This window comes from Aulonocara sp. 'chitande type north' Nkhata Bay, linkage group LG20 (genome assembly GCF_057382095.1).
Source record: "Aulonocara sp. 'chitande type north' Nkhata Bay isolate Kocher_YH1m ecotype deep benthic linkage group LG20, A_spYH_male_GT1.1, whole genome shotgun sequence".
NCBI lineage: Eukaryota > Metazoa > Chordata > Actinopteri > Cichliformes > Cichlidae > Aulonocara > Aulonocara sp. 'chitande type north' Nkhata Bay.
Genome location: NC_141363.1, coordinates 6,453,839 through 6,697,631, shown reverse-complemented (window position 1 = coordinate 6,697,631; position 243,793 = coordinate 6,453,839). Strand labels below are relative to the sequence as shown.

At 39.6% G+C, this 243,793-nt stretch overlaps 4 protein-coding genes across 11 annotated transcripts; 1 reads left to right on the top strand and 3 right to left on the bottom strand.

Moving 5' to 3' along the window:
- Positions 1-12,972: 12,972 nt before the first annotated feature.
- Positions 12,973-15,442, bottom strand: LOC147305012 (chymotrypsin-like elastase family member 2A). Its single transcript, XM_086277689.1, has 8 exons — positions 15,317-15,442; positions 15,107-15,195; positions 14,650-14,747; positions 14,367-14,489; positions 14,103-14,239; positions 13,588-13,733; positions 13,324-13,476; positions 12,973-13,061 (listed from the first exon to the last, which is right to left on the bottom strand). Exons 1-8 carry the CDS (start codon positions 15,351-15,353, stop codon positions 13,044-13,046), a joined length of 801 nt encoding a protein of 266 aa, XP_086133815.1. The 5' UTR covers positions 15,354-15,442; the 3' UTR covers positions 12,973-13,043.
- A 1,286-nt stretch (positions 15,443-16,728) lies between these two features.
- On the top strand, positions 16,729-19,794 carry LOC147305011 (chymotrypsin-like elastase family member 2A). The gene is made up of 8 exons (XM_086277796.1): positions 16,729-16,793; positions 16,936-17,024; positions 17,448-17,545; positions 17,652-17,774; positions 17,908-18,044; positions 18,675-18,820; positions 19,469-19,621; positions 19,713-19,794. Exons 1-8 carry the CDS (start codon positions 16,757-16,759, stop codon positions 19,728-19,730), a joined length of 801 nt encoding a protein of 266 aa, XP_086133922.1. The 5' UTR covers positions 16,729-16,756; the 3' UTR covers positions 19,731-19,794.
- Positions 19,795-23,853: 4,059 nt separating this feature from the next.
- On the bottom strand, positions 23,854-31,529 carry tmem51a (transmembrane protein 51a). The gene is made up of 3 exons (XM_086278622.1): positions 31,375-31,529; positions 27,467-27,935; positions 23,854-27,003 (listed from the first exon to the last, which is right to left on the bottom strand). The coding sequence occupies exons 2-3, from the start codon at positions 27,883-27,885 to the stop codon at positions 26,595-26,597; spliced, it is 828 nt and encodes a 275-aa protein (XP_086134748.1). The 5' UTR covers positions 27,886-27,935; positions 31,375-31,529; the 3' UTR covers positions 23,854-26,594.
- A 3,328-nt stretch (positions 31,530-34,857) lies between these two features.
- On the bottom strand, positions 34,858-231,126 carry kazna (kazrin, periplakin interacting protein a). Of its 8 annotated transcripts, none has more exons than XM_086278819.1 (19): positions 230,998-231,126; positions 227,723-228,143; positions 206,194-206,351; positions 168,839-169,028; positions 100,031-100,138; positions 70,533-70,724; positions 56,244-56,380; positions 55,673-55,843; positions 55,256-55,339; positions 54,013-54,202; positions 52,341-52,477; positions 51,829-51,952; positions 46,104-46,306; positions 41,223-41,341; positions 38,907-39,138; positions 38,511-38,612; positions 36,625-36,791; positions 36,388-36,529; positions 34,858-35,785 (listed from the first exon to the last, which is right to left on the bottom strand). In XM_086278819.1, exons 2-19 carry the CDS (start codon positions 227,796-227,798, stop codon positions 35,627-35,629), a joined length of 2,691 nt encoding a protein of 896 aa, XP_086134945.1. In that variant the 5' UTR covers positions 227,799-228,143; positions 230,998-231,126; the 3' UTR covers positions 34,858-35,626. The 8 variants fall into 8 exon arrangements, with proteins under 8 accessions (XP_086134945.1, XP_086134944.1, XP_086134947.1 ...); XM_086278818.1 differs by having other exon boundaries at positions 227,723-228,140; positions 230,998-231,121; XM_086278821.1 differs by having other exon boundaries at positions 51,841-51,952; positions 227,723-228,140; positions 230,998-231,121.
- Between the last annotated feature and the right edge of the window lie 12,667 nt (positions 231,127-243,793).

Sequence of the window (243,793 nt, the reverse complement as noted above, 5' to 3'; positions counted from 1 at the left end):
CTTAGAGACTTAGAGACTTAGAGCTTTTTATTGTCATTGTGCAGTTTCTTGCACAACGAAATTGGGTAGCTGAACCACAAAGGTGCTAAAGTAAGAAGAAGAGAAACCAATATACAATGAAGGCGGAAAATAAATAAATAATTAAATAAATAGAATAAAATAAAAAACAGTGTATATGTATACATATGTGAGTGGAACTATATACATGGTGTATGTGTAGGAAACATTGAAACAGACTGGGACCAAAATAATTGCACATGAGCCAAAAAATATACATGAATTTGAAGGAGCTAAAATGAAACCTCATGCCTTTTTAATTTATGGCTAGTTTTGCAAAACTTTATTATCACGTCTCATATCAACTACTATAAACTAGGAATAGGTTAACAGTCTGATCATGTGACTCCTTGACTTTAATGCAGTTTGCCTAGCAGCATAGTCCGTGTTAATAACACGAGGACATGGTGATTAAAATGGTCAACAATAATACAAAAATATATCATTTGAAAGCAAAAAACAATCATTTTTTCTCAATCCAACACATAACATCCAACCTAAAAAAATCTAATCAAATGACTGCGAAGGCACCATATGCTCACCATCATTAAAATCTACAGAGAATGTAAATTAGCACAAAAAAGATCTTTTTTTTAAAAAAAAAAGAACACACACACATAATCTAAACCCTAATATTTTATTCTTTATTGTGAAGGGGAAAAAAACATGCCTATGCCTTTAAAAGTTCTTGCTCCACTATTAACACCAAGTTGGTGAGGCTTGGCATGGAATGGGTGGGGGCTGGAGGGACTCCGCTCTTCTGTTTAAAAAACCCTGAGGTATTAGGGTGGACTAATCTTTAAAAGGTTAATTTATTCATAGAGATTTTGACAGAGATGTATGGCTGAATCAACATCCCAGGCACCTCTTCCCAGAGGGAGACGACTTGTGCAAAGAACAGAGAGGAAGAAAGGGAGAGGAGGGAGGTGGAGGTAGGGGGGGGAGTCAGGCAGAAAGATGGAGTGCAGAAGAGAGACAGAGTGGGGAGTCAACACGGTATATAAACACAAACACATAATTACCTCATAGGGGCTGACAATGATTCTGGCCTTTAACCCAGTACACTCAGAGCTACCCGATCTGTCCTTTTAGCTCAGGAAGGGGAATGTAAACTCAATGTACCTGATGCTCTGCACACTACATTATATAACTAAAGATGTCAATATAATATAAATATAAAATACTAAAAACACTTTTTTTTCCATTTTTGTTATTGAGGGGTCAATATTTACAGGACAAAGACAGTTTACTTTTACACAATAAGTCATTCAGTACGATTAATTTGCTGCTGCTGTAGAGACAAATGTCTCCACCAATACAAAGGAATCGTTAATTAGAAACACTACAGTAGTGGTCAGATGCAGCCTCTGCTATGCCACTGTAAATCTGCAATGGCTGGTACAAATGATCAGCTGTGCTCAAACGGTGCTTGGAGATTTTTGGTGAAAAGTAGCTTCACAGATTCCCAATTCCAACAACGCTTGCAACAGAAATATATGATGGGACTCAGAAAAGCAGGAGGGAAAGGAAGTGTTAAAATGAACACTCTTGCAAAGCTTCTTTTTTCTTTACCTTGTTTCACTAAAACAAAATGAACTGATATTTCTACATATATTGCGATTGTTGGCATCACTGTATTGCTTAATTGCTGGCCCCTTTAAATCCATTCAAATCTATTAATTATGATGTTTGGTCTTTTTATGCATATACACACATCATGGCTGGGGCTCCAATAGGGTTTAAATCTGGCCATGTCTGAGTTAGAACTGACAACGTGGAAGTCAGATTTTATTCTTTGCTGTGAAGAATTTTTTTTTTAAATTCCATTTAACAAACCAAACAGAAACACTCAGCTCTATATTTAATTAGCAAAATATATGGGGCTGTCACTAACATCTTTTAGCAACACTTTGTCAAGTACAGTCAGAGTTTATAGCTTTTGGAAAATTATATACAAACGCCCAATGGAGTCTGCACTTAAAGCAGACAGGAGCAGGCTGTAGGAATGAAAGTGCATGCAAATAAACCCTTCAGACTGAGTTAAATGATGCTGAAAGCATAACATAGAGATTTTGGCCTGTCAGTCTTTTACGGTGACAGGTTTTCTGTAAAACATTTGGACACTGTGAAAATAAACACTCAGTTCTAAACAATCAGGGCTTTTGCATGGTTGTGTCAAAAAAAGGAAAGAAAAAAATGAATCTAAACACATGAGAGCCTGAAGTTGCATACAAAAAACTAGAACTTTGGAACTTTGGATCAGCAAGTGCTTTGAAAGACTCCAATTACAACATCTGCACGGGGATTTCAGACTCATTGGCAAACTCTAGAGGACACATTTCTGATTTGAAATGCATTTCTACTTCTGAACAAAGGACGCATCTGTTAACCATATTTTATAACATTATGTCTTGTTATTAATGTGGCTCTATAGTGTGGCTGTTAACACATTCACTTATCATGTGAAAGATTACTAGTTCAAGACCAGAATGAGATATGAATCCCTGGGAAGGTCAACTAAATCAAATCCACTGTGGGAGCATCTTGTGAAAAAGGGAGCAGCTAAAAGAAGGTGGATTGCTATGCCTTGTCATTAATAAGGTTTTGGTTCAGACAAAATAGATCCCTATATATCATATATGGACTCAATAGCCACTTCATTTGATATACCTGTTCAATAGCTCGTTAACACAAATATCTAATCAGCTGATCTCATGGCACCAACCCAGTGCATTTACACATGATCAAGACAACCTACTGACATTAAAAGCAAGAATGCTTGCTAGTGGTCTGATCTGAGTACCAGATACTGATGATCTATTATTATTTTCCCCACACAACTCTAGGAATTACTGAGAATGGTCTACAACAGAGAAAATATGCAGTGGGTCACAGTTCACTGGGTGAAAATGTCTTTTTCATGCCAGAGGTCAGAGAAGAATAGCAAGGCTGATAGGAAAGCAAAAGTAACTCAGATAACCATGTTACAATCAAGGCAATGCAGAAGAGCATCTCTGAACACACAACACATTGAGCCTTAAAGCAGATGGGCTACAGCAGCAGAAGACCACACTGGGTGCTACTCCTGTCAGCTAAGAGCCAGAAAGTGAGGGAACAATTTGCACAGACATATCAAAATTGGGCCCTGAGCCTGGTTTTGCTGGAGGTTTCTTCCTGTTAAAAGAGAGTTTTTCTTTCCCACTGTCGCCAAAGCACTTGCTCACAGGGGGTCATATGACTCTACAGTCATACAGTAGACCCTACAGTAATACATACTCTGTATGTATTACTGTAGGGTCTACCTTACAATAAAAAGGGCCTTGAGGTGACTGTTGTTGTGATTTGGCGCTGTATAAATAAAATTGAATTGGATTGAATTGAATTCAATTTCTGCTGCAACATCCAGATAAAGATGACAGCATTTTAGCAAGATAACACATCATGTCACAAACCTTGAATCATCTCAAACTGGTTTCTTCAACATGATAATGAATTCACTGTGCTCAAATAACCTCCACAACCAAAAGATCCAAAAACCAGCAAAGGGCCATTTGGACGTAGTGGGACAGAAGATTTGTAGGAACTGTGTAATATTATCGTATAAATATGAACCAAAATCTCTAGTGAATGTTTCAGCGTCTACTGGATTCTATACATCAAATAAATATGGTAGTTCTGAGCAGAACAAGGGGTCTAACCCAGTACTAGCCAGGTGTATCTTATGAAGTCTCTATGGCAAGAATATTATTGTGACCTAAAGGCTGTTGATGAGCCCTTGTGCAAGCCATTTAATACAGAGTTAATCCAGGTTTTAGCAGTCAGTGGCCACAGCAGAGAAGTCGTGAGAACAGTGACTGAATTAGACTCACTGAGTATTTGGGCAGAGCATCACTGGAAGGAGAAGTCCATCTTACACAACTTTCCTTTGATGAATACACGTTTAAAATTTAAAAAAAGGAAAATAATGTGTTATTATGTCATCTCTGACATGAACCTTCTGTTCTGTGATGCACAGACATGACCCAGACATCCCCAACTTTGGTAGTGACTCACAGAAAGGGGAGGAAGTGTCACCACAACTTCTCGTTCACCTTTCCTCTCTCCTTCACCCAGACATTTTGGGCTATGCTGGTCTTTCACCCTCCCTGTGTCCCCCAGTACCTTTGCTCTGGGCGCATCTAATTGAAAGCGATCTTGGGGCTAAGAGAGTTCCGTTTCTTCTCTAATCCCTCTACTGGGGGAGGCTCACATGGTCTCAATTACCCCCACCCCACCCCAGAACACTGGGTCCCCTCTCTCTGCTCCCTCTTTCTATCCGTCTCACTGGCCTGCTCCTCTGCCAATGCACCGGCCCAGGCCCTTTTTCAGCAGTTTATGTTATTAAGCACACACTGCTGAGTTCCTGTCCTTCACAGGGGCCTGGAGATGTTATCTCCCCTGCCGCCGTATACAGTTACCCCCAAAATATTCCATAAATTAGATTGGGATTGGCAATTCGGAATATAGAGGTGGAGGCTGAGGTGGTCAGAGATTGGCTATGGATGGCAGGGTGTAGGGGTGTGGGTAGGAGGGGGTCAGCACAGCACACTGTAAGTAATAGCACAGGAGAATCACCATGTGTTTACACTGGCTGGGGAAGCACTGGGAGGTATGTCACTGGCAAAGTGAAGGTGAACAGAAGAAGTGGAGGGTGCTTAAGGGCTTTGGGATAAGGAGGAGAGGAGACCCAAATCCAGTTCCTATTTGGATAGAGATTCTTTTGGAGGTGGAGCTGAATATCTAGTCTGAAAAGAATTAGACCGGGCATTTATTGGGCTTGGGCGATTGTGTGCGATGATATGCGTGCATCCCCCTCCTGTAATTAAACAAGGCTGTATTTGGACAAGTGACTTTTTGAATCTTCAAGACCTCTTGTCAATCCCCAGAGCATGAAGAAAGGTCCTGTGCCAGGACATCCGTGGCCAATCAGATTAGGGGGGAACCTGTGAGGTCTTCAAACAACGCTTTCTCAGAAGATCTGCAATAACACAATCAAGCACTTCAAAAGACCATTATGGGTTCTAAGTGAAGGGGTTTAATACCCATTAACAATCGCAAATTCATTACAAAAGTCCACTAATTGAAAAAGTTCAAGACAATTTTTAGGAATTGCTAATCGATACACATTTATTAACCATTAAATTTTATAAATATGCATGTTTGTCCTTTAATTTCTTCCTCTCAGTCTATAGGCCACAGCTTAAAACAATACAAAGAGAAATCCTGCAGCAATCCCTTTTCATAGCCAACTACTTTACTAACCTGAGCTGAGAAGAATTATAGGTTTGAGGCGAAGATTAACAGAAAAAGACAAAGAAAGCCTGCTTTCTTTTTGTTCAGGTAGAAGTGGGCGGACATTCAGCCAAGCTAAGTAAAGTTTAAGCAAGCATTAGCAGGAAGACGGAAATTGGGGCATTGGGTCTGGGTCAAGGGTTCAGTCTTAACGTTGGGGAGCTGACTGATCTGAATACTTTAGTTTGCTAATTACCACATTCATTCACAGCTAGAAATCTGTAAGTGTATCCTGAAACTTTGTTGGAGAGGTATGAGAATGGAAAAAACATCACTGAACAGAAGTGACTAAACCACTCCAGCCTGCACATCAGTTTTATGAAGGAAAACACTCTAACTGACAAGTTTTCCGACAATTTAGAAAGCCACCATTAAGCAAACACAGTAGCTCCAGCAACAGTGGTCTACTGAGGTCATACTGAGAGTGAAATAAAAGCTTCAGCATCCAAAGAAGTTATGGAAAATGTTTCTAAAGGATTTTTGCATCACAGCAGCTTTGCTTTTAAGTTGCGTTTTTAATTTCTTGAAATGTCTCTAACAAAGATTTTGAAAAATTGCATGAGGTTAGCATAATGCTATAAAAACTATATAGCAGCTCAGGCCAATCCAATAGATTTATTCTGGTAAGTGTAACAATAATCGACTTCTCACTGTTGATTTGCCATTTTTTAAGTGTCTCTAAGCCATAGGCTATTGGCTAGCAGACATGTTTGGCAATATATAGCCAAATACAGCAGCAAACGGCTTAGGTTGCATTTAGAAATTTGTCAGACCAAATTTGTTCCTTTGCGCTCTTGCACAACTTTTTTTTTTTACCAAGGACAGTCTGTTCCTGATTTCAGTTTCCTGATGCATATAAAACGCATAATGCTAAACAAGAGTGTTGCACTGGAGTCAAAATGGAGCCCCCAATGATAGGGCACCCATTCCTGATACAGAGATGCCGAAGCTGCCTGTGTTTGTCTGTCGTACACTCTGGAACATGTGGTTTCAGTTACAGAATGTTTTACTGCTCAACAATGTTTCTGCCTTGGAGCTCAGCACACTGCATAAAGGCTACTTTGTCCCCTGATGCCCACACGGGAAGAGCCTGCCTCTGCACACACGCGCACACGCACGCACATTTTGGTGATGATGACATCAAGCCCATTGAGCGTTAAATGTGCACTGGCATACTGTAGCCCCCTTTTAACTGCAAAAACAAAAAGTGAAAATTAATATTGTACCCGCTGTCCACTTCCACTTTGTGTTTTTATGCCTGCTTGCACGTCATCTACCCACCGCAGCACCAGTGCTTGCTGCAAGAGTACGTATCATGACAAAATTCCAGGCCTGGATAAAAGCAAAAGCAGACATGCCAGCATGGCATGTGTGCAGTGCTAAAACCAATAAAGATCAGACATACTGAGCAGCACATTTAATAAAAATAACAAGGGGGATTACACATGTGTGAATGAGTAAAACTTTAGATTGTCGATGAATTGTAACATTTAGGATCTCATCAGCTTGCAAGCCCGTTTTGAAAAGTGTACAAAGTCAGAAGGTGAAAAGTGAACACATTTAACGTCACTAACACGACATCACACCTGCAGCTCTTTTTATTCACAGTGATCTTTTACAACAAGAAAATGTGATCTCATGGTTCTATTTGAAGGAGGTGATTAGCACACCCAGGAGTGTAAAGTGAAAGACCATGGGCGAGTTGGAGGATGTCTGGCATGAAGTCAGTGCGGCTGTCACTTGGCACCCTTAAATCATGTTCTTCAAAACCAAAGTGGTGCTAAACACTGGTCATATGTATTGTTAGAGCTTGTGCTGAGGGGCCACTTAACGGCTTCCACCCTTTGCAATGTTTAAACTCCATTTCCCAGCAGTGTGTGTGTGTGTGTGTGTGTGTGTGTGTGGGTGGGTGGGTTTTCTAAATTTTACAGTTTTTGCTGAAATGTAGACATCAGATGTCACATTATTCACACACTTTTACTACACTAGGAGATTAAAAACTGATTGAAATATAGAAGTATTTTTGCAAGTGTGGTTATAAAAACTGCTGCTTATACAAGATGAAATGATAGCATCTGAATGATTTCATTTGAAGTTGGTTGAACTTGAAAGCTCAATGTGTGTCCCAAATGACAACTGTCATTGTGCAATAAACCCTCTCACACACAAAATGTTCTGCCCACACCTTGGGCAAAATAGACCTGTAGCTTTCTAACCCTTGACAGGTGGTCACGAGGAGTAGGAAAAAGTAAAACATATGATTACAACAAAAAGGGCAAAACAGAACTGCTCAACAGTACTGTTTCTGACAGGGATAAGACATGATCTACTGTTAAAATGGATCTAACAACTTGGTGGATTCTAGCAGGAAATCCAACAGTGTAAATTAAATCTAGTGATATAATCTATATTTACTGGAGTTACAGTTAAAAGTATTATGTCCTCGGGTAAAAACTCCAAAGGTGCCTAGGAGTAAGTTTAGAGATTTAAAAATTAGCCCTTGTAAATTTGTTTTTTTATTTAATCACAGACTCACATGACCTAAAAAGAAGAAGAAGAAGAAGAAGAAGAAGAAGAAGCTGCAGTTCTGACATCATTCATGTGCTCCACTGCAGTGCAGTCTCTGTTTAGTCTGTTACATCTAAGTTTGAATTTATGGAGAAACTCTTATTCTACACAGTAATGGAGGAAATAATATGAGACAGCAATCTGTCGCCATCTTGTGGCAAAAGAAAATATACTTCTAAAAGGATCAATGGACTGAAATTCAAGCTCCAATGTGCATTTTTTTTCTATTATTATTTTTATTTTGTGAGAAACAGACACACAAACTACATAACTTATTTTGCACGATAGATCCTTTGTTAAAATATTAACAAGAACAAAATCACAGTTTTATGTGCCATTGTTTTGTTTTATGCCTCTATTTGCAAAGCTCCAGGAGAGCCATGAAACAAAATGATGACCTTGTATCTTGAGCTAATATTACCTCTCCCAGTTCTATAATATATATAAAAGGTTCAATATTGAAAAAGAATTTGCTTTTGCTGGGAAGTAAACAAGCTTACACAGCAATCAGTGAATACAAAGAAAATAATGTAATTTTAAAAAAAAAGCAGTAATAGGCATCATAGTATTAAACTGCATGCTGTGTCTTTAGTCTGCCCTGTGCACTTACTCGCTTTAAAAACAACTCAAATATACTAATGCTGCCAAAAACTAATAACCAATATGATCCATCTTTCTTTCAGCATAAATTGCAATTTGTATATATCATAAATATTTCAAGCCCTTTGCCCAAAAGCATAAAATCAGTTGATGAATTAAATTAAAGATTTTCTAGAAAATATTACTTACAATGTGTCAACGACCAAGGTGAAAGCTTGAGGCCTAATGATGTAAGATGATTTCTGATGGAAGAGCTGTGAAAAATAGGATTGCTTATTTAACTGTTATGTTTCATTTTGTTGTTTTTTTTCCCCCCTGTGTCGCTAATGATAATTAACATGCAAATGAACCCTTGGAGCAAAACAGGGGCATTGTGGGTCTCTGTTAATAATTACTGTGTAACATTATGGTTATAAATGAGATCTCCTCTCAAAGAAGACAAGACAGTAACTGGGGTTTTGACGAAATAACCTGTAAATTAGAGAAAATAACACCGAAGAGAAGGAATAATAATTATTTAATGTGTCTCTTCCCAACGTAGGGTGGCACTGAACAAGAACACGAATTTAGAATTTATAAAGACTTTTCTTCTACATGGTGCGCTTGCGTTGTCGCAAGATTGTCTTTAAAAAAAAAAACTATGATATTGTACCATACTGTATCTTCTATCTCTAATAATCTTTGAAATCATTTTCTCTTTAACAGTCTCTTGTGTATTATTAAGAACACAAAGCACTCCAAATAGCACAAACCTCCACAAAGGCAGCTCGCTCTCTGAACAGTATTTACTTTGAAGGGAATAATATTAGATTTATTATATTAAAACATATTTAATTCGTTTGTAGTGCAGTAAAAGCCCGTGCAAAGTGCTGCCTTTTGTTGTTTGTCTTACTGAAACTACGATTCGTCGCTATACTCGACGATGACGACGAAGACGACTATGAAAATTCGTCGAAGCGGAATTTTATTGTCGACGGTTCATATAGTAAAACCACCTAAATGATTCTTGTAGCTGCAATACACCACAGGAAGCTATGGGGGCAGTATCGCCTACTGCAGTGCACGAGCATTTCAAACACTGCACCGTGGAGCTGTGACGTCAGCTTGTTATTTTGTTTTGTTCTGTTTTACTGGTGTTAAGCAAAGGAGTATAGATTAGTTTGAGCTCATGCACTTTTCAAACAGCTGAAGTAAGATAAGAGCAAACGTCACATTCTGAGCATGCCCACTGCAATCGTGAATTCATGAACTCAATCACCTGTAAACTTTGTTAACTTGTTATTTTTAACCTGGAAATAAAATTTTAAAAATCTATTTGATTTGAAGCTTTATTTCAACTTGTAGATATGCCATTTTTAGTTTCCTATGTCCACATTATTTTTTGTTGTTGAAATATTTTGTCGTTGGCTAATCGACAAATCAAAGACAAATTAGGATTGGTCGACTATCAAAGTAATCATTAGTTGCAACCCTAGTAAAAACACATTTTAATATACTTGACATAATTTTGAGTGTACATGTGTCGCCATTTCATGTTTTAGTAAGTTATATGTTTAGCAATAAATATCAAGTGAAAAAGTGTTTATTTTAATTTTAGGAGCACTGCACATGTATTCAATCTGGTATGTGTTTAAAAAGTTATAACCTGTTACTGTACTGCACATAACAAATTCATAATTAAAAATGTGATTTTGAATCCTTATATGCCTGCATGTTGTCAGCAAGAAACACAGTTTTAAATAACTCTATATATCATTATTATCACTTTGATCTTCACATTACTCTATTGACTTTAAAGAAGAGATTAATAATAAACAATATACACCTAATGTGTAAGAACCATAGCTTCTGAGTTATAAGGCTTTTTGTCCATTTTCAGTTGACTTTCACATAATGGATTGTTAGCATGAACTCATGCAACACCACTACAAAGTTTTATCAGAACTGAAAACTTGTCAAGCTATTACATTTGAGGACAGAATGGCACCACACATAAAAACTACAACACCATAGCCTTATTGGCAGGAGTAATAAAAAGCCAAAGTAAGTTCATTATAATTATCTTTTAAATCTGAATATAATTTCACAAAATATCACTGTCATACTGAGATCAGAAGTTACAAAATGTAAGCAACCACTCCAATAATAGACTTATGGGGGGGGGGGGACTCAAGACTCCACTATTTTCTTCTTTTCTAAAACCTCACCACAATGAGCTCCATACTGCACAAAGTAAAATCGGTACAAAATGCTAAGATTACTGCCTTCAGTCATATGTTAAAGTCGAAAGGTTATTAGACTGTGTAGGGGGAAGGTTATAAAGATGCCCAGACACATAGATCTGAAATGATTCACACTCTCTACTGCCACAAATCCTCAGATACAAAATGCGACCCTTCATTAACTTTGTCATTTATTGCTGTGGTATCATAACGCTTACAGGTTCTGTCAGTATATTGGCAGTAACTACTCCTAATCACACAGAATACAGAACTTTCAGGATTCAAAATTCTAATGTTTGACTGTAAATGTAAAAAAAAGTTGTTTACAGCAAGATTATTAACTATTATGTAACTACTGATGGACAGTGACATTATTATTAATACCGTGTGTTTTTCACGTAGCTTGTACAATAGCATACTGGGTACCTTTATCTAATGTAATGTGTTCACTTATTTGTCCTCTAGATGGCAGTATTACAGCACAAATGGCAACATGTTGACCTCTGGCATTTTAGTGCAGTCAAGAGGTATTTATATGATTTAACACACACATTTCTGTCTTTAATGCGCAAAAATGATTATGACAAAGTTTGCCTGATTAATATACATTTTTATACATTAAAGACTGCATGAAAACACAAATACATATTAGCTTAACCAGAGCATTTAGCAGCACCACTGATTACAGCTTTACTTCACAACCTTTTTGTTGTTTGTTTATTTCAAATAAAAAAGACAAAAAGACAAGCCCACAACCCAACTCCCTCTATTGCACACAGAAAATTAGTGTTTGTTTGGTAAGTTTTCCTTTTTACTTTTCTTGTTGGTCTCTTTAACAACTGTGTTTACGCATGAGGGATTATGTGTGATTATATTTACACATAGGCCTATATACGAATTCATGTGATTTTTTTCTCACCTTTGTGTCAGTGAGTGCATAAAATACAAACTTTTGCTTAATGTGCATTTTAAGAATAGCTAATCGCTTAGCTTAACATTAAGATAAGCTAATTTTCATTTAACAACCCAAGCTTGCTCACACACGCACATCCTTACCAAATAATAGAAATTATTTACTCCATGTCGCCATAATAAGTGATTAATCAGCACTTATACATACTGCTCTGTTCTAGATATCTCCAGTCCGGTTAAAAAAAAAAAATAAGAAGACCATTAACAATAACTTTCATACCTCTGACCAGGAATGAGATGCCAGGTGAGACGCTAGTCAGCCTAAATCCTGGAAGACAACAGTCCTGGGCCAGTCTTGGTAGCTGGGAGTCGGTGGCCTGGCCGCCGTCCGACTTACATTGCACACGACCCCTACGGTGCCTCCTGCAGGTAGTGGGCCTGCAGGAAGATGGGCCCATGTCCCTTTTTCGGGCTGTGCCCGGCCGGGCCCCGTGGACTAAGGCCCGGCCACCAGATGCTCGCCCTCGGGCACCCTCCCCGGGCCTGGCTCCTGGGCAGGGCCCCGATAAACCCTATCCCAGGCAGTGTGAACTGTTCCCTCGATGGTCTTTTCATAGGGGTCTTCTGAATCGCTCTTTGTCTGGTCCCTCACCCAGGACCAATTTGCCATGGGAGACCCTACCAGGGGGCAAAAGCGCCCAGACAACATAGCCCCTGGGATCCCTGGGACACACAAACCCCTCCACCACAATAAGGTAGCGATTTTCCTCCACTCAGGGACGAGACTGTCGTAGCCGGGGCTCGAACCGGCAACCTTCTGATTACAAGGTAAACCAGGTAGTGGCGGAAAGCGGAAATTCTGGGAAGTTTTGCTGTCACAGTTCCACCTGAAACCATTCGGATAACTTCTATGGAAATTATGTATTCTATTCGTGTGTCGATGTGGCTTCTGGTTTCGGAGTAAGGAAAATTATGGTTTGTTTTGTCTTCAGGGGTGTTTCAGATGACTGCAACATGGTGTCACGAAAACAGATGGATGCTCTCATCCTGCAGCACAAGCAGCTATTTAATAAAAATGAAGCCTGGAGGAAAAGACTGTTCCCAAGAACGACTGGCCTGTTTTCCCAGCCTGCAGCTTGTGTGCATTTCCCTTTGGCATGTAAAGAATTTTGCTTTTCTTGCTCTCCATAATGTATTTTTGCTTTGTGTTCACATGCTTAATAAATGTTTAGTTTAAGCTGTTTCCTCATTGCATGACCAAGAAACCACACAGGACTCTGGATTATCCACTGTATGTTTTTTTTATTTGATCACTTATCTACCTGCTAAGTTTGACAAAAGCCCGTCCATAGCTTAGTATGAGGTCATGACCTGGACAAAAGAAAAGAAAAGAAAAAGCGTTAAGAGGATGTTTAAAATTGCTCCTGAAAAAGACATGGATCAGTTTCCATGTTCGTAGCTACTGCGCAGTTGAAGGTCAAATTAAAATTAAGATCGGAGTATGGAACATTTTATAATTTGTGTAATAATTAGCGCAAACAAGTGACAGATCATCTTTCTGTTGTAGTTTTGTCTTTTAAAAAAGTATCTTGTGTACTGTGAGATATTTTGAACAAAAGTTTTTTATACTTACATTGTTGATCCAGGATGTGTAGGCGCTGACCTTGGTGAAGACAGAGGGCTTCTTGTAGTAGTTACAGCCTGCACTTGAGCCAAAGCTCACAATTCCATGGACATCCCAGGAGCCATCAGGATTCTGGCAGTTCAGGGGACCGCCAGAGTCTCCCTAAAAGGCAAATGTGGTCATAGAAAGATGCTCTTGAGGCTAGGACATATTTTCTGATTTAAACAGCGACAAATACTTCAAAGTTGGTGAAATAAACAAAATTTGACTCACGTTGCAGCTAGACACAACACCATCTCCACCAGCACAGATCATGTTTGTGGTGACCAGATTGCCCCACCAGTCAGACCTGGAACAGGTGCTGTAATCAACAACAGGAAGAAGAGCCTGCTGCATGATGTCAGCAATAGGGCCTCCAGCTTTAGAGGAGAAAGACAACGCATTCAGATTCAGGGCTAGAGTCAAGATCGCCAGATTCATGGCCAGCACAGTTTGAGAACTACGTTGACAAGACACAGTTTTGATTTAGCTGCAGATTTAAAAACTGCATAAAAATCCAAACTATTTTGATTATATGATGCAAGAGGTCTTTTGTGATACTTTAAAATGTGTATTTTGGGGAATTTTTGTCACTGTAAGCCAGTGACAAGAAGCAACTCACAAGAGAAAATTATCCACAGGAAAACATATTAAAACTTATAAAACCCTGAAGACGGGGCTTTGGAGCTTTATGTGAGCAGCCTTTATAGTTAGTTGAACTTTTATATAGTTACTATAATAGAACTTACTCCACAGACGTCCCCAGCCAGTGACATAGCAGGGAGCACCATTAGGCAGGGTCTCACCAGAGGTAGGAAGACAGGCAGGCGAGATGGCGTTAGTGTTTTGAACAGGTGATGACAGTTTGATCAGGGCAATGTCATTGCTAGGGTGTGGATAGAAATGTCATACTTAGAGAGTGCTAACAAGCAGCGATAGCATGAATTAAGTATTTGAAACATAATAACATAGTTTCCAGCCCACAACAGTGTACTGTGGGCTAAATGGCCCACCGAATGTTGTAAGAGTCCCAGTTAGGATGGACAACAATAACAGAAGGGCTGATGGCGATGGAGCCAGACTCATTGGCGGTGTCCAGACTGTGTTTTCCCAGGTAAACTCTGTAGGTGTAACTGCTGCTTGGCCAAACACAAAAACAATAAGAAAAGTTATGCATTTTTGATATATAAGTTATATATGGCAATATATAACACCCTACGATCTCTACAGTATGCCTGGTTCTGTGCCATATGTGTGCACTCCATTTTAGACGTCTTCCTTTTTTCTTTTCCATACCCAATGCAGTGAGCAGCAGTGAGGACCCACTCGTTGGAGATCAGAGTACCACCACAGGTGTGATAGAAGTTGTTGCCACTCTTGTACTGCAGAGAGATCTGAGGACAACAAATAACAGCACGGCACAATGAGTTTTAACAGTAAATGGCCTGTATTTGTATAACGCTTTTCTAGTCCCTGAGGACCCTAAAGCGCTTTACACAACCTGTCACACACACACTGGTGATGGCAAGCTACATTATAGCCACAGCCACCCTGGGGCGCACTGACAGAGGCGAGGCTGCCGGACACTGGCGCCACCAGGCCCTCTGACCACCACCAGTAGGCAACGGGTGAAGTGTCTTGCCCAAGGACACAACGACCGAGACTGTCCAAGCCGGGGCTCGAACCGGCAACCTTCCGATTACAAGACGAACTCCCAACTCTTGAGCCACGATCGCCCCAGGTGTATGTATACCTGCCAGGGCCAGCTGTGTGGACGGACATCTTCTCCACCAACCACTCTGGTGAGAATGGGGGGATAGGTGGGGGTGCCGCACCCGTAGGCTAAGAGGAAACAGTGGAAAGTAGGATGATTTCTGATGCTCCACGAGAATCAGAAGTATTACAGCATGTTCACATTTATTTGCCAACACATAACATAATCGTCAAAGACGTATTTGCTTACCGCCGATGACAAACAAAGCCAAGAAAATGAACATCATTGTGACTCTCTTCAGTAGAAGTTTAGAGGCACCTGCTATCCCTTATATAGTGAGTCAGCAGGCAGAAATCGCATGTTGCAACATTTCCGTCAGCACAGCAAGTGAAATTTTGGTAGGAAAAACAAATCAACCTTGGAGATAAGTAACCACAGATATCCCCAAATAAACCTTATCTCCCCGTCTCTACCTCTGTGTGAACCATGCAGATGCCTGCTGAATTGGTCACGCCTTTTATATTTCATACAAGAGAGTCTGAAGCTTGGATATTAAACAAGTCAGTCCTGTATTTTAACATCAAAGAAAAAATTTATTTTCCATTTTCACACTTAGGTCCATAAATTCTGCCCATAACTACTGGAATAGCACTAGCTCCACATCTAAACCATGCCAAATGGGACCAAATAGAATAATATAAACTGTGCAAGCAATTTCCTAGTTGAAACTCTTGCTTAAATATCTATAATATTATATAATGATTGACAAGTCAAGGGTTTTACAAAAATATTGTAGACATTTTTATACATGGTGCCCCATTCACAGCAGGTCAAAAGTAATTGGATAATTCACTGATAAGCAGTTTCGTGGTGAAACTAGGCTTTTTTTGCCCTCACTATTTTTTGGCAAATTCACCAGATAAAAGTTCTGGAGTACACTTTAATTATTCAACCTGCATTATGGTTGCGATTTACTATAACCTTCAATATGTTGTCCAGAGAGATGTAAGTGTAAGTAAAGGAGCTCAGGATGAGGCTGAAAAGCCAAAATAAGCCCATCAGAAGGACAGCAAAAACTTTGGAAGTGGCCAAATCAACAATCTATTATATTCTTCAAAAGAACGAATGTCCTGGCCAGCTCAGCAACATCAAAAGCCCTGAAAAACCACAGAATTCACAGTTGTACAGGGTTATACTCGCTGCTCAGTTTCAGCCAAATATTCCAATACCGATCAGAGGCACAAGTGCAAATTCTGTGTCACTGTCCAAAAACTAACTGAACATTTACAAGGGAGGTAGTATGTCAGTGCTATACTAATAATAATGTATTAGTTCATTAGACAGCTGTGTCATTGTGTTTTGTTTTTCTTCCTCCACCTACATGAGAGTGCAGCATTTCAAAGGAAATCAGAATAGGGGGCGTTGCAGTAAATATGCAGTCAGGTTCTTTGTGTCTTTGTGTGAACTGCAGCATGTGGTGATAAAGTTAAAAACCCTCAATTCCACTGATACGTTTAAAAAAAAAACATAAAAAATACTGAACTCCAAAATACTTTGTCCCGTTCACTTAGCTCCACCCAAGCATCAAGGCTTGTCAGAGGCTCAGTTTCCAAGGATTTCTGTTGCGTAACAGTGTGAAAGGTATAAAAATGTCACAGGTTGAATGGAATCTGTGGAGATACAGCCAAGATGAAGTTTCTGGTGCTTGCTCTGTTTGTCGCAGGAGGTAAGGAGCTTTTCAAACACTGCACACAAAAATCTGTTTTTATCCAGCTGTCTCTTCAGTGGGTATTTTCTACAAAATTTCATGCAGGTAAACAATGTGCTTTTTTTTTTTTTTTAAATCTTTGTCTCATATGTCCCCTCAGCCTACGGGTGTGGGCTGCCTACCTTCCCCCCTGTGGTGTCGCGGGTGGTTGGAGGACATGATGTCAGGCCTCACAGCTGGCCCTGGCAGGTAAACACTCAAAACTTTATTCAGAAAAATCTGAATATCATCAACATAAAATGTATTCTGTTAAAGATAGGCAGACTTTATTTACTGCTAGACTGGTAAAGACTGGTATGAAAAGTTATTGAGGCAATTTGAAGCATTATTGGAGGATCTTTAAAAAAAGGTTTACAGTGGTTACAGTACAGTAAATTAAAAGACATAGGAGGATATGGTTTTTAAAAAACTGAAATGCTGCTACAGTTTGGGTTTTTAGATTACAGATTTTAGATTATCCAGAGAAATGACCAAGTAACAACAAACACTTTGCAAACTCCCACAAGGGCGAACAGACTGCAACCAGCGTAACAAGCAGCACTCTCATAAAGCACAAAATCAAGCTCAAACATAGCAAAGAGGTAATTCACTGTACTCTTATGTATGTTTTAGGTTTCCCTGCAGTACAACAGCGCGGGTGAGTGGAGACACACCTGTGGAGGCACTCTGATCTCTGACCAGTGGGTCCTCACTGCTGCACACTGTATCAGGTATAAGAACCAAGGGTTTTAATCATGCATGGAATTACTAACGATCACAGAAACAAATTTTTTGCTTACACATATCAGCATTATAATCTGTTCTGTCACCTTGCAGCTCCAGCAGGGAGTACAGAGTGGCACTGGGAAAGCACAACCTGTTAGAGACAGAGAATGGCTCTGTGTTCGTCGGCACCTCTAACATCATTGTGCATGAGGACTGGAACTCCTTTTTTATTCGGTAACATTTTACTGCTACTACTAAGAATTTACCTGTGAGACTTGAATATCAAAAAGATCATGTGCGTTATGTGCATTTATAATTGTGGGCTGAGTATTTGGTTAAATACAATGTTTAATCATTTCTTGCCCAGTAATGACATCGCCCTGATCAAGCTCGAGTCCTCCGTTAACTTCTCTGATACCGTCATGGCTTCTTGTCTTCCCGAGGCCGAATTTGTGCTCCCCAATAATGAATCCTGCTACATCACTGGGTGGGGACGCCTGTTCAGTGAGTGCCCTTTTTTTTTTTAAGAGAAGCTTTCTTTAATTCTATCCATCCCTTCAAAACTTCTCAAATAATCATTTCGTGACACAACTTGTTATGTAAACTGTCTCTTTCTCTTTTTTTCCCCCTCGAAGGGAAGACTATACGGATGTTTTTGATAAGTTGATTTTTCTTAGTCAGTTCCTAGTATACAGTATCATCTTAGCATGTTTTTACTTTTTAAATTAAATCTATACACACATACTTTTACTAACTAACATGATGCATTTTTGGTTGTTTAGTGCTTCGTTTTTCTGGAATAAAGAATCATATTTCTGTTATTAATTTGGATAGCACAGTGGGGAATGTAAGTAAGGGCATACTTGGTGTCTTAACCACTAGGTCACAAGGGAACCCAGTCAAAGAAGAGTCAAAAATCCTTTCAGGATCATTCTGTAGACTAATCCATCATAACTATTTTACAATTAAACAGGGATGAGCAATTAATTTTTTACAAGGGGCCACATGAAAAACTGGAACTGTTGTGGAGGGCCCCGACAGTATTAAATAGAACTGAGTTCCGCCCTTTGGCCCCTGGATTCTTTTGTTTGAGATTTTGGTCTGAGATGAACTACGTCTTTTTTGTCCACACAGCCGGTGGTCCCATTGCTGACATCCTGCAGCAGGCTCTCCTGCCAGTGGTGGACTACCCAACTTGCAGTCAGCCTGACTGGTGGGGTTCTCAGGTGAAGGAAACCATGGTCTGTGCGGGTGGAGACGGAGTTGTGGCTGGCTGCAATGTGAGTCTAAAATAATGATTTTCTAATCGCATAAAGTAACACTGTAAGAGTCACACTTTCACACATCAGCTAACTTCAGTTAAACTCAACTTTCCTAAAAGTTCAGAGTGTGCCACACAGATTGTGGAATTAACTCAGTCACACGTTTCCACATGCTGTGAATGAAGGGACACATATTTTTTGTATTTATTTTTCCATCCAATCTTCTCACTGGGCACAACATTTAGCCACAAATAAAAGCTAGTGACTAGCAAGTGCAACTCTCATTCATTTTTAAGCAAAGCTATCATATTTACTAGTCAAAGATTCTCAAATATGAATACTGGCCATTTTGCCTTTGCATTAAAATGAATTAACTGTGGGTTCTGCAAAAGCCAGCGACACAAAACAAGGTGTTATTATAAAGTAATTACTTTTTTATTAATTTTAAGGAAAAGAAAATTAGATTAATGTTCAAAAATTGTATTATATTATTCCTAATGATGTCACAACCATCTCTACTAAGCTGCATTTTTGTGAGCAACATAAAATGTAAAAGAATCTCTGTAATGTGTGATAAGCAATCAGAAAATTGTGGGCTAGTCTAAGAAATAACTGCTGAATGTGGAATTCGCACACTGATCACTTTGATTCTCCCACCTGACTCAGGGAGACTCTGGTGGTCCTCTGAACTGTATGAACGCTGCTGGAGTCTGGGAGGTTCACGGTATTGTCAGCTTTGGCTCTGGGCTCAGCTGCAACTACGCCAAGAAGCCCACTGTCTTTACCCGAGTCAGCTCTTACATCGACTGGATCAGCTCTGTAAGTGTCCATACGTTTGTGCATAATTTCAATGCTGCTAATACCATTATTTTACTTTAAGTCTAACATTTCTCTATTATCTCTTTCACAGAAAATGGTGGCCTATTGAGAGAACAGCTTTGTGGGATGAAAAACACTTTGCAAATTCTGAAATAAAGAATATATACCCACAATTTTGTTTTGAAAAGTTGCATAATTTTTTGTTCTACCATCTCTGCTTTATTGTAATTTTAGCAGTTTTCTAAAAATAGAAATAGCAGTAAAGTATAACAGAACCTTGCTGAAGGAGTCTGCATATTCATATTTGTTTTATTCTGAAAAATACTTCAGCTATTATGTTTGATCAGTGATACTTGGGTAGTAAAATAGTTTCCACTTTTCAGTGCCCTAGAACACCGATGGGAACTTCTTATCAACAACCACTTGTCCTGTACTCAAGTTTCCAGTATTTGTTTGACTTTCTGCATTGCTGACCCAGTTTCCTAGGAAACAAGAGGGAAGTTGCATGCATACAGTCTGAGTGCAAGACCGTTTTAAGCACAAGACAAAGTATACACAACAGTTGATTCTGTTCATCTGGATGTAGTGTTTTCAGTGGGAGAAACGTTTTGTCACTCATCCAAATGACTTCTTCAGTCTCAGCTGACTGCAGGTTTTGATATTAATGATCAAGGAACTGACCTCCCAGCCCAGTTCCTTCAGTGCTGCTAGTTTCTGTCATTATGCAAATATGCTGTTTATAAGATTGGATAAACCTGTGGTCAGCTGAGACTGAAGAAGTTTCGTCATCACTTGGATGGACCCTACAGATCTCTGTAACGTGAAGCAGGCAGCTAATTATTAATCTCCCGGGTCATTCGTGATCACACATAAACGAAATAAACATTGTGTCATGGCACAGGCTGGACTAAGATGTTTAATAATTAATCAAGACCCAGAACTATAAAAAGTCAGAACATGAGTCATGTCTTAAACTGCCGTCATATTCAAACACCCTTTCTAAGAGTGTATTTACTGAAAATAATCAGACAGTACCAGGAAACACAGCTAACCCTATCGCTAACCCTGTCTCAGTTGAGTGCTGTGGTTTCCGACCTCTGCTTGAGGTGGCCTCACAGAGAACAGCATGACTTATACATGTTATTCATTTATTACTACAGGTATAAAATATGATGCCTTACCTAAGCTTTCACTCCAGCCAGACAGTAGTGGACTCTTTAGCCAAATCCATGGACTCTCATGTCCCCTCTCTTGTTCCTTTGGACAGCACACTGTTCAAATCAAATCAAAATCAGATGAACGCTGGCTGTGTAACTAAACCTACAATAAAACACGTTTTTTTTAAAAGCTCTCAAGCATAAAGTGGAAAATGTGGGTGTATTTATTATGGAAAATATGTATATTAGGTGTTTCAATAAACAAATCGTTAAATTTTCTATCTGTGGCAGCTTTAACTGTTCACCATGGGCTTTTAGCACTGATTTATGAGCCAAATTAAAGTACTGTGCCAGTGCCAGTACTCCACCATGAACAAAATACGACAAGTTTAGATTTTTCTGTTAGTTGTCAGGGCTGCTGAGCACATTAACAGGATAGCTTCTCTAGCATCAGCAAGGATATCTGTCACCAGCAGCATGCAGTAAAGTCTGAACTTCACAAAAAAGAGAATATGCAGTCAGAAAATAGCTCACTAAAAGGACGAGATCTCAAAGAAATAAGTTTGAGAGCCAATTAAAATTGTTTAGCCACCCAAACAACCATGCATTAACCCCACGCAAGTGCAGTCACCATCAGTTTAATTGCAGTTTTCTCTTTTCTTAAAAACATTAAGCCCCAAATATTTCATACTCAATTAAAACTATCAGCACAAAGGCAAAGGAAGAAGTGCAGTGACTTATGTCCCCATATGTCTATGTGCTGTGCTAAAAAGATATGAAGTTAGAAGGCTGAGCAGTTCAGCCTTGTGCCACAAGGTGGGGTAGCAAACCAGTGTGGCAAGCAGCCTGCCCTGAGTCCAAACTGGAAGACATGCCAGTGCATCTGGAAAGCAGCCATCATCACCACCAACACAACCCCCCAGAAAGAAACTGCACTCTGCTGTAAAGAAAAGAAACGATAAGACAGAAGTAAAACAGCAGCAAACACAACCTAATTGTCTAATTGTTAATTCAATGACTCTAGGACTATCCACTTGCCACAAAGCTCATTATGTGGCACAGCTACAATTGATTTAGAAGTACCATTTAACCTAACAAAAGAAACAAGCTCCAGCCGAAAAAGAAAATTTGAACCCAGGACCATTTTGCACTAAAGTGATAATGCTAGCAATTTCAACAACCTGGATCTCAGCTCAAATAAAGCATTTTCATGTTTTTTACAACTAGACTGCACATCCAAAATAATAAGAATAATAAAAATATTAATAATAATACACTAAAATGTTCTGGTTAATCACTGCCACCTGATAGTGAACATTTTAGTTACATTTTGCAAAGTGTGATCACAAAAAGCACCTTTAAAAGAAGACTATTTATGACTTAGAAATCCAGCACGTGCTTTGTGGGGTGTTGTTTATGAAAGACGGGCATGCTTGATTTGTTATAAGTAAAGATTTTTGTATATCATTGTGATTGTACCTACGCTTGCTCAGTTTGATGCCTCTAGCACAAATTGTGATATCTGAATGAAAGGGTTGCTTGCATTGCTCTTATCAGTCAAAAACATAGAAGCCCCCTCAGACAAAGCCTTGATTCTTGATTCTTGAGATAACCTTGTTCTCCCTGCAGCTGCAGGTTCTCCATGCTGTGGTGAACTTTGGCTCTGGCGAGGGCTACAGTGTCTTTTAGAAGCCAGCTCCCTTTAGCCAAGTGAGCTCCAACCATACGACAACTACATCAACAACATGATGAACAGCTTCCTATTGTGATTACTTTACACACATTAACAATGCGACACTGAGCTGACAAAAGCACTGCCTCACAAATCCAGGAAGGGTGTTTCATGCTAAACTAAACTCACGAGTACTCTTGATTAGGTTTGTCAGTATTAAGAATGACTTAGTGTGGTTTTTGTCAGTAAAATTAAACCATTGTGTGTCAGAATAACTGTCAAATATATAATCGTGTCCTTGAAATTTGGCAACATAATTACATCTTGCTAGTGCCAGTTTGGACCTCCTTTCGCCTTCAGAACTTCCATTATTCTTCATGGCATAGATTCAACAAGGTGCTGGAAACATTCCTCAGAGACTTTGGTCCATATTTAGCATGTTAGTGTCACAGTGCTGCAGATTTGTTGGCTGCACATCTGTCATTCCACCGCATGTCAAAGGTACTTTATCTGGTGTCTGTGGAGGCTATACGAGTACAATGAATTCATGTCATGTTCGAGATGATCTGAGCTTTGTGACATGTGTTATCCTCCAGTAAGCACCCATCAGAAGATGGATACACTGTGTTCATAAAGGAATGGACGTGGTCAGGTAATCTTTGGCATTTACGGTAATGATGCTTAGTTGGTACTAAGAACGTCAGTTTCCCACCATAATATCCGCCACACCATTACACCACCAGCAGCCTGAACCTATATATGAAACACAATCGATCCTTGATTTCATTTTGTGCACAGCAGATTCTGACACCATCATCTAAATGTCAGATCAAACACTGTCTTCCAATCTTCTATTCTCCAATTTTGGTGAGTCTTTGCAATTTGAAGCCTCAGATTCCTGTTCTTAGCTGGTAGGAGTGTCTCTCTGTGTAAGGTTTAATGTGCAGAGATTCTCTCTGAATACTCTGTTCCCTTTCTATAAGCTTGAAGCAGTCTGGCCATTCTCCTCTGACCTCGTTGCCGCTCACTGGATATTTTCTCTCTTTCAGACAATTCTCGGTAAACCTCAGAGATGACTCTGTGGGAAAATTCCAGTAGATCAGCAGTTTCTGAAATACTCGGACCAGCCCATCTGGCACCAGCAGCCATGCCACGTTCAAGTCACTTCAATCAAGTTTCTTTCCCATTCTGATGTTCAGTTTGAACTCCAGCAGGTTGTCTTGACTATGCACAACTGCTACCATGCCACTGGCTGATTAAATATATGTATGAACAAGCAACTGATGTGTATGCAGTGCCGTGAGTGTATAAGGGAGAAAATAGGAATGTTATGTATTCAACAGATTATGTCGGTCAGCATAAATGCACAAAGACATAGTTACAGAACACCAATTAACAAACAATTTTATTTTTTTTTTATAAAATATTAATGTGATAAATTTGTTCAGTCTTCAGAAAAAACTCATTATCAAAAAACTAAAAAACAAAAAAATACAAATTATCAGAAATGCATGGTTTCACAGTGTATCTACAATAAAAAACAAAAAAAAACAAACAATCAAGCAATAAAAAAAAAAAAAAAAAAAAAGAAAAAAGAAAGAAAGAAAGAAAATGCAATAAATGAAACTGACAACATTTTTTTCCAGGAACTCATCTATATACAAGTATAAAAATCAGTTATGTAGTTAATTGGTCATTAGCAAATGAGGTACAGTGTTCATGTCTGCAGCACAGAAGGTGGTTTAAAAAAAACAAAAACAAAAAAAAAAAAACTGTAGATGAATTGCAATAACTGATCTCTAGTGACATGATAATTGTGCTGTGCAGTATACTGTATAGTCAGTTGGTATCCTTGTGCATTTATCAGAAACAATATAAAACTGGATAATGAAGAGTCTAATTGAAAATGTCACTTTCCTTACAAAAAAAAAGTGAGCTGTGCAACTTCACAATATTAGTAACACTTAATGCAATTAATAAGTCATACAATTAAGCTTCAGCTGTCTGTCACGAAGAAGATATCAAAGTGTTTATACAGCTGCTGACCAAACCATTCCCAACGCATCGGCGTGTCTTCTATTTCGGCACCTTTGCTGCACACTTTTAAGGGAAGGCAAGTATACGAGTCGAGCTGCGATCAGCAAACAAGTGAGAATAGCTGGTGTTATGTTGGCACAGCTGCACACAGTCACAGAGTCTTTCTGTTTCCGTGTAGAACGCGAACAAAAACAAGCCCAGAGAAGCAGACTACACAGCTGCCTTCACAACTCGCCGTTCACCATGGCTACAGGCGAAAGCTCTCAACTATTCACATGTTCCATCAGTTTGCCTCAAACACTCCCTACTGTGTTTGCTGTTAGAGCATTGCAATGCTACGTTAAAAGAGCAACACTAGAGCTGAATCGAGTTCAACCAATGTGAATGAGATGTTTTAGGAAGTGCTGTTCTGAGTAGAAAGGTGTTTAAACTGCACTTTACTGCATACAGCTGAAGGGCAAACTTGCAATTAGCTGCCACTGCCAAAAGACTCCATAAAACGAGAAACTTTGAGTTTCCCGGAAAATTTCTTCTTCCTAGAAAGTCTCTTCTCTTGAACAAATCATGACTTTAATGCCGGCAAATCCTGCTGCTTTAGTGTAAACATGAGTTTTAACGATTACGACCTCCCAAGGGTTAAATTGGACCAGGGCCTTGTGCTCTTCCCCGTCACCGGACATCCTCCCATCCTCATCCTCTCCCTAAAACACATTTAGCCAGTTTACGCCTGAAACACCCATGGCTGTACCTTAGCAAACAGTTTAGTCCAACTTGTATGCCAGCTGCACTGTACATGACTGGTTACGTTTGAGAAGTTGTTAGACAAGCACATTTTTTTAATTTATTTCTTTTTTTAAATGGTTCCTCTTCTAATCAAAATTCTGATTAATACAGTTCAATAACTCAGTAAATGATACTAAAATCCAGCAATGCACTGATTTTGGACCATTTCACAGTTGGTAAAAGAAAAAGCAAAGAACAAACAACCTGGACAACTTAAAAAGTCAAACAGTATCCTTCAGCAAGCCTGTTTCACCTGCCTTGGGTGGAGCAAACCTGCAGAGAGTTTCTTTCAAAGGAGCCTTTCAAAAGAGAAAACTAGGATTTCTATTTTGCGAGAAATAAACATACTACCGTGGAACCATAACCAAAGATTCAACAAGGGATGCTTGAAATGCAGCAGACAGACGCTAATAAAGCTTTGTTTCATGTTGGTTCAGTAGAAAAGCTTCCGAATGAGTATCGTTGAGTAGATGCCTCACTTTAAAATGTGTAAAGAAACCCCCAGTACCAGGTTTCAGCTTTTTGAGGCAGAGACATAAAAGAAACCCTCCAAATCAAAGTCCAGTAAAACAGAAGCCATCATTACAAATGTAGAGAGACTGGATCTACAAAGCTCTGCAGACCCTCACACACACGCCAATTAAGACACATCGAAATTCATTTGATCCTAACCTCGAGAGGGCCGGGGGTGGGAGCAATACTATTGATAATGAGGGAGAGTTTCCGTGCAGCCTGATTCAGGTCAAGCCACCAAAGTGCATACAATACACAGGCGCTGTGGACCTTACAATTGGTAAACTACAGGCGGTGCTAATCCTAAGGATTCCAAGTCCTAAATGGTAGCTATATCTATTTAAATTCTCAAAACTTCACCCCACCCCCCTCTCAGGCGCGTCTTAGGCTCTTTCACCATCAACTCACCCATACAGTCAGTGTACAGTGGAGGCCAGTAACATAAAGGTAATTTATTAACAGAAACCTACAATAATATTAAAAAAAAAACAACAACAAAAAAAACCCTGCATGTGCAGTTTCCTCAATCCAATGTGCCACAGTCTGATAAAGATGTGTCACAGTAAGCAAGGATGCAACAAGTATGTCCTTTACTGCCTGTATCCACTTCAGAGATCCAAAGTTTTCTCCCGTTCAGTGCTTTGGATTTCTTTGGCATGATGATTACTGTTGAACAGAGAATGTATTTTAATGCCACTGGCCGCATTCCTCAACAAGTCATATTCCAGGTCTTGGCTTGCAAAGGCTGATCAAAATCCACAGAAGATGATCGAAATTCCACCGAATCGTTCCAAACATTATCAGCTCCATCTTAAAGCGGCGGCACTTTACCCTCATACTGCGGTGGGGGGGTGAGTGGTTCAATACTGAATCCAGCTGTGGGCTGAGAGTTATCAGTGTTTTTCATGTGCAGCTTCTCCGATTTAATCCTGCGGATACTGATAGGGAGAAGCTTAAGGTTATTTTTCCCAGGTCTATGGTTTGATGCAGAAACAGCAGCAGCAGGAGGACCACTCGAATCCACGGCAGGCTGAGATCTGCTAACTGTGCCCTCTGACCCCTCGTTCTCGTACTGCACACCATCCACTTGCACCAGGTCGTCATAGGAAGGCAGCTGGGAGACGCTCGGGCGAAGGCTGCTCTCAGTGACCGGGTACTGGCCACTGCATACCGCCTCCTCGTAGGTGGGCACCGCGTAACGCTGGGCTTGCTGCTCAGCACTGTAAACATTTATGGAAATGCAAGAATAGAAATGGTACACTTTAATTACACATACTATTTAAATGCACAAACACATTATAGTCACACAATGACCAGTCCTGCACTAGCGTTGACTCACATGAGTGAAAATGATACAGCTTATATCAGGGCTGACAAAGTGATTGCCCTGATGTCTAACCCTGAGATTTACACTGCTGAAAAAGAATTTCAGCTACTGTGAGAGTAAATGTTGCTGCCTTTAAAGAAATTCTTGAGCAGGCAATAAAAACCACAAGCAGATCTCTCTCACATGTTTTCAGGTTAAAAGGAAAAAAAAAAAAACTCTCTGGGAGCGTGCTGAATACAATTAACTGAATTTGAGATTCTCTTAATAGACACAAAAAAATGAAGAAGTCATTTTGGAAAAAAAGCCCTAATTTTTAAAAGAAGTCAAAAAGTGATTTAGTCAGTCATGAAACTCACGTTTCCCTTTGCTCCTGGTCCCTTCCTCGTGCTCCGCTGTGGTTCTGGGCCTCCCGGAGTTGTTGCTCCCTCCGTTTGTTTCTCATTCCCAGACATAATGACAGCAGGAGCATAGCCACTCCGCAGCCCGTCAAGACGAAGGCCACAGAAGACGCCTTATTTTTCCTGCCTTCACCTGCCGGGTTGCCGCTGCTGCTGCTATTGCCAAGTGGTGTTGCAGGTACCACACTCCACACAATCATCACAATACCAAGGGCGACAAGCCCAACCCCCAAAGCACACAGGGCATACTGGGAACCGGAGTTTCCATTGATTTCGCCGCTGGTGTTGTTGTTGTTGTTGTTGCTGTTGTTATTGTTACTGCTACGAGCCTGTTCGTGGCCAAGAGTGTCTGGTGGTCCACCCACAGTGGAACGCATCTTGGCAGTCCCTAGATTTCAGTCAGAGCAGCTGCAGACGAAGTCAGAAACTGTAGAGAGAAAGATACAAGGGGGTGGACACAGAATGAAAATCCCGAGAGATATAGAATATGTCAGAGAACAGAAGAGAAACAAAAACACATTTAAAGTTTCTAATGTGGAAATGGTTTCTTTAAAAAGTGGCTGTCTGTGAGGTTGCGTTTCAGTAACATCAGTAGATGAAGTCTCTAAAGGATATTGACTATGTTTTCCAAAAGTTAAAAGCCGAGTCTTGCAGAGGTAAAGTGTGAAGAAAAAAACAAAAAAAAACAAAAAAAAAACCTGCACACACTTTTTGATCCGTCGTGCTGAAAAGGCAGCTAATACAAACAGAATTTCTTTCCTAAAATTGTATCCAGACTCAAAGGGATTTTATACTTTGAGAGATATAAAATGTGAGGCACGTCAGCATTCAGCGCACTGCACATATTAGCTGCCTGACAGAGATACGCAAAGTTAGGCAGGGCTATTTGTCCTGATTGCTTTGGCCTTTGCACAGCTACAAAGAGGTCATTTTCCTAATCAATAGTGGCACACAGTATGGGAGGGGGGGGGGGGGGGGGGGGGGACAGCATGGATTAAACAAGAGGCTTGCACTCCAGCTTTAAAAACTGTTAGCCTCATTTAGGGAGATGGTCAAATTCAGATCAAAGTGTTGACCCACAAGTAAGTAATAAGGTTATAGATTGCACTCCTGAACTGAAATTATTATATATATGACAATATATATATATGCATTTATAGTAAGGAGATCAGCATCGTGAGGGTTTAATTCATAGCCTCACCTTACGCCAAAATAGTTGAATATAATGGAAATTTGGCAGTGACCTAAAAAAGAAAAATCTGACATGTAAAGGAGCTGATCATCATAATTTCTGGACATATTAAGTTCCTCACCAGCTCTGAACACGCCGTTAATGTGTTCCTGAGAATGAATTACGAGCCTCCAAAACTCCCATAAGTTCTAGTAGCAGGAAGCCTAACTCAACTCTCAATAGTTAGAGCTCTCCTTAATAAATAAGCGTCATTTCGTAAGGTATTACCGAACATGTTACTTCTGCCCAGAGATTTGTTCTTTATATGCATCCATTTTTCAAAGAAACCCACAGAACATAAAATTCACTGAAGCAAGATTCCATCAAGGCCACTTCCAGTAGGTGTGCTGAATGGAAAAAAATAAATAAAATTTACAGCAGACACAAAGTCATAGGGCTCCTCGATTATGGCAAAAATGATAATCACGATTATTTTCACTGAAATTGAGATCACGATTATTTGACGATATTTATTTAACCCTTTAAGACCTACTATAGAACCAAGTCCACCAGAGCTTATATTATTTTTATTTATTTTTTTTACATGCTGTAGTGCCATTTGTGGGAGCATTTCAAGTTGCTATACATCAATACAACTGTTATAGCCCATATTTTAATAATATGTATGCATTAAGTGCATAGTAATTACATAAATTGCAAAAAAGTGCAATAAACTACAAAAAAAATTGAAAATCGCTTTTGTTTTGTTTACATATATTTCTACTTGGAGAAGTTTAAGAGGTTTATCCCTCAAAACTTTAAATACAATAAAGTTGCAAAAAATAGTTTCCCACCACAGGAAATTTATTTTGAGTGTCTTCATAGTTTTATTTTGGAGATACAGCAATTTTTATATACTGCAGGAAAAACAAAAAACAATCCTATGATGCAAATTTGCAAAGAAAACAGCAGGTGCATCATTTCACTGTGGGAAGTGTTACGAACAGCTGATAGGAACGGCAAAGCGTGTTTCTGGAATATTATGTTTTTGTTCCTGCAAGCGCTTTTTATGCAATTTTTGCAAAGCTATATGTGGAACGAAACCGTGACCGAGGACAAGCTGATGGCATAAGATGTAAGTACAACTCCTCCGGTTTCATATGCAAAACAAATTATTGCGCTAGCTTACACGGTCCAGGTTCTACAGGGATTTAAAAATAGTTACGCAAAACGGAGCGTGCTGCTCTGACCGGCTTTAAAGGGTTAACAATGACTTTAAAAAAATAATATAAAATAGTGTGCAACACCACTGAAGTTTTTTTTTTTAAACTCTTTTCAACCAACGGCAGTCACTCTCCTCTCCAAATAACTATAGCTTTCCGAGCTTCCCTCGGGTCCTCTTAATCAGCGGTCTCCACCCTTTTTTGCGCCACGGACCGGTTTATGCCCGACAATATTTTCACGGACCGGCCTTTAAGGTGTCGCGGATAAATGAGGGAGGGGCTAATAATGGGCTCAGTCATTTTTAATGATCGTTGAAAGCCCAGATCGTAATCGTGATTAAAATTCGATTAATTGAGCAACCCTACAAAGTCACATCATAAGGAGCTACACTCAGCACTTTAAATGGGCAGATAAAGATTATTACAGCCCCTGTAAAAATAAATAAATAAATCTGTACAACATTATCATCCCGTAATTTACAAAGAAATATACAGGGTTTCTGTGTCAACCTACTTTTTAATAATTCAATTATAATAAATAAGCAGTTTTGTGTTCATATTTAAAACCATAACCAAACATTAAATCAAACACTGCCCTACAAATTAAAATAATTCTCTGAAGCGCAGTGAGCATGACCAATAAGCACACTTGCACATGTGCTGCATGATTTTATTTTGCATGCTTTAGAAAGTGCAGGACGACTACTAGGGACTGTAAATAAATTAGGACAAAAGCGCAAAAGAAATAACCTCGAACCACTCAGGAATGTCATCGCGAAATACCCATACTATGGATCCATCCATGGATACAATAATAACAGTCTGGTTGGTAAACGTGCCCAGACCTGCTGCACTCTAAAGTGAGCCCCCCCCCCCCTCCTCCCCATTCCCGTTCTAAGGAATGCATGGCATGAGAGTGAATCCAGCTCATCATGACAGCTGCAAACGCAGATACCACGTCCTACTTTTCAAAAAGTTGTGCAGTTGAGACGTGCAAAGTGAGGTCACATATTATTGACTTGCTCAGGGGTAGTTACAGTCCAATCTAACAGGTTTATTTCACCAAACAACGCAGTAACACATTAACAGGCCTGCCCACTTGAAAAGCAATCCCTCCACAGGCCCGGGCACAACATATTTCTAGTGATGTTGTCGTCATTGTCACCTAATCTAAAAAAAAGTCAACTCGACTCTAAACTAAACTAACTCAAGCTACTAGTATAACTTCAGCACTCGGGTGAGTTGTACTAAATATGACTCACAGCTGGGGGAAAAATGCCCGCGTTCGTGCCAACAATGGGACTCTTTCTTACTTTGAACCCGGGAGATAAGTAATGAGGAAAACTCAAACCCTCGGACAAACACCCTTTGAGAATAAATGATTAAATAATGAGTCGTCAGTGTAACTTTTAGTAACATTCAGCGATACATACTAACACTTCAGCGAGCAACTTTAACGACGTTCCACTCACCTCTGCATCCTAAGTGACTCCTCTTCGTGTTCTGCCTGAACTTGGGAGCTGCGCTGTTTATTATCGCACACTGTCGACACTGGCACGACTTTATGAGGCATAATTTGGTGACAAATAACGGTTAACGACCGGGAAGTTTTCTCTGAGAAGGATGGGCCCGGTCACAGAGAAAGCCGGAAGGAGGGGGCTCCAGCCACTTAGACTTCCAGTTTCATTAACTCTTTCGCTCTCGGCGCGTTAATAGACGGAGTCAGGGTGGTTCTTCACTGTCACACACGCTGTCCCCTCCACTTATCTGCTGTACAAAAAGCCGGGATATACACTTTGACAGTTAATGATCTATTATTTCTTGCGACATAAAGCCGATGGGAAACATTTGTTTGCAAATGCACAAAAATATAAACCGGAAACATCTGGCCTTCGCACAAGTCCTTAATGACTTAAAAGACAAAAGACCTATTTAATACTGAAGTCAATTTGATTTCAGTTTAACAGATAGGCGTTAAGCCAACAACAACAGACCACCTTGTTGTAATTTACTAACACACAATCAGAGCTAAATGGATAAAAACATACGTACACAAGGTAGAAAACTAAGCTTTCAACCCAGCCCAGAGTAATAAAATTAATGGGTAATAAAATTAATGACGACATTTACAGTTTCAGGGTCCAGTACAAGGTTTAGGTTGATTTTTTTCTTAACAGACTTGCCCAGTTAGACATGGCAGTGTGATAATAAGCGTTCATGCGCATAATGTCCCTGGAGTTGAAGCATTTAAATGAAATTGCATTTTGCAGTTTCAGTAGGTAGGTAGGTAGGTAGGTAGGTAGGTAGGTAGGTAGGTAGATAGATAGATAGATAGATAGATAGATAGATAGATAGATAGATAGATAGATAGATAGATAGATAGATAGATAGATAGATAGATAGATAGATAGATAGATAGATAGATAGATAGATAGATCGATCGAGCCATCAATATCAGTCATTAGATCATTTATCTCCTCCTGTGGTCAGCTGGGATAAAAACAAGAGGAGACAGATGTCACTAATGTCAAGACACTAAACCTTCTCACAATGCACAGAGTGCTCCACCCTAATTCAAATGCCCTGAGGTTATATGAGCAATGGAAAGAGAGAGGGCGTGGATTAGTGAGTGTGAGCCATAATCCCAGATGAAGCACGGAGAATTCACAAATACATCAGGAATATTTCCCCCTGAGATGAGCTGTTCCAAGAATGCTTCGGGCAGCTGAAGACAGATGGTGATTAGGAACAGGAAGGGGAACTATAACAGAGGACCTGAATGGGATGTACCATCAACAGACAGAGGAAATGGCTGATATCAAAAATGGCTGGAAAAGGACAGCTTAAAGGACAACACAGAAGTCTGATCATGTCAGAACAAGAACAGGCCCCATGCCACAAATCCACAGACACAGAAGCCAACGGGACCCAATTTGCAGACTGTGCAAAGGTGCCCCAGAATCACACACACTGATAGGCACAGCCAAGTAGCTGGGATAGTGTACAGAAACATCTGTGCTGTATATGGAGAGGTCCCCAATTTCCAATATGAAACACCATTAAAGATGGTAGAGAACAACAGGATTAAGGTCCTGTGGACAGACAACAACTCCTAGCCAGCAACCAGACATAGTGGTGGTTGACAAGGAGCAAAAGACAACAGTTGTGATAGGGCCTGCAATCCCAAGGGACAGCAACATCAAGAACAGGGGGCACGAGAAAACAGAGAAGTATCAGGGGCTGAAGGAACGAGTGGAGCAGACGTGGAAGGTTAAGTCCAAAGTGGTCCCAGTGTCACAGTGTAAGAGCTGTAACCCCCAAATCGGAAGAGTGGCTTCAGCAGATTTCAGGATCTCGGTCTGGAGTCTCAAACTACCAGCATGTGTATGTGTGTGTGTACTATTAATAATAATCAAAGCTCAAAGTCATTTTCAAAGACAAGGCCTACCTGTGTAACTGTTACCTGTGTAACTTGCCCTTTTTTATCTTCAGCATACACAGTAGTTTGTATGAGTCATTCCAATCTCAAACAGATTAAAAATTATCTATAAAAATGCAAATGATTTGTTGTTTTACAACCAGTGAGATTATTAAACGTCAGAGACACAGCCCTGTTTCAAGTCCTGATAATCAATGACTTTTACTTCTTTGTAAATTTACCACTTACTGGCAGTCACGCCTTTTTAGCCCTTTGGACTGGGAAATGCAACCCTGAAGATTTATCCTGCCCACACTGGTGACGTAGATGGTCTTTGACTATTTATTTAGTCATTCGTCTGTATAATTGTGTATGTGCAATATGTCACTGATATGTTCAAAGATAAAAGATGAAAAAAACAAAGGGTTTCACGTTGCTCTGCTTCATTGTTTCAGTGGTCCCCCTGTCTCAGCTTACTAGAATGAGGACTGAAGCAGTCACTGCATTGTTCCTTTGTCATTCTGGGCTCCTGGGAAACATTCTTCCTCCTAAGCTTTTGTCTGGTTCCTCTGCTTCATCAAATACACACTCACACAATGCAAGGACAGAAATATATGTGAACAAATTGGGACTTAACCTGGTGGTCTGAATTAATCCCTTATCACTGCCAGTGTGTAATCAAATATGATGGCAGAGAAATATCACTGTAAACTGTACTAATTTATATGGCTACGTAGGCTTGAGTGTAGCAAATGAATCACACTGGCTTAGACATAGCTCTAGTAGAAATACCAGTATTTTAATTTTTCCCATCAAGTAAAACCATCCAAATCTACTGTTGATCTTAGTTTAATGGTCCTTGTCCACTAAATATTTCAAAGCAGGTAACTGAGTTCCCTCATCATTATCTTTTAATGTCTCACATTACAAAATGGCTTTACCCAACCAACCCTTGGTGGATTACAGTAAAGGCTTTAAGTGAGGCAGTGCATCTAGCCTAAGGAGGGCGTCTTTATTTGTGCTGTGTCATGCAACTATGGTACAAAGGTTTGAGTCATCATGAGTAAGAGGAGGAAATAGCATCATGAGGAACTGTCACAGCTGAGACTTGAGTTAACGTGTCTGACAGGGAGTGCAGAGCTGGATGATAGCTGCCCAAAATGCCATCAATAGATCAGTAAAATGCCAAGGTTATGGCAGATTTTATTGCGGGCACTGTTTGAGTTACAGTGGACGCTGCCTCTTGGAAAAGGGAGGGGGGGGGTTTCTCAGTGACACTTTTACTGTAACAATGGAGACTCACTACAATATTATTAGCTTACTTTTCTCTGATCTTTATGGATCCTTTCATTTCCTTTTATTCCCACCTTTATAGTGCAGGCAGCCATATTATTCTTTGTGCTGAGCAGTGGAGCTTTGCAATTTATTGGGAGACCAACCCTCCTTCTCCCATCATCAACATGTCTTTTTTCTCCCCAGATTGTACTCTGGCGTTCATTGATATTCTGATGGATGCAACTAGTCACATATATATTTTAGACACCATCTTTATTTCATTTCAGTGAGCACTTTCCTTTTCACAAAAAAATACACGCTCACACATCACAGCTCAGCGATCTTTTTCTTTGTTGTTGTTGGCATTGCTCAGATATTTTATGTTTACTGCACAGTATAAAACATCAGAAGAGGTGCTACATATGCTTTGACAGAACAGTGTAAATGTGCGAGATGAAAAATGACTATCAAACATAGATTCTAAAATTTTTAAATTCAGTTCAAGTCTTTTTAAGTTGGTTTTTTTTTTAATGCTAAGTCACATTGACAAGGCATCACAAATGGCAGAACTGAATGACACAAGAGCCACTTACACGGTTACGAAATATGAAACTTTGTTTTTTTACATTTTGTCATCAAGTGCTCTGTATAAGACAAACAGTCATTTCCCTCACTAGTCAAAAAAAACGAAGAAAAAAACCCATTTCAGTTAGTTACCTCCTGGTGTACACACAAGAATAGAAAAATATATAGCTCGAGTCGTTCATAGTCATCTTAATTCTGGCGTTGGGGGAGGGGTGCTTACTGTCCTCAAAGATGCTAAAACTTCCCCAAAAAACAGGAAACTTGTTAAAAAACAACAACAAAAAAACAACATTTTCCTTGTTACAAAGTGCAAGCTGCCCTGTAAAGGCTCATTTTAAGATAAAAAAAAAATCACCATCCCATGTTTGCGTGCACATGGATGACAAATGTCCATGTTGTACATTGTCATGAAGTGAATGACTGGTATTGGTAGAACTCTGATAACATCACACATTGGTGACCTCGATGCTGGTGTAACCACGGATGGGGCTTCCTTCTGCCCTGGGCGGAGTGTGATCTCGAACCTCTCTAGGCAGGGAGCCATAGCTGCTATGGCAACTCAAGTCCCGCCCATTGCGAGCTTTGGGACTAAATCCTGCTGGAGGCTAGAACAGAAACAATGTATCCATTACTACAAATGACAAACAATGTATAAAGATGAATGCAGCTTCTGGGTCTGAAAAGTGAAATTGGGGTGTAACTTGATATAGCATGATGCCTGTTTTGCACATTTTTGCCCGATTTAGAGTCAATTAGCCTTAGGGCTTAGCTACTTCATGACTGACAACTTGCTGCAATAGTTGCAAAGCAGTGTCTGGGGTTTCTCATTCAGATCCACACCTTGTTGATGATGTCATGATGTCAGGGTTAAAAATAAATCCAAGACAGCAACAGCTAAAATGCTCAGGTGGAGGGTTCGTACAGGTATCCACCTTTTATGTACAGTCTATACTTTCTCATTAGTTGTGGTCCCCCTGATGACATATCTTATACTTACAGTTAATTTAATAATCAATAATTGATTTGGTTAATCAATCAAACCTCTCTATCTTCCTTCTTATTTACATGTCTTGCAGGCTGCTCTAGCAATATATTCAATACCCAAGTAATGCTGCAGAGCTTCATTATCGTCACTGTGTAATTTGTCAACACTAAGCTCTTCTGCGCTACAATTTGGCTAAAATTGAGGGAAGAACTTTTTCCCCACCTTCACAGCCCTCCTTCTCAATGAGCCTTCTTCATCGGTGTGCCGGGCAGTAGAGGTGGGAGGTCTGCCCAAAGAGTTCTGACGAAGGAGGACAGGTGGTGTCCCCAGACCTAAATGCTTGTATTCCTGTTTGGCATCCACGCTGCAGAAAGCATGGGGAAAGATCAGTGTGACGGGGGAAGCCAAAATAGTAATTAAAGACAGTAGAAAACACATCCCTGTGAATTTTCCTGTCACCTGGCTTGGCCAATTAGTGTTTTCATCTCTTCCACAAGGTGTCGGCGAACCATGTGTTTGCTGCTGGAGATTCCTAGCACCGTTGCCATCGTGTCAGTGTTGAAAGTGGGGTCTAGTACCATGACAGCCCCATGAACGCCACTGTTTAGGAGACTCTCAGCAAACTCCTGCATAGGCAGAAAAAGGCAAGTACAGAATAGTAATCTTATTTGTTCATAACATCAGATCTAAAATTCTTGGTTGAGTCAAAGAGGATATTGATATTGATTTTTTTGTCTATATCAGTAGAAGTTCCAGCTCCCTGAGGAGTTTAACCGGACGTCATCCAGACATGTTTATCTGTACACACCCGGAGTGTGATGGGACAAAGGCTGTAATCTGGCAGGTGTTGTAATCAACTGGTAGCAGTTCAAAAGTAAATGGCAAAGACCTGCTATCACTTTGTGGAGGTATGGAGCACAGAACAAACAGTCTTTATGTGGTAGTGCGTTTATACAACACAAAACAGTATTGTTACAGCCCCAGCAGGCCTGCTATGTTTTATTGTCTGAGAGTCCTACTGTTTGCTTCCTTGAATCAGGTGCCTCCCCCTTTCTGCTGTGGGGCTGGTTAGATATGCACTCAGCTGACTCAGCTTAGCAATTATAACTGAGAGTATAAAAGCTGAGGGGAGCCACAACTAAGCACCAGTGGTTCACCTGTGTACACAGGGTTGGCTTTGATTTATTGATTGATTAAACGCTTTTCTTTGCCCACCAAAGGCTTTGCTTTTCTCTCGTTTGTATTTTGTCCTTGACAGAAACAGCACTTTACCCATCTCTTTAAAGTTTTTAGTATAATCTTGTTTTGCCTCATTCCAGAAAAGAAATGCAGTACAAATACCCAGTTAAGATACTGAAGTGGAATTTTCAGGTGTCATTACATAACTTGAATCTTTATTTTTCTCACCACTTTTTACTTTTATTCACTACATTTTTACACAAATACCTCTACTTGCTGCATCGTACATTTTCATAACAGCCTTATAGGTTCAAGACATTTGAAGGGTGTTACTATTCCACATCACTGCGCATCTTCCAGATTTAAACCAATTTGAGGCTAAATTGAGGAAACAATAACACATAAAAGGCCATTTTATTGGTCTATCCATCACTGGTGCTTATCACACACGACAAGTGGTACAAACCTATGCATCATTTATCACTTTATATTCAGAGGTTACCTAAGCACTTTTATTTTACATTCAGATGGATGGATCGGGTGTGTGTGGGGTGGGGTAACTTGGGGTTCAGTATCTTCCCAAGGATGCTTTGAACTGGGGAGGATCAGTCAGCCCACCATAAATTGTATAAATTGTAGACAATTTATACAATTTATTTCATAGTGGTTATTTTCTCGTACACTACCACAACAGCTGATATTAGGGTTCTTTTGCCTGCCAAATCCCACTTTAACCCCTGACTATATTCATTTTCCTGTTTAGGTGTGCAGGCCAACTCACCAATCTACAATGTGGGCAGCAGCATATGTTTTTTTTCTCTGTTTATGTTCAACATACCAGATGTAATCTAACAAGTACGTTCCATAATATGACATGAGGTTGTGTTTCCTCTGCATAAAAATAGATGGTAGATATGTGCTCGAAAGAGCTACTTTTAAACCTTAATGAACTTTTATCAGCGTATTTTTAACACAAATATCTGGAAATTAACTATCACATACCCAGGACATTCTGAGATTCAGACCCAGAACCTCTCTGATTTGTTATGGCGTAACGGTAAACTCTTTAACTTTGCTAAAACTATACTTTTGTTTGCATACAAGTTTGACCTGTAAACCTATTGGCTGACATGTGTTCAAGAATTTTAAGATGAACTTTCTCTCACCTTGAGGTCAATATCTCTGATCCATTTCATGACCCGATGCATGGTCCATACCAGAGGATCCACATTGTGGTGCTCGCACTGTACCCGGCGAGCCTGTAATGCCTGAAAACCATTTTAACAAGAACTTTTACAGATCTGATCTATTTTCACCTTTACTGTGAACATCCCAAAGTACAAAGGAGTGACAAAACTAAAAGACTGAAAATCTAGACCCTTCACCCCTACAGTTTGCATTTACTTATCCTTTTAGGTGGAAGGATCACTGCCAATCAATAAAAGGTAAACTCAAAAGTAAAATCAATGTCAAGCCCCAACACCTTACTATAACCCCTCATTGTTATTCGTTTTCCTTTAATTTGTCACCCATCAGTGTACTCACTGCCATTTCTCATTTACCTCCTTGTCAAAATGAAGCAACTGCAGCAGTTCGATGCCTAGCAGCAAGCTGACCTGATGGAACTTCTTGGTGATGTTTAAGTGACGTTCGAGGTCCCGACGTGTCAAAGAGTTCAGGACCCGCCCATCTATCAAGTGATTGTGAAAGGCCTGGGAGTACTGAGGCAAACCCACATCGCTTAACCAGGCTTTTGCCACCCAGTGGTGGTCCATATCCGCAGCCTTGGACAGCCTACAGACAGACAGCATGAAGAGTTCCTTTACCTAAGAAATCACATTTTTATCATCACGTGTGGGATTTAGCCACAAAGAGTTTGAATTGTACTGACCAGCTTACACCCCCATTAGGCTGAAGTTCCTAACAAGCACTGAATGGATTGTTGCTAAATTCATATTGTATGGTATAATAATAATAAGTTTGCCATCTCTTGATTTTTCTTCTGATTTCATCATCAGGTTAAAAACTACCATACTAAAATAAGACTGTGAACATGCTTCACCACATACCTGATAAACAGTAGCATGTTACTTTTGCTAATGTGGACACATTATGTAGCTTTAAGAACTACTGAGCTGAACTCAATTATTTTTATTCAATTCATATAGCACCAAATCACAACAGCAGTTGCCTCAAGGCGCCTTATACTGTATGATAAAGACCCTACAATAAAAGAAAGAAAGCCTTAAAAATCAGATGACCCCCTATGAGCCAGAACTTTGCAACACTGGGAAGGAAAAACTCCCTTTTAATAGGGAAAAATCTCCAGCAGAAGTGGGCTCAGGAAGGTGCAGCCGTCTGCCATGACCGGTTGGGGGTGAGGAGAAAAGAAGAGAGCAGACTGAGGTAGGATAAAAAACACACTGTAGAAGAACACCAGAGATTAACTATGACTAATAATGCATTGGAGCCCATCTACATCAGCAGGGAGTGTGTGAAGAGGGTGCTCAGCTTCAAGTTCCTGTGTGTGCACATGGATGCAGACCTCCAGTGCTCCAGCTTGGAGGTTATGAAAAAGGCCCAGCAGCATCTCACTTACTGAGGAGCCTCAGGAGGACTACCCTAAAGAGGGAGCTGCTGCTAACTGTCTTCTACCGCTACTCCACTGAGAGTGCGCTGACATATTGCATCTCTGTGTGGGTCTCGAGCTGCACCATAGCACACAGGAAAGCACTACAAAGGGTCATTAACGTCACGAGAAAAATCACTGGCCGCCCTCTTCCCTCCCTGAAGGACCTCTGCAGCACATGCTGTCTCAAAAGGGCACACAAGATCTTGCGGCACTGCAATGCAAATACCTGACACCGGGCCTTGTGCAATACACAGTGCACACACTGTATATTTCATTCTGCATATATGTTACTATGTATATATTGTGATTGCTGCTTGCCTTTCATTTAGCACCAATGCAGGACAGTAGTCCAATTTTGTTGTACTATTGTAGAAAGTATAACTGTGCAATGACAATAAAATCATCTACTCAAACTGTAGCTATTATTTTAAAAAAGAAGCTGAAATTGTTCACAACTGCTGTTAACAAATCAGGTAGCTGTGCCATTATTATTGTTATTTATTCTATTATTCTATTTTACTCTTTTACTTTTGATTGTACTTTTTATCTTACAAAGCATGCTGAACAATTGTGTAATGCCACATAAATAAACTTGCCTTGGCTTTCATCAAAAATTGACTGATCAATCAATCAATCTAGTTGGATTAGATTATTGGATAATGATAACCACATGCAGCCCTAAATATCACATATGTAAAGGAACTCACTGCAGAAAGTTTTTGAAGGGATTATTTCTTTGCTATAAAGCAGTTTCACAGAGAATTCTTCAAACTTTGCACTTGAAGGCCAGAGTGAGGGGGGAAACTGACTCGAGAAAGACATGCTGCTGCTAAATTTTTCAAATGCAATTCTTCAGTGCTTTAGGGTTACTGAACTGAATATTTCAAAACCCAGACACCTTGATCTTAAACCTGCTACTTGGCTAAACTGCCATACAGTGTAACTATTGGTTAAAACAAATAAGCTTATACTTGCCACATATGTGTTTATGATTCACACAGGAACAATTTAGACAGTCTTCAGTTTAGCTGACCTGCATGCCTTTCATGCCCTTAGGAAGCTTTCAAGAGCTGTAACAGCCTTGGGACTCTTGCATTTGTTTAAACTTCATGTGTGGTAAAAAGCCAGAAACGAGATCCTTCATGCATTAGGTAAATGCATGTACAATAAATCACCGACAGGTGGCCCCCATACGCCATCAAGTAACAGGCAGTTTACAATAAGGACCACTATGGCCCTTCCTTACCCTCTGCCGTTCTCAACATCTCTGTAATCTTCAATGGCCAGGCGGAGTTTCCGACGATGCATCAAATTGCTGACACCTAGACCCAGCTCCAGGTCTTCATCCGTTAACCCCAGTAAAACCTGCAAAAAAAAACTTGTGTCAAGCCAGCCTCCAATTCGAGACTTGCAGTCAAGCCAGCCTCCAGTTGATTTTACGTTCCCTGTGTATTCAAAGTATTACGGGAATGGATGTGGAAACCGGATTTCAAAATAAAAGCCAACTTCGAGTGAATTAACAGATATGTTAAGAACATAATAACATATAATTTAGGCTTTTTTTTTTTTAGAAACTCTAATGTTACATCTACATGACACAGCCTTGTACCCTAATTGTGCCCTGTCAAGGCCATCTTATTTTGGATTTCAAAGTAAAAGCCCTGTGAATCTTCATTTTTGAACTACTCTTTCAATGAATTCATAATGCTCTTAAAAGCAAAAGTCGTATTTCCAAATACTATTTGAACTTTGTATCAACACTTTCCAACCGCAGTCTTTTTCACAGTAATACCATATCAAATAAATTCTTTCTGATTTTGCTTTTCATAGTAATGGCCCTTTGAAATTGCCGATATTTGACTTAATCTCCTAACGATTCAAAATGCTCTAAAATGAAAAATTCCTGTTTCCACAGGGTAATTCCACTTTAGATCAACAGTATACAACCCCGCAGTGATACCATATCAATATCAAGTCATTCTGATTTTGCTTTCAAAAATAAAAGCCTTTTCAAATTGTCCATAATTGACCTACCTTTCAGTGATTTCAAAATGCTCTAAAATGGAAAATTCCTGTTTCCACAGGGTAATTCCACTTTAGATCAACAGTATACAACCTCACGATGTTACCATATCAATATCAAGTCATTCTGATTTTGCTTTCAAAAATAAAAGCCTTTTCAAATTGTCCATAATTGACCTACCTTTCAGTGATTTCAAAATGCTCTAAAATGAAAAATTCTTGTTTCCACAGGGTAATTCCACTTTAGATCAATAGTATACAACCTCACAGTGATACCATATCAATATCAAGTCATTCTGATTATGCCTTCCAAAATAAATGCCCTTTCAAATTGAGCATATATACGACCTACTTTTTTAACGATTTCAAAATGTTCTTAAAAATAATTTTGCTGTTTCCACAGGATAATTTCACTTTAGGTCAACAGTATACAACCTGACGATGTTACCACATCAATATCAAGTCATTCTGATTTTGCTTTCAAAAATAAAAGCATTTTCAAAATGCCCATATCTGACTTGATCCTGGAACAATTTCAAAATGCTCTAAAATGGAAAATTCCTGTTTCCACAGGGTAATTCCACCTTAGATCAACAGTATACAGCCCCACAGTGATACCATATCAATATCAAGTCATTCTGATTATGCCTTCCAAAATAAAAGACTTTTCAAATTGCCAAGATACGACCTACTCTTTTAAAGATTTCAAAATGCTCTAAAAGTGAAAATTGCTGTTTCCACAGGATAATTTCACTTTAGGTCAACAGTATACAACCTCACGATGTTACCATATCAATTTCAAGTAATTCTGATTATGCCTTCCAAAATAATGGCCTGTTGAAAATGCCCATAATTTACCTAACTTTCAGTGATTTCGGAATGCTCTAAAAAGGAAATTTTCTGTTTCCACAGAATAATTTCACTTTAAATCAACAGTATACAACCCCACAGAGATACGATGTTAAGATCAAGTCACTCTGATTTTGCCTTCCAAAATAAAAGTATTTTCAAATTGCCCATAGACGACCTACTCGTTTAACGATTTCAAAATGCTCTTAAATTGAAAGATGCTGTTTCCACAGGATAATTCCACTTTAGATCAACAGTATCCAACCCGACAGTAAAACCATGTAAATTTCATGTTGGTCTGATTTCGCCTTTCAAATTAATGGCCCGTCGAATTTGTCCATATGTGATATACTCTTTCAATTATTTCAGAATGTTTTAAAAATGAAAATTGCTGTTTCAACACATATTGGGTTTTCATTTTGAAAAGCAAAATCAGACTCAATTGATTATGACAGAATTGAATCATAAAGATGATGTAAAAGGAAGCTGAAATTGCCACTAGGTTGTAATTGATAGTACGTTTATATTTTAAGTCTGTGGAAAGATGTCATTCTAAATAAAGAAATTACAAAACAGCTTGCAAACCAACCATGACATCTTTCCACAGACTTAAAATATAAACGTACTATCAATTACAACCTAGTGGCAATTTCAGCTTCCTTTTACATCATCTTTATGATTCAATTCTGTCATAATCAATTGAGTCTGATTTTGCTTTTCAAAATGAAAACCCAATATGTGTTGAAACAGCAATTTTCATTTTTAAAACATTCTGAAATAATTGAAAGAGTATATCACATATGGACAAATTCGACGGGCCATTAATTTGAAAGGCGAAATCAGACCAACATGAAATTTACATGGTTTTACTGTCGGGTTGGATACTGTTGATCTAAAGTGGAATTATCCTGTGGAAACAGCATCTTTCAATTTAAGAGCATTTTGAAATCGTTAAACGAGTAGGTCGTCTATGGGCAATTTGAAAATACTTTTATTTTGGAAGGCAAAATCAGAGTGACTTGATCTTAACATCGTATCTCTGTGGGGTTGTATACTGTTGATTTAAAGTGAAATTATTCTGTGGAAACAGAAAATTTCCTTTTTAGAGCATTCCGAAATCACTGAAAGTTAGGTAAATTATGGGCATTTTCAACAGGCCATTATTTTGGAAGGCATAATCAGAATGACTTGATATTGATATGGTAACATCGTGAGGTTGTATACTGTTGACCTAAAGTGAAATTATCCTGTGGAAACAGCAAAATTCTTTTTAAGAACATTTTGAAATCGTTAAAAAAGTAGGTCGTATATATGCTCAATTTGAAAGGGCATTTATTTTGGAAGGCATAATCAGAATGACTTGATATTGATATGGTATCACTGTGGGGCTGTATACTGTTGATCTAAGGTGGAATTACCCTGTGGAAACAGGAATTTTCCATTTTAGAGCATTTTGAAATTGTTCCAGGATCAAGTCAGATATGGGCATTTTGAAAATGCTTTTATTTTTGAAAGCAAAATCAGAATGACTTGAAATTGATATGGTAACATCGTGAGGTTGTATACTGTTGAACTAAAGTGAAATTATCCTGTGGAAACAGCAAAATTCTGTTTAAGAACATTTTGAAATCGTCAAAAAAGTAGGCCGTATATGTTCAATTTGAAAGGGCATTTATTTTGGAAGGCAAAATCAGAATGACTTGATATTGATATGGTATCACTGTGAGGTTGTATACTATTGATCTAAAGTGGAATTACCCTGTGGAAACAAGAATTTTTCATTTTAGAGCATTTTGAAATCACTGAAAGTTAGGTCAATTGTGGACAATTTGAAAGGGCTTTTATTTTTGAAAACAAAATCAGAATGACTTGATATTGATATGGTATCACTGTGGGGTTGTATACTGTTGATCTAAGGTGGAATTACCCTGTGGAAACAAGAATTTTTCATTTTAGAGCATTTTGAATCGTTAGGAGATTAAGTCAAATATCGGCAATTTCAAAGGGCCATTACTATGAAAAGCAAAATCAGAATGACTTGATATTGATATGGTATCACTGTGAGGTTGTATACTGTTGATCTAAAGTGGAATTACCCTGTGGAAACAGGAATTTTCCATTTTAGAGCATTTTGAAATCACTGAAAGTTAGGTCAATTGTGGACAATTTGAAAGGGCTTTTATTTTTGAAAACAAAATCAGAATGACTTGATATTGATATGGTATCACTGTGAGGTTGTATACTGTTGATCTAAAGTGGAATTACCCTGTGGAAACAGCAAAATTCTATTTAAGAGCATTTTGAAATCACTGAAAGTTAGGTCAATTATGGACAATTTGAAAAGGCTTTTATTTTTGAAAGCAAAATCAGAATGACTTGATATTGATATGGTGTCACTGTGGGGTTGTATACTGTTGATCTAAAGTGGAATTACCCTGTGGAAACAGGAATTTTCCATTTTAGAGCATTTTGAAATCACTGAAAGTTAGGTCAATTATGGACAATTTGAAAGGGCTTTTATTTTTGAAAGCAAAATCAGAATGACTTGATATTGATATGGTATCACTGTGGGGTTGTATACTGTTGATCTAAGGTGGAATTACCCTGTGGAAACAGGAATTTTCCATTTTAGAGCATTTTGAATCGTTAGGAGATTAAGTCAAATATCGGCAATTTCAAAGGGCCATTACTATGAAAAGCAAAATCAGAAAGAATTTATTTGATATGGTATTACTGTGAAAAAGACTGCGGTTGGAAAGTGTTGATACAAAGTTCAAATAGTATTTGGAAATACGACTTTTGCTTTTAAGAGCATTATGAATTCATTGAAAGAGTAGTTCAAAAATGAAGATTCACAGGGCTTTTACTTTGAAATCCAAAATAAGATGGCCTTGACAGGGCACAATTAGGGTACAAGGCTGTGTCATGTAGATGTAACATTAGAGTTTCTAAAAAAAAAAAAAAAGCCTAAATTATTATGTTATTATGTTCTTAACATATCTGTTAATTCACTCGAAGTTGGCTTTTATTTTGAAATCTGGTTTCCACATCCATTCCCGTAATACTTTGAAAACACAGGGAACGTAAAATCAACTGGAGGCTGGCTTGACTGCAAGTCTCGAATTGGAGGCTGGCTTGACACCAGTAAAAAAAAAGCAAAGAAACAACACTTCACAGGAGGTTAAGCCATTCAGGCCGAGAGTGCTATAAAGTAAACAATATGGAAGCATGTAGAAACCTGCAGGTGTTGCCATACCTTGCCGCTTTTGACGTTTTCTGAGCAGGTGCGGATGTACATGGGCATCGCCATGACAACCTCCAGCCAGGCCTGCACGGTGCCTGCCCTCCACAGAGACATGGGCGTTGTCCTGGCCAGCTCCACCTGCTGCAGACGGTCGAGCTGGTCCTCTGACCCGTCTGACAGGCTGAGGCGAGTGGGGCTGGAGAGGCTATCCGAGTCTGGGTGGGTAGACAAATGGGTGATGCGGTTGTGGTTGTGCGTGAAAGCAGAGGTGAGCAATGAAAAATAAAATAAAAACAACAACAACAACGTTAATGTGCTGCAACAACAACAATATATACATATAGTTTCATATCAAATCAGCCCATTTAAGGGGAAGAGGGAACAAACAAGCTTTTAACGACATCCTAAGCTTTTGGCTGCATGACAGCAAGCCAAGCGTTTGCCAGTAATGCTGTAAACAAAGTTGCAGCTTTTATAAACAAGCTCCTCACTTAAGAAGTCCATTAAACCAGCAGCTGTTTGAGCTGTTGAATTAACATGACTCATCTGTCTAAATTAGCCCGCAGCTAACAGCTCTGTGGTAATATTAAAACATGCAATTAGGAGATGCATGAGAAATGTCGATGCATTAAAAGCACGTCTCTCTCACAATGTTATAATCGACTGTGAGTAAATCCTGACACTTTGAGCGCTGCCTGAATAATTCCCCGCGGTGTTTCAATGTTACCACGCTAAACTGAGCCAAATATTTTGCCTTTTTTTAACAAAAATTATTGTTAAATTTAAGTTCTCAGTATTTCACAAGTGGTGGAGTCACAAACGAAAAGAAATATTGGCCGAGAACATGTTTTGTTTCATTGTAAAAATGTGAAAGCCATTTAACTAACCCCCGACCAGCGGGTGGCAACCTGGTATCAGGTTTGGACTCAGATGTTGGTACAGCATCATGAAATGCTCATCAAGAACTTACTGCAGCACTTACTGTGTTTTTCTCCCTTTTTAAAATCTTGTGATACAAATGAAATACTTCAAAGTATCCTGTCTTATTCCATAGTTTCTGAAAACCTCAACATTACCCTCAGCACTCAGAATACAGCCATACTTACAGGCTTACCCAGTGAGTGAATGAATGAACTTCAACCAAAACTCCTGTGACCCTAATAAGCCTTGCACAGAAGCATCCACATGACAGCTCCATGGTAACATGACTGTTCTCCTTGATGGTCACTCCAATCATCACATCCATGGTTGCTTTTTTATGTTTGTTTGTTTGTTTGTTTTTAAAGGAAAAGAAAGTTCAAGATTCTTTTTACAAACTACACAAAAACGGGTTCTTTGTTCCCTCCACCTAAGTGTCACTTCTAGCAAATAACATGGAAACCCTACTTTTTGGCAGCCTTTACTATGCCCATTGTGTGTTTACTCAAAGGAGATTCACGACTGGATGGTTCGAGGGTCTGAGTAAACTGATTTTTATTAAACCCGCCTTCGGTAATTCATCTCAACCTGGATGCTTTCATGTGCTCTCCGAAGAGAGATGCATGAAGCGACCGTACACTTCTAAGTGCCCTTCTGAGAGCAATTCATATTAAGTTGAATAGATCTGCTCTTTTGGTCAAAGATGCATGCTGGTCTGCGTACAAGGTCTGTTTTTCCTTCCGAACAGAGTCCTAATAAAGGAAATATCAGTGAAAGCAGAGCTAGCTACGGTGTGGTATTTATGTAAAGAGTTTTGTGTCCTTTATGAGAGGAGGTAAGTTTTGTATGTTTTATAAAAACCACAGTGAATTGTTTGCTTTTCCTTTAACTACACTTTAGACGAGACACTGAGCCTTAAGTGTGCTCTTCGGTAGCTCGTTTAATAGACCTTATTGCTATAATATAGCAGCATTTCTGATACCATGACTGGGAAAAACAAATGGATTACAGCTGAATGGATGACATCACCCATGGTGGCTCTTCGCTGCTTCGAGGGAGGATAAATAGAGTAGATAAACTACAAGGCCCCTTTAAGTAACAGTTTGGCATTTTGATTAATAAGATTATTTGCTATCTTGAGAGGCAGATGAGGAAATCAATGCTCATGTCTGAATGATAAATATGGAGGTACATACAGTCTGTTTCCTGTCTTCCAGTTAATCAAGGAGTAGCTTCAGCTTGAATTCATTAAAAGAATATTAAAGAAGTCATTTAATGTTTGGTAAATATGCTTATGCTTTACTGTCGTGCATCAGACGAGAAGGCTTATAAATAAGCTTGTATGGTAAATCCATAAAGTCACAGCCAGTCTTCTTATAGTCCATGCAAAGCTATGATGAGCACCCCTGCTTGTAGATTTATGTTAAGCATTTTAGCAGTGAATTTCCCCCAAACTATACTTCAGCACAAAATTAAAAGCAGCCAGTGTTTCTGAGCCAGTGACGCTGAGTATGGAGCTTTACTGTTGGAGTATACAGGAAATAAAAGAAAAAAGCCCTCAAATGCATTTTAGTGTATCTGTTAGCACTCAACTGTTTCCAAATCCCTGTCATTAGAGCTAAATTCAACTTGAAGAAGTGCTTAACTCCAAAGGTGTTTTTTTTGTGATGTTAGGAATTAAAAGACATCTGCAAACACAGTTTGCAACCCAGCACGACTCATTTTTAAAGCCACAGGAACTGGTGCACCTCGGTCCCATTGAGTCTGACTGATCGCTTCTTGGGTCGCCTCACTGTGTCGACAGTCTGATGGAGGTCAGACAAGAGGGGTCAGTGTTAGAGGTCAGGAGTCATATCAGAGCAAAACATTATTGATGCCATGTGCTGACACATATGAGATCAGATTCAACAATATGACATGGCCACATCTCCTCTGCACCAATGTTTTGTTTTTCTCTAATTATTGATTCTAATATAATACAAGAGGAAAATTTCATTTTGGCTTAGTGAGGAGTTGAAATTGGAAAAGAGAGGAAAGGAGGCCATTGGGAAGCTTTTGGGATGCAGTCCTCTCACAGATGGGAGTTGCAGGGCTGAGGGAAACTAAGGCACATGTTAAAAATGGTAAGTCCCCTCCAGCATAACAGGACAAATCTGGATTAGAGCCATATCACAACAAATGAACACGCACACACACGAACATTAATGAAGGGAAAGAGAGGAGAGCCACGTGGAAATTAAGCATTACTTATTTTATTTTAAAATAATCTTATTTTTTCTCATTTAGTTCTTTAGAGCGTAACTTTGTTGCCATGCCTTTAAAAGTTTGCTACGATCCACTTCTAAACATCTCAGGGCTTCAGAATAGAAGTCCTCCACCGAGGCCTACATCTTTGACTTTAAATAAAACTCTTTAATAATAATAATAATATTCATTTCATTTCTGCAATGTTATCTCATTTACAAAAAGTAAAATATACGTGGGAAATTAAAAAAACAACAAAAAAAACAAAAACAGAGCACGGATCAAAAGATAAAATTACATAATGTTTTTTTTCTCTTGATATGTTGTTTCCCCATCAGCAGAGGATCATAAAAATTAGCTGAATGAAACAAAAAAGATAAAATAGCATAGATTTTATACATTTAACTGACTGTTCAGTGAATTTTTTCAACATGAGACGTTGTTCCTGTACATACAATTTGATTCATAGTGACTCATCTCTGAATTATCTTACTGATTTACCTGCAAATTCAATAACTGTGAACTCAAATGTAAAGGACGATCTCCTTACTGGATACGTGGACACGCCACGGTAACCTGGCACTCTAGTGTCTCAGGCGAGGCCAACAAATACCCAGTGTTAGTTTAATATCAGGGAGAGAAAAGATTTCCTGGGGCGTGGCAGTGCAGACTCCGACTCGATCCAATGAAAGATCGGAAGTAACGTGATGTCTGTGGAAATTCTTTTGCTCGGATTAATGCCATTAACCTTTAGTCCAAAGTTAATTGCTTTATTTTTTCCTTTTCCCAGCTATGGCTTGAACTCTACATTGGAAGTTTTGCTGAGGTCATGGGGTCATGGGAGAAGGTACGCCTTTGCTTGATTGGGATGCTTAAATCCTGATTTTTAACCTTCAATTGTAGTTCATGTAATTTCTGCACCTCTTAATTGAGGTTCTGCTCATCTCTTAAGTCGCCCTTAATTCCAGAGGTCTAGAAATATTTTGACTGTCAGTTGAACACCTGCAACGCAAGAATAATTGGTGTTTATGCTATGTATTTTGTGATGATAGCTTTCTTATTTTAACGTTTCCCAGAATAATCCTGCTCCCAGTATTCATACACCAATGAATAAAAGCAGCTTAGATCCTAAAAAACAAAGAGAGATAAAAAGGCACAAAGCCTTGCAAATAGTGTGGAATAATATTTAAAAATTCAAAGTGTAATGTTCAGTTTTCTTTCTTTGCTGACCTTTGATATTTCAAATGTAATTTCGCATAAAAAGCCCTGCAGGTGCAGATTAAAACGAAACTGTGCGCAGTTCAGGATGTTAAGATCTTAAGCATTCAGCTGAGCGCTCCTTGAACAGCAAAGGTTCAAGTTTACAAATCTTATCAATTAATTTGAAATGGGGGCAAAATCATGAATGAACATGAAATCAGTAACTAACCTCTCTTTTAAATTAAAAAGAAAAGCAAACAGTTTATCACCTCTTCGGAAACATAACCAGGGAGAGATTTTTCTTTGTAGTGGGGTAACCAGGCATGCATGATTTAGGGACCGGGGCTACGTGCATGCATGTCACACATGTACCTTCTATCTGAGGAGATAGAAAACACATTTCTCACATTTCCTGTTTGGCTTCAAAATGCAGGGGAACAAACTGTTCTGCATAGAAAGTTAATTCCTCTCATAGCAGCTTCTTTGAAGTCTCTCTAAGTAAATATCAAGGATTGCCTCTGCACAGACTTTTTTTTTTTTTTTTTCGGCGGTTGAGGGATATGCACCCGACAACCGACCCAGCGGTGAATTTCAGGAGTCTGCATGCCGCCTACAGGAAACTGTTCTCATCATGGCAGTGTGGAAGAAGGGGATGGACCAGGCAGGACAATAAACAGGGAGGAGATAAAGTTAAGAGGCAGTGGGAGGGAGGGAGGAGGGACGGCGGGGAGTACGTGTCAAAAATAACAAAAAGGCATTCAGGACAAGGAGACATTTACACGCACAGAGTGCACATCAACTGTTATTTACAAGTACAGCAGTCCTTCAAGTTTCCAGTTGAGTGAAAACAATAAAAAAAAAAAAAAAGTAAAAATGTAGAGAACAATTCAAAGATCAGATAACACAGCTGTTTTGGAGGGCAGATACAACATGACATGTCCACACTGCTGCTGTATTACACTCTCCACGCTATTTACAGGGCTGTACATATACATACATACATACATACAGGTGCAATTTGCTCTTTAGGTTTACACTTCAGCGAAGCAAGACGCGCCTCCGGCTCCTGACATGGCCGTTGACCATGGGTGGCACAAGCACGCGCACACTCTCGCTCCCATACAAACCGAAGCATGCGTGCATGTGAGACTACATAAAAGGTACACACATTATTTTATCTGTACACGCTTTCGTCACACACACACACGCACACAGACGCGCACGCAAACACGCACATTCTCTCACGCATGCGCTCGGGCAATACAACGTTGTCCTCTGATAACTGCCAAAAAAAGGCTCTCCAGGTGGTTCACTCGGACGTGTGTGCTTTACCAGTCTGCATCCTCCTCTATGTAATAATCAGGTGTTGAAGTACCATCAAACAAACCGGGGTCGAGGGACTTGCGTTGCTTTCCTCGGGCGAAGACGCGCGACAGAGACCCCAGCCCCATCTTTTCTTTCTTCTTCTTACGCTTCGCCTCCTCCAGATCTTCTAGGGACTGAAAGAAGAAAGAGAAGGAGAGAGAGAGGGAGCGAGAAGGAGGAGATGAAGAGATGGGAGAAAGATGAGAGACCAGAGAAGTCGGTGAAGTAAGGGTGCAGAGTGAGCGATAAAGACCACAAGATAAAGATCACAACACACAGTGACACTTGACATGGTGCCAAGGCATGCACTTATTCAAACAACCACAGCTGGTTTTCACATAAATTCAAGTCACTGCTGCGAGTGAGTGCACAACAGACTGCGTGGTGGGGGGGGGAGGACGACATGGATTCAGCCAGAACGATGGTGGAAGGAAACAACAGCAGCCGGGCAGCAAAGGGCAAGTCAACAGTTACTACAGTGTGGCGACTACTTGGGAGGGTGCGGTGGTGGGCAGCTCTTACATTGCAGAGGGAGTGAGTCCGATGGCGCGGCGAGTTGATGTCGCTGGGTGTGGACGACCGGTCTCCCTCCAGCGCAGAGGCGTCGGAGATGATGGAGGGCTGGCGCGAGTGGCACGGGCTCACCCGCACGGCAGCCACTAAACGGGGCGAAAGGGAAAAGAGAAGAGGCTTGTTTCTTTCTTGGGTGTTTGGGTGTACCAGAAGTAGAGAACAGGGACAAAAAAAAAATCTGTTTTCTTTAAAATAACGCCACGATGCCTTTAAATAAAAATGTCTTTTTGAAAAAGAAAAAAGAAAAAAAAAAGTCTGTAACCAAAAAGCCTGAAATTATTTGCAATCAGCTGCAGTTGCTAAGCAACAGTGAAAACAGCTTCACAGAGGTTTGAGAAAGTGTGTGTGCGTGCAGCGGTGAGACTGATACATACAGTGCAACCAATTGCATAGCAATTTAGGGTTCGTGACTGTTCACACATTTTTCCTGTTTTTCTTTTTTTATTTGGGGGGAGGGGAATGTTTGCTTCTGTCCCCAATTAGTCAGCAACCTATGTGAACCCTATAACTGCCCTTTAAAAGCAACCTCTGAAAGGACTGAGATGGACTCCAACTCTGGTGGCTATGAGGCTAATTTGTCCAGAGCTTTCTATTTTAGGGTAGCAGGAGGTGACACTGCTACACTTCCCTTCTTTTCATTGCTTTTTTCTTGCTTTTAAATTTAGCAGAGCCTCTCAAACTGATGGCTCACGTTTCTTCTACAACTCCCATAATGATAGAACTTCTGTATTACAACCCCCCCCCCCAAAAGAAAAACTTGCCTATTCTTTGTTACATGCTATTTGGCCTACATATTTTGCTTAGATAACACATATCATTGCAATCCTTCGTGCAGACATCTGCACTGAAACACATGAGGATGAGCACTGAGTGCCAGCTGAATTTACCAGACCATCTTGTTTTGCAGAAGGGTTTTCGGCACTGTGCTGGCCGCTTTGCTAAAAACACACCACTGTTTTCTAGCGGTGACACAATTCAAAGTGAGTGAGCCAAATAAGAAAAGACATTTGCTTTGAATTTTTAAAAATGTGGTTCTGCAATGCGTCTCAGCCATGAACGTCTCCGCACAGAGCGGGAGCTGTGACAGGAGAGGCTGTTTCTTCTCTATCTCGTGAGGTGTGTGTAACTCAAATCAAAAGGATACTGCGGAAAATGTTGTGAGGGAGCTGAAAAGTAGAAAAGGAGGCCAAGAAAAATTAGGTACGAACAAGAAATGAAAAAATGTAAATGAAATTAAAAAACGGGGCCAAGTTACTGTTTGAATTCCATAAAACTAAAGCAAACCTCAAACAAATAGGTTCTTAACACACAGCTGATCCTCAGCTGCCATAGCTGTCAAGTGCAGAGAAAACATTTGTGTGCAGCAAAGACACATAGAAGCTGTAAAGCCCCCCCAAAAACAAGAAATCTGCACTTGAAATCATACAGAAAGCGCATGACACGTCACAACTGGAACGTCGTCGTCGGGCAACAATGTGGTCATACTAAGCAGATGGTAGGAGTGAATGTGTGTGAAGCAGGTTCACATGAGCATGCAAAGGGTAAATGATGGTCAAACCGCCTCATGTCAGTCAGCTCATGTGCAGGATGAAGGTGTTATTGGTGCTCCTTGCTGGCTTACCTTGCCTGTCAGCGGGATGCCCCGTGTGGACATAGAGGGTCTGCTGACTCTGTCGGATGGCAGCAGTCAGAGGGAGATCGGCCTGCATCACCCACTCCTGGTTGTTTCCATTGACAACCGCCTCCGTGGGCATGGCCAGCGAGTGGCGCTTGGGCACATCCTTGGTCAGGGTGGCTAGCGACTGTTTCGCCTTGAGGAGGCAGACGGAAAGAAGTCATCAGTCAGAGAGCACAGTGAGCCACAATCAAAATTCTTCACTTCAGCAAACTCACTTTTGAGTGGGCTGGTAAATCTCTATTTTTTTCCCCATGTGTGTGTGTGTACATATACATGTTGTGCTCAGATTTCTACTACAAGTCTCTAAGCGCATGCAGATATGCGAGTTCTCCCCTGGGCTCGTTATGTGGCGCTTGTCTCATTAAAAATGCAGTTATATTCTTGTTCTCCTTTTGTTTGTGAAATCTTTCGCTACCACTCCTGAGAGCTCTGACAGAATATCTGGAGGAGGTGCTGGTTGTTTGTATCCACGGCGGTGTAAGCTGGGGGTGTTGTTGGGGTGCAAAAAAAGAAAATAAAAAATGGAGACATTGAAAACAATTAAGCTTTTCTATAACTTTAATGAACATATTTGCTCTGTCGCTGCTTTTCTGCAGGAGTAACAATGAGCTGTACTGGAGCCTTGGACATTGTGTTTGTGCATGTTTATTTTGTGTCAATAAAACCTTTTTCTTTGTGTTCATGTTTTCTGATTATGCTTGACATGTTTTTTTTATTGCTTATTGTGCGAATCGTATCATCATGCCAAGCGGCGGCGGGCTGCAAATCACCAGCACAATCAACTCCACTGCAATCATCTCCGTCTACCAGCAGTCAAACGGTTATCAATCACAGTCTCTGTCATGCAAAACAGAATACAATCCCAAACCTTCAATGTAATCATTAGTTGTCAGACTACTGATGTTTTTGTTGCCTCCCCCAAGCATTTCAACGTTCAATTAGACCTGAAACACATTCCGATCGATTACAGTGGAAATCTGTGGGACCACCGATGTTAGGATTACTGGGATCAGTCAGGGTGGGCTGAGGGTTAGTTTAAAAAACAACAACAACTAAAAACACTAAATGAAAAACGTGCATCTGAGGAGCAGGAAGAGGCTTTCCAAAGCAACAAACAGGTCACAAATAGGAGAAAACTCCACAGGGGGCAGGAGTGGAAAGATTTAAATCTTGGGGCCTGTCTTACCGCCATGACCCTAGGAGAGTAGTCCCTGTCCACAAGGCGCTCAAACACCCGGAACTCCATTCTCTGATTGACACAGTTACTCATCTGGTGGGGGGGTTGGAGACATGAATGATGGCTATGCTGTACATTCAAAAGGCTTTCCGTGTTTTGATTAGATGCAGTTTAGGCAAAACAGTGCAGAGTGACCAAAGAGATGTACTGTATATCCCTGAACCAGGACTCAAACTATTTGTGCAATATCTTTGTTTCTTTGACTAGTCAGTCGACATTGTTATCTTAGAAGGAAAAAAAGGAACTCTAACATTAGAAATGTTCCTAAATATCTGATTCCAGAAAATGGAGCCTATAAAAAGCCAGTAATGCAGTGCTGACTCACTACCTGCCTGTCAAGTTCCCTCATTTGCCTTTCTCTCTCACCATGGCAAGTTCAGCCTCCAGCTCCTTGATGCGGTTCTCCTTGAGATCAAGCTGGGACCGCAGCATCCCCGTGTGCTCCGTGGCTTCCTTGGTCTGCCGCCGCAGGTCCCACTTTTCTCTCTCTAGGAGGTCTTTCTCTTTGGCCAGCGCCTTTACTGCATCCTCGCTCTCCTAGTAGACACACAGATCCTGATGGATTGGTTCACACATCAAGCACGACTAAACAGAACGATTCAAACAGAAAGGCAGTGGCTCTTTCTGTGCTGCCTTGTTAGGGCTTTCAATATTTCATTTGATTTTTTTTTTACCCTGAGATGACAGGAATAAAAAAAGTGCTTCTAGATGTTGGGCTTACTATGACATATTCTTGTGGCACCACATACGCACCAACATCTAAATCTAAATACCACAAAAACATTTTTTTTTAAACTGTAAACATCCTTTTTTGTAACCAACCGTCTTTTTAATTAAGCAGATTAGAGCATGCACTACAAAAAAACCAAACAAACAAGAAAAAGTGGGTCTGTATGGATGCGTGTGCCTCTATACTGTTAGAAAACGGGTGCCGTACTTTTCTGTGCTGCTCATAGTTGCGTATGAAGTCACGGAGCTGCTCCTCTCGGCTCTCCAATGTGGCATAAAGCTGCTGCATCTGATTCACCAGGTCTGCCTTCTCTGCTTTCAGACGCTTACGGTCCGACTTCATGGCTGGAAGACAGAGTTTGTGGAGGGTCAAATAACTTGAAGATTTACATACTTCTATTTAGTCATAATCTACAGTGTAGATGACTGCACTTCAGTGACAAACAATAGAGTTCAGAGGATTATTACCGTTTTATCTACAGTAAGTTATAAGTGGCTTTATGTCCATGTTCGTGGACCTCCCCCATCCTACCAACGTGCATGTGGTGAAAACTGGAGGTGATCAAGAGCAGACAACATGATAAAGTAGGAGCTGGGGTAAATGTGGGTTGCAAAGAGGCTTCCAGATGTGTAGCAAATATAGACAGGCTAAAGCTGTTTAGCATCCGATAATGAGCCTATTATCTGAACTTTCAGCTGATATGGGTGGTGCTGGGATTGCAGACAAGCTTGACTTGAAAGACTTTAAGGTCTAATGCTGTTCTTAATGTTTTGACACAGCCATGAAGAATGTTGCACATTAAGAGGTGGTCTTCATTAAGGAGTCTTCTTTAATCTAACTAACAAATCTTTTCCTGATTTGTTAGTTTGTTCCTGAAGCAAATAACAATAAAAACACCTGCTGTTGCCGCTGACTATACGTTGATAGAGAGGTGGATCAAGCATGAACCCTTATGTCAGTCTGCACTCTGTTGCTGGGTTTGTTAGAGACTGAGTCCCTTTTTTTTCCTCTCCCCCCGTCTCTCTCTGCCACACACTCTTTCTAATCCTCTGGCAGCTCACCCACGCATCATGATAAAGAATATGGTTCACAGGGGTTATTCAGAGAAGCTCTAATTTTCTCAAAGACAAACATTTTTTGCTCTTCTGCATCTGCCTGTTCTCCTGCTTCCTCTTGATCTTTTTTTACCTCCTCGTGCAAGATTGTTTTTCAGAGGTGTTTAAAGTCGAGGTTCCCTCCAGCTATCATTTGAAACTGACAATACATCATTTATTTATATATTATTTATTCATATTGCATCTTTCTACTTTTGTCTTCTTCACATCAAACTGCTTTTCCTAAAAGCACAGTACTTCTCATCACGTGTTCATCTGCCTTTTTCTGCCCTCTTTTTTTCTCCCCTTCAGAACCAGCTGTGTGTCAGTAATGAACTTATATCACGGCTTGGTTAACTGCGTGACAGTCACAAGTTGTGTCTGGCGAACATGCTTGGGCAAGCGGAAATGAAGGACAGATTCAACCTCTGTTTTTTTTTTTTTTTTCAACCGCCCTCGTCATCCTTTCATATCTCTCCCTTTCACTTGTTCTTACCAGAGGAATCCCCAAGCCAAAGGGATACGCAGACCACATTAGCTGGCGAATGAAGACAAAAAACATCCTTCACTGACCAAGAGAAACAGGAAACCTTCCAGCACCTGCCTCAGGAAGTGAAATCAAAGCCGTCTTTGAGATGAGCCAAAAACACTTCTGCTGCCTCACATCCTGCACCTGTGATCGTTTGGCAACAGCGACCCTCCTGGTGCTGGATGCAAGAAAGCACTCACTGTGACTCTTTGAACGGGTTCATTCACACTTGCAAATCATATTAGCACTGTTAGTTACTGCTTCTGACCTACCTATGAACATTTTGAACATACAATTGTGCTCCGGGGGCTCAGACTGTTACGTTACACGCACGAATGTAGGAGAGATGGGGAAGCACTCCTGCTGACAGACATATTAATGACTAACATACTCTGTTGCTCAGTTCAAGCCTCCAAGAATTATTACCAGTTGAAACAACCAGAGAACCACCTGGGAACCATACAGAATTGAAGCTAATGTGTGTGGAGGTGGAGGAGGAGGATGACACGGGAAGGAAGCAGTTTAAGAGACTTTTCATAAAGAAATGATACACATCTGTGCAAGCATCTGTCTTATTCGCTGACTGCTGCGAATGTACTTGAATAGCAGATCATTTGAATCCAATATCACTCAGGAAAAATTAATTCATGGGTTTGAGTTAAAAGTTCAACTTTTACATTGATTTCCCAATACCTTAGTATGCCTACTGTCCATCTACTTGATTTGCAAGGACATGCTAAACCTGCTAACGCATGTTATTCCAGCCCATTTTGCATTCTCAGTCTTCAAGGGCCCCCCATAAATGTTCAGCTGGGTTATGGTTAGGTATCTGTGGACAGAAAGCCAACACTCCCTGGATTTCTCTGGTGATCAAGTAGTCCTTTCAAGGCTTTGAAATGTGTGGTCATTATCCTGCAGTAGTATGAACCCCTGCACACAAAAAGTGCAAGTCAGAGAGCATGTCTCTGAACCTGTCAAAGTGCAGTAGATTCAGTACAGGTGTCTGACTCCAGAGTAACAAAACATTCCCAGACTAAAATATACCCAGCAGTACCTTACATTGTTAGTCTGATGCATTGCATTATCTTCCCTCTTGTGTTTTGCTGCTTTCCTGGGGAAGTGGTTTAGATGCTGCTACAGGCCCACTATGAACACTACTACACAGCCTTCTTTTAGCAATTCAAACCTAAACCTTCAGTCTAGCTATGCTCTTAACACCGACAAAGCAACTTGTTGCCAAGAATAACATTTATTTTTTTTTGTATTTAAAAAGGCACCTAAATCCTTCGCACTGAAGAAAGATTTTTTTCTTTGGCCCACACTGCATTTTACAAATGTTTAGCACTTGCTTTGCAAATTGTTTGCCTAAAATCAAAAGAAATGTTTGCCTTTGTGAGAAAACTGTATTTGTGCAAAAAGAAATGTCAGCCTGTATAAGCAGAAAAGAAGCGAATCAGGACATCTGCAAAACATTCCCCTTAAAAAGTCCAACCCAATGTGGAAAATCACAAACACCTGATTACAACATCCCTTTCTACATAATATATATATTTTTAAAACTCACGGCACAAAGGCTCTTCTGATACCCGAGTCCTTGCAATTTCAAGTAGTTCAATGTGAACATCTATTACTAGAGTGTGCTAAAAGCTTTTGTCTGCCGGGCTCCTCTATGATGCTACTGAGAGACTTAATGAGTGAGCCAAGTCACTGGTTGCTAGACAGAAACACTGGACTCCTCAGGGAGCTTGTGCCAGTATTAAAAATAGCTAAGAGCAGGTTATTAACCTTATTAGGAGTGCAACCCGTTTTTTAGGATGAAAACATTTGGGGTCTGTTTCTAGCATGTTGACAACAATTCATTCAAATTATCATAATGAGCACTGACTGGCTGTGTAATACATACCCCCCTCCCCCTCCCCCCCTCATTCGGAAGAACGGAATATTTTGACATTTTCCAAACTATGTATATTTGCTTTCTTGTGGATAGTTAAATAGGAAAAAAATGGATACTTCTTTCACCTGCAAGATTTAAAAAGTAGCCTCTTTGCTTAGCGCTGTGACAAGATAAAGTGGCATTTGTTGGAACAATCACACAACATATAACAAGTTAATGGGTGAGCTTTATGAATCTTGGGAGGCATAGTTTGAACCTCTTGGTGAAGCCAGGTGAGCTGTTTGTAATTCAAAGCTATATGAATATTACACATTAAGGACGAATATTTTCTTGTTAATTCTAGAGGCAGCAAGACTTTATCACCCTTGATTATAAAAGAGGGGGGAAAAAACAACCTCAGCCATGTTGTTGTTGCTCACACAGTGTGTTTTTCACATCCCACTCACTGCATCCTTCTGGTTAAATAACATCCCTCATTATCTGCTGTGCCCCATCTATGGTGGCTCACATAACAAGATTTAAGCCAGGATTACAGACAAATAACATTTCCTTTCTATGTGTTGCCAGCTCACCCTTAACAATCACCTTTTCTTCTGAGGAAGACTTCTAAGTGATGGAAGTCTGCAAAAAATACACTGAATCTACAGCACTTCTAAAAAAATGGATATCAGTAAATTTCAAATTGTGATTGTGCTGTGACCTTTAAGCTTAAGTTCCTTGGATAGCATTTTTAGCTAAAACACAAACACGCGCTCCTCTGTAAATGATGATCGCTACATTAACATTAGCCCACGACTGCGTATAACTTCAGCTCTAAAGAGAAGGGACAGGCTTTTAGTCAGCTCTTAACATAATTATTTTGGGAGAGAACAAAAGAGACATCGGCTCATTGGAGGGAGTCCATTGTTCGCGGTTTGGGATTTTAAATCTGCCAGCTGAATAATGATGTAGGAGCCTCAGAGCAGCACAGTGCACTCACCTCCTCAATTCCTCAGTAAAAACAAACTCATGGGGCTGTGTGGCGTTGATATCACTGGCATTATTTAACAATCCTCGCTGTAAAGCAAGGCGTGTTACCGTGGGATCAGACATCTTTGTGGAGAAGACATCTGACCTTTGTAAGGTACAGTGGGGCAAAAAAGTATTTAGTCAGCCACCGATTGTGCAAGTTCCCCCACTTAAAATGATGACAGAGGTCAGTAATTTGCACCAGAGGTACACTTCAACTGTGAGAGACAGAATGTGAAAAAAAAATCCATGAATTCACATGGTAGGATTTGTAAAGAATTTATTCGTAAATCAGGGTGGAAAATAAGTATTTGGTCACCTCAAACAAGGAAAATCTCTGGCTCTCACAGACCTGTAACGTCTTCTGTAAGAAGCTTTTCTGTCCCCCACTCGTTACCTGTATGAATGGCACCTGTTTGAACTCATCATCTGTATAAAAGACACCTGTCCACAGCCTCAAACAGTCAGACTCCAAACTCCGCCATGGCCAAGACCAAAGAGCTTTCGAAGGACACCAGGAAAAGTATTGTAGACCTGCACCAGACTGGGAAGAGTGAATCTACAATAGGCAAGCAGCTTGGTGTGAAAAAATCAACTGTGGGAGCAATCATCAGAAAATGGAAGACATACAAGACCACTGATAATCTCCCTCGATCTGGGGCTCCACGCAAGATCTCATCCCGTGGGGTCAAAATGATCATGAGAACGGTGAGCAAAGATCCCAGAACCACACGGGGGGACCTGGTGAATGACCTGCAGAGAGCTGGGACCAAAGTAACAAAGGTCACCATCAGTAACACACTACAACGGCAGGGAATCAAATCCCGCAGTGCCAGACGTGTTCCGCTGCTGAAGCCAGTGCATGTCCAGGCCCGTCTGAAGTTTGCCAGAGAGCACATGGATGATACAGCAGAGGATTTGGAGAATGTCATGTGGTCAGATGAAACCAAAGTAGAACCTTTTGGTATAAACTCAACTCGTCGTGTTTGGAGGAAGAAGAATACTGAGTTGCATCCCAAGAACACCATACCTACTGTGAAGCATGGGGGTGGAAACATCATGCTATGGGGCTGTTTTTCTGCCAAGGGGACAGGACGACTGATCCGTGTTAAGGACAGAATGAATGGGGCCATGTATCGTGAGATTTTGAGCCAAAACCTCCTTCCATCAGTGAGAACTTTGAAGATGAAACGAGGCTGGGTCTTCCAACATGACAATGATCCAAAACACACCGCCCGGGCAACAAAGGAGTGGCTCCGTAAGAAGCATTTGAAAGTCCTGGAGTGGCCTAGCCAGTCTCCAGACCTCAACCCCATAGAAAATCTGTGGCGGGAGTTGAAAGTCCGTGTTGCTCGGCGACAGCCCCAAAACATCACTGCTCTCGAGAAGATCTGCATGGAGGAATGGGCCAAAATACCAGCTACTGTGTGTGCAAACCTGGTAAAGACCTATAGTAAACGTTTGACCTCTGTTATTGCCAACAAAGGTTATGTTACAAAGTATTGAGTTGTATTTTTGTTATTGACCAAATACTTATTTTCCACCCTGATTTACGAATAAATTCTTTACAAATCCTACCATGTGGATTCATGGATTTTTTTTTCACATTCTGTCTCTCACAGTTGAAGTGTACCTCTGGTGCAAATTACTGACCTCTGTCATCATTTTAGGTGGGGGAACTTGCACAATCGGTGGCTGACTAAATACTTTTTTGCCCCACTGTAGCTAATGAAAACAGATCAGACATACAAGCTATTTAAGCACCAGGGGAGAGAAATCTGTCGTCGGTGGATTCAACATGAAAGCAGTCTAATGTTACTGTGGAAAAAGATTTCAGCATTTAGCAAACATTTCAACACTGACTAACTGTTGATGTGGGATTTTTGCTGTTGTTTGGGGTGAAAAAAAAGTTCCAAATTGGACGTTCAACTGGTTTGAGGTTCTTCTTGAAGGCTGTCTCTTTGCTAGTCTTTCTAGCAAGAGAAGCTTTGTATTCAAGAGTTGCTTTCTAATGTTTACTGATTGGAATAAAATGAAAAAAACATCCTCAGGAGAAAGAATGAGCAAAAAAATATATACTTCACTGATGACTTAAACTCGTGACCTCAGGGTTTTTTGAGTACATTTCCTTTCATGCTGAGCTAATTGACTTCCCACTCAAGCAACAGTATTCCTGGGTTTATGATGCTGTCGTCACAGACAGAAAGACACAGGCTCTAACAGTTTAACTGTTCCCCATGAAACAAACATGAAAGAATTTAGATATACATACATGATACATACAGGACTGACAGATTGCTAAGATACATCTAAATAACACAATGGGCCTCTATGAACCAAACAAGGTTTCTTACTTAATTGTAAATGTAATAGTTTTAAATGGACTTGTACTTATAGAGCTCTTTTCTACTATAACTGAAAACTCAGTGCACTTTTTACTACAACCTTTATTCACCCAATCACATAGATTTTGTGGCTGATGTCATTTATGCGGGCATTTATGCTAGTACTGGTGCATTATGTGCTGGGATTCTTTCATATCTATTCCAACAGTTTCAGCAACCTCCCCCTGGGAATTTGCTGACATTTGTGAGTACATATTATTGAGACAATAACTGTTATTCTCTCACTGATAAATTCAAAGACTGCAGCAAAAAAACAGCTAGAAACGCACAGGTGGAATCGATAATCGATGGCTGTGTCAAGGCGATGTGCCGTTACACCAGCACACATCGAGTTATGCCATAGGTTACATCATACGTTTTCAGTGTGGCTTGTGGTTACAACATAGCAATGGTGTAGATTTCCCACTTAAGCATAAATCCCCACTACCCGGGCACACCCAGGACCTTTAAGTGCAAGCTAAACAAAACTATCTGGATAAAAAGTTGTAAAGGTGTAGGTGCATTTGAGGAAATATGTCACAAAAGCTCTGACTGTCCCACTAGCTCTTAGTTAAGAAAAACCTTATTTGCTTAAAGGTCGTCGGGTCAAGAACCTGAACCTGAAACCTGAAGAGATTCAGTGGTGCTGAGAGTGTGTGTGCTTTTGTATGTGTGCACTGGTGTTTTAACACCTAACAAGGAAAGAGGCCTTGTAGTCAAGGACAGAGCTAAGCTAAGTACAGTGTAGCGTGAAATGACACTAAACAGAGCCGGCAGACTGTGCTTTGATGATACATAGCTGTCTACTGCTTTCATATGAGCTCTGGCTTGACTTGAAGTCCCTCAGTGATAGTAATAGCCAAAGTGAAAATAGCTAATTAAAAACAGCAGTGAGGGCCAACTCCACTTTGAAACTTCATTAAACCAAACTTTGATGAGAAATGAGAGTTGCGTAAACGTATAAACACCTTTTGAGAACTTCCTGGTTGCATTCACCAAGCTGGGGCTTAGTTTCTCTTTGTAACACCGCTTTATGATTGGCAAAAATGAATCAGGTCATTGTCATTTGTGTGAGGGGCATTAAATGCAGCTCTTGGGTTGAATTGAGTGCCCATGGACATCATAACAAAACCTGCAATTGTAAAAGGTTGGCAACTACCCTCGATTACAATTATAGCGTTCACACACCAAAGCCCGGTTCACAGTGGAAGCGAACTCAGGCCTTAACATTTAAACGATGTGGGCATCACACCAAATAAAGGCAGAGAGGGAGATAAAGGAAGAGACCGCAGAGAGGAAAATGAAGAATAACTGGAGTGCAAATGCACTGAAAAGTAGCGTTCACCTCTTCTTTATTTCGTATTCATAGGCACAAGAAAATCTGCATGCAATTTAGCCGCAAACCATCTGAACCGAGGTAGGAGTGGCAACATAGCTTCAGTGATCCATTCCCAAATTAAACAGGTATTATCTCAAGTGGCAAAGAGCAAAGGAAGGAACGATCCATCTCTTTCACGCTACTTCATCACTTCAGCCGCTTGCTTCTTCATCCAAAACAAAACCACACTAAAACAAAGAAGAACTAAAAAACAAAAAAAAAATAGGAAAAAAAAAAGACAAAGCTTCTCTGCTTCACAATAATTGTTGGTAGCACTTCAATAAAAAAAACCCAGGGCTCTCATTCTTCTGGGAAAAGCACTCTGCAGGAGCATCTGGTGGGATCCTCACAATATGCCAGCCTTGTGAAAACTGAGGGAAATCAAATAGAGTCAACATCTCGGCTCCAATCAATTGGCAGCATACGGAAATTGCTGTAATTAATGAGGTATTCTTAAGAACATTTGGCCTATCTTCTTTTTTTATGATCAGACTCTCTAAAACAACTATTTCCAAGTCCGTCAAGTCTTTTTTTTAGCGTTGTTACAAACCCTTTGAATAAAAGTAAAAAGAAAAGAGGAACTTTTTTTTCATACATATAAACATTTTTATTTCCTTGCACCTAGCATAGAAGAGACTTGTAAATAATTGCTGATGTGATCATTGGAAAAAGCCAATACCTGACAGAAGACAACATTTTAAAAGTGGGCCCCCTTGCCCACGATTAACACTTGAGTTACACCTAAGTACTTTAAATCTACCAAATTCCAAGATGTAAAGGAAGGCATCAAAGTCAAGCACACATTGATTACTAATGGACTCAGTATCTTTTAAAAAAAAGCGCTTGTTCGGTTGCTTAAAAGCCTGATTTAAAAGAAACTGAGAAAAAAATGATTGCGTGCCTCTATTTGGACAATTCATTGAATTTAAGACCTTTAGCTCTGGGTGGGTTCTCATGCCAACAATGATTCTGACCATTCAGAGCTGCTACTGTTTAAAAACGTGTGCCTTCATGCACTGCATAATAAGACCCAGAGCTTTTTTGCAGTAGTTTTTCAGGCAGAGATGAGATGTACTCTACACACATAATGAAAACTGAAATTACTTGTACATTAGTAATCCTCCATGTATAGAATTCTGCAAAAGTCTTGAGTCACCCCTCATTAATTTTAATATTTCCTCAGAAACTGGAAATACTGAAACATGGGCAATCATATGTGGAAATATACTCATTACTGAGTTGATGTTTGGAACTTTGATTTCTGGGAGTTTGAGTTTGTTGGAGGTGTGGTCTTAAACTTTTGATCAGCTGTAAAACAGCCTGTTTCAGTTTACTCGCTGTTTTCAATAAATTGCATGCTCAAAAGAATGTTATGTCTCACTTCCATTTCTTCTTGTTGCATGTTGGAGCTCTACTTGGAACCTTGTTAAGATCCAACCATGCAAAATATGATTTTTCCCATTTTTCCAAGTGGTCATAAACCTTTGATTGGGACTGTAGTATGCAAGGAAAAAGCAGACTTTGTACAATTATAATGAGCTTGAAAGTTGAGATTTTGTATAACTATCTTTATTCTTAAGCACAGTCTGAACCCTCTAAGCCAAACCTTCTTGTAATTCTTTTTAAGTAGTCTTCAGGAATCGTTCTCCAGGTTTCTTGAAGGACATTCAAAGCTCTTCTTTGGAGTTTATTGCCTTTTTCTCTAGAGTCCAGACCTCAATGATGTTGAGGTCTGGACTCTGGGGAGGCCAATCCATGACTGATAGTGTCAGTCTATAGTGTCAGTCTTTTCCTTCATCAGGATGGCTTCTTGACATGCATCCTTTCGGGTCCTGTGTAAGGCCTTTGCTGGATGTTTTCATATTTTCAATGGTCATGACTTCAGATGTTCTTCTGTTGTAGATATTGTTTTTTAAAATCCTGCCACTGCAGTCTGAAGAAAAAACTTTGAAAGACCTTCAAAGCATAATTTTTTCTGATAATTCTCTGTTTCTTTCCTTTTAGAAATATTTTGTCTATTTTCTTATTACTAATTTTCTGTTCATGCTTTCTCATAACGGTATCAGCCTATTAAGATATTAATACACACAAAAACATCGTCATCAGTGTGATCCAGTACCATGTGCCAACATTGGCAGCAAGAAACTTGAATGCATTGCGAAGCAGAAGTTGGAAAAGGAACAAAAACAACAAAAGAAGGATGAAAGATGTGTTTCTACTTTCTACTTAGAAACAACTGTAAATATTGCTGAGGCCAGAGCCAACATTCACTAGCTGCTACCCACCCCAAGCCAACAGCACAAAAAGAAAAAGCTAGGAAATGCAGTTGCTGGCCTTTCACAGCTGTCTTCAGAAATTATACGTTTGGAGTGTGCAGTAGTCTCAGTGCATGAAGATTGAGAGTGACAACTGCAGACTTACAAAAGAGCTGAAACGAACTTCTGCTGTAAAGACCAGGCCAGTGGGAAAATAACAATAACATGTAAACAGTTTTGCTTCGTTTACATGTGAATGCAAATCTCATTCAATTTTCACGTCAATGTTATTTATATTGTGCCAAATCACAACAACAGCTGACTTAAGGAGCTTTATATTGTAAAAAGCAAAGACCCTACAATAATAGAGAGAAAACCCCACAGTCACACCCTGTATGAGCAAGCTATTGGCGACAGTGGGAAAGAAAAACTCCTGTGGCAGAACCAGGCTCTGGGAGGGACAGCCAGTTGGGGTTGAGGGGAGGAAGATGGGACAAAAGACACGCTGTGGAAGAGCTACAGATAAATAATAACTTGCATTTAAATGCATAGTAATTGAAAACAGGTGGCCCAGCATCCTAGGCCTATTGCAGCGTAACTATGGGGGGATTCAGGGTCACCTGATTTATCCCTACCTATAATCTTTATCAAAAAGAAAAAGCTTAATCTAAACAGTAGAAATCCAAACCCAATTCAAGTAGAAAGAGTGGCTGAGGGTCATCTAACTGACCAAGAGCTCTGACTGAATATCAGCTTGTCCTTCTGTTCCTCAAAGGAAATGCCTTCCAGAGGGGGAGGGAAAACACAAAATGAAAAATAGCAACAGGAATGACTTCATACTCAAGTTCACAGTCACTTCAATTCGCCTGGTGAACTTACCCCAGCAGAACGAAACCTGAATATGACAACACCCAATTTCCTCTTGTCCTCCCACATACCCAGCTTAATTGTAGACTAGATCCACCCCGCTTAACGTTTCTGGCCCTCGTAAGCCAACCAAAGTCCGCTTTTATAAAGCTTTCATTAGCTGCCGATTACCGTCAGTGCCTGCTGGGGCTGGTAGGCTTTGGCCTTCATTAACAGGCCTGAGTCATACAAATGACTGTATGAACCTGTGTGCACTATGTTCAGACAGCCAACATCCCGCTGAAGAAGAGATAAGTATTTATTTGATGTGTGCTCTATTCTACTCTGCCCCAGTCCATTTTGTTTTCGTTCAATTCTTCCAAAAAGCGTAGGCTGCAAGTGTCAAGTGAAATGTCGCAGCAACAAAATCCCCTGACAGCATGTCATGCTTTTGTCTGATACCAAATGGTAGTTTTTGTGTTCTGCCTCATTCCATGGGCGATAATTCTTTGAAAAAAATAATTCACTGCCACACTGATGACATCTCTGCTTGATGCCCTGCAATCCACTCTAAACTGCCTGGCAATGTTCATTTCTTTACTAACTGCAGACTCTCTGAGAAAGCAGCATGTAAGCAAAGACAGGTAGCAAATTAAAGGAAAAAAAAAAAAGAAGACGTCTGGCCGCACTGCAAATCAGTACCAAGTTGTCAGTGACCACCTTCATTATGTGATGAAGCACATCCTTCCTAATGAGAACATTTTTTTCCAGGATGTAACGCCTTTGTTCACAGGACAATGAATGGTTTGACAACGATGATCATCTTTTGACCAACATGTTCAACAGCGCTCTACTTGGACCATCAAAGCACCACATTACACAATGTCTTAGAAGGCTGGTGGGTCCATCCCTCCAGCAGTGTCCTAAAGGCTTGGACAATCAATACCAAGACACCAGTACGCTGTTTTGATGGCACACGCTGGCCCAATGCATTAAAACTTTATTTTGTCACTGGTGTGCATATTCCCAATTCAATCCTAGATAAAAAGTTAAAAAGGCTTATTTTATTTAATGACCTGCCCTCACGTTTTAGTTAGATATATGACCAAGCCAAAAACGAGACTTCAGGGAGATGAAAGATCTATGTGAAGCTAGCTATTACAGACACCTTAGTAACGTTATTTATTTTAAAATCACCTTCTTGAATCTTCTACATTATGTTGAGCTGTATTTGTGTCATGCTGCACAGTTGGAGAAGAGCAGCTCGATTTGCCAAAAGCGTGGAGAGCTTTTTCTTTTTCCTTTTTAAATAGTCCAAGCATCTGCGTCTCCTCTCACCCTGAGATATAACTCCATCTCTCTAGCATAACACATGCTAATGGACCATAATGCAACTAATGGGCTGCATCAACCACACTAATACAGACACTTATGTTAACATTATGATGAATAGAAAAGAAAAGCCCGATGGAGCAAAAGGCTGCACAGGTTTTGTCTCAGCAGGAGCGGGAGCAGCAAACAAGAGATTTAAAGCAACAGGATACTAAATTAAATGCTTTGACCAAGGAAGAGGGAAATGTGCCACTTATTTTTAAAAATTGTGTTGTGTTGTTTCCCCCAACAGGACACATTTACCTGAACCTACACTTGTTCTGCATTTTTTTTTTCCAGGAGTAGCGGTGAGGAAAGGACCAAAGTGTAGAATATCAACGACAAAAAAAACAATTCCAAAGGGATGAACAGAGTCCAAAGAAACACACACACTACCGAAAATACAAAGCAACAAAAAAAAAAAAAAAGATCCACAAAAAAGCTTAATCACAGGACCGCAAACAGAGAGGCGACGCACAGGACTATATGTACACAGAGCACTAATTAGGGAACAGGACACAGACGAGGGCGAAAAAGAGGAGGAAGCAATTAGCAGGTGAAAACACTCAGGGAATCAGGGAAAGAAACAGACAGGAAGTAAAAAGTACGACAAGCACACTAAGAAAAGTAATTAGCAAAACAAACTGCGAGGTGAAGACACAAACACAGAGGGATCAAAGACAGGGGAGCACTGGAAAAAGTAAAATATTCAAATTACAACAGGAACCAAAAGACTTATATTACAATATTACAGAAACTCAGTGATACTTATTGACTAATACACACATGAGAACATTCTTATCCTGCACAAAAAACAAGTGCATATGCAAAGCTACCATTCGGTTTATGAAATATGCACACCGGCATATTTTCTTCTTTCCACTGTGCACATGTTAATAAATCAGAATCAGTTCAAACCAAGAGGCTTGTGCAATCTCCTTACAATCAGCCATCTGCATTACTGTCCAGCCCCCATTTTTCTATACAAGGAAACATGTTTATATCCACGTGAAGCTGAGCAAGTGGTGATGAGAGATGTTGTAAGAGAGAAGCCTGCACTGGACTTTAAAAACTGATACAATCGTGTACAATGAGGAAGCCAAAACAGGCTTTTTAAAGAGTCTCCATAGGAATGATGAAAAAAAGTGAAAATGCGTTCAGGCTGACATAACAGAGGTTCTGAATATTGCTTCCCCTGTGCTTCTAAAAAGTGAAACAAGTGAAAAACAAGTTTGCTCATTGAAGCTGACATGTAAAAAAGACTACATGAAGAAGAAGAAGACGGGTAGAGCACATAATCTGTCAGCCCGAGATGAAAACTTCTTCTAGAGCATCAGTGGAATAGTGCCATGAAATCAGACTGTAAGTGATGATGTCCATGTTCCAATTTTTAATGAAAAACAAGATCAATTTAAAGGTTAAGACCTACACCTTTCCATTTAGTATTTTGTTTTCTTTCACCCTTCTTTTGTTCGTAGAAATATAATTTAATTGTTCTTGTAGGCAAAAGCTTGTCACTAGATGAAACGGTCAGGAGGTGCTTGTCTTCACACAGTGAGCAAACTCCTGGGCTAAATGTTACCTACCTGTATTATTAAAACTGGTTGCTACTACCGATCAGAAAATGTTGTAAAGAAATCGAATTAATAACAAGAACTTTCCACATTTCTTCTTAAATAAAAAAAAGTCTGTGTTTCAAACAGTACACACAGTTTCTTGTTTCCTGACAGTCCTTACCTTGCAGAGCCTCCTTGGCTCGATCCAGCTCCTGTTCCTTCTGCGCCAGCTGCACACGGAGTTCAGTGGCAGAGAGCACGTCAGCCGAGCAACCTCCCTGGGTCTCCTCCAGGTCCTTATTCAACATGTCCTTCATCTGCCGCAGCAGGTGCACCTCTTCCTGGAGCTGGGCCACCTCTTCACGCAGCAGAACTGCAATTTGCAGAAAAGGAAGAGAGCTTTACCACAACGTTGCCCAAATTAGTGCAATTGTGAATCGCTGCACAGTTTTAACAGTGAATATGCATTTAAGCCAAAATAAAAGTGTTACTTCAGCAGAGAGAGAAGGGTCACATGCTTGCTGGAATTGGGTCTCATACTGGTGCATCGGCTTTGAACAGCTACATGACTGCAGAAATTGTTGTGTGTGAAATGCTAAACTGATTTAACATCACCACGGGAGGCTGCGGTTTTATTTGTTATTGAGATAACTGCAGAGCCAAATTACTGACAGTAATAAGCATCACAGAGATAGGTGCGGTCCATCAGATGAGTAGAGACAAGGCACTGATTGTGTAATGAAATTTGTCTTTGAAGTCGTCTGTTGAACCTTCTCTGTGTTGACAGGATTGACGAGTAAAGGCGGGAGGAGTACTCATTTAATATTCATTGAATGGTGCTTTAAAGTACTCCTCCCTGTCGTTGTGACAAAGACGAAAAACGACAAAATGAAAAACAACAGCACAGACTATTGTTTTTTGTTTTTTTGTTGTTTTTTTCCCTCGCAATTTGACTCGGGGTAAAAAATTTTAAAGTGCTTTCAAAGCACCAGCAGCAGTGAGAGGATTTCGCTCCCTTTTAAAACAAGCCACAACAGACAAATGTCACACTTCAATTTTTCACATTAAAACGAAAAAATAAAATCCAAAATTGTGATTCTTGGCACACTGAACGCGGGTGTCTAGGTGTCCGTCATTTATAGTCGGATGAGTAGAGTCATTCTGCTTAATTTCATGCATCCTCGGGGCAAAGGGGGAGGGTGGGGGTGAGGGGAACTGCTTTACCCCATCTCGTGCAGTTCCAGTACCAAGTGCCATGCATAAATCACACTTCATACTCTGAGACTCCAGCTCCAACTCACACTGAAAAAATAAAATCTGAGATGAATGGGACAACTAAGGATGACAAATGTCCTCTGTATTTCCTGGTCATTGTTGCACATTTGAACCAAGAATTTCAAAGATGTAATAAGTGATGCTTTTCTAAATTTAAACAGCATTACAAAAAAAAGAGAAAAAAGAACTGCATTCAGTCAAGGTTAGGATTTCTGGTCATGTAAAATTTGAACGTGGAGAAGATGATTGCAAGTCCCTTAATCAGAACCTAATCAGAAGTTTCCATGTGGAAGCGAGGCAACTGTCTGTTATCTAAAGAACGTGCTTCTATAATCTTGTTACAGACAATAGCTCTAAGTCACTAGATGCACAGTAACAGCACTCTGCACAATGCGCTTTTAAACTGTCTTTTTTTAAGGCATTTAGGCCTGTTTGTCATAGCATTTTATATTGTTTTAAAGCATTTTAAATTCTCATGGTATTTTCATCTCTTAAATAGACGGTTTTATACTTTATGTACTTAAATTAATTGAGCATGTGTGCAGTGCGACTTTCTTTCATTCAACTTCAAACCCTGTTTGGACCGGATCAATTAGGTGGTATATTATATATACTATATATATGTACCTATGTTTGAAATTACAGAAGTGATTGCTTGAGAGACAACAAATTTTGTTATATGTGTCACATCCACGGACAGTAACATTATTACAAACACAATGCAATGCCTCCAAATAAAACCATACTGCGTTTAAATGCTGCCATAGTGATTCCTGACATATATGATATTATGAAACATCAGAAACATCAGGGGTTCACATCAATTATTTATTTTCATTTACTTTTTTGTGATTAATGCACTCCATCCATCCATTCGCTTCCGCTTATCCTTTTCAAGGTTGCTGGTGTTAAACTGCATCATCCCCTTCTGCACCCATACCTATGACTGATTTCTTACATAAGGACACTAGAGACCTTCAAGACTACAATAAACTATGACAACAAACCATAAGAGAGGATATGTGAGCCTTGCTCCGATACATTTTCGCGCAGCATGGATCACTTTAGGTCCCATCTTGCCTCCCCTGAAACTACAATTAGTCCCACTGCTTTGCCCGTATGACATGTACCTGCTTCCCAGGCCTTTTGACTCCATTAATTTGATCACTGGCTAAATGTAAAGTGGCTGAGGATAAGTGCTGCCCGCTAAATAACGAAAATGAAATGTAAAAGGGGTTATTAGGAGAAGGGTCGAGAGAGAAATGTTGGCGAGTGGAGTGTCATTACACAGAGGTATACTTAATGGACCTGATAATAGAACCACATTTTACGGAGCAACTCAAGCAGCAACACCCTTATTGGCAATCCGAGAACTGTCCCGTTCTGGAAACAGCCGAGCGCAAGATACAGTTCATGAGTTTTTAAAAATCCTATAATAGCCACAGACTCAGTTTAATTTCTTATTCATTAAGTTTGCATGTAATGATTGTGCAAAGGCAGCAACACAAGGAGTTCTATATAATGGGCAAGTATATTGAAATTGTGTGTTCAGTCTCCAATAACCAACCCATAAATACAGATCAACATTCTAATATCTAATTCAATCATAGTTATACATTATAGATGGCATCTGAGGATTAATATAGTTTATATGTATTTTTTGACTGTAAATAAATATGTTTTTATAAATGGGAAATTTATGTATACTACTCAAAATAGAAAAAAAATGTGTTTTAAACAGATGTTATGGAACAACATTGTAATGTAGGCATAAACAAGATGTTTAATATGAGGTATAGCCTCTTCTGGACATGATGCAAGCAGTCACCCATCTGTGTATGGACTGAACAAGTATCCAGATCTGCTGTTGCTCAATTGCTCAACAACAGATTTGAGTGCAGCCTGCAGCTGCAGTGCAGTAGTCATTGATGGTGGCATCTGATGATCACGTCGACCCAGGATTTCCCCAGCACGTTCAATTGGAGACATACTGGGACTAAATCCTAGCCAAGGAAGTCTGGATATACTCCTAGTTTAGAAATGTCTGTGCTACTCTGGCAGCAAGAAGGGTCCATGTTGGAGCACCTCATGACCATTCAACTCAGAGATAGCCCTCTTATGGACATAGAAGGCTGGGGCTACAGTTCATATAGGCATATAGGCAAGTTGTGCATACACTGTTTTTGTGTTCAGTAAACAAATCACTAGTTTTCTAAGAGATTACAATGATTTACTGAGAAGCAAAGACTGAAAAAAATATTTCTCGACATAAAACTTATTTCTTTTCTTCCCAGCGCAACATGGAGCTTACACAAATATAGAACAATATAGCTCTCACTCTGACTTTATGAGGTTAAAAACATGTATAGACGTGTGCACTGTATTCGAGCATTCACAATTCCCTATCTTACACTTAGAGTTGTCATGCTCTAAATTTACACCGTTAGGTTTTAATTTCTATTTTTAAGCAATGTGTTTTTAATGTATTATGTAAAATATTCACCTATACATATGAATACCTTTTGCTTGCCTTACTGAAATCCATGACTGGAATTATTTTCTGTGTGTCCATTATAAAAAACAAACTATAAGCACGTGCAATCCTGCAGTACTTTGAGTTTACAGCTACATTTTTTTATGTTAGTTAAAATATAATTTGTTGTATATACTATACTTAGCAAGAAGTAGGTAGTGTTGAGTGGTTTACACAGGTATAAATGAGAAAGACTTTGAGTCTACATTCTACTGCTAATTTGAATTTGGTGAATTAATAAATCATCATCACATTAAAAAAATACAACAATGGTTACCACCAAAAGGGCGTTTAACATAAAGAGCGTAACAGATATGTTATTGTCTAACCCTGCACTCTGGAGGCAAGCTCAGTGTGGAGTGGAGCACTCCAGATATGACAGGGTTTGAGTGTGGGGGGCAGGATGCGGTGGGGCAAAGACTATCACCTATTTTTCAGTGTCCACATAGCCTCTAGGTTAGCAAAAGGGATCAGGGTAGCGCCGCATTACAATGACAGAGTGGGAGCTTCCTGATAAGTCGTATCTTTTCTGCTCACCACTTCAGGACCCCATACAGCTCTAGGTCCTGCCTGGAAGAGGTGCCAACTTCTATCTCAGGGAAAATGTGATGCCCACAATTTACAGTGTTTATGTATGTGTAAATTTAAATAATTGGGGTATTTTAATAAATACTTTTTAATAAAACTTTAGTAACTTTTTTATATTGTACAAATACATTTGAAAATACTGCATACTTAATTTCTTGAAGTGATTTCAGTGGGCAAATGAAGTGTTTAAAAAAGCATTTAATATGATTTATAGATTGTTTAATAGAAAAGAAATAGCTACTTTTTTCTTATAAAGCTTATTAAAAAAATGTGACCCTCAGCAAGTCCACAGCATTGTGGAGTGTAGTGACCCTGAATCAGAAACAACATGATTACGGGTCTGGGGTTTTCAAATCATGTCAATTACATCATCCCACTTAGCAGCATTCACAGTCACATGAAGATATCGCGCACAAAGCTGTACTGCCACACAACTGTCAACAAAAACCTTCTGGCCTTAATTACTTCTCTTCTCAAGCAGGAACAAAGACATACAAACTAAAAACAATGATTCTGTCAGTATGTAGGAGTGTAAGCACAAAAACAGTTTGGCAACACAGAGTTGTTTATTTGAGTTTGGATTGGCGTGACTGTTCCCATCACTAGGGGTGGGTTCTTATAATCGATTCATCGATTAAAATCGATTCTGGCTTGGATAACGTAAAATCGATTCATTAAAATCCTGAATCGATTTTTTAATATAAATTTATTTTGCCCAAAATGCCAGAATCTCAGGTGAAATCTCACAAAATTTCAAGAACCACCAAACAGTTAAGACAGTAAATGAGAGCAGGAACACGGATTCTGCACAAAGACTTAAACACACAGCGGGACCCGCGGATCAGAATCAGTTAGATGTCGCTTTTCTCACAGTCGGGGCTGAAAGCCGACAGCTCGCTGACTCTGATCTGTCGGCGGGTCTGCGCTTTGTGTGCACGCCCTTTATGCGCCGATTCTAAAGCTGTTAGTTTGATCTCTCTCCAAACAATATTGACCGAACCAGCAGCAAAAGAAGATCCAAACTACGCTTCACATAAACATCGTCATGAATTCACTCAGACTTTTACTGTTTTGCTTCCACTGCGATGCACAGCTCTCTCTCTGTACTTCAAGAACAGTTTCCCTTTCTTCATTATTCGCTTGCTTGTTACGCACAAGTCTACTGTTGTTTACAGGCTGTCGGCCGCTGTTTTTTCCCTTTTACATTCTTCCGAAAAGAAAACCTCATTTCTGCTGTTCAATACTGAACAAATTTAAACTTTTTAAAATTATTCAAAATGCAAAACGCTGTGTCTGTAATAAAACCGCTGTAACTTCAGAGGTGATGTTCATATGTTGATTAATGGTTTTCTTTCGTTTTTGATGTACTGCAGAATATTTTTATAAAATCCCAGGCCAGGAAAATCACCTTCATGTTTTTCTGTGTTTTATCCTCAGCTACTTTGACACAAAGGCCTCTGCTGTGATGCTCACACCTGTGATAAAGTCTTGCGTGTGTCAGCTTCCTTTTTATTGATACAAAAATATGTAAATGTACTGATCTGAATTATAATATTTCTGACTGTCAAAATTTCCCAGATTTAAATCGAATCGAATTAAATCGAATCGTGGATCGAATCGATTCGGGGCCTTGTGAATCGGAATTGAATCGATTCTAGAAATCAGTGACGATACCCAGCCCTACCCATCACTGTGACGAAGGACAGCCTCCTGAGATCGACTAAATTGGCTGTTGAGTATCTAATCAGAACGCTGCCCTGCTGGCAGTTGATGTGCAACAGGAGTGGAAAGGGAAGGCTGATGAAGAACTGTAATCAGAGTTTGCTGTGTGGGTTTTTTATGTATATTACCAGAGGAAATTTTTAGAACACCCCAGTTCTTCCAGTTCTTATTGAATTTCAGTTCGAGTCCAATGAATAGCTTGAAATGGTACAAAGGTAAGTGGGGGATTGCCAGAGGTTAAAAAAAAGGTAAGGTTACACAAATCTTTAAAAAAAAAAGTACATTTCAGAATTATTCAAAGAGGCAGTTTTCAGGGAACAAGAAATGCATTAACAACTTAAGCTGTTCTGCAGCAACGCAGGTTGATCAAGTCTTGAAAGGTGGTGCTACCAATTTCTGGTAGGTGTCCCAACTTTTCTTGAGTACTTACAATTTCTTCTGTCTGCATAAAAGTATAGTTGAAACACACTGTGGTACCATGCCCTTGTAAGCTTTATTTAAACAGTGATGTACTGCAGATAGTTGTGTGCTACTATAAATATAGCGAGGAAAAAGGTAGGTAACAATGAAAGAGATACAGAACATCATAACCCTTTAAAGGTTAGGTCTTTCCTACAGAGAAATCACAAAGAAAGGCAAAGTGTCAGTAAGTATAGTCTTCTTCAGCATCCAAAGGCACTAAAAAACTCTGATAGGAAGAGATCCGGTAGACTCAAAGCCACAAAGAATCACAAAACAAGTTTCTGAGAGACAACAGTTTGTCCCTTGGCCATGAAACATGAATTGGCCAGCACAGTCTGCGAACTTAAACTTCATCGAGCTGGTTTGGGATGAACTGGACGGAAGACAGAAAGCACATTTATGGGAACTTCAGCAACAGAGTGGAGAAAAACTTTCTGAAGAATATTTGGTTTCTAATTGAATTCCATAAGTTCTTTTAAACTTTGGTTATTTCTTCTATGCTTGCATTTCATAGTACAATGAGACATTGAATATCTTGATTTTCAATTAAAAAACAGGAAGAATTTGGGTACTCTTAAACTTTTGACCAGTACTGTACTTCAGATCATGTGGCTTATCGTGTGTGCAGGCAACCAATAAGCAGGCGCTAGTTTACGTCACTCTTTATGTCGCGTTTGTCACATAGTAACTTTCTCCAACTTGACTGCTTATCTGTGTTTGCTATTTTTATGATGGCATTGTGTGATGGTTAAAGTCCAGTTTATTACTTGTAAATGTTGATATTTCTTTCCTTGTGCAGTTGAGGCAATATCGCTGTTGTTGCTATGTATGGATAGAGATGTAGAACTACATATTGGAGCTAGTGTGGCCTTGTTACTTTTGGGTTACGTTTATCTTATATACTGATTTCCAAGCTATGATTTAGTTATTATTTCATGTCATATTTCAATACTCTTACCTGTGATGTGCAATACATTTAAGTATTATGCTGGCAGAAATATAGCTGGATATATGTTACACTGTTAATGTGTTTATTGTGTTTATTATGTTATTTATTTCTTTTTAAAGTACCACACACATGCAGACAAGACTAGAGGTGTAATTTACACATTTTCAATGAAGGATCATCTGCACGGCCGCCTGGTGATCACATTGTTCATTAACAGGCAGAATTACACACTCCTTATATCCATTCCAATCATAACCTCAGAACTAGATGGGATGAGATGATGTATATATATATCAGTGGTGGCCGTCGGTTACCTCTAAGACTGGGATTTTACTCTCTTGCTAATTTGCACACATACAGCTAGGGGTCGTAGTTGTTGTTATTATACTACTATTATACTACAACAAATTGGAGAGTACTACAGTGGCAGTGCAGAGCCCACATACCCCCTCTAATGACATAATCTACATCTCTTTGACCCTTAAAGACCCTCTCATATTTGCAGATGCATAAAATGTAAAATGCAATCAAATTTTTTTCTCTTTATTTTCTTTTTCCCCCAATTACAGTTAACATCTAAGCCTAACATACCAGATGTATGACACATTTTATTTTTCCTTTTACATTATTTCCATCTGTTTTCTGTCGCTTGACTTTGTGACCCTACATCTGGGTGACTGATTACTTCTTTGTGAATAAAACTGTAAAACTGTAACTGTAAGCTAAATGCTGAGTCAAATAGGGCATAGAAGACAAGTGGTGATAAAAAGATCACGCAAACCAGTGTTGATTGCACCAACACTGAACAAGGGGAATTTGCGGCTTGTCAGATCATAAATTATATGGCACCCTCAGTTCAGACACATAGAGAAAGAAACTAATTTTGAAACAGTAAACGTAATACATAATTACTCACTTCACCAAACAGCCACCGTTACTACGTAAGTGCTGTTTAACCAGCATTATAAAGGTTGCTTCTTCCAAACTACATGTTAGCATGGTTGTTACTTCACTGCCATTTCAATTTAGAGCTAAACACACACACAAACACACAAAAGCACGCATGCACACACACAGGCAAACACCAGTGACCACTTGCAGGTTGTAACAAGATATGAACATTTATCTACTCCTTGAGAGGAATTTGCAAACCTGACCAACAGTTATTTACTCAACATTATCATTCAGCTGGACTGACTGATTTACGTTTCTGGCAAGCTGATAACTGTACTGCAACATTTACTCCTCTGTTTTCCCTCTTTTTTTCTTCCTTTGTTCCAACCAGAATATCCTGGAGGACACATCTGCTTCTATAGCTGTACTCCACTATGTTTAGCGTCTGGTGTTTCAGAGCTTTTTGCTGAAAACGGTTTCCTTCAGTGGCTGAAGGTGTGTTTTTTTCCTCTTCTCCTTTAAAGCTGCCAAGCTGTTCACCCACAGATCAAACTTACATTTTTTATTCAGAGTGGTCTACAAACACTAAGGGTCATGAACAGGAACCATTTATCTCTGGTTTGAGTTCTTAAGTGGGGCACAAACCCTGCAAGCTTTGAGGCCTCTTGGCATTTGGCAGTCAAAAGCTAGGAACATGGAATGTCTAGTTTGCACCCAATCATGGTTTGCAAACATAATCCATTTGAGACTCAAGTGACAGACGGAACAACTGAAATAGGTCATTGGTCAAACCAGCAGTAAAGCTGTGGAGAGCAAGACTATGGACAAGCGGTCTGAAAAGAAAAGCTGTTTATGGCCTTTGAAACAGACCAGAAAATCTCTGCATAGCCTTTTATAGTTCAACAGACACTCAAATGAAGCACTCAAACTCACTGCTGTTTACACTAAGACAATGAAAATAAAAAGATCTGAAAACTATGGGCTTCATCAGTCTAATAACAGAGTAAGTAATACTGTAAATTATTAGGTTTTCATGTAATCATATGAGTCTGTTCAGCTGAACTTTAACTTCATAGTAAATAAATCCTCTGATAATAGAACTAAAGTAGCATCCCTGGGAGAGTTACCACATTTTACATCATTCTAAATCATGCTAAATCAAAATTAAAAATACAATTTTGAACATTACGTTTTACAGCAGAATAACCAAGAGGAACATGTAAGTAAATATCAGTTATGACAGCTCTTAAATGTTCTTCTTGCCCTGTACTGGGGTTGTTTACCCTCCCTGATATTTTGAATGTTTCAGTCTCTGGACTTGCAATTGTATTGGGCCTACAGCTGAGCTGTTTATAGCTTGTGTTTGTCTAAATGCTCATGTTTCTCACCCCATGGGGCATCTCCTTACTTTTCTGATATGATCTATACAAACATATCCCTAGGTGCAATAAAACTGAATTATACATTTATAGAACTCACTGGATTAACACACTGATGCAATCTGCTTTTGCACAGGTTTATCTGCCAGTTGTTAGTCAGCTTAAACTCACAAAAAAGAAAAGCTTTAACCTCCTGAGACCCTTCATCCTTATATAGGGATACAACATTTAGACTTATCTGCACTTCATACATTCATTCTGGTCAATAAAGCAATTTGTTGCCTTCTTAAACACTGGTGACTTTATTTTAAAAATTAGTTTCTGTTAAACAATGATGCTTAGTTTTCACACTTATCAGGTCCAACTAATCCTAAATAGCTGGAGACTTAAAAACATGCAGCTAAACATGCGCTCAAGTCTCAGAAGGATACATTGCAGGAAACTATAAAGTGCCGAGAACCGTTTAGTTTAATGGTTTTTGCAACGCAGCATTTACTGAATTCTTTAAAGAAGACAAATGTACAAAGCTGGATTTTAAGACCAAAATCCTTTTTCACTGGCACATTCTCAATTTTCCTAGTAAAAGCATTAACTTGGGATTTTTTTTTCTTCATGTTTTTTCTCTACCTAGAAATAGTCAAAATTGTAAACAGAAATTCTTTAAATAGTAACAGTTTAAAGTGTATCTCTGACTTAAGCTTTATGCAACTGTGAAGAGCCATAGGGATTAGACCGGGGCTAATGACGACTGATCTTTGTCTCTCACTCGAATGGTGAAGGAATATGTGCATTTATTGACCTCCCTCCATCTCTGCAGTCGTTGTGTTCAGACTCCCTGAACGTACTCGCCTCTAGTTATTGTGATTCATTGAAACAGTAAATAAAATCTCCATCCCCAGCCGCTGATGGAAATGATTGCTAAAGTGTGTGCATTTGCATAAAAGCAGCAATGCATCAGCTGACGTTCAGCTGGTCCCACTGAATTATGAATTTGATCAGTGTCATTTCCTATTTATGTGATTTAAGCAAAATGTCTCAAGCCGTCTTCCTAAATAATGCGGCAGCCTAGGTGTGACAGGTTTGGTATGGTGGAAAACAATCATAAAACACCAAAACTTCTCTGGGGATACAAAATCCATCATCCTTTCTTCATGAATGGTGAAAAAAAGAAAATGAAAATTGGAGTAGAACAGAGACCCTCTGAAGATTGAATTAGTCTTGAACTCTATTATTTTTCTGGGCCTACAAGAACTATTTAGCCACTGCACTAAGTAGATCTCCTTCCACAGGAACACACCGTGTTTCCCAGGGGATTACTGTTGATGATTATATGTCAATACAAGGCCATCTCCATCTTTCTCTGTCTCCTTTCTTTGTATCATCGGCTTACTCTCCTTTCCTGTGTTCTTCTTCCATGCTGCAGTTCCCATTTCTCTCACTTGTGCCAAAACTGCAAGCCTCACAAAATAAAGTTGAAAAAAGGGTCCAGCAATCTGTCAGAGAGTCCTGTGGCCACGAGGCAGCTGAGATTGGACCTGGCTGAAACAGCAATGGAGGTTGAAAATTGATAGGGAATGACAGTAAGCGTCTAGAGGGGGGTAATTTTTAGATTGGTTTTCCCTCTTTAGAGTGAATGGGAGAAAAAGACAAGGTGGGGTTCGGTTTTTTTTTGCCTGATACTGGAGACAAAATCAATTAATGGGCCAATTGTTCCCATAGAATTCTCATTCAGCCAGCTTGCAGACTGAGGACATACAGACCCACGGTACAGCACAGAAGATGGTGTCGTTACTGTGACAGGCAGCTTTACTCCAGCACACATAGAACATAATGGCTCCAACTTATTGTGTGCAGAGAACCATGTATAAATATTGGACCAGGAACACTTAGAATGGAAATTCTAGATCGAATGTTTATTTGATATTAACTATGTAACTGAGCACATTATTATTATGCCACTTTGATTTCTCCAATATGTCTCATTTCCCAAGTCCAGTCATAGTGCAACATAATCGTATCCTTTTAAACCCTTTGAACATGCCATACTGTATGACAGGAAAATGCTGTAAAGTGCCAGTAAGCCTAGATGAAAAGGTATATGTGTAGTTTGGAAGCATAGCATACTTTATCACAGGACTAAGGGAACAACCCAAATAAGGAATGTGTTAAATAAGAAAAGGAATGAAAGAGCAGCTGGGGTCAAGAATGTGACGGAAGGCAACAGCCCACATCCTCTTATTTGTTCGCGCTTGGCAGCTAAGCTATAGCCTATGCTTGAATAATTGCATTCAAACAAACGCTCTCTAAAATCCATTCAGAGATGCTTTGCTGGGTTAAAAGCTTAAACCTTCTTTTGAATAGATTTAAAAACAAATACATTTACGATAATGCAATTAAGGGGGCTTTTTTCTGCAGGTTATAAAACTCATTCTTTTGTATCTAACTGACGCACACAACTATGTGCATTGTGAGCACCATTACAAGCCAAAGTGGATGCTCTGTGGGCAGCAGTGGAGCTCTTTGAACACTTTTCAGTCCTGCCAACACTTTTGCCAAATGTCACACATATTTCTAAGTGCTTAATCATAGCAAGAAATAAAACCACTCAGATGTTTAATAAGTTAACAACTACCTAATGTTTTCTATATAAATAATATATTTTTGAACCCTTTTGACAAATTAAGCCCCACAGACTTGATGTTCGTGTTCCCTTTAAAGTCTTTGTGACAGGGCAACACTTAGGCTCCTATAAAATCTATAAGGATCAGCAGTGTTACTCCATGGGAAACTACATGCACAATACCCTTAAGGCTAATGCACCTTCTCAAGCAGAGTTTCATTTCCTCATAATGATTTTATTCCAGGAAAAAGCACTTAAGTCTCATATCAATGGCTGCGCTCTGCAGCCAGAAAATCAGAAATGAGAGATACTGAAACACCTGTGCAATCAGTGGTGCTAAGGATGCTTTATTGCCATTTGTTTCATCTAAGCTCAGCAAAAAGACTTACCGGGAAAAACTCATATGTGCTTATCCCTACACATTAGCGAATGCATGGTGGGATAATAATTCATGTTTGCTCTTTAAAAGCAGCCATTATCTTACCTTTCATTCCTATGACAATCTGAGTCCTCTGGGAAAAGTAGAGCCTTATAGTTCATATATATATGTATGCCAGTTTGTTTTATATTATGCTATATATTTTTTGAGATTCGTTCATCACAAATATCCATTTCTATTTGAAGGCACCTATTTTTGTAATACTTCCTCTATATACCGCCACAAAATTCAGACCATGAGCTGTTCCTTTTCTTCTCCATACTTTTCTTATCCTGTCATAGTGGTACAAGTTCATTTTAGTTTCATCTGTCCAAACAATTTGTTTTTCCCTCGAGAACTGTGCGGGCTCTTTCAGATGTTTTTTTCTGGCAAAGTTTAATCTGGAGTTCTTGAGTGTATCAAGTGGTTTGGACCTTTTTGAAAACCCTGTGTAGTTAGTTTCACGAAGGTGTCTTGTGATTGTAGACTGATAATGAGACACCTACTTCTCAAGAGTCACTGACTTGGTTAGATGAGTGAAGGGTTCTTGTCCAGGTGATGACCCACCTTAGTTGTTTTCTGTGCTTTCTTTTTCTTTGGTGTTGCTGAGCTGGCCAGTGCATTCCTTTTTTTAAGAACATACCAGATTGTTCATTTGAAACATCTGAAATGATTTTCAGATTTTTGTTTTATCTGTTCCAACTGTCAAGGAATAATGAGGGAAAAGGCTTCACTTGGCCATGAAAGTGCTTGGCAGTCAATTACCCAATTACTTTTGAGCCTCTGAAAATTGGGCCTGTGTTTAAATATGTCTGTAATTCCTATTTCAAGGGGTTTAACAATACGTCTGTTGAACCCCTTGAATTAAAGCTCAAAGTCTGAACTTCAATCACATCTTGATTGTCTGATATAAAATCAGCTGTGGTGGTGTACAGAGGTAAACTTAAATATCTGTCATTTTGCGAATACTTATGGACCCAGCTGTAGTAAACACCAACTAAGCCTAACCTAAATCAGTCCGCAGTTTATGCATCCACACAGAGGAAACATTTGCATTAATAAAGTCAGGGAAATTACATGATCATGAATATGCTAAATGATTTTTTTATGACGTACAAAAAGAAAAGAACCCAGCTGTTGATCGTGGAAACTCTGTATATAATATATAGGAAAATTGTATCAGCTGATACACATAAACTGTAGAAAGGGGACTAAATCTTCCCTTTAATGTGGTTTCAGCTGTCACCCATGATTTATTTAATATTTCAGTGTTAAATACAGTATGATCGCCAGGTACAAATGAGGTGTTAAACATCTGCCAGAAGGGCAGCAAAGGTGACGTACGTCACTTTCACACGCAGCTTCTCAAGCAAGTGAAAACACGTGCACATTTCCCATCTGGTCCCACACACATCACTCAGGGCAGACTGCCCGCATTTATATGCCTTTCATCTCAAATGAGATGCTAGAGTCATTAATAAAAGACTCTGTGGGTCTCTGTCTCACATGTACACACAGACACACACACTCAGTTTTATGGACCATTGATAGCAAATTCATCAGTGGCTCATGACGGTTGTAATGCCTAAGTCTGACGAATGAAGGCGGCCTGCAGTGTCTGCTCTGTCTGGCAGTGCTTTGCTCTGGATTAGCTAGTCAATTCTCATGAGCTGAACAATCTCCCTGCGTTGCCTGAGGAGATGACAGGGTCACGGCTGATGAAAATGAAAGGGAAAAAAAAATTAAAAATCACACCTTGCCTTGGGGCACTCCATCATAGAATTCAAACTCTAATATTATATATTAACTGAGACAATGATGGAGAAAGATTGGTATTCAGGATAAGACCTAAGGGAATAGGGGTTGCTATTTATTGACAACCACACCAGCATGGAAGCTTAAGCCTCCACTCCCCGCGATCTTTAGCCTCGCAAAGTGTGAAAATATCTGATTTTTTAATGAGTGAGTGTTAAATGAGAATGTTTCACCCCCTATGAGGGTTCACTGTGCACAATCGATTGCTTTCACTAAACAAACTACGACCCGTTCGAATTCCAGGAATTCCAGGTTGTCATTGTTAATTCAACTCAAATGCATATAAATGACAATGTCGTTCACTGCGTGGCTTCCTGCCTTTCATTCCAACACTGTCGATCAAGTAGTCTCTGCTTCAACATCCAAGAATCTGACATCCACATGCTGGCAAGCCCATTTCATGCTTCAAGTCCTTGGAGTAATGGGGGCCGAACTTGTGTGAGAGTGAGGGGTTAGGAAAAAAATGATCAGAGAGAAAGATAGGCAGTAATCTCAGCCGCATTCCACCACAATCTGCGTCCGCCGGTTTAAAATCGTCACTGTGGATGGTACCGGCCACAGTTTTAAGAAAGCCGCAAAATGCAAATACAGTCACTTTGGCATATGAAGCTACTACAATGTAACTGTGTCTAAAAGAAAAAAGATGCATATTCTCTCAGTTTTCTTTGAGGGGCTTTGGCAGGGGAGATTTAAAACAGTCTTTATTTTGGTGCCCTTTAACACAGTTACATAAGCAGCCCTCTTATTTTCACAGTCTGTATTCGTACTAAAGTGATAGTAATCCATGGGTTTGTTTCAAAGGCTGCAGTCATCTAAGTTAAAAACCCAAACAGTGAGATTATCATCCTTCAGAAACCGCAGATGGACAGATATATGTGAGAGCTCTTTGATTTTTCTTTTTTAATTTTTCAAATTAAGAGCAGAATTTCCATGACACGTGAAAGAAAGATGGCTTAGGTCAACAGGGACAGACGATTAGATTACTTGGTAAGAGCCTGAACTGATGGAGCGACTGGAGGAGTCCAAGATTGCAAATGTGCAAAAATGTATATCCTTTCACAAACGTGCAGAAATGACAAAGTGCAAGCTAGCAACTATCCTCCTGCCACAAATTCCTTATTAGACTATTTATCGTCCTCCAGCATTTTGTATTAGTAGGCAATCGGGTAGTAAATAAATGCTGCTGAGTCCAACCAGAGCCAAGTCTAAGTTACTGTAATTGCAGAAATGTGCACTATTTGCTTATTCATGGGGATAACTAATTAGGTGTACACTGCTATCTAAGGTGGCGTATAATGAATTGGTGCTTTGCTAAGGTGGCTGTGCTAGATATACACTACTGTTTGTGGTTTTATTCTTGGACAGCTTACACCAGACACGATGAGCATGTTAATTAGTTGCACCGGGCCAGGCAATAATAACTGTCATGTTTATGCTTGATGAGCTGTGCTGGTAGTATAAGATGTAAAAACATGCCATTCATAATGTCATGATATGAAAAAGTCTCTATCAACAATTAACTTGTGTTCTAACATCTATTACAACTATCTTCCTTTTGGTTCAATTATATTATTGCACATTGTGAATGAACACTGTGCTATTGAACTTTATTTTCTCCTGGGTGTTGCTGCTAAACACACAGCAAACAAATTAAGAATTAATTTTGTGCATGAGTGGGATAGCTAGTTAGATGATAACATATCAGATTCTAATGACACAGGAGGAATACATTTTTTGGAGATATATTGTTGGGGTTTTTTAGGTAAGCATTCAGAAGAAAATGATTCCTCCTAATGATTAGGTGGACAAATGAACTGAGACAGGTAGCTAAGAGGTGTCTGGCTGTTATTACGACAAAGCAGGTGTGAAGTGCATGCATGTGTGTTTGTGCGCATATTGTTAAAAATGACCTTTGGTCCCAAAGGCTCACACTATTCTTATTAATAGTCTGGGCCATGTGAGAGGCCAGACACTGTGTCACCATGGATATTTCATCAAACTGTTGAGTCTACAAGCACACACACGCATACACACACAAAGTCAGAGTACCTGCATCAGGTTGCCATTGTGATGAAAACCAGCAATCTATAATTTCAACAGAACACACACACACACAGACACACACACACACCAATAAACAAACAAAGTGACAAAAATAAAAACAGCCATCTAGAAATGTCACGCCAAGATGACAATGATGATTTGGTAGCCAAATTAGGATATGGAGCCACCAAAACAATCCCAGTTGATTAGATACTGGGAGGGAAATATGTAGCTAATGGTTATGGAGTTACATTTATTCAGTTTTCAAACTGACTAGCGACTCAGCTGACAGCTTCTGCAAACAAAGCCACGAGATTGAAAAGACTGTCACTGCAAATGTGTGGCACCTTTTCAGTGACTTACTGAGAGCAAGTTCTGTCATCCAGCCATGTATATTTGATGAGCTGTGGAGGAATGGACAGTGTCTGAAAACAGCACCCAACAGAGGGACCAATTTGATTTGTGACAGTGACAAAACAAGCGGCCAAATTAATCTCAGTTTTTATTTAATGCTGTGGAGTAAATGTGATTAGGCACCAAGGTGTTCAAACAGAGAAATAAATGCAAGATAATAAAAGCCCCAATCAGACCGCCTCATTGAAAAACAAAATTACCTCTCGCGCTAAGATAGTGGCAAATCAGACTTACCAAGGCGCATGATTATTATACTTTCTTTACCATTATCCCTGACTTGATTCCAACAGGCAGCTGATTATCTGTATCTTGTTCCAAATTGTCATCTGTCTGCCACAACGGGAAGAAACTGGCTGGTACATGCGAGAGCCGCTTGCTGCACTCACCTGCAGCACAGGCGCTGAAATAACTAGGACAGAAATCAGCTACAATTACGCTGTCAAAATGAGCTGACTGAAAATACATGCAGGCTCCCAGGCATAATGCACTGATTGACATAAACGCATAAATGGACGTGTGCAAGCCTTTGGAGGCACATACAGGCATCAGCACACAAACAGAGCTCACCTGATCCTTACTGAGTGTCAGGTTAGTCAGACAGCAACAGCCTGTCCTGTTTTACAGCTAGCTTTATAGAGAGTACCCATCTACGGGGTTAAGACCAATCATGTCACTCCTCTGAAGCACTGTTTTCTCTCTGGCTGACAACTGTGAGACAAAAATGAGCGGTGTAATCTGCAATGATTGGGGGTGTGGATGGTCGAGTGCTGGCAGAGGTAAAGAACACAGGTTTGATGTGGCGAGAAGATCAAAACCAGAAGATTGTGCTGCTATAAAAATTATCAACAGCTACGACCACACAAAATCTGCTGCTATGGTTATAAGTAGAAACGTCTGCATGACTAATGCTGTCCAATTCCAGTTTACAAAAACCGGCCGCAAATTACCTACGTGGTAATCACAGGGCACGCTGGAGAAATTTGAGACGGAAAGCTGAGTAACTGTGCACAATTGCAAATACATAACCACACCTGGGATAGTAAGGGTTGGGCAAAGACGGCCTTCCATATCCTCTAGGTGTTTCTTTTAGCGTAAATGCACCTCTTGTGTCACAACCGCACCTTGAGGTTAAGAAGATTTACATGACACGCTTGAAAAATATACAAGAACGAAAACAAGCTTTGCTAATCTGTTCTGTTATGTGAACTTTTACCTCTGTGCTTGGAATATCTTTAGTCCAAGGTTGAAAAGCCGCTCAGCTACCAGTATGGAGATGCAATGCAGGTATTTGGAAGCAAAACAAGAGGGGGGAAACATCTATAGTTCTTCCCACAGTTGCAGCATTTTTCAGATGTAAGGTAATTCAATACTCTTCAGTTAAAATAGTCAGAAACCGTCCTCGCTGATGCGGCGAAAATTTCCTGTGTTAATGAAAGACATGTATTCAGAGTAAAGTGGCAACTAAGAATCTGAGACCGCAGCGTTTACATTAGAAACACAACACGCTGCCTTGTTTACATGGAAAAGAAGGTTATGTGAAGCTCCCCAAACTTCCAAGACTGTTATCTAGTTATCCGCAAGTAGCAAAGCCTCAGTCACACCCTGTTCTGAGACATCCACACTAATATAATAGTGTGAATCACTGTCATATTTTTAGACTTTTGATTTCAGGTTGAATAAAATCTCTTCAAGTTTATTCCATGCAAGTCAGCTAGGAAAAGTAAAACAAGGATGTCTGTTCCCAAACTCAAACAATAGCAGCTACTCTGAGGTCATCTCAGGTTAAAGTCTCCCAACGGCTTAACACTAAAACAGGTGACTGACTACGTATGGCACCAGGCGACATGTCAGCACGATGTGCTTTCATGTTAAACAGCACCACAAATCTCCGGCGATCTGGCAAATTTCGTCAAGCAGGACAAACACAAAGAAACACTGTCTTTTCAGTGTAAGACCTTTGAATGACTGAAACGCACTTCATACTCCAGTCTAACTCTGGCTGCTGCACTTGTTCCATTCACTCACCAGACTTTCCTTGCTCCCTGTCTGATTTCATCCCCTCCCCCGAGGGGAGTTCACCAGAGGACTCCAGGATCTGACGTGCGTCCTGAGACTTTCAGGACAGACCAAATCCTAAAATTACTGTTTCTTCAGCTTCCCAAACTCAAACCCTGTCATTCTTTAATTTTCATCCCCTAAAGTCAGGCTCAGTTGACACCAGGAAATAAATCCAGGAGTTATTCCTCTGTCTTTCCCCTGTAAGTGTACCTGTTCAAGGCTACTCCCATGAATTCAATGATACAGTGCATTAGGCCCCTCCCACTTGGCTCAAATAGTTAACTAGGTATGAAGGAGGAGCTCAAAGGGGCCATGACTACGATTTTCCCACATTATTCTAACACAGAGATGCACCAATGAGGGAAAGAGCCAAGCCAAGGTGTAGTCTTACAGGCAGGTGGGTGTTAATTTGTGTGCAATCCAATACCAGCAAGCTGGACAAAACCAGGCCTGTTGACTCGCCCGAGGCTTGAGTAAGCTAATGCTTTTAAAATAACACTTAGATCATAAAAAAGATCTTTAGCACCATTAAAACCACTGCTGCTGTGGGAAACTTTTGCACAAGAAAAATATCACGTGAGTTTTCTTTCTTGTGGTTGTCGAGCAACTTGAACAGTGCAAACTAAGTGTGCTCTGCAGAGTAAAGTAGAAGCTTAGGCAACACAATAATGTTTGGATTTATGACCAAATTTGTGGGATGTTCACAGGATATTGTCGTCATTTCTGGATTAAAACATAAATCCACTTTAAAATGTAATAAACTGGATGTGTTTACACTGAATTGTTAAGGCAGTCTTTTAAAGCCTTCTGCATTGATTTTATATGCCTCTTGTTAATATTCTGGTTGACAAGGAATGTGTACAAAGTCACTGTGACTTAAAGCAGACACAGATGCGTGCCATTTGTAATCTTTTCTTTTTGTCCAACCACCCTTGCAGTGACACGATATTTGAGGCAGGACGGTGAGTGAAGAAATGCTGATGGCCTAGTAGTTAGACAGAAGGAGCTGAGATTTTAAAGAAAGTTGATAAGCCCATGCATTAATTAAGGTTTATTCATCTTTCCGCAAGGAAAAGATAAGACCTTTACAAATGAGCAGAATGATGACGATGACTATAAAAGTATTTCCTACAATTAAAGCACACATAGGGAATTAGTCATAAAAAAGACAAAACAGTAGAACAGAAACTAATCAGAGAATAACAACGAGGATGTTGAAGTTATTTCCCCTTCATTCCACATAGTAATTAGGAATAAATCAGCAGTTTCTGTATGCCACTCTTTGCACAAAATTCATATTATATCAGGTGATTCAAAGTCAAATTTTAAGGATTTAAAATTTCTCTTCTCACTGTTAATCTCATGAATTATTTATTTTTATGCATTTTAAAAACCTTACTGGCCTCCTGGTGGTGTGTTGTCAAAAACCTTCTTAAACCATAATTTAAAAGTCTACTTTATGCTCAAATTAGAAATCAAACATGGCAAAACAATGCAGCGTGAAATGTGATCAAATATAGAACAATAACTACGGAATTGCTCTTTATTATACGACATCCATAAAGTATGTTCTGGACTCAACAATAGCAAATCACAAGACTTACTTTACAGACGTGTTTGTAAAAGCCCATGTGTACATTTTACTACAAAGAGCAAATATCACAAAAGTGTCTGAGATGTCTATTGCACCAGTCTATTTTCTTCTGTTTATTCAATTCAGGGCTGGAGCCTATCCCAGCTGTCACTCTGAGTACACTCTGGACAGATCTCCAGCCTACAGCAGGGCTAACGCAGAGGGACAGACAACCATTCGCACTCACATTGAAACCTACGGCTGATTTAGAATCACCATTTAACCTAAGCTATACATGCTTTTGGACTGAAAGACAGGAGAACCCAGAGAGAAGCCTCACAATTATGGGGAAACTATCCAAACTCCACACAGAAAGGACCCACTGACTGAATCTGAACCCCAGACTTTCCTGGTGTGGAGCAGGGCTCCTAAATACCGCACCACCTTGCCACCCCCCGACTTCTATTGGAAATATTTCAAGGTCAATTAACATCTATGGCAGAAGCCTATGTTATCCACATATAAAGCACAAAGTAAAATGAACTCAACTGAATTAAATAAGCATAAATACTGACAACATGGGCACATAGAGGCACTATTTTTTGTGAGGCCACATCAAATACAAGACTTTGTACTGTGAACATGTGCTAATGTGATTTCACTTCATGATAACACACAAGGATGTTCAGCAATGCGTGGGAAGAAGTCTCCTGAGTTATATTGTCCCACACAATTGGAATCGAGCCACTGATTTTTTGCTGTAACTTATTTTTCCTGTACAGCCGTAATCCCATTCCACAGGATGGTAACCAATACCTTTTAATGCCAGTGAAGAGGAAAGATGGAGTTAAAGTAGCTATAAAGGAAGTCATGTACCTCTGCACAGTGTGTAATGAATCTACGGATGAGACATGACTCAGCTTCCAGCTCTGGAGAAAAGTCATTTATCGTGTACAGATGTTGGCTGTAAAAATTTCTACAATAATTTTAAAGAAATACATGGGGTGGGGGGGACCTCAGTGCAGTACCAAAGAAATTATTGCTCTGCTGTTCTTGAAATGTGAAATGAACTGGCAATTAGATTGGGTTTTACCATATAAAACAAAGGCAAGCAAGTTGGATACATCATTTTTATTATACTGTTCTTACTTAAGATTTGTTGGGACATGCTAGAAGACTATAAGGTTACTAGTAAGAGATCCAACTGTAGCTCAAACTCAGACACTTATGAAGACAAAGTGCTAATCAACAGCTCTGTTGGGTTTCCTAATTAAAAGAATGTACTTGGCATTCACTGGCTATTTACACTACATTAAGACAGCATCAAATCACTCTTCAGGGACTGAGGAACATGGGGAAAATTAGCTATCTGTGATACACATTGCTCCACTGCCTGATGATAAAGTGATTTCCCTGTATTTTATGTGAAATTATGAATGCGAAAGAAGCTTTTCTGCATGTCCTGGATGCCTGGAGGTGATTACCTCGAAGCACAGTCCTTTAAATTAAAAATAATTAGAGCAACCAGTCTCTTTGTCTATGTGCAGTGAATTAGGTTGGCACAATAACTCAAAGAAAAGCAAGCAAAAAACTTCAAATCATGTATGTGTGTACATATAGTATGTGTGCGTACACAGTATATAAGTATAGATCTCTAATGTCAGCAACATGGTGCGGACAAAGTCCACCAAACTGGCCTTTGTTACAACACACAGTGCGTGTGTTAATGGACTTCATGTCCTCATAAATTCTCACTTTCCCTTTTCCTTCTCTCCGTGGTCTTTCTCAACAACCTTCAAATAAATCAGGATTAAATCAGTCCATAAGTCACAAAGTGTGAACTAATGGAGTTAAAAGTAGTAGTGAACTGTGAAGAAGACCAAGTAAAGAGAAGACGGTTATAAGCAGAATGTGATACAAAAAGTAATAGAGGGAGATGTCTCAGAAATAAAGTTGTCACGGCAGTCTGAGCCACTGTAAAACACTGCAGAGGGTAAATGATCTCACGTACAGCAGAAAACTGCTGCAGCGCTGTTCTCTGCTGCTTAAAATTTCAGCACTGCAGCACTATCCACAACAAAATCAAGCTAATCAATGTGTGTCTTCTGCTGCACATATGCTTTTGTGTATCACTGGCTTTTTTGGCACTATTTCTTGCATTTTTCTATTTGTCCGGCCACAAGAAGTGGAACTGGGGACTCAGCTGCCGAAACATTTTAGCCCATCTGGTATGTGTACAAATCAGTAGGGTCAGGTGGAGGAGTGCATGGTTGTTACCATAAGTATGAGGGACTATCAGCTCAGCAGTCGCCATCAATGATTCTTAACAACAGTTCTTGACCTGCCTCATAGTGCATTACAGTGATTGAGCGGACGTGACTAAATGTTCCCTTTAAATCCATTTGGTGCAGGGGTTTCACTTTAAAAAAATCTACAAACTATGTAATTTCCCCATAAATGCCCAAATGTTTGGATACATTTGTAACCCAGGGGTTGTAACAAAGAAACATAAGTGTTTATAATGTGTGACCTCAAGACAATATTGCTTCTTTCCTATAATTTTCTCCACACACCTCACCTTTTTACTCTTTTTTACCACAGGCAAAGCACACAAAATGGGGACAGAGATTCAAATGGAAAATTGTAACTTGAAACTTTGCATGAAGTTCTAACGACTACTTAGTACTTTTATTGACCTATTGTGTCTAAACCTAGAGTTTGGCCCACATTATCTTGAACAACACAACTGTTGTTATTTTAAGTAGAGGGACCAAACCAAGCTCGTGTTGCAGATATAGGATGAAGTGATGACCATCAGCTTTGATTTCAGGAGCTTAAAAGAATATGGTTTCTAATTGTTGAGAAATTAATATGAAAGCTGATTAACAGAAGAGGGTTATTTCTTCATTACGTTGTTTTCTTCTACGTTTTGAAGGACAAACTGAAGGTGGCCAGCTGGCTGTTCATTTCATTTCATTTCATGATCCAAGGTACAATTTAGAAATTAAACAAAACACACACACACATTTAGTATCACCTTGGCACAGTGCTAGGCTAAGGTGTAAATCCAAATCCTAATGAGGTGTAGGTGTGGATTTTAAGACTGCAAAACAAACAGAGAAACATCTCAGAAGGAGTCAGACAATATATAATCTGATTAAGAGCACAGAGCGTTTAAATTCTGGAATGAAATTTTTAAAACATGCATTTAATTCGGTCATTACAGGTTTGAGTAGATGGCACAGCACACCTGAGTGTTTCTCAAGGTGATGACAGACAACCTGCAAACTAAGTTTCTTTCTATTTGGGTTTGTTTGTAGCTCAGGAGTCATCTAGCCAGGTCATCTACTAATCAGAAGGTTGGTGGTTCAATCTCTAGTCTTCAGTCTGCACACCTAAGTATCCTTGGGCAAGATACTGAACCAAAACCTGCTCTCTGATACATTGAGTATGAATGTGTGGATGTTAGCGAGAAAGCACTAAGGTGTAGGGAAAAAAGCACGTGTGTCGGTGACTCAGGCAGTTTGTATAAAGCTCTTTGACTGCTCAAGTACAGCAGAAAGGTGCTACACAAGAATCAATCCATTCATCAATCTACATGTTATGTTTTTGACACATTTTAAAATGAATTCATATTTCCTTATCAATCAAAACACAATATTCGTTAGTGTCGTAGCAAAATAAAGTTTTGAAGTGTGAACTGGAAACTCATTAAAAAGCTGTCTGTGGCTCTTATACTTTGCATTAAACTAATAAACGGTCTGATTATTTGGCAAGAGCAGAAATCTAAATCTTTGTAGCGCCACAGCTAACGCAATGGGTTTTAATTTACACTCCTTGAACACTTTTCTTAAGAACTCTTTAAACCCATCTTAAAAATGTTTTGAGAAAGGTCTTAGCTATTACATTACTCAGTAAAACAGATGGCTGTACTGTAACCAACAAAAGCCCTGCTATAAAGTCTTTGGTCACAGATTTTCATCTGGGATTCTGAAAGCAGATGTGACTAGAGGGAAGGGTGGCGGAGGGGAAACTTAACACCAACACAAACGTTCCTGTTGGATCCCTTTTTTAACCTCTTAATGGATTATCTATGATATTATGGCTTGTTGAGTGGTAAAGACCACCCAGAAGTCTGTGCTTCAGATTTGTTTAGTTGTTTAGTAACTCAGTCCGTTGCTTGGCACTAAGTAACCAACATATGTGTTGTGTGTTGCGCCCATTCAGTTTATGACTGCAACTGCTAACCAAACTTGCTGGCCTCACCTGACAACTTGAATCTATTTAAGATAACTTCTTACATGGTGGCAACTTATACATCAACATTGAAGCTACAGTGGGGCAAAAAAGTATTTAGTCAGCCACCGATTGTGCAAGTTCCCCCACTTAAAATGATGACAGAGGTCAGTAATTTGCACCAGAGGTACACTTCAACTGTGAGAGACAGAATGTGAAAAAAAAATCCATGAATCCACATGGTAGGATTTGTAAAGAATTTATTCGTAAATTAGGGTGGAAAATAAGTATTTGGTCAATAACAAAAATACAACTCAATACTTTGTAACATAACCTTTGTTGGCAATAACAGAGGTCAAACGTTTACTATAGGTCTTTACCAGGTTTGCACACACAGTAGCTGGTATTTTGGCCCATTCCTCCATGCAGATCTTCTCGAGAGCAGTGATGTTTTGGGGCTGTCGCCGAGCAACACAGACTTTCAACTCCCGCCACAGATTTTCTATGGGGTTGAGGTCTGGAGACTGGCTAGGCCACTCCAGGACTTTCAAATGCTTCTTACGGAGCCACTCCTTTGTTGCCCAGGCGGTGTGTTTTGGATCATTGTCATGTTGGAAGACCCAGCCTCGTTTCATCTTCAAAGTTCTCACTGATGGAAGGAGGTTTTGGCTCAAAATCTCACGATACATGGCCCCATTCATTCTGTCCTTAACACGGATCAGTCGTCCTGTCCCCTTGGCAGAAAAACAGCCCCATAGCATGATGTTTCCACCCCCATGCTTCACAGTAGGTATGGTGTTCTTGGGATGCAACTCAGTATTCTTCTTCCTCCAAACACGACGAGTTGAGTTTATACCAAAAAGTTCTACTTTGGTTTCATCTGACCACATGACATTCTCCCAATCCTCTGCTGTATCATTCATGTGCTCTCTGGCAAACTTCAGACGGGCCTGGACATGCACTGGCTTCAGCAGCGGAACACGTCTGGCACTGCGGGATTTGATTCCCTGCCGTTGTAGTGTGTTACTGATGGTGACCTTTGTTACTTTGGTCCCAGCTCTCTGCAGGTCATTCACCAGGTCCCCCCGTGTGGTTCTGGGATCTTTGCTCACCGTTCTCATGATCATTTTGACCCCACGGGATGAGATCTTGCGTGGAGCCCCAGATCAAGGGAGATTATCAGTGGTCTTGTATGTCTTCCATTTTCTGATGATTGCTCCCACAGTTGATTTTTTCACACCAAGCTGCTTGCCTATTGTAGATTCACTCTTCCCAGTCTGGTGCAGGTCTACAATACTTTTCCTGGTGTCCTTCGAAAGCTCTTTGGTCTTGGCCATGGCGGAGTTTGGAGTCTGACTGTTTGAGGCTGTGGACAGGTGTCTTTTATACAGATGATGAGTTCAAACAGGTGCCATTCATACAGGTAACGAGTGGGGGACAGAAAAGCTTCTTACAGAAGACGTTACAGGTCTGTGAGAGCCAGAGATTTTCCTTGTTTGAGGTGACCAAATACTTATTTTCCACCCTAATTTACAAATAAATTCTTTACAAATCCTACCATGTGAATTCATGGATTTTTTTTTCACATTCTGTCTCTCACAGTTGAAGTGTACCTCTGGTGCAAATTACTGACCTCTGTCATCATTTTAAGTGGGGGAACTTGCACAATCGGTGGCTGACTAAATACTTTTTTGCCCCACTGTATGCCCCTCATTCCTATTCTCTATGGATGCAATCAGAGGAGTCGCCCCCTGCTGGTCATTGATAAGAACTTCATTATTCAGACCAAGAAACTATACTCAATGAGATTAGCTTTATTTGGCTAACCTGGATTTCTGGTACTAGGGTTCAGTCTGAACTGAACTGAACTAGCAACAACTAAACATCACAGCTTTACAACTAAATTTATGTTGTTTTGTGATGACATTTCAGTCATTTAAATATGACAACAGGTTAGACAAATACAGCCTGCCTCTGACTGGATTCTGTGGGATGTAGAAAGAAGAACAAAACAGGATTTTTATTGGTAAATGGTCTAATATAAGCTTGTGTTTTACTGAATTTTCTTCTTAAACTGTTTGTTAAAGCAAGCCAGCCATGCACACACATTGGCGCACACACGTAGGCATACACCCACATGTACTGATATGCATATTTGAGGGTTTTTTTTTCCCTGTAACAGTATTTCCTTTGAAGACTGCTTAAATAAAGCCCTTCACAGCAGACAAGTATGATCTAGACCCTTTGAAATCCAGCTTTTAGACTTCATGACCTTTGAGTTCTACTTTTCAGAAGCCTCCTTTAATGAAGCCGTTAGAAAGCGACAAAGACCGAAGACAGTCTCACTGCTGCTCTGCTCCCTCCGTCAGCTTTAACCTCTCTGTAGCTTTTAACAGGAAGGCCAGAGGACACACAAGCACACAGATAAGATCGTTGTCTGTGCAAACTGCGGCACAATTTTCTTAGGATTCATAAGATCACATTTCTGTGGATCGACGGCTCAAAACTCCATTACAGGGATATAATCATTATGTCCAGAGTAATAAGTCTAAATTACCATTTCCCTTCCTTTCTTTGGTCATACTAGCCGGATTATGTAAAAACTGGCCACGACCTTGTGATCATGGCATACAGCATGTAACATAATAATATTGCTCTGTCCAGTTACTGCACTTATGCAAATGAGTCACATTAAAATGGCAAGCCTAGCTACTCTTGGACAATTGTGTCTAAGCATTTCTGAGTAGCTATTTCTGATGTGTGTAAATTACAATGGAGAGGCCTGGATATTGTTGCTGAAGGCAATTTAGCTGCCACTCTCCCACTGGCTGTAAGAGGGCTTCGATTGGGGCAGGTGTTTTGGAAAGTGTCAGCACATGAGAAAAATGGAAGTGCTCAGCAGAGACCGCTCTGCACAGTCACCCCCCCACACGCACAGCTTCACATTCTCCCGTGCTTTATTAATCGTTTGTTCTTTACTGTCTCCGCCCGCTTCACCGGTTGATTTTCTCGTGTTAATCAGAATATGCCTGCAATAACGTTTCCTTATGTAATCCCTCACCTAGTCTTTCTCCTTCTCCTTGCAGTGCTCTTCAACTCTTTTATCCTCCACTTCCCCCTTCCCTGTCTGTCCTTCCCTCCTAAGCCAGTTTTCCCTGGAAGCCCTGTTTGACTCCTTCGCATTGACCTTCCTATCTAATGTGGCGCACATACCAAGCCTTGCCCGGCTGGTGACATCAGTGCCACTTAATGTGCCGAAGCAGCACCTGTCTTCATTATGATCCAGCACTCACTGCTTACATTGGTCTCTCCCTCTCCTTCCCTGTCTCTCTCTCTCATAGCACAGCCTCTTAGATCCCCGTTCTCATTCTGATGAAACTTGTGGTGATATACGTGGCCTTGGCCACTGCAGGGGTTTGGTGTGCCTACGTGCTTTTTCCTGAGTCTGCACATTTACAGCACCCAGGAAATGTCTATAGAACTAAAGGACCAGCTGCTTTATGCTCTGTAGGAGTGACGCACATATAAAAGGTTTAAAAATATGACCGAATCTGTCAGTATATCTGCTCGCTTGAGTCTCAAAAGCAGAGTTTATATGTTATCATGTATTTTATGTTTACAGTATTGAAGTGTTAATAATTTATTAAGCTGTCGGTGAATGCAGTGAAGAATGACAGAAATACAAAAGTAAAAGTACCTTACAGTTGTAATCAGGCACAAGAAACTGCAAAAAATGATTCTCGTGTGACCATTTGTGAGTGCACTCAGTACCATCGCCACACTGGCACACACTATTAGGAAGAGACAAGAGACCTGGCATTCAAATAAAGCCCTAAGCAGGATGCTCTAATGAATAAAGGCCCTGGGCGGCTGCCTGGATGACAATAAAGATCCATACTGGAACTGGCAACTTTACAAGACACACTAGTCAGGACACACTTCTGGACTGACGCCGTACTTAACATCTTTGATCTTCTATAAAAGACTCCAAGCTTTAGTGATGAAAGTGCTGGAACATGGAGACGGACTCCAGACAAACTACTAAAAGTGTTTGTCTGGAGAGCGGCTGGCGCTAATGTGAGACCCGTCTGACCACCCAGTCAGATAAGCATCATGGGAATAAATACAGTCTTTAAAGTTAATAGGCTGCTTTTCCAGATGGCTCTCGGTGACACAAGTGACTAAACACACAGGGCAGACTGTGGTGACGGTGAAGCATGAGCTGAAGTTGGGTAACCGTTTAATAAAAAGTAAAACAATCATTTTCTAAATTGCTTCTAAGTGCATAATATTATAATTACTATGAACTTCTGACCTCGTTTAAGTGATTAAAAAAGCATCTCTTTTTATAACACATAGAGCTTAAATAATATAGTACACTTGAAACAACATGGTGGAATCAGTTCTTAGTAGTTTAAGTAATACACACTCTCATTTCTGACAAATGCAAGCCGACACTGCTGAGACGGGGGAGTAAGTGATGCGCTTACTGCATTACAAATCCTCGCGTGCACATCTTAAAGACCCTGAACCTGACATGTTTATGGATTTAATGCATTTCCAGCTGCATGTGTGTGTACATACACTATATTTGCATATGTGTATTTGGGCGAATCTATATGAACTTTCACATCCACCAAAGCTTTAACAGCAAAGCAAGCGCAGGAAATGAAACATATTTCACCTGATTAGAGTCTTACCTTTGTCCAGAGAGGCATCTGGAGAATTGAAGTCCATGAGACTGCTGATTTCAGTCTTGTAACAGAGTTCGGTAGCCGGGGGCTTCTGCCTCTGGTGGGGAGAGGGATCTAGGAGAAGAACAAGCAACCACCGGTTTTAACTTGATGAATAACATGTAAAAGGATCAATGAATACAAAGAACAATTCATTTGTATGATATGCAGTTTGCACTATAAGTATTTGGATACAACAAAGTTTTGGTAATCTTGAGTCCGCACACCACCAAGGTAGACTTTAAATCAATAAAGCTGCGATTCAAGTGCAGATTTTCAGCTATAAATCAAAGGGTTTCACAGAAGTACTGCTTTAACTGTTTAGGAATTACAGTCATTTTTAGTCTTCCAGTTTTAGAAGCTCAAAATTAATTCGACAATTAACTGACAGATGAGCCCTGTTCCCCCGTTATTCCTTGGTAAATTGTGCAGATAAAATATCTGAGGTTGGTTCCAAGTGCCAAACTTGCATTTGGTAACTGTTCACTGCAGCTTTCAATATGAGGTCATAAGGTGTCAGTGCAACTGAGTGAGGCTATCATTAAGCTATCAGAGGGACAGCAGCCAAATCTATATTCTGGATCTATAAATTCATGGACCAATAGACCTAAAAGACCACAGATGACGAGTAAAGTGGGACAAATAATTATTCCTTTGGCTAATAAAACCAAAACAAAAGAGGTAGGCATATTGTTATCAAAATCTACAATCAAAAGAATTCTTTGGATAGAGAAACTTACCAAGGCAATGGGAGAAAAAGAAAAGTATGGCAACGTAAAGAAAGAAATCATAATCCAAAGCATTCCCCATTATCTGTCAAGCATGATAGAGACAATGTTACGGCAGGTATGGCTGCCAGTGGACCCAGGTCATGAGTGTTTATTGATGATGTGACTGCTGATAGAAGTAGCTGGAGAAGTTGTGAAATGGGCTATACTCTCTGCTCAGGTTAAGCTAAATCTGCAACACTGGTCACACTGACAGCACTTTGCACTGCAAGTGGATAACAACCCAAAGCAAACTGCAAACATTTCTCAATGCAACTAAGCTGGATATTTTTCAAAGGCCAAGATGACCCGATCTCCACCCAACAGAGCAAGCATTTCAGCTTTGACTACAAGGCTGAAGTCAGCTGCAGCGGTCGGTGACGTTCATGGGTTCTAATGATGGTTTGAATTAAAGCTGAAAGTCACCTCAGTCAATCAAGATGTGACTGAAGTGCAAACTTATTAACATAAACAGACCGACAGGCATTACAGGTTGCAATGTGTGTAGGAACCAGAGGGATTAATGCCGCACACAACACCAACAAGTCCACAAAATCCTTCCCAGTACACACATAATCAACTTTTACTCCTCACTCCTTACACTGTAAGGAAACTGAGAGACTGATGCACACACATAAATATTAGCATTTTTATAACCCGAGTGCATTTGATTTCATGTGAGGTTCAGTGGTTTCTAATATAGTTTTTGGTTCCCACCAGTGGCATGCAGTGAATGCATATTGAATGCATTGCTCCAGGTTAACTCACATAAAAGTGTTTGCTAAAATGACTTTGTCACTTAGACGTGTACAGTCAACTTCTGCTGTCCTCTCAGTCCATCACACTCGTGCATGCATGAAGAGTTTTAGACACCCAACACTCCAAGAATGACAATTGCTACTTCAAGACGAATAATAAAGTTCTCTTAGCAAAAAAAAGTTGAAATATTTGAGATTCTCCTCTGCTCACACATACAATAAAATTCCCATTTCTGCAAACTACATCTTTTCCACTTCACTCTTCAATCTCTGCTCCTCCCTGGCCTCTACCCGTTCCTTCTGCCATCACTCCACCACCCACCTATTAAGATGCTGTTTGCTGGTTGAATTATTTGCAGTAATTGAGCACAGATGTGTCTGGGAGCTGAAGTTCCAGGGGTGGTGCTGTCATTACGGCAAGATTAGTCATCTCACTTTTTAAAATGGGTTTTATAAGGCTACAAATAACAGCCTGGCTCCCTGTCCCCCACCTAAGGTGATTGGTAAAACATGAGGGCTGTTTTTAACTGCGCATAACTCTTTGCCACCTTGCAAACGTATAATTTTTCAAACTCGCCCGAGGTGCAGCCTTTGGCACTGGGAACACAGATGTCAGTTTTTTGAATAATGTATAAATTCAAAGCTCACACTTATCTGCCAAGTTCAAGCCGTTGCTGCCCAGTAGCCTCGTGAAAATGTTTTATCTTCCCTGCATAGTACCTTTGACAGGCCCTCACCGACATTTAAAACCCAGGCAAAGGCTAAGAGTATGGTGGAATAAATGCCAAGGAAGAAGTAAACCATGACAGCTGTTTGATGACGATAGTAAGGTTAAGCCGGTATGGAGGGAAAAAAGCATAGAAATATGATGCAGACTGAGCTCAGGTATGACTTGACAATTTAAAAAATAATAATAATAAAAAAAAAAAAAAAATATATATATATATATATATATATATATATATATATATATATATATATATATATATATATATATTTTTTTTTTTTTTTTTTTTTTTTTTTTTTTTTTTAAACTGTGAATACCATCATGTCGAGCTAAAATAACAATTTCCACAAATACCTTGAACTCATTTACTCCTCATCTCTGGATCTCTTCATCTCTCTCTCAAGTTTCAAGTGTTATCCAAAGGGTATTTTGGTCATTTCAGATTACATTAGATTTTTTTTATAAGATTATGAAATGATCAAAATACTGCTAATGATTGAACAGACTTGAACACCTTTATAAAAAAAACTGGTCTGAATATCCACAAGGAAATGTTTAATAATCGTATTATGTATTATAAGGAGTGTATTAATCAAACAAAATCTGCTTACTACTCCACCATTATCTGTTCAAAAGATGACTCAACCAAGATACTGTTTTCACTGTTCAACTCTTCTTTCAGGTCACCAGATTCTTTACCTGCTCATCTTTACTCAACCTCCTTTTGTGAGTCTTTAATGTTATTTTTCATTGAGTATATTCACAAAATACACCAAGAACTGGTTTCCAATGTTCCATTTAGCTCTTCCTGTGTAATTCATCTCCCATCACACTGTTTTTCTGCTTTCCAGCTCCCCTCGGTTACTGATATTTCAGATTTCATCTGCAAGTCAAAACCTTCTACTTGTCAGCTAGACACCATTCCTACAGTTTTGGTTAAGGCATGTTTACCTTCTTTGCTTCCCCTCATATCTGCCATCATCTGCTCTTCACTTACCACTGGAACTGTTCCTTCTTCCCTCAAAATTCCCGCCATCACCCCAATATTGAAAAAAACTGGTCTAGATCCCAACAATTTTGAGAATTTTTGGCCTATTTCCAATCTACCATTCCTTTCAAAAATTCTTGAGAAAAGAATTCCACTCACAATTAACTAATAATAATAATCTGTATGAACAGTTCCAGTCTGGTTTTCGCCCCTCCCATAGCACGGAAACAGTACTTATAAAAATAACCAATGATCTTCTTATGGCAGCTGACTCCGGTTCACTTTCCATTCTTATTCTCCTCGATCTGAGTGCTGCTTTCGACACTATTTCTCACTCTATACTTCTCAGTAGGCTAGCCTCTATCGGTCTCTCCCATACTCCACTAGCCTGGTTTAAATCATACCTGTCTGATCGCACTCAGGTCATTCAACTCAAATCCTTTACTTCTCAGCCCTTCCCTCTGACCACTGGCGTGCCCCAGGGATCTGTCCTAGGGCCCCTTCTTTTCATTATCTACCTTCTACCGCTTGGACATATTTTCCGTAAATACAATATCCATTTTCAGTGTTATGCCGATGACACGCAGCTTTATCTGTCCACTAAACCTGATTCTGCTCTTCACCCTCTGTTTAGCTGAACAAAATTCATGGTTCTCTTCTAATTTTCTCAAACTCAATAGTAATAAATCCGAGCTCCTCTTGGTCGGCACTAAATCAACATTATCCAGAACCAACAGTTTCTCTATTACTATCGATAACTCACCGGTCTTCATTTCTTCCTCTGTGAAAAGTTTGGGTGTCATCCTCGACAGTACTTTACCTTTCAATTCACACATTAATAATGTTACTCGGTCTGCATATTTTCAATTGCGCAACATTAATCGTCTCCGTCCTTTTCTCACCCCACATGCCACTGCCATTCTTGTCCATAGCCTTGTTATTTCCCGGATTGATTATTGTAATTCACTTCTTTTTGGTCTTACTCAAAAATCCACCCACATGCTCCAACGCGTCCAGAACTCTGCTGCTCGTATCATCACCAGGACCCCTTCTGTCCACCACATCACTCCTGCCTTGCAGCAGCTTCATTGGCTCCAATATAAATATCGCATCAATTTCAAAATACTCTTGTACACATTTATTAAGGCTATTCATCATCTCTCTCCTCCATATCTCTCTGATCTGGTTAAGATCACCGCCCCATCTCATTGTCTCAGATCTTCTTCTTCCCTTTCACTCTCCGTCCCTTCCCCCGTCTTGCAACCATGGGGAGCAGGGCTTTCAGCTGCTCTGCTCCACGACTCTGGAATTCCCTACCTCCTAATCTAAGAAATATCTCTTCCTTCTCACTCTTTAAGTCCAAACTCAAAACCCACTTGTACAAAATAGCTTATCCCACATAACCTCTCCACTCTGCTATTTTATTTGTTTATGTCTTATGCTTTTATGATTCTGTAAACTGCTTGCTTTTATGTTGCTTTTATTCTACTGTGTACAGTGACCTTGAGTATTTTGAAAGGCGCTTTCAAATAAAATGTATTTTTATTATTATTATTATTATTATTATTATTAACACTGGTTCAGTTAGTGCACACTTAAGTCAAAGGTATAGAGAGATTTCTGCTCTAAGGATTTTATAAGAAATGCTTTTCAAATTTACAGGTTTAAGATAAAAAACACATTTAACAGTAGGGGGAGAGATCAGTCAGTCTGCAGCTCTGAAAATATAAAATGTCATTTTTTTAGTCAAATTGATTTATCAGGGAGGTAGATGTGTTTTTTCGGTCACTGTTCATGCCCTTTGAATCAATGCGCTTTTGAAATCGCTGAATATGTGGGTCTAGTGTGGTCCAAGTGCTTCATATTGATCGTTAAATCTTCAGCTCAGCTCACCGAAGTCAAACGTACACTATATCAAAAGGCTGATAATATTGGAGTGCTGAAGAAACAATGAAAAATATCATCTTTTTTGTTGCTCTGCATCGCTGCATTTGCTGCACTGCACCTTGAAAGAGAGTGAAGCTTTCTGTAAACCTTTCCCTGTGCATCTTTTAAATCATGTTTGGTGTGATCTATTAAGGATTTGAGATAAGAGCATCATTTCATCTCTCTGTTTCCAGCTTCCTGTTGCTTTTTCCCCATTTCCTCATGGTCCAACCGGAATATTATCTGAAAAAAAGTATTTTTTTCCTTATTTCTCTCAAAGTGCACATATACACCACACACTGTTAAAGCATATAGGGTTTTTTTTTTTTTTTTCCAATCGGGCATAAAAATGAAGAAAGCTGCACACTTAATGTGATGCATACATTATACACCATCAGAGTGCATGTCATTGCATGCCATTATTGCTCGATTTTGAACCGTCTTTACCTCCTGCACCTTTGGATTTTTTTAGGTTTCCCAACCAAAGGTCAGTCTTTCAGACTTTATTGAAGCATAGGTATGAAAATATATAACATATAAAGGCAAAAACAAAGTCTGCGTAATCCTAACGAGCTTGACAGTCAATATTTGTTATGACAACACAGCCTGAACTTCTTTAGGCATGCTCTTTCATTCCTTAAGGGAAAAAGACTTACCATTCATGTCCTACAGACATAACATGACATAAAAATACTTATTTTCACCTTCACTGTCCAGTTTCCTCAGTTTTCTTAAGGACACACTGCACACCATGTTGACATATGTCACGTTTTCCTCTAATTTCACCTTGTTGGTGAAAAAAGTCTTATAATATTTAATGCCTGTCAAACTGTGTTTAATTTGGCCTTTTTTTTGTAGACTCAACTAAAGAGCTGTGAATCAATGATGTGTTTTAGTAACATTATGGATATGAAAAACGGATAATCAAATTCTTTGTCTCAATGCATGACTAATGATTGTTTTGCCTGTTATGCATATAAGTGAATGAATGAATGGTTGCCACGTTACTGCTAGTTGCCACCTGTCTGTAAGCCCCCTTTCGAGTTAGAAGAAACTGCAAGAAAAGAAAAGCGACCTGTGAGGCTTGCCAGACTAGCCATTAGGTGGCCACCGTGCGAATATGGCCCATGGATAAATAACCGAAGCATTTCATGCAGAAAGCTGTGTTTTCTGTGGGAGAGAATAACATATTTTGGTGTGAAGTTTAGGTTCCTGAATTTCTGCAGACAGAGGACAAAATATCCAAATACTCACAATACTGAGGAAGTTCAGAAATAAATAAGGATAGTATGCAAAGTTTTGTTGTTGTTGTTGTTTTTTACCCATTTCATTTAAATTCCCCCCAAAATGAATTTCAGTACATCACATCAGAATCCAGCTCTAGCCTCATTTTTAAGCTACAAAGAAAGAAGGAGGTTTGGGGATAATAATTTGACATTCACAACACTGACTCATCAGCTCTGTCTTATTAAGTAAGAAGCAGCGTTTGTGTTTGCAGAGAGGTTTATACACAAACATAATAGCTGCAAAGGGGTTGCAATATCTCTCAAAATAAAACGTTCACGAGAAAGCAATAAACTGCGCTGCAGCAAATATGTTTTTGGTTTTTTTGTTGTTTGTTTTGTACAACTGATGAGAATTTATGACACTCTTTGACTTGGTTCCATTTTCCCATCAAACGTCCTCGGTTTGCTTTATGAATAACAAGCAGTTCAACTTAATATTGAGCACACAAGTGAGGAAAAAGGTAATTGTTCTTTGATGAAATAAATATTGATTTGGCAGAGACACTAAAACAACTGTTATACTTCATGCAGTAAATATGTACGTAATTATCAGAATCACTTTGCCGATCCGCTTGTGCCGAAAGCAATCCGACACGCACAGAACGTCACCTACGTGTAATACAGGTCCTCGCAGGCATGTTAATCACTTGTGGGAAATTTCTCACTTTCTGACACACACAGTCTGTGTTACAGAGATTTTATTCAGTTGTATGGCCATTTTTCCTTATTAAAACAATTCTTCCCATGCAATTACACGGGAATAGCAGAAAAGCAAGGAAAAAAGGCAAAGATATGCTCATTTGAAAGACATGCATCATACTCCAAAAACCATAATGTCACAGAAAAAAAGAAACATCAATTCTTCAACTCTGAAAAATAGAAAAAAAGACAGCTCCCGTAGTGAGATCAGTGTAGTGGGGTGTAGCTACAGGAAGACTAGGATGGTGGTTTTTCTGAACATGTAAACACATTTGCTTTCAGGAAGCATGTCTTAAAAGGCCGTTGCATGCCAAGCACACACTACCTGCTATTATGTAAAATTATGTAAAATTAAATTAGCTAATTAATAAACATTTAAAATTTTTAACTAGAAACTAGATATTTTATTGGGTTTATTATATTTAATCTTTCCTACAAGACGTTTGAAAAGAGTTAGGTCATAGGCAACAAAAGACTGAGACAATTAATTAGGTTAACTGGAAGCAGGTCAATGACGTGACAGGGTATAAAAAGAGCATCCAAAGAGGCCGGGTCTTTCACTGTGATTTCACTGTGACAGGCTGCTTTAAAAGAATAAGAATAATGTTTCCTGTTATGAAAACTGAATGGAAACATACGGGGATTTAATCACCTACAGTTGATAATGTAATTAAAAGACTGGAAAAATCTTTGTATGAAAGGGAAAATGCTGACAACCAAAAATGAATGAGTTTAATCATACTCTTAAATAGCAGCTAACACAGCCACTGAATATCTAAACCAGTGCAGAAATTATTTGCAGATTTATCAACCAACTGTTCTGACAAACACGCTAAATATTTGCTGATTTGTCTTCTCAGATGTTAGGATTTTGAATCTGGGGAATTGTTAGTGCCATATTTCTGTTCATTAGTTATTTAAAATCATTCTAATTATCCTAAACTGTAATGTTTGAAGCATATACTTACTAATTTTTACAATGTTTCTCCTTAACCATAAAAAATGCTACAAAACAAACACAAAAAACCCACCCACCTGCCTCTTCAGTAATGCCACCTGACTGCTGATACCCATAGGTGCCTGATTTACCTTCATACATCTGCAGTAAAACTTGCATGGACAACTCAGACAACAAGAACCCCCTGTTGTTCCCCTTCTCAGCAGGGATGAAACAGGTTGCATCTCCCAAAATAAACTGCTCCCTCAAAATACAGACAGCCAAGCTCCCTTTACATCACCGAGGCTGTAGGAAGACTTACTTCAAACTACAGACATTGTGCATTTTTAAAAGACCTCGGATGCTTGCCAGCAGGGAGCCAAGTATTTCACACCAAAAACATAATCTGTGAAGCTGAGAAAAATATTCATAGAGGGCTTCAGTGTTTTATTTTGTTGTTATTATTGCTGCTGCTACCATGAATAGATGATATAGTCTGAACATGGCTGGAAGTATACCATGTTTTTATATATGAGCACATACAGCACTGCAAAAGTCTTAGGCCAGCAGTTGGTTTTTATTTTCTACTTTCTCAAGGTGCCAGCGCTTCTTGTAAATATTTGAAATGGGCTTGAGCAATAGTTCTTTAAGCTTTCTGGAGTCTTTTCAGAGGTTTTTCTTTGAATATTGGTCACTCCAGTCTTTGAACCCGATTGTTTTCAAGGGAATCCTTTTTTTATTTGTTAAGCCACTTAACACTTATGAATCATTCAATGAAAGCCACTTAACAGATAAGATTTCCAAAAACGACTAAAAAACTATCAACAGCAGATGAACAGTATCTGAAAGTCATGTCCTTAAGCAATAGGAAAAAATCTAGCAAAGACTATTGTTCACCAAAGCCTCATCAAAAATGATCTCAGTGAAGGTTGGCTGTCAAGAAGCCATTTTCAAGGAAGGATAACAGAGAGAAAAGGCAATAAAAATCAGTTATCAACAGCTCTTATGTAACAATAAATGCAAATTTAAAAAAGCAAGAACTTAGTTTTTCGACATGGCAAGGATCCCAAACACAATTCCAATAAAAACTCAGTTTTTGCCTTATATACTGTGTTTCCAAGTATATTTCTATGTATATTCAATAAACTGCTGCACCTATTACATATTAGCAAGATAAAAAGAAACGATGGGAGCCTCTAGCCTTTTGCAGTACTGTATGTCCATCACTACAGCATGTATCTATCTATCCTGCTGTAATCAACCAACACATTGATTTTGCCATTTTAACAAATTAATTGATTTTATGGTTCAAAGCTGCCAAAAGAAATGTTGGATCCATTTCACATCCTCTTTTTTCTAGCCAAAAGGCTCCATCAAGTCCACCCAGGATGGCCTCACTCTCAATGAAACACATTAACCTGGCATCATAATAATAAGAAAGAGACTTCATATAGCGGAAGACCTTATTACATTTAGTGACCGAATCGTTTATAGCCAGTCACTGTAATAGAACACAGCGACACTCTACATTTACAAAGCGTTCAAGTTCATAGTTTTATGGAGATTACTGTAGAGGCCAAGTCAGGGAGTCACATTCCAATATGGTGAACTCTGTGAGGTTATGATATTAAATGTTCTATATTCTATCAGTCCTACAGGGGAGACCAAGTGGAAATGCTCATCTCTATGGTTGGACTGTTCCCTCTCTCTGTCACACACATTCCTGTCACTCCCTCTCTACCTTGAGCCCTCTCTTCTTTCTTACTTGGCTGACTTCACCACTCCAACATCACCTCTTTTTCCTCCTGATTTCTGTCCTTTCTCTGTCACTGTTTAATGGGGTTCCCCAAGCTCTTCTTTCTTCTGAGCCTGCCATATTTTATCAGCCGGCACAGTGCAGGGAAAGGCGACGGCTGGAACAAAAGCAGACCCTAATGAGTAGTGGAGGTGATTAAGGAATGAATAGACGGCTGCTGCTGGAACCTTCACCAAGCTGCCCGTGTGCCCCTGCTCAGTCTGCAATCTGCAGATAGACACTGCCTCGCTTTTCCTACGTCTGCCACTCGCCTTTAATTACGCTGACATTCTCTGGTTCCGAGAGTGCTGGACTTGTGATAAAGCTCACGTATTTATGCATTAATCATAAGCAGCCAGGACAGGCCTTTTCCCCCCACTGCTTCACCTGCATCGAGACCCCAATTCAAGGCACCGTATAAATGTTCGGAAGATTAATGGAACTAATGGACCTGGGGTTTGATTGCGGGGAGCCGGTGCTTAATCTGTAGCCGCCCACACTAACTACCCCAGATCTCAACATGCCTCGTTCTCAATTCACATTGTAATGAAAGGCTGCCGAATATGCGAGGCAGGCCATTCAAGGAAGCGTGTAGGCTAGGGATGTTATTAGTTGGTATAAGGACTTAGGAGAAAATGAGCTGCTGCCTGAGAAACCAAACCGAGGAGAAGTGGGCTTTTGTTAACGCGCGAATGTCATTTTCACAGCAGCCATCTGAGGAATGAACACGTCGTCACTGTATGTAAAGTGAAAAATGTCCTTTCTGCTCAGCTCTATTACAGACAAGAGACAGGTGCCTGCCAGCACTACAGTATTTTAAAATGGCCTGAGCACGGCCACTTCCGCACTTTATCAGGAATCAAAGTACTTTGGGAGATGGAGAGCAGCATGACAGCTCATATCAGGAAACTGGATGGGGATGAATCTTGGATCCTCTCATTTGATAGGCTTTAAATAATAAATAACTTATAGCACCAACAGTTCCTCATATTTTTCCACAGTCTGTTGCAGCTGTAAACATATAGATTTCATGTATATGTAATTATAAATAGATACAGTATGTCAACTACAATTGGCTCTTAACCATTACTACACCTAACTACTAAACTATAAGCGTTACTACGACAACCCTGCCAGCTGTTTTACAGGACAATCCACATGTGGTGAAATAGTTCAATGTTCATAGCTATAGTAAGTCAAATTTTTGGAAAGACCGGGATAAATGCATACTTCAAACTGTATTAAAGAAATAAATAATTTGATGTCTTCGGGAATCCTGGAATAACGTTTTCCAAAGGCTTGCCGAAGGTTGGAGGAAAGGACTGACATCACAATCACATCTGTCCCATTATGCCAATAAGCGTTTACAAAAAAAAGAAAAAAGGTACAGAAATATTAGCAACCAGCTCCCCAAGTCCAGGCATTATAACCATATTACATTAACCAACTATATTTGAATAAAAAACAGAATCTGCGGATACTTAATAAACTAATTTGAAATTTGCCTCGAGAATGAATATGAAGATATTTGAATAATTATATTCCCGATGCAATTATGCAAAAAAAAAAAAACCTAGAAGGTAAAATTGAATGTAAATCCTCTTCAGCACCCCTCGATTTGTTCAGAATCAATTTAATAAATACCATCTATGCCAAATGTGTATTATGAACAGCTTTTAACACCAATTATGACTCAAAGAAACAGCAAAATGACTAAAGTGTAGTATTCTCTAAAGGACTTTGAAGGCTGTTGTTTCTTTTTCTTCCCATCTCCTTTTAGACTGGCAAGGCACAGTAAAAGACAATATGATGAACACTGTTGCAGTCTTTTAGTGCCACACAATGCATTATTGTATAATGCTATAATTTGCAATCCTTTCATAACATTTTATGCCAAAAGCTGCTTCAAAATAAGGCATTTCAAGTGAAGTTTTAATATACTACTGGTGTCAGTTTTATGGGTTTCTAATGGAGCATGCTACTTAGAGAGACAGATATGACAGGAAACAGCTAAGTAACTGAAATTAAATTGTTATGAACTTTTCTGCTCTCTAAATGAAAAGGAAGGTGTTTGTCAAGATTATGGAGGGATGAATATGCTTTATCTACTAGGCAAAAAGGTAAAATGATATGACTCTTGAGAAAGTATGAGCGATGCTTGCAGGGTTTAGTGCTGATTCAAAGCTATGAGGTAGTGAAAGAAAGAGGTTGACAGTCCGTAAGTGTGGGTGGCTGGCCAAGATGTGTGAAAGCTTTGGATGGCATGAGTTAGTTCAGCAAGACCACCATCACCAACATAAAAAAATCATAACGAAAGCAATTAAAGTGGTTGTTTATAGAATTAATCAACAGTTAAAACTTACTGAGAAATCAACACGGTAATCAGGACTAAGACAAATAATATTGGTGAAGAGTAGGGTCATACTAAAATTAATACTGGATTTGATATTAAATTGCAACAGTACTGAAATCACCAATGGCTGTCTTTATCTTCTCCAGTTGACACACGTATCAAAAGGGCAGTAAAGCTTCTGTTTGAACAACACTGAAGTGTTCAGCAGTTGTCATGAATGTTAACCTGCTCGGTGCGCATGTTAACGTTAGCTGTTCGACCATTAGCAATTACCCAACAGTCACATTAGCCGTCTGTTATCACTAAGGTAGTGGCTAGCCGCAATGGCTCATAATAAAATGATGACGTTAATGTGAGACCTACGCAGCCAACCTCATACAGACAGTGATAATTTAAAAGAAAAACACATCTAGAGTATGCAATTTCTGAAAAAACCACAGTGGGATTCTTGCTACTGGCAGACTTGGTCTGTAGATTGCCTCTGGTGAGAGTAAAACGAGGAAGGTAAAGAGGTTGGCTAACAAAGCTGTAGGGCTCATAAACACATGTACACATAAGTGTGATGTATCTGAGACAGCAGCTACTCTGTACCTAATGCAGTATGGAATTCTTTTGTACACTGGAAAGTGTTTACAGTTTTCTTTTCTTATGACCTTAAACATACAAAGGAGAGGGGGTTACTCTGCCAGTAAGCCACAGGTAAAAGAGAAGGCTAGCTGTTCATTCAAAATAAATGGGACTTTATCAAAGGAAATATTGGAACATTTCAGAAATAGTATGAAATGTTGAAAATCTGAATAGAAACACGTAGTGCAGAATCGAGAGGGTCGTTTTAAAGTATGACCAGTCTGTCGGTGTGAGACTAGCTAGCCAGAGAAGAAGAAGAAAAATGGCAGATGACAATAACACGTGTATAATAATTCTGCTGGAATTATTATTTTTGTCTTAAAAATGTTTCTCAGAAAATCCCAAATTGAAGCTGAGGAAAGTCTCCCAGCAACCTTATGAACTGTTTAATTAGCAATGAAAACGCCAAGTCACCAGAAACACATCACTACATCAGAACCTAAAAATATTGTTGCTTTTTTACAACATAAAATAATTGCAACATATTTTTTTATATATTCGTCTCACATTTTATTTTTGTACTATTTAAAGATAGTGATGCAACTAATATTAATTTTTTAAAAAGAGCATAAGTCATATCAATAAAATACACTAAATGAGAAGAAGACGAGAGACAAGATATAATAAGAGCTACTTTATATCTTAATATATCTTGCTGCATATCTAGTCAAGATATATCTAGTTATATCCTATTCTCTTTTTTTTTTTCATCTTTGTTGCCAATCACCATTATTTTTTATGTTACTAGCGGAGCTACAGTATTACTCACTACAACTCATCACAGTCCTCTGTCTTATTAGAATTTGCCTTTGAATGTGATGTACTGAGCATTTATCATTGCATTAAATGCCTGAATAAAAATTACTACATAAAAGAATTTATTTTGTATTTTGTATGAAAAACAGACAGAATTTGCCTTGTATTTCCTCATAACAAAAATCCTCCCCAAACTCATCACAGGCAGCACAGGCTCTCCAAACCTTGTCAGATCAGAGGCTCTTTTCTGGTCCACTGTCTCACTTCACTTTAAAATACCTGACAAATACCCATCTCTGTTTCACACTTTTGCTTTTATCTGCTGACTGTGGATCATTTCGCTCACACTAAGTCCTCTCCCCCCAAAGTATCCTTACTCCTGCCTCCAGCTTTCCCCTCATTCCTGATCTCCCTCAGTGCTTTTCATTATGCTAACTTATGCTGCCTCATGTCCGATCTGCTGCCGTGACCCGGAAATCTCATCCCCTCCGCTATCATGAAGGATCTTCCAATCCCTTAATCACGCATGGAGGAGTGAGGAGAGAGGGGGCTTCTGGAGTAGGTAAAACCAAGCAAACAAAGGTGTATCCTATGCACTGTGATGGATAAATATAACGCATCCACACATGACCCTTGTCTACATGCACTTAACACAGTTTATTCTAGTAGCTCTAGTAGTTTTAAAGTGTCACGCATAAGGATAAATGGGAGCAGTATGTCACAACTAACTGACATCATTCAAGAATGACATTACAGAGGGAAGATATCATTCATCGGAAGCTTTTGCTCCTGCGTCTGCATTTTTTTCCCTCTCATCTCTCTCTCGCGTCCTCGCTGGGAGGAGTTGAGACGTGAGGAACAGTGAAGAAAGAGCATAGAAACATTAGCCTAATGAAAGGCACCCTTCATCTGTCTTTCCAACCTTTTTTTTTGCACATTCCTGCCCTCATCCACTTTCTCCTTATGCTCCCTGAATGCTCCCTCTCATTTCTGCCATCATCTCAATCGAACTCTATAAACGACTCATTAAAATGTGCGATAAAATAATGAGGAAAATATACTTTGATTCAACTTGGGACGGGGCCATGCACTAGCCTTCCCTCCCCTTCTTCCATAACACAAGCACGAACAAGCGCAGGTATCAAAGGGCAATATTAAAGTGATGACAACTCACATCCAGGCGAGAGAAAGAAACTCAAGATCAGAAATACTGGCCATCTGATGAATTCCGTACTGTGTGAGCCATTTGTTCAGTGTTCATAGTTACCTGCTCCTTGTGGTGTGCACGAACGCTGAATTTGTGAACCCCGGAGAATCTTTTATGCCCCGAAACTGTTGCTACTGACAACCACATCTGTATTCAACATAGTGTTATTAACTGTCCTTAATCGCTGAACTGATTGAAGAAACTATGCACATTGTTACATAAAAAGCCACTAAACTGAGGCAAAGTTGAGCCGAATGCTGATTTAGCATTAGTTTCCACAATGCAGTTTTTAAATCCACATCACTCAAATTAAGTGGTTTAGATTATCATCATGTCTAAAATTGAAATTACATCTCATACATTTTATTTTCACCATCACAATTAAATAAACAGTTAGTTTGAATTCTATTTTCTCTTTTACAACCAGCTGTGATATTGCAGCTGGAATTATTTTCACCTTTATAATCGCATCGTAGCTGTGACAGACACAGACACAAAACTCGTGTGCAGCTTGTGTGATCAACATGAAGTGATGATGGATGAGTAATGGGTATGTATGTGATCATTTATTAATGTAAAAACTACTCACTACTTATGGTCCTGAAAGTCAGCCTGTTGTCAGATACGGAGGCTGCTGTGATCCTATTGCATGACGGGCTCACAAGGTTTTAATATGCAACAGTTTTTGATTTAATGAAGTATATTCCAAGGTCCACTTTGTAAAAGCAACCTGGTGCTGATGTCCTTAGATGCTCTGTTTTAACAGCTCGGTGAATGTTTTTTAGACTGCGATGAAAATGCTGTGTAGTCTTAGAAAAACAAGCCAGTGTGATGTGGCAGAAAGATTTGATGCCATATTAAAGACGCTGACTCCTGTGCAGTGGCTCTGAAAGTTCATGCACATTACATGGATATTAGTTATTTAGAAATTCTGTTAATGCAAATCGTAGCTTCGCTTATTGTTAATTTAAGTGAGTTAATGCTTTTCTAAAACTGTTATTTTAGTGTACTGGGTATATAGCTTATCATTATTGTACTATATGTACTATATACTCAATCCTTAAAGGTGAGACGTCACAGACAGACTAGTTAAGTTACCATCTCCACAAATTGCCTTAGTGAGGTATCAGCTCATAATCCAAAACAGAAAGAATAAAAGAAGCCAAACATTTAAAGCAAACCAACAAACAATAATAAAAAAAACCCCACATGCTGGTAACTGTATTAACTCTCACTTTTGCTAGTTGTTCAAATCACCACGCTGCACATAGCCAATTCAAAATGCCTCAATGTTAAAAGATTTTTATGAACGAAACGATGCAGAGGTGAATTTGACTCAATATTTTTCTCCCTGAAAATATGTAGTAAAAATGTGATATCATGTCAGAAAGGGAGACTCAAATAGCTGCCAAAAACTCCAGCCCATGTGTCTGCTCCTGCTTTAGCTCCAGGGCCACATTTCGCTCAAGTGACACACACACACACTGGCACAGGACCGTGTCAGTGTATAGCAGTGATTTAACCGCTGTTATACACAGCGCCATCCTTTGGCAGTGCAGCTGTGGAAGCAGTCTGGTGAGACTTCTTTATCAGGTTTTCTTCACTTGATTTGAAACAAACATGCATAGAGATGCACAAAGAGAGACAAAATCTACAAGTAAAATCTACGGCCTAACAGCTACAAACCCCCAAAAGGCGTGGCTCACAATGAAAAATGACCATGTGAAGTTTGGGTAAATGCATCTTTGCTTTGAGTGATGCATTTTGTCAATATTCACATTGCTGGATTGCACTTGTGAATTGGATTTTTTTTCTTGCCAATTAAAGCTGTTGAAGGCAACACAAGAGTGTGCTCACTGATGGATTATTGTGCCTGAGCATGTGTGTGTGTGTGTGTGTGTGTGTGTGTGTGTGTGTGTGTGTGTGTGTGTGTGTGTGTGTGTGTGTGTGTGTGTGTGCACGTGCATGCACTGATGTGTCTGGCACATGTGTAGTGTGATAAATGTGCAACAGCATTGCCCGGAAGCAGTTACAAATGTTCCTAATTGCAAGACAACGTGCCAAAACTGACAAGTAATGGATGAAAACCAAGAAAGATAGAACAAGAGGTGTGTGTGTGTGTGTGTGTGTGTGTGTGTGTGTGTGTGTGTGTGTGTGTGTGTGTGTGTGTGTTTTCTTTATGTTTTTGCCCTATATTTTGATTCCAGTAGTATTACCTTACTGAATGTGTATTTTAAGGTGTTATTTCAAACTAGTCTGCTCACCTGAGAACTGCTGTGCAACAGAGTGATGATCTGTGTTTATACTGCATGTGGTTTCCTTTGGTGATGAGCGACTGGCTTAATGAGTGGGACACAAACAGTAAAAACACCTTAAACTACCCATGCTTCTGTTCATCTGATAGCTGAATGAAACCGAGGTGTCTGTGGCAGCTTAACAGACTAAAAAAGTATGGAACATTTCTTTCTCAGATGCCTCGCTGTGCTGTCATAAAACAGAATCAATGACATGCCACAGAGATCTCTCTGTTACCTTCTGTCCCAATGTGTGTCTGTTTATTGGTAAATAGTAAAAGAAGAAGAAGAAGAAAAGTCATTTACCTGACTTGGAATCATGCTGAATGGATAAAATCAATTAAACAATTTCACACAGCATAAATCACAGTAGACCAATTGAAATGTTTAAAATGATTAACTTAACTTTCTTCTTTTATGTATATATTTTTTAAATAAATGACAAATATTTAGTTATTGGGGTTATTGTTTTAGTGCTTGGTTGTCAACAGTTTATGGTGGCAAGTCCTTGAAAAAATAATAAAAATTAAAAGTTGATCCAGTGTTGAAATAATGGTGCACGATGTAAACTGGCTGTGGTAAGAGTAAACCTTTGTGCTGGCGCCACAGTTTACTCTACTCATGTTTTTGTAAATGATGCGCAACATACACAGCATTAAGCTTATGGCCAAGTAGACACTGAAAAGTCCGTTTGTAGGAAATAATACGTTCTCTCAGACGGTCTATTAGCTCATATCTACCTTTGTTCCAACTTCTCTCTGACAATTCCTGATAAATAATCATCATTCTTCATTCCTTTGAACCTGCTTAGACTCCTGCAGCTATAATATCATTATTATTCATATAAATAATATTTAAAAAAACAGGTTTAAGTTTGTTTCTTTCTTTATTTTATATAATGAGGTTAAAGTGATATATGCTGTAAAATTCTAGCACTAAAACGCTCTGCACTACACAGACATGGCACAGCTCAAATCCAATCCAAATCTATTTGGAACTGTTAGCTAAAAGATCTACCTTGGGTACATAGATAGAACCTGTGCCGAGATGCACATCAAATTGGTCACAGAAGGAAAGAAGCACACTCCACCCCCAGAGAGAGCAAGCAGCGCAGATACAACAAATCAAACAGGTTGCCAATGTTCCACGGAGCCCACAGAGCATGACAGCGCCCAGTGCTACACTACTTATTCAATATCTCTCTCCGCAAAACAAATTGCTAGAAAAGCAGCGCTTACCCCCACTTCAAGGCCAACCAAGTGTCGGACATAAAACTTTGGTGGGATGTTACACATTAAGCTAAATCTTTCACAACTCAGCGGCTTCAGTCATCAACTGGGGAAAATTCTGCATCATGAATACTAAATGATGATCCTGAGTTGTGGCGGACATGAGATATGGATAATGGAACAAACTGCTCTGCTCAGTCTTTCGCCAGCTAGGCAATACATTTTTCATACAGCTTGTGTGTAAAAACAGTGCAGCCTACACGTTATCGCAGTCAAAGCTCTATAGCAGAATTTCGTTGGTCTTTTGAAGGCAAGCTAAACAGTACGTGCCAACAAACATGTTTTTTTTTATTAAAAAATACTTATGTGATTTGAAGAATATCTAAGCATTTGCTCATTTGTTAAGTTGGTTAAAGTAACATACTACCCAGCTGCAACATTTAAATGAAAAGGGAAAAAAGAGCAACACCGACAGATACAGGAACATGTCTCTGACCTCGCTCAAATGCCAGATTTTATGCAGTGAGATGAAATGCCCTTGAAAAAGAGTGAAATTGCCAGCAGGCCCACACAGGAGTAGAAGAGAGCGGATGACGGGGATCTGGGTACCATGTTTAGGAAATGTGGGTGGGAAAGGTTCCTCCTCCATCAACAGCTACAACTTAGGTGGTATTCAACAAGCCACTTAACCTCCCGCCGCTCCAGTAGAGGTTCAACAACTGCAGCTAGTTGAGGAAACGCTGGACAACTCCCAGGCACAAAGTAGCAGTGGGTATGTGAGTGGGGAAAGCAGGAAAGCACAAGAGTGCTTATCATATTTACCCAGGTAAAAGAAAAAGACATCAAAACAGGCATACCATGAAAAATAGAGTCACACCTGCCATATTTATAATTTATTTTTTGGATTATCTTAATTGATTCTATTATTTTTCTTAGCATTTTTATCTTATCTCGTCTCTTATCTTCTTTAAATTCATTTTACATAGATTCACTGAGTGCTGCTCGTGCGCCAAATATTCAGTTTTGCCAGAAAAGGATAAATCCTCAAATTCCATTAACTCCCCCCAAATACACAGACTCAGAAGGTCAGTGTGTCTCATAGGTCATCTCTCACTAGCCATGCTATAAATGATTATGTGTGTGGACTGACTTGATGTGAAAACCATTAAAAAGACCATTAGGAATGATTTGGCCCATGGATATGGAAACTGTCCGGTTGGATTTAAACAGTCAGTAACTCGGCTGCCTCATTGAGGGCTTCTAGCTCGCTTTAATATACACGCAAATAATGACCCGAAAGCCTCTTTAAGTTTGGCCATAACCTTGCGGCATCTCCAGATGCTTGCGTGACAGCTATTAGGTTTTATAAAGCCTTTTCATCACTCCACCAAAGCACTCAACAGCAGCACTGGGGTAGAAAACCATTCAGGTGTGTTTCAGAGATTTATCGATCTGCTAATGAGGAAAAAGTGAGCGGTGAGGTCGCTCTGTGAAAATCTCTGTGGGGGGTAGTGGGCTAGGACGAGCAACAGTCAGCACAAATCAGCATCTAAGCTTAAGCAGCGTTCTGAGCTATGGTGGATGCAGCGTGCCTACCCCTTTTGCTAAAATGTTATATTTTCTGCATCTGCTGACATATCTGTATTTTGAGCTACATGACTAAAAATAATTGCTGCTCGGAGAATAAGTAAAGACATATTTTAATTTTTTCAGTAACTAGAAATAAATGCCGGCTGTTTATATACATCATGGATATCAAGGTGTCTATTTGCATGTGTGAGAAAGAATGGTTTCCTTCACACGGATTCTTGTCTTCCACCTAGAAAACGCAGTTTAAGGAAAAGAGAGAGGGAGAGAGAAAGTTGCTAACTTTTTCAGCTTTCAGGGAAAAGGCGAGGGTGTCTAGGTCAGTGCAGGTCGGTGGCTAACAAGCTCCTAAGAGACATATTGGTTGGGGGTTGGCGCTGAAGTGGTCACATTAGTCAATGTGCCATGAGAGAACAGAGTGGAAAACTCAGTGGCTGTAAAACTTTTCCTTCCAGCAGGACGAATGTACAACAAGACTGGGCATTAACCCTAAACTCTGGAACATCTAGTGTCCCCATATAACCCTTAAACATTGCCCTGTGCTAAGAATGACACAGTATAAATACCCAGAGGGAGAAATATATGCAAAATATACCGAACTCTATTATACATGTACCGTTTATGTAATAGCTGAAATTGGCTGTACAGCTCAGCGGTCTCATTTTTAAAAGAGTGCGTAGGATCCGTATTAAATCACAGGTGAACAGAAGAGCCAAAAATAGCACGCCTCTACCACAAAGGGAGCATTGCACGGCCCTTTCTAAATGACACTCTACCTCTCAATGTGTACATGTGGAGAAGCTTTGAAGCCAATCTCCTAACCATAAACGCTCAATACAAAGCACCTAAAGGATGTTGGTGCATAGAAATGAGGCTGCTGATCAAGGACACGTCCAATCATGCGGTCCTCTTCTACTGACAATGCAGCAGCTATCCTGCAGCATTACGCACGAGTGGCACCGTGGTATTTATATGATCCGTAACTTTCCCAAAGGATCGTGATAAACTGATAACCCTCAGATACCATTTAGAAACGAAATACTGCTGAATGCATTTATTTATTTATTTATTTTTTATAATAAATTGGGTCTAGATTATTATGAGCACACATAGAAAGATAATAATTCTGGCAGAGCATCAAGACTGTAAATTCACGTGATCAATACGTGCTGGTGGTGAAACTGTTACAGTAAATGTAGATTTCACATACAGAATCTAAATCTAAGTTAACATTTATCTTGTTTTTATGCAAAAAAATACAAGATAAATGTTAAAAGAATTGCTCTGTTCTGCAGCTGAATGCCTGAATAGTTGATTATAAATATGATTATGATTTTAACATGAGGTCAAAACCATTTGCTTAATATTGGGGAAAAGCTAGATACTTTCCTGAATCTTGGCACCTTCAACATCATAGCATCATCTTGCACTTCAGCAGCTGAGCTGACTCTTAGCCTCCTAAGACCCGAACTCTTCCACGGCATGCATTTTTAATTTCTCTTTGATATTTGGGCATATTGGTGCCCGATGAATGTAAAAACAAAGAATTACCAGATTTTTTTTTTTTACCTCATTTTTGTTTTTAAGAAAAATAAGAGCCACATCTGATATTCACTTAAAAATTTTGATAGAACAGTAGCAGTATAATGTCCTTGTAAGTGGATATCAGGCCCTTGCAGAGCAAAATTGAGTATTTTGGTCTAAATACCCCAAAATGTGATGTCCACATATGTGAATGCCAGGTCCTAGGAGGTTAATGTTGGCAGCATACAGAGCAGCCATCTCTTCTGTGCTCCCAGGTTTAGGAACGCAATGGATAGACGGTGAGCGGAATTTACTGTCAGATTTAATTTGGCTTATAACTATAGAGTCATGACTCACTGGCACAAATAATGTGAGGTGAAATGAAATGTGTGAGTTGGGCAGTTGTGATCCCTAGAATTTATGTTTACACTCTGGCTTCAATTCACTACCTCGCCATCTATGGCACTGGTTTCCTTTGTCTCAAAAATGTTCCTACGCCTCTTTCACGCTTCTTTTTGTGCATTCGACACATTTAGAAATGAGATCTCATGCCCTTTAAGTATATCAAAATTACTAGAGGACATTCTCAACCTAATCCTGCACGCTTCTTATTCACACATCCGCTAACAGTCATTCATGTCAAATTTTACAAAGCAAATGCTTTCCTCTGACAGTGACATCACCAATTTAAAAGAGTTTGTGAAGGCTAAAAGTCTAAACAACCAAAAAGGGTTTACCACATGATTGCAGTACAAACACTTCTATTTGTTACTACAAAAACTGAGTACATGGAGTCGTGAACTGAAACTCAAAATTAAAATCTTGTGACAATTTCTATTTCACAAATATAGCAGAGTGAGTAGGAGAAAATGAAGAAACCCTTTCGGGGAAGTTTGTTGTTTCTGTAAAATTATGTGGCCACAAGCTGACAGTTAATATTGGAAATTATATTGAGCAGACAGACAATCACAGGTTACAATTTAATTCTAAGTAACAATAGAGCACACGCAAACACCAAGACCATACCTCCAAGCCAGGCTCCAAGTTACTAACAATGCTCAGAAATTTACTCGTGGTGCAACATGTCTTGTTCCACAGCAGCTGGGAACATCGTAACGGTAGTGACTAATGAACGTGTACCACATGCTGGTGTATGGAACATGCTTACACTTGTGTTCGCAAACACGGTGTCACTGAAATCTAGCATTTTTAATTTGGCTTTTCATGCATCTCAATGTCTGTAACAACTATTCCACAGCACATCTGAACTGCACACACTGAAATCCAAACACAATGTAACTATATTGCTCCAGGTGCACATTTTGTGCCTTATGGCATTGGTGAGTCTCTGTATAGTCTGAGTCTCCGTATAAGCAGTATAAGATTATTAAATTGCTTCATACAGTAACATTTTAACCATTCGTATCATCAGGGGGCTCAGAAAGAGGGCGGGGTGGTACAAATTAAAGTCATTCTGTAATATTAACCATAACACAGTTGTTTGGGTAATGATCATGTTAACTGCTACAATAATATTTTCACCCTTTTGTTGTGATGGCAGATGTAATATATTCATAATTAAAAGCAAATTAAGTGGTTTTGTTAATCCTTGAAGGATAATTATGCTCTCTATTGTCCTAATGTAATAAATGACACAAAGCTAACTTCCAGTCGTAGCCTTGATACAAATTTCACATTGTCTTATGAGTTGAGGATTAATCAATTTTTTTTTAAATTATTAATCCTTTATTTATCCAGGTAAAAAATCTCATTGAGATTAAAAATCGCATTTCCAAGAGAGACCTGGCATCAGGTAATGAGAGGTGTCTTTTACAAATGACCACAGTTAGATTCATGCCTGCACAGGGATGAAGTGTACATCTACCCTCACATCTAAGTCAAAACTTGAAGAAGAATTTTTTTCCCCTTTCTTCTTCTAAACATAACTTCAGGCAATAACGTCCTTAACTTACACGAATTCATGTCTGGTTTCCCACTGACAAAACAATATCAAAAAATTAGCTTAATTGCTTTCAGCGGGAGACTGTTCCAGCATTTCCTGTCGTAATCCTTCGTATTCTACGTTTTTTCCGTTTCCCGTTTAGAGATAGCCAATGAGAAGCTTCCAGTAGTCGACTATGAGAGCAAGCTTGGTGATGTAAGCTGTCACAGCAATGTGTTACTAGGCAAAGAAGTGGAGGGAGTTTCTAAGTGCTGCGGTTACTGGGTGTTGACATTTCTGTCTGCCTGCCACCGACAAGATGGGCTGTTCTGAGTAAACACTGCCAACAACAGCAGAAGATTGATATGCAGGGGCTGCTGCTCTTTGAACCTTGGCACAGTCTGGCTTTTGACCCTGCCAAGTTGCTCTATTTCTCCATATGTCTCCATGCTATTCTGCAACTATTATTGTCAAGCTAGTGTCTTACCTTGTCAATTATTTGGCAGGGCACAGCTGATAACTGACATAGAAGCAGCTTCACAGAAAGAAAAAAATCTCAGCTGTCTGCAGATATTATGTGACATATTCTGCAACTTGTGACACAGAACTCAGTATACGGGGAAGACCAGAATGAGAGATCCCCACCACTGAAACAATCTGTTGAAAATCAAAGAAATGAAGAGTTGAAAGTGACCAAAACGTAATTAATTTACAACATTACACATCTTGTTCTTTGACTCAGTAAGGCCCCAATCAGACAGGTTCCTGACCATCTGGCAACCACCGGACATTTGGGCGAAAAATGAATATTTTCTGATGAGTTTCTGGATGTTGCTGGCAGCCTGTCTAATGCCCATTTATGTAAGCCAAGATACCAGTCAGTATCATTACCCTGGTATTCACAGGTCTGTAGGGAAAAGTGGATATTCTGCAGCTTGTTGGCAAATTATTGCTGAAGGTTGCTTTCTGTTGCTAGAATGAAACTGGTCAGAGTGCAGTGTTGCACTGAAAAGCTCCTTGCAGTTTCTTTGAAATTAACAGGTCATTGTGGTCACCTGTAGGTTGTTTGGAAGATGTTGACTTGTCCTTAAAGAGTTTGTTGTATCAAAGCAATCTGAATGGAACCAAAGCAACACAGGGGCATTTTTGATCCAGCGCCCTCTTTGCAAATGATTTCACCCAGAAATAGCCAATAAATTCCAATAAACACTCATCAAAGTACACATTTTTTTCCTCTAACAACCACCTGGAGGTTGCCAGGTAGTCACTGACCATTCTCTAGGCCTATGTGTCTGGGGCCTAAAATAAACTGTCATGACAATGTCAAAATTTGTGCAGGTTAGAGCAGGTTATCCCCCCCCTGTGTTTTACTGTATTATCCTTGCCCCAGTAAATATCTTCCTCGCTGCTCCCGAGTTTCACCTCCAATCCGCAATGCTGTCACCATGATGCGTTGGTTATTAGTCAGCAGTGTCTGATGTTTTGATTACTTTGAAACAAAAATGAGATCTGTGGCGTTCTAAACTATACGTCCAATTAATTTACAGTTATAATTGACTCAAGTTCGACAATCTGCACATCTCAGGGATTATTAAAATAAAAAGGAGCCACTTGAGAGGTACGGGAAACATTTGCAAATCACATATTTTTATTTAGGATGTTATATCATCTTATGTCACCTTGTCTTTCTGAGTTACTGAGTGTAGTTTAATGAGTGAAATGGTTATTCATATCCATTAAAATGTAATCTAAGACACAATGAAATCTAAAAAGGTGCATACGTCTAACTACAATGACTCAACTGGAAAACTTTGCACATTTTATTGTGGCTGGAATATGTCTGTATTAAAGATGTTTGCAGGACGTAGGGAGAACGGGAAGCATGGAAAAACAAACAGGGGAAAAAACACAAAATAAAACCAACACAACCAATAACTGCCCGAGGAGACAGAAATATGGCATCGCGGAGCTGAGTGAGCAAATCTGATCTGTGTCCTATATTTGAAATAGCGTAGTGGGGCAGTCAATCCGGCGGTCCGGTCACAGGTCACCAATGGTAGTGTCTCGGCTAAATAAAGTAGGCCCTCTTAGCTAAAAACAGTTTCTTGTAACGGATACTCAAGCAGCTCGGGTCAGTGTCATTAATACACACTATGTGGTGCAGTGTGTCTGTTTTAATAACACATTTTCACAAAGAAACAAGGCATCCCCCTCCCTACAGCCTCAAATTTCTGAGCAGGACATGTGTGGTTAAGGTTACACACAGAGCACATCACCCTCTGGGTAAACCCAGGCTCTGTGGTGTGCATTTAGTAACACAAGCCTGTTCTCTACATGCAGTACACCTGTGTCCTAGTTGGTAGCCCCAAATGTGTCGAGCAAATAAGTTCGCAGTATGGAATGCAGAGGCAGTTTGCCTCAAGAGCCACAGGAGACCCCACCCCTCATCTCCCAACAGGCCATCTTTCCTCCCATTTTTTATTTATTTGCTCATTTATAATCTCTGAGCGAAAGACTGTTAACCTGTTCCAAAGGTGAATTCTTAATGTAATCTTACTTAAAGTTTGAAATTTTAAAAGCCATCTGTCTTTGAGTGCATCTTTCTTGTTGCATGTTAAGTACTGCAGTGTTTAGGCACGCCAGGATGGCAAAGGGAACCAGAAGTAATAAAACAGCTGTGTGTCTTTGTAAACAAGCTTAGGGCCCGACCCGGCATCATTAATCCCTCTGCTGTAGGTTTGCGGGCCCTGAGGCAAGCCTGCCCCACAAACACACTCTTTTCAGGTTTGTCGTAGTCTCCGATACGGTGCCACTTTGCCTTTCTTACCTCTCAGATCTATCACTCTTTTACTCTGTCTCTGGATGTCTCTCTGGGCTCTCCTTCACTTCAAGGATACTCATCCACCAAGTCAGCATATTGTGGCAGACAAAGGTTTCTTGTGTGAGTGTTTGTTTTCTGCCAGTTTACCTCGACAGCGGAGAAGCTGTCATTCTCTGTCCCTTCAACCTCCCCCTGCATGTTCATCTGTTTCTGTTGGCACGAGGTACCAGTGCAGGCCACCCGCCTCCCAAGCAGTCAGTCTAAGGGAAAACTGATACGCTTTCACTTTACAGTTGTGAATTAATGAAGAGCTTTGATAGCAATTCGATAGGTGATTCAGAGCAGACGTAAACCATTTTTGCCTCTTTTTTATTTTTTTTAACCGCTTCTCATCTTCATACAAAAAACGAATACCCCAAGCTTTTCATTAAAGATACCATGTTACTTTCATGCTGTACATAAACGTTTCTCATGGGAATAAATTTACACAGTTCAACATTTACATTCCACAAAGTAGTATTTTAGAGGGCATTAACTTTAACTTTTTTTCAGCACCTTGGTTATATTCATTATTACACAAAAGCAAGGAGGTAGTTCAGCCAAAATAATAATAAAAAGAAATACATACAATGATTAACTACAAATAAAACAGTTCAAAACATGCTGATTACAGCTCATTTGGGACATATAAGGTTATCCAGGTAAATCTAAAATATTCTACTTCAATTCAAAACAGCACATTTAAATAAAATAGTTCCCTCCGTGCTTGTGCTTACGACACATAAATCCTTTTTTGACATTATATCCTCTCATGTAGGACAGGCAGTGTCTAAAGGTAATGTTTATCTACTGATCAGAGGATTATTTAGCTCTGGTCTGTCAAACACCAACAAAAACAACACAAATTTAGCTCTTCCAGCTGTCCACACCTCAGATAATACACTTCTACTGTCATATTTGAAAAGCAGAAACATCCGAGACATTTCAGAATAGTAAAAGTGTTCTTTTTTTGTGTGGGTCTGTTTTTGAAAATCGGTGATCTGCACTGTCACAATCCTGCGCCACTTGATGATCCTTCTATCAACTATTTCAATAACACAAACACCAGATCAATCATCAGATGCGATCTAAGCGCCCTGACGCTGAATTAAGTGTAGCATGTGGTGAGATTTACAGACAAAATCGACTTCGAGGCTCCTGAGCTTTGTTATCTCGGTGTTTGACAGATCACTTCTTTTGTGAATGCTTAAAATGAAAACCTGGCTGAGTCTGTCAAAACGCAATCTGATGCGTTGTGTATAGACTCTAATTTTGTTCATGCCAGCTGACAACTTCTAAGAAGAGCAGGGAGAAGCAGATAGGTGGGTAGATGATTTGCTGAATAAAGCTCTGTTTCTCAGCTCAATATCCTGTATGTAGACTTTAAAGGGATAGCATGAGAGGGAATAAGGGTCTAATTCTTTAAGCCTCAAGTTCCAAAATCACAATCGAGATATCTCTTGTTGTCTCAGGCAGTAAAATCTCAAAGTTAACAAAGAATTTGTTTAATAAAAATTGCATACACAACTAATAAATGTCGACCAAAGGGCTCAATCCTGAGCATTAAGACCTCTGATTACCGCTTTTACCAAATAAAACTTTAAAAACCGTAATATTACACTTTTGATTATTGAAAGCCTTCATTCTTTTCATGCTTCTACTTTGCTTGTAATTGGGAGATTTGGTATTTGGTAGAGTTCTTTGAAGACATTCAGAGTACTGATGAGGGTAAAAGGACACTTTGCTCTGGAATAAGGACAAAAGGCTGAACATTTGTCACGTACACACAAACAAGATTAATATTCTAAAGCCATACAAGCTCAGTGAGGCTGTATTTGGCACAGTAGTGCTGTGATTTAATGCTAATGTCAGCATGCTATCATGCTTAGTAATAGGCTGATTTTTAGCCTGTGAAATATTTACTATATTCACCATCTTCATCTATAATTTTAACATGTGTAAGTGACTTTAACAGTGTTTTATTTTATTAAGTAAGTTAAGTTTTAGTAAGTAAGTAAAGTATACACATCAGGGGATTACAAACAATCAGCGACAACATTAAAATACTGCCCGGGTCCCCGTTGTGCTGCCAAAACAGCTTTCAATTTTTGGGCCAGAACCTGTGGAATCCATCACCAGGATGTTATAAATGGTTACTTGGGGTTCTGTCCTGTGGGTTGCAAACAGGACCTGTGTGGATTGGGCTAGATTGGCTTGGGATCTGGGGAGTTTGGAGGCCATGTTAATGCATTTGGCTCGATGTCGAATTTCTTGAGCTATTCTCTGCAGTTTTCTCATGGTGTGGTTGTGTTCACCGTCTCACGAACAGAGCCCACTACTGTTAGGGAGAGCCTCGTGCCATAGGGCAGGGGGGTGGCAGATGCCAAAGTAAAAGACACAAGAACCCAAGGGCTTCCCACACAATGATCAATATTATTAACTTCCCTTGTAAGTGGTTTAATATTGATGACTGACAGTGTACACATCTAAAAGCTGTCAAGATATTTCACTCAGATAACAAAAGTGGAAAACTCATAAACTCAGAAAAGCAAATACGCCCAGTCTGTAGGAAAACATAAACTGAGACCATCTATACAGCGCATGTTAAATATGTTTCACTGGATATAAACATCAAGTACTCCAACATCATCTGTACCAAAGTTGGCAGAGATATTTCAGGACAAAAGAGTCTGACAAACGCCATTGTACTATAAACCCACGGCACCAGTGAGAAGCATCTATTTAACATAGTACAAACCAAATTCTTAAAAAAGCTGGGATGAAGTGTAAAATGATAATTAAAACAGGACGGAATGATTTTCAAATCTCTCAAACACGTATCTTACTGACAATAATACACAAAAAACATATCAGATGTTTAAGAAAAATATGGGCAAAGAATATAATGGATCTCATTTAGGTTAACTGGCAATATGTCAGTTGCATGACTGGGTTTAAAAAAGTGAAAGTGAAAAACTGCTCAGACAAACTGACAAAATTTGAAATTGTTTTGGGAAAAAATGGACACCATATCCTCTGGACTAGAGAGAAGAGAGGGAGCGGACAGTTCTTAAATGAAAAGGGGGAGGCTGCGCAGCTTTGAGACAGGCTGCTGCTATCAAATTCAGAGTAAGCATACTCTCTCAATCTAAACGAACACGTTAATATCCAAAGAACAGAAGACAAATATGTGCCTTTTCTTTTTTTAAACCATAACAGAGTAATTCACTCGACATTCAAAGTACTAGATTTAAGGCTGAATTGATTTTGCCGTCAAGCATCAGCAGGTAACCAGGATATCTGGAGTCAGTGAGTTTAATGCCCACCTTTGTTGTGACAGCCTGCCATTTTAGTCAATCACTTATCAGAGCGTGACTAAAGGCTAAGGCTCTGAGGTAAAGTCAAGATGGCTTAGCCAAGCGAGTGTGCCATTTTCAGGATAAGAGGCAAAGAGGAGTAGAGGTTAAAGCTCCATGTGTGACCTGGAACAATCCTGTCGTCTCCTGAGCTCCTGCCACAAATTGCAAAGTTGGGAATAAGGTCCACTTTCGGCAGTGCAGACAGAGCCACTTGGGAACAAATTGGGAGACAGAGAGAGAGTTGATAAGAAAAGGCATGACTCCAAATTGTGAGATTTTGTTGCCATGCTACAGATGAGAATATAACATGAGCTTGTTACATATACTAATGAGAATGTTGCAACGCATACAAGAGGATAAGGAAATGTAGTTCACTTATGCTGCCTACACATAAGACAAAATACATTCTTACATTTGTCTAAAAACAAGCTGAAGTGTGTAAGACACAATTACACAAACATGAATTTTAATTAAGGGAATTCAGAAAACACGACAGCAAACGCAGAAAGAAATGCCTTGAGTTGACATTTGGAGAGGAGGAAGAAGAGAATAAAAAGCACATTTCTATTGGACAGAAATCCCTCAGGGATAGAGGTGGGGGTTGGAGAAGCAAAAGGCAGAAAAAAGTCACTCAAAAGCCTCCTTTTCTTTAAAAAGGAAGTGAAAGTGAATCTTTTCCTATCACGTACTATATGACAGGTAAGATAAAAGCTGAAGACAGTGACTTAGTACTTCTTTTAATACCTTCAGGTATTACGTTTGACCTGGCAGAGGAGAAGTGAAAGGTGAATATGCTTAACATTTTTTAAAAACAGAAAGGTATCACGGGTAAAGAAACAAATGTCAAAAGACAGGATTAGGCGGACATTATTTAAAAAATGACTTTTCCAAAGCAGGAATTTTCCTTCATCGACTTCTTGACTTTCAGAGCCTGAGGATTATACATTATTGCCCTTCTGTGAATGGAAACTGTTTTGGGGGTTTTGTCATGAAACTGTATGTTCCACAGCAAATTTACTTTAAATTTTCTGGTTATTCCAGGAACATTAAAAATTTTTTTACCGAAACCCAAACCTTTCTCTAACTACATATTCGATTTGTTGTATATCAGTGATCTGTTCTTCCCTGGCAATCAAAGAGCAATTATAAAACATTACCTTAGGAACCAAGTACGTTCAGCAAATTGCGATTGGCAACATCAACAAAGACTGCCATCGTGGATTAGATCTTCAATACTGACAGAAAGCAAAGAAGCATAAATAAAATAAAGTTACGTTGAAGCACACCATTGTTTTTCTTGTGACATTACCAATAAGTTTGATGTGTCACATGGCCCTCTTCCTATTGAAAAAACAAAAGTTGTATCCAAGATGGCCGACTTCTAAATGGCCACCATGGTCACCACCCATCTTGAGGAGTTTGCCCCCTCACATATACTAATGTGCCACAAACAGGACTTTAATATCACCAACCATTCCCATGTTATTACGGTGTATCCATATAAGTGGCCCACCCTGTAGATGCTTTTAATCATTTGCAGTATGCAGGTTTGCTTGTTAAGATTAATATGAAAAATGCAATAACAGTTACTTAGATGACCTCTGTTTGCTTCAGTTTGCTTGCTTAACTCTTTACCCATTATAGCAACATTTGATAACCTCCTCTGTACCTTTAATTATGAGTTTTGAAACCGCGATATATATGAATAAAGATTTGATTTGGCAAGGTTGAGGGTTTTTCCAACATTAGCCCGAGTAAGCTTTATAGGCCAAGATAATGTTAAATAATTTTATTCATTCATTTCATTCACTTCTGCTCCTTTAGCAGCACATTACTGATCAATACCATCAAGAGCAAGCCGAGCCACAAGAGATTCATAGGCCCAGTTCGCCTGAAGAGTCTAAACAGTTGGAATTACATGTGACAACTTTAGCAGTCTGGAGAGCTCAGTGCATGTACAGCTTAGCAAACTGGACCTGTTACAAGTTTAGCTGCTTGGCTCATCCTGCAACAAATATTAATGAGTGTTACGCCTACAGAGGAGCAACAACAGGGTGTCAGTATCCAGCACGGTGTCTGAAGCTATGCATCTGTATTTATACAGTACTATACCCATTAATGACACTATAAAAAGCTGAACGTGTTTACTCTGTGAAATAAAAAATTGGTAATACTTTGTATAAAAAAAAAATTACATTATTAACTTTCTTCTTATCCTTCCACACATGGATGTGAACAGACCCTTCTTTCAGATATGCTGGGATTTCTGATCGCACTGCTGCTGTTCTCTTGCTTACTCTATTATTAGAGTTTTAACATGGGTGGGGCTCAGAGAGCTCCCACACACACACACACACACACACACACACACACACACACACACACGATAAAGGATTAGGACATTTGAATTTTTTTTTCCACAATCCAATTTCAATGTCTGAATAATCTTAAGGCTCAAGAGTTCATTGCTCTTTGAGAGTGGGTACATGCGTTATTATGCTATTATAATATCATTACATCAGTAGCAAAAAATGTTTTTAAAATGACACACATTTGTACTAAAACATTAATTAATCTTTTTTTGCCCCTGGGACAGTATATTGTCAAAAACATGTTATCGTGATAAACCTGCTATTGTGAGCCATCAGTTCATTTTTTTTACTCTATAATGCATCTGTCCTATGCAAAGTAAGAATTTTTTATGTCTTCTCATGATGTGTTTGTCTGAGCAAAACAAGCTTAGTAACAACTCGTGCAATTTTATACATATATAAAATCATACACATATATGTATAAATGTCAAGTATATGGTGATAAATGGATGAAGAGATAAGGCAGCGCTAATCAAAACAGGTCAAACTGCAAAACTTTACATCATGGATCATCATCAAATGGTGAATGACAGCAAATGCTATTAGTGGTCATGTCACATTTAGATGCATGGCTTTCCTCTCTCGTGCACCTTACAGCTGTTAATTTGAGCAGTCATCTATTTCAATAAGGCAGCCAGAATCCCCTGTGGTGGGGGAGATAATGTTTGCAGACAAGACCCAGCTGCAGGCCAAATCAGAGTCATTGATTTGGCCCTCAGCTCTACGGGACAGTCGGGGTCCCAGAGGAAACAACACAAGGGCAATTGGAAGACTCAGCTGGTCTTTTGGCCTCCCGCATTAATAATCATTCCAATTAGAAAGGAAAGGTCCACATGCTCCTCTGGTCACATAATGTCCCTTTCTTTTTCACTCTTTAAATTGCAACTTGTTTTCTATTTAATAATTTCCAGCAGCAAAGCCTCAGAAGCTTAAATGGTCAAAATTTGTAATGTTCTGTGTTAATTAAAGGGAGCATGCCCTTCCAAGTTTGAATTTTAATCTGTGATTCATTACAAAGTGAAACTGTTTTGCTGACCTGCACTCTTTCAGAACTTTTACCTTATTACTTCCTTGTAATGAGATAAATTCATGAGTCTAGTTGACTCAGCGTCTAACAGATCATTTACTTTCCATCACATTTTCATATACAGTGAGAAAAATAAGATCAAACTGATGCTCATCATACAGCAAAAAGCAGTATTTTAAATTTATTTAGAAAAAGCATTGAACATTTTTATATAATCTTTGCTCTGATCCTTCTTCTATGTAGATATAGGCAAGAAAAAGTGAAGTAACCGTAAATATCTGAAATTTTTTAATAGACTTCCATGACTTTTTCTGTTTTCCATCTTTCTCTGTGATCATCTATTTAATTCTAATCATCTTTTCCTGCTCAAGATGTACTCCTTCAGCACCTCCGGTTTACTTTTGGGATTGCATCACCTTCTTCCTTCTTACCACTTTCACAAGAGACATAAACTCATTGAACTTTTAGTCTCTCAAATATCTACTAAGTTAAACCAATGTCAAAATTTGGAAAACAACTTCTACCTGTTGGCGGATCTTCAAGAATGTGGAATGTGGATGTTTATGCCTGCACCTGCAGAAGTCAAGCTTCCCCTCTGACTTCAGATGCATTTTTTTTTTTTGAGTAGGACTGGTCTTGAGTTGGGAGGTCTCGTCATTATCAGGTCTTTTTCATACCTCTTTTATGGTTCTTTTCTCACACTATACCACATGAAAAAGCATTTAGTTGGTTTTCATGCTTCAGAAAACCAGGGGGAAAAGCTTGTCTGATAATGTGCACCACTACATAATAGTGTGTTTATTATGTGTCTTACAGCATGCTCAGTTAGTGCATTTAATATTGGTGCAGATCCATTTGCTCTTCGCTGTCTAGTCATGTCTCAGCTCTATACAACAGTGTAATCTACATTGATATGCACACTATTGGAGTTTCTACAATTAGCCATCAAGTTAATCTCTGAATTTGTTTTGCATATATTTACCCTGAGCATCAATATTTTGAGACAATCCCAATTTTAAAGCTGTATTACTGTAGTGCAGAAATGATTACTTGAACAATCAGTTTGTCACGGTGAAATAAGTGTCAACAAGAATCCCTTTGTCACTTTTCTTGTCTTTGGAAATCAAATATTTAAATCTTTAGACTGCTGCGATAAAAAGATCTTTTAAGATTCTTTTAAAACTGTGGTGGGCATTTTACACCAATTTTATGGCATTTTGTAAATGAAGTCGATGTTTAAACAAAAAAAGAATATTTGAAGGTTCAAAACAAATTCAGAACCACTTCAGTTTTTCCACAGTTTATTGTGCAGTAGATTTTTATTTGTCCACAATTCATGAGACAAAGAGAAAGATAAAAGTTCAGTAAAAGTTCCCTAAAAATAAATAACTGATTTTTTTTATTTCCAAGTAATTGGACCATTTAAAACAGCACTCTATAGAAAGCCCTTTGGCACCAATTACAGCCTCCGATTTTTCGAGTACTTCTTTAACAGCTTTACAGTTCTGGGTTTAGCCACTTTCTGCTATTCACATTTGCATTTGTTAACTGATATCTTCATGTCTGACTTAGGACTTTGACTGAGCCTTTCAAGGACCTTCTGGGACTTCTCCTGAGTCCACTCTGACATCATCTGGACTGTATGTTTTGCCTCTTTGTCATGCTAAAAGGTGAACATTTGCCTGTCTCAGATTACATGCACTCTGAAGCGTGTGTTTTTAAAGGGCCTCCTGTTATTGGTTGCATTGATTCTACCTTCCCTGACTGGTCTAGTCTTCCCTATAGCTGAGTGCACTCCCAAAGCAGGCTACAACCACAATGTTTCACCACAAGGTTGGTATTAGCCAAATAATAAGTAGTGGTTGGTGTCTGCCAGACATTTGATTCTAGTGACTTTTGGGTATCCACTCACACCTCCCAAATATAAGAAGTTCTTGCTTTGTTAAACTTCTTTTCCAAAAAGCTATAGGAAGAAACCTTGTAGTTCAAAAGTTGCCAAAATTGCCAATTACCATGCCAAAATTGACTGTTTGAGAAATAGATTGCGATCAAACGAAGGAAACTAAGGAAAGCATAGAGCAGAGATTTACAGAGTTTGTGTAGTGTAGTTTCCATAGTATTCAATAGAGAAATCTCTCTCTCACACAGATGCACACAGAGCAGTGCTCACAAAGCCCAGCATATTCTCAAACACTCACCGTGCTGTCTACATCTTGTCACAGATCATACTATAGCCTTGATATGTTTAACTTTTTGATAATAAAGCTTGTTATTTCTGCAATGTTGTGTATGTGTTCCCTGGTGTATCATAAACTGCTTTTTGAAATATTTTCAAATGTATTCTATCAAAATCAAAGACTATCAGGACAACACAAGTCCCCTTGTGCGGGACAGTAGATATACATACACAATATTAATAACCATTGATTAAATTTGCAAAGCACTTCCCTCAAGTGCAATTTCTAGCTAATGTTTACAAAAAAAACCACCTGTTTTCTAAAAGGGAAACTTGAAGCCAGAAATATGAATGTGCACCTTTGATATAAGATGTTTGTTTTTGGTAGTGGGGCATAAAAAAGCCCCAACTTCACTTCAGGCCAAGTTCACGCATTTTGTTTTGTCCTTCGAATAATCATTCCAGACTAAGAGAGATAAAATGCCTACAGCTGATCGTCTATCAGCTGTAACGCCTGATAAATACAGTGAATATGACAAACAGATGATACTGATGGTGCTTCAGAGGCAACGTAAAATAAATCTTAGACTAAATGTAAAGCTATAAATCTAGGAAACGTCCTTTTTCATGCAACATTTCAGTTTGTTTTATATCTAAAATTAAATTTGGTCTTATGGCACTACTTCTCCAGCTAACACTTACAGAAAAACTCCACACAATCAAAACAACCACCAAGTCCAAAATGAATCAATGTCGTGGAAAACACTATCAAATTAAACAAACTGTTTACACTCCACTTTGGAGACAAGCTGTAAAAAAAAAAGGCCTATTCAGGAATATTTGGCTTCATTACCATCTTGCCACCTCGTATCCTGCATGTGGCAGCGATTCATGTGAAGCATCTTTTGACAGCTTGTGCATAAAATCCAAGAACTTGGCTTTTTGCTAAGTGTTATGAAAAAGCAGCCGCTTTTCAGCACTGAACATATTTTAGTGGAAGCTACCACGGGGAGCCAAAAAAGAACGAGGACTGACAGCACCATTGGTACATCCCAAGTGAATGGCATCACTAATGCTTGGCTGGCGCATTAGTAGTCGGGTATTGATGCATGTGAATGGGGAGAGTAAGGGGACAGGGAGGTGGGGGTGCTGCTGTCCTAATGTGATTCAAACAACCTTTTTATAAAAAGGGCTTGTCCCTATGCCAAGGGAAGCGGGTGGCATAAAGTAGTTGGTGATTACCTTAAACAAATGACTGTCTCATTAGACCCCCAGAGTGTCGTGTGCGTAGATGCAAACAGATACGCATACACACACACACACACACACACACACTCCCCTGTCCTATGAGTTTGCTCTTCCTTACACAAAAACAAACACACATATATGTTTTTGTAAAACAATTTTTATAGAGCTCCATGGTTGATCTTAGCCTTACGATCAAAACCCAAACGTAAACCAAACCCTGACCCAAAAAATCCAGTGTTTAAACTTGTGGAGTTGGACCCCACGAGTGTGCTCTTGGATCCTGGACCCCCACAAATACAGTGAAACAAGTACACACACACACAATCAGACATTTACACTGACATAAGCATTAGGTTGGCTTTGTACACAGAAAGGGCAGTGCACAAAGGCAATACACAGGAGGGTACAAGCCTCCAATAGACTAATTAACATCTCCCAATTACACCAGCCAACATTCTATGGTGCTCCAGTTAGCTTTGGATGATACCACACAACACAACAGAATGTGTCACCATGAACGTTTATGTCCAAACAACATCTGAGCTGCTCCCCAAAAGCCAAGCTAATGACTGCAATTAGTGTCAATAGACTCCAAGCTCGGGCCTCAGCTGGCCTAAAGATGAACAGACACTGCACGCTGCTGCCGCGCAGCTCAGTGTATGAACATTCGGAAGAAAAGATTTTACTTAAGAGAAAGAGAATAGATTGATATCTCATTTCCTTAATTACTTTGATCTGTCTCAAATCGTCTAACCCATGTTGCTTCAGATAAATTAGGCCCGGCATAATCACAGCTAAGCACTCAGAGGTGTACCGCAAGGCAAAAACAGTGCGAAGTCAAGCAAGAGTACGATTAGCTATTATTTACTAATGATTTTATTTAAAATGTCAGCAATTGTAAGACGTTAAAACTAAGACTCCCTGTATCATCTAATGTTTATATAGATAAAATTAAATGTATGATTTAACCCAACATATGGAAACAAAATGAAACCAGGAAAAGTACTGATTTGCTTTGTTGTCCTGGTGTGGGTAGACCAATTTGGTGCTTTGATCATGTAAATGCGATGGCTATTTCTGTACTCTGAGTGCAGTGTATTAGCCATTAAATTGTAGGTGACTTCAAGCTTTTAAACATAAGCCTCTGGGAGGCTGCATTAACTGCTGGGAGGATACCCAAAAAAATCATTGTGAACATCACTGATCTTACTCAGGAAGAAATGAGGTGATTGAAGAGGGTAGTCTTTGCTCACTGGGATATTGGTCTCAGCACGAGCACTAAAGCATCTGCCACCTGACCATTAGTTAAATAATGCATGGAGATTGTGCGACGCCCATCACACCGGGTCTCATGCTCGTTACTGCTGCTGAGTGAGGTCAAAACTCAAGCCAGCAAATGCACCAGAGCTCGAGAGGCGCGGTAATGCATGCGGCAAACTGCATACACACAAACACACATGCAAAGTGTGGCTTTCCAAAAGCTTACTGCAAAAAAGCTTGCAGACATCTGGGGGATTAACAAAGGTTCTTGAGATTATATGCAAAAGGCTGAGTGTGGGCTGATTAAACACACTACCAAGAATGCGACCAAAGTTTAGGGCATGAGCAGTTCAGCTGTCAATCTCCATCATGTAGATAAAAAAAAAAACAGCAAAACAAGTCAGATAGTGTGAAACTTGGAATTTGCTGTGCATGTGTGGTTTCTTGAGTGTCAAACACTGAACAGTAGGAAAGATGCGCACTCTGTCCAAATATCTGCTGTCCCAAAAGTCACACTGACCCAAGGCTTCAGGAGCATTTCCCATCAGAAGCCTGTTACACCGCAAAGGCCATTTTACTCCCAGAATAGCAAGTATTGGGAAATGTAATCTTTGAAGCCTCAGCTGAGCTAGCCCGACGAAGCCGTTTTCTGGCAGAGCAACAGAAGGAAGGCTCAGGCACTGGAGCTAAATTTCAAACGACTCACATTATAGGGCAAAAGGGAAAGAAAAACTTTTACCTTGTTGGTTTGAAGCTTGGCAGTGCTGTAAAAAAGCTTAATTTTTCTTCTTTTTTTGGACTGAACAGCTTTAGAACAAATTTAAATCATGCTGATTGTAAAACTGAACCTTTGAGAAGCTGACAAAAGAGAATTCACATAACCACAGAGCACTCTACCACAGGATACTATCAAAGTGCCCAAAATCCCCCTGCCACCTTCTTACTGCCCCTTGCTTTCATCAGCTCTCTCCTGTTGTGGATAATTAACAATTTGGTAAGGCCTAATCATGTAGACATGGGAGCTGATTTGATTTAACCTCAATTTAAAAAGGGAGAACCCCTGAGACATCAGCAGGAGGTTGGTACACCAGACATGAATGGCAAAGAGATGGACGGAGAACCAGTGGGAATTTGATAACCGGCATCAGCTGCTCTCCTGGCAAGGTGACAGCAGGAGGTACCAGGACTGCTGCTGCCACAGGAAGAGGAAGTTCTGTTGTTTGGTCAAAATGATAGAGACAAAATAAAAGAACATACACGTATGCAAACTTCTGTTAAACTATATGTTGCAGTAATTATATGCTATATAATCCAGTGAGATTACTAAAGGAAGACAGCATTTAGTCATTTCAATGAGTGAGACACGTTTCTGAGAAAGGTTGGAGATACTGTGTTATATATGTACAGTACTAGGTTACAATGATGGTTTTTCTGTTAATCATATCCAAATAATAAAGACATAGATTTTAGTTTGGGATCCAGTAAACACAAGCAGAATGCAAAACCATCGAGCTCACTGGACAAATATTTTACCGACCCAACAGACCACCCAAACCAGCTACGTGGTATTCTGTCCCAGCATCAGAGTATAAAACCACCAGCATGCAAGGAAACATCCATCAGCTTGTTCAAAAGCAGATCCCAAGTGCCTTGCCTAATAGACTGTGCAGCTGTGCTGTGTCTTGATGCAGCAGGAGGAGGATCTAACAAGCACCTTTTCTCAAACCCAAACTACTGTTTTTAGACATCAAATCTTTTCGGACAAAAAAAAGGGAACAATTGCTGAGAACCAGACGAAACAAAAGCCCTTTGTATGTCAAAATCTAAACAAAGAAGCGTGATTGTGATGTTTCAAGACGATCTAGTCGATATTTGTTTCGAGCATCATTGCTGAGCAGGTATTCTTTTGACAGTTTTTTTTGTGTTTTGTTTTTTTTCTCCTGTCCGTACAGTTTTGCACAGCATGTTCAGCGACAACAAGTCCATCCCAGAAATGTCAGTGTGCCAAAGTGAGGCTGCGGGATCACAGTTCATTTTTCGCCTGGTAATTCCAAAAGTCTGCAGCTTGACACTGAAGCGCGAGGATATTAAGTTGGGCAACGAAATGCGTTCAGTAGATGACAACCTTAAAAAACTGCGAGATGAATCATGATTTTAAGTGTCTCAATTCAGTTTGCAACTTAAACTGCACTAAGCCCCACCTACTTTTGACTTTTCTACACAGATACATGACAGACAGGTTAATGTGTTTTGCACTACAGTAGAGCTGAATAAAGTGCAACTCATAGCCAGTCATCCCTACCTATCAGGGCTTCCTTTAAAAGCACTGTGGTGCATTCACTCCAAACCTGAAATTCAAGAACAAACCTGGCATCAAAAAGTAGCAGAATTTGGTTAAGACTGTTTTAACAGTTACTGTCATTTTCATTTGTATGCAATGGAGAAAAGGATTAAGGTGGCAGGTTACTGTTTTTCAACCCAGAGACGGCAGTTTCATCGGTTTATAACTGATCGACATCAAGCCATCTGCCCTCGTAACGTACTGTGCAACAAAGGGTACGTGTCTCGGCATAATATCCTTGTTCGTGTGTCATTAAAAACATCCCTCCTCTCACTTAACCACTGTGCCACATCTGGTGCTGCGCGTGTCATGTCACCTTAAAGGAGAGCGTGTTCCCAAAATTTAGATTAGAAATGTCAGGGCTTTTTTATGTGACAAAAAAAAGAAGAAATCTTTTCTAATCGTCACTCTTTTCTAATACTAACAGCAGTGACATGATGCTATCACTTTTCTACTTTTTTCTTTTTTTTAATAAAGAGATTAAAGTAAACTGACTTAAAAAAAAAAAATCAGAACAGACCTGACATTTTACCTTCTTTCATATTAGAAATAAAAAGTGAAAAAAAAAATCCAACCAGTCAGTTTGTCCCTGCGATTCCCAATCTCACTCCTGTTAGCCACAGAGTATAGTATATTTTTTTTTATCAGCCATTACCTCCACCGGTTCCCATTCTTCCAGGTTGAGGGCTGATGCATATCCAACGCGGCAGCCGGTCACCAACACTACGCTGGGATGAATAGTCCGTCATCCCTGCTTCCCCCTCTCCCTCTTCACTCTGCTCTCTGCCTCTTGCCGGAGCTGTTTGCTCAGCTGTTCCCTCTCTGACCGCATTTATCCCAGATGAGCGGCACAGCTTACCCGCTTAATCTGTGTGTGAGTGCGCCTGAGTGTGTCTGTGTGCATATTCCAGGCATCCTCTCATTGCCCCCCTGATGACCATCTAAAGACACGCCCTGACCAAGGGAACCACACACACATGCAGACACACAGAATGTCACTAAGTTAAGAAATTGCACTCATGGGCCAAACACTTAAGTGGAGTTCATTTAAAGCATATCTGAGGTCCATAAAATTCCTATGAAAATAAGACAACATGATTTTGTCTGTGTGTGTGTGTGTGCGTGTTGTGTGGGTGTTGTGGCCTGTTTAAATGGATTTCAATAAACTGCGGTGTTAGCATTGTATTTTATTTCCCAGCCTCTTCCTCCTCGTAAAGCTGACGCCATAAAACAAAGATAAAGTAAAATTTGTCACCTGATTTTTTTTGGTTTAAGAAAGAAGAATAGAAATGGTCAAATTAAAAAGGGGGCTGCTTTTTTAAAATCCCACTTAGAGCTTTCTGAAAGTTACATTTTTACCCTAAATGTTAGCAATGCAATCGGATACTTTTAGTAGGATAATGGCACACAGTGTGTAGTAACAAGAACGTTATTTAATCTGATTCAAGTGAAAATATTGAACTGAAAAACCTCCATCCACTTCTGGCATCTGTGAACATACTTAGTTTGTGCCCACAAATCTATATCTGTTTGCCTCTGCAAGTTTCCCTTGACTTTGCATTTGTGTCACCATTAATTACCTTTTTGCGATATATATATATATATATATACTACAGCTTAGTGAAGTTGGAGTGTGTTAGTCCTGCTAAGTCTGGACATTTGCGGTATCTGTAGGGACAGAGCTCACAGTTTCCCTTTGTCTCTCGGGGGATGATGGGGATTAAGTGTGAAGACAGTACCCTAATGACTGCATTTTAATACACACTGTATTCCTGAGTTTCATGGAGTTTATTTTGTCATGAAGAAAGAGGTTATACTCTATGTATTCCACAGTACAGCACATTTTACAGGCTGAGCAGAAACAAGCAAAAACCCTTTCAACTCCCACAAATGAAACAAATGTATAATCAGGCCATTTAATATGTCTGTGCCACAAACCTGCTGACACCCCCGATGCAGTACATTATAACTACAACATAACCCCCACAGAGCCCCGTGTTATGTAATGTAAGAGTAATGTTTTGTGTGTCTGGTACAAACTAATCACATGCTTTCAGAGACTGCCAATAAACTGCCTCTTCCGGTGCAGACTGAACGGATGGCTGCTGGCTAACACGGCAGTGGTCAGACACGAGCAGCTGTTGTTGCAGTTGAACCAATCCCTAGCTACCTTTTTATCTGCTAATATGTGTGTGAGAGAGAGAGAGTGCACGCCTGCTCCTGGGGAAAAACGCGATGCGATGTCAGTGATGTGAAGCATTTTAGTGTATTTTGCACAGAAATATGATGTATTGCAAATAAAGTGATCTGTCCTTTGATGTAAGGACAGCAAATAATTACAACCCCCTAGTAGCCCTTTAAGTCTTTCATTCTGTCAGCATTTGAATAAGCCATTGCACGGCACATCCGTATCTGTTTGGGGTCTTTCTGCTTTTCTAACTCTTCCATCAGGCTCTAAAGTCTTCCATAAAGACAAGGTGAAATCTCCTCTGCTCACCCCCCGCAGACTCCCTGCAAAGTGAAACAAATAACCCCTCTCACCCCTCTTAGAGGAAACCGTGTGTGTGCCCTGACTGAGATTTATGCCACGGACAACCGAAAAGAACAGTGGGCAGCTAGGAGCTTAAATGCTGGCTTTGTTTTTCTAGACAAGGGCTGTCCTGCGATCCATCATGTTATTGAGAAAGAGGGGTGACTGGGCTGCCTCTGAATCGCAAAGGCCTACTCGGTCGATGGTGAGGAATGTGCTGCTGTGATGTACGCATGTTGCTTTAGTTCAACATGATCTGATTAGTTTACACATACTACACAGAAAAACTGCTACAGGAAGAACATGTATAGAGGGAATAACTCAAAGGAAAAGAGCATGCAGAGTGCTTTGTAACACTTTCTTAAAAAAAGAATGTGAGAGCTTTTAGGATGTTCATAGTTTAAAGTTTCTGAAAATCAAACTGTTATTCTTTATGTAATAAATAGGTCAACAAACTCCATAGAGAAACATGGTCCTATCTCTCCCTACATATATATATATATATATATATATATATATATATATATATATATATATATATATACAGTTCATGTATTTATCTTTCAAAATCTGTTGAGCTCAAAAATAGCTGCATATATTAGCAATGCAGAAAGGCATTTCTACAAAAACTTCTCTTAGAGAGCTCTTTCCAAAACTAATATTGGATATATATGAATACAACATAGTGGAATTAATTTCTCCCATATCCTTTTCTATTATGCAACATATGTTATGATCTAGAATCAGTCTTCAGGTACAAAAAAATGAAATAAAGAAATGAAACCAGCGAAGAAATGCCAGAAACTGCAGTTCTTCAAACTGCCACTTGAGGCTGGCTGCAAACCGAATATGTCATTAATATGTTTCCTAATTCACAGATACCTGCGAGCTGCTATGAACAAGTTCAGTTTATGTATGAGCACTGGCTCCTTAAAGGCTAAGGCCCTTAAGTTGGTGTTGAGCAAAAAAAAAGAAAGAAAGACAGAAAAAAAATTCAAACCAAAGCAGCAGAACCGTCTTTATTTTTCTATGCATTTTTCTTCTGGATCAAAACCTGACACTTGCATGACCCTCAATTCAACTAGACAGCTGGCGGTAAGAGATGGAGACATTCAGTTATGCAGGGTGCCGCTTTTGTAGCCTCGAGCTTCTAGCCTCAAGCAGCGATGAGGAGCAGACAATAAAGGTCTGTAAGTTCACTTCTATCTTACTCCACACCACCAGATTTCTTCATTTTTATAACTTTTAGAAGGCAGATATGAAACAGGGCTGCCTCACACTTCAGGTTTCACACAGCTCCCTCTGAAACCACACAAGATCTGATTCGGATTATTTTTAACATACATAGACTTATTCATTTCCATGAAATGCGCACAATGAAAATGCCATACCTGCACAGAAACTTTGGATAAACCAGTGGGTCAACTACTCTTTTTTTTTTTAATGTGACAGTGCCTCCTTCGGTGTGATCTCCCCCCACCAGCACACCACACACTGGTGTTTTGCCTCAACATGTCTCTCCAGCTTACTCTGGACCACTGCTGCATTTAATAGCTTTTCCCTGCAGAGCATTCACAGTCGATCTCCTTCAAATTGTACAATACACTGTATACCACAATTTTCTTGGTTTGTGCTACATTTTGACATCACAGCTTCAGCTCCCGAGTATTACAATGGAAATAACACATAAGCGTGGTGCCTCTGGAAATGGTGAAAAGAAGACTGGGCAGAGGCTGTCAAACACAGAAGCATTCATCAACTGTCTGCATGAAAGGGAGAAGAGAACGAGCATCATCCTGCGCAGTGAACTGAGATTTGTGGGCTGCTGTGTGGGCTGCATGTATGAGTCAAGGGGAACATTATTGTTTTGGTTCATCAGAAAAAAAGGCCATTCTGAAAGTCTCTTTGGGAAAAAAAACCCCAAAAAACAGCACAACTGTGTTAAAAATAAACCGTGAATTTCATGTTGTATCCTGAGAGTCTTGTTTTGCATGTGGAAATTACAAGCACAGCGAGCCTCAGAGCAAAATGATGTGCCACTGAAGGATCCTGCCGGTTTTAAATATCACAGAATACAATGTGAATCTTAGAAGACGGCACTCAGCTTATGGCAACAGACTGCAGCAAAAGTTACAGCGCCTACAGCTGCCCTTTCTTAAGCTAAGATCCACTCATCAGTCTGAGTAAACCCACACATTAATCACAGTTGATGATCATTCAAAGAGTTTACAGTGGAGTGGGTGTTTATTCTCAGGATGACACTGAGGCTTTGTGTCGCGTTTAGCATGCAGGGCAATCTATCTGCCTGAGAAACTCGGCTGCTAATAATGCTATATTGAGATGCAATGGCCAGCTCTCAGTTTTAATGGTGACTGATGGGGGGCGCAGATGCATTATTGCTCACAGTTCATCAAGTTAACTTTGCACATTAGGAAGTTGAATGAGTTTCTAGGAGATCCTATCAGTGGCAATTACAGGATGAGCAGACATTTAAAGGGGGTGTGTGGGGGGGTGATGAAGAGTGGGTTAAGCCTTCGACTTGATTTGAGTGCCAGTGTCCAGCATGTAAATAGGATGCATAGGAAGTGTGTGGTCTGCTTCATCTTAGATTAAGCTTAAATTAGCTTAAATTCATCAGATAGAGTGAAAAAAGGGTATCTTTATGTCATACAGGTAGGACAGAAGTGCTAGAAAATAATGACCAATCACTAGGAAAAAGAAAAAAGGGGTTTATATGCTCTTTCTGTGTTTATGATTTATGTAATATATTTCTGTCTTTCACAGTCCTTCCAATTCTCTGTACATCCCTGGCTTCAGTCTTTTCGCTGAATGTTTGTAACTTTCTTTGTCAGCTCTCTCCGCCTTCCATCTCCCCTATTTCTCTTTTCCAATTTCCTTTCTCCTCATCTCTCCTCTCCACCATTAGCTGCACTGCAGATTGCAGTAAACCCAGAAAATCCTCTTCATCACACAGTGCAAATACCATCTGCAGTGGGTTCACCCTCAGCCCCAATTAAGGTCTAGATACATGCTCTGTGGCATCTGGGATAGCATCGGACATTCTGACAGGCTGGCTGTACAATTTATACATAAACATGGCATCGGAGGGCAAAATGTCAGGTAACTGCAAAGATTCTGCTAAATGCTGTGGTTACACAGCTTGTGAAAAATACATAACTGTATGTTATTCAGTCTGTAATATGGGTCTAAAATTGGCCGTAGCATAAAGGTTAGGAGAAGGAAAAACAAGCATTAATCTTACCATTCTGTCTGATCTAAACAGACTACTCTTACATCTAGTTGGCAAAGCATGATACCGTAGGAAAAAAATTATATTATAAAGTCTATTTCTTAGCACCTGTAAAAATGCAATGTAACAAAGTCTTAAATGTATAAAAACTTTCTTTTCCTGTAAAGAGTTTTTTTTATGGATTTCACTGGGATGAATTAAGATGAAGTCAAATTCATGGAGTATAGGCTTATAGATGAATATTTCTCCACAGCTGATATTTACTGTTTGATCGGCAGCCCAGTAATCATACTAATGTTATCTATAGGCTTCAAAACATAAAGCCTCATCTATTATAAGTGAGCTAACTGTGGTTTAAAAGTTTACTGCAGACTTGCACAGTAGGTAGTTTTCTTTAAAATGTATTCAACTGTATGCTTCCAGCGTATACAGTGCAACTAAAAAATATCCAAACCTCCTCATCTTAAAAGGTATATCAACAATATCCTCTTGCCCATGCTGGAGCCCTTTCAGTAAGTGTTAACAAGCTTCTGACACTTGGATCTTTGCCTATTCTTCTCATGCTTCTTTTTTTTTTACTGAGGTTTGATAACATTTGTGCTGGTGCTGCTTTTTTCTGTGTCCATTACTAATACTTTTAATGGCATTTTAAATCTGGACACCAAATACCAGGATATCCCTGGATTAGATACTCAATTGCAACATTATCACTACTAACAGTGCTGTTTTTGCCTTCTCCAGCTAACACACAACCATACACATAGACTCGCTAGTTCTATTGTTCACGACGCTGAATAACACTCTGAGAAAATTAGAGAGGTCAGTAAAGCTCCAGTTTCAAAAACATTTTATAGAAGTACAAAACAGTTATGGTATGTGTTACCTAGTCTGCTCACACATTAACTTTAGCCGTTTATCTATTAGCAACTACCCAGCAGCCACATTAGCAATCTGTTAAGCTAGCAGCTATGGCTAACAGCAACAAAAATAACTTGTTTTGCAATGTTTTATAATTTGTTAGCAAACATCACGAGTCCTGCCAACCTGTAACATTAATAGACAGTGTTAAAAGTATCATACTATTTCTTGTGTCTAAAAAGCGTCATGTAAGTGTTAAGTTCACATTGCCGTCTAGCAACCAAACATAGCGCTAAGTCACCAGAAGTACAACACTAACTCAAAAACACTTAAAGAATACTGTTGTCTTTTTTGTTTTTAATTTTGTAAATTTTGTAGAAAATTTTAAACTTAAATCTCTCACATTTAATTTACAGTTATGTAACTAATTTGTTTTGCATGGCTTCAATGATGTAAAAACATATATATTGTCATTGATGTTTTTGTTTGTATTATTCTAATCTTTCTAAAAAAAAAAAGAAAGAAAGAAAACAACACTTCATAATAAGTTAGCTCGGTGGTAGGGAAAATGGTCTTGAATATTGAGTTTTTTCCTGGTTATTCTGGTATTGTCCATATTTCTTATCAAGCTTCACTTGATTTAAAAGTGTGCTTATGATCAGTGTTGCTGGAGAATCTAATTAACACAGACGTTTAGGTTCACCACAGAAAGATTAAGGTCCTCCTCAAACCAGTTGGATATTTCTAAAACTCTATGATGGCAGGTGCAAGGTCAAGTTTGTCAGATCCTGCAGCAGCTCTCAGCAGCCTATCCAAGACTATTGGTACTGTGATCTTTTGTTAATGAGCTCCGCCTTTCTTGCAAAAGAGAAACAGCTGACCCAAAGTGCCCAAGAGTCCTAGCGTTGGTTAATTATTCCATAAAACAGTAGCCCTAGTTCAAGTCTATCCAAATTTCTTTGAGTGTTTCAGTCAACACTTGCTGTTGTTTTTTGTCCAGCCAGAAATTCCTTAGTGATCTTCTTATGTTTAGCAAACATTTGTCCCTACCATCATCCAGTGATTTGTTATTCAATCTCCCGAAACGCAGGGACTAATGACACAGCTGAGGCCACTTGACAAAATTTAGGGCTCTCTCCCATCACAGGGCAGTTTGCTGTAGTGCCATATGTCTCTGTGGAATCCTTCCAAAAGTGTTTTCTGAAATGCTCAGGGTCTTCAAACTCTCACGCAGAGACACTGACTCTCTCGCTCTCGCTCTCAAATTAGGCTTCATCATTAACACACTTTGAACTAATCAGCAGCTGAAGCAGTCAAAGGTCATAGTGAGCTGCCAAAAGGTTAATCATAAAAATACTTTTAGGTCTCACAGACTAGCAGTGAGCTTTAAAATCAGTTAGTTTTGATAGGGGTAAAAGAATAGTGATGTAGCAGTATTAAAATATCCTGCTGATCTAAAATACTACTACTAATACTCATTTTATTTCTTCATTTGTTGTATCGTTTAATTGCCAAAGACCTAGTGTAAACAGAAAGTGCTTCTATTATATCTACCACAATATTTATTTTTAATGGTTTTGTAGGTAAATATCTTGAAATTCAAAATGAGTGCTGCCGTCACTCTCTGTTAGTCCTGTGACACACTGTTGACCTGTGTACCCAGCGTCTCACCCTTTGACAGCTGGGATAAGCTCCAGTGAGTTTCATAAGCAGTTAATAAAATGAACAGATGGATGGATGCATGGATGGACACATTTAAATATAAATGGATACATTTAAAATAAAATCATAGTTCGACCCATATGCTTAACTGGTGAAAGGAAAGCAGAGGTTTGTACAACAAACGTTCCTTCACTCAGTTAGCATAGAGAAGATATTATGACACAAATGTTGACTACTTTGCTCAACTCCCCTCGCTCTTTACCTTATGCTCTGGTTTAGTTTGTAAATGCTTTTAAACTGGGCCCTCTAAAGTTTTGTACATTGTATCAGATTCAAAATTGTGACATTAATGTGGATTAATTTAGATATGTATGTCTTTACAGTCAAGGTTTCTTTTCATTTCAAAGACACTGTCTTATACAATAATACTGGGTAGGCTTAACGTTGGTTTACTTATTTTTCTTTAGTTCCCTAGTTTAGTCGTAGAGGAAATTCGCTGCTTGCAACTAAGCCACAAAGACCTCCATTTTGTGATATTTCCAAGACACAGCTTCACACACACACCAGTACCAAATGTGACCTACAGTTTACAGTAATCTCACAGTGCAAGAAAGACAGACTTGACAACGAAATGTGACAAAACCACCCGCCTATGCTTTGTGTGTGTGGGAAGGTGCCTCAATATGTAATTAGGCAACTAGTAATGACTTGTGACTCTGAAGCAGCAACTGCACAAGAGAGCCAAGGACTCAGTGCTCAAAGGCACAAATAATGTCATAGCAGCTTTGTTCCCTCGTCTAGAATTAAGAACATTAATAATTAAATCGAACAATAAATGGCGGTGGCCCCTGGGGGAGGTGAGAAGGGGTGAAGTGGCAGAGAACAGGCATCACAAAGAGGGCACAGCGCTAAAAAAACAACAACAAAGTCTTAAATAATATAACCAAACACGAATTTTAAATCTGCATCCCCTTAAGGAACACACAAGCAATTTTGCATTAAATATGGTGAGCTATGGCTATATGGAGCTGTTCATCTGTGGCCTGGAAATAAAAAGAGGTTATGTAAGTTCACCCTGGGACAAAGCAAGAAATAAAACACTAAAATGACAAGTTAGAGGCTTAAAGCTAAAGTAAAACAAAGTGAGATGGGTGGGAAGTGATATGAGGGTGGTCCGGCGAGCTTAATGAAAAGGACCTGGACGAAAAAGCCGGCAAAACAACAAGCACCCACAACATCCTCAAAGACTGCTGAGTCTTTGTGGTTGCAGATGGTCAAACAGACCCCTGGGATTGTTGACCTTGGTATTGTTTACTCTAGCCAGGCTCTTCAAAGACACTGGGCGAAGGCAGTGCCAGCAACTTTACCTCAGTCTCCATGGAGATGGTGTACTTTTGACTGGGAACTTTCCAGGCTCATTACCAGATGAGGTAGAGGGTTCTACCTCACTGCTTCGCTCTGTTTGCTTCCTTTTCCACTTATGGAGTCACAGAAATGCACAAGCGAGTGAAAGACAAACAGAGACAGAAGAAGAACAGAGATGGGAAATAAAAGATGGGAAACAAAGCACTGCCCGAGTGAAACTGCAATTTACAGAAGGATGGGAGGGAGGAGGAACAGCAAATGAGGAGGAGAAGTGAGAAATGAAAATGTAGAGGGATGAAGGTAGGGAGACAGAAAGGTTAACGGACAAGGAGAACGAAGAAGAGGAATGACTAAAGGCGACGTTTCTTAAATGTCATCCATCCGCGCAGCTTCAGAACAGCCGGTGCAGTGCTAATGGCCTGTAAGGAGAGAAAGGGACAGCAGAGGGATCGAGTGGGGCACTGGACTCGCTGAACTCGAGGTCACATTTTTTAAAAAGTTGTAATTATCTTATTTGGATATTGTATGCGCCCTTCTCACATCAGTTTAAACCATTTTTTTTAAATACATAATTGCAACATAAGAGAGCATGCTTTGGGAAGTCATCTGCTGATGACCTCACTCACACTTATTTCTTATTTCTTTACAAACTGTAGGCTGCAATATTTAAAAATGTGAATCACTGAATAAAGATCTAGAATGAAAGGCTTTATAATAGAAAAAAGAAAGAGAGCGAGAGATGACAGAAAGGCACTTGGCCACTGCCGCAGACCTTTTGCACGAAGCGAGTTAGACTAATGGAGCAGAAAATATAAGAGTCATGAGCCTCTTATCTAGCTACTAATCAGAATAGCAAAACTGAAGGGAGATAACAGGGAGGAAAGAGATGAAGTGAAAGAAAATAGAGAGCAGAGGAAAGCTTGAGGGTTCTTATAATCTTCATCCTTTCCAATCACAACCCCTTCTTAGTCTTATCAGCATTCCTAAATGCGCCCCATTATTAGCTAGCTAGCTAGCTAGCTAGCTCGTTTACCGTTGCCGTCTTTCTGCTGGGTGCCTCTCTATCTGAAATCCAGTCAGACAGCTCCATTTAGCATGTCCGGGGCCAACTGACTTACAGGGGCCAACATTCCTTCCCTCCTCGTGCCCACCAGTACTCTCTACTCCAGTTTAGTTTTGATCTATTTCTAGCCCTTCACTGCCTCTCCCTCTCATCACTTCTTCTCATTTCAGCCTCAGTCAGTGGGCACTGCGGAATCCTAATGAGCAGAGAAAACTCACAATACATCTCTCGGTGCCCTAAGCAGCATGTACCCTGACACAATCAGGGAGGATCCACAAAGGTGCAACCATCACGCACACCTATAGAAGGCACAAATGGGCTCCTCTACATGATTGAGAGCTCTGCATTTTGTGAAGCTGATAACATCTGGGTGCTGCGCAGACTTGTGCTGAGGCATGTGCATGAGCTTTGATAGCGTAATCGTGTGGCTATGATAGCTGTACTGCTAGACTGGAGGCAAACACTTAATCCTCAAGCAATGCTCTGATCTGTGGCAGTAAAGCAAAGCCCCCTACAGCCTCGCAGACTTTAGGGAGCCAGCAACAAGGTGCCACTAATGTTAAGAGACTGTTATTTATAGGGAGCTTTTCTGGTCCTATTGATCACTCAAAGTGCCCTTACACGACTGAGTGCCACATTTTACTCATTCCCACAGAGAATCGTATAAGGCTTTAATAATCACGTACACCGATTGAAGCCTCTGAGGCAATCCGGGGTTCAGTATCTTTCAACATGGACCAACATGTCACACAGACTGTAGTCCAGATACTTATGGCTTGAATTATATATTTGCATTAATATTTCTGTATTTCAGAATTTAAATCGTTAAACAGTGGAATGGAAAGAAAATCAGAAGCAGCATCAAACTGAAGCTGTACCAAATACTTCACACAACATGGTACGAGAGGAAGAGCATGAATAACAATGGTTAAGGACCACAAGGAAAATGGAAGTGTTTCCACTGCATAATCACAAGTCAGTTTTCTCTTTGATAATGATGGGCCCTTTGTTATTAAAAGTGCATATTTATCTTTCAGTATCTCTGAACTGGTCAGTGAAGGCCAGGCTGGAAGCACCTGAATAGGTAAGTGTAAGCAAAAGTAAGCAAGACCAAATCAACACTGGGACATATTTTCGTTCATAAGACAGACACTAAGAATTGATATGCAGTCTTAAAAGACACGTCCTTGCAAAACAGCTGGATTCATGCAAGATTCCCAGAATTATGATGTAGAGATAAAAAAAATTTTTCCAGTCTTCAACTTTTACAAAAAAAAGTGATTACCTCTGAGTGGCTTATCTTCAAAAAGAAATAGCAAGACTACATGTTAACAATACTTGACTAACTACACTGACTGCTTGGAAGCTTGTAAGATTGTTCTATGGTTCATTGATCTGACTGCATAAAGTCAGACAGAAATGGGCTGTTATCGATGGCTCATCCAATCACCTGCAAGTGTTTTGTGAAAGCACCAGCCCTTTTCCAAACAGTTTATGAGGACAACTGAGCAGATGGCTCTGTGTAATACACCATATGGCACATCAGCAAATAAGTGAAGTGCAACAAAACAAATCTACAGCAACATGTGTCCAACACCTTGACATGACTTTAATCAGGCCTGTGCGATAAGAGAAAAACGTGCAATGTACGATAACATTGTTCAATATTACAATGACAATAGGACAATAGTATTTGGGGATATTGGTTGTTTAATTTTTCTCTGTGAATAAACTAAAAATGTGAAATTGTGGTTCATAAAGGCTACCGTAAAATACACTAACAAGCAAGAACTCTATGAAGCCTACAAACAATGAAGCACTGATACACTTAGGCTTGGACTGTGTAGTGCATAAGCCTGGAAGCACAGCTCTGACACCCCCAAGCAGCAGAGCAATATCTAAGCACTAAGCCTGCTGTACGTCAATGTTGTGGACGGAGACAGTCATTGCACAGCCTGGCACATCACCATCGACAAAGATCAATCTTCTATAAGGTGAGACTTTATTCTTCCTCACAAGCCATTTTATCCACCAATAAAAGCTGTTTATTTATCCTCTCAAGTAAGCTATGCAAAGAGAAAACACTGATCACATTACAAGCTGCAGAATTATCAGACTTTGAAAGGTTACGAGTTCTTGGCAATCCATCAGAGAATCCAAATAAACTTTGCATGAAGGGTCCGATTATGGACTCTGGAATGAAAGCCAGGATCCTGTTTGGTGATTTGAAGGATTTAAAATCTAATATAAGCAGCTTATTGCTTTGGATACAAATGCATGCAAGAATCAATCTCTAGGATATTCTTACAATAACAAGATGTACTGACAGATATCCAAACACAGCTACAAGCACATATCTTTAATATGACACTGTCTGGTAGAGTAGAGTCAAGTCTTTATTATGACATTGGGTTTTTATAGTACAGTAATTATAAGTACACTGGCAGTTAGCAGCCAAGGACTTCTTTACAGCAATTCACAACTCACAAGCTAAAATAAACACATCATTTTCAGGGTAAAAATTCAAGTATCTCCATGCACTAAAAGCTGCACATTTGTGCTACACTGACCTCCATGAGTTGATAGTTTCAAATCTGTTGCAATATGTGATACCGTCAGTGCATGACACAACATTTAACTATAGGCAAAAATAGTCTGACGCCAGTGCTTATTGATAATGATAAGTAAGTTATTATGTCTGGTTGTAGTTATTTCTAAAACATAAAAAGGCAGAAATGAAGGCTATGTTCACACTGCAGGTCTTAATGCTCAATTCTGATTTTTTGATCAAATCCAATTTTTTTTGTCTGCTTGTTCACACTACAAATAAAATGTGACAGCAAACGCGCTCTAGTGTGAACCCTCAAAGTGGCCCGCATGCGCAAAATAAGACGTCACACACAACCCGCTCTGTTTAGATCCAGACCAAACAGTATTGTTTGACTTGTTTCGGACTTTACGTTTACCAATTTTGCTTTAAGTTATTTTGTTATTTTGTTATTTACATATGGCCTAATAATTATCCTTATTGCTGTTTTAGGGAGGATTGATGCTTCAAAGGATAGTTGCAGATTTCTGTCAGAATCTGCAGATAATACAGTACAAAAATGTTTACGTTTCTCCAACGCTGTCTTCCCAACAGTTTTACTGACATCTACACTGGATGGCCAGGAAGGGTTCGTGATGTCTTCTCGGGCGCTTCTCGGGCGCTGATAATTGGCATCTGTCTTATGTCAGTGGCATAAAAGACAGATTTAATGCGACATGACCATTCAAACAGCAGTCGCTTTCTAAAACATCAGATATGTATCGGATTCAGTACCACATACGAAAGTGACCCAGGTCGGATTTGAAAATATCGGATTTGTGCCGTTCACACTGTCATACCATGATCGTATATGGGTAGCATAGGGTCAAAAAAGTCGGATTTGATGCGCTTTCCCCTGCAGCGTGAACATAGCCTAAGTGTCTCAGTCTCTTTTAAACTACAAAAAAAACCCTGACTGGCAGAAAAATGTGTTCCAGTTTTGATTCAAAGCTTATTAGTGCCTGCCAATATAGAAGGAATACCAATATACCGACTGATATATCGGCCAATATTAGCTATTTGTTGATACAATGTTACTGGCTTTTGTGATAGCTGATAAATGAAGACATGGAGAAGACAATGAAGAAATTTTGTAATGACTGCTTTTTTAATACTTCAGTCATCCAAAGCATGCAAACTAATCTCTTATACTGACTTATATTTACTGTTATTAACATTTATGGACACGGGGGGAGAAACAAACCAAACAAATACAGAAATATTTTGGACCAAACCTTTACAGACCTTTTTGTATGAATATTAATGTTTAACATCAGCAAAAAAGTAAGAAAGAAAAATTTAATGTGGCAAAGACTGAATTAACACAGTGATAGCACCATAGCCCAGTAGGTGACTGTGGAATTGTCTTTTTTTTTCTATAACAACTGCATTATCCATGAATCTGTTCAACAGCAGCATCAACTTCCTTTCAAGGTAATAGCCTTGTAGATTCTGACAGTGAAAAGCTGTAGCATTGTACTTTATGGTCTGAACCAGAAATCAATTCCATCTACACAGCCAGGCACATCAGCTAACGACCACAGAATATCCCAACAGACAGATCACTCACTGCACAGAGTAGAACCCACAAATGCTGCACGTGTGTCTGTGCGCGTGCATGTGTTCATCCATGCAGGCATTCATGCAAGCACCAATGAACCTTGCAGAAGGGCTTCCAGCCACCAGATCCATATTAGCCTTATCATAAGCAAGACCCACAGACTTAAATACACTCAAGTCCCAAAAGAAGTTTTAGAAAATATTTTATTGGGATAGGAAGTACCAGTTTTTCCAGCCCATCTGAATCACATCCTTCTAGGCTTTGCAACTCTTTCTATTAAAGCTAGCATGTTTTTTTCTGACAGTGCATTGGAAAACTGTTTGTCAAACTCCCGACAGCGGTGCTTCTGCTCACCTGACTCATAGGCAAGCATTTTTTCAGATGTAAAAATGCTGAAACTTTTTCAGTGATACTCAAAACCTATGCAGTATTTTACCCCACTTATAATATGGAACAAAATCATATGTCAATCTCTGATATCCACCCCTAGACCTTTTCTTCTCCGAATCCCCCTCAAAATAAGTGGTGCTTGGTCAGCCCTGTACCACTTCTAAATGATAGAGTTTGTTCTAAACTACACCACAAGGGTTTTAATTACCCAGATGCACTGGAGAGCTTTACTTATAATCTGCATCTCTGACAAGCAAATAAGTGGATAAATAAGTAAGAACGTCATTCCCTGAGGCTGACTGAGTCAAAGATTCCTCTTGATATTCCCTAAGATGACAAATCCTTGTTTACAGCATACGTGTTTCAAAAAAAGTGGCTGATAGGAAGAATCTGCAACCTACCAGCTGTCAAACCAACAACTTCTCTTCTGAGAGGATTAAGACTCAAAAGGTGGGGAGTGACTGACACAGGGGGGAAGCAAAAATCTTGCTCTCCCTCTCAACTTCCTTTTGAACTCTGGGTGAACTCTCCTTGTTTGGATGAGAGCTACGAGACAAAGCCTCTTCACTCGAGAGAGACGAAGTATCATGACTACCTCTAGACTGACACAGCAGCTGGCAGTACCTGTCTATTTGTCATGTCTCAGATAAAATCCAGCTACTAAGATACAACCAGAACATGCAGGAAATTTTTAAGAGTTATTATTTTTTGTTGTCCTAACAACGTTTCTAGGGCTTGATGCTCAGCTAAGTAGTTTTTAGAAGTTTTTGTGAGTTTTTGGAAGTTTGTCTGGCTCAAGAGTAAAAAGGTGGTCCACCACCAGCAACACTAGTAGCACCAAGTGGAGCTTCTCCACAAGAGCACGGGTCAGAGTCTACAATGCCAACTGGAAGAAAGTACTGGCAGTTTATCCACTCGCACTTTGTACTACAAATTTTGTAGCTTTAATAAATCATTTCAAGAATAGATATTTACAACAGGGCACAGGCAAAACTCTTTTTTTTAATGAAGCAGAACAAAAATAAATTAGACAAGCCACACATATAGGAAACAGGAACAGAAATAAACCCACTATAAAAAACACCAATTACATCATAACTTGTTTTAAGAAGCAAATAAAAGTGATGGACACTGCTTGGATACAGTAGTTATTTTTATGTCCAGATTAAGCGTAGCTTGCTTAGATTATTTTTAGTGCAAGAGGCAACATTTACTACAGCAGTTAGTACTGGTATCCTGCAGGTGGACCCCTTGCAGGTGAGCTTTTCCCATATTTCAGTGAATGGTTTAAGAGTGACTTAAGAGTTGCTTAAGTCACGTGTCAACTGATCATGTTCATCCATTTTTCTTGGACACTGAGATGACTGATGTAACGTTTGACTTTTGTAGAGTTTTTGTATTTGTGATTTCTGTGTTTGTAGCTGCATAGTTTTTCGTTGTTGCTTTTTGCTAACTATAATGATGATGAGAAAACACGTTTCAGGTCATTTTATAGAGAAACGAAAAAATAAATGTAACAAGTAGTCAAACAAAATACTTTCTCCTGGGAGTAATTAAGTAACCTACTGCATTACTTTAAAGAAATGGGCTCTGTGTATTATGTGTAATAGATTACTTTTTGCATTACTTTACTACATAACAAAAGCTGCACCACAGTGAGCGACCGGATAGTGGAACCAGTAAAACACTGTTCCCCTAACATGGCTTGTTAGAGCCTTTTTTTTCTTTTATATTTTCTGTCCAGCCAATTATTAAATTTGAATGAGCTAATCTGCATTCACAGAAAATCTTGAAAAGGATTGCAAGATGACAAAAAGGGGTTACATCTCAGAATGAACATTTTTAGCTATTTTCATCTTTTTAGAGTTTAAACCAACTGTGAGAAATCTCTAATTGCCTTAGTTTAATGTAAATGAGCAACTTCAGCTATCAACTTAAGGTATGACATGCTGGCACAGAATACTCAATGCACACCTGCACTTTCTTTGACAGTTTGCCACCTATTTTGTGCTTGAAAAGGTATGAAAATGAACTTTAATTTACGGTTGAATATAACTGATTGAAATTTGTTATAAAAAAAAATAGAGTCATTATTGTAACTTATGCACATACTTTAACCAATGTATATGAACTACTATAGACAAATGAACGTAGAACAACAACTATATTATAATTGAACATGCAGCATTCGTAGAATTTAAAGACAAGCCTGAAGACGAAGATGCACCAGAAGAACTGAAATTCGAGTGACTTTTCAAATAAATAATAGAGGCAAAATAAATTTTAAAAATCTGGTTAAGACATGTGAAAAACTAATGAGGTAGAGGATGAAAAGTACACCTAGACAGGCAGTGTGTGTACCTGTGAAAACAGAACCGTAGGCAGTATTTTTAGCCTTGCTATGAAAGTGAAGGTCCTCACATACGCACACAGACGTCAACTTTTGCACTGCATCTGCATGTATCTGTCTGTTTACGTACATTAGTGTAAATAATGTTTCCTCCCCTTCAGCATGATGCCAGGCCTGTGATGACACACACATCTGCTAACCAACACCCTCTTCCCTCCCTCCCTCCCTCTGCCCTCTACATCTACTGTGCCAGTCCACTGGAGGCTTTATCCAATTTGTCAGGGTTGGCACACGCATGGATCAAGATGCCTCCCCCTCCCTCTTTCTCCCCCTCTCTCTCTACCAAGTCATGCTGCTTCGAGACAGTCTCGCCTGTGCCAGCGGGCATTACGATACCTGATGGTGGCTCCCACCTGCCACCACTGTGACATCTAGCCTTGCCCAGTCTGCCTCTTCAACCCAGCAGGCACCAGCTGGCTGGACAGTCTGCGTGCTGATAGATGGACAATTGGAAGCTGGATGATCACTCAGATTCACAAAAGCCAGGCCTGATTAACTGACTAGAACAAACGTAAACACAGCATTTTATCTGTTTATGCTGGCTGTTGCTATGTAGAAGCAAAAAACAAACAAAAAAACCCGGGTAAGCTAACAGGATTTTTTTTTTTTGCCTCTTTTGGTTGCATCCACACACACAAAAAAGAAAACTAAAAAACTGGGGAACCCTTTTACGATTTCCAAGTAGAAAATGTAAAAAAGAAATTTAGGGAGATATGAGACAGGACAACAATACAGGAAATGAACTCCCTTGTTAGATTCAATTTTGTAATTTCATGCCTAAAAGCTGCAACTCTGACAGCTTGCAATTTATGAAGGTTTGCATAGCATATAAGACTGATAATGTGTCTGCACCCACCGACTTCTGGCTGTCACCAGCAACACTCATAATGCATCTAATGTGATCATAGACAAAGAAAGAAAAAATATTTCCCTAAAATTACTATTAGACAGCTAAAGGGTTAGGTGGTATGTCTTAATAATAAGCTGCTCTAGACTCAAAACCACCAGCAAGATTTAGGGGCTCCATTCCAAACAGTGTGCTAAGTACAAAATGTGGGAGGTGGATGGGAGTATTTAATACTCAAATAACTACCTTAGTGTCAACTGTGAAAGAATACCTCTGCACTCCCACCGATCCTTGTCTGTAAACATTAAACGTCAACGGCTTTGGCCAAGAACATAACATCCTGTGCGCTTTTCCAAGAGTAATATAGCAATTTCAAGGCAATGCCTCACAAACACTTTGAAACAGCTCCCTTGACTAGTCCTTCTGTGCTGCTGGAAACCGTTTGACACATGAGCAGAGGCTTTACAGAATCACTGATCCGAGATCCTACTCTATTTGTCAGCTCTTAATCGGTTGCAGTGGGATACGTGCAAGGAAAAATCTGAACCCAGACCAGTACATATGTCTGAAAATGCTCCGAGGCGAGGCAATGCCTCTGCAGTGCATTTGCAGTCATTCTATTCAGTCATACCTGCAACCAAATTTAGCTTATCAGCTTCGGATGCACACACTTATGTATCCCCTTGCACGGATGAAAAATGAACACCCTGAAGAAGATGAACGCTGTTTTACATAACCATGTCATTATTAAACGCCCAGCTCTTGCTAAATTATTATTTATCTATCATAAGGTGGTACAATATATTAACACTTTATGCTTGCCAAAGTTTGTTTGGATGTGCCGTGGGAATAATAAATGATATTAATCTCAACAGATCAATTAACGTCTTGTTTGGAAACTTAATACTATCTCAACACTTGAAGACTGCCGAGGAGTAAGGGTTGACATCAAGTTGCGGATCATCTCCACATATTGGTCAAGCATTTTGTTATGATTACATGCATTGTAGGTCCAAATTAGCTGAAACTCAAATCATGTACCACTACCGCTTCAAAGAAATGTGAGATGAACAGTGAAAATGTCATTATATATATATCATTGCTGCCGCTGCAACCCATCACCTCGCCACACCTCATTGTGAGTAATTGCTGACAAAATGTTAGGCAGCCCCTCAGCAGACCAGACCCCTCCCCTTTCCCCAGTTCCCGTCATATCACATCATTTGAATACCACTGGGGGGGCTCTTTCCTCATCTCCTATCTGAGCCTATTAGTAGCCATTCTCTGGGGCTACAGAGCAAACGTATCTGCTTCCACTGTGCAGACTTTATACATCAGCATCCCATCCAATGTAAATTCACTATAGCCTATATTCAGCTGCTCTAATTTCCCATTTTATTTCCTTTATGATCACTGGATCAGTGAAAACGACGCCGTTACCAAAGATTCTCACCCACATTATCAGGAGGAACAAGTTTGTTCTGAAATATCTGAGCTCCCATGACGCACATTAAAAAGAAAGGCCACAGTTGCAGTATAAAAACAATGATGTCCACCACCCACGATCGCCCACTAATGAAGCTTTTTATCACATTAATGAGAGTTTTAATCATTGTTCACAGTAGTCTACTCACGTGGTGCACCATTTATTACGCTGGCCTGTCTACCTCATAGAGCAAAAGAATATTCCAAATCCTCTCGTAAATATGGGAAAAGTTACAAATTCTTTGTACTTTTGCTCTTTCTCACCCTCTACCTCCACAGTTCTGCAAGACAGAGCTCAGAATTTGCACTTCGTGGCATCTGAATATGTGCAAAGTCACCAATTTCTGAGGACACTTGCTCGAGCCATCTGCCGCTGTGTGCGAGAGTACTGTTAGCATTACTTTCCAGCAAAGGCAAGCTGGAGGACAAAGGGCAACATAAATTTACATTCCAGAGAGCTGCTCCAACTCATTAATGCATACTACAACGTGACCAACCTAAAACATCAAATATATATTGTAGACCTGACCTACCAAAATGAAACGAAGGGCAGTGGACTGTCTGTTCAAGCGAAGAGTAAATAGTAGCGGAGGATAGTTTAATTTCGGGATGTGGGTTTAATTTGTATGTTTTTTAGTGTCAGAACGAATCACTGCTAGTGTCTCGAGGTGTGTTGGTAGCTCATAACTATCTGGAAAACACTTCTTCTGTCACAATGATTTGTGACAAGGTCAAAGAGACCTGTGTGTGAGTCTGTGTATCTATATGTGGAAGTGCTGACGATGCACAGCCACTCTCCGGCGAGCTCAAACTTGACATACTAACAGCATATCACACCCAAACACATCATTACAGCATCCTGGCTAATATTATATAGATCTCCCTTACGCTGCCAGATTGTATGGGTCCTGTGATTTCTGGGGCGGGGTCTATGCAGATCAGGCTTGTCTCAGCTTCAGTCAGTTTGGGATCTGGGATGTTGTGCTCTTTGGGTTGATGCCCTACTCTATCCAATGTGTTGGGGCAAACTATCCTGCTGGGGAAGGTTTCTGACATTAGGGAATGCCATATGGCTTGTGCTCGGTCTGTAAAAATGTTCAGGGCACGGTACATTATAACGTAGCCTACAAGTATACTGGGACCAAAGGTTTGCCCAGAACAAACATTAGTGTATGTTCAAAATGTGATTTTTTTAGACCACGCCAAGTCCTCAAACCCACCCCCCTTTCTGGCCCAGTCCCAGGTGTTGGGCCTAACAACTTCTCTGCTAAAACGACGGCTTGATGACTACACTCGTATGTTAATGAATGACCTCTAAACATATGGCTACAGACAATCATCACCTATCTTTAACATCCTATTTACGAAAGTACCTTCAAACACATTCATGTTTCAGTATCATCATAGAATAAGCCTGGGTCATTTGATTTGAAATAAATACCTTCATTTGGTGGCGATTCCTTATAAACATGGGATTCATTATGAAAGTTACCGCATTCGATGCCACAAGAGGAGCTAAATGCCAAAGGCAACTGTGGCGGATCCAATTTTTGTGGCACTTTTGAGAAATGCTCTGATGAGTAACCATCTGTTGGGTAACTTTGTCAAATAAATGACTATAAAACGTGCCATAAACATGAAACCTGAGGAGGGCTATCATTTCTCCTCACACAAGTCATTAAGTTTCTCATCGCCGTAGACAGAGAGGGATTCAAAAGCCATCTCCATCGACAAAAGAAAGAAAAAACACTAATGAGATTTGGTGCCATTTTCACAGTCTGAGGCAACTGCAGTATTTTATGAGCGTATTAAACTGGAGGGTTAAATTGGGCCGGAATAACCTGAAATGGCGTTAACATTACCTTCAGTTAACGAGTAATTAAAGCTGATAGCAAGGTTAATGCGTGTTTTTTTTTAGTTTATTCTTTGTGTGCTTGTACATATAGTATTTTTGTGAAATGTCTTACAAAATAAAATGAAGCACACTAACTTTGTGTTATTCTGAGGTTACATGAGTTTACAGTTGTGCACTGTGTTGGACACACAGTGCACAACTATAAACATCAGTTTATGATGCTGAGTGGATTAATTCACTGAATTCTACATTTGACACTACACTAATAACATTGAATGGTTGGAAATCAGCCTGCATAACATCTCCTGAATTTATTTGGCTAAATCCACAAAGAGCAGTGAAAATGGGAGAAGCACCACAGGTCCACTGATCACAGTCTGTACTCAAAGAAAAATCCACACGTTATTATTTCACTCGCTTATTTCTAAGTGATTTCCCCACGCTGCACAGCTACGCCCAATCTGACAAACACCACTTTAATCCCCATGTATTACCATGCTATTGCTTTCCTATAGCTTATTTCGTTTTTTTGTTTTTCAGTCACGGAGCGGGGACCCTACACCAAATGCTCATTTGAGTGACAGCAGCTTCACACCAATAGCTCTTCGTCAAATCAATAAAAGTGAGTGTGAAAGGGTACGAAGGTAATGGCATGTTGCAAAATGTCAACTTTTCCCAGACACTGCCTGCAAAGACAAAATACAGCAGGAAATCAAATTCATGGAAAAACCTGTAATCTATGTGAGGACATTCTACACTTGAATGACTCTGCAGAGATTTTGACAGCATCTCAACTTAACAACAAAATAAGAGAACAGTGGAAAGGTTCTCTTCACTGGGGCTTGAGACGGGAATGGCAGTGACCAAACATTCAATGCAACCTTCAGCTTTGCTTACAATTCTTAATTTTTGATATATCCCTCAATTTTACTAAAAGGTTAAAAAGAAAATCACTAGAATCATTACACCCAGTTCTGAGGGTACTAATTTAAAATAAGTACACTAAGCACTTGTATGTTAAAGTAACTAGTTGTAAAACAGAAGACATCTTCTCCCTGTTCTGTGTATATATATGCAAACCAGGAAACATGAGGGCATCACTTGTGTTAGCTTAAGAACAAGTACTCGCTGTACACCAGACGAATACAAATGTCCAAGCTGCTCTTCTTGATGGTAATGAAGCATTTACTCTGGAAGCAGTGTCTCTCCAATACTGACAACTGATTGGTAACGCTGCACGCAGAATGGCGGGAGCCCCACTGAGCAGAAAGAGATCTGCACTCACGTGTAAAAATTGCAATCACAGATAGGGTTGCCAACTCCCTGAAAAATAAATAAGGGACACCTCGTGGCCAGGGCCGGGCAACCCAGTTGTCTTCACCCTTCCCAGTGTGGTAGCTCTTTTTTTGTGTGTGAAATTATTTTTTAACCATTTGACTTGAACTTGATTTAAGCAGATGCATATTCTTTGTGATATGACCATATGGGAAACAAATGATCATTTAGCCATTTATTTTTAGCTCAAAATGACAACATTAACACAGTAAAACAGGTCTCTTTCTTAAACAGAAGCCTGTCATGCTTAACTTTTGAGAATATAAGTAAATCTTTCTTTAAAAGAACTCTGTCCTACTTAACTTAAAATTATATAAATTAATAGAAAACAATAGAACAAAATCATTCTTGTAACAGTGCACATTTAGTGCATTTAGTACAATTGGCTTCAGTTGAGGTATTATTTCAGCTTTTCTAAAGCTAATCAGCTGCTCCTGTTTGTAAACCCACTTGTTCCCATGATTACGCATCATAACTCATCATCATTATTCATCTATGTATTACTTTTATGTATTAGTGATCTATTTGTTGTAATCATCTATCCTTGCAGTTGTTTATTACACAAAATAAATTATATTATCACACTTCTGGCCACATAGCCCTGATATTCACCGCACATGCCCATATTAACCTTAACCAGAGGGTTTAAAAAAAACAAACCAGTGTTTACATACCATATCTGCTTCTGCCGTGGCCTGGTGGACAAAAAATTGGTAAAGGGTTCCCCGAGCTTTCATGCCCCTCGTGTTCTTCATGTGCCCACCAATAGAAGCATGCCTATGGAAAAAGTGCGCCGGCACACAGTGCAGTGCGCTTTATAGGTGTTATCGTGCACTTTTCCAGCCAGGTGTTTTCCTTTTCCCATTCCTCCCTGTACTTTTGCAGCCTTTTTTTTTCTTTCTCTGAGCGAACAAACATTGCTGCTCTAATGCTGGGCTTACACTGTGCGATTTTTGGCCCATTTTGAGCCGATTTTTGAGTCGTGCGACCGATTTGGTGATCAGCCCGATTTTGGCCTTCATCGTGCGTCGTGTAGTATACGTGGGGTAACGAGAAGCGATTAACACCTCACGACCAGCTCCCGATCATCAATCGCTCGTGAGGGTGTCACCGCAGCTGCTCACGCGCAAACGCGTAAACGTCGGTGAAAAAGACGTTGCAGCACAGCTGTGCAGCGTGTGATCTGGACACAAGCGATGGAGGCACAACTTGTAGAACTTTGGAAAGCTCATCCGAGCCTTTTCCATGTGGCATCACAAAATTATCACGACCACAACAACCGTGAAAATAGTTGGATTTACACTGCTGCTCAATCACAGCTGCCTGATCAATGTTTTTCATTAGCAATTTAGCAAAGTTGATGTGGTGGTGTGTCTGTGTGAGTGAAAGACAGAGAGAGAGAGAGAGCGACAGATTTTCTGTTATAACCTTCATTTTATGGAGGCACAGTGTGCCGTCCGAGACTTGCACCGCAGTGTCGGCGTTTGTTTCCCTGTTGGCCATGCTTGTTGTTGTGGTCATCGGTTGTCTTCCGGTATTTTCTCCGTAAGCGACCTTTCCTCAACCAATGAGATGAGCGGTAATCTGACTTGTCATACTCGAATTGTCATAAGTGTGCTGTCAGCTCATTGGTCACAAAGCAGGAGAGGGGCTGGGAATTATGTTTTCAAACAAAGCGTTAATTCCATTAAAAGTTATAGACTACTTTTGATTCTCACTGTATTACGGGACAAAGTGCGTCCCTTATTAGCTCAATACGGGACGTGTACTTTTGTTTCTAAATACGGGACGATTCCGTATTTTAAGGGACGGTTGGCAACCCTAATCACAGACCAAAGTAATTTTGCTGAAATGCCACGTTACCTTAGTAAGCCTGAAAGATGATACTAGGGAAGTGTTAGGAACAGATGGGGCATACATTTTTGTTTCACAGCAAGTAAAACATAGGACTCTCTGTTACTCTCAGTGAGATTTGGAAGTTGCCAACTGGTCCTTCCACATTGCTGGTACAGGAAAGCTCAATCGCACACAATGTTGTACTGATGAATGCAGGCGGCGTCGCAAGAACACATCAGCTTGAGAGTGCAGATATCCCCCAGCTTGCTTTAAGGTGTAATTATTGTAAGGTTAAACATAAGTTAAACCAATACCTGTGAAGTTGCTGTTATATAGCACCAGCACCTATTTCATTCCAATTCGAGTACTAGCTAATAGCTTTAACAGAATGAGTAGTCTTGTTACATCAAGGTTGCTCTTCTCTTCCATCTCCAAAGGAGTAACTGCTTTTTAAGCAAATACCTTCTTGATATTATTAATCCTGTTTAATGTCAGTGGCCAAGGAGGCTTTTTCATGAACAGATTTAAAGAACACGAGAGTTCTCAGTAGCTTTTTAACATGCAGAGTTTGTCTGTGCGTTCATGATGTACAGAGACAGCAAATGCTCCATGCTAAATGATATAATAGCCTCTACTCATTCTTGATATCCTGGATAAGCCTTCCTGAATGATAAACATTTTTTTTGTGTTTTCAATTATCGAGTGGATAAAATCTGTGATTAACTGAAATGATTGCGACATCATGTAAAGGTTTTTGATGAGTTTCAGACAGAAAAGCATGACTTTTGTGTGTTGGCAAAAAAGCTCACGAATATTTGGCTCTCTCTCTCTCAACTACCCCGATTGTATGAGTCATTAAGTACAATATGACTGACCTTTGAATGATTCATAACTAAACATCCAACCAGCGATGGTTGAGATATAATTAGTGACGATAAATATCCAATGTTGATCCACAATGCGCTTTTATTAGTGTCAGCAACTGTCAGTAAACTCTGGGGATCTTGGTGATATCCCACCATGTATGAAAGACTCTGCTAGTGAAAGTAAATAAGAATAAGAACCAGTTTAATGTGCCAGCACTTTAAGTAATTACTTTACCTGTGCTAATTGTGCCGCATATAATCAAAGTAACCCCAACGGATCCAGTGTGCGGTTATATGTGTAGCACAGAGACTAGAGTAAGAAGATGGAATGATTTTTTCCACATGTATGCACCTTGACAAAAGTGTATGTGGAAAATAAAAAGTCTCTTGACCACTATGAAAAAAAGTAAAATAAAAGACATCTCAAAAATACGTCTATCCAAAGGTCATCGTACAGAAATAGGGCAATATGAGCATAATATGAATGGGCTTTTCACTCACCCAAACTTTCCATAGCGACATTTTCTCCCATATACAAAGATAAAATGATGCCAACTCATGCCACACACAGGCAGAAGCTTTGGGGTCAGTTTCATGGATGCTTAACATCCTTCAGAGTTAAATGCGGTGCTTTCGGGGACCACGAGGAGGATAAGTGTGAGCTCAGAGGACAGATAACATGTTAGGGAAGATCATTTGAGGAAGACAGTGAGGTCAAATCTTGTGGTCTTTTTCTGTGTTTTCTAAACAGTTGTGAGCTTGTAATTCTCTGAGGAAAACTACTAGAAGATGATCAAGTACATCCAATTCCTTATAACTTTGCACTTGCCAGGAAGAATGAAACATGCAAATGTAAGCCCCCCCAGGAAGCAGGAATGCAATTAAGGTAAGCTAGCCTACTAGCAAGGTTAGTGCTGCTGGATCTGAAGTGCCAGATAGCACCCCCAACACAGCTTCCCTCAGGACTCTTACTCTGCCGGCTGTGCAATGAACCGGCGACCCTTACCACACACCTCCCTTCTCAACACAGCCACTGGTGATAAATTACCTAATCCTCCTATCCCTAGCTGTTTCTATTATACACCCTGAGCCTGTAAAGAACAGCTACAAGGAGAAAAAGGGGGTTGAGAGAACAGACAGCAAGAGGTGGGTGTGGAAAAAAAAAAAAGAATAGACTTATTGACAGCAACACAATGACAGTGGGAAGATGCACTGGGCAAACAAAAGCAGGAACTGGCAACCATAATCTTCAGTATCAAAAGGACATGTGTGCATGTCATTTTTGATGTTGAAAATCGGGGGCACTCAGAACCACTTAGCACTGCATTTGCAGATAATTGTGTCTGACAAAATACATCTTCTAAAAGATCCACAGATAGGGCTCAGCGTCTCGTGGTGTATCATTTCAGAAGCATTGGGAATGTCGTAAGAATGAGCAAACCAACAGTGTTTTTCTGCAGTCTTTAGGACGTTTAAAGAATATTCACACAGATGAACGTGATTCGTGCACATCACTCAGTCATCATTTCAGCTGAGCTGAGAAGCAGCAACCAAAGGACAATGACATCAGTGCTCAAACCCTCCCAGAGGAGTGCTTGTTGTCTCTCACGCTGGTACACACACTGCTATGGAAACTAGCAGGAATGTGAGCATGCATCAGGGTTAAAGGGATAACGCAAGGCACATACACACTGACAAAGAAACAGAAAGGCTACAGTGTCAGTCCACTGAAAACAAAGCTGACACATGACCAAACAGTTCCTGACCAGCTGTATACGACAGCCTGTGTTCAAATTTTCCCCTATTAAAAAGCACCACAGAGGTCAACTGAGGACCAAATGACTCACTGTCTTTGCTAAAGGAAAGTTCACCAACAGTGTTTTAATCTAAGAGTGCAGTACAGCAGGTCTATTACTGAGCTTGATTTCACAAGTGTCTGCGAGAGATGTGGTTTCATAGTAGAGTGCTGCCAAAGCCCGGATGGCACGCATCCTATCAGACCGCTCACTGTACCAGCTGACTGCTACGGAAAGAGCAAGAGTGTGAGAATGTGCGTGTGCCAGAAGTTAAAGGGACACGGCAGCCCATGGGCACACATTTAGCCACGCGTGCTTATGCAGTCAGCCATGCTTATGCATGTGCACAGAAACAAAAACTCCCATCTGTTTCCTATCTATATGTCAAACTGAGTAGATAAAACTTGGAAAAGGGCAAATAAAGCAGCTGCAACACACACACACACACACACACACAAACAGAAGGCAGCTTTCTCTATACACTGGGCAGCCATTCAAACAGCTCTCAGTAACAGTAACCAACAGCAACCCTAAAACCAGCCCCCTTTCCCTTCCTCCTCAAGAGACGCAGATCCATTGCCCGGTTAGGGGAGAGCCGACTGAACTAGCACACAGAGTGCCTGAGAGTAAAAAGAGGCTGTAACTTTACCCACTCTGTCCTTACTGAAGTGCAGCACTACCCCCGCCCCCCTCTCCTCTTAAAGGTTAAGGGGGTTAATTATTCAACATGAGAGGGGATTTTAAGGGAGAACTGAAAGTGGACACAAGTCAACATAAACCCCTCTTTTGTTCAATTCATCCGCTCTCTCACTGACTCTGAAATGCACTTATTCCCATGAGCAGAGGTATGAGTGGAGGCTTTTTTCACTCTTGGATGTCCTCCATGATAAGCCGCACACTCAAGACGCACACTGCAAGACTACACTCACACACAGCTGAATGAGAGCGCACTCATCCTTCTCCACATGTTCACAGCTTCTCGGCAAAAAGAACAAGAAGACACCGTCACTTCACTCCCAGCGTGGCTCTCTTACCATTGTGGTTGTGCTGCAGGGTCTCAAGCACGCTGGCAGAAGAGTCCGTCGCTCCCAGCTCGGCCAGTCTGCGGCTGGTGGCGCTCAGCTCTGACCGCAGGTTGGTCACCTCCTGGCTGGCTGACTGAATGGCCCCATCGATGCGCTGGGCAAGCTGCTTGTTGTCATCCATCATTTTCAGGATTTTTGCCTGAGGAAGAGAGGGGAATCCAGACAAGGTGTCATACTGACAAGTTGACCATTTCCTGGGAAGGAAGGTGCCCCCAAATAAATTCCTCCTTTTTTTTCCCCTGTTCTGATTGCTCCTTTTCCCTTTTTGTTTTATGAGAAAGCCAAGTTAAATCCTCAGAGCAGTTAGTCCTTTCCCTTAAAGAGAGGCGTCCGGCTCAGGGGAAATGTGTGTTTGCTGGAAGGAGTGTACGTTTCAGAGGCTGTGTGTGTGTGGTGAGAGTGTGTCAGTGTGCAAGCATGCCTGTGTGTGTGTCTCTGAGAGTTCGGTAACAGCATGAGTGTGTCTGTGTGTGCATTAGAGCGCCAGCACTGCCCCTGTGAAATGTGCTCCCCGCAGCTGACTGTTGAAAGGACACAGAGCATTGAGAGATGACAAGCGCCTTTTTAAATGGACTGTACCATTCGCAGAGAAAGGCGAGGGGGTGGGGGAGCACGCTAGGACACATAAGCACATGGAAAATCAGAGTCTCTCAACACAGCTGTTTTCAGGAGATATTGTCTGAGGTTCTGGGAATGCGTTCATTGCTGAACAAACTCGCAACAAATTTCTGTAATCCGGTGAAAAAGGACTAAATCGAAACACTGCAGCTTTTTCTCTTTCTAACTTTCTGCATGCAAATCCTGCACAGGACTTGTGGACAAAGGGAAGGAAATCATTAGTTTGACAAAGGAGCAGTTGTGTGGAGAAAACAATAATAGTTGTGCAAACAGGGCTTTTTTTTCACATTATCACAGCGAGGTATTCGTCCGGCAGACAAAGGCGTTTTTTGAAGCCCTGCTCTAATGTTTCAGGCTGAAGTTAAAGAGGAACATATTCATCCCTTCAAATGTGCTCTAACATTATCATAACACATTTTGATATCCATTGAGTCGACTCGGATATTATTATGATAGGAGTGTTCAGAGTAACTCAGTTAAGATTTGACATATTATTCTGTATAGCATTAAGCGGGGAGCTCTGAATGCAATCATAGGCTCCTTCCTGCCTATCCTTTAGGCTAAGAATGAGCTTTAGCCCAAGGCTGACTGCCACATGTGGAAATGTCCTACATGCTGTGTGACTAACTATGCAATACATACTTTTTTGTATCTGTATCCAAAATCTATGCTCTGCCTTCATAATTGTAATTCTTCTTGCTTCCTTCTTTCCTTTGCAGTGCCACAGAGGGGTATCTGCAGCGTGGCTGTGAAAACTGCTGCTTATATATTAGAAGTATTGCAAGACAACAACATTACTTTCAAAATGTAAAGTATACCCCAGAAACTGAACAGGAGACAGACTGATTGCGGAAGCTTTCTATATAGAAAAGCCTCACGACGAATCCGGTGCAGCCCATTTGTAAGTGAGCAGAGCTGACAGGGAATAAACATGTTTCTCAATAGTCATCGGATACAGGGCTTAAAGGATTACACTGCCTTTCTTTTTATTGTCACTGCACATGTAAGCATAGTTTGGACCCATTTCACATCATGCATTAGCTTGTTATTCTTGTACATGAATATGCAGTATTAAGTGAGCAGCTTATCTGAACCAGTATCAATAAACTAACAGTGAACACATGAAATCATCGCTCTAAAGTCAACTGAGTCAACTGTTTTGCGACTGCATCTTTCACAACTGTGACTTCAGTATAGTGATCAATATCATATTTTGATTCCCAACCATAAATGTGGGAATATCTGACTTTCTACACAATCTTTTTACTCATTAATGATAACTTCATTAGGGCTGCACCACACGCACGTCTTTCCAAAGATATCAGCCATCGCCAGTTTTTTGACTCTTCCTAATGCTGACACACCTCCAACTGTTTTGACAGCAAGCACTTATAATTAACCTCTCTGTATAGTCATCTTTTCCCTTTAGGACTGAGAAAACCTGCCTCAGTTGCCAACCTAGCACCCCAACTCCATCCTGCTATTTTTCAGATATAATCTGACATTGGTCTGCCAAAGCATGCCCACTCACTCAGCAGTACAGCTGTGTTGTTATTGTTTCCCAAGGTTGTATGAACTAAGACCCCAACCTATCCTGCATGTGGTAAACACAGATCAGCCACGGCACTGCACAAGCCTGGGTAGCGTGCAACTGCTGTGTACCGTAGCCTCAGGCGCTCTGCGAGTGTGTGGGCCAAATATTGAGTTGCACACGATTTGCTCAAGAAAAAAACCCCCAAAAACTTAACTGACCGCTTAGACTATGCAGGCGAGGAGATTTAGAAGAAAACACACACACACATCGTCCACCCGCTCATCCATCTGCAAGACACGAGTCACCCCTCCCTCTTAGTAAGTGAACATCATGCTGTTATTTATAGACGACCCTGCCGCCGCATATGATACATTAGTCACAGAGGAGGGCAGGCATAGACTCATACACACGCTCATTCTAACACACATTTTGCACCACTATGCCTTCTTACTTGAATATTGTATATTGTATATTGCATAGCTTTTTTTTTGTTATACGTAAAATTGTATTGTATTTATTTAAATTTTTACTTTTTAATTATTTTATTTGCATTTTTCTAATCACTAGGGTTTGAGAGTAACGCAATTTCTATTCTGTGTATGTCCTGTACATGTGGCAGAATTGACAAATAAAGTTGACTTGACTTGACTTGACTTGACATACACAGGGCAGCTAATAATCCCAAAGTCATCTGATGTTCATTAATGAAATTCAGCTCTTGTCAGGAGTGCTAAAAGTCAACTGGGCCCTTTTGGGTAATCAAGATGCCGCACTATCAAAGTCTTTGCATCTTTCTGTACAGTCCTTTACTGTTAGAGCAGCGGTCCCCAACCTTTTTTGCGCCACGGACCGGTTTATGCCCGACAATATTTTCACGGACCGGCCTTTAAGGTGTCGCGGATAAATACAACAAAAATAAAACTAGCACCGGTACCGAAAAAAAGAAGATTTATTCATAACACACGTGAAAAGACCCAGGAAAACCGAGTTAACGATAATAACGATAACAAAATAACGCTGAAAACCAATAAAAACCCTGAAAACCATACATTTCACACCTGAGCCTCTACTCTCGTGGCCCGGTACCAAACGACTCACGGACCGGTACCGGTCCGAGGCCCGGGGGTTGGGTACCGCTGCACTAGAGTATGTCTATAAAATATGCTTATACTATATGCAGGTATGCACATTAGGGATGGTCAGGCTTTTCAATTTTTCAAATAAACATTAAATTGAATATAGTTTTAAAATTTTTACTACAATTTGTATGTGTTACATTATGTATTTCTTACTACCAGCGCTCGGTAGTAGGTTCTGTGCTGTTACCACCAGAAGATGGCAGTAATCCAACTATAGGCTATGTAAGAAAAACGTGTTGCTAGACTAGTAAAATGCGGCTGACGCAGTGAGATTCCACGCTAATGTACTAAGAAGACAGACCCCTTGGGTTTAAGGGCTTTACAAATGCAATGTAATGTAAATGTCATGTTTTATCTGGCAAAGTCTGTTATTATGTTTTTACAATGTCTTATTCATGGAGCCATATAAACATGAAAATACAAGTTACATGTGACTTTGGATTCTGCCATGCATTAATAAAGCGGTATTTCCATTTTCCCTCAAAAAATAGCCTACAGCAATAAGGGGTCTTGGAAAGAATTGGAAAGTAGTTTTCTAACTGAACTGTGGGAAGAGTGTGGATGAGCTGATTACAGTGGGTTTTTCTTTTTCTTATAGAAGCCAGTCTTGCCTCCGCCTTTCCAGTTATTTCAGGCTGTCAAAAATAAGCTCCTCTATAAACAGGTGGGATAATTTTTATTTTCATGGGCTTTGGGACATAAAAACACTAAGGATAAAATCACCAGTTGCTTCAAAATAAGGTTGAATGGTTTTGGGGGTTCTTTACACTTCCCTGCAGGCTATGTACAAGGTTTTGTGACAATGCAGTCATGTTTATCAGAGCCAGAATGATACAGGATTTTTAAAACCGATGCTAATATTTGGTCATTTAAAATGCGATATTTTGTTGTCTGTTGGGTTTATCGCTACGTTTTTTTTCTTTCAGATGCATGAAAAATACTCAGATTACCCTAACTTTGTTATTTGCACTTATTTACGCTTTGCCTGACTCTGCTTGGATTAGCTGATTGTTGTTTGTGGCTTTTTGCTAACAGGGAAAGTTGCAGAGTGCTCTCTGGTGGATAAAGTGTGCAACGTCAACACTCGAAACATGGCTGGAAGTTATCGGCAGTTAAAAATGCTATCAATAATCTTTCAAATAGCTAACATCAGCCAATAAATCATTTGTGTTTTCTATTCCGCCAGAGCACCAGAAACATTTGCATTAGCCAGGAAAGCAGTGTGTCGACTTACACATGTCTGCACTTTAACAAGTAGATACTGAACACATGCTAACACACAGTTGAAACTGTCATGTATCTTGACGTGCATCACTGCAAACAACAGTATCGGTTTTCCTGTTTAGCTATTGATTAGCTCCTTGGTGGTGCAGGCCGAACCACCACCATTTTTTGGTATCTGGGAATTCTTCCATTGATTTCTAGTCAGGATTTGTTGAGCGTGACATCTCTTGTCATTACCTGAATAAATCTACCATTTTCCTGCTTGTTATGTTTGTTTTCTTTGTTTATTTTTTGCGTAACCAATTAAAACACATATCCTCATGTTCCAAACATGAACATATGAATTTGTGTGTCCCATACACGGGCCATCGTTTCAGTTTCTTTCTTTGTGTCTTGAATGTGTCTGCTGGTCACTGCAGTGAATAGGGACCAAGTGTATCAGTAATTAGTGGGTGTGCTTTGAGTTAGGATTACCATATGAATGGTGACAGTAGGGAGTGGGATCAGTGCTATATAACCACTCATCACTGTGCTGCAGCACCCTGTAGACATTTTACAGGCAAGTCACTGGAATCAAAAGTCATAAAAAAAAGTTTCAGGACAGAAATCTGTATGCAGTAGTTTTTTAAGCCTCCATGATTACATTTTTTTACTTACATGGGCAAGATTTTGTTGTTGGGCAATAACAGCCAAAACTTACAAGCTTTCTCTAGCATGGTATTTGTTGCCTGGCAACAACAGGAACCAAATTCAGCTGTGCTAACAAAATAAACTAAAGAAAATTCCTACATCTGTTACAACTTTTGACAGTGTTTGCTTATGAATTGTTTTAAGTGAGTTTCCTAGCCTCTGTTCTCAACTAAAAAGCATTATGTTAGGAAAAAAAACACTGAACAAGTCTAAGTACATCTCAAAGAAAAAGACAGCTATTTTGCTAGAAATTAAATTTTACACTATTCTTTTGTTTGCCCTCACTCTAGCATAGCAAATGCATTAACTCTGCTTTCTAAATCAACTCCTAAATAGGCGCAAATGATAGGATATAAGAGAGTGTTTATAAATTTGGTATAAATCATTTTTCCTTTGACTTGGTGAAGCTCACAGTGGTATGTGCAAATGAAAATTTTCTATATGCCTGTCTTTTTTATAGACCTGTCAATCAGACAACATTCAAAGAGGGTTTTTTTTTTTCCTGTATTGCCTCATATAATTGCTAAAAGATTCAGCCAGGCATTCAGAGACTGAGAGGCGTTATTTTATTATTTCTATAACACTAAGACAAGTGCTGCTAATCACTGGGTGTGCCCAAAGGGAAGTTTTTACAAAAGACACACAGACTACTAATCTATATGCAAGTGTTCACTCACAGTCTTTGTTGGTCTGATAGCAAAGGGATATGTGAATAGACATTTCTTGTAATCCGAGCATGACACCATTCCAAATCTTGTAACCTCCAGAAAGGAGGGTGTTCTATATTTTATAGTACTTTGTGCTTTCAGGAGTTTGCCTCTAAGTCAGGGACCATTGCTTTACCGATAATCTAAAAACAACGTATAGATACCTGCACCACAATCTGTGCTTACTGCCTATGCCCCTGCAATGCAGAACTTATGGGCTGCACCAAAATCACCTGCCTATTGATAGCATCTGGAAAGGCCAGCCAATGAGGTGGAAAAGGTGCTGTAATGCAGGGCCAGGCTGATGTGAATTCCTGCATTTGTGGGGGTTTTTTCAGGCAAAAGGAAATGGTTTAATGTCCCCAAAGGAGTAGGGAAATTGAGTTTTTGTAGCTGAACGCTATCTTCATGCCTTATCAAGATCATCTTATCGCAGGGGAAGGGGGGACTGGACTTAGCAGGGAAAGTGTTACCTCTCCTGAGTCAGATCACACGGGACACACAAAGTAACAAACACACACTGTGGTGGAAAAGTGGAGGATCACGCTGAGGAAAAGACGACGCACAGAGAGACATACACTGACAGAGCTGTTACCCAGTGAGACCTCAATATGATTCAAGAGTGTGTGCACTAATTATAACTAATTTAGTGCAGAAAATCTTACATCTTGCTACAGACACAACAGACTACACAAAGGAAGGAAAACAAACGTCTAAAATTCCAAAACTTACTTAATGTTTGGAGTTTTTTTATTCAGCACCACTTTGTAGCATGCCACTATAGAGACATTTTATCTGCTGGGTTGCGATTTCATGGAATGCGCATTTGACTAAATGTTTTAGCGTAGGTTTAGTTGGGGCAGCGTACAGAACTGAGCTCAGCCAGCAAATCTCAGTGTCAGCCTACAGTACATCAGCTGATGGCTCAGCTGATTCCCTTCGTATTTGCAAATCTAATGTGCAGCGTGTTTTTTAAGCTGCTTCAGATTCTTTGCTCACCCACCTCCGCCCTTCATGCTTTTCATGCTAATTCCCAATTTACTTGATGTCGTGTCCACCATGATTGATGCCTGCTCTGTTCTGTGAAGCCGGTCTCGCTGCCGCTGCTGTAGCAGGGCAGGAGGTCCCAAAACAGAGCCATGTTGCAAATATAATTTACTGCAGGTGGAATAACAATCTTATTGTGACTAAACCTTCTACTCTGCTACAGTTTACTGATTGTTTACAGCTCTCCACAATGGAGCCACTCAATTTTGTGACCTAAGGAGAGCAGACCACCTCCCTAAGCATCGGTGTTTCATCTGAACAGAATTCACAACTCGAATATAAAATGCTTAATATATATATATATATATATATATATATATATATATATATATATATATATATATATATATATATATACACACAACTTCATCTGTTATGGAAGATAAGACAAACTCTGACAGTGATCGGGTCTTAATGATTTGATTACTGCATGATGCCTTGCTGCTTTGTGCCAACTTTTCTTTAAAAGCACATTGATCCAGTTATGAGCCATCTTTCAATACAAAATAGAAATCGCACAATCTCAGGTGTGCATAAAGCATCATTACTTCAAAAACAGGCAAAGTTACTGCGTGATATAGGAGGTGGTGTAAGCTCATTACACAGGAGTGGGTGTAATCTAGACAAAGAACAGACGCGAGCATTCTGAAAACACAGAATTATGTTCACTGTGCTGTTTATTCTCAACCCCGAGTGTCCTTTACTATTCAAACTATGTGAAAATGGATATGACAGAGCAGCTGGAGGATAGGAACAGACGACTCTCAGTGCAGCGGTAGCTTTCTCTCTAACCCCAAGAGATTAGCCGGACAGTTGTATAACTGAAAGGTCATAGGTTTGATTCCCACAGGTATTAGTCTGAGCAGGTGAGCCGGTCAGTGTGGGCACTTTCATGATGTTATGAATAGGTGTAACGACATCTCAAAGAAAACGGCAGTCTGGTTTGGTAACCTATTTTCCCTCGAGTCGTTTTTACAGTGTAGGAGATGAAAAAGAGGTACGACACAAAAGTAGAAATTAAGCAAGGGCCCTCTTCCACCAGTCAGGAGCGGTTTCAAAAGATAATTATATACAGTTTGCATTTGAAGAAAAATTAGCGAATAACAAATTATAAAGGGAAAAAATTAAATAGACCACAGCTAACCAAATGAATCAGAACAAGACCATTAGGAAGGTAAAGGAAAAGTCACTAATTGGCTCTTAATTCAATCAACATTAATCAAAAGCTCGCTTATACATCACGTATTACAAGACAGGTATAAATGAGAATGAATAAGTTCACTTTTGAAAAGGATGAATCGTTTTGAAGACGGCAGCTTCAGCGTAATTAATTCGTGTAAGTGCATTAAACTAGGATTAGAACTTGAGGGGCTCTCAGGTGCATGCTGGCCAAAGCCAGTGATCCCACTCCCAGGCTCCACCTCTCCAGCTGCTTCGTGGAATTCACCCACCTAGGGAGTTTTTAGGTAATCATGCCTCGATAAAGGAAAATGTCACACATATTAGAAAAGTGAATAGAGAGAATTCTACCACAAATAGACCATACAGAGTTGGATATAGAGGCAGAGAAGAAGAGTTCGTGACTGTATGATTTTGTATTCATTTGGTATTATCAGCATCGTTTCCAGTATTTATAGTGTTCCAAAAAGCTTCAGATCTTTAAAGAGTAAAACAGTTTTCTGCAGTTGGTAATTTGGCTGAGGGAAAAATAAAAGGTTACTCTGAGCTTCAGAAATTTGTTGCAGGGATGGGAGAACTGCCAGCAAAGTCTCTCCAGTCACAATCCATCATGAAGTCACCTCCATCAAGACTTTATGGTAGAGCAGGTAGGACGAGACCAGTCAATTTGACAGGCACCCTTGGACTCCTCCAAATGGCATTTAAAAGACTTATGAGGATAAAAAAATAATTCTATAGTGTGAGGAACTATGTCTCGCTCACTATGTTTGGCAAACACAAAGCACTTCTCATCATCTGGCTATAACAGCATCCTAAAAGTGATGCATGATGGTACTGGGGTCATCTCAGAAGCAGGGTGAGAACAGAAGTCTTAACAGAAAATCAGGTCCAGAGCGCAGGGACCTGTAGCTCGGCTCATGACTTACCTTTCATCACAATAACACAACAGCAATTTTATCTGTATTAAATCAATGTTTGCAAAAAACATACTGTTTCATTTCACCGCATATGATTACTCAGCCAAATTCACAACTACAAAAAAATCGATATTTCTTTAATCTGTAATTCTTTAAAGAGTCTGCAGCCAGAATCATCTCCGTGAGGCAGGCGACTCGTGTCAAACAAAGCTACCGGTGCTGTGTGGATATCGATGCCTCTGCCGTCCTTGCCACCATCAGCACTGCGTGTACTGCCAGCTAAGGAATAAAATACACAAATACAGCCGGGTAAACACAGTTTGTTGACACATACAGATAAGTTTCCCACTCTGTCTGACAAGAGGTTTGAGGTGAGGAAGAGTGTTACTGGAATAATTCGCATTTCATCCCAACTCTCCCAGTTTCTCTAATCTCTTGTTCTATTCACACTAAGCTCCTGTTCATATTTTCCTGCCTCCACATGGTCACTGACAGTGTGAGGCACATCCAGATAGCAAAGGAAAAGAGATATTTTTTTCTGGGAAAGCCATAAGTAAGCCGGCTCTGTGGTTAAAGCTCTGGGGCTAATCTCCGACACAAACAGGTCTATGGGCTTTGATGAGAATTAAGATACACGTTCCTTTGAGGTGAGACAAGAGAACAAAGATGCCACACTGGGTTTTTGGCAAAGGATATATATATATACACATATATATCCCCTTTTTATTTTACTACTATCTACTGAAGGCTGTGTTTGTGTTAGGAGTGGCTGAAGGAGATTTTTTGCCAAAGCTATCAAATTAAACCAAATATATGTTATGAAGTATGTTATTATTATTATTATTTGATATTTTTTAAAGCATTTTAAAAGTCTTTTTGAGCCTCATCTCCGTTGCCTTTTATTCAATCATGAAAGTGGAAAAATCTGGTCTTTTAATCTTAATGAAACACCTTCCAAAGGTGAACCTGGCAATGGTGCACTATTGAGTGAAATATTGAATAATAAGCCTGCTACTGGCAGGGACTCACTTTTGATCATGTTCAACGGGGTAGGAAGGTGAGGGCTTAACTGGCTTTTAATAACATACTAACTACTCATTTTTGTGCTGTCTAAGAAATGTTTTGGAGCCTAATTTTCAGATTCCTTTCTTTCATTTGTGTGATGTGATGACTACTTTGTGTTGTTCAAAGGACTGGAAACATTTACTGTAGCCAAACAGAGTCAAATTCTAGCTTAATTCTAGGTTTTGTCACATCACAGACAGAAAAAAAATCAGGAGAAAAAACATACATTTAAAATGCATTTCATGACAGCCAGAAAAATCACTCCTGATCAGCGTCAGTGGCTGCTGACTTGAGCTCACAGATGGTCAATTTTTCTTGCTAAAGGGAACGCGTGGCGTCACTTGTGATGCTGTTAATGTTCTGTGAACTAAAATGCCAGGATGAGCGTTCAGTAGTTAATTGTAACTGTTTATATGTCAACATGTAGGTCCGCCTCAGTGTGCGCAATGGAGAATAATTGCATGTTTCAGGCTGAGGGGCAGCTCTTGTTTCTTCTGTTTAGTATGCAGCATCTGTCGTCCCTGTGACGAGGACTGAGAGAAGCACTGTTCAGGTGCTCTGTGGTGTGGGGAGGGGGGCCGCGGTTGATGACGGCTGGCTTGATGCATCCTTTCAAAACCATTTCCCCTCTAAGGCACAGCACATGGACGTCAAGCTTTTCTACGCTTCGACAAGAATGATGGCAAATAAATAAATAACACAAATATTCAAAGAGATTTTATACTAGCAAAACACTTGATTGGCGTTTGGAGTTTTATAGATATATAGCACCTCTCAAAATGAAACAAGAAAATAATACTTTTAACTTCTGAGGAATTTAATCTGATTTATATGCTGTTAGTGTTTGTTTTGATTTGTGTACTTAATGTAGCAGATTTGTAATTACCAAATAAAACACCAATAGAAAATCATTTTCGTTTTTTGAGGCGTCAGAGCCCTCTACATTTGTTTTGTCCTTGGAAATTTGGCACGACAGATTAACTTCGCTGTAATTTGATCGGCGTATTATCTGTATGGGAGAGGAATATAAATAGTTCATCATTTAACTTCCTCCAGCAGAGTCTGGGCTTAAAGCAGAAGGTGGGCCAAATATATTAGATACTGCTTTGCAACATCTGCGATTTCAGCACCCCATATATTACCATTAGTCCATTAATCTGTGTACTTACATGAAACAGCATAACCTACTTAGCACAGAGGACAAACGACTACTCGTTCCCCTAAGTTTTTATAGTCTGGTCATTTGCTATAACTGCACATAGGACAACTAACACAGGAATGACTCAGCGAGGGTTGGAGCTAGCTCCAATAACATGTAAAACACATGTAAGTACATTGTATTTTATGGCACATAAAATACAATTTATTGTATTTTCACTTCAATTTGAAGCCATGATCAGTCTTCATCATGGCTATTTTCATCAATAGATTGTTTAACTTGGAAGGAACAGTGCAAAATTCAGTGAAACAGAATTGGCCGAGTGCTAGTGCCGAGTATAAACAACCTGAAAAATACAGCACCAAGCAATCATCACTTTTTCACTGACTTCATTCAAACTCTGAGGCTTTTCTAAACACAACAAAGCGTCCTGAGTTTCTCATGTTTGTGTCTGTGCAATCCCACTTCCACACTGCTCCACAGAGAAAGCAGACTGGTCAAAGGCTGTATTTCTGAACTGCGGTATCCAGTGTATGATGAGCCAGTGATCCACAAAATAGTAAGGACAGGGGCCGCGTGCCTTCAAATTATTCGAGTTATACTAAACACTGCTGATGACCCAGCTCCATTTTACGCTGCAATGACAGTCTACTGTGCTCTGAGCACTTTTAAATCAAAGGTGACCTACAGCTCGTAACACACAAAGCTGCCGCTTCTGCTCAGCTGATCATGCTTCTGTGTAGGCAGCACTGTAAGCTGCTGCGTGCACATCGTTTATGGGTTAAGATGCCTCACTCTCTCACACTGCTGCTTAGTTGCATTTGCCTGTTTGTAGTCACACTTCTAATATCTCATGTAAGCTGATCACGTCATGGTAGTTCAAGTCACATTTATACAGCTATAAATGTAAGACTGTAAGATTTATTACAGTAAATCAGCATCTACAACTGCAATATGCTGCTAAAATTTAGGGCATGTTAAAAAAACGTAGTTTATACTGTATTATATGTCATATTTTCCCAAAAAAGCTGGAGGTGGTAACTGGAGAGAAGGGGATGGATGGATGGATGGATGGATGGATGGATGGATGGATGGATGGATGGATGGAGTTCTTTAGGTTATTGCTGAGGTGTAGGGTTGACCTACCGCTCATTCTCCCATATTTTAGAACCAGACTCAGTAACATTTCTTCAAAATGGATTATTGCTCCACCATGCAAACACACACCATAAGCTAAATTTTATTCGAAAATAATAAGATGATGACGGTTAATTGTTTATTTCACCTACAAAATTCCTACATGCTCAGCTCAGTGCTCAGTGAGTTAATCAAGTGGCACATTCCAAACTTGATTTTGGAGATGAATGCAATTCATATCATTGCCTAATGATGTTTATTCATTTGCAGAATTAAATAGACTCTCGTTGTCACAGTGCAGATTCAAATATCTGTACCAGATATGAAATGCGGGCCTGAACTTGAAATCCCGTATATGTATCAGATTAATACAGATGTTTTGCTGATGACACCTCTGCCTGTGAAGGTTACTCGCATATGTATCCTCTTCATATTTGAAAATACGTCCTCCTGTCTACGCGGTGCAGGATAAAAGGTCATCTATGCTTGACCCCAAGCTGTCGGAGCGGCACACTGGGTCGACAAATGGCTTTGGAAATAAAGTGAAGAAAGCAGCTGCATTAATGGAGCGGTGAAGTGTGAGCTTAAAAGCACGATTTTTAAAAAGAAAACTCTTGCAGAGACTAATCTGTGTTTTGCCAATGAAGACATGAAGAATCAGTGTTTGATGATGCCTCGCAGCTGCTACAGTACCAATCCAAAGTTCTGCTTGGTGGGATTGGTTTGCTGCCAGTGTATATAAATATGATTTTAAAAGAGGGTGAGGAGCTCACAGTCAGCATTCTGTGAACTCCCCCCCCCCAAACTGGTACCTCAGGAAAAAAATAAAAATAAAAAACTAGACTCTATATGTATGTGTGTATGTGTGTGTTTACCCAGCATTACCAATAATAAACTTGACTACTTAGCTATACTCCATGTATCGTGTTGAACAATCTGCTCCTTAGTCCAATCATCCTGTACCTGCACCCACTAAAGTAGCACTAGCCACATTCCATAATACATATTGGGTATCCCAATCAAACAACAACAAAAAAAAGACAAACACAATGGCGGTCTCCCACTAGCACTGTTGAAAAAGACACACGCATCAGGGAGTTTATTTCTCACTTCGAGCATGAAGGGAAACGAATGTAGATTATACCAGCGGGAGAGCCTTGTTCACATACAACAATAAAGGATTTATCCTACAAAAGTTAGCGCGCAAAAGTGGCTAGATATCAGCTGAACACATAAAAAAGTATTAAGTTGTAACATCCCTATGTTTCTACTGCTCTTTCCTACTGTGTGTGAAAATTATACATGAAAATGGCTCACTTGCCTGTCCTCCACTTTATAGCTTGCCCTCGCTGAGCAAAACAGACTCTTTCACCAACTAACCAAAACATAAACTACAATCTGTGTAAACCCAGTTATATTGAGATTTATTGAAAATTAGAAAGATACTCTTTATGTTTCCTCATCTACTGTGGCAACTCCCCACACGCACGTTCACTTAGAATAGTCCAAACGTGCAAAGATGAACCTGTGTGTGGATGTGGCTGCAAACACCTAGACACGCCGGTGTTGCAAATGCTTGGTACACGCACTGGATGCATGTTACTGTAGCAGGACAGATTCAATTTAATATGATCTATAACACTGATACTATTAATTGACTGCATTATTGGAAAAACAAGGTAAACGTCGTCTTGCATACGATCCCTCTGACCACCCTCGATCCCCGAGGCCATCCTGCATCAGCACAAACCTATTTCTAATCATTATTTTTTAATAGCAAAAGTTTCAGTTGACTTAATTTGACCTCTATTGTCAAATAACTGTGATAAACACGGCAGCTACTGTGATAAACACGGCAGCTACCGTGCATGACTCCCACAATTCTACTTAAATTACACCAGCGATACAAGACTCACAGGTGGACCTCAAAGGCACACAAGTGATCCATCTGGACGAGAGGTCTGGAGGAGGAATTACCATGATTTATGGCCTTGCTCACTGTTATTTACTACTTGTGTCAAAAGCAGCCAGATAGGAGGTGCCTCGTGGGAGCATCCCAGTGAGGACAGAAGAAAATCAAAGATAGATAAAGTGTAATTATTCAGGGGGTGGAAGACAAAGAGACTAAAAAGGAAGAGTACTGAAATCCTACCTTTTGTCAAATAAAGTGTGTCCATAACTAAACACAAAGGTTCAATAAACTCAGTTAGAGGCAGCAAAGAAACAGTGGAACAAAGATGCATTTCAAACGTCCTTTTTTGACAGCGGGATATAAACTTGAATAAGAAAGAAGAAACAATGTGTGTGACGCATTCACCCTTTTTTCAGTTTCTCCAAAAAGGGAGAGGAAATAATCGAGGAAGTGTGCTCTGCAGGGTTCAGTCAAGTGAATGATCAATATTCAGCAACACTCCTCTGTGATGAGTCATTCAACTAATGATACAGGCTGGATCAATGGTCTGCTGCTGAAAAATTCCAGCTATTTTTATTCTGAACTTAAAGCACACTCTCGACAAACATAATGAATGTTTCATGATGTAGCACCTATTATGAGAACACCATCTTACTGTGTCATTCTCCTCCTTTTCTGTTAAAACTTGGGAAATTTGTCTAGATCATTTAAAGGGCTTAGGCAGAATCTCATAGTTCACGGTGAATCACAAGGCAGAAATAGTAAATAATGTTCGTGTCAAGAGCAAAGCTGTGGCCGGGGACACTTTGATATCTCCTTTGTCATCATCTAATGCGTTCTCATTTATTTTTTCTCTTAAATCTAATCTATCTCGCTATTATTTTCCATCTTGAATTAATTCCATTTGCATCACAACGTCTTAGAAAGCCATAAAAACATGTCATAAAATCTGTAAAGGTAGATTAGAACTGATTTCATTAAAGGCCAAAGAGCTTCAATTTCATCCTTGCAGTAACTGAGCAGTAAGGAGCACGTAATCAAAAGACAAGCAGGTTCTTCCATTATATCGCCGCTGTTTACATACTGTGATCATCTGACCTTTTCAAACAGACCCACGGCACGGCAAACACATGGAGGAATTCAGACGCAGAAACTATGACCTTTTTTTAATTTGGCAGGCGCTCGGTCTGATAGTGAAGTTATCAGACCTTTCCATCAAAATTGAATCGACATCAGTTAAACATGGCCGGCCATTCTATCGCTCTCCTCGTCATAGCCGGGTAATGGACCCCAGCAGAACCCTGAATAGATCATGCAAATTTTACCTTAGCCCCGGTCATTTCCATTTCCTCCAGTTAATTAATGCACTAAACATATTAAATTTGTCTTTGAGTACTAATTGAAAAATGTCAATCATTTTCCTGAACAATTCGCCTGTTCGTGATTGGAGTATGACTAATTTCTTATAGAGTGTCTGGAATTGAAATGTAAATTACTGAGAGCCATTAATATCCATATGCAAACCCAATGGAGACTCCCGGCTCACCCTTATTTGATAATGAATGGCAGTGTCTACACTGAGAGGCCACACTGCAGCTAAAGGATGAGCGCCGATTCTGCAGTGCTGCCATGCATTACCCCCCCTCATCACCACCACTTCCTTATCTAGTGCACAGAGTCAGGCTCTCTATGGATTTCTCATTCATTCTTTAAATCACACACATTTTAAAACACAATTAGAATGTGACTAAAAAAACAGTCATATCAACATATTGATCGATATACTTTTACTTATTGATCTCTCTTTCTATAATAATCCACAATCGATGCATTACCAAACAGCCCAAATAATAATACTAAATATAATAATATGAACTATTATTATTATTATTTTATTAAGTGTTTTTACAATACAACATGCAAAACTATTTATCCCACGTTTGGGATTTACACAGACGATATAACTCAAGGCCTTAGGCTAATTTTTATGTGCAGTCCTCCTTTTATTTTCTCTTGTGACACCAAAAAGTACCCAGTAAATATTGGAGGCGAGGGCAAAAAATATTACTCTTAAAAAAAAAAGAGTAAAAAGAATGGCAAAGGTACTTCTGATTAACACTCCTATGAGAGATCTTCTCTGAGCTTTTCTAAAGGAGAGCTCTAGTGCTATGGATGCAGCAGTCCAAAACAGGGTTGCTTTATAAAGTATGAGTTAACAGAAAAATTGTTTAAATCCAATCTGTGACTGTTACTAAATGGTAAATGGACTGGTACTTATATAGCACCTTTCTACTCATTTTAAGCACTCAAGGCACTTTCTACTGTAAGTCTCATTGGTAAATCGCCTGTATTTGTATAGCGCTTTTACTAGTCCCTAAGGACCCCAAAGCCAGTCATCCACCCATTCACACACGCATTCACACACTGGGGCGCACTGACAGAGGCGAGGCTGCCGGACACTGGCGCCACCGGGCCCTCTGACCACCACCAGTAGGCAACGGGTGAAGTGTCTTGCCCAAGGACACACCGACCAAGACTGTCTAAGCCGGGGCTCGAACCGGCAACCTTCTGATTACAAAGCGAACTTTAACAGTTACACAGCTCAGAGTTCAGTTTCTTGCCTAAGGATAGTGCAACACATGGACTGTAGGAGGCAAGGATCAATCCACCCAACCTTTTAAGTAGTAGACAAAACACTCTACCACTTGAGCCACCGCTACCACAGCTTCCTTTCTCCAAGCAGGAGCAGAATCCCCAACTCTGACATCTCTTCTTGTCTTTCTTTCAGCTTGTAAAGAGCTGTACTTTTATCATGATCCCTAGGATTGATCATGCTTTTGAGCTTGTATCCTTACATAGCTCATATATCTGGGTTTCTGTTTTTCTGAATTCTAGTATTTGCAGTTTTAATTCTGGATCTTGCTGGATCTTTATTTGGTATATTTTGGGTCCCTACAACGGCTTCATTATTCTTGTAATACTTTACAGTTTTGTGATATTGGTACCTCCTGTCTTCAGGTTGTTATCATTCCTGCCTCCCCAGTATTTCTCTGCATTATATTCAGTGTGAGTTTCCTTGTCTTTGTACTCAGCTAGGTTCAGTCTTGTTTTACTTTCTGACTGAGAACCTTCACAGACATTTTACTTTGAAAGTTAGTTGTCTCTTGTAACTTGCTTTGAATTATAATTCCTGCCTGTGATTGACTTCATTACTTTCACCATGTCTCATTTCCCTCCTGTTCCCAATTGCTAACCTGACAACTTCCTTCACTATAATGAAAGGAATAATATATGTTGTTTCGAACAAGTTATATTTTGAGATCCATATTTCTTCCTTTGTCATTTCTTTCTCATATTATTGCAAGCAGGATGATGGTCATATCCACTGACACTGTCCTCAAAGTCTTTTAGGACACTGAACATACACACAAAGGCATACATACTATACTCGACTGGGCAGGGTTTTGGGTTACCTTAATTAACCCTACTAATTAATCTTAATTAGCCTTCAGAGTGATTACTACAACAGCAGTGCATGGTTATATATAGTGACTGCATTCTATGCTTAAAGACAGAGGATCTTCAGCATATTACAAACAAAATGTAGGAAGTTGCAATGATAAAAATCCAGGAAAACAAATAAATAGTCTAATAGCTTGCCAAACAGATATATAGGCCAGCAGGCAGATACCAATATTACAGAGATTGATCTAGCAACTGTGATATAGTAAACTGCATGCTTGCTTCAGGATATTGCTCTCACTGCTCAGAGCGGAGGTCTCGCTGCTGCTGCTACTGCTGCTGCTGCGGCACAGATAGATACGAGCCATCTGCAGCAGCTTTCAGCATGGTAACGCGTCCCCATCACACAAAAGATCCAATAACTCATGCCAGATCGTCAGATGCTACACAATATTACCTTGATCCAAAAGTGTTCCCCCAGGAGCGACACTCAATCAAACTAACTTGTCTTTTGCCATCCAAATCATGTCCTACTAATAATGTTACACACTCAAACAGGCTTACAGGATTACAACAGTCTCTGGAACCTAGAATCTGTGCTAAAAACAAACATGAAAAGGACCTGCAAGAAGATTATTTCAGCGTATATGTATGAGGCACTTATCATGTAAAAGCAAGAGCATTTGAGCAAAGAAACCTCCGGCTTTTATTTTAAGCATTTTATTTTATTTTACATTTTTACAGAATATTCATAAAGGCAGCTTTAATGAAGCACATGTGATGATGCATTTAGCAATTTTCGATCGCCCCACTTCACCGTACCACCTCCCTCTGAATACATACGAGTGACGTGAATAATGTCCACTTATCCAAGGGAGGCAGCTGTTAACTATCGATAATGCAACGGGCATTCGTTTAGCAGTTCGAATGTGCTGGTGTGTGTTTTGAGTTTTCCGTTCCCAATTACAGATAGCAGCCGTGCTTGTTTGACTGACGCTAAATGACCCAGGGGAAGAGGACACAATTGCTCGCTGAGAAAGTGAGAGTCATTTGTTCTAATTTAATATTTATCTATTGAGAGAGGCTGAGTTATCAGAAGGAGCTAAATTGAAAGACACCCAACCGTGCCCAGACAGAGTCAGCGAAAAATACCAAAAAGCAGCCAGCTTTCATGACCCTTAACAGAAGCTAGGGAAGATGTATGGGACAAAGACAGGGGCAGTGGATAAGTGAAAGACGAAGAGAACAATGAGGTCTTTTCACATATTAACAAGCACTTTAGCTTCTTCATAATGATTTTGGCTCAGTTTGAATGCATCTTTTGGAATTCAATTGTGACTTACACAAGTATTAAAGGTGCGGTCAGTCATTTTTTCAAAAGTTGTACTCACATTGATAGGTGTGTAATTAAATCTTCAAACAAACTCCTCAATTAACAAACTTCGTAAACTTTTACATTTAGAATTAAACCATTAAAACACATAGAAGCAGGCTGTTTAATGTCCCACCACCATGAACACGGTAGCCGAAATGGACTGTTAGCTAACAGTGACTAACCACAGCTAACAGAGGCTAACAGCAGTGCTTACCTCAACAACTCAACTCCATATCATTTACAGAAGTGAGATTCAGTGACTCGCCAATTTGTATCAGAATCCTTTCACAGCTTCCTCCAGTGTAAACGAACATGGACACATATTGAAAGCTGAGGTGAACAGCAGACTGAAAGCCTATACTCACTACAGATGAATGGCCATCATAGCTGTTTGTCCTACAGAGGTTACCGTAGGAAAACAGGATTCAACTGACTTCAGTTTGAAATCTAATGACATGTAGTGGTGAGATACACACTGTAACTTTAAAGAACTCTGCTAATCTTGCACAAATTCTCGGCCTCACTACTTTATTTAACGACACGCAAACAAAAACACTATGGACTGTGAGCACAGGGAAGTCCTGTTATCTAATACTCAGGCAATACTGTGTTCACAACGAGCGTGTAAGCTTTGCAGTCAGGCTCAGAAGGGCTCATAGGAAAGTGAGACCTAATCCCATTTAGTCTGGTGTTTAACCACGAGGAAATCTATCCCATCTACTTATACAGTCTGTAATCGCTGTTCAAGATCAAAGACAAGACCGGCATCTCTCTACGTCAAGTAGATGGAAGAAAGTACAAATAAGCATTTCACTACATATCGTACTGTGTATGACTGTGTACGTGACAAATAAAATTTGAATTTGATTTAAAGTTTAGTTTCTGGGGAGGGGTTTCATCATTTTGCTTTTGCCTTAAAAAGTGATTTTTGTATCTTGACAAAAATCTGCATTTTAGTCTAAAATAATCAAATAAAAATATTCATCTTAAATTTTAATTTACTAATCAAGTTGTCAAGGTGGGGTTTGTTAATGGCTTTGATGGGATTATTAATCGACAAAAGCAATGCTCAGTGTGAGCTCTAAAATTGTGGGTGGTGGAAAGCCTGGTGGTGGGAAGGCTGATTAAATGTGTAAATGTGGGGAATAAAAGCATGCTTTCCAGCAGTGTAATATTTATTGTGAAGAAGCATTGTTACAACAAGGACAAAATCGACCAAACACAATTCTTGTTGCTTTTTGTGCTAGGTATATATATATCAACTATTTGAACATTTTCTTAGGTAGCATGAGAAAACGAAAGCACTTGGCACCGAATTCTGTTGATATTTTGTTGCTTTTGGTCCTGTTGCTGATAAATTTCATTAACATGTAAGCTTTACTAAGCTCATGAAATTCTTTAGGCTGCTTTGTCAAGTTTTCTGTGTTGCTGTTAATGTGTTCAGCTGCCAGAGAGGGGAGGGGCTGTGTGTTTGCCTGCCTGCAGGTTGTTGGTATTGATACTGAGCGTCTAATCCAACAGTAATTTTTAGTATTGATTTTTTGACAACCACTCAGCTTAAAAGAGTAGACCTGCAACTATAATGCAGCTAATGGCAGAGCATGGTAAAAAAAAAACTGCAGAATTCCCCTTCAATGAGTACAACTATGTTGACATAAACAGCTGTTAGACAATTACTGGTAATTGTTTTCCTCGAATACTTAAAAAAAAGAATATTCACACCAAACTGTATGTCAGGATGACTACTCCTACTGTTAATTCCCTAGTTGTTATATTTCAGTTCCTTTACAGGTGGTAGTATCCTTGCCGCTAATTGCCCCAAGGATATTACCACTATTCAGTGACCTTGACCTCAGTTGTTCATAAGATTATACTGTAGTGTCTTTACAACAGAAAATTGTAATTATTTTGTCAAGATGTACTGTGAGGACTGAAATTACACTTGAGTTGCCACCGCAGAAGCACGGCTGAAGACTACAAAACCTGCCAACAGATTAGTTTTTGTAATCATAAGCTGAGTCACCCTGACTCAGATAACATAAGGCATGCTTGTAAAAATGTGTTCAGTGATTTGCCTGAATTGCATTCTTTCATTTCTAAAAGCAAGCCTTTACTTAAAGTCTCTGAAGATAAAAAGAGACATTATTTTGTGTCGTACTCAAGGCCTTCCACTCTTAGGCTCACTTGGACTTTGAAAAGACACGCTGCACTGGAGAAGAATTGAAAAGAATCTCACCTCACTCAGTACCAATACCCAATAACAAGAAATGATAAATATGAATTTTGGACAATTATAACCCAAAGTCCAAGAGTTGCACTGGCTATTCTTATCTCAAAGCTTCCACCAGATCCAATAAGCTTTTTCCCACAGCTGCGCTACACTGATAAGTTCTTCAGAACTCGTGAAATGGAGAGGGCTGGCCTCAATTCATGCTTGAACACAACATGCTAATGATTCCAAAGATAATGCAATCCTTAATTATTTTTTCATTATGAGGCACAGAAAAAGCGATTACTCCAAAACTAAACACTGCTGAGCCGTGCATTGTTAAGTCTGTTCTCCATTTATTGAATTCTTTAAACCTTGTTTAAGAGAGAATAATCCAAAGTGATGAGAGGGCTTTGATACCAGCACCAGAGCTTTTCAAATTATGGATTAGACGAGTATGAACTGTTCTCTTTGTCATCTCCTGCTGAATCGCCTTGCTGTGTTTACTAAAGCTATATGTGTCCGCAACATGACGCACCCTCCTCCCCTTCACGACATATTTCAAAAAGGTTTTATCATCTTTCAATCAGCGTGGTCCAAACTGGGGCTTTTTTTTTTCCTTTTTTCTCCATCAAGCCCGACGTGATATGAGCTGCTCCAGGCTAGCTAAAAATGTTTTTTAAAAAGAACCCTATTATGTTAAAAAGTGTAAAAATATCTGATATAACGGGAAATCTATTTGTGCATGAACCCAGTATCACAAGGACAACTACAGGAGCCAGTTTCAAAGACATACAGTTCATCATAAACTTATTGATTCTTTTCTGTGTAAGCTGAAATTTGATCACACACTTTTACCAGAGGCCTATAGCAGTGAACCTGACCTGTTGTGTCACTGTGTGATTTTTAGCCCCACATATTAGTCACATGTGTGCAGTGCACATTTCCAAATCTTTCCATTAACATCTGCCCCCAGACAGGCTGCACAGTTCTCACTATGTGCATTAGCAGAAACCAAAAGTTAGTTTATTGTAGTTTTGCAGAGACTGTGATAAAACTCGCTGCTCCTGTTAATGCACTTGAACCTTAGTTTTCAACAGCTGCATCTGGCCTAAAAACTGTCCGAGAGCAGCTCCAAATATCAGCCTCTAAAAATGGTAATAAGGGTCTATCTAGAACATTCGGGTCAATTAAGTGTACCATGTTTAACATGATACTTTGCAGACACAAGGGAAACAAGCACAATGTATTTGTTATGAGCCACCTCTTTCATAAGAGATTTCAAGCTTTATGACCTAAAATACCACCTTGATATGAGATGTTGTTACCAGGGATACTATGCTGCTATTCCCAGCACAAAAGCACAAAGACAAGGAAAAGGTTGGAACAATCACACCTACATATGAAGCAATTCACCTGTTGCAGGTTACGTAAAGGGGCACAACTTTTGTTCCTTATGAAGAGGCATGATTATAAAAACAACTGATCTAAATTTGGCCGATCTTCTGTACAAGGTTGTTTGCACCTCTGGACTTCTTCCAGCAAATGTCCCACTCAGGCTATATTAAAATCTAAGGTTCAGGGACCCAAATCCAAATGTAAGCAAGCAAACATGACCCTCATAAAGGAGTACTCTGGAAAGCTCTTCACCAATTGACCTTCATACAGGGCCTCATACAGCAGATTTCCATTGGCCAGATTTGACTCTGGATTAACCACAAAGACAAGGAAAGACACAATGACGAGTGAATACCTGAAAGGGTCCACATACCTGCTAGACAGAGTGTATTGCATTAGCTGGCTGCCTTCAGGATGTCTGTCTTCCGTTCATTTATCAATACCTTTGATCCCCAAAGGAACCTGTATTTATAATTGGAATATTTCATAAAGGATCATGAACCATTCAGTGGGAGCTTATATATGGATGCCTCTTAAAGACTTTAACCAAGTCTTTACCATTAAAGGAGTACTTCTAAGTAGCAACACAATCTTTTTCCCACAGAAAATGCAAATGCATATTCTCTAATTAGCATGCAATTCAATTTTATATTCTGCCAAATTACAACAACACTCACCTAAAGGGTTTTTATGTTGTAAGACTTTACAATTAAACAGAAGAAAGCCAAACAACCAGACAACCCCCTATGAGCCAGTACTTGGCGACAGCGGGAAGGAAAAACTCCCTTTTAACAAAATGAAACCTCTGACAGAGCCAGGCTCAGGGAGGGGCAGCCATCTGGAAGGCTCCCAGAAGCCTAGGCATACTGCAGCATAACTAAAGTCAGATTCAGATAATTTGTAACCATTTGTTTTATAAAAACTCTTTCACATTTTGAGGTAAAAGGAATTGATGTCTTTAAAAGTAATTGTAATTAATAATTGAATTAATAGTAAGGCTTCTATGAGCAGTCTTGAATAGGTCTAATAGACACAATGTAAGAAAACCTTTAAAACCTGCCCACTCTGCCCATCTCAGGGGCTCCTCCAGAATTTTTTCACAGGAGTGGCCATATGGGGCCATATGCTATTAATTGATATCACTAAAAATAGGTACATAAGAAAACCAAAGACAATAAGTATTAGAGCATGTAAAGTGTGAACTGTTGCCTGTCTCTCTGTTGGCTCTGAGATGTACCCCACCCCGGCCTCACCAGAAACATCACTACAACTTAAACCAACTACAATGCGAGTACTTAGACTAATCACCTGGTGAAAATCTTGTGTTAATTCTCCCTTTTTAACACAATAATTCACTCTAATATTATGCTTCTGTTCTGATCAGCTCCTCCATATCCCCACTTCCTGTTTTATTGTGTTGTTGTTTTTGTTTGTCTTTGGTCTGTTCCAGGTTCAGCTGCCTCAATTGTTCATTCCTTGGTTTCTGATTTGTATATATGATTGTTATCTTGCTTTTGTTTTTAACTTTTTTCTGAATTAAGCTCTAGAATATCTCCTTGACTGCACACCGAAAAAAGATTCTTATATATTGTTGTAAATGTTAAATGGACTGGTACTTAGATCTTTCGTCCTTCTCAGTTGAGAACTCAAAGTGCTTTCAGCTGCAAGTCTTATTCACACTATCACACACACATTCATACAGCCCTTTTGTCTATGACTAACCGCACAGACACACACACAAACACCGATGAAGCATTGGGGTTCGGTATCTTGCCCAAGGATACTTTGGCGTTCAAAGTGGTGGAGTCAGGAATCAATCCACCTACCTTCCAACTGGTAAATGACCCAATCAGAAGGTCTGAGGCACAGCTGCCACAGCAATCTTATCTTAGTGTCTCTGTTGACAAAGAGTTAAGTTACTGTTTATAATAATCCTTCACAGTTCATTTTTAGAATAAATTCTCTCTATCCAGAGACATTGGATAGAGAGAAATCTGCATTGACGGTATGACTCTATGAGATCAGTTCAGGGTGAAAAAGCCTGAAAAAGCCTGAAGTGAATGTTGAAAAAAAAATGGCTATGCACACTTCTGACCTGATGCAGCCTTCAAGCCTGGACAGTGACACTGACCACTACTGAATACTCTCTGAATATTTGCCAGAGCCCCAGCTCTCCTCGCCAGTGAAAAACAAAGTTGTTACAGTTTAACATTGAAGTGGATTTTTGCTCTCTGTGCAAGTTGAGGTCTGTGGTAAAAATGCAGATGCTACAGGCCAAGGGTCAGAATGGAATTTCCAGGGAGAGATCTAAAAATAGGCATCTAAAAACAGCCTTGCTAATTTTAAAATTCAAAAAAAAAAATTAATGGGTGGAGTTTTTAGAACTTTAAACATAAACAAGTGATCAATGCTTTGATGCATTTCAGCTGTGTCATGACGGTCATGTGCTACTTCCAGTAAACAGTGTAGCTACAAGTACAGCACAGAAGTGCATCAGAGGAAGCCTGATATAGCTGTGAAACCACATTCCTAAACTGAGTGCAAAGCCTTTGATCATGAAAATGGCTGTTTCTCTAAAGTAATATGGAGGACCCTAGGAAAGGGGAATAAAGGGAGCTAAAAGAGGAAGGGGACAAGAAAAAAAAAAACATCTCACACAGACACATACGGTGTCTAAGGGAGATGTTCTGACAGCTGTGGTTTCTGCTTCGTGGACATCAATAGATGATTAAAATTAAGGTGAGCACTGCACCTCATCTGCATGACATCACTGAAAGAACAAGTCCTTCACAAGAAGATGTAGATAGTTATGTATATACTGCACTATAGTGGCACGCTTCAAAGGCCTGCAGGTGATCCACATATTCAAATAACCATAAATATACAAGTAAATCAAATTAACTTCATGCTTATGCCATTATACCAAAGCACACACATCTACACAAGCCAACAAAAACAAAGCTGATTTTTTTTCTCAAAACAGATTAAATCATGAACATACTATGAAAGTGCTTGTCAGACAAGCCAGGTTGCCTAGAAACCCAGATATGATTTTGCCAGTTATGCAAATATTTCCAATCAAGATTCAAAAGCACATGTAATCAAGCTGAATGAATTTCCCCTGAGCTCCATATTCCTGTCTATTAGAAAACAATTAATGTATTTTTGGGCACTTTGGCCTAACAGCATATAGTGCTCTAACACCAACACATGGACTCACAGTCAAGAAGAAATAGAAATGATCAAAGGTAATGACGAGGCTTTAATAAAAGCTAAATATTCTGAGGGATTTTGACTGCATCCTGCATGCTAAATCTGGTCATCAGCTGTAGTCGTCGTCAAGAACACATTTCATTTGTGAAAACTGAATGCCTAACAAAGGCCCTGCATCATTTTGCAGAGTTTTTGGATAGTATAGTAGCATCTCTTTAGTTACTAATAACCCCTATCAGCAAGCTCAGTCTGGTTTCCATTCAACAGTACTGAAACAGCTCTTGTTAAAATCAGCAGTGATCTGCTCCTTACGTCTGATGTTGGCCTTCTCACCATCCTCATCCTCCTTGAGCTTAGTGCTGTTTTTGTCACAGTCTCCCATCTTCTTGTGTTAAAACAACTGGCTAACACTGGAATAAAGGAAATACGTACAACTCGATTTTTCTGCAAAATCCAGAACGTCTTCCCCATCCTATCCTCACTTCCTGCCTACAGGCTATCACCACTTCGATGACAGTCAATCAGCTCAAACTCAGTGGCAATAAAAGTGAAGTTATCCTTATTAGATCGACTCGCTTTCCAAAACACGACCTTTTGTGGTCTCTATTGATCTTTGTCAGGTCCACACTGTCAAAAGTCTTGGAGTCATCTTGGACAATACTCTCTCCTTTAATGCCCACATCAGTCATGTCTCACGTTCAGCCTGCTTTCCACCTAAGTAACAATTCTGCAACCTCCACTCAGCTTCAGCTGCTATCATGGGTGCCAGAGCTTTTAGAGCATATTACCAATTCACCTTTGTCAGCCAGACTGTTTGACACAGTTCAAATTGCAGGTCAAAGCCCATTTGTTATCATCAGGATATAAGCTATAACTATCTTTTTTTAATGATTTACAATCATGTTATTCCTGGATTTTAAAATTTTGTGTTGTAAGGTGACCTTGCGTGCTTTGAAAGGTGACAACAAACAAAATTGATTGTTGCTATTATTATTATTATTAGTAGTAGTAGTAGTAGTAGTAAAAGTAGTAGTAGTAACCATTTGATGCAGCCAAATCAATTGGAGCAATATTCTTTATGGCATCAAAATCAAAAACAAATGATTTAATCTCAAAACAGTCTTTATTTAACTGTTTGCCCAAATCTGACCTCAAGCTTGTGTTTCACTTTGAAGGACAGACCTTTATCTCTTTCCTGCCCCGGGAGGCCGCAGAGGACAGTTAAGTCAATGCTCTAGATGTATTCAGAGACCAGGTCAGAGGGTTAGCAGTCACAAAATCTCAGAGGCACTGGATACCAAATCAATGAAGACTATTAAGTATGTTGTGTTTCTATTCCCAAGGCTAGTGTATGTCTTTGTTAGAGCTAGACCATGACCTTTGACAGAAAGGGTTAAAGCTTGGGGAAAAGAGAGTTTGATAAAAGATGGAAAATATGTAGCGTGTTACAGGACTGCCCAAGCTCTTAGCTCCCCTTTTGCTGATTTAAGTGCACTTCCAAATCAATAAACTAGTCATTTTCAGCATTCGTTGTAGCGAGTTAGAAACATGCCAATATTTATTCCACGTAATGGGTCTTTAGATGTAAGGCGAGCGCAAAGATTCTCTGGGTCTCTACAGACTGCTGTGGGAGAGTGCTCACAAGTTTACCACTACAAAGATGTTCACACCACACCACAAGCAGACACACTAACAAATAAATCATTGTGGCTCATGGAGTCCAACGCTAGCTCAAATTAAAAGAGAAATTCCAGCATTTTTTTAGGCTAAATGGCTATGCTAAATTGCAATAGACCTTATTATTAAAATGTATGTAAAATAACTACAGGTATGACATCATAGAAATCACTAATGAGAATTTGGTAAATTTGGTTAAATAACTGTGAAAAAGATATGTAGCCAATGAGATGTTTTGCAGTTGAAAACGTTTTCTTACTTGTTACTCATTTATGTGCTGACGCAACAGACAAGCTAACTCGCCAATATATTGTATTTCCCCTGACAGTTCATGGCTTACACTATACTATTCAATTCAATGAGCAGTTTAAAACACTACACTGAGATGTTACCAATTGGTTTTGGACGCCTCAATGCTTCATTGTTACTGTTGTGCCGTCAGCGTGTTAAATTAGGTTTATGGAATACTGAGTTATAAGCTAATGCTACCAAGCCTGGATAGCAAGCTGACACACTAATTACTGCTATACAATGAAATAATAAAATAACACATTTTCAAGGATCAGAACTTAAGGACAAATTTCTTTTATGAAACTTTTTTTTAACTAAGCAGTAAATGTCTGTTTTAATGCTGTAAAGCTACGCAGTTGATTTTCAAACAGACATCAAACACATGACATTTCCACAAATACAAAATATACTCAAATATGGATATACAGAGACTCACACAACTCGGACAGAAAAAAAAGTGGAGGAATTTCTGCCCGCTTAGCATCCGTAAAAACCTGACATACATAACTATAACTCCAGACCTGGCAATGTATTCACATATTGAATAAATTGGCTCCATATTTTACTAAATTTATTAGTAGAACCATTCATGGTGCATCTTATTTTTTCCAATTTTATATTTTGAATCATATCTCTTATCCAATGACTGTAAGTTGGAGATTTAGTGTCTTTCCATTTAAAGAGAATTCCTCCTTACTGGCTAGGCGGATAAAAGGCAATGACATGTTGTAGGTACATTGGAGGGTTATTTATACTATCTGGGCATGGTATAACACCAAAGATGGCAGTTATGGGGGAAGGCTAGATACTACAATTAAATGTGATAATAATGTGATAGAGAAAGATTTCCAGAAATCTACGAGCTTTGACCAAGACCATAGCATATGATATGTAGTCGCCGGAGTCTGGTTGCATCTGTTGCATGTGGGGTTAATATTTGGATATATTCTGGCAAGTATAGCTTTTGAATAATGTAGATGGTGTACAACTTTAAACTGTATTAGCACATGATGTGTGCAGATGGATGATGTATTCTCCCGCATTCTTACACTATTTAGAGTTGCTGGTTTTTCAAATGTTAAGTTAGTTTTAGGTTTATATCATCCATTCAACCATCCGTCCTTTTTTTTAACCTCTAAGTAAATTCAGGGCTATGGACTGGACTCAAGAGGCAGAGTACACAGTTTTATGCAGAGCCAAGCGAGAAAGACAGACGATCATTCATGCAGAGCGAAAGACAGGCAATCATTCATGCTCACATTCACACTTACAGCCAACTGAGAATCAAGAATTAACCGAGCATGCCCGTCTATGAACTGTGGGAGGAAGCCAGAGTACCTAGAGATAACTCACACAGGAAAATGTCAAATTGGAAAGATCACCTTTTCATGATTTGAAATGATTTTTTTTTTTTTTAAATTACAGCATGATCATGAAGCTCTGCTCTCTCAATACAAGCTGCCATGGATATATCCATTTCCAACACTGTTGGCAAAGCATTTTTTCCACCTGCACATCTTACCAACAACCTTAGCCTGTATTCATCGGCTACCTTGTGGATTAGGATGTGTCCAAAAAAGTTGGGGAAGGACAGCCGGTGCTTCTGCTTTCGTACCTTAAACTATGCTCACTTGATGCCTGTTTACCCAGGTCCACCATGCCAAACTGTGGACCACCACTGATTTTGACCATTCACTCAGTACAAAACATATAGTACACACCCTGCAGAGCAGCCACTGAACAGGAGTCAGATCACCAGCAACTTAGTGTGTGGTAGACCCAGCTGAAAGGACAGCATGAGCCACCGAATGGGCTGTAACGTCCAAATGATAGAACCCAACAAAGGTATGCAGTGATGCCCAACTAGCCGTAGCACAAACATCACATACGGGAACCCCTTTAAAAAGAGCTCATCAGGCTGCCATCCCCAGGTGGAATGAGCTCTCACACCCTGGGTCAAAGTGAGGCCCTTGTTGCTGTATGCAAGTGTGACAGCTTCTATAGTCCAGTGGGACAGCCTCTGTTTTTACAATGCTCTACCTTTGCCTGGATTAGCAAATTGAACAAGCAACAGCTCAGTAGCTCAAACTCCATTGAGCTATAACCTGCAGGAATGACCTTGGGAAAATATGCGGCATTTGGGCGCAATACAACCCTGAGGTCATCAGGAGAGAACTGTATGCAAGAAGGATGCACAGACGGAGCATCCACGGACCCAACTAACCATGGGTTTTAGCCAGAGAACCCCTTTCAAAAAAACATGGCAAGGTTATGTGCACCTGGTGTAACCACGTCAATGCCAATATGATAAGCAGATATCGCTGCTAAATAAAGGCCTTCCAGCAGCTCCTGCAGCAACGTCAAAACATCCACAATAGAGCAGTGGAATGGGGGAATGTGCCTGTCCTGGCACCATTCCTCAAAGGCTTGCCATTTGCCATTTGTAAGCATATAAGCCTCTAGTGGATGAGGCCCAAACACTCTGGATTGTTGCTACCACGCTTGGGGGCAGACCGTTAGCCATCAAATTTGACCTTTCAGCAGGTAAGCACAAAGGCAGCACAAATCCAGGCGTGGATGAATCACTTCTACTCCTGCCTGAGAGAGGAGGTCCCTGCGGAGAAGAAGCTGCCAAGCTTTGCTGCCAACAGACTGATTATCTCCACATACCACAACTTTGTTGGCCACCAAGGGGTCACTAGAACAAGAGAGAAAGGCTGCTGGGGTACTCTCTCTAAAACTGGAGCTATAATTTCCACTTGGAAACAAGAGAACGTCTTGTCATTGGTGCGCTACACATCCATGTCCATGGCTTCATCGTTGTCAGTTATGGAGAAGAACAGGAGGCAGGAGGCAAAAAGATCTACTTTGCCTTGCCAAACAGATCCCATATCTGGGCCACTATCAAAGGGTGCATCCTCCATTCCCATACAGACCCCTACAGAGAAGAAATGGCCGCAGGTTCTGATGGCCTGGAATATGGGTGGGAGCACGTCATTCCCTGCCTGTTTATGTAAGTGACCACTGTTGAATTGTCCGTCCTGACTAGGACATGCTGGTCCCTCAGAACTGGACAAAAATGGTTGAGAGATAAGAAAACTGCTAGCAGCTCTTAGTGATTGATGTGCAGCTCCCGCTGTGCTGTGGTCCAGATCCCTCTCACTGATCCACCATTGCACAGAGCTCCCTGCCCATTTAGGGAAGGATCTTTGGATACCACCTTTTGAAACAACAGCCTCGCAATCCAAGAGCCCTTGTGCAGCAACCTCTGGAGGAGGCAATGCACAAAGGCGGTGAGATCGCTGCCAGTCTGTGCTCCGACAAATGTGCGCGGCTGGAAAGCGAGCAGATCTGCTGACTCGGGGTTAGTGAGCTCTTTTGAAAGTTTACAGAGAAACCCAGTGCCTGAATGTGTGACAGAACCAATGACAGCTGTGTCGCCACCGGCTCTCTGGAGCCAACTACGAGAGCCTATGACTTTTAACTCACCTGTACTCTCTCAACCTGTGGGCTCTGAATGCTGAGAGCTGCAGAATGCTTCTGTAGAAAGTGTGGCCTTTTCACAGCTACCTGTGAACTAGACTAATCTGTTCCTTCAGCTGCTTACAATCTGGGTGATGAGGAGCTCACTCCTTCTTTTAATGCATCCTGTACATATAAATTGGACTTGGCTGCACTGCTTAGAATGAACACTGAACTCTTTCTATGTAACACTTTATCAAATAGCTTACTGACACTTTAAAACTCCTAAACTGACTTCTTTTCAGTCTAAATTCTTGGATTAGACATGTCATTTAGCATGTAAATTATTGCATCCTTGAAACTTTAACCCCTTACTTTAAATTTCTTTCATGCATTATACACAGTCCAGATATCGATAACAATCGGCATAAAGTACAATCATATACCGTGGTCTTTTTGTCATACTGTTTTACAACAAATGATCAACTGCGATTACTACACTGATTATGAGAGGCCAAGCATCAGTAAAGGACCAAGTTTTCTACGTCTGTATTTCTTACTGACTCATGACAATTTCCATACCATTACTGTTTCACTCTACCAGATAGCTCTTTTCTCTGCAGGCAACATTCAGAACTGTATTTCTATAATGAAATGGTTTTCAATTTATTCCTTACAAGATAAGCCGTCATTTTCAATCTGCTCAACATACAAGTCCACCGGCTAGAGGAGTAATATCATGCATCTCACACTGACAATTCAATTTTTTTGTCCCCCTCCACCAGAAAGCTGATTGCAAGTTCGAGATAAAGAGTAAAAGATGCGATTTTTATGTATTCCTTCTGGATCCTATCTGCTCAGTGAATGAGATATCCCTGGACATTTCATTGAGTGCTGTCCCCTAGACCGCAGCAGCATGACAAAAATGACAAGGGTTTGACCTTGTCTGCATAAGCACTATCCCTATGAATAATGTTCCGAGAACAGGCAAATTAGCACTTTGAAGAAAGGTAAACAGAAACAGGAATAAACCCTTCAAAAATGTGAAAATGACAGAGAGTACAAAAACATGACCTCAAGTTTACGCCTGCTGCCTTTGATGTGATAGAATCATTGTCAAACTTAAAGAAACCAGTGAGGCTGTGAACTTGAGTGAGCTAATTCTAGCGATTTGAAAATATTGCTAGATGTTTTGACAGCAGGGCGAAGCCGTGGAAACACTCGGGCTCGTTCCAGCATTAGATGCAGACAAAACTCCCTTTGAACCAAATTAACCAATTTCCATTCTCATTTGTCACACTCTGGGACTGAGCCGGGCCACAATAAGGCATCACCATAGCAGCGCGCAGCAGTTTATCTGGCTGGCCTTCATTGGAGCAAGGCCTATTAGACGAGGCCTGGTGGAGTCAGAGGACGGGTTGAGAGGGCAGATGGGACTAAGGTGATGTATTATGCATGGGTAAAAACCATGCATTTGCGGGCCAGCTGAGGCCCCAGTCGGAAAGGGACAGACTGACCCAGCCAGACCCATCAAACATTTGTTCGCTCCGCAGCACCTCCCCCAGTCCTCTGAGACTGAGGGCAGCCTGCTCTCTTGCATGACCCTGGGCATAAGTCCAGCACTATTGGTTAATATATGTGGAAGTCAGTCATTTCTGTTGAAATATTAATTTGGACACTTCCAGAACTGACATTTAATCAAATACAATAGACTTGGATTTGAAGTCTGCACTATTATCTTAGCAAATGCCCTAATTACAGTACTAATATATTTTAGGGGGGCAATTAAACAAAATGTAAACCCGCTAATTGGTCTATTATGTATTTATAGAAGTTATACAGAAAATATATTAAACTGTAGAAAGTCATTTCTTATTTCTAGATTGATAAGACAAGGTTAGAAGAGAATATGAGGGGTTTTTGTAATTATACTATCTGATGTGTTGACGAGCTTCTCACTTATTTGGGCAGTTTACTGTGACAGCAAGCTCTTTTGACACAATACATACACTGCAACTTTAATTCAAAATTACCTTCTAAAGAGCAAGCAGCATTTATGGATTTAAACAGCACTGTAACCATGTCATTGAGAAATAAAGCCTTGTACACTTTACAGCCGTACAAAATTGATTCTCTCAGAACAGGCAATGCTAGCTTTATTGATCTGCTCTGTGCTCAATACATATTACAAAAGGCTCACAATTACCGGCTTTCTGCGGAAATTTCATTTCAGGAAATATCGATCCGATATGTTTGTGCATTCATTGTTTTTAAGCTTGAAAATTTTAAGGCTTGTCAAAAACGATGGCTGTGCTTTGCTTTCTCTCTGCCGACAGACGTGTCTGCGGCTCTCCGCTGATGATTAGAGCACAGAGGAGGTTGAAGAGGGCCAGATGTATCAGCGTCTCTGTTCAGTCGCTGCCAAAGTCACCTTTACTGGCCTCTAAACTTTGTCCATACCCCTACCCCACGTCGCACACCCACTCCCCAGTGCCCAAACTGTACGTTTCCTCCCTCTCTTCAATCCCTGCCACTGATGAATGACAGCTCACTTAATGTAGTCACAGCTGAGTACAGCACAGGGAAGGAGACTTAGAAGGAGGATTGCTGGCAAAAGCTCAGCAGCCAATCTCCTCCCAGCTTGACTGCAGGATACACAGCAGATGGGCCTTTGGTGTAAAAAGGATGGATCCACATGAAGCAGCTCTACAGTGAGCAGTTTGTTGCAGGACAAGAGTAATGACCATAGTCTAATGGTATGTCATAATACTTTAAATAAAAGACATAAAAGGTGATTTAACAAAGAAAGGGTTTTTGTTAGGGTTTTTTTTGTTTTTCCCAAGTGGTCAACTACTACATTACATAAGTGAATTTTAGGGGTTCAGACCACCAGCCAGGCAGAAGGTGGAAGGAAAACCTAAACTGTAAATAAATAAATATGGTCCAACTACAGTTAAGTTGTAACAAATGAATATACCTGTATAATGACACAGTATTCAATGGTAATACGCACAAATGACTGATCCCTGCTCATCAAAGCTTTGCCGTGCGCTCCAACGTCCATCGCGCCTGGCTGCTTTGCACCACAGCTTCACCACCACCGCTTTTATCTGTCAGTCTGGTCAGTGAGCAGTGATTGACCCTCACCTGTCATAATGCCAGAACTACGTTGACCATAAAGGCTTCCCTCTGTGAAGTTTGAAATTTGTGAACACATATGGACCTCTGTAAAAACTGACAGTTGAGTGAAAGTGAATTTTTAATCATGCGCTTCCAATTTTGACTTAACACGCCGATAGCAGAGCCCTTTTTTCTGTCTGTAGTTGGCTAAATAAATTCTGACCACGAGAGAGAAGAAAGGAGACCGCCTCTTTTGAACTTCTATCCGGTCGCTGATTTCTTTGATCAGGGCTCATAAATACTACTTTAACTAGAAATCACTACGATGCTGCAGGACTGCAGATGAAGTAATTACTTTATAATCACATCTTCCTTTAAGAAACTGAACAAAAACACACGTTAATGTCAGCAGCAGTCATCTGCAGACCTATTTACATTAATTTTACATTACAAAACCTGCCACAGCATAACTGATGAACACCAGACTTGTATGGATTGGGGGTGAATAGGTCGTTCTTGAATAGGTTTCTATTTGTTTCCTACTCATTTGGTTCTGTCTAGTAATCCACGCTAACTCTAGCACACCCATTGTGATCTTAATTAAAATAGGTTGTGTTAATTTATTTATGATTATTTTGGACAAAAAATTTGAATAACAGATAAACATGAACGTTTTAAATTCATGTGATACCAAATAAAACTTTCTATATTCTCAGTATTACGACATTGGCTACCTAATCCTGCGTAGAAAGTGTTGTTCTGAAGAAACAAGAGTGGACACCAATCTATCAACATCTGTTTTGTGATATATTACCTAACGAAAATGATCAAAAATAAAAGAGCAGGGAACACATTAACAAGACAGAGTCTACCTTGTTGAAAGATAGATGGATGCTGATGAGATGATAGATGAAGTGAAGAAGCTACAAAAAAAGAGTTCAATGTCAGCAGTCAATCAGTAGTCTGCACGTGGCTCCTGTCCTTTTTTGTTTCTTAGCCTCAGCGAAAAAGACACTGAGAGTATGGAGTATAGATTGTTTGAATGTGTGTGGTAAGCACAGGTATTTAACCGTTTTAATTCATGACTCACAAACAAACAAATAAAAAGAAGAAGAAGAAGAAGAAAGCCAAATAGAGAAGCAACCATTAAGTGATTAAGTTTTAAAAAAAAAACGTCATTGCAGAACACAGCTCATGACCATTTTTGTTCGACAACATCTGTTAGGCTGGAGCTTAATTTAAATTTGTGTGATGGGAATACAAATGACACTGTAGCAAATTAACACAATGAGCATATGTGTATTAGATCGCAAACAGCTCAATCACACATTGCCAATTCAGTTGGGTGCATCCTCCCTCCCCTAATTGGAGCTCTTAGGAATCCAGCATCTCATCTCCTCCTCTTCCCTAACAAAGGTTATGTGAAATTATCAGCCAGCACAAGAGCAGAACAAGAGGATAAGGCTGAGGGACGGGAAATACATGCAAGACTGCGGATGTCTTCATCTTCACAATTTCAGTGACACTAGCTGGCCACATATATCAGTCTCCAGGCATTCTTGCAGCTATTTTCTTAGATGACTGACGCCCAAGAAAATTCATTTGAGGACAGGAAGGAAAGGAATGTGCGACGTATTTCTGTTGAGAAGAGAAAATCGAATATTGCAATATTTTGTACAACCATGACGCATTCAGAATCAGAATCAGAATCAGAATCAGAATGGGTTTATTGCCAGATGTTGAGGTTTACAACATTAGGAATTTGCTGCGGTGCTTCAGTGCAAACAATAAGAATTAAAGTGCTATGTAGAAAGAAAGATATGTGCATGAGATATACATGAGATATATACATGAGAATAAGAATTCAGTAGATCTGTTTCTGCGCTGCAAGTATTTGAGTAGAAATCGACTCGGATGCAGGAAATGTAACCTTGTTGTTTCACCCCTATTACACACAGTCAATATTTTCATTTCATCTGAGGCCCCTTTGCCAGAGAAGCTCAGGAACAGCTTCCCGTGTCTTTGCAAACAATCTGCACTGGTGCAAAATGAAGCATGACATGTACTTCCAGATACAAGTCTCCCCAGCCTGAGCACTAACTAGCTATTTCTCTGTTGTCATTTTGTAAAATCCAAGCTTCTTTTCACCAGATTATCCGGCACCTTTGTAAAGTGGATTGTCTCTTATTAATCCTAGAAACAACACAGGATAAAGCTTTTTTTTTCCCAGTTAAAAATGGCACAAACTAATTTTATAACTGTCAGAACTGAGGTTACATTTTTTTAATTGATTTTTTTTTCAGGAAGACCAAAAGCACTCAGTTCGTGGCGAATTTTTAAAAATCAATTATCTAAATTGCAGTTGGCAATTATCATCCAGTGAGACAGCTTGGTCGGCTGCAGTCCTCCATTTCGAGGGTTTTAAGGATTAATATCAAGGTAACTTCAGAACTTGTGTCATGATCACACTGTGAAAAAGGCTTATCAAGAGACACTCAAAACATGTGGTGCTAAGAGGGGGTGACACTGACTTAAACCAGGATGTGTTGCAGTACTAGAGCACTTTGTGCATCAAAGTTTGCCAAAAAGAAACGATTACATTCATCGGCATCACGTTCTTTGAGCATTTCACCCTGGGGCGGGACCGGGCATTAACACCAACCCCGCTTTGCTTGGTCTCATACTTGCGACTCTACTAACAGTTTCATGAGTCGCGAGTCTTTCTCTGCCTTCTTTTAAGCTAAAAAATGTGCTTTTTTTTCTGTGTACCTGAGCATCCACGAGGAGGTGCCTCATGAGGGTCATGGACTTCTGCAGCGTCTCCTTCTCAGGAGGGGGAAAGGCATGCTCCTCCTGTTCTACGGACTTGGGTCCAGTCACCATGAAGTTTGCAATCTGGTCATTCAAGCTGTTCAGAGACTGCACAGCTAGAGGGAGACACAAAAATAAAAATTTAAAAAAATCATCTTTAATAAACAGTAAAGATGCAAGCTTGTCTTTTTTCAGTCTGTTTCAGTTGGTGAGTAAGAATATTAGTTATTATTGTGGTGGATTTAACATAAACTGAGTCCAGGCATGCTTAAATTGATCATAAAGTCATTTCCATACTAGGTCACCACTCATTTCTTCTTCTATTGTGCATGGATTACTGAGCAGGAACAACAAAGATAACTCAGTGGGAGAGCGCGCTTTCCTACTGTCACACTGTCTCTGACTTTCTCCGTCAACGCCCTCTCTTGTCCAGAATGTTCCATGTCGGCCTGAAAGCCATCCTGTTTTTGTTTCCCTGTTCTTGCCCTTGTGTGTCCCTGGCAAACCTCTCCTTCCAGGTTTCCTCTCCCACATTAAAAACTCGCCTTCCCTACTGTACATCCGCATTCTCTCAGACGCACACACACAGACACACACACTTCCTCAGCACTCTTCCCATTTACCATTAACCGACCCTGGGTCCGCGAAAGGTCGTCGCAAATATTTCCGAGTCCACCCACATGGTGGAAATGTTGGATAATTTACAAGAGGCAAAAAAGAAGCAGGTTTGGTGCTTTTTTAGCATAAGTGTGGTCTGTATTTTGTCAAAGGCTATTACACCGACCCCCTAATGCCTCACTATCCATCTAAAACCTCACACTTCCAACTCTGGCAGTTAAAGAGAGACAGAGGTGAAGCGATCAAGGATTGACCTTGTGTCCATCCGACCTTCTGTTATCTTAAACAAGCACGGATCCACTCAATCTCACCTGTTTTGCTTTAAACGTGCACTGGCACATTTCCTACAAATAAAGAAACCCAACCTGCTGAATCTAGAGGAGCTTGATGATTTTAGGGCAAGTATCTGGATAGGGTCTTTTCAGGATGCAAATAAAAAAGCCTCTTTTAGACACAAAAGCCCACGCAAGGAAAGAGAGAGAGAACGTAGATTAAAGTGTTACATAACAAAAAAAAAAAAAAGAAATCTTTCACAGTGGCTGACATTTTCAAGCAAACACGCATTGAGTAGGAAATTTGACAAGTCGGCGCTGAAGGCGGCGGAGATAAGAAGGCAACAAGGGGGTTGAGGAGGAAGACTGTGTGCCCTCGAGGTGAGAGTCAAGAAGACGTCAGAATAATGAATACAAGAGTAGGGTGCTTGTCGCCCGAGTTCACAGACACTCTAGCCAGTTCGGCGCTCTAAACACTCTCTTTACACGTAAACAGACAGACTGCAGTAAGCTTGAAAGTTTTTCCTTTACCCTTTTCAGCTTATATCTAATTGGGGTTGATTCAAATATAAAATGCTCCATTTCTTCCTCGCGCTAATTTCTGCATATTTGCACTCAAGTGGAAACCACACAGAGTCACAGTGTTTATGAAGCTGGTTTGCCCCTTCGGCAAGGATGTTAGTTCAGTTGCTTCCTCTTAGTGCCCTCTACTGGCTAAGTAATGGACATGCAAGTGAAAAAATAATTAAAGAAAAGCAGCTAAGAAAGGTGGATAAACCAATAAGACAAAGTGCTTTACGTGATTTTATTTTTCGTGTTATTGTTATATGTGCACTCCATTTTCCCACTGATCATGCTCTGTATACTAGATTCCATGATTCATTTTTTCCAGGTGTTTCTGGTTTGGCCCGATGAGCAGGAAACTGTCTTTCCTTGTCTCTTCCTCCTTCTGCCCCAACAGCAGCTTATGATTGTATTGTTTAGAGTTATGTTTTGTTTCTGTTTGATTCTGATGGACTCAGTACTTTTGGCAGCTTAGTTTTTGTTAGGTTTACTGTTAATATTTGTTTAAATTAGACGAAGGATACCAGACTGGGGAAGAAAAGTGATTGAAGTGATGAGCTGTTTTAAGCCTTGTTACATGGCACTTTAATTTTTGTGAGAATGTGTGAACTGTAGCCTCAGCTTCCTGTTCTTAGAGTCTCAGTCAGTGTGGTCTTCTGCAGCTGTAGCCAATCTGCTTTAAGGTTCAACATGAGATGCTCTTCTGCATACCTTGGTTGTCTTGAGTGGTTGGTTGGCTCAAAGCAGTCTGGCCATTCTCCTCTGACAACAACGAGGCGCTTCCACTCAGAAAACTGCCATTTACTGGACATTTTCTCTTTTTTGGACCATTCCCTGTAAACCCTGGAGACAGATGTGTGCTAAAATCCCAGCACATAAGTAGTTTTAAAATACTCAGATCAGCCCATCTGGCACCAACTTCAGTCACTTAAATCTCTGCTCCTCTGATCGTGTTGGACGTCTTTTGTAGAGTCCCTTTCTGGGGGTTGTAAAAACCCTACATGATTAAAACTTTTTTAGACACCATAAATACGCTAAAAAAAGCACACAAAAACAACACAAGTGTTTTTTGAAGAGACAATAACGTGACTGACCAGCTGCAGAAGTGACAGGAACCAAAACATGCCAAGGAGATGCGACTGAGATTCACTTAAAGGACGCCGAGGATTCTTCGATGTTGTGATGGAGAAAAAGATGCAAGGAAATGTGTAAAGGCATGATTCGTATAATACATAAAACATGCTATTAGCTGTTTGCAACATTTTTTTCTAGTTCCCTTTTGTTTTATTCAACTTCTCTTGTGTTTTGTGTGCTTTAGCAGCATTTTTACCCCTTGGCTACATAAGGCTGATGGTGTATTGTTGCCACGCTGCTGGGTGGGCGGGCAACATGGACACCAAAGTTTGTTAATGCAATAACTCAAGAACGAAGCAAAATACGAGTTAAAATTTGCTACTATAGGTGTATCTACTGGAAGTGTTTCAATCTCAGTGAATTCAAGCACAAAGTCAAGGTCAGAGGTCAAGTTTTCTGAAAATCTTATAAATGTGATAAATTGATAAGGAAATCACCTAGGATTTGAAATTGATATCAGAGTGTATGTACTAGGAGGCTGAGGGGTACCACTAGCCAGTATTTTTCTATTTGTTGGTGTTTTCTGAAGTTGCAGTGGATTTGACCCCACCTTACCTAATGGCTAATATCATAGCTATGTAAATGGTAAATGGCCTGTATTTATATAGCGCTTTACTAGTCCCTAAGGACCCCAAAGCGCTTTACATATCCAGTCATCCACCCATTCACACACACATTCACACACTGGTGATGGCAGCTACGGCATGCCCTCATTTCATACCGTTTCCCTGTTTGTCTCCCTCTATTGTGTTTGTGTTTGCTTAAAGCTTTAACCCTCCTGCTTCTATCAACTAACCCGCAACTCTGAGACACAGAATACCCACTACACTGTCAGCCAGATTGTTCTTTCTCTGTGTAGCACTAACACTACACCTAATATCCACTCAGTAAGTTTGGTCCCCAGTTTAGTAACTTTTCATCTCACTGTGCTGCAGGTCCACAACCTTCTCTCCAGCAACCAGCCAGCATCCATTAGTAGCACACTTTCTCAGTCTCTCACATCCTGCTGGCCTGCGTAGGTCTCAGCTACACACTGCTGCCTCTTCACCCTGCCGCTCTCACCACTCGACTCATCTGGAACGTCAGTTATTATCACTGCAGAAGTCAAAAACCTTCTTACACCAAATGCTTTGTGTCTCTGTGTCCTATCAGCTCAGTTCCTAACAAGCTGCACTACAATGAAGCAACTTTTATCTTAAATTCAAACTTTCAACATCATTGGAAACATAAATTCAATAATACGCTTACTATTATTATTATTATTATAAAAGTGTTGCACTGGATAACATACTACTGAGGGCTGTCTTTGTCATTTTGTGTTGTCTTTGCGCTGGCATGAAAGAGCAAAATGTCAAATAAAATGCAATCCAGTACGACACCATTTACAACAACCTTAAAGTGAAAACAGGCTGAATTAAACCTCAGTAAAGGAGTTAAATAGATCATAAAAGTTGAGTTTACAGTGGATGTGTCAATGAATGAATTGGATTGTAAATCCAGTGCCAAATACAGAGCACATATAGCAAACTAAACTATAACCCACAGTGTCAGCCTATTATGACAGGAATAATCTACTCGTTTATTGCATAAGAAGGCAGCAGCTGAAAGAAGATTTACCGCATTAGAATCAAAGGGCTCTACGCCGCACGATGACAAACTCACAAAAAACTCACAAAACAGATTAGACGTATTGCCACTGCGCCGTAAGCACCGCTGATAAAGTAAAAATTTGAAGCGATTGATCAGCAACACTACACTATGTGTTGAAATCGATTCAAGTTCTTTGCTGCAGCACACACACAGCAACCTTTACCCTGCATGTTCAACATCGGGTCTGGAGCGTTCGGCCGTCAATACTGCGATCATTAAGCCTCTAAATCAACGAGGTAGAACAAATAGTTTGGAGGCATTTTGTTTTACTGAGAAACGATTAACCAGATTAATGAAGCACAAAATCAATGCGTTTCTTGAAAGGTGTTATCAACTGAAATCAATTCAGAATCCACAAACATGCACAATTCATCAAGGACATCTCTCTCCACATATGCACTGCACTGTTCTTTGCCATAAACCAAATAGCTAGGATTATTGACTATAGATCTAATCCTATTACCTTGCTCAATAATAATAACTGAAGCTGCTGCTTAGATGACCTGAATTGTTTCTTCAATAGGCAAACGTGTCAGTATAACACTTTAAAAAGCTATAACCGTATAAAACATTCCAACAGTGGAAATTCAATAATATTTACTTATGACATTGTGCAAAGTAACCTAATAAATCACCGCCATGACTTTGCTGGTGAGGATAAGGATGCAAAACACACCAAACTGCAGGGATTGTCATTCAGTGTCTTCATCTGAAGCCTGAAATAGATCTCACCTGCAGCTTGCCGTCAGCAAATGTGAAAACTGATGAAAGTGAAACAGAAGTATGCAAGTGGGAGACGGTGAAAAGAAAGATGAAATTGCAATAGTTAGGTTACAATAGATGCAACAAAAATAAAAATGTCACCCCAGCTGGGCCCCAGCACTTTCTTCCTCTCTCGTTTCCTCATTCTGTCTTTTCTCTCTCTTTTTTTCCTCACTTTTTCCGTGTGTCACCAGCACAGCAAAAAATCTCAAAGTGTCCTCTCCTATAGAACGGGAACGGCACAACAAATGAGTAGGAGAGGCCACAGTGGCGTCCCATCGGGCCTTTATCTCGTCAGGAGGGAGAACTGCCAGAGGAAATAAGATCACTACCAATGAAAAAAATATTTGAAAGAATATTTGCAGCAAAGCTAATGGGATAAGGTAGTAGTCGGGCTAAAGTCAAGATAAAAGGGGCTTATTTCATGGGAATTGAGCGTGGCACACATGAAATCACGGTGAAATGTTAGGAAATATGAAAAATGATGAGCCCAAAATCCATTGCTTATATATGCGGCTGTACACACAAGCAGAGCAGTGTCATACTCACCCAAGTTATTTATTTTGATGTGGTGCAATACGCATAGAAACAATACACATAACTGTACACAGCATGTGAATTAATGTGGATACTGTTTCAAATTGTTTTTGGGGTTTTTTTGCAGTCATGACCTAGAATGTATTTTAGAAGAGAGGAAAACATTTGGTTCATTCTCTTAGAATTTAGAATATAATTCAGTCCAAGCAGTGAATAACATTATCATACATTTCTTATTCTAATGTAATCTCTTGAGGAGGATTTCTAGTACAACTTTCTCTATTTGCCAAGGGAATGGAGCAGGACAATGTTGAAGTGTCAAATCTCCATACCGACTAACTATTTTTAAGAAACTGTCATTTTCATGATGAAGTTCTGGAGCTGGTACGTTTGCTATTTTCTAAGCAGTGGCAACACACATTGATGCATTTTTGGCTTATTTGCAGCACTTGTTTACCGATTTCTGCAACAAGGGAAAAAACCAAAAACCAAGTCTGAGTAGTCTTAATAGACCAGTCGCTTTTCTAAAATCATATTTTTCACAGGAGTTCGCTCTAAGGCACTTAACAGCTACATAACAGGGGCACAATTCTGTGTCTAGCCAGGGAGCAGTCATTCTGTGTTCGCACTGCTGAAACTAATTAGTTTGGTGCTCAGCTGGAAACTTGTGGTTTAGTTTTTGCACAATTAAGCTCAACATAAAATGATACACCTCTTAAACATCTGGCAAATGGAGCAGATGGACTATATGAGCTATATTCAAATATGAGATCATAAACAGCATCATTAACATTTTAATTACAGTTATTTTAGGCAATGGGAAACTTGTCAGGTCCCGAGAAGCATCTAGATGTGAATGAATAATTATGAGTATGTAGTTTAATTGATTTTCTTGTTGCCACGGCGAAACTTTCACTTTAATGTCACATTTGGCAGGACGAAATATTATTATAATATTGACTAAATCTGATCTCAACGTGCAGCAAAAAAGAAATAAGTGCAGGAACCCACTAAGCAATGAGTCACACGGGCAGAGTTAAAACTGACCAGACGTGAGGTATGTAGAAGCTGAGTGGTGCAAAATCAGACATTTTACACCATAACACTAAAATACTTCCATAGAAAAATGATTTGCCTTAGTGGCAGTGCTAATACAACACTGCCACCCAATGGCAACAATAAAACACCACAACACTGCCCTCCGTACTAATCTTAATGCCTGTGAACTAAATGTTGTCCAATGCTGTCTACAGCAGGCACATAATTTAATCACACTGTAAAATGAATGCAAATCAGGCAAATCACTGGGGTGAGAAATATTGCCGGGATTAACCTCGCGTAACATGAAAAGGGGCACAGCAATTCATCAAGTCGAGCTCAAGACTGCTTGGTGGGATAAAGATGCGCGATCATTAACATACGCACACGCACAAATTTAGCTGTGTGCCTAGGTGATGCAGTTATCGAAATGGAGGAGAATCTGGTAAATATTTTAACACTGTGAGCAACAAAGACATCAAGCAGGAAAAAAAGTGACATCGTGGATCGCTCTGTATGTAGGTTTCCTTTACCGAACGATGGAGGCGATCTCAGGCCGTATTCATAAAATGATTACTCTATTACATCTGTAATGTAAATTAATCCTAATCAATATGAGGAGTCCTACTCTTAATTCACAACATATCAATGGACTCATTCTAAAAGATGACGAGCACGCTGTTGCCACATTATGCATCTAGAAAATGCACATAATGTCATCCCACCTTTGGTACCCACACAAGATTTACATGCAGATGGTAAAGAGACCAAAGCGGTGGAGGAACACACTACATTCGTTCGGCAGTGCCAAACCCTGGGGGTTCTGTAGCTGTGGAGCACAGAGCACCAAGCAGAACGCTCATCTCTGCAGAGCTCATTAAACTCCACTAATCATATCTGTTACTGCTGGAATGGGTGGAATAAAGGGAGAGAAGCAGAAATGGGATGTGGTTTCCTGGAGGTGGTTAGATGTGCACTTAAAGTGTGTTGTGTGCATGTGCATGTTCTAAAAAAAAGAAAGAAAGAAATAAAAATCTGGCACTGGCTCACCATATCTACCCATTTCTCCATGCAGCGGAGAATCTACCCCCCTCAGTTTTACATTTCTGTTTCTGCCGAGCCTTTCGTCGCTCTCTTCTTTCCTCTCTGTCCTCATTCTGTTGTTTTTCTGCTCCAATTGTATCAACATCTTCAACTGTTAGATGAAGGAATTAAAGGGCAGCTTCAGGTGATTTCAGCACTAAAGAAAATAATCTGCTAACTGGACACAAAGACAGGCAGGATGAAAGCGTGTGTATTCACTACATCCTCTAATAACACGGCCTCATATGCGCCGTTTTGGCTCATAAACAGATGCTTAAGTTAAAAGGAAAAGCCTCATTGTCTGTTGCTTTGTGGTCTGCTTGTTTTTGATTTTACTCGCTGCTAACACAAGGCTCTGCAAAAACAGGAAGGATTCAATCCACGCATTCCAGAGCGAAGGCTAGATGAGATTTAACCGCTATGTCAACTCAAAACTGTTTAGCTTGTACGCCTTGAGAAGATTTGCGGAGGGTTTTTACAGATACTGGGTGGTCTGAGAGCATCCTGCGCGCAACGCATCTCTGAAGTACAAAAGCTGTCTTTGTAAATACCGTCAAAGTTTGGATCTAGGACAAGTACCTGGAGGCAGACAAATCTTCACCTGTGCTCGATGTAAAAACAGACGATCATTTGTTTGCAGAGTCTGACAGACAATAATGATTAAAATATGAATCCCAGGGTAAAGACCTCTGGCAGACGTTCAAAGTTTAAACCTCTGTTGACTCAGAAAACATTATTTCACATCCAAATTACAACTTTTTCTTCAACACAGTGCTCTGCTGCACTACATTTTTTCTCTATATTGTGTGAATTTTTAAGACAATAATACTCCCACTGTGAAAATACTGCTCTCTAACAGGACTATGCACTTTCACTGAACTCACATGAACAGTTAATGGCTAACAAAAGCATCAGTAATGTCACGTAGCACTGGAGAGAGCACCCAAATGCCGGATGCAGAGGCAGGCAAAATATACAGAAAGCAAACTCTCTGTTGGAAAAGAACAAAAAAGCAGATACAGAGAATCCCATTAGCCATTATAACACACAAAAAAAGACACACAGGGAACAAGAGGTAGCCTAACACAGGGCAAAAAGACAACCTGACAGAAAGGAGAGGGGCAAGAGACACCGCAGCCAACCAAACACAACTGGTGAGTCACAAAGGAGGGAAATCAGACTCAGGTGGAGACAATCAGGGACGGCGGCGGGTTGAGGTGGGCGGCTCGGTCTAAATATCGACAGTATCAGTACCAACGCTGGTACTGGTATGCATTGGTAAGACTACACATCTTTGGAGCGGGAGTCACAAGTTAGATTCCCACCCGGTATCCAGTAAGATTCCTGGCTAGACCAAGCCCTGGAATGGCGCAGCTACGTCTTCAGCCTGTCCGCAGCTCGGACACAAGCATTTCACTACATGTTGTACTCTATAATTGTGCATGTGACAAATAAAGGTTCTTTGTTTGTTTGCTTGGATCAACGCTAGCGCAATAGGGTCGATACCTGTTTCTATCTGAATGAATTATTTTTTTTGGAAATGAAAAACTACACCTCAAACAGACACTATGTCATTTTGTGCTGACTGTCATGTCTATTTTATGTTTATCCTATAGCACATTTAAACAAAAGAAGTTGACTCTAAGTTTTTTTACATACAGGCACATTTACATATCAGGTCTTCACAAACCCAGTTTTAAAATACATGACAAGGTGAAAGGTGTGTTTTGAATTTGCAAACTGATGACGATTCATCTCATAAATGAGCCTCTGCTCTGAAGTATAAACGTCAGTAATGATCGGCACTGGTCCTGTGTTAAATTTGCAGTACTGGAAGTAACACAAAGACAGAAAGGCAAACAACAAGACGCACGCATTGTGAAGCAATTTCTAAAATAAATCAGGAAAGAAAAACAAGACAGAAAAGGATAGTAATAAACGAGTAACACAGGTAACACCAAGGAAACCAAAGGAGACACTCGGCAAGCATGAGCATTCAAAATGTCAGAAAGAATATCAAATAAATACAAACACAGACTAAAATTCAACAAGTACAGAAAAAGAAAGCAGGGCCTTAGTAAGTAAAAAGAGGGATGACAGAAGCTGGGTAATCCAGGTATCTAAATAAATAATACAGCATTATGTATTTAGATTCCAAGATAAATTCTCACTCCCCACAAATATTAATATTCATGGAATATACAGCGTGTACCGACAAAGGTGTTGGTCAGTGAAAATGATGGCAGTCTAATGTGAGTAGGGGGCGGTATGAATAACACTTGACAAGACCATTTGCTTTCACTGTCATCCCTGTCGATTTAGCTGCGGGGGCTGGAAGCCGCTGCTGCCACAACACAAACAACAGGGATTACATGCATAATGACAGTCCTCCAACAGGATATGTGTTTAAGTTTAAAATCAAAGGTGCGTTTCATAAGGGGGGCTTTTATTTAAGGAAACCGTTCACTTAAATGAGATTAAAATTGTTTCAGAGCATTAACAAGTCCTGTCGGTTAAGCTGCTTTTGTTAAAGTTTTCCTGCAGCAGTTAAAACGACACGATGGAGATGAAGAAGTGCTTAGGTGATGCTGATTTTGGTTTTTTCTTTTTAGATTTACATACTTGCTCAGAAAAGTTATCTGAGGACAAAGGTGTTGGTCATGTCTGTGCATCTCACTCTGGCTTCGGAGAGAGAGAAAATACGGTGTGAATAAAATAATCTGGATGATTTTAAGTCAACTGGTCATTTCACATTTTTCAAATTTAAATATATTTGAACTGAAATATTTTCAAAGTTTGTTTCCTTCCGAGCAGTGTCACAGAACTTGCACTTGAGTCAACACCGACTAGTGTGTGACAAACTGTCGGGGTCAGCTCAGTCAGTCCTGTGCAGTTTTGCAGCCTGCTGTGCTGTGCAATCCTAACACCTCAGCGTGAGTGAGATTACTCCCTGAGGCAGCAGGGGCCTCTGATAATTATAGTGGAAGGTGAGAAGTTAAGCCTCGACACATCCGAAAAATGAAACATATTCCTCTAACCTTAGCTGGACAATAAAGCCCATCGACTGTATTTAAAAGGAAAAGCCAAAAAAAAAAAAAGTGCAAGTGACACATTATTGAGTATTCAGCCATCCATAAAGATTTCCTTGCTAATCACAAAGAAACATACATACATGAGAATGTATCTGCAGTCATTTTGCCATCTTCATTCTTTTTTCAGGATTTGTATAGATGTGGGGAGATGCACACAGCTGTTAAAGGCACCGTATATTATTGAATGCACAGTACAGTCAGAGTCAAAAGCAGTCTAGCTACTGGCCTTCTTTCAAATTTCATAGTTTAATCTGTAACACATCAAAATATGATTTTTTTCTCCCTTTATGTAGGGAGAGTTATAAAAAGGAATCACTCCTGAATTCATTTACTATACGTATTTCACACATAAAAAGTATCAGAGGGAAAAATGCTGTATTCTGTCTAGAGCTTCATCAATATAGGATTATTAAGACCGATACCACTACTGATAATATATTTAATATCGGACGATATTCTAATATCTGGTAAGCAGTGTTGGTCAAGTTACTTGAAAAAAGTATTCCCCCCAAAAGTATTCCTGTTACTTTACTGATTACTTATTTTCAAAAGTAATTAGCTACTTAGTTATTTTTAAAAAAAAAAAGATTTACAACCTGAATAGGTAATAAAGCAATAGATCTTTGAGATCTAATAGATCAAATTACCTTTTTTGCTATAGTAATCCCTTACTTATTCGTTACTTGAAAAAAGTAATCGGATTACAGTAACGCGTTACTTGTAATGCGTTACTGCCCATCTCTGCTGGTAAGCCTAGTAGTTTATTTACTTGGATCAGATCAGCAGGTTGTCGTGTTCTAGTTTGATGTTTGATGTTGTATTGTGAGTGCCCCCTGGTGGGCACATTATGCAAAATCATCACTGATGACATCGTGGAAAGGAGTGCCTTCTTTACCTTTTGATTTTCAACTACTAGTACTAATAGTAGTTATAACATTACTTCAGCAAATAGCCAATACTGGCTGGTAATACTGGCTTGCCGATAAATCAGTCAGGCTCTGACCGTGTCCAAGAAAACGTGGAAGTCAGCTATTTGTGAGTTAGATTGATATTTGAAATTGTCAAATGTCATCAAAACTTATTTGGCAACATTTCAGTCAGCTGAATATTTTCTCAGATAATTATTCCTGAAAACTTCTCATTTCGTGTCTTCATAGTCACTGCAGAAACTACTGCTTCACTTTGAACGTGCAACACTCGTTCTATAATCCTGTATGTGTTTGGGATTAAAGTCTAAGCTTTTATCGCTCATCAATGATCTCTCGTTTCACAGAGGAAAGCTCAGCGGAGATGGATTGTCTAGATGGGAGAGCACAGATGCCTGAAGTGAGGATTTAGAAGCAGAAAAGTGGAGGATTACAGACTAGGATTGACGTGATTGGCAGACGAATCAAGCTGCTGCTGCTGCTGACACATCATCCACCTGCCAATGAAGATACATGCAACCATCACAAAAAAATAAAGAAATAAAAATAAGCGTCATCTCAATACCAAAGCATGTGAAAAAAGCTGTAAAACAATCACAACTACAAATATAATCAACTTTGTGTTTGGTGAGGATTACAGTGGCCCTGTCAAGGAGCCAGAGGAGAAAATGTTGGTCCTTAAATACAGCTCCATAAAGTTTAACTGACAATGTCAGGTTTTGTTCTAAGCTTCTCAGTGTGAACTGTGCCTTCAGCTTATTGTACACTGTGGAAAAAACCCACGAGTAAATTAATACAACTAATGTCTGCACTCATTTATCCCTATGCAATTAAACTTAATGTGTAGTCTGCAGAAATGTTGTAATTAAAACAAAATAAGAAGAGAGGTACAAAATAAGAGTGCAGGCTTCCGTCTACTGGCTAACATCCAACATTGCCAACTTGTGGCCACCACTGTGCAACCCCACAGGCTCATAGGATGATCTCCGAACCGCTGTGAGCAGATGGTTGGTTTTGTGCACCTGTCCCCCACCCGATGTCAAGAAAAATCAAGTCCCTGCAGTAAGTTTCACTGCGGACTGTTTATTTTGTTGTCAGCAATGCCTGTCAGCAGCAAAATCTAACTTGGCTGTGCTGCTGCAAACAGAGCATTCACGCGGCTGCTTCAGTAACTGAATGTGCAAAGCAGAAAATGCCACACACTTAATCAAGAGCTAAAAATTTTAATGATTCCCCAAAACTAGGCAAAACAATGCTTTACCTGCATTCACATGTGTTAAAATGATTCAGTAACACATTATCTTTTTAATATCAGCTCCCACATGATACAGTATTTAATCAGATTAAAGCAACCCTCTGGACCCATTATAATGTTATTAAGTAATAACTTAGTCCCTATGATATTAGTGCCTTTGTTTAAAGATTTTATAAGTCCTACTTAAAAAAAAGCGTATCTGCTCATTGTGCAAATATACAAAGTCCACCTCTGAAAAACAAATAACTACACGTGTTTCATCACACACCAGCAGAAAATGGCAGCATTTATCAGTTTATAAACTTGTCAAGCTCCTTCTTTCAAACACATGTGATGCACAGTCTGCACCCTGCCACCTGTCTCCTCCATCTCTACAGTGTCCATCTATCAGATTTGAAAACAGCACAAAATAGCACAGACACCGCCTCATAGTTTGCCAGGTTAAAATATATATATGTACTTTCACTTTTATATGTGAACATTTTACTTTTAAGTTGGTGCGAAATGTTGAGAAACTGTTGCGTTTTCCATCCAAGTTAAGCAAGACTCACACAAACTAGCATGCAATTGTTTAGCACGCATGAACTAAACTGCCTACTGTTGCACTGTTCAATTAATCAACCACAAACATTAGCATTAACATTTGGTAATGGTAAATAAAGCCCCTGTACCTTAAAGCAGCCAATGTTCCCTCTAATTTTTCATGTGTTTGAGCAAACACACAAACTCCCTGAGCGGTCCCTTGGACCACTGTGAGCAGCAACAGACGTGTGCACTGTGGTCACGCCAGCATCGAATCCATCCGAGTTACATGGTTTAGTAAAATAATCTAATTACAGCATTTACATTTATGTTAGACTACTTTTAATTAACTGCTTTAGCCCACTTACAATGAAAATTTTAAAAAAAAATCTTGTTCATGACCTGTGTAGCATGTTAACACTATTGGAAGTAAAAATAACTTGAACTCCAATTTTGAAAACACAACTTTCTTTTGTTTTTTTTTCATAAAGCTCTGACTTGTATTATGAGTATGAGTCTGTGGTCTGGGAGAGTCCTGTAACTCTCTGTCTGCAAAATACAGAATATAATGACCAACGTTGGGCAATTAATTATATAGTTACTTCTTCAAAAAAGTAACTGAGTTTTGCAAACAACAAAGTTTTTTGCAGCTGTTTACCTAAAAATGCAGGCAAGGCGTTTTTTTTTAAATAGCAGGCCTGACAACAGGAGATGTATCACTGCTGTAACACCTGTAACATTCAGCAGTCGCCTCATTGTTCTGACACACACAACAAAACTATTGACTACACTACACACTAACTACACAAGATTTGCGCTAAACGTCGCAAATCTCTTACATCTCAAAACACTGCCGTCACTCCTAAAAACTGGTATAAAGTCCACACTTTTTCCATCAAATGTTCCATCTGTCCTGCTCACATCTCCAATGGTTGTACACGTTGTCATTAACGTGGCTTCGCTCCACATCAGCCACGCCGCTTTGCTAGCTAAAACACCGGTGTCGGCACATAAGGACGCTGTCATAGCCTGTCAACGACGTTGATTAGCTGCGTATATACGAATGTGAATCGCATCATTGGCTGGACTATGGGATAAGGTAGCATCGTTCTAATCCCATACGGGAGCAGCCAGTCACTTACTGACTAACACTGCAAAACTGAATTGTTAAAGTTTTCATTTTAATTTCAATTCAGGTTTAAAAAAAAATTCGTGCGCAACGCGTGCCAGCAGTGCACAATTAGAGGGAACATTGCTTATGTGTATTGCTTTCCTCTGTAGTTCAGTATAGTAATCTCAAGAGCCCTTGGCAGCTAACCGTTAGCGCTCCTTCTGTGTTAGCTTCAAAATCTCTTCATCTTCTCCTCTTACCCATATTTTTGTAGTAAGAGATTTCCTTACTTGAGTTTTAGGTTTGTTTCTTTGTTTGTTTTTCTCTCTCTTTTTTCCTACAGTGGAAATGTTTTCAATTGCACAGCCTATTTCCTCTCATTTGTGTTTGGTTAGCCTGCCCTCTCATACCCATTTTAAAGCAGGCTATTTGGTTCAGTGGCTGCTTGTGGCTGCCGATAAAATAGCACAATGTTTAGAGCAAAATTGGCTTCCTCAAAACACAAACAGAAAGATAATAGCACAGAGTTTTGTTTTCATTTCTTAAATCTGGATAAGTAGCTCTGAGATTTCTGCCAGCACTTTAACACAGCAGATACATTTGACTGTGCAGATTTTACTAAGATGATTTGGCAGCATTTTTTCTTCTTCCAAGGATGGTTCTTTAAAAAAATACATTTAAAAAATAGTTCAAAAAATAAATAAGTAAATAAATGAGCTATCTCTCTGAAGAAAAAAAGTGGTTGTTACACTTTGTGCTTTCTGTTACTGGTACAATTAATTTTTTTAACTTTTTTTTTCAAGTAAATGCAGACAAAACAAATTCAAAACAATTCATTTTCTACATATTAGCTATACTTTAGCATATTACTACAGAAAAAATATTATTCTCTACTTAATATATCCCTTTAACACATGTATAGGGCATTATATCATATGCTTTACTGGCTTTTAAAAAATTACAAGTTCAAGCTTCATATCTAAATAGCTCAGGATTTAATCTGTGCATTTACATTTCTATTGACTTTCTGCTAAAATGTATCCCAGTACTCCAACAGTTATGAGTGGAGCAGCCGAAGGAGAAGCTAAATATTACAGACTGTATTAACTGTGACTTCTGTATGAAGCTCCAAAGTACAGATCACATCACAGCACCATGTCTTTGAGGGCGCTTGTATGGTACGGCTTCATTATACTGCAGCACTTTCCACACTTTCTGCATCACATCTTCACAGCATCAAACATGCTCTCTGTTTAGGCTGTCATTCTCCTGTAGATAAATATCGCCAGACTACAGGTTTATGGGTTTTTTTGTTGTTTTTTTTCCCCCCGCTTGCTGCTTCTAAATCTGACTCCTGTGAAAAACGATAAGGGGGAAAAATAACACAACAGTTTTAAACATATGCAATCTGCATTCACGATCACCTCTGTGTGTGACAGGCTGTGCTGACACAAACTTTATGTTGGAATTGGGGTACACTACAGGATAAGATGTGCCAAGAAAGAGCCTGCTGACCCTAACTCTGTTTTCAATCAGGCTCCTCTGGAGCGTTCTGATTTATCCCAGGGCTAATAAAAGCTGGGGATGCCAGTTCTATAAGCACAGGAACAGCTAGGGATGTGTGCATTATAAATTTTTCAGGATGTACCAGGTGTGCCATGGTCTGCCGCTTAAACTAAAATGACTGCACTGACAGCATTTTTCCTCTGCGAGCACTGGCTTCTGAATAATAAACTCAGAAGGTGGATGTCTGCTATGAGAACGATTCCCAAAACAACTTCATGCAACATGTTTTGCTGCGACTGAGGAAAAGGTTATAGTGTTTCAAATAGGCCAACATGGATATTATTTCTCAAAAAAGAAGTACTTGCACAGTTCATCGGTCTTCTGCATGGATAAGTGAGCACAGTCACATGTGATTCAGATGCCCTGCTGTGATTTAGCTTCCCGGATGCCAATATCATGGCCATCTGAAGATAAGTCTGCCCAGCGGTGCAGACGAATGACCTGTGCTCATCTGTATTTGACCAGTCAATACGCAACCTAGACAAAAAAGTATGTGGAGGCGTGTTACATAATGATTTCCCCTGTGATGTATACCTCTATTTTTGTATTTAGTTTTTAAACTGCTGCAGGCTTGAGATTAGACGTTAAACCTTGTGAGATAATCGCCGTTTATGTTCCGTATACACTACACAAGATATTCCAAAAACGTTATGCAAAATAGCACAAGGTGAATGCAGCAGAATACAGTACCTTAAATCCAAAAAACAATGCACTGCACAATACCTCAGAGGGATCAATATTGAACACTTCATCCACTGCTCTAATTAAATCTGCAAGGTAAATCTGAAAACACATGGCAAAGTCAAATCAAAAGTCCTGCAGAGTCATGATTGTGTGGTCACTGTCAGTACATCAATTATTTTCTGCTCATGTGAAAACTGTATGACTCATCACGTTTGTTCTGTGTGATTTTTCTTTCATCGCACATCAAAATGACAGCAGATGGAGCGTGTTGGTGCAAAGAGCTGACCGATCAAGGGGTTTCCTTTATGAGTAAACTAAATACATTGAAACAGCCCAAATCCAAGACTCACCATGTGCAAAAAGAAAAAAAAGTTACCTAGCTGAGTGCACACACAGACTGCACCAGCAAACCTCTTGCAAAGTGACTCCGTCTACATGATTAGCAACACCAGCAGCATGAAGCTAATCTCTAACTGCAGGAAAGCCCACCGGGTAAGGAGGTGTGAGGAATCTGTGAGTGAGCTGGAACCATAACACAAGTGGAAGAAGGAGAGGAATTAATCACTTCAAAGAAGACCAAAATATGTTCTGCACCTGCAGTGGTCATGTATTAAAATTTCAAATCACGTCCACCTCTCCTGAGCGGGGATTTACCAACGGTTTATTGAGGTATTAGGAAGATATTCAAGGGTAAAGTGACAGGCAAGAAAGGAAGCAGTGCTTCCAACTTTGCCAAAAAACTGAAAACATACTCTGCGCCAATGTTTAAGTTGGGAAAGTCTTCCATGTCACTTTTAATGGAGATAAATGTTTCAACAACAAAAAACAAAATCTACGACTGCGTGAAATAGTTCAGCAGTTTAGGAATAATGTTTCTATAATATCATTGACAGATTTAGAAAATCAGGAGAATAGCCTCCGTACAAGGCCGAGGCTAAAAACTACCAGTGAATGGCCCTCAGGCAGCACTGCATGGCCTCAGAGACAATTCTGGAAACACTTTTACACATTTGCCAAGTGAAAACTCTAACATGGAAATTAAAAACAAAAGCACATTGACTGGGTTGAGTGGGCTGAGGTGACTTGGAAAACTCATGTGGTCCAAAAAGCTGAAAGTCTTTTTGGTACTCATGAACAACCGAGAGCCCGAGTTATCGATGAATAGCTCAAAAACTGTGATGGGAAGGAGGGTAACTCCTACGGCCTTGAAGGCACCATTTAGCCCAAACAATAAGGGAATGCATGTTTTTTTTAGCCACGTGATGTCATGCAGCACAACAACCACAGTTACCTCAGTTTCCTGCAGTCGTGACCTGTCACCCAGTGAAAACACTTGGCACATTATGAAACAAAAAGTTAAAACTGCTGAGCAGCTGAAATCCAATATCAAGCAAGAATAGGAAAACATTTCACTTTTAAAACTTCACCAATTGCTCCCCTGAGTTCCCTAAAGCTAAAAGATAATACTGTTAAAAGAAGACGTGGCGCAGCAGAGTTTCTAAAAACACCTCAGTCGCAACATTTTGTTGGGTTTTTTTTCCCAAATGAAGAAGAGATTTTTCCATCAACGATAATATTTTTCAACTTTCCATTTCTACCCTTTTCAATATGAGGGTTTATATGATTTGCAAATGACTGTGTTCCATTTTTATTTTCATTTTCACAGAGCCTCAGCTCGAAATGGTCTCAGAGAAGGCAATTTACTTACGGTATTATTCCAGCTTCAAACACGACAAAGCCCGAATCAACAAATAAAGAAATGCTCAGCAGGGGGAAGCCAGTGTAGTCAAATTTAGTGTTGGACATTAATCGTTTTACACGGCGATTTACTTCCGACCTGACAGGGGTTAGAAAGGAATTGGGGCTGAGAAACAATGTGGGACATGAAAAAAACAACATGAATGTTGGTTCCTACGCAGCAACAGCCGGGAGGATTCAAATCATTTTTGAGCTTCTGTAGGGTCTTATTGGTGTCTAAAACAGGTCAGAATTGTCTTTTTTCTTTGTTTTCCTCAAGGGAAACAAGTCTACCCATTAAATTAGGTGTGTGTGCTGTCAGATGCATTCTTTGCTTTTTGTTACTTTAATTGAAGTTAAATTCAATTAAAGTAACAAAAAGCAAAGAATGCATCTGACAGCACACACACCTAATTTAATGGGTAGCGGTGCTCTACCTTGACTGGTTTAACCTTGGAAAGTCACTGACGTAAGAAATAAACTTTCCCAGAGTAATTCAACTATTCAAAAGCCAAAAATCTGTTGTCACGCTCCCCGAACAAATGGGAGCATCGGCTGCTGAAGGATTTTATTTATTTAATTTCATTTTTTTTGACAACACGTCACAAAACTGAACACAACCCAAATCACACCACCAGTGGGGAATAAGAGAATTTATTGCAGGATTACGCACCTGGCAGTGCCACGTGAATATGATTCATGAGAAAACTGTTTATTCTGCTCTGGTACCACCAGAAGGTTGTTAATATTCAAGTCTTTGGGCATGTGCAACACTCATGGAATGGATTTTCTCTCTGCAATTCAAACAGGCCTTTACATATAGCTGAGGGACTCCTGATCCAATGATGGGTGACAGCCAAAGATAACAAAAAATAAATAAAATCCCCCTATAATTACTGTTCCGATATTGCAAGCCAGCGCCACTGTGGATTAGCCTTCCAACAGCTGTGCAACAGTATGTAAGGTTGTTGCTAAAAATAGATTAAAACAGCCATCTCTTATTCACACAATTTGCAGCCTGCTCACTTTCTTGCCCCTCTCCCCGCCCGTCCCCTCCTCCTCCTCCTTCCACCTCCCCCTTCCCTTCCCTTCCCTCTCTCACATCCGAAATCGCAGACATGCAGCACGAGCTTCAAAGAGCATAGATAACTTGGGGTAGCGCAAGACAGGCTGTAATTCATCACAACACATGCAATGATAATGTCATCTTCACAACCAGAGAGTGGCATTTAGGTTTAATGCACCCGGCGCTCTCACCTATCCTGTGACTGATAAGTAGGCACTGGGGGAAAGCGTCACAGTTTGACTTGAAGTTATTATTCGGCCGGGCTTATGTATAATAAATATACAACATAGGCTGAATAACAAATGTGGATATGTTTCAGTAAGTAATAGAACGGAAACAAATTGCACAAAGAAACCCTGAAATGCCTCTAAACGTTTAACCAGTCATGTCTTTTTCCCTTGATTTTCCACTGCGTTAACACTGCCTGCTGTGTTATTCACAATGCCTGGATGAGCACCTAAGTGAGTAATCATTTCAGTCTTTCAAATCAGAAAAACCTATCCAATCCTCCTAATTACCACTTAGGACTCCAAGAAGCAGCTATTATAAAATACAAGGAGTAGTTCTATTAAAAAAAGTTTACATTGTACAGTGTGCCATCACAGAACATTTCCAATGATGGGAAAGACGACTTTTGTTCCTACTGCTAAACAGCATCTTAAAAACAAGACACGATTTCCTGATGAAGGAGAAGACAAAACCCGAAAGGGTACAGCTCAACTAAACACACACACGCAAAAAGAAAAAGCCAGCGCTCCTGTTTTAAAATAATATTTCTGCACCACAGAGGATGTATATGCGCCCAGTTCAATCTGCAGCAAACCTGTGAGAACTCAAAACTCTCTGCTCAGGTCTCTTAAGGCCAAAGGCTTCCATTTTCTGTTCTGGGGATTACGTGACACTTTGCAACAGTTCAACCGAGGCAGGTTTTTGTCACGCTGTGAGGTTTGATCGCAAAACCCAAATGTATGTATGGAGGCAGAAAAATATCAACTGAATATAGGAATAATTGTTTAAACAACTACAATCTGGACTCATTTACTCAGAAACCTCATATTGTAAATGCATTTTGTCAATAAGGTAAAATGTCCTAAAGGTTTACAGTGACGCTACTCTGGCTGGATAAAAAAAAATAAGGAGTTATTGCTCAGTTATTCCATTTGCTACTATTTTACAGCTGCTCGTGCTGTTGTGTTCAATTAATGAGCTGAATTTTCTGCGGCTGATCTCGTTCTTTTTTCTTTTTAGACCTGTGGCATGTTCAACCAGACGGAGATCAAAGGATTGCACCCATGAAAAAGTGAGCTTCAATCCCACATACCCACCTCTCACACGCACAAGTCGGAGCACACGCATCTTCACACATGACATTGCTCATGTGTGTGTGTGTGTGAAAGGAGCATCACAGTCTATCAACAGTAACACACTCTGGCCAACTGCTTTACACTCCAAAGGACTCCATATACTTTATAATATATATATTAAGAAAATATATATATTTATATGTATATATATAATTACAAAACTGTGTGGAGGCAAAAATATTAATACCCTCGATAACATGATTAAATATGTTGAAGGAACTGAAGGATTAATTGCACTCGAAGCGTCGAAACAAAGTTACATTAAAAAACGATTTCCTAATTGCAAAAGTAGGACGCACATTTTGAAATGTTGCCTCCCTAAACACCTTAATTTTGCATAACCGCGTTGCTGTATTTTTATTTATTAATTTTTCAGAATAGGCTACTTTCAAAAAGCTTACCGAATATAAATGAACAGTGCGTCCATGCATTATTTAAACACTGCAACAGTCAATCAGAATCAAACAGGATGCACAAGATAATTTAGTGTTGATGTTTGCACTCACTGGCTTGCATGAGCTGACCCTGACGCCCAAACACCTGGGAGAAAGGGCTTCGGCTGCAGGTGAGCATCTCCTCCATGGCTGGGCTCCTCCGGTGAAGTGGCGAGGTCCTTCGGCTCAAGAAGAGAAAAGTGGAGTGAGAGTCTGCCTCGGAGTGTGGAAGGTTAGCGATCACACTGGACCAATCCTCTCCTCTCCTGTCTCTCAATTGACTGCTAATTTGCCTTTGAAGACACTTCACAACCTCTCCCACGCCTTTTCCTGGGATGTCATTTGCTTTCTACAGCTGCCTCCCTGCTGACTGCAGATCAGTTCCGCGTCTTGTTGCCTCAGATGCCGTCAGAGTTGCTGCTGCTCTTCGGCTGATAGGAGATCTGCGTTGGGTTGCTCTCAGCCTGCTCATTAGGGCTCTAGTGTGGCGCTGCTTCAGACAGAGAGCATAGCAAACACAGCATGAACAAAGCAAGAGAGAGAGAGAGTCAGAGAGAGCAATGAGAAGGAGAACCCTGCTGCAGAGAGAAGGCAGACTCTCTCCCCTGACGAAAGCAAGAACAGAGATGACTATGTGTGCATGTGTGTGCATGTGTGTGTAACTGGTTTTTACATTATTCTGTAGCTGCTGCTACTTGAGACTTTCCATGGCTTTGATTCCCTCTGTCTACATAACTGGTTCAAGGTTCTTTATTTGTCACATGCATAGTTATACAAGTATAACACACAGTGAAATGTAGCCTTTTTTTTTTTTTCAACTGCTTCTCTTTAATCTAACTGTTGAGAAGTGTTAAGTTGAGATGCACTGAATGTAAAATACATAAAAATGATGAAGAATGATATGGCACATGTTCATAATCTGCACTTATAGATGCACTATAAAGCAACGGCAGCATACCCAGTGTTTGATTTCGTGCGCACCTCCCCACGCTCTTCTCATATATTTGACTCCAAACTGAATTTGGTTCAGCTACCATTCTTTCTTCCCTCCCTTTCTCCCCCCTTACATTCATACTTGAGGATTATCTTCCAAATATAGACAGAGAAGACTGCATCTCTCTCTGTGTCTCACTCACACACAAACAGTCAGGTGTATGCAGGTTTTATGCAGCACTTTGCTTGTGCAAGCAAAACGGCTTTCACGAGTCCCTCGCAAGGCAAAAAACAGGGATCCTGAAGATAAAGCTCGACCGCGAGCACAAAATAAAATCGGTTTCAAACTAAAGGGGCCAGTGGATCATTAAAAATGGATCCGCATCCTTTATTAATGTCCTCGTTACTGTGCCTGTTCTGCTCCCGCATTAAGAGCACGCAGAGAGAGGAAAGAAGTGACTTTTACAGTAGTACTTTATCCTTGTATCCTGTTGGTTTTTATTACACCCACAAAGTGCTGCTTGCTTGGAGGGACTTAGCTTCAACTCGTAAAGCCAGTGTCACATCCCTCTTAGCTTTGAACTAACAGTTGCGAGAGGCGGCAAATGAGCGGCATTAGGATCTGCAGGGCTACATGAATTTTACTTCCCGAGATCAAGATTCCAGCCAAGGACAAGTCCGACATAAGTGACTCTGGCTGCACCAAAGAAGACGTTGAATTTGACTCAAATAAACATCACAATAGCCAGAACAAGCATGGCCGGAGGTACTGTGATGTATTTTTTTCCTCTCATCTCTCTTCACAAAACCGCTGTGATCCTGACGGGTCCTGTCAGCATTTCATGTTTGTGCACATCCAAACCTAATCCGTACTTCCAGATGACACACTGCATCATTCAAAGTCTACCAAGTCATTTAGGTTTTTGACAAATAAGACGCAGGTCAGGTCTCCGACCCACCCAGAAGTAGGGGGAAAAAATTGCAATCCATCTCTCAGTTGTTGGAATTTAATATTGTGCATCACACCGAGAATAAGTGATGAAATTAACAAGAAGAAGATCAAAAGTTTCTCCTTCTTAGACTTCTGCGTGGCTGTTTTTGTTTTCAATCATCTCTGATCATGTTTCCTCACTTCTCACCAGAGCTTCCTGTGAGAATTCGACATTGCCCTGGGCTAAGATCTTCAGCTGTGTTGAGCATACAAATGCAGCATCACAGTTTGAAGTTACTGCTGAGCTTGTGAGCACTGGGAGTTCTCGCACCTCAGGGCTATGGTTTGTCACTATACGTATACTGGCATGGCTCCAAGCTAAAAAAAATCACCTGCCAGGCACTGCTACTTAAGGCACCTGAAACCTAATCCCTTATTCCCAAAGAGTGTAATTGGACTTGTTTGGATTCTTAATTACTTAAAGAACATCAAGTGAGCTAAATTCCTTTACACATGTGCTATAAATCCTAAGAACTACAGTATCTGACAGCTCATGGATTTCCTCAGTGCAATTACAAAGCAGCACTCTCACCCATATGTGTTCAATTTGAGTAAAATCCATTTCCTGGAGCTTTTGAATGTGTCAGAGAAAAAAAAAAACCTCCAGTAAAAACCCCAAACCATTTGTGTTCATTTGACTCAGAACCGCTAAAAGCTTCTAAAGAGTGAAAATGTGAGGTTCACCAGGTGGAGAACAAAGCAGCTTTAGAAAAAACACACACAGTTTACTGCACCTATTGCTGCTGAATCGTGTGCATCTGCATTACACTGCTGGCTACAGCCATGACACAAGGGGCTGCGGAAATTACAGCGATATGTCAGCGTCACAGACTGATGTAAGCCACTGCTACTGTTTCCTCATAATACCAAAGAGTCATGAAATAAAAAATCTTTCCGCTCTCTTCATATATTATTTGCCCCTGGGCTTATCATTTGCCCACAGCAAATAAAAGATTCAGCCTAACTGCCAATTTCAAATTAAACTCACGCCCACTGCACTGCATGTTAATGAACAATTACATTTAGGCAGAGATTACTTTTCGTCCGTAAATGACTGATGGTCAGAAACTTGGACCTTGTCTCTACAGACAGGAGAGAGCTGCTGCCTTTCTGTGGGTAGGATTTCATTTTTAGCCAGCACCCCTGTTAAATTTGACTGGGGCCTGTCTCATTTATATTCAAGAACCAACACTTTGAAGCACTCAGATGATGTTTTCTTTGATCACTTGTAACTCAATGGAGAAACACATTTATGATCAGGTCCTCCAGTTTGAGACACACATGCACAAGCACACAGATGACCAATACCTCACAATATCACACAAATCTGTCTGGGTTAAAGTACAGACATCGAACACTATGAAAGACCGAGGCAACTATGTAGGCTTTTATCATAATATAGATAACAACCTCTTTAACTTACCCTAAAATCTGAGTTGACTAACTCCAAGAAAGGAAACCCTGCTTTTACCGTCCAGGAAATGGAGATCAGTCACCCAGTGCCTGTGCAACTGTGATTTTAACTCAGTCTACAGTCAGACCAAAAGCCACCTTGCCAAATTTATTTACACAGCTGTGTGGCCAAAGGCAGGGGGGCCAGCTTGGGTATGGTTGTAAACATTAACCTCTAACTGCAGCTCAATTGCATCCCTTATTATCTGCTACTTATAATGCAGTTACAAAATAATAACTCCGGGTTTTCCTAATATCATTCACCACTGAAAAATATTTTGGTCTGTTAGATATTTCAACAGCATAGGCAATTTGACAAAAGCAATTGCTTGTGCTTACCAATGACTGTAGAAAACATGGACGACGCGAAGAGCTTCCCAAAAATTAAGACAAAACGTCTCTATCGCCCCCTGGTGTCTGGCTGCAGTATAGGTCAGAAACCCCGCCTGATCCATGTTAGCGGATGGGGACTGGGGTCAGACTAAAATAAAAATAAAAAATATTCTCCGATAAATTCCCAGATAATTTTTTCCAAAGATTCTTTCTTTCATTATCAAGTGTTCTCATCACCCTGATTTATGTTCAAGGGGTCTCCTTTCCCATAAGTTTGATTCTAATTACTACCATAATGCTTTTATAATGGGGTGCAACGTCATCATAACAGCTTTGACTGGCAGCTGCAGTCACAGATAAACTTGCGCATCTCTGTTCGGGAAAGGCAGATAGAGCAGGGACGCCGAGAGGAGCTCCAGCGTTTACGTTACAAAACCACAACCGACTGTTTTAACCTGACAGCCTGAGGTGGTCTTCAGTCTGAACTACCGGATAGACAGATCCGAGGCCCCACCGCACTTTTAAGTTAAATGTGTTTGTAAGCTAATCCGTAACTACCGTCCTTAGCTAGGTCCTGAGACCTGTGCAGAGATGATTATTAAATACGTGCAAACAACAGCATGTTTTCAGTCTCTTACCACATCTGTACAGTAACACCATTTTTTTTAAATCTTGCACTTATATATATATATATATATGTATATGTGTGTGTGTGTGTGTGTGTGTGTGTGTGTGTGTGTGTATGTATATGTATATATGTATTTGCATATATATATATACATATATATACAGCTTACATCCTTCAAGAGAAATATTTTTTCAGTACTCAGGCAGCAGCTTAAACACTGCGGATAATACCTCTGTATGTTGGTGACCACGATGCAGGAGCAGACATCTTCTCATCTCTGGAGATTTCCATTTACAAAGCACCAACAACTCGAAGGTAAACATTATATTGGAAAATCTGTTTATATAGTATTTATAGTATATAAGGCTTTGTCCTTTTTAAAATAAACAGCTCAAACATCAGCTGTCAGCAGAACTGTAGAACTGAACAAAATGTAAGAGTAGAACTTCAGATCCCAAGTGTGTGAGGACAGGGAAGGATCAGCTTTATTTCACAGATTAACTTTAGATTTCAGTTTGTGATGATTCTGTTCTCTTTGTGATTACAGGAACTGTCCTCAGATTCAGACCTCAGCACCATCCAGTGACAGCAGACAGATCATCCAACATGTTCACATGTTAACTGATGAACAGTAATAATAATAATAACTAGAAAAATTTGCATTTCCTGCGAAAATGCAGTGTGGATGCTTAAAGCTGAAGCTGTATGCAAAAAGTAGCTGAAAAAGCTGAAAAGTTGCAGAAATTGTAAAAACTTTGCAGAAGCAAAAGAAGTTTGCTAAAATGGAATAACTTAGCAGAACTGCAATATCTTAGAGGAAACATAATACTTGGCAGAAATACAATAGCATAGCAGAATTTAGCAGAAATATTGTAACTTACCAGAAACATGATAACTTCTCAAAAATACAAGAATTTAGGAGAAATAGTATAAGATAACAGAAAGAATATATTTAGCCAAAAATACTTAAACATTACAGAAACACTATGATTTAGAAAAATAGTACAACAGAGCAGAAATATTGTGATTTACCAGAGACACTGTGATGAACTATGAATATTGTAATTTTAAATTGAGACTATGTTTTAGCACAAATATTATAATTTGGCAGAAATACTATAATTTAGCAGAAATACTATATTAAGCACAAATCCTATAAAAAGCAGAAATACTGTACTATGATTTAGTAGAAAAACTATAATTAATCAGAAATACTAAATTTAGCAGAAATACTATATTAAGCACAAATCCTATAAAAGCAGAAATAGCATATTAAGCACAAATCTTATAAAATAGCAGAAATAGTATGATTTAGCACAATAGTAATAAGTTAAACAGAAAAATTGGAAAAGCAAAATGGACAGCTGAAAAAATGCTGAACATGCTGAGGGTCCCTCAAATATACTTGTTAAATGACAAAAATCTGCAAAAAAATTTATTACAGCCACACAATCACAAATATGTACACATGAGGAAACACACATGCACAGAGAGACCCACACACAAGATCCAATTCAGTCAACCAGTCTAAATATATTGAATTTAAATCTTAGAATGAGATCATCCCATTAAAAGCCTTTCTCTCTCTCTCTCTCTCTCTCTCTCTGTCACACACACACACACACACACACACACACACACACACACACACACACACACACACACACACACACACAGGGAGAGAGAAGTAAGTTTCTAGGTCAGCCTGGGAGCTGCTGAATTTGAATCCACCAATCAGAGAGCCTGTGTACTTTTTCCCGCCAAAACAGGTGCATCTTTTTACACACGCAGCACAGAGAGGCACAGGATTATTGCAGCCTATTTCTCATAGTGAGGACTCCCCTCAAACAAATGACCATAATTTCCAAACCGTAGGGGCTAGAACGGTCATTCTTACACCGTTTTGTTCAGAAGAGATGGGGGAATCTTCAAGTGTTGACAATTTAATATTAAAATATGAATTTTTAGAGATATATGACATGGATGACTTGTTGACTTAGAAGCCACGAATTCCCCAATATGCAAATTTGAATGCCTGAGACCACATATGTGATTGGCTGGCTGGGAAGCCGTGCAGGCCCTGATTTGTGGGTTTGAATTCCTCAGCCCTCAGATATGATTGGCTGGCTTAGAAGCCACGAAGGCCCCAATATGCAAATTTGAATGCCTCAGGACACTTATTTGATTGGCTGGGAAACTGTGCAGGCCCTGATTTGAAAATTTGAATGTCTCAGTCCTCACAGAGGATTGGCTGCCTGGGGACCTGGCAGAAATATATAGAAATACTATTATTAAGCATAAATACTACATTTAGTAGAAATACTATGTTTTAGCACAAATATTATAAAAAGAAGAAAAACTATAATTTAGCAGAAATACTATATTAAGCACAAATCCTATAAAAAGCAGAAATACTATAATTTAGAACAAATAGTATAAAAAGCAGAAATACTATAATTTAGCAGAAATACTATGTTAAGCACAAATCCTATAAAAAGCAGAAATACTATAATTTAGCAGAAATACTATGTTAGGCACAAATCCTATAAAAAGCAGAAATACTATAATTTAGCAGAAATACTATATTAGGCATAAATCCTATGAAAAGCAGAAATAGTATGATTTAGCAGAAATACTGTATTTAGCACAAGTACCGAAAAGTACCAGAAATACTATGATTTAGCAGAATAGTAATAACTTATTGAAACACAAATGCACAGAGGGACACACAAACACAGGCTCTAATCCAGTCAACCAGTCTAACTATGTTCAATTTAAATCCTACAATGACATGCTGTCAAATAAGGGCAGGGTCCTCTCTCTCCCACTAAACACACACACACACACACACACACACACACACACACACACACACACACACACACACAGGGAGAGAGGACTAAGTTTCTAGGTCAGCCTGGGAGCTGCTGAATTTGAATCCACCAATCAGAGAGGCTGTTTACGTTTTCCCGCCAAAAAAGGTGCATCTTTTTACACACGCAGCACAGAGACATAGACCTGCTTCTTTCAGTTTATTTCACATAGTGAGGATTCCCCTCAAACAAATGACCATAATTTCCTAACCATAGGGGCTAGAGCGGTCATTCTTACACCGTTTTGTTCAGAAGAGATGGGGGAATCTTCAAGTGTTGACAATTTATCATTAAAATATTAATTTTTAGAGATATATGACATGGATGACTTGTTGACTTAGAAGCCACGAATTCCCCAATATGCAAATTTAAATACCTGGAGCCCACATACATGATTGGCTGGCTGGGAAGCTGTGCAGGCCCTGATTTGTGGATTTGAATTCCTCAGCCCTCAGATATGATTGGCTGGCTTAGAAGCCATGAAGGCCCCAATATGCAAATTTGAATGCCTCAGGACACATATATGATTGGCTGGGAAGCCGTGCAGGCCCTGATTTGAAAATTTGAATTTCTCAGTCCTCACAGAGGATTGGCTGCCTGGGGACCTGGCAGAAATATATGGAAATACTATGATTAAGCATAAATACTACATTTAGTAGAAATACTATGTTTTAGCACAAATACTATAAAAAGCAGAAATATTATAATTTAGCACAAATAGTATAAAAAGCAGAAATATTATAATTTAGCACAAATAGTATAAAAAGCAGAAATATTATAATTTAGCACAAATAGTATAAAAAGCAGAAATACTACATTTAGTAGAAATACTATGTTTTAGCACAAATAGTATAAAAAGCAGAAATATTATAATTTAGCACAAATAGTATAAAAAGCAGAAATATTATAATTTAGCACAAATAGTATAAAAAGCAGAAATACTACATTTAGTAGAAATACTATGTTTTAGCACAAATAGTATAAAAAGCAGAAATATTATAATTTAGCACAAATAGTATAAAAAGCAGAAATATTATAATTTAGCACAAATAGTATAAAAAGCAGAAATATTATAATTTAGCACAAATAGTATAAAAAGCAGAAATATTATAATTTAGCACAAATAGTATAAAAAGCAGAAATATTATAATTTAGCACAAATAGTATAAAAAGCAGAAATACTACATTTAGTAGAAATACTATGTTTTAGCACAAATAGTATAAAAAGCAGAAATATTATAATTTAGCACAAATAGTATAAAAAGCAGAAATACTACATTTAGTAGAAATACTATGTTTTAGCACAAATAGTATAATAAAGCAGAAATACTATAATTTAGCAGAAATACTGTATTTAGCACAAGTACCAAAAAGTACCAGAAATACTATGATTTAGCAGAATAGCAATAACTTACAAAATTACAAATATGGAGGCATATTGAAACAGAAATGCAGAGAGGGACACACAAACACAGGCTCTAATCCAGTCAATCAGTCTAACTATATTCAATTTAAATCCTACAATGACATGCTGCCAAATAAGGGCAGGGTCCTCTCTCTCCCACTAAACACACACACACACACACACACACACACACACACACACACACACACACACACACACACACACACACACACACAGACAGACACAGAGGGAGAGAGCTGCCGAATTTAAATCCACCAATCAGAGTGGCTGTTTACGTTTTCCCGCCAAAACAGGTGCATCTTTTTACACACGCAGCAGCACAGAGAGGCACAGGATTATTGCAGCCTATTTCTCATAGTGAGGACTCCCCTCAAACAAATGACCATAATTTCCTAACCGTAGGGGCTAGAGCGGTCATTCTTACACTGTTTGGTTCAGAAGAGATGGGGGAATCTTCCAGTGTTAACAATTTATCATTAAAATGTGAATTTTTAGAGATATATGACATGGATGACTTGTTGACTTAGAAGCCACGAATTCCCCAATATGCAAATATGAATGCCTGAGACCACATATATGATTGGCTGGCTGGGAAGCCGTGCAGGCCCTGATTTGTGGATTTGAATTCCTCAGCCCTCAGATATGATTGGCTGGCTTAGAAGCCATGAAGGCCCCAATATGCAAATTTGAATGCCTCAGGACACATATATGATTGGTTGGGAAGCCGTGCAGGCCCTGATTTGAAAATTTGAATTTCTCAGTCCTCACAGAGGATTGGCTGCCTGGGGACCTGGCAGAAATATATAGAAATACTATGATTAAGCATAAATACTACATTTAGTAGAAATACTATGTTTTAGCACAAATACTATAAAAAGCAGAAATACTATAATTTAGCAGAAATACTATATTAAGCACAAATCCTATAAAAAGCAGAAATAGGATGATTAAGCATAAACACTACATTTAGTAGAAATACTATGTTTGAGCAAAAATCCTATAAAAAGCAGAAATACTATATTAGGCACAAATCCCATAAAAAGCAGAAATAGTATGATTAAGCATAAATACTACATTTAGTAGAAATACTATGTTTTAGCACAAATAGTATAAAAAGCAGAAATATTGTAATTTAGCAGAAATACTATATTAGGCACAAATCTTATAAAATAGCAGAAATAGTATTATTTAGCACAATAGTAATAAGTTAAACAGAAAAATTGGAAAAGCAAAATGGACAGCTGAAAAAATGCTGAACATGCTGAGGGTCCCTCAAATATACTTGTTAAATGAAAAAATCAGCAAAAAAATGCACAGGGAGAGAGAAGTAAGTTTCTAGGTCAGCCTGGGAGCTGCTGAATTTGAATCCACCAATCAGAGAGCCTGTGTACTTTTTCCCGCCAAAACATGTGCCTCTTTTTACACACGCAGCACAGAGAGGCACAGGATTATTGCAGCCTATTTCTCATAGTGAGGACTCCCCTCAAACAAATGACCATAATTTCCAAACCGTAGGGGCTAGAGCGGTCATTCTTACACCGTTTTGTTCAGAAGAGATGGGGGAATCTTCCAGTGTTTACAATTTATCATTAAAATATGAATTATTAAAGATATTTGACTTGTAATGCACCATAACTGAGTAGAGCGAAGCAAAAACTGCCTTGACTTGCCCTCAAACAACGCTTTCTAACTCGAAATCTATTTGGAGTATCGATATCATTCTTTCACCGTAAGAGACAGCAGGCTTTGGTGAACAATCATGGAAATTTTCAGGTCTCTGTGGAAATCCAACAAAAAGTTATGACGAGAGAAAAAAGTGGTTCATTTCCACAGTTTGAAATCTGAAGAAATCTGAGCGAAGGACGAATTTCCTACCCTCAAACAAGTCCAACTCATTTCAGAACGGTAATAGGTGAGAAAGAAATTCTTGAATTGTGAGCGTCAGGGGTGTCTGAAGATATTCGGGGACAAGCCTCATGTCTTAACTTTGCTTCGTTAAGGAGATATGACGATTCGAATATGCCTCTCATTACAGAAATCCAGCGGTGATTTTGAACAAGCTCTCCATTGACTTTATATGGAGAGTTTTCTGACCTTGTGTTAGTCTGAGGAGATTTGCAAAAATTCTATAAATCCCACAACAATGATGGTGACATTTTCTGAAAGCCAGCAAAAATACCTACGTTTTGATGTATAATTTGTGGAAGTTGAGTGAAAATTGAGCAAGTAGCAGGAAGTTGTTCGGACATGAAGTGAAAATTGCAAAACCTTCAGTGGCACACTGGAAGCCAAGAGCATAGCAACCATAACAACACATGTATTTTGTGAAAAATCACAATTTTGCAACTCAAAACTTTAAGAGGCATAAAAGTAAAACAGTAAAAGATTTGAAAAAGCTGAATCATACCTGAATAGCCCAATAATTTGTGAACATTTTAAAGTTTGAATGGTTGTTCTAGGTGAAAATATGAGGAAGTAGTTAAGTTTCAAAAACAAGCAAATTTTAGCAGAATTGCTGAAGTTTCCCATTCATTTCAATGGGACAAATTAAAGGAAAAAAGCTTAATATTTTAAAAAGTATAATAGTTAAAAATAGCAAAAATCGTAGCAGGAAAGAGCAAAAATAGCAGAATAGTTTAAAATTTGAACGGTGAAAATCGGCTGAAAATTGTGGAAGTAGTTAAACGGCGAAAAGTGTACGGAAGCAACTAGAATAATAATAATAATAACTAGAAAAATTTGCATTTCCTGCGAAAATGCAGTGTGGATGCTTAAAGCTGAAGCTGTATGCAAAAAGTAGCTGAAAAAGCTGAAAAGTTGCAGAAATTGTAAAAACTTTGCAGAAGCAAAAGAAGTTTGCTAAAATGGAATAACTTAGCAGAACTGCAATATCTTAGAGGAAACATAATACTTGGCAGAAATACAATAGCATAGCAGAATTTAGCAGAAATATTGTAACTTACCAGAAACATGATAACTTCTCAAAAATACAAGAATTTAGGAGAAATAGTATAAGATAACAGAAAGAATATATTTAGCCAAAAATACTTAAACATTACAGAAACACTATGATTTAGAAAAATAGTACAACAGAGCAGAAATATTGTGATTTACCAGAGACACTGTGATGAACTATGAATATTGTAATTTTAAATTGAGACTATGTTTTAGCACAAATATTATAATTTGGCAGAAATACTATAATTTAGCAGAAATACTATATTAAGCACAAATCCTATAAAAAGCAGAAATGGTATGATTAAGCACAAATACTACATTTAGTAGAAATACTTTGTTTTAGCACAAATCCCATAAAAAGCAGAAATACTGTACTATGATTTAGTAGAAAAACTATAATTAATCAGAAATACTAAATTTAGCAGAAATACTATATTAAGCACAAATACTATGAAAAGCAGAAATAGTATGATTAAGCATAAATACTACATTTAGCAGAAATACTATATTAAGCACAAATCCTATAAAAGCAGAAATAGTATGATTTAGCACAATAGTAATAAGTTAAACAGAAAAATTGGAAAAGCAAAATGGACAGCTGAAAAAATGCTGAACATGCTGAGGGTCCCTCAAATATACTTGTTAAATGACAAAAATCTGCAAAAAAATTTATTACAGCCACACAATCACAAATATGTACACATGAGGAAACACACATGCACAGAGAGACCCACACACAAGATCCAATTCAGTCAACCAGTCTAAATATATTGAATTTAAATCTTAGAATGAGATCATCCCATTAAAAGCCTTTCTCTCTCTCTCTCTCTCTCTCTCTCTCTCTCTCTCTATCTCTCTGTCACACACACACACACACACACACACACACACACACACACACACAGGGAGAGAGAAGTAAGTTTCTAGGTCAGCCTGGGAGCTGGTGAATTTGAATCCACCAATCAGAGAGGCTGTGCACTTTTCCCCACCAAAACAGGTGCATCTGTTTACACACGCAGCAGCACAGAGAGACACAGGATTTTTGCAGTCTATTTCTCATAGTGACGACTCCCCTCAAACAAATGACCATAATTTCCTAACCGTAGGGGCTAGAAGGGTCATTCTTACACCGTTTTGTTCAGAAGAGATGGGGGAATCTTCAAGTGTTGACAATTTAATATTAAAATATGAATTTTTAGAGATATATGACATGGATGACTTGTTGACTTAGAAGCCACGAATTCCCCAATATGCAAATTTGAATGCCTGAGACCACATATGTGATTGGCTGGCTGGGAAGCCGTGCAGGCCCTGATTTGTGGATTTGAATTCCTCAGCCCTCAGATATGATTGGCTGGCTTAGAAGCCACGAAGGCCCCAATATGCAAATTTGAATGCCTCAGGACACTTATTTGATTGGCTGGGAAACTGTGCAGGCCCTGATTTGAAAATTTGAATGTCTCAGTCCTCACAGAGGATTGGCTGCCTGGGGACCTGGCAGAAATATATAGAAATACTATTATTAAGCATAAATACTACATTTAGTAGAAATACTATGTTTTAGCACAAATATTATAAAAAGAAGAAAAACTATAATTTAGCAGAAATACTATATTAAGCACAAATCCTATAAAAAGCAGAAATACTATAATTTAGAACAAATAGTATAAAAAGCAGAAATACTATAATTTAGCAGAAATACTATGTTAGGCACAAATCCTATAAAAAGCAGAAATACTATAATTTAGCAGAAATACTATGTTAGGCACAAATCCTATAAAAAGCAGAAATACTATAATTTAGCAGAAATACTATATTAGGCATAAATCCTATAAAAAGCAGAAATACTATAATTTAGCAGAAATACTATATTAAGCACAAATCCTATAAAAAGCAGAAATACTATAATTTAGAACAAATAGTATAAAAAGCAGAAATACTATAATTTAGCAGAAATACTATGTTAGGCACAAATCCTATAAAAAGCAGAAATACTATAATTTAGCAGAAATACTGTATTTAGCACAAGTACCGAAAAGTACCAGAAATACTATGATTTAGCAGAATAGTAATAACTTATTGAAACACAAATGCACAGAGTGACACACAAACACAGGCTCTAATCCAGTCAACCAGTCTAACTATGTTCAATTTAAATCCTACAATGACATGCTGTCAAATAAGGGCAGGGTCCTCTCTCTCCCACTAAACACACACACACACACACACACACACACACACACACACACACACACACACACACACACACAGGGAGAGAGGACTAAGTTTCTAGGTCAGCCTGGGAGCTGCTGAATTTGAATCCACCAATCAGAGAGGCTGTTTACGTTTTCCCGCCAAAACAGGTGCATCTTTTTACACACGCAGCACAGAGACATAGACCTGCTTCTTTCAGTTTATTTCACATAGTGAGGATTCCCCTCAAACAAATGACCATAATTTCCTAACCATAGGGGCTAGAGCGGTCATTCTTACACCGTTTTGTTCAGAAGAGATGGGGGAATCTTCAAGTGTTGACAATTTATCATTAAAATATGAATTTTTAGAGATATATGACATGGATGACTTGTTGACTTAGAAGCCACGAATTCCCCAATATGCAAATTTGAATACCTGGAGCCCACATACATGATTGGCTGGCTGGGAAGCTGTGCAGGCCCTGATTTGTGGATTTGAATTCCTCAGCCCTCAGATATGATTGGCTGGCTTAGAAGCCATGAAGGCCCCAATATGCAAATTTGAATGCCTCAGGACACATATATGATTGGCTGGGAAGCCGTGCAGGCCCTGATTTGAAAATTTGAATTTCTCAGTCCTCACAGAGGATTGGCTGCCTGGGGACCTGGCAGAAATATATAGAAATACTATGATTAAGCATAAATACTACATTTAGTAGAAATACTATGTTTTAGCACAAATACTATAAAAAGCAGAAATACTATAATTTAGCAGAAATACTATATTAAGCACAAATCCTATAAAAAGCAGAAATAGGATGATTAAGCATAAATACTACATTTAGTAGAAATACTATGTTTTAGCACAAATAGTATAAAAAGCAGAAATATTGTAATTTAGCAGAAATACTATATTAGGCACAAATCTTATAAAATAGCAGAAATACTATTATTTAGCACAATAGTAATAAGTTAAACAGAAAAATTGGAAAAGCAAAATGGACAGCTGAAAAAATGCTGAACATGCTGAGGGTCCCTCAAATATACTTGTTAAATGAAAAAATCAGCAAAAAAATGCACAGGGGGAGAGAAGTAAGTTTCTAGGTCAGCCTGGGAGCTGCTGAATTTGAATCCACCAATCAGAGAGCCTGTGTACTTTTTCCCGCCAAAACATGTGCCTCTTTTTACACACGCAGCACAGAGATTATTGCAGCCTATTTCTCATAGTGAGGACTCCCCTCAAACAAATGACCATAATTTCCAAACCGTAGGGGCTAGAGCGGTCATTCTTACACCGTTTTGTTCAGAAGAGATGGGGGAATCTTCCAGTGTTTACAATTTATCATTAAAATATGAATTATTAAAGATATTTGACTTCTAATGCACCATAACTGAGTAGAGCGAAGCAAAAACTGCCTTGACTTGCCCTCAAACAACGCTTTCTAACTCGAAATCTATTTGGAGTATCGATATCATTCTTTCACCGTAAGAGACAGCAGGCTTTGGTGAACAATCATGGAAATTTTCAGGTCTCTGTGGAAATCCAACAAAAAGTTATGACGAGAGAAAAAAGTGGTTCATTTCCACAGTTTGAAATCTGAAGAAATCTGAGCGAAGGACGAATTTCCTACCCTCAAACAAGTCCAACTCATTTCAGAACGGTAATAGGTGAGAAAGAAATTCTTGAATTGTGAGCGTCAGGGGTGTCTGAAGATATTCGGGGACAAGCCTCATGTCTTAACTTTGCTTCGTTAAGGAGATATGACGATTCGAATATGCCTCTCATTACAGAAATCCAGCGGTGATTTTGAACAAGCTCTCCATTCACTTTATATGGAGAGTTTTCTGACCTTGTGTTAGTCTGAGGAGATTTGCAAAAATTCTATGAATACCACAACAATGATGGTGACATTTTCTGAAAGCCAGCAAAAATACCTACGTTTTGATGTATAATTTGTGGAAGTTGAGTGAAAATTGAGCAAGTAGCAGGAAGTTGTTCGGACATGAAGTGAAAATTGCAAAACCTTCAGTGGCACACTGGAAGCCAAGAGCATAGCAACCATAACAACACATGTATTTTGTGAAAAATCACAATTTTGCAACTCAAAACTTTAAGAGGCATAAAAGTAAAACAGTAAAAGATTTGAAAAAGCTGAATCATACCTGAATAGCCCAATAATTTGTGAACATTTTAAAGTTTGAATGGTTGTTCTAGGTGAAAATATGAGGAAGTAGTTAAGTTTCAAAAACAAGCAAATTTTAGCAGAATTGCTGAAGTTTCCCATTCATTTCAATGGGACAAATTAAAGGAAAAAAGTGGAATATTTTAAAAAGTATAATAGTTAAAAATAGCA

Coding starts and splice junctions, on each gene's coding strand:
- LOC147305011 (XM_086277796.1), top strand. CDS start 16,757: ATGAAGTTTCTGGTGCTTGCTCTGTTTGTCGCAGGAG. Junction 17,546..17,651: donor ACTGCTGCACACTGTATCAG/GTATAAGAACCA, acceptor GTCACCTTGCAG/CTCCAGCAGGGAGTACAGAG. Junction 17,775..17,907: donor TGGAACTCCTTTTTTATTCG/GTAACATTTTAC, acceptor TTTCTTGCCCAG/TAATGACATCGCCCTGATCA.
- LOC147305012 (XM_086277689.1), bottom strand. CDS start 15,353: ATGATGTTCATTTTCTTGGCTTTGTTTGTCATCGGCG. Junction 14,490..14,649: donor ACTGCTGCTCACTGCATTGG/GTATGGAAAAGA, acceptor TTGGCCAAGCAG/CAGTTACACCTACAGAGTTT. Junction 13,477..13,587: donor GTGTTGTGTCTAGCTGCAAC/GTGAGTCAAATT, acceptor TTTGCCTTTTAG/GGAGACTCTGGCGGTCCCCT.
- tmem51a (XM_086278622.1), bottom strand. CDS start 27,885: ATGCGTTCCACTGTGGGTGGACCACCAGACACTCTTGGCCACGAACAG. Junction 27,004..27,466: donor GACCAGGAGCAAAGGGAAAC/GTGAGTTTCATG, acceptor AAATGTTTACAG/TGCTGAGCAGCAAGCCCAGC.
- kazna (XM_086278819.1), bottom strand. CDS start 227,798: ATGGAGGAGATGCTCACCTGCAGCCGAAGCCCTTTCTCCCAGGTGTTT. Junction 54,203..55,255: donor ACTCTCCTAGGGTCATGGCG/GTAAGACAGGCC, acceptor TGCCTCCTCAAG/GCGAAACAGTCGCTAGCCAC. Junction 39,139..41,222: donor GATGTTGAGAACGGCAGAGG/GTAAGGAAGGGC, acceptor GTCTGTCTGTAG/GCTGTCCAAGGCTGCGGATA.